The sequence below is a fragment of the Podarcis raffonei genome, chromosome 1 (genome assembly GCF_027172205.1).
Source record: "Podarcis raffonei isolate rPodRaf1 chromosome 1, rPodRaf1.pri, whole genome shotgun sequence".
In the NCBI taxonomy this organism is placed as follows: domain Eukaryota; kingdom Metazoa; phylum Chordata; class Lepidosauria; order Squamata; family Lacertidae; genus Podarcis; species Podarcis raffonei.
In genome coordinates, this window is record NC_070602.1 from 52,646,511 (window position 1) to 52,934,868 (window position 288,358).

The window sequence follows — 288,358 nt, forward strand, 5'->3', positions numbered from 1 at the left end:
GGCTTTGCATTTTTTAAATTTATTTTTAGCCAATTACAGAAGAATTAGTCCAGAGGAATTTAAATATATGCATATATGCATGTTGCTCACTCCTGCTGCTGCTGCTGCTTTTGGTCTGGAGATTCTTGCATTCTGCTTCACTCAAAGTGATTCAGCTGGAGGCAGTACAACATAGCAGAACACCACAGTCTGCTCTGATACTAACTTGGTCTTTTTTCATAACTCTGCCAGCTACTAGTAGCCAGAGGTAACTGTCTCAAGATCTGTGGATGAAGGGTGGTATTCAAATTTAATCAACAGCAGCAACAACAACAACATAAAATGTCCTTCTTAAGGGGAAACTTCCCTTTCCCAACATCTCCTTTTTTGATATGGTATATCAGTGGGGGAAACTATTACTGAATTATAGATTCATCTTTTTGTAGTCTGAATGGTCTCTATAAATTAGCCCTGTAAATCAGGACATAAACCCCCTAGATCTCAATGGAGCTAAGTTCTGAGTTGAAATGCATAGAATTTACACACTTAGACTCAGCACTGGTTAATCTTGTAGCAGCTCATGTTATAGTCTGTTTTCCTGGCTGATCTATGGGCTAAGCACCAAATGACACAATATGATAAAATAAAAATAAAAAATCTTGTCACATAAAACTGATTGAAATTATGCTTCAAGTCCAGACCAAAGCCCCACACCAGTTTGCCGTCCAACCCTCAACCCCTGCTTTGCTGTTATTTCTCCCTTCTTTGGGGGGGATAAATTGCAGATTTTCAGCACAAAACAAGCACAGGAATCTGAACTGGATAAGGAACATATTCTGGACTGAGCTGACCACTTGAAGTATTCAAAAAAGCTTGTTCATCATCAACATCATCATGATCATGTTGCTTTGAACTCCACTCCCACTATTATCTAGACTCATATATATGAAATAACCAATGTGGTGCTCTCCATCAGCTCCTGCCAGCATGGCCAATGGTCAGGACTGGTAGTCCAACAGTGTCTGGAGGGCAGTCCTGACCTAGACTCTTAAGTCTTCCATTTCTTTCTCTTCTAGAATAATTTGAAGGTGACTTTTGCTGCAGTTGAATATTTGACAGTTTCATATGACTGTGGCTGCATCCATCCATTCATACCATCCATCACAGCATGTATCTTTGTGCCTAAATATTTTATCTTTAGATTTCATGAATGGCAATCCTTGTGGCTCATTTTCTTACTACTGTTATTGTATTTATTTATTTTACCCGACTTTCAGATGCCTCCAAATCCTTTTTCTTCTTTCTGAGCCATATGTACTAAATTTGGCAGCCAAATTTCCTGTGAAACAATATTTCAGGTAATTTCAGCCTAGCCAGATATGGATCTCTGCTTGAATCTGTGGTTTTCAGCTTTGCCCGTTCTCTACTAAGCAGTTTGATTATAGGCCATGTCCCTGGCCATGCCAAGCAAACTGAGTGCCATTGTCAGAACTTAATATATGAAGTATTCTCTTCCTTGAAGACCTTGATTCCAAGAGTATGCTGACATGCTGAGCTTCCAAAAAAATTAACGTGACATTTGAGGATAATGAGAATAATAACCTAAGAATCAAACTAAAAAATCTGTGAAATGCATTGATTGACTGCATTTCACATAGCTGTTTTAAAAAAATTTTAAAGCCGCTGTTGAAGGGAGTCTGATCAGGACCATGGGGCAGAGCAGGTTAAAACTTTCCCATAATGCCATAGTCCCAATAGAATTGGCCTCTGAACCTGCTATTTGCTGCAGTGAGGAAACTGTCATTGGTGCTTTGTTCTGCTTCATTTTACCATTGTCGATGGTAGATTTTTCCTGCTCTCTTGGCTTGCTAGTTGCAACAACATATGCACTTCAATACTCCACAATGCCAAGCTCTTATAATGTAGTTTAATTTAGAACCAAATATACTATGGAACATGATACAAGCTACAAGTGAACTTGCCCTCATTTAACCTATAATACTGCACAACTGGCTGGTGGTATCTCATCTCTCCTACAGCAATGCCTCGGGTACCACATACCAACACGTTGATCCATATTGTCCATGAGAAGGCTGATCTGACATATTCTACATCAGTGGCGTTTCTTTAGCCAAGGAAACACACAGAGATTATTTGATACGCAACTGGAACACTGTTTGTTTAAGCCAGTTTTTTTCCAGTTGTGGTGTAACCACCACTACCTTGACACAGAGCAGCAAAAAGACTGGGATAAGGGAGGGAATGAGAGAGAGAGAGAGAGAGAGAGAGAGAGAGAGAGAGATCTTGCATCAGTCTGGCTTTCCTATAGCATCACAAAGTTAACTGGAAGTCTAAGGATGTGTCAGACAGTGACAAGACATGCACTTATGAAAGATGACCAGAAGAGATTGTACATGGCTAGGAAGAGTGCACTGCATGGGACGGGGGGAGAATTTACACAGAAGCAACAGCAGGAAGGCTGATCTATAAACTTTTCCTGTGCTTATTTAATGGCTCAGAATGTGTGAGCATATATAAAGTTTTCATCCACAGTTAAAATCCCCTTTGTCTTATCCAATTGGAGGATGTGGACAAAACTAGAGTTAGCTGTTATTGACTTTTATTCCAGCTACTGTTGGGCTCCCTGTATCTGCTCCACCACTTTCAATGAGCACCAGTCACCACTGACGCCGGTACCTCACTTGTGAGGAATCAATTGTCAAATGAATCATCAATGATGTCAGAAAATATAGCACGGTTTGTTTGTTTTTAATTGTTTTATTCCCCTATATCAATACATTCAATACCACTGGTGATGAAAGTTTATGATCAGAGTTGACTTTAGCATAGGAAGAACTCCACAAGTTATTGGAGTGAAATGTGCAGTGTATTTTCAGTGGCTATTTGCCCCAGTCTACTGGTTGAATTTGCATGATAATTCAAACAGATGAATGGATGACTTAATTTAAGACAAACAAACCTATCCCAAGTCTCATATCCTCTTAATCAGGAATGACAAACCTGTGGCCCTCCTTATGTGCTTGGACTCAAAATTCCATCAGCCTCAGCCAGCATGACCAATGGTCAGAGATGATGGGAGTTATAAGCGAACCCTGTAAAGGTAAAGGTACCCCTGCACATACGGGCCAGTCGTCTCTGACGCTAGGGTTGTGCGCCCATCTCACTTAAGAGGCCGGGGGCCAGCGCTGTCCGGAGACACTTCCGGGTCACGTGGCCAGCGTGACGAAGCTGCTCTGGCGAGCCAGCACCAGCGCAGCACACAGAAACACCGTTTACCTTCCCACTATAAAGCGGTACCTATTTATCTACTTGCACTTAAGGGTGCTTTCGAACTGCTAGGTGGGCAGGAGCTGGGACCGAAAGACGGGAGCTCACCCCGCCGCGGGGATTCGAACCGCCGACCATACGATCGGCAAGTCCTAGGCACTGAGGTTTTACCCACAGTGCCACCCGCGTCCCGTCAAGCGAACCCTGAGGTACCATCAATTCCTTATTCCTGCTCAAAGTGATGAACAAGATATCCAATTACTTCTTGAACACATAATACTTCTAATGAGACAACTTCTTGTCAGCACTGATGAGATCACCACTTAGACCAGTCTTGCACCCTAGATCAGCACAAGTGTTAATAGTTCAGTCTGCTGACTTCTAGTCCCTGAGTTAGCACAAAGTGGTCAACACAAGACAGGCTCAGAACTGTGTAAGGGAAAGGTCAGGTGTCCACTATTTAAGGTCTAGGGAAACTGTTCAGGGACAACTCTTTAAGGATTGCAGGATTTCCAATAGATGACCAGTGCTGCATCCTTTGCATGGCTAGATTGCCTAAACCTGTTGTTCCAGACTATCACTCAAGAGTTTTTATGCATTACTATAGGTCATATTTGTATTAAGGTTAAAGATTCCTGAGTGCTATTGTGTCTGTAGATTCTCCGGTATGCAGACATAAGTACTGCTTCTGTCAATGTCCATGATCTGATGATGTGGGCTAGGCAGCCCAATCCACTGAGAGGTGACTTCAACAATAATTTTACTAAACCAGTCTCCATATGATTGTTATTTGCTCAGGTGCCCATTGGTAGACATTTTAGATTTCCTCCTTCTTTCCTCAAGTGTTTGTTCCCCAGTTTGTGCTTGTCTTTATTGAAAACATCAGGCTAATAGCAATCTGGGGGTGGGTGGGGAGGCACCCTTCCCTTCCCTTCCTGGAATGCAGCCATCAAAATAAACATTAATCCAAAATACTGAGTTTGAGTTATTACTTGCAAGGGTGCTGGGAAAGAAATTTATAGCAACATTACTGTGTCTTGCTAGAAATCTCTTAATGCACCAAAGTGGGAAAGTGTGTGTGTTTTTTATTAAAATGTGGCACTCTATAAATCTGAGTGGCAGAGAGGACACAGGTGGCTTTGCAGCTCCACTCTCTGGACTGTCATTTCAAACTTCTGAGCAGCCTCTGGATCTTTCACTGCATTCCACCACCAAATAAATTTAACCCATCACTTGTCACAAACCCCAAACTTCTCCCAATGAGATCTCCCTGCTGGTAGGTTGTTTGTTAAGATTTCTCCCTGCCATCATTTGAAGTCACCAGGGATAGGTGGCTCAAAAACCTACCTTCTGATATTATATGTAGGTCCTTTCTTCCTTCTTCACAGGAGCATTTGTTTGTAGATCTCAAATCATTTATCCCAGAGGAAATCCACTGAAATCCCAGGGTCACTAATTAAGAAGTGATTTCAGGATTGTAGCTTTAGGGCGCAAGCCTGGGAAAGTTAGATGTACCTAAATCCCATTGTAATTAAAGGGATTTAAGCACACTGTTAAATCTTAAGTCCCATTGACCCCATTTCTCAATATTGTTCTCATACACTCTAGACACTACAGCCATTCTTTCCATAGTAGTCTGATAAGTAAGAGCTGTCTCAGCTGTGACAAAATTCCTGCACAGAAACAAGGTTGGCCCAACTGGACGAGCAAGACGTCAGTCACCTGGACAGTAATGATATTATGGATAACAATGAAACCGCATGATCTGAGAGGTGCATAATCCCTTGCAGAGGTGGCTGGAGCACAATTTGTAGATGATATGCTACTAGCAGGAAGAGTCAAATGCTGCCCAGGAATTTGAAGAAACCAAAAAATACTGTGATTTTTATATGAATGATGTAATTTGTGAGTTTTAGGGCTGCGCACGCACACACACACAAACAAACATGCACATTCCAACCTGACCCAGGGAACACCTGACTAGGCCATGACTAGGTGTGGGGGCGCTAATCTTTAATTAAGGTTTATTTGGTCCACCATCTGGATTCCCAATGGTGCCTGGCATCCAACCATAGATGAAGACATCACCTCCACCTCAGGAATACTTGTACCAACTTGAGCAATGATATCTTCAGAGGTGTCCAAATCAGTACAGTTTGGACCCATCACACTGAAGTCACATTCAGGTTTGCCATCTTGATTCAAAATGGAAACCAACATCCCAACTTTGACAAAAACCTCCACCCCACCTCAGGAACCCTCATGCTGAGTTTAGTGACAATGTCTCAAGAGGTGTCCAAACTTATAGAGTAAACTTATAGATGGACAGATGGTCAAACCGCTTTGCACAACATACAACAGATAATACAAGTGTTTGTACTTCGGCAACTTCTACAACTTTGTAAAGGATCCTAGCATGTTCTTCTCAGATCTTGTAGCTGCCTGAGGCAGCAAAATGTTTCAAGTTAACACTCTATGAAATCACTTTAGGAAGCAGCTTGCAACCCGTGTAGGCTGTGGACTGGAACCATTGGATGAAGTCATCTGGAGATTTGGCCTTGACACTTATCAATATGCAGATGGAACCCAGTTCTCTCTCTTGTTGACATCGGCTAATCTCCGGAAATCCTGAACTGGTGTTTGGCATTGGGGTTGTGTGGGGTGGGAGTAAACAAACTGAAAGTTACTAATGGTTGGGAGTTCAGCATGTATTGGATGGGGATTGCACTTTCATTTAAGAAGCAAGCATACAACTTGAGGGACCTTCTCAATCATGCCCTGCTCTTGGGTGGTCACTCATAGCCAGAGGGATCTTTATCAGCTTTGGATGGTATGCCAGCGGCAATCCTCCCTAGAGAAAATGGACCTAGCCTTGTTCACTTATCAGAGCTAGACTGAATTACAGTAATGATTTCTATATGGGACTATGTTTGAAGATGGCTTGGAAACCCAACTGATTCAAAGTCCAACCTCTAGATATTATATGGGCCAACCTGGTCAGATTATATTACTCCTTGGATTAAGCCATTTTCATTCCAACTAGTTTGTTTTGGAGCTCATTTCAAAGTGTTGGCACCAGCACTTAAAGCCCTGTATGTTCTGGGACAAGGTTACCTTACAAACTGCCTCCTCTAATATAAACTTGCCCAAGCATTAAGGTTAGCTTCAGCTTCATGACTGAGCAGCAATTTCTGCTTAGATTTTCCATATCTCTGTATCCAATGCCAGAGCTCAAATATCAGGAGAGCAATTGCAGGCCATCCTCCTTACCTTTTGAGATGGCTCCCTCAGCTGCTGTTTTTAGAGGGCTACAGGGAGCCATGGTTTAACTAATAAATCAAAAGTGGGACGTGGATTTCATTAAGAGCTAGATAGAAAGCACTATCATTTGGGAAGTAGGGATCAACCCGTACTTGAGAGGTGAGGGGTTCATTTCCATTCCCTCTTTTAAAATCTGGCACATGCCTTCAATTTGTGTTTCTTTTGCTAAATAATAATACAAATCAGCAAATAAACAAGGACGGCTGCAATCCTCTATCTTATTTATGAGTATAGATGTATAGGTTTACTTTGCTGGTGAATTAAAGAAAAGCAGTAAGTCAGTAAAATGGGGAAGGACAATAGAAGGAATTTGCAGTGATATCTCCACCTAAGAGATGTGATGCTAAAGCCAAGAAAAGTTTTGGGAGTTGATGGATTCAACCTGCTGAAATAATGTCGCTGGTGCTTTAAGCAAATATTTCCACCGGCGGGGGAGATTTATCGCCTTAAGGTTCATATTCTTGCGCAACGCTGCGGTGGTGAGCCTCACATGAAAGGCGTTTCAAACGTCCCGAGTCTTGCGAGGGCGGCCTTGATTGCATCGGAGCAATAACAATTTGTGACCAATGGGCAGAGCTTTGCTTTATCTTTTGCAACGGCAACGCGTTCCAAACATATCAGTTCAAAATCTACCGCGTAACCAAAGGCTGCTTGACCAAAGCTCGCGAGACTTGGTAAGGTGGGCCCACGAAGCTTTATGGGGAAGTTTTAAGACTTTTTTTTTTAACCCCTTCGGTGGATTTCTTTCTCAGGCCGAGCTAAAGCTGCAGCCAGTTTTATGTTTTGCTCCTTCCTTTCAGCCCTGGCTGCGTTTGTCCTCCTGCTTCGCAAAACCGGGGGAGAAAATATCATCGCTGTGTGTGTGGTTCGCAACCTGACGACGACCTTCTTGGCGCAGGGAGGGGAGAGAGGTGCCTTCGGTGCCTCCCCTCGGGTAAGGGAGGATTTATGCCAGGCCCGTTAGGTTGTTCCTCCCAACGCCATGGAAATCGGGCATATGCTCCGGATTATCTCCCTCCGTTTGCTAGTTGAGATGTCTTTGGCGTGCACGTTTATTGCTTACCTGGTTATAATTATGCACGCGATTTCCCCTAACCCGAACGGGAAACGGGCTTGATCTTGCCGCTGGGTGAGAGCCTCATAATCCCGAAGAGAGCTCGGGGAATCGAAAATAGCCCGAGCATTAATATTGACAAGGCAACTGTAAATAATATTGCATTCTCTATTTCTGGCTTTACTATTCAGAGAGAGGGTTAATTAAGTCGTCCGCGCTGTCGGTCAATGAAAGATGATGAGGACAGAAGGAATAGTAAGGATAGTAACGTCCTCGTGGTATAAATAGATTGGATGCCGGTAAATTAACCTTATAACAATAATATGACCTTGTAGCAATTGTATCCTTGGTGATGAACCTATCAGGACGATGTGGCCCGTTGCAGAATGTCATTATTCGTTACAATAACATCCCATCGTACATTTATCATGCAGTTACACTGCTGAAATTCCCACTAGAGTCAATAAATTGGTGCTGGATTACAGACCAGCCCCTTCCAACGCCAGAGAACGAAAATCAGTGACGCTATTATTGCATTTATCCTGTCACCTAATGGGCAAAAATTAAATTAATGAGAGGTGTTTCGTCTCACAACATGGTAATACAATTAGTGCACGTCTAGCTAACATATTAACAGAATGCTGTAGGTTTTAGAGAGAACGAGAGCTGTGCTCAACAGACTCCTACTATGATTTTTTGCCCTCTTCCTAAAATAAAAAGGCTACAGTTCGTTCGGGTTTTTATTATTTATTTTCCTTTCCTTCCCTTTTCCACATCCCCGTCAAATGTGTTCTTCGAAAACGGTAACTGTTACCTGCTTGGATCCTGAACGCATTATTCGTCAGGAGGCATTTCCGATGCTACGATGCCACTGAAAAGAGCTGCTCTCCTCAAGAGCGCACGATTTTTAAAAAACTGATTTGCAGATAGAAATGGGAAAGGTGCCTTCCTTTCTACATCGATTTCAGAGTGGGGTAAGAAAGCCACCTCTTGCAAGCCGCGGGAAAAGGTTGCGTGTACAAGGGGCGTCTTCGGTTGGAGGAAAGCCGAGGGCGCAACCTCAGCTTCTCGCATCTTAGCAAGAGTGGCCCATTCTGACAGCGTGTAAACAAACCCTCTCCCACCTTAAAGCAACGTGGGCTTGGCTCCATTTTAATTACGACTCAGCCTGCAACCCTGTGCACCGTTACGTGGGAATAAGTCCCGCTCTGAGCAAGTTCGACGCGGCTTACTTCTGAGTAATGCATGCGTCTGAGATCTCACCAGAACTCCCAAGAAGCGGGCAGCTTTCCATTTGGAAGCGCAGAAAGCGGGGAGAAGAAGGGGAGGTGGGGAGTTTGACGGTGCGTGCGGATACAAGGATGCATTATAACCGCGAGGACGGGGCCCCTTCTTTCGCAGCCCTCGCCCCTTCCACCCTGGATCTTGTTCTCAGGCTTTGGGTTTCAACGATCGTAGAGGGTGGGGCGATCCTCCGGCCTCCGACAGGTGTACCCAACGGCCGGCCGAGGCCTTTGGGGCTGAGCTCCCTCTCTCTTGCGGAGGCCACGCGCTCCCTCCTTCCCTCCCATGCACTGTGTTCCCAGGCCAGGGTCAAAGAGGAAATTCCCAGGGCTTTAGGACACCCCCCCCCCGCCTCCTCCAGGGTGGCAGATGCCATAAAGCGCGGAGACAGCTGGTGCCAAGAGCCTGGGCGCTTCCAGCGACCTTCGAGAAGGTCACGATCCAGGCCGGGCTTTGGCAACGATCTCCTGCGCCCCTCACGTTGAGCCTTCCCGATGGCCAATCGCCGCGACGGGACTCCGCGCCGACCCCGCCCCTCGCCTCCTCGGCTAGCCAATGAGGAGGCAGCAGCCGCAGCATCCCCTTATACCGCTGTCGTCCTCCTCCTCCCGGGCAGGCCTTGAGTCCACGTGTTGGGTTTAGGTCCAGTTCAGTGGCGGCGAGCTGCGTTGTTGGGCCTTGATCCAGCATCTCCCAGATTTTATTCTGCTGGTTTTCGAAAGGGCATGGGATTCAAAGCTTTTAAGGCAAGACCTATGGCACATGTAGGAGCAAATGTGTGGAAGCCTTGCTGAGCAGTTGTTTTCTCCCTAGCGGTTTAAGGGTCTGAATTGCTACAGTACGTTGAAGGCAGAAATCCTCCCAAGAGCAATAGCTCAAATCCAGTTCCTGATGCTGAAGATTGGAAATCAGTGGCATAAACAGAAGTTGCTGGCCTTATCATATGCTGGTTCTGGAGCAGGGTGCCAACCTGAATAAAATATTGGGGGGCCCAGGTAAGCCCCACCCCATAACCAATCACATGATGTGGCACAAGCACACTATTTGAATGGAAATGTCCATCAATTTGGGGGGAAGCCCCATCAAATATTTTATTTGGGGAGCCAGAGGGACCTTGACCCCTAGGAGTTGGGTCCTATGTTCTGGAGGGATGGCTTTCCCATGCCAGCTTGTGAACAGTAACCCCAAGCCTTTTTAGATTGTTGACTTTCCTACAACTTTGCTCTAGTTGCAAACAATATAGTATCGCCTGAGTGGTGTAGTGGTTAGACTGTTGGACTATGAGGTGGGAGACTAGGGTTTGAATTCCTGCTCAGCTATGAAGCTCACTGGGTGATCCTGGGCCAATCATTGTCACAAAGCCTAACCTACCTCACAAGGTTGTTGTAAAAATAAAAGGGGAAAGGGAAGAACCATGTATGCCACTTTGCGCTCCTAGGAGGAAATGTGAGATATAAATGTAATAATAAAGCTCAAGTCCTGGCTATGTCTCCTGAGAAGTAAGTCCTATTGAATTTAATGGGCTTACTCCCAGGTAAGTTGGGTTAGCATTAAATCCTAAGTCCATGTTCACTTTATCTTTTGGATCCACATACATAGTACTGTAACTTTCTCTCCCCCCCCCCCCACGGAACTTGGCTGCTTGGCCTTGAACATCTTAGATAATTTAATTGGCAATGCTTTCCTTAGCATAGAGGGGAACTGGTGGGGGAAACCTACCCATTCTTCAGAGGTTGTGGATATTTTTTCCCCCTGAAAAAAAAGAACATCCAAAAAACAACAACCATTTGTTAGCAGGAATGAGGGTTTGAAATGAAAACCATCAGAAGAAAAACAAAAATAAAGATGGCATCAACCTTTGCTGCTCCTATAATGCAGACAGCATGCCATTTCCAATTAAGATGGAATGCCACATTTTAAGCAGGTTGACATTTGCTATGCTAAACATCCTTACTTGGAAGCAAGTAAGACTGTGGTTTGTCAGTCACCAAGCAAAAGTCATATTGAGATAAACCCTCTCCAACTTGGCATAAACAGGGTGGTTAGAGAACAGCCAAGGAGGCAGGCCAGACAGCAGGGCCTTCATGGTCATGGTCCCAAAGTTGTGGAGCTGGTTGCCCAAATTAGAAAGCCAGTGTGGTGTTAGACCTAGGATGCTGGGGTTCAGATTTCCACCCAGCCAAGAAGTTCACTGGGTGACCTTGGGCCAGTCACAATCTGTCAGCCTAACCTACCTCACAGGGTGCCTTTGATGATACAATGGTGAGGAGGAGAACCATGTCTGCCACCTTGACCTCTTTAGAAAAAGGTAAGATAGGAATGTAATAATGAATAATGACATTGGCCTTCATCTAGAAAATTTAAGATGCAGTCATTTCTGCGTGTCAGTGATGTTGATTGTAGTCACATTAAGATCATTATACCGTAAGGTCTGCATTATATTGTTTGTAAGCTGCCTTCAGCAGAGAGAGCGGGGAGTAAGATGTGGAAAATATGTACACATTTCTGGGGAAACTGGCCTGAACAAGCCCCACTGAAATGAATGAAAGCTGCACAGCACAACTCCTTAGCACCACTGTGATCCTGCAGAGCTCCCTTTCATTTTAACAGGTAGCACATCTTTTCAGAGGGTTGTGCCTGCTAACGTTCTGAATCATAAACATTGCGTGAAAGGTGGTAGTTCATTTGATTCCAGTTGGAGTTAGAATGAGGATACAATATTTAACCTGAACAGTTGTCCTATTGTGGTCCAGGTCCACCTAGACCCACATGTTAGTTTTGCAGTCAATAGCTCCTGGATAAGGATGCACAACCCTCTATGCATTAGGTCCCCCCATCAACAGTACCTGCATTACCTAGCCAGAAAGGTCTGTAGTGTTGCAGCAGGTGTATGTCTTGAGTTTTGAGCCTGAAAAATCCTGATGCTTACTTCTTTAGAAGCACACTAACCTTTAAAAAACAAAACAAAAGGAATATACCACTTAATTGTAATAAAACCTCTAAGCAGTTTATGGCAAAAACAATAAAAGACAACTAGCAACAGGTATTTAAAAACACATGAACATAATTAAAATACAAAGGACATGTCTGGGTAGGCTTGCCTAAATGAAATGGTTTTAGGCAGTACAGTGAAGGCACCTGCCTGATATCAATAGGCAGGGAGTTCCAAAGTGTAGGAGCTGCCATCAAACCAAAGACTGATTTCCTACAATGCACAATAAGTATTATGCAACACCCATAAACAGCGCCAGTTCTGCAAATCATAGATGAACCATTGAATCAAAGAGTTGGAAGGGGCCACAAGAGTCACCTAGACCAACCCCCTGCAGTCAAAGTGGGTGTGTATGAAGTAGGGTAATCTCACAAGTAAACTGGCCCCAAGCTGTTGCAGTTTCCTAATAGTTACACCTTGAATTTGGTCCAGTAGCTTATGATGCTTTTTAGTAAACGATGCCCTAGCACAGTGGCTGAAGACCTGAGCTGTGATATAGGTAAAGGTAAAGGTACCCTTGCCCGTATGGGCCAGTCTTGACAGACTCTAGGGTTGGGCGCTCATCTCACTCTATAGGCCGGGAGCCAGCGCTGTCCGCAGACACTTCCAGGTCACATGGCCAGCGTGACAAGCTGCATCTGGCGAGCCAGCGCAGCACACGGAACGCCGTTTACCTTCCCACTGGTAAGCGGTCCCTATTTATCTACTTGCACCCGGAGGTGCTTTCGAACTGCTAGGTTGGCAGGCGCTGGGACCGAATGACGGGAGCGCACCCCGCCGCGGGGATTCGAACCGCCGACCATGCGATCGGCAAGTCCTAGGCGCTGAGGTTTTACCCACAGCACCACCCGCGTCCCTTGAGCTGTGATATGAGAAATACTAAATTCAAACCTGGTCTCAGCTACTAAGGTATTAGGTTGAGTCAAGTCGCTGTTGGGCACAGGTTCTATGTACCATATGGAGGCTAATAATGGTGTAAGAATGACTGAGCTGTAGAAATGCTAATTTTTGTGAAGGCATAACTGCCCAATATTCTTTTCTTTCTTTCTTTTCAATGGAACACTGATGTACCAGTACTTAAGCAGGTCTTTTAAAGTTGGGTCACCTCTTGCATTTCCCATGGTGGAACCCTTTCCATGGCTTTCAGTTCCTAGTAAAAATAAGCCTGGTAGGCGAAGCGAGGTTTACATTGGGGCTGATGCCAAGTGTTCGATTGCGTGGGTGCCCAGGAAGCGTGTTGCATCTGGTCCTATCCAATACAGGATTTTGGAGTGCTTTCTTGTGCTTTCTCCCTCCAAATCGATCCCAGCAACGTTTCATTCGAATTCAGTTCGATTTCAGAGCGCTTAGAATTCCGTCCAATTAAGTGGGATACAAATCAGGCAGTCAATGCGTCCATCGCGCGCTCCGACTTCCGCCTTAGCTCTGCCATTTATTACCGGTAAGTGGGGATCTGGGCAGGCTCTTAGGAACCAGTAGGGTGTGGAAAGGGGAGTCTCCGGGATGATGTTAATGTAAAAAGGGCGGGGGTTCGGTGATGCGGGAGAGAAGATGGAATTCAAGGAGCTTCGTGATTCTTACGATTTGCGGATGGTTAAAATCCAGCAAAGGCTTATTACCTGTCTCACCTGTGCCTAAAACCAATCTGAAGAGCACAAGCTGTGTGCTCCAGCCACCCTTTTGGCCATGAACTATTCATTTTCGGCTGGGATGAATATTTTCCAATACCAGAAGAAAACCTTTAGAAAGATTCCCAACATTGCAAGGGATGGCAGAGAAAATTCTAGAGTAGCTATATTGTCTTGCCTGTGATTTTTTCTTGAATAGGTGACTTGAGGATGACACTTGCTAGGACTTGCGTTGCAGAGGAACCCCCTAAGAGGAGGGTCCTTTTAAACTAATCCCCAAATTGATCAGACAAACCGGATTGCACCGTGTGAAGCCAGCGGGACAAAAATCTATTCGGCCACATTGTACTAGGAGCTCTGATCGTACCCATTTTACGTTGCCTTGGAAACGAACACATAACCTGCGCCATCCGATTCCTCTACCAGTCACCACCTCTTAGCCTAACCTACCTCACAGGGTTGTTGCGAGGATGAAATGAGGAGGAGCTCCTTGGAAGATAAAGGTGGTATAGAAATGTAATCAATCACTCCAGAGCCTCAACTCCTCTAACTGAACCCCTGTTCTCTCGAAGACTGAGAGCCACCCCTGTCAGAACGGCCTGCTGGATCCGACCCTCAACGCCTTCTGCGTTCTCCTAAGGCGTTTGTGTGACTGACTGTCCACCAACCATGAAGCCCCAGTGAAAAGGGACACCACCCGCGTCCTGGCTGGTCCCCAACATCGGGTGCTCTCTGAAAATGGAGGTTCCGTTTCTCCGGGGTGGCTGCTTTATAAATCTCCGAGAAGGGAACTGCATTGACTTTCAGGCTGACTGAACAACGCATTTAAAAATGAAAAAATCCTGATCGTGCTTTGCATCTTGAAAGGTCCCCCACCTTCAACCCCAGCATCTCCAGGTAAGGCTGGGAAGACTCGTGTCTGAGACCCTGCCTGGAGAATGGCTGCTGGTCGGTGTAGAAACTCATCTCTGATCAGCTTCCTCTCAGGGCATCCTTCCGTCTATCATCGCTGCTGCTTGGGAACGGTTCTCTCTGCTTATTTTACCCAGGCGCACCCAAGCCTATCGCTTGCCATTTACAGTCTCTCTCCCTTATCCCGACGTCTTGCATTCGCGTCAGTTCATTCGGTAGCAATTGCATAAGGCAGCGTCTCCTCTTGGCTCCCCCTGTTTCTTCGGAGGTTTCCCTTTTAACGCCATTTACATTTGGCAGCGATAGGCAGGGAAGCTGCCGGGATTCCCCCCCCCCCCCCACCGTCACCCTTATCAAATATTTTGAAAAGTTATTACGAGTTGCAAGCCAGATCGTCTTGGAATCGATCCCTCCGAACCTCGACAGTGCGGGTAGTCTTTTGACTTGATATAAGGCAGGCAGGCAGGCAGTGGTTCTCCAGATGGTAGTGTTGGACTCTAACTAGCATGGCTGATGGGAGCTGGAGTCCAGCAATTCTGAAGACCCATCCCTGCCATATAACAATAACCCACACCATTAACCACAATGAGTCCCATTAACCACAATGGTTAATACTGAATAATTATATTGATAAGAATAAATAATGGGTGGTGGTGGTACAATCGTCTATATCTGTGTCGTGGAGTTCACTCTTTACACTCCATCCTATCAGTCTTGCACCGATATAAGGCGGCTGAAATTGGTGGGACTGGTCTCCAGCTGTTGTTGGACTACAACTCCCATCATCCCTAGCTAGTCAGGAGTGATGGGAGTCGTAGTCCAACAACAGCTGGAGACCCAAGTCTGCGAAACACTAGGTTAGGGTTAGGAAAATTCATGTTTCTCAGCTGAACAGGCTCCATAACCGCTTCTGCCCCCAGACGTTTGGCCCAACGGAGCTGCGGGGGCGGGATTGGGGGAGGGGGTTTGACAAAGTCCAATAAAAATCAATTGTGACTTTAAAACCCCTTAGGGTGGGCAGGTACTTGGCCGTCATTGTAACACCCTTTTGAAATAAGGAGAGCGGCACTGCTTTTTTAAAAGACAGGAAACGGAGCTCAGCTTGGCCTGGGTGCTGCAACAACACGTGATACGGAAAGTCTAACCCTTAATCTTAAATGCTTGGGAACTACTTCGAGGTGAGGAACTGTGTACATGCTTGTGGGAGCTCGCGTGTCTGGCTCAGATTGAGTCATACTCGCAAACCAATTAAGAGGAAGGAAACCCTGTCAGAGCAGCGGAAATATATAAAATAAAATAAAAAAATTGTCCAGTAGCACCTTAGAGACCAACTAAGTTTGTTCTTGGTATGAGCTTTTGTGTGCATGCACACACGAAAGCTCATACCAAGAATAAACTTAGTTGGTCTCTAAGGTGCTACTGGACAATTTTTTTATTTTATATATATATTTCTACTGCGTCAGACCCACACGGCTACCTACCTGAATCTAGAGCAGCGGAGGTGTCCCCAACACCTGATAACCCGAGCCTCTGTTCTTTGAGATTCTACCTGTTAGAGCTGCCATTGAACGCTGTGGGACTTGCTTACGAGTAAACATACAAAGGCTCGCACCTTTGAGAGACTGTTAATTTGGAGAAGCCTTATTAAGAAATACCTTTCCGTTCAAACGACAGTCGGAAGCGGGCAGGCATTGAAATCAATGGGTAAACGTTCACCTTAATATTGAGAGAGGCTTCCAATGAGGGCAGACTTCGAAGGGGGTTGAAGTTAAACTAGTTTTCCCCTCCCCCTTTTGTTCTGTTTGTAGAACCAGATTATATGAAGCTCTCTAAAGTCTGCGTATAATCTGGGAGACTTGCGCGCATCCGATACGCCCCGCTCTCCCAGAAAGAGAGATCCTCCCAGACCAGGATATTGACCGGAAAGTCCCCTGGACTGAAAAGGAACTTGCTTGCAAGTAAGCTGGGCATTTTGGTTTGGAAGCAAATCCTCCCAATGAGGTGTCCTTCCTTCTTGGAGAGAGTTTTTAGGACCGAGGTGGAAGAAACAAATTTCCAAAGTTCAACTTCAGAAGTATGGGTGTGTTAGGCCTGTGGGTGCTGCAGTCAACTTTGGTATAATAGGATAGGTGCGGTGTAACTGGAGATTCCTAAGCAATCCGCTACTTCGTGTGTGTGTGTGTGTGTGTGTGTGTGTGAGAGAGAGAGAGAGAGAGAGAGAGAGAGAGAGAGAGAGGTTTGTGGATAAATTAACACCCCGATCGTATCTTACAGGGAAATAAATCCCTTTGAAACGAATGGATAGGGTTTCCACCACCACTGTGTCCCTTCCTCTCCATTCCTCCCGACCTTAAAGCTTTCTTTGCCCAAAACAGGGTCGAAGAGCATCATTTGGCTCTCCAGAAAGGACTCGCGTTGCTAAGCGAGCCTCGGCACAAACAGAGATGCACGAGGAACGCCTCGCCTGGGGCAGCTTAGCGCCGAATGTCGTTCCCTGATTTTATGCTCTGCAGCAGCCGCGTGATAAAAATAGGAGGCCTCGGAGCTCGTGTATCAGGTAGAAGGTACCGAAAAGGAGGAGGGCGAGAGCCCTGGGTGAGGCTGTGTGGGGCGCTCAAGACCCCTGCCCAAGCGCCAAGGAGGCCGATGAAGGAGGTGTGATGATGGGGAAAGGACGTTCTTTGCTTGAAAAGAAAATTCTTATTTAAATTTAATTTTTTTATTAAAAAAACCAGCTTGGAAAATCATTGTCCTCCAAGCAAAAGAAAATTGAAGAGAGATATGAGTGGTAAGGGTGGGTGTTCAGCAGCTCCTGCTTGACTGGAATGGCTCCAGAAGAACACAGGACCAGCAAACGGACCAAGCTGGACTCTGATGGAGAGCCTCTGGAAAGATGGCTGGTGAACAGAAAATAAGAACCGTCGACTCTTAAATGGGTTACTTTTTCCCATCCTGATTTTTACACGTGGACTTGGAGGTCAAGCTCCGTCTATTTCAGCGGAACTTTACTTGCACACTTGTCATAAGGAGTCACACCCGATCTGTTCATCACCTCGAAGTAAAATCCCTCTCACACCCGATCTTATATTTACTTCGAGGACAATAATTCCTCCTCTGTATTCATGCCATTGCAAAGTCACACCTGATCTGGCCCCTATTTAGTTCGAAGCAAACTTCGAATCCCGACCTTATCTTTACTCCGAAGCAAAGTCACATCCACATGCTGGTTTATAGGCACTTCGGTGTAAATTTACACCCCGGGCCTTAGAGGATCCCATTGGGAAAGAAGAGTTGAACTTCCTTGTAAGTGGTTTACACATTCTTTTCCCTGAGCTTACTTTGAAGTAAATGCAATCCCCTGGGAGTTAGGCAATTCCTGGTGGAAATGCTTTGATTCATTCTCTAACATGATTTTCTAGTTTTTAAACATCGTCCAGCTTCTGCAGGACTGATACTTGTATCTGAGTTCTTTGTCCTTCTTTCTCTCCCCCGGCCCCACCCCCGCAAATCAAACCTAGGCCTTCACAGATACTCTGCTCTTCAGGTAACTGCTTAGAGCAGCCCATAAGTGCATCAGGAGTCACACAGTCTACAGGGATAATGAGAGAAGCCAGTCCACATTATTCTGCCTCCGCTCCGCGTGCATGAGCACAAATGCCCCAGCACTCATTATTAGGAGGGAAGTACAACTTGTTTGAGAACACGCTTTCGTGGAAAGTTCTACTGTGACGTCACTGTGGATTCTGTGGCCTGGTCTATGGAGCATTTTTACTGAAATGACACAGACGTTATGGGATGGTAGGAGCATATTGAGTGGGTTGTGGGGAGGCTTTTAAATAAAATTGTGTAAAGCAGTGTTTTCCAAACATGGGCCTCCAGCTGTCGTTGGACTACAATTCCCATCACCCCGACCACTGGTTCTGCTAGCTAGGGATCATGGGAGTTGTAGTCCAACAACAGCTGAAGACCCAGGTTTGGAAAATACTGGTGTAAAAGTGCTCTAGCCTCTAACAGATAGATTCTATGCATTTTTACTGGGAAGGGAGCTAAATAAGGCTTAGCTGGCAAGTGCGTACAGGCTGGGAGCCGGATCTATTTCCTTGGAGGGTACAAAGGAAAGGCTATGGTTCGAGGGTAGTAGAGCTTGTGCTTTGTATGCAGGATCAGACCCTAGTTCGGGAGTAGGGAGCCTGTGACCCCCCCGGATATGGTTGGATTCTACCTCCCATCATCCCTGATCATGGGCCATGCTGGGATTCTGACAACATCGAGCGGCCCACCTGGTTCCACCCACGTTCCCCTCCCTACTAAGAGGATCCTTCTGGATAGCAGAATCCAATCCTGTGCTGTTAGATCCCATTCAGTTCAAGGGGAACCCATTTTCGGTGGGCACATGATTGGATTCTTCATCTCTCACACCCAGATCGCGTGTTGCACACGCTTACTTGGGAGTAAACGGCACGGAATTCGCTGGAGTTTATCTCTGAGTAAACCACGTGCATAGAATCGGACTGAGCGCGACCTTAAAAATGGGAGCAGAGGGGAGTGAGACCCACTGCACAGAAGACATCTTACGACGGTCGTGCTGCCCCAAGGGAACATCTCGAACCGTTTCCAACCCCCAACCCCCACCTTCCATCCATCTTCGGCGCCTTGAGCTGCTCAGTGGATTTCGGAGTCGACGCGCGCTGCTTGAGGAGCCGCGGTTGGGTTTGTGGTTCTGTAACTCCAGGTGCATCAAGAGCCTCTCCTGATATGATAGTCATAGTCCAACCGCCTTGTAACCCCGTCCGCCTAAACCTGTATGTAAAAAAGCCCTTCCCTCATCTCATATGAGGTCCTTGGGGACAGCGACCTGTCTGGATTCGTTTGGCTGATGAACGTCGATGAAATGCCACGTCGAGCACTGCTGTGGATGCACAAGAAAACCGCCCTGTGCTTATTTGCTCTCCAAGCCGCATTGCGTTAGTGCTGGAGTTAAGCCCCACAACAGATCCCAAATGATATTTGCATTATTATAATTATTTACTTCTCTAAGCAAGTGCGCTTTGGTCCCCAGCCTTAAACTGGCCGATGGAGCACATTGTATATGATGGAAATCGACGAGCGCAGCATCCATTTATTTCCTCGGGGCTTGGTTTCTGGATTGGCGTGTTGGGACAGTCGGTCAACGGGCGATCCTTTGGTCTCTAGATTTGGACTCGCAAAGGCAGCGACGCCTAATTTGTCCACGATTTCTAACTAGGCATTATTACCATTGCGGCGCTATAGGCGTCTTCCTGGGAATTAAAATAATTCCGAGTGGAAATTTCGGGTGGCCTTGCCAGCTTCCTTGCTCCCATCGACCATTGCCTGCAGTGAAAATATTACTCTACTTTTTTGCAGGTAGCTAGAAACACAATAGCTGGGAGAAGCCTGAAATGACTGAGCAAGGACTTCCTTAGACTGGGGGGCGGGGGGGAGTTAAATTAAGATGAGATAGTCTTAAGGCCTAAGGATGCGATCCTGTACCCAGTTATCTGGAAGAGATTCCCTTTTAGCTCAATGGGATTGGTGCCTGAGGAGACCATATAGAATGGCACTGTATGCTTACAGGGCACAACTTCCAGAGCTTACATTAAAGTAAGTCCACTGATCACAATGAGTTTTACTTCAAAGGAAAAGGTTTAAGCAAGCACAACCACAACTCCTCTAGACGTTGCACGACAAGGTTGATGGTTTCTAGTCAATTTTGAAACTCTTATCACTGCTGCTATTCGTGATAGTAGCGATAGCATCTGTTACTCTTGCTGCTCCTACTGCGGTGTAACTAGTGATGCAGGAGAGGGGTGGAATTCTGCCCAGGAGCCTCGATTACTTGGTTAAGGCTGAGATCCTGTGCAAATGTACTGGGGGAGGATGGCGCATCCTATTGAAATATGAGGAATTTACTTTCAGGTATACGTGGATTGGCTGGAGATTCCCGAGATAGTTGCTTTGTACACACAATACTATTGTAAAGGGCATTTAAAGCACACGGGGGGGAGAGAGATGTGGGCACTGTACTTTATCCCTCACAGACCTGCAATTCCCAGCACCCTTAACAGACTACAGTTCCCAGGATTCGTTTCAATTGGGTACTTTAAATGTGCTCGAAATGTATGGTGTGTACGCAGCAAGAGTCCACAGGGAAAGAGTGCTGCTGAACTGAAGACCCATTGGAATGGATGGGGGCTGAGTAAGAATTTTCCAGACCGTGTAGCTTTCATCCATTTCAATGGAACTTGTGTAAGTAGAACTCAGGTATTGCAGTGGACACTCTACTTAGGGGTGAATTGTGCATCTCAACTTGAATCTAACTTGCACACACACACACACACACACACACACACATTCATAGTGATTGTCAGTGGGGTAATCTTGAGCCTCTGCCCCTCCTAGCTGTGTCATGGCAAAAATTCAGACTTTTCCCAAGTTTATTTGAAGGATTGTGTTGTTATTTTTCAGAAAGAAGGTAGAAAAGTTCTGAATTTGACTGTAAAAACAGATTCTTTTTTATCAGTCTGGTTTTAAACGTCATCAAGATCATCAAGATCTCCGATTCCTTCTCATCCTTCTCAGGATAAGTGCTGCTCGGGTTCTTTGTAAGGAATGCTTTTTCCTGGATCTACAGAACTTGCAAATTAGACCCAGTTTAAACACACTCACGCCCACACGACCGTCTCACAAGTACGGGAAACTTGTTCAGTTTGATTCCCCAATTTTCTCTACAAGAAGGGAGCTCAATTTGCTCCCTTTAATAATTTGGAGACCGATAGCTCCTTTACAGACCTGGTTTAAAAAATACTACTTTTGAAACTATTTTTTAAAAACTGTTTCTTAACTTCTGCCCCAAAACTGGTTTCGCTGGGCGAAGCTTCCTGCAGAAAACGCCGCACTTCCAATTAAATTATAATGCGATCTTCATTCCAAGCGTCTTGGCGCTCAGACTTCCTATTTCGCTTTTCTCTGTCCAAACCCCTGGAATTGCTCCTCGAGGTAATACATTTTACTTGGAATAAACCCCACTGAATTTAGTAGGACGCACTTCTGCTGAGAGGTGCATAGGATTGCCTCGCCCTGTGGCACTTTAGAGACTAATATCTTTCCTTCGATTTTTTTTTAAAGTATACACTGAGATGCTCCCGGGGAAAAAAACACACAAATCTTCTGGGAGAAAGAGGGGGAAGAGGAGATTCTGTTTCATGGTCGCATCCGATTTACAAGACTCTAGATTTTGCCTTGTAGCCCGTTCTGCTTAAAAATAATGCCGAACTCATTTTCTGCTTCTATAAACCAATTCTGCTGTGATTTCACTAACACTTACTTCGAAGTAAAGTCGTTTAGGAGCAAGCGAGGTTAGGCGCTTTGCACTTTCAGTCCTAAATCTCTGGCTTTGCGTTCAGAAACCCCATTGGTTTCAGAGGAGGGGCGCCGTCCCACCCCCCAAAAAATGAGGTTCTTACAGAGACTTGCAGCCCAATCCGTTTTACTTGCAAATTCTGTTACTTTCAGCCGAATTCTGTTCGGAGGGAGCTAAGCTTTGGAGCGACACTGAAAATCGCTTTCAAAATCCAAGTCGTTCTGTTCAACTCTGCAAAGCTATTTATGGAATCGAGTTTCCGACATCCCCAGATCCCGACTGTATTTCCCAGCGCACTAAAAGAAACTGATTTCACTGGGGCTTTCAGACTGATTTCAGCAGAATTTACTACCAAATTAATGCATGGGGGATTAGGTTTTCTATTTAAGATCTCGATTTCTCCATTTAAAAATAAATGTCGGATCTAATGAAAGGAAATCCTGACGCCATACTGTTGCTTCTCCTATCTCGTCTCTTCTTCTGTTGTCGTACGCGTTTTGATTTCATGTGTACTTCTTTGGAAAGAATCAGATTTCGCTTTCAATATTATCTGACTCGTTAGTTGATGGCGATGATGATGATTAATAGAAGCAGCAATAATATTTTGCCTTGTATCTATTCTACAGATCCTTTTCTCTTTCTCTCCAGCTAAAGATGGCTTTGGCGAACGTCTCACCGCAAACCATAGGAGGCAGTTAGTCGGGGCTCTCTCAAGTCCCATTGCTTTCAATGGAGCTCAGCCGCGACTCACTTCAGCTGGGTTTGAGCCAAGAGCGCGTTCCCATGCGCTGCTGCGTCAAAAGCGCAACCCAAAGCGAACGGGTTTTATTGGGACAGTCCAAAGCCCTCTGCTGCTACAAATCTGCGCGGCTGCGGTAATCGCGCTGCTTCCTTTCCCCCACCCCAGCCCACCACCACATACACCCCAAGTTTCCCCAACTTGCCTTTTCTCTCTGACGATTCCCCACTGCCCGTCCAAGAAGCGGTTTTTTAAGGAAGACTCGCACGCATCGTGCTGATTTGCTTTTTATTAAGTCATGAGAGGGTGAGCGAGAGGGGAATCAAAGGAGGAGGGAGGGGGGGCGGAGAGGCCCCGAAAAAAATGAGGAAAGAATTAAGCAGGTAATAAAGAGAATAAGGAAGGGAAAGCCGCCGAAAGCTTTCTTGGATCGGAAACCTGCCCAAAGTCTCTGCCCAGGGAGGACTTGAGGGGTTGTTTTGAAATGGAGGCAGCACAACGGTTTGGAGCTTCTTCTGGAGCGATGCAGCTCGGTGTGTTACTCTAACATAAAAGAAGGTGGTCCAGGTCTCTTCTCAGGAGCGTGTGCGTGTGCGTGTGTGTGTGAAGTATCCTTGCTAATATATTATTAAATCCGGTTATAGATTATATACGGATTTCCCCCTGAATAATAAGCGCTGCCCATACACCAACAAGTTAACACAGAAGGGTTTAGGAATGACGTCTGGCTGGATCCGGCCAAACCGTCCGTCTCCAAAAACGGTCGTCCTGCTACGCTTTCAAAGTTGGTTTCACACTAGTCCACTCCGCCAACAGGTGCCTATTCCTGGGCCCACGAAGCCAGTGGGGCTTGAATCAGTTGAGCTATGTCGCCCTGGCTAGGTTGTGGATCAGGCTGCAAATCGGTTTAGGCACCAGCAGTCCGCATTCGGAACGGACGTTTGAACCCTCTCTAAGTAGCTATTTGGAGAGGTAGCTTAGGTCTGATACATGACGCCCTGGCTACACCGACGTCCCTGAGCTGAAATAGTGTGTTCTTATTTTCAGACGTGTGGTGAGGGCTTTTTGGTTGCGTTTGCGTTTCGTTTGATTTTATATCTCCGCGTCTCCTTTTGCCCTTAAATTGCTTTCTTATTGTATTTATTGTAAGCCGCCCAGAGAGCTTTTTATGTTGCGGGGCGGCGTAATTGCAAAAAAAAAGTAATTAATTAATCGTCCCCCTAGAGGACAGTGGGACAAACTAATAAACAGAAATACAATGTCAATTCGCTTTGCCTTTGTCGTGCGCAGATCGAGTTGCCCATCTTTCTCAAGGGGCAGCATTTCCCCATCGCAGCACAATGCCATGGGAATTTATAAATGGCAAATGTTATTTCTAGGAAAACGTCTGTTTGGACGCCCACATTCACCTCTTTCATAGGGGTGTCGTTTTCTTGACGTTGTTGTTGTTGTTGTTGTTGTTCCCTAGTGGGGTTCCGCCTTTACAGCCGAGATGGTCCCCGCAAGGAATGGGTTAAGGATCCTTCTGACTGAGGAGCCGCGGATGCCCTTTGCCTAATATCTTTATTACTGAAAACTTCAAGGTAAAGGGAGAGAGCGCCAGCAATGGAAACCAGATGTGGCGATGGAAAAATGAGGGATTACAAAGGGAGACGGAGAAAATGGAGCGTAAAGGGGCAGCAGGAGTTAAAATGGGGAAGGAGGAGCGTCGTGAAGTCGAGCTGACTTTTGCAGGATCCGTTTCAAAGGCCTGGAACGGCGGATGCCAAGCCGTGTAAACATCTTTGGAAGCGCAATCGACCAATTCGGATCCGCGGCTGGCAAATGGAGAGCTCTAGCCCTGGTTGTGCCGAGGAGGAGAATGGGGAGGCGTGAATTGAAAGAAAACCACGAGCAGCGATTTCAGTTGTGGTGTGGTTGGTGATGATGGGAGAAAGATCATCAGCATCACCACCATATCTAGGAAATCGAACTTGCCTCCTCCTCTTTATGCGCTTTTAGCAGCTATTCATTTTGTTGCAAAAACAAAGTCTTGCTCGTTCCACAGGTGAAATGCAACAGGGGGCAGAAATTCAACCAGTCGAGCGTTTCCTACCAGGCCCCGGAAACGGGGCCAGGAGCTGAGCCGGTTGAATTTCTACCTGTCGCGCGTGGTTTCCCAGCCACAAAAGCCCTGCCAGGACACACAGAGACACACCTGGCAACCTTCATAAAGGGAAGCCTGACAACAAGCGGAGACCTTTCTCTGCGGCCCAGCAAAACGACAGGCTCCTCCAGTGTCCCAGTTGCTACGAAAGAGAAAAGCACCGGGGAGAAGGGGGTGGGCCAAGCAGAGGGTGGGGAGACTCCCCAGTGCAGTTTTTAATAAAGGAGGGCAGATCAGAAACGACTCCACAGGCCTGCAGCTGCCAGGCTAAGGCCGCGGGGAAGATGGACCAAGGCGAATCGACTGTGTCGGATCGGCATTAAATTTCCGCTCTCTCGCTCTCTGCGCGCACAGACCCTCGCATTCATCCCGCTAATCGCATTACTGTCATGTGGCTGGTGTGTTTTATTGTTTTTGCGGTTGTGATTTTTAATATATATCTCTATCTATAAATCCTAAAATAAAGCTTTTTCCTCCCTCCCCACGCCTTCTCCCGTTCAATGCAGAAAATAAAAACCCTGATCTGCGTCCTACTTTTTTTCTTCCCTTCCCCTTCCCCTCCGTACTTCTTCCTGTCCCTGCACATATTGATCAGGGCTGGGAAGGGGAGTTTATGTGGCTTGGTGTGGCTGGAGGCGAGGAGGGGAAAGTGGGGGAGTCGAGGGAAGAGGAGGAGGAAAAGAGAGGAAGAGGGGGGCGAGAGACAAGAAAGCAGGGTTCCTTGAGGAGGGATTCCCCCCTTTGCTTCCTCTCCTCTTGGAGCCAGAGAGAGGGAGAGGAGGCGGGAGGAAAGAGACCCTCTCCCCCTCTTCGCTAGATCTTCTGGGTGTGGGGGGATCTGTTTAGCTCTCAAGAACATCTGAATCCTCTTAGTGCTCGCTCGCCCAGCTGTGTGTGTGAGAGAGGGGGGGAGTTGGAGGAAGAGAGAGAGAGAGAGAGGGTTGCTGGTGGTGGATGAGGACACTGCGGGGCCCTTTTAATTTTAGGCATGAATGCCGAGAGTTGCGTTTCGTTCTGCGACCCAGCTGCTGCCATGGATTCCTTCTACAACGCCGCCTCGCAGGGCAGCGCCGACGGCTCCTCGCCTTTTAGGGCATTCCCCGGCGGCGGAGGCAGCGACAAGTTCAGCCCCGCTTTCCTGGCCAGCAAAGGGCAAAGCTTCGGAGACAGCGGCAGCGGCAGCAGCAGCCCCAAGTGCCGGAGCCGCTACAGCCAGCCGGAATGTCCCAACCTCGACGGCAGCGGCGGGCAGCAGCAGCAGCAGCAGCAAGCGCCGTCGGCCGCCTCTTTTAACAAGTATCACCCGCAGCAGCAGCAGCAACAACAACAGCCTCCGCCGCCGCCGCCTCTCTACGCGCAGAGAGGCTCGTGCAAAAGCCCGTCGAGCGGCAGCCTCAAGCTGCAGGACGCCAGCGGCCACAACGGAGCGCTGCAGCTCTCCTGCTACGGTGAGTTCCCCGAGTCGGTCAAGATGGGCTGTGCACGGGTTTGTAGATTTTTGTTTCCCCGCACTCCCCCCAAAAAGCAGCCAGTCTGGGCTTGCCTGGAGTTATTATTAATTCGTTTCCGTTTTTGCAGGGCTTCTCCTTGCAAATCCGGAGTCACTCCTGCGTCGCTCTTCACCATTTCCACGCTACGTTCTCCGGGGATGTAATTCGGATTTTGGATTCTCCCCACTCTCGCACACGTTCCCTCTCTCCCCTGTGTAGTGTAGAATATTATGGACTAGATAGATACCTCTGGTCTCCAAAGTGGAAGCCTACGAAAAGGTTCAAGAGATGGGAAGGAAGGGAGACATCCTTAGATAGAAAAATTGATGTTTTTAAAAAATTGATCTTTTCTCCTGGGGTCGCTTGCAGATACCTCCGTTGGCTGGGTCCACACGCTAGTTAAACCCATACATGTTAAGCCAATTGATGTTCATAGGGGTGACCGTCCATTACTGGAAGACATAGATTTCAGTTTAAATTTATAACATTTATATGCATTTATAAGAACTTTCTGATGCTTTGGTCCTCGTTATGCCCCCTGTCTCCTTTCCTGGCCAAGTCATTTCTCCTTCTCTCCCCCCCCCCCCCCAATATGACCAAATTCATAACGATGACTTAGGTCAGTGCGTTCAAACGTTTCCTGGCTATGGACGCTCAGGTTTCCCAAAATCAGATGTCGTTCGAAAGCAACTAGGTAAAGCTTTCCGTCCGCGAAGTCTGGGTTGGCGGCGGCGACGCGCAGCTTTTCATTAGCGTCAATTAAATCATCTCCTCCTCGACTTGGCTTAATGAGTCGCCTTAACCCGGATTCGTTCTCGTTACAAGTTTAACGACGCGGTTAAAATGGCAGGCAAATGTTTGCTTTAGACGGTTATTCTGGGAGGATTAATTAGAGATAAGGGATAGTGAAAATTGAAAAATAGAATTATAGAATTATCTCTCTGGGTCTTTTTTCTCCCCTGTCGCTCCTCCTTGCAAACCCGCTCGATTCGAGGCACCTGAGAGAGCTCACCTTCTGCAATCCTAAACCCGTTTACGTCCTATTTTAAAAAAAACAAACCCAGAGATTTCAACTGGTCCTAAAAAGCGGCGATCCTAAGTTTACACGTCGAACTTCTCATCTCCGACAAAACTTTCACCAAAGACTCAAACGGGGCAGAGGAATCAGGAATGTAATTCCAAGCAAGTGGAAACATAGTTCAGTCAAAATTGGCCATTTTTTACTTCTTGTTAAATCTATTGCATTAAGTTGATCCATTTTGGCTGGATCGTGACCAATAGCGGAGAAGGAAACACTGTCCGACTTGAGCCTATTTCAGTACTCCGAAAAGGGTTGCTTCTAGTGTCTGTCTTTGTTACTCCCCCTCCAAAAGCCCTCTTTGTCCCCACTGACTCTATGAGTCAGAGATCCAGAGAGGTGATGGAGGATAACTGGCTCAAGGTCACCGAGCGAGCTTCACGGAGAAGCGGGGATTTGAACCCAGAACTTCTTGATCAAAGTTCAGCACTGTCCACTACACTCCCGTCACGCTCCTTTCGATCTCCTTGTCTTTACGACTCGATTTGTCCGTTCCAGTTGCTTTTTCCTAGTCAGGTTTACCTTCGGAGGACTCCCCCCACCCCCCTTCACTCACTTTCTCGTTTCCAAATTCAGAGGACGTCGAAGGCACCTTCCATTTCTTCCCCGCCCCCCCAACGGGTTCGGAAGTCTGAGAGTGTTTTCTGACTAGAGGGAAAACCAGAGGGCCTGGGGTTACGTTAACAAGCCATCCATCACCGCAGCAGCAAAGAGAGGTCCCGATTTCTTCCAGCGCTTGCTGGCCTCCTACCCTCCCTCCCCTAGACTCGTTAAACCGGCTGGTTACCTAACAAAGTTGAAGTGGGGCCGGAATTCCCCTCTTCTCGTTCGCCCCGTCGGGCTCCCTTTGCAGATCCGCTGCTGAAGGGCAAAGCCTGTGGCAATCGTGTATCCAGTCTAAGCGTTCAGCAGTTTGAGGTTAGGGGAATTCTGACACTCTGGGCTGCTAAGCCGGTTAGTAATAAGGAAGGTAGGAAACCCAGCGTGAAAGGGCCTGTTTTTTAAAAACAAAACAAAACAGTTCTTTCTGCTATAGGTCTGGGAACACTCCAGCCAGGGCATTTTGGAAGGGTAGGAATTGAATTCCCTTTTAAAGAAATGCACTCCGTGTGTGTGTGTGTGTGTGTGTGTGTGTGTGTGGTAACAGTGTAATTCAATGCATGCATGCTCAGAAATACATCCCATTAAGTTCAACAAGGCTGACTTCCAGGTAAATGGCGAAAAGTTTGCATCCCAAATGAGCTTTCTCCCGGCGCACCCCACCTTGACAAAATCTGGAGGGGGGGCAGCAGTCCTCACCCAAGGACCATTGCCTTTTGACCGTCTCTGTTGATTTCCAGGGAAATCAAAATACTGTACTACTGAATTAAATTATGAATCTGGACATTGGGAGGGGGGATGCAGAGCCCAGAGACCACCCTCCGTCCCAGAAAGTCTCAAGAATTAATTTTATAGCAGGATGTCGCCTTCGCTTTTACTACATAGGGCAAATTTAGTGGTGAGCGGGTTTCCTCTGCGAGGGAGCGCTCAGCTCCTCTAGAAACAGAAAAGGCAGCTGTCGAAACATCTTGCGGCAGAGGAGATCGGAAGGAGGCAAGCCACACCACAAGTCCCTGGTGCCACTAGGAGGGAGAGAAGAAATAACAGATTTCGGTTCCATCCTGCCTTTTAAAAATTGTTTACACTGCCTTTCCGAAAAGCGAAGTGACTCCGAATTGGGCTGCGAAGCAAAGAAGCTCCAGGGAGGCGGTGCATGAGGAGAGAGAGAAAAAGAGAAAGCAGATTTACTGCCCGAGAAGGCCAAGGGCGGCCGAAGTCTCCCGAGAGGCTCGTCTGCTAGGCGATTTCTTCAAAGGCTGCTTCGCATTCCAGGCGCAGCCGCATTTCCACGGCCTGGGACTTCGAATGGAATCCCCGCCGGCGCGCCGAGGGAGAATCCGCGGCAGCCGCTCGGTTCCTAGAGGTGGAGCGCAAGCCATCCTGTCCTGGGTCTGCCAGCGCCAATAAGCGCCGGCTCACCGGCCCCGTAAGAAGTCACTGGCGTCAGCTTTTCAGCGCCCCCCTTCCCCACCCAGAGAATTTCAAGATGATAAATCAGGAGGACGGGGGTAGAGGTGGAAGCGCCCCTTTAGAAAATATTCCCCGACACCTGCCGTGGATCTGTTTTAAATAACCATTTGCGCGCAGTTGGACTCCACTAACAGGCTCTGTTCCGCGGCTCCTATGGGGATTCCAGCCCCAACTGAGTCGAGTGAGCGCTGGTGCTGCCTGCCTCCTTAAACCCACAGGCTTCCAGATTTCCTAAATCGGCTTCCAATCGTAGTACTTCGGCTTAACAATTAATTAGCCGGTATAGTTATAAATCACGATGTGTGGGGAGACGGGTTCCCATTTCTAGATGCTACACTGCCGACGACGTGTTGTTACCACTGACGCCCATCTAACGATATTTTCTGGGGAGGAGAGCTTATTGAAACGGACCGGCCTGAACTTCCGCATTAATGAGCTTAGAAAAATAGCAATAAAAGTAATAGCCAGCTTCATAATAAATCACGATACCCTTCAAAACACACCGAGCAGCTGCGTCTTCGCTGAGATCTTCCTATTTAAAAAATAAATAAAAAATGGGAGGGGGGCATAATAAAGGCACAGCTACAGAGTACCCAACCCCCTTTAAATCGGAGTTATTCTTTCAAAGTGGAGCTCCTAAATTGTAACATTTTGTGTGATGTAGCTTGAAGGACAAGGGCATTTAATAAGAGCCATCTGGATTTGTGGGGATAATTATTTACAAGGAGCCATTAAGCGAGGAATAGTTTCTGATTAGTAGGGAGAAGGTTGGCTTGGGGGTGGTGAGGTAGAAAGGAATGGGATTTCTGGGCACACGAACCACACTATATATATACATTTATCGAGAGTAAAAAGATGGATGGATGTTGGCTGAGACGGGATTACCACCTCGCTCCTTAAAGATTCTTAATCGCTGGAGCCGCGCCATTGCTTTTCGAGCTGAGTAAACCATTTATTTGCGGAGTGTCCAGGGTGGGGCGAGCGGGGAAGGAAGAAGGGCCCTGTGCGGTTTCTGCACATACAAAAGCTAAATACATCCACACATGGGCCGCTTCGGCCAGAGCACGGCCCAAGCCACCGGCATTCGTACAAGAACTGGAAAGCAAACAGCGGCCCATTTTCAGACGCCTGGCCTGAAAGGCAGCTTTCTCGGAGAGATCCGTTCCTCTTCGCCATTAGGGCTGCTTCTGCCACCGCCGCGCAATTGCAGACACGGCTCCCGGTTAGCCACTTCTGCAACCGGATCTCTTAACGATTTGTCGGCCTGGGGAATGGCCTCGCACTGCAATAAAGCGCTAATGGCTTCTGAGTGTCGTTCTGGTTAACCAGCGCGGGCGAGACTTGCCAAACCCCAACTCGTGTATTTTCTTCGCCCGGCTTCGGGCTTCCTCAGGGTGGGTGTCGATTGCCTTACGGATCTTAGGCAGACGAGGAGGAGATCTGGAAGGAAACCTGCATCGGAGGGAACCTGCCTAGGCTTCAGCGTTGCAATGCACTTATATATTACACATAGCCTTAAAAACCCCATTTGCTTGGCAGGGAAGTCCCGCCAAGTTCCTGGGAAGCCACTTCCACTGAAATCAGCAGGGCTTCCTAGCAGATCTGTTTAGATGGTGAAGAGAAAGGGACCACCGTCCAATTGTAAAGAAAAGATGTTGGGGTGCCCCGGGGAGTGGGGTTTGGCGATGCACATTTCCTTCAAACTTTCTCGAGGCTTTTGCAAAATGGAGCTCTGCGGCCTACATGCCTCGCGCAGAAGAAACCATCCTCTCGATTTCCACAGACTTTCCAGGCAGTGTGGAGAATACCCGCATTCCCCTCTTAGGGTAGGGCTGGTGGGCTTAGGGCCTACTCTCCTGAGCCGACGGAAGTTACTGCCAGGACGCTTTCCAACTAGGCCGCAATGGCACTTCCCCGTGTTTTCCCCTCAAGTGCTTTTCCAGCCGGGCCCAGGTCTGCGTTGTGTTGGTGGGGGAATCGAGGCCCAACTGAGGCTTGTGTTTGTGTGTGACAGGGGACGTCCTTAAAAAAAAATAAAAAATGGCGCGGAACCCGAAGGGTGTCTGCACTGGAAAACTTTCTAGGCTCCTAAAAAGGAATATACGTGATTCAGCTGCACATGGGGAGCTACACCCACCCTACAGAACCTTTCCCCAAAGCAGCAGCGCCATGTTTTCTTTATTGAAGCTTGGGCTTCAGAAGATCTTCCCCGAAATCAGAACATTTGCAGGGCACGTCGAGGGTGTGAGGAGAGTTTGCCAAGGCCGTCTTCGCAGTTTCTTAGCGGGCCAACCTAGGTGGAAAGGGGAACGTTTGGCTCTGTTGCTCCCTGGAAACGAAAGGCAAGAGCTTCGCGTGTTATTCATCCCGCTAAGGTGGCTCCTGAGCTCTATTCGGCCAATGGAAATGGCGACGGAGCCGCCTCCTCTTCTTTGTGGCTCCCGAAGCAAACCCTGCGCTTCGATCCCCGGGCTTGTTATGGCGCCTCTCGATTTTTGGCTTGCGCTGCTGGTTTTTATTTCATGTTTTGTTGGATGATTTCCCCGTTTCCCCTCCCCAAAGTCCACCCATTTGATTCTTTCTAAACCTGAGAACAATAACCTAACAAGATTTAGCAAAACAACAAAGCCCCACCATTCTCCCAGCTGCTCTTCTAGGCTGCCTTTGCTCATTGCCCTTCGCTTTGCAATGTCTGCCACCCTTGGCGCCCCGGACTCTTGACTGTTCCAGCATCCCGAGGGCAAGCCGTGGGCGCCGGCGGTGGGGGACGTGCCAGGGTCGGTGGGATGGGAGGACGGCACGCTTCCGTAGGAGAGAGGAGCCTAATGGGAGCCATTTCCCCAGAAAGCGCCCTCCATACATGCCAGTGTATAACTTTGCAGCAGCGGCTTTTTGCTAGATTTAAAAGCCAGCTCACGAGATCATCACCCCCGCTTTGTCCACAGCCTCGCTAGAGACCCCTGTTTCAAACAGACCCATCTCACAGATCCCACAGATCCATTTTCCCTCTTCCACCACCAGAACTGAGCAAAACCTCTTCAGAGCAGCGCTGGGCCTGTAAAACGGGCAGCGCCGCAGCGGAACATACATGCTCAAGAGCAGAGTATGTTAGGATCAGGGTGTTCATGTCAAAATGTGAAGGGAGTGAGTTCCCATAAGCGGCCTCCACCCATCTACCCCCATAGATTGGAGGATAGGGAAATTTTCAAGGATGCAGTCCTGGTCATTGACGTGTAGCCGGAATCTCTGACTTCAGTAGGCTCACTCCCAAGTGATAACTGTGCACAACGTGTAATTAATACAAAGACATTGCAATCCGAATCAAGTAAAATGCTTTAGATTCGAATTAAGGGCTTTCACTTTAGTGTGTGCAGTTCTTGTACGTAAAGTTGGAAGAAAATAATTATTTGCTTACTGACGTGTGTGTACTTTAGCAAATGGGAAGCGGAGTGACTTCAGATAAGCAATGGAACCGATATCCTGGAGCCTAGTTTTTATTCGGTTTTGGTTTACTAATGAGATTTGCGTGGATAAATGCTCAAAATGTGCCTCTCTTTTCTTAATACGATCCTCTTTACTTTCTTGCTTCAAAACTTCTGGCTGTAGATAATCCCCTCACACACTGGAACAGCAATTAAAATAAAAAGCGTATAGCCTAAGAGTATATACTTGTGTTAGAGGTGTGACGGGGGCGGGAGCGCTGCTCGCGAGTGATTTATGGCTGAAAGTAATCTGAATTACTATTTCTCAGTCTTGGGGCTGAGATAAATCATATTTCAGTATAAGGAAATGTATTGCCCTCTTGAAATATGGTTTGGGGAGGGACGGGGCGTTGGGGAGAGGGGTGGGGGTCTCTTTCGAGGCGTGCGAGAGAATGTGCCCTGGGATGTTTGCTCACCGGATTAAGAGAAAGAAAAACTGCTTTTCCTGGCACAGGAAAATCCTAAAGTGCCAGGCCTGGCAGATCATAACGACCTGTTTTATTTTAGAGCGAACAACCAAGGCAGTCTATAAAGCAGTATTGTTTGGGAGGAGTGCGCGCGCTGAGAACGTGGCTTTAGGAATTGATACAGAGAGCCGAGGGTTTTTTTAAAAATAGAACATAATCATAGAATTGTAAAGTTGGAAGGTACCCCGAGGGTCATCTAGTTCAACCTCCTGCAATGCAGGAATCTCAACTCGATTTCGGGCAATTTTAAAAATGTCCCAAAAACGAAGGCAGCCATCAGGGCCAATGGCCTTGCTGGAGAATAATCCCTAGACACGTTTAGCATCTTGACCCAAGGATGGTGAGCCAGCAGACCTGCTCTTTTGCCCCGCTCGTGTGAATGTCTTGCGAGGGGATTCCGTGTCCTTGCAACCTGCCCTGGCCTTGTCAGGTCAGAAAATAAGAGAAAGTGGTGGGGCCAGATCTAGTGTGGATACTTGTGGCCCTCCCTCCAGAAGTTGTTGGGACTACAGCTCCCGACATCTGTGAGCATTAGGCGCGCTGATCGTGGCTGATGGGAGTTTGAATCCAACGACCATCGCAGCGGCGATCCCAGATTCCCCACCCCGGGTCTAGCCTGGCCCGCTGCGGTGGGGCCCAAAGAGTACACCCGCTCTCACGATGCACACCACAGGGTGCCCTAAACAGACACCAGGCGGTCCGGATCTGTTCTTTTGAGGAACAAGCCCACTACTCCCAGTGTCGTCTGAGCGAACGATCCAACCGTATGGCGAGGAAGGAGGAAACTTGACCCTCCTTCGCACCACCATAATCAGTAGCCAGCCTCAGGGGACAGCCCTTCCCGATCGCCACCTGGGAATCTGTCGGACGCCCAACGCCACTGACTTGGGATCTTCTTTTGTCCTCTCAGATCAGGCAGAGTAGAGCAGCGATCCTTGTCGCTGCTATGGTAAGCTCCTGGTGACTTCTGCATTTCATTTCCCTCTGATCTCACTGCATGCAAAACCGCTACGACCCTGTGTTTGGATACACCTGTAACTCAGGCGACCGCATTCTGATGAAGTGGACGCCAGAATGAATGTTTCTGGGTACCATCAGGCTCCTGCTTTTATTAAAAGAGGCAAACAAGTCTGCCCTTTGGGAAGTGGCGATCTTATAACGTTCACGGAAGATGTTGCAAACCATGCAAGGATTTTTGCTGTCACTCGCTCCTAGGAATAAGTACAAGGAGAAACGGACACCAGGCTTGTAACAGATCGCGCTGTCCAAAAATAAGGTCCAGCTGAGGAAGATACAGGTCTCTTCATCTGGTTCCTCGTGACTCCCAGAAGCCACCTATCTGGGGGAAGAAAAATGGTCGGGGGGCGGCGGCGGAGGGCTGCAATCGCATACCCACCAACCTGAGAATAAAGGGGACTTACTTCTGAGTAGATGTGCATGCGATTGCACTGCAAGCTGAATCTGTGTCTATCCTTCCACGATCTCAGTGATCCCCCTTTAATATTCTCTTTGTCTTGGACAAAACCACACTTTTAGAAGTTATTTGTTTGCTCTTCTCTAAAGTCTTTAAAAGTCAATCAGGAGGATGCAATTATTGTGACGCTCAAGTTAGAGGTTATCATCTATCCCCACCACCACCATAAAAATGGGTGCGTGTGTGCGGGATCTGTGTACAGAGCACAGTCTACACAGAGAAATTTCCTGGAGCAAGCTATTCATTTTATTACGCTTCCCAGTGGGTTGGTTCAGAGTTTTAAAGGTTACTAACGACGAATTTCTGCAGAATGGTGCAGATAAAAGGCATTTCCGTCTTGCAGAGGGAGGAGGCGTTGCTCTGATAACTCTTAAAACCGTTCTTTAACCAAGATCGTTTGCCTCCATCCTCTCTTATGGATGGAGAGGATATTTGAAATTGCATCGTGGTTTGTGAGCTCGCCACGACAAGATTGGCCTGCTTATGCATTAATGATTTAGAAATAAGGGGCAGTTTAAAGAGACTCAAAGCGAAAGGTGGATGAGGTCAATGCGGTGGTCTGTTGAGAGTGAGAAGAGGAATGCTAGAAAGCCTGTCCTGGGAAGAGAGTGAAAACGGAGCAGTCCACTTCACAAAATAAGCCGCGAACCGGTTGCCTTTAACTTAACGAAATTCAGCCAGGAAATCGGGGCTTGGCGATTTTACGGGAGGGAGCAAGAAAACCACGTAAAAGGAGGAACTGACTGCGTTGACCTTCCAGATGGAATTGGACCCCAATTCCCACTTGTCCCACACAGCACAGCCAATGGTCAGGGATGATGGGAGCCGCAGCCCAATAACACCTGGAGAGAGACAAATTCCCCATCACAGTGCTATGGATTTCTTTCCTTTATTCTCTATCGACAAATCGAATGATGGTGCAACTGACTAGCAAAGGGTGACAGCTTGTAATAAATAGGCAGTTGAACTGGAGGAATGCATGTGCCAACCACCTCTCCTCGCTCGAGCTATCTTTTGCCACCATTTGCAGGAGCTGTCTGAATCGGTTCTCTTCGTGGCATGAGAGGCAGCTCTGTGTGCGGTGCTGGGAGATCCAATTGAATTAGATCTTTTCTCAGAACCCCGGTAAGGGGTTCAGAATCTGCAATTTATTCCTACCTGCTGCTCATTTGGATCTGTCATTCAGGACCAACAATGCGCTTAGGGTTGCTACTTCTTCTTCTTTTTGTATCACAGCGCTCCTGTACATGAGAGAAAGAGAGTATTTTCCTGGCATTGAGATACAGTGTTGGAGCTGCTGTTGCTGGTCCTACAATATTCTAGGAGCTTATGTGGGATTTCAAATGTGTTAAGTTTCATCAGTCATCACCATGTAAAATAAACGTATTCTGGACTTCCACAGTCAGCTCATCTCTGAGTCTCTGAGAAGAATCAAAGCACCTGCTTTGCATGAAGAAGGTCCAATGCATCTCTAGGTAGGGTTTGGAGAAACCCCCTGCCTGAATCCTGGCGAGCTGCTTCCAGTCTGTGCAGACAATACTGAGCTAAATGAAGCAATGATACGTCTCTGTGAAATGACTGGCCACAGACTTGGCTTGGGGAGCACATAGCAATTTCACCAGTGTAAACATGCCTCTTTTGCAAAATTCTCATTGTGAAGCTGGATACCACAGACCTGTAGAGCTCTAATTTTCATTTTGCTGATTTGAAAGGGCTGCTGCAGCAGTGTGAACTGACCCCTCCCTAATCTTGTAAAATGCAGGTCTGAGATGAGGAGTGTCTCTTTCAAATAGACTCACTTTCATCCCTATCTGTACCCCAGGGAACTTGAAGTATCTGGATTTAAAGCTTTAGATACACCCTGGCCTTTAACATATTGGGCATATGCTCCATGGATTGCAGTGGAATAATGGAGAGGAGACTACCAATCTCAAACACATTACTGAGTGTTCATTACATCACCAATGCCAGGGTGTGTGTGTTATCATCAACACCACTTTTGGGAATGGTCACTGTAGTTCTTTTATAGCCAAGGTCATGTCTATTTAGACATCAAACTCATTGAGCTGAAGAGATTTATTCCTAGGTAAATTGGCACAGGATAGCAGCTTTAATGTAGTTGCCCCAGACTGTATTATTGACATTTCATTTCCCTCTGACGTCACTGCTTACATATTCCTCACCACCTCTCATCTCCTTCTCTCCCCACACCAGCCCCATCTTGCCAACAGGATAACAAATCATGTGTCAGATGAAATGGACTCATTTACTTGCTAGGAAATTTGTTTTTGTCTGCTTCTTACTTGCTTGTTTTGCTGTTTATTTTCATGTGTCAAAAACATGGTATCACTCACCTGTGGCCTTGAAGTGATCCAGTCTTCTCCAGCACCCCCTTTTCCACTGAACTGTGTATTGGGTGTGAATGAGGCTGAGTCCTTGGTGAAGTGACTGTATGTGCTTTAGATGTTGGTGCACAGAAGTTCTCTCTCTGTGTGTGTTAAATCTGTGACAGTTCATACACACATGCAAATCATCATGAGGCTGCAGCCATCAGGCGATGAACATGCAGGGATGTCTTGAAAGAGCCCTTTGAACTGATTAGCGCATGATACAGGGATGGGAAACGTGGTCCTCCAGAAGTGTTGAACTACAACTCCCATAGTCATTTATCATTGGCCACGATAGGGCCCAACAACAGTTGGAAGGCCATCTCTGGTGTACCAGAAAGCTGAAGAGCAAGTTATATCATGCAAGCAAAGCAACTTGCAAGTAATTACTAACTTCTGTCTTTTTTGCATGGGGGGCACTTCAGAGAGATTTCCCTCAATGTTTGGTTGCTTTCTAGGTGAGAGCACAAAAGGAAGGTGTACAATGATGTACACCCAATGTTCTTGGCTACTCAACCAGGAATGGACAACCTGCGGCCTTCCAGATGTTATTGGACTCAGCTCCCATCAGACCCAGCGAGCATGGCCAATGGTGAGGGATGATGGGAGTTGTAATCCTAGCAACATCGGGGGGGGGACAGGTTGCCCATTCCCGCTTCAGAACAAGGGTGGTGCAGCATTGAAGTTGGACTGGAGATCCAGGGCCCAAAGTAAGGAAGGGGCAACAGTCCATCCTGAAGCAAGGTAGGGAAGAAAAATATCCTGATAGTGGTGGACATTCTAACCAGCTCTTGCAAAGGAGAGATGTTGTCTTTTAAGTGGCACTGCACCCATCATAGCAATGTCCCTGATTTTTGGATCAAACTTATACAGTGTATTGAATATGGCTACCCGTCCCCCTGCCTCCAAATTATAGGAATGAAGGCCATGGATATTGTTGTTGGCATCCATCTGTCTTGGGGGAGAATGGAAGAGTGTGTGCCTTTGGGGGCTGAAGTCAAACCATTGGAGAGTTACATGTATGCTTTTCCCATGGATATAGTGTCATCTAAAGAGGCAAAAGGGACATGGGTGATGCTGTGGGTTAAACCACAGAGCCTAGGGCTTGCCGACCAGAAGGTCAGTAGTTCGAATCCCCGCGATGGGGTGAGGTCCCATTGTTCGGTCCCTGCTCCTGCCCACCTGGCAGTTCGAAACCACCTCAAAGTGCAAGTAGGTAAATGGGTACCAGCGGAAAGGTAAATGGCGTTTCCGTGCGCTGCTGTGGTTTGCCAGAAGTAGCTTAGTCATGCTGGCCACATGACCCAGAAGCTGTACGCTGGCTCCCTCGGCCAGTAAAGCGAGATGAGCGCCGCAACCCCAGAGTCATCCGCAACTGGACCTAATGGTCAGGGGTCCCTTGACCTTTACCTAATGAGGCAAAAGGTGAACAAAAGCTGAAGCTCATAAACTGAATAAGTCATAGGTGTGTGAGAAAGGAGAAACTTGACTCTAAGGATAAGAAAGACTAAAGGTCAAAAGAAGAGTCCCTATAAAAATCCATTGGTTTTTATTTATTTTTTAAGTTAAAGTTTCACTGTTTCCTGTTGAAATAAATTTAGTTTGGGCTGATTCTGCTCAGTGATCAAGTGAAGAATGGACGAGGTAAAGTGTGTGTGTGTGTGAGAGAGAGAGAGAGAGAAAGAGAGAGAGAGAGAGAGAGAAGCATCAGAAGAAAAAGAGAGGCTGAAATCCTAACCACATTTACCTAGGAGTAAGCTCCATTGAATACTGTAGGACTTACTTCTGACTATCCATGGTTAGTCTTGGACTATACGGTTTGATCGAGACTAGGGATGAGATGAGGACAATTAGGACAGCAGAATTTGGTCTGCACCAGTTCAGACAGCCGGTGGGAATACAATGTGTGTGTGTTTGTGTGTGAGAGAGTTGCCCTCACCTGCAGCCCCTGCACATTGCGCTCCGTGTGTAGCTCAGGCCTCTGGTACCACTTAGCAGAAAAGCTCTCGGCAGGATTGGAACTCGCGGCAGCCTGCGGCTCCCCGCCGCTGGCTTTCATCTTACCCGCTCTCCTTCCTGGAGCGACTCCCATTGGCTACCGCGGTGCCTCTCGCTCGGAGCTAAGAGTTCTGACGCGGCTTGCGCCTTCGCCTTCCCTCTTGCACAACAGGGGTCGCCAGCGCGGTCATTCAAACGGCTCCAGCGCCCTCCGAGCGAGAGGGGAGGGGGAAGAGAAGGATCTGGCTTTAGAAGTTGGCGAGAGGCGCTTGGAGCGAGTCCTTCCTCGCCTGGAGGCAGCATCGGAGCCCTTTCCGTCTGCACATGCAGCGAGGCTGTGGGATTCTTCATGCGCCTGAAAGGTAGGGCTTTTCCCAGACCAGATGTGTCTGCATCTCTTTCACAGAGAGGGAGAAAGAAGCTTTGTTGCTGTTGATTTGGCCGCCTTAAGAGGAGGCTTGTTTGCAGCAATGATGTGTCAAAAGATCCAAACTGCCAGACCTCTCCCCCTTTCCTCTATGCATTCTTCTTCTTCTTTCTGGGCAACTAGAAAAAGAAAGAGAGAAGATTTCCTTTCCTGCATGGCCAGTTTATTTTCCCGTTGCTTTGCTCTGAAATTAACTCTGTTTTCTCCATGCCTTTTCACACTGGCGCCCCCTAAAAGGCATTTTTTTTTTTTGCCAAGGCCAAAACAACAAGAAGTGGGGTAGGAAGAAGCTGAAAAGTCTTTTCCCCCCACCCCCTCTGTTTTTGATAGCAAGCCACCCACTGCAAAGCAGATGAAACAGAGGAGGATCTGCCTGGGTGAAAAGTTTGGAGATGCTTCCCAAATGTGTCTGCTTGGATGAGACGCCTATGCTCAACAAGATGTATGGAGGCCAGACAGCACACATGAAGAGAGAGAGAAAGAGTGTGTGTGTGTTATCTGGGCCTGTAGGCTGTTTATTTTGCGCTTCCTTCGGGTGTGCGTTCAATGTGGTTGCATGACTAAACCGGCTGGAGTGATTCACTGGCTGCCTTTCTGGGTGACTACTCAAAACAAGTTGTGAATCAATAGAGATGTTTTGGCTCTGCTCCTCAACCTCCCAAGTTAATGCACTCAGGGCTTAAGGAGAGTTAATTTACAGACTTGCAGGCTCTCGAAGCCAGCAGATTTATTCCCCCCTTTTTCCCCCGCACACAGCCATGATGTGTTTTCCCTTGCAGGACAGAGGGTAAGTTTTGGACTGCCAAAACCCTGATGTGAAGGTGCCAGTCACACTCTCGTCTTCCCCATCTCTGTCTAAGACATTTCGCTACCTGGAGTCCAAATGAAGCCCTTGGCTCCTGACAGGACCAAGGCTTGAAACAGTTTTGTGACACCAATTTCTGCTGTCTTTCCTCTTAGTGAAGGTCACTTAACCCAGCTGCATGGCAGGTCTGGTCCTGCTGTGACTCTTCAGTATCCCCGTGCTTCTGACTCAATGGCCAGCCACATCATTAACATTAATGGGCTCAGCAGAAGAATATGAGAATTTAAGTCTGGGCAGGACTTTGGGGCAGAGACCCAGGTCCTCACTTAGCAGAATGAGCCAGGCAGGTCTCCTGGTGAAGCAAGGCTGTTGGTTTACCATATTTTGAAGCAAGTGAAGTTAGTACCTAAAGATGGCTCCTCATATACGGATATTAAGTCCAGAGTCTAAAATGACCCAGATGCACTGCTAGATAGGATTGTTTAAATTTATCAGTTTTTTGAAGTATTCTATCTATACTTCAGTCTTTTAACCAATTTAATAGTCATGGCTTTCCTAGGAATCATGGGACGATCTAAGAAGACTCTCTTAATGAATCTAGATCTAGACTCTTCTCTAGAATGACAACTCCCCGAGCTTCTGAGAATGCTAGATGCCACTACAAAACGACAGTTGCCTGCATTTCTCATGAAGAGGGATTTTTTGCTGAAGCAGTTTAAGTCTAGATGTACTTATGCCCTGTATGGCAAAAGGGAGAAGAAAGTAAAGGAACTGGTCAATGCTTTCATGGTGAGTTGAAGACAGAATAAATAGTCTTAGTGTGGACTACTTTGTGCCTTCATTCAATGTTCTTCCTTTAGTGGTGATGTGTCTATGTATACAAACTTCAAATATAAACAAGCACATAGTAGGCAAGATGGGAAAAACAGCTAAGATGCTTGGATGTCCAGCCAGACCTGAAAATTTGAGATGCTATGCATGAGACACCTTTTGAAAGTCTCTCTGGGTATTCTTAAAAATCGAAACTAAGTTTCAGTTTAGTTTACTGGTCAACCACTTACAATAACAAACTCTGAATATGACATGACACAAAATACAATATAAAGCAGCACTAAACCTAGTACAGCTTGACCATGAACATCTGAACCTCCATGAAATTCTTCCTAAGATTCAGTCCACTCTAAGGCCCCATTTTCACTACACATTTAAAGCAGTATCATACCCAGTTCCCAGGTTCATTTGGGGGGGGAAGCCATAGCTGTTTCAAGTGGTATGATATAGCTTTAAATGTATAGCGCAGACAGGGCCTAAGATATATTGTCAGTGTGCAAGGTGGGAAATGTAATGAAATAGTACATCTTGATACTAGATCCTAGTATAAGTACCTGAATTGTATAGTTTTGGATGGAAAAGCACAGGCTGTGGAACTACTAGATGATAATTCTTAGAAACTAAACAGTGTGATGTTTATGCTATTAATTTGCTTATTGTCTGTAAAGGTAAAGGTACCCCTGATCGTTAGCTCCAGTCACGGATGACTCTGGAGTTTCACGCTCATCTCGCTTTACTGGCCGAGGGAGCAGTTGTTTGTTCACAGAAAGCTTCCAGGTCATGTGGCCAGCATGACTAAGACACTTCTGGCGAACCAGAGCAGCGCATGGAAACGCCGTTTACCTTCCCACCAGAGCAGTACCTATTTATCTACTTGCACTTTGACGTGCTTTTGAACTGCTAGGTAGGCAGGAGCTGGGACCAAACAACAGAAGCTCACCCCGTGGTGGGGATTCGAACCACTGACCTTCCGATCGGCAAGCCCTAGGCTCTGTGGTTTAGACCACAGCACCACCTGCATCTGTAAGAGTTGTTTATTTGCATGAGCTACCCGTGTAGGCTTTGAATATAAGAACAATTTTAAAACAATGGACTAGAGAAGGATGTTAGATAACAGACTATATGGTATCTGGTGAAATTTTCTGGCTTCACTGTTAGATGATGAGAAAGAAAGAAAATTTTTAATTAGAGCTCTTCATACTTTTTTTTTTTTAAAAAACCCTCTAAAGGCTTTTCCCAATTTAATTTTGCCATTATCCATTCACAAACGAGTAATAGAGTATAGCTGCCAGATACAGGAGACAAAATATACACATACACCCTCATCTCAACAAATGGTAGTTAGTATTTATTCAGAAATAAGTCCCACTGTTCAGCTGGGCTTCTTATTCCCCAGCAAGTGTCCATAAGATTATTATACACCCCTTACTTGGAATCCAGAGTTGATAGAAACAAAGCACATTTAGCATACTTCTCTACATTTCCATAATAAGGTTTAGTTGCTATCTCAGAATTTAGTTTATTGATGCAACTTGTTGACAGCTGCATGAAATCTGAAATTTGGTACATGTCTGAAGTGAATGGCAGCAGGGAGAGCATACTGGCTTTTTGCATTACGTTTTGCATCCGTACTATATGCTGCATTCTTCAGGTGTCCTGCCAATTGGCAATCATAATTTGCAGAGATGATCTCTGCAAAACTGAGAACATCCACTATTTCCTATGTTTCTTTTAATGAGCTAACCCTCAAAGGAGGTGTTTGGGTCCATCCCACAGCACTGTGTTAACATCCAGATTATGAAGCAGCTAAATCAGAGTGCTTGGTGTTAAGATGTTTTATAATCCCTTAGTGTTTACAGTACATAATCCTATACATGTCTGCTCTGTCCCCCGAATTCAGTGGGGTTTACATCCTGATAGGTGATTATAGGATTCCAGCCTTTCAGTGTTTTAAATCTACCGTATTTTTCCCTCTATTACACGCAGATTTTTTCTCCTAAAAAGTAAGGGGAAATGTCTGTGCGTGTTATTGAGCGAATGTGTGGTCCCTGGAGCTGACAAGCGCGAGTGAAGGCAAAAATCAGGCAAATATCAAATCGTCCGGAGAAGGGAGGAAAGGAGGGAGGAAGCTGCTGCTTTCCTGCATTCTGCCTCAGGGTCTTACTGCCCACCCGCTTCTGTTTCCTTACTGTGTTTGCTCAAACAAAGAGCAGAGAAAACCCCTCCCCTCCAGGCAAGCAGAGCGTCCTTCCTTCTAATTCCTCTCCCTGCGTCTGGGACTCGAAGGCAACATGCAGGTTGGGGGGGGGGGAGAGAGAGAGAGCTGGCTGGCTTGTGGGGGGGGGACTTTTGCCTTCCTTTCCTCCCTCCGGTAAAACCCCTCTCCTGCATTCTTAGCCAGCTGCTTCTCTGCACACCCCTCTCCTTGTCGCTTCTATGTTTTTCCTTCCCTCCCTACTTAAAACGTGGTTCCAATCACGGATCCACATGGATCCTCAGGATCTTTGCATTGAGTCACCCCAAATTCACCATCAGATCACATAGCAATGATCTGATGCAAAAACAGGGCTGCAATGGTGCAAAAACGTGGTTACAAAGCACGGATCCACATGGATCCTCAGGATCTTTGCATTGGGTCACCCCAAATTCACCATCAGATCACATAGCATGTCCATGGCTACAGCCTGCACCAAAAAAATCACGCACCCACTGTTGCCTGGGGCTGCAATGGTGCAAAAACGTGGTTACAAAGCATGGATCCACATGGATCCTCAGGATCTTTGCATTGGGTCACCCCAAATTCACCATCAGATCACATAGCATGTCCATGGCTACAGCCTGCACCAAAAAAACCACGCACCCACTGTTGCCTGGGGCTGCAATGGTGCAAAAACGTGGTTACAAAGCATGGATCCACATGGATCCTCAGGATCTTTGCATTGGGCTACCCCAAACTCACCGTCAAATCACATGTCTGTGGCCGCAGCATGAAGCACAAAAATGATACATCCACTGTTTCATTCAGAATTTTTTTTTCTTGTTTTCCTCCTCTAAAAACTATGTGCGTGTTATGGTCAGGTGCGTGTTATCGAGCGAAAAATACGGTAAGTGCTCCATCTTAACTGTTTGGTGGATCAGAATGTTCAATTAAGAAAATATAATCCAGGTTGCACCACACTGTTAAATTTCCTTGATTTGTAATTCACTGCCAGGTAAAGGGACCCCTGACCATTAGGTCCAGTCACGGACAACTCTGGGGTTGCGGCGCTCATCTTGCTTTACTGGCCGAGGGAGCCGGCATACAGCTTCCGGGTCATGTGGCCAGCATGACTAAGCCGCTTCTGGCGAACTAGAGCAGCACATGGAAACGCCGTTTACCTTCCCACCGGAGCGGTACCTATTTATCTACTCGCACTGGCGTACTTTCGAACTGCTTGGTTGGCAGGAGCCTTAATTATGGCCTCCTGTCTCACAGTTGATGAAAGGAGGAAGATAATAATGGAAGCCCTATTCAGAACCATAATTTTGGGTCTCATAGTGAGAAGCCTCTGTATTTCTCCACAAATGTGGAGACTGCTGAGCTGTATTTTGAGCATTGTCCAAACTCTTTCCCATCTGTAAAGTGGAGGATTTGTTTGTTTGTTTGTTTAAAGCTGTAGCATAGCATTGTTGTGAGGGGAAACTAAAAAAATAACTGTGAGCCCTTTGCAAAAGCAGTGTACAGCTTTTATATTGTGCTTTGTAGTGTTCAGGCACTTCCCATACATTATCTTAGAAATCCGTACAACATCCCTGCAAGGTAGGTTGGTATTATTATCCCCATGTTACAGATCAGAAGTACTGAGAGAATAGGGGCTTGCTTAATGAGCTGTTGACTGAGCTGCCCACACTATTAAATGGAAGTCGGTAGTGGTGGTAATAGGTTGGGTAGGGAAGCTGAGGAATATACTTCTAGCATTTTAATATGCTGCCAGGTAGAAGGTTTCCTGAAGACTGAAGACCTGGCCACCCCATCATACTTTCTCTATGTCTGTCTTATTCACACTCATTTAAATACCTGGCATATCAAAACAATGTGCCATATGGGTTGGATATGGTAGGATATGGTGTTCTACCTCATTTATGGAGTTTGAATTAAAGGGTCTTCCAGTCTTCTCTAGCTCCACATAGTCTGGATGATTCCAGGAAGAGGTTTATTTATTCAAAAGGTTTATAATCTATTTTTTGAGAACCATGCTCCACAATTCAGAGACGTTTGCACCAGTTTTTTCCATTCAAGAACACCCGTCAATCCTTCTCAAATTCCACTAGTATCCTGGGCTTTTTTCTTGACTGCGTGGGTGGTCAACCTTTGGCATGGATGTCACAAGAGGCAATGGCATCAGAGCACAGGGGTTTGTTGCGCACCTGGGCAGGAGCAGGAGGGTCTGTGGTGGGCCTGTCTCTGGTGAGGATCTTTGCCATCCTGCAGTGCACCCTGGGCCTAACAAATTTGAAGGGAAACTACTCAAAGGCATGGGGACTGTAATAGGCCCTGTAGCACGCACAAGAGAAGCAGCCTCTGAATATTTTGGCAAGTTCGCCATGAATGGGTCCAACAAAGTGGGCTGCTATTAATTTTTCAGCATTTCATATTTACAAATGGATTTTTTTTGGAAGCAAATAACATGGAAAGGAATCCTAAACTCGTGCTATATCCTGCTGTATTTCCAGAAGTGTGTGAAAACAAAAAGATTGTGGAAATTAACACTTGGGGAAATGTTGAGAAAACAGAATAAACTGCCATGTGAACGAGGCCTTAGTTACAGACAGGACGTTACTTTAATGGAGAAGAAGATTTTTGTGGCATAGACTTTCCTGTACTAGAGCCCAGCATTGGGTGCATTTTGTTATCAGTGTGTAAGTTCACACACATACACGAGAAAAAATATTTCTTTTCTTTTCAAACCTAGTGATCTCATACCTCTCCCAAGTGAGGATAACACTTAATGAATCTTACAAAAGGAGCTCCAGTCCACAAGAGCTTATGCCCAGTAGTGACACATGGAGGTGGGGGCAGGGGAGAACTGCAATGCTGCTGCTCATTTGAATGGGTCCAGGGTGGCAGCAGGGCTGGGGACATGCAGAGACACTGGTGGGAGTGCCTAATTGGTGGTGGTGCCATTGCCACCTGCGCAGCTCTAACCTTGCCCCAGCCAGGTAAGCAGGGGTGATGTCAGTGTCATGAGGGTGGCCCAGTGACCCTGCCCCACCATGCCGTTATTGCCACACACAAATATATTAGTCTCTAAGGTATTGTCTTGTTCGTAAGCTGTCCAAGATACTGATGTGTGGCTATATGTGTTTAATAAATAAATAAAAGCTGGACACGTATCTCCAAGTAAACATGCCTAGGATTGGGCTGTAAGGCTGCATTTCTATGCAGACTTACCTGGGAGTAAGCGCCTTCCAGTTCAGTGGGACTTACCTCCATAGCTAGAGTCACACTGCATCACGGCTGCTCTGCAGGACTCTTCATCTCTGTTTATAATTTCAAAAATGCATTGCAATAGGAAAAAAATAAATCTTTATATTTGCATATACAGTATTTAACAGGCAAATGAATGGATGCTTTTTGTTGTTGTTCATCTAAGAGAAAAGGCACTGATTAACACCTGTAGGGACTCAGTTACTGAAAACCTAATCATGTCTTTCCATATGTCTCACGGAATGGAATGGTGTGATTTTTCTACACCATGCACAAACTATGAGGCCCCCTGCCTTACCTATTTAGTTCCCCCTGAACTAAATAGACCTAAACACTGTAACTTTTCTTCGTCAGGGCTGGAACATCTCTGCTATGCAGAAAGGTGATGATGTTTGGGGCTATTTTGTTTAGTGGGGAAAGGTGAGTAAGTGGAGGGGACGTGATAGACCAGGTGTATAACACTAGAGTGTGGAGAAAGCGGACGGAGATAAGCTTTCCTCCATGCCTTATAATACTAGAACCCAGGGTCATCTAGAGAACCGGAAGGTTGGGAGATTCAAGACACAGCAAAGGGAGGACTTCTGCACACTGCACATGGGTACTAACTATGGCATTTGCTACCAGAAGATGCAGCAATGACCACCAACTTGAATGACTTTAAAAGGGTGTTCAACAAATTCAGGGCGGATAGTGCTATCCATGACTACTAGCCAGGATGCTCTGGCTTGTAGTCTAGAATCAGAGGGTAGCATGCCTCTGAATGCTACTCGCTTGGGAACAATGGAGGGAAAGGGCCTTTGCCCTCTAGTCCCACTTGCGGGTCCCCCATAAGTGTCTGGCCACTGTGGGAAACAGGATGCTATGCTAGGTGGGCCTCTGGTCTGATCCAGCTGATGTTCTCATAATCTGATGTGATAGGTTTGCATGAGAAAATAACCGGCACCCCAAAGAAAAAACTTGCCCATTTGCACTTCCAAAGATCTGGCATGAGTTTGACTTAATTGCAAGCAAAGCTGAGGATCGGGCAAGCAAGAGGAATTATTTTTGTTGGTTTAGCAAATGAAGACAGAAACAAAACGGACCACTTCTCCTTTCAAACATTCCTCCAGCTCTGAATTCTGGGGACGGCATGAGAATCAGCCTCTGCCAGTGTTGGCAAGCTCCCCCTCCGCTGATTTCCTGCTGTGAATTTGAGTATCTTTCATCTATTGGAATCTAAAATGTTTATCTCTTCTTCGTCTTCCTTAATTTCATTCTTTCCAGACCCCTGGAGATAGGCATATCTCAAAACAGTTGGGAAAACGGAAATGGGCAGGGAGGGGGCTTGACATGTGCCTTTAAAAAACTTCAAAGCAATTCCATCCCGTTCCATGCATCCCAAATCCCCCTCCTTGCATATGCACATGTTTATTATTTCTCAGCACCCCAGTCCTCCACGCATTCCCTTGGAAACAAGGGGTGCTTTGCACAATACGCTGTTTGTGCACACAAGCAAACACAATGGTCCCTCTGAACTCCTATTGTGAAACAAGATGTCGGAGCCAGGCTTGAGTGCGCAGAGCTGTACACTGGAATGTGGCCACTTTGCCTCAAGAGAAGGTGATGGGGAGAGTCTGGCACTGGGCTTCATGGAATCCTGCTCTTTCCTTTCTATTCATGCCGTAATAACACAATCACTCGCATAGCAGTTGCTATTAAATATAGTGGCTCTTGTTTCTGCATATATTATTGAAAAGAGTTTTCAGCAGTGCAGTATAGAATATGTTTACTGTTTTAATTTCTGTGAATAATACTTCTCCACTGGCTCTGATGCATTCTCATGATGCCACACTGTCTTCCACGTCCATTCATGTAAATTTTCTCACACTTTAGTTCTATTCAGTATTCCTGGTAGTTTTACTTTTCACTGAAACGTGCCCAAGGGAGGCATCATAAACACTCATTTATGTCTTGTAATGGATTTTATGCATGTGGACCATGTACTATTAGAATTAGAGTCTATTAATTCCTGCATTGTAGGGGGTTGGACTAGATGACCCTTGAGGTACTTCTGACTCGACAAACGTGATTCTATTTGGGTTATCTGTCGCTTAACTGTAAGCACTTGGCCATGCCTATACTGGACGTAAATTAGTTTTGCTATCATTTCCTTCCTCCCATACTTTGCTTTCCAACTAATCCTTGGCACTTAGAACCATTTTCATGAACAATGTTTGATGAATGTCCATGCCCTTCTACAGTGGTACCTCGGGTTACATACGCTTCAGGTTACAGACACTGCTAACCCAGAAATAGTACCTCGGGTTAAGAACTTTGCTTCAGGATGAGAACAGAAATCACGTGGTGGTGGTGCGGAAGCAGCGGGAGGCCCTATTAGCTAAAGTGGTACCTCAGGTTAAGAACAGTTTCAGGTTAAGAACAGACCTCCAGAACAAATTAAGTTCTTAACCTGAGGTACCACTGTACTCTCTCCTGCAATGTGGGTGGATTGTGGGGAGATTGCGGCTTTGCGTGCCACATGTCCTGGTTGTGCCTTTGTCATGTCCCCAGCCTCATGCAGGCCTGTCTGCGGAATTTGGATATTGCCTAACTTTCTAAGATGGTAAGAAATGCTGGGGAACCATTTGAAGATAGAGGGCCAAAATACTGTGGCAGGTGTGCCAGAAATGGATGTTATTCGACGTAGACACACACCACTCTCTATCCAGGCAAGCAGATGGTTTTGTCACAGGTCAGGGCACATTCCACCCAGGTAAAATCAGTAGAGGGGGGCACAGAGCAGGCCCACTGAGTGGGATACCCTGGATGTGTGAGGCCTGGGCAGAGCCTGGAGGGTTGGAGAGAGAGGCCTGAATTTGGCCTGTGAGCCCAAGGTTGCCCACCTCTGCTATAAGACCTGCCTCACTGTGCAGTTAGTTTTTCACCTCCTCCTCTTTCTAGATATTGCAGTGTGGGTTTAGCTAGTTGCCTTCTAGGGCCTAGTAGGATTCTACCACCCCGTTTGTCTCATACTGGTTATGGAAAGAAAGTGTTTGTTCCACCTATTCTGCTCTACAATATTGGACAGGGCTCTTTGTGCCTTGGCTTTGGTTGTATTTTAATCAAATGTCATTTAAATAGACATCTATGTACCACTTATCTGTAAGAAAGGAAACAACACAAATTCAAGAAGATGGATAGGAGAAGAGAGCAATAAATATTATATAAACTTAACTATTGCTTCCCTAAATGGCACACAGAATGTTTGGGGTGCGGGTTTTATTTGTTAAATATACTTATCAAAATGCAATTAAGAAAAGCAAACCACCCCGATGCATTTGTTATCCATAGCATCTCCCTATAAAAGACAATTCAAAACAGATTCATCATGAAATCTCTGATTCAAAATACATTGTACCACAACAAACAAGACGTAAAGAATTCTGTACTAACAAAAAGAATACGATACCTTTTGACCTGAGAGGTTGTTGTAGCAGAATCAGCATTTTTTAAAGACCTGGAACGGGAGTTGGTAAGGCTCCTTCTGTTCTAGACGGTAAATGGCCAAAGCTCTTTCCTCTTGCATGGTGGCTACAACTTGTATGGCCAGTGCATAATAATGGGTAGCCAGATTAAGGCACATTAGCTGGTTAAAATGCATCAAGGTTCTTTTTGATGAGTCCCATTGATGACAATAAAAAGGCGTGTCTTTAAGGGTGAAGGGTTTCTCCACTAGATTTGCCTCCCAGGGAATCAGGAGGACTGGAATTCATTTGGGGTTTACCTGCAGTGGTGGGCTTTGGACTCTCAAATTTCAGTGGCGCCCTATGTGATGCTAAAAATTCAGTGTCCCCCCCACCTCTTCACTCTGGTCTACAGCACTGTTTTGGCGCCCCCTTTAGTGTGGCACCCAGTGGGACCACACATGCTGCGCCACCCTAAAACCGCCTCTGTTGCTTGTCTCATCCGCTGGAGGATAGTAGGCAACATGACTTGACCAGACCTCACTTGGTATACCGTTGATATGTGAAGAGCAAAGAATAGAACTGTGGGCTCAACTAAACAGTTGTAAATACGCAAAACTTTTTAAGTGTGTCGTAAAGTGCAATATAAAAATGTGACACTAGATGGCGATGGTGAGCTATGGTAAATTCAATATATTTTTCAAAACGTTTTTTGAAAAAGCATTTTCACAGCATTTTTTTGTATGTGTGTAGATTCCACCTGTGTCTGAGCCTGAGTGGGGTCACCTTCTTAAGAGGATAAAGATGGTGGAAACAGATTCTCTACCATCTCGTTCATGAGACTTTGAGTGGAATGCAATATCACACTAAGGCAGTTGTTCCATCAGTGCGAGCATTTCTGTTTGGCCCATTGGAAGGTCCTATGCTCTCCTCTCGCCATGTCCCATTCTGGGGGTTCTCCCAAGCTTCCAGAGTACATGGTGGGAAGCATGGGGGCATGGAGGGGGAGGAGATGGGGGAGCCCTGCTGCACTAGTGGGTCTCTTCACTCTGGTTTCCCCAGTGTTCCGGGTTAATTGAATCCAGCCCGTAAAGTTAAGCTTGAAATCCTTGCAGCTCCTTTAATATTAACAAAGTGGTGTGGACCTTGTTTGATCCAAGAATTTATATCTTGTCTCTATGCTCCTGCATCAACACACAATGCTCGTTTTCAAGCTCCCAGAGAAAATGGACTTTGGTTTATCATTGGGAAATACATGCTGTTCTGCTCATCAGAGGAAAAGCCGTAATGAACTCAGTGAGTATTTCTTAGTGCCAAAATGAAACATTCCACGCATTCAGAGTCTGATATATGTTCCTAATTTGAAAATATTGGATTGCTATAGATAGTACAAAGCTCACTTTCTTTCTGTGTGCATCCATGTGAATATTAAATTGTTTTTAAAAGAGAAAACCAAGTGAAACAAAACTGGCAGAACTATCCAGAAACAGGGTGTTTTCCTCCCACCCCATAATTTTTACAAACTTTCACAGGCCAGCATTATAACTTGAATCTAATTTTGTTTTCTTGAATTCATTTCATTCTGTTATGCTGTTAGGAGGTATCAATGAGGATTGAAAGTTTTTTCAACATCTTTAAAACTATTCTCTTGAGAATATTGGAGGCTCATACTTCTGTTTGCAATAAACTGTTTACTTGCACATGTGCAGGTAAAGCAGCAAGGGAACAGTCTACAACTGTTCTGGGTTATAATAAAGAAAATAACTGCACTGATTACTTTTAGAATCCATTGCTTTCTGAAATCTCTAGCTAAGAGTATGTAAGCCTTTTGACCTTGCTGTGCCCTTGACTACAGTAAGGAGAACGTTTTACTACAGGAATGAGAAATCTGTGGCCCTCCAGATGTTGCTGGACTCCAACTCTCATCATCCCCAGCCAGCATGGCCAATGGTTAGGGACGATGGGAACTGTAGTCTAACCTCTAGAGAACGACAAATTTCCCATCCCAACCTTGCTGAAATGCGAGGACTTGTTTTCCTAGTTGATCAGGTAGCATCCATTGTTAGTGACCAAGTCATTGTCTGTTGCATTTAATCCCCCAAATATCAGTAGTTGTCATGGTCGGGCTGGATACAGAGGAGTAGTGGGAGTCATCAGCTGGGGAACCCACAAGGGAACCCACCAGAGGGAGAAGGCTTAGAGCCTAGAAATTTGTGGTGGGATGACGATGAGTGGTCAGAGGGAGAAGAGGGGGCTGACTGGGAGGAGGACCTACTGGGAAGGGTTGTTGTGACTAGTAGGACTGATCTGTTTTGTTTCTTTGAATAAAAAGTTAATTTCACTGACATTGGGTGCTTTATTGCTGACCTATGTCTGACTTCCGTAGGGACGTGGGTGGCGCTGTGGTCTAAACCACAGAGCCTAGGGCTTGCCAATCAGAAGGTCAGCGGTTCAAATCCCCACGACGGGGTGCGCTTCCGTTGCTCGGTTCCTGCTCCTGCCAACCTAGCAGTTCGAAAGCACGCCAGTGCGAGTAGATAAATAGGTACCACTCTGGCGGGAAGGTAAATGGTGTTTCCATGCTCTGCTCTGGCTCACTAGAAGAGGCTTAGTCATTCTGGCCACATGACCTGGAAGCTGTACGCCGGCTCCCTCAGCCAGTAAAGCAAGATGAGTGCCGCAACCCCAGAGTCGTCCGCAACTGGACCTAACAGTCAGGGGTCCCTTTACCTTTTATGCCTGACTTCAGCTCCTGACAGTAGTTAGTGGTCAGCTGCTCATGACACAACTGAGGTAGCAAGGAAGAGCACTGGCATTGCTGCCCTAGGTTCTTTTGGAAGGAAGGGCTATAAATTCAATAAATAAATAAAGTGGATCATCTTTTTCTTTTTTTTTAGTCCAGAATGTGAGAATGCAACTGCTGGGAGCTCAGAAGGGATTTCTTAATCAGAAACACAAGAAAATGGGAGTAGTAAATCTTTTCTCCAAAGTTCTGTCTGGACTTCAGTGAAGACTGCTTTGTACTGTTGCTCCTATAGGAATTGTGTTGGGAAAGGCCTGGCCCTTATAATGTGTGTAAATGATGGCACATGTATTTGTCAGCCCATATAGATGCACCAGGAAGCTGATACATATCATTTTCCTGATGTATACGTTAGTGATTGATTTTGAAACCTGGAGATGCTGGGACGCATGTCGTCTTGAAAGTTATGACTGAAAAAGTACGGTACCCCTAATTCCAGATACATGTATTTGAGCTATAGTGCACCATTGGCAAGGGAAATGCTCCTTGCACATGCTCTATTATTATATTCCATGTGCTTTCCGGAACTGAGCTCTGGTATTAAAAACAGGCTCTAGAGCTTAACCCTGGCAAAATCTGCCACCTCACAGTAATCACTTACTTCTCCAATATGAGCACTCCCTCTCTGAAGCAGCTTCTAGAGTATTCAAAACACAAGCTGAGAGTTAGGTTGGGTAGCTGTAAAGTCATAGGGCCATCAAGTTAAGATGACTGTGATCAGCACAGTTCTGAGCAAGTATACTTGGAAGTAAATCACACCATGTTGAACTGAACTCATCTGAAGTGTGTGTGCGTTGGATTGCAGCCGAAATCCAGCTGTGAAACTGAACCATGCACACACACAAGCAATCCAGGTTGATGGCATGTCACAAGGAGTACAAGTGAGCTATGGTGCTTTTGGAGGAAATAGCTTGACACCATTTGTGTGAATGACCCAAGTGATATGCTGCAAAGCAAAGCAACACCCTCTCTACCAATCACAGAATTGTAGAATTGGAAGGAACCCCAAGTCCAACCCCCTGCAATGCAGGAATCTCAGCTAGAACATACATGACAGATGACCGTCCAACCTCTGCTTAAAAACCTCAAAGGAAGGAGAGTTCACCACCTCTCATGGGAGTCTGTTCCACTGTTGAGCAGCTCTTAATTATTCCTGATGTTTAGTCAGAATCTCCTTCCTTTGAACTTGAATCCATTGGTTCAGGTCCTAGCTTCTGGAGCAGGAGAGAGCAAGCTTGCTCCATCCAGAGCTTGCTCCATCCGCAGAGTGGCTGGGGAAACCCAGTCAGATGGGCGGGGTATAAATAATAATAATTAATAAGAATAAGAATAATTATCCATGTGACAACGCTTTGGGTGTTTGAGGAGACATGGGGAAAGTTATTTATGCAGTACAGAATCATTTCTTTTCTATGAACGAAACTCATCCCTAAATGATATCACGAGAAAGGTTAATTGTGTGCATCGGCATGTCACAGGACTGATTGTCCCTAGTTGAGGCTGTTCTGGGCACTCAGTGATCTGGTATGGATCTCTGGATCTGATGGGAGCAAAGGATATGAACAACAGAAAAGAACATGCCAAATTGAGTAAAAGTGCACATGGAATTGGAGACCTAAATTAGGATTACCATATTTCAAAAAGTGAAAACCAGGACACCCCAAAGTTGTTGGGTTTTGGGGATTTTTTGGTTTGTTGTTGTTTTTTTACAAAAAAAAAGATATCTTATTTTGGCTCTGAATGTAACAACAATCCAGGTGCACTGGGATTCACTGGAACTTGTTACCAGACTCAGGCCTGCCTTTTTAGTCTCATATGTGTTCAATTCAGTGTCAATCATCATTAATCAGTATAGGTCTTCTGAAGTATTTAACCACCTTCCATCCTTAGTAATTCTAAATAAATTGTTATCTTTTTGTTTAAAAGGACAAAGCCTCTTTCTTTTTTCTTCCCCAAGCCTTTTTGTAAATTGCATTTTCGATACCAAGGAAATATTTATCGATGCGCATCAACTGAAATCACAGTTGGAATAATATTCTCTTATGATATAATCAGAAGTCTTGGGACTATATAGCATAATGACAAAATGCCTAAAATTATAAGATTCACGGCAAATTCTGAAAATGCTCATTTGACTTTTATTTATACATGTTTTCTACGAATCCCTGTGTGTGAGAGAAAACTTCCTCTCTTATTGACAGTGAGCAAGGCTGGTGTTGGAGATGCTCTGATACAGTCAGTCATGGTGGAAGCAGTGTGAAAGTCTGGATTTGTGAATTGCTTCCAGTCTGAAGAGGACCACTCAGATCGCTTGACTCCAAGCGGCTGCTTGGTCTTGCTGCGTGGTTAATCTTGAGAGAGTAAACTGAATTGATTGGTTCTAAGAAATTTCTCAATGAGTTGTTTTTATCACAGTACAATTCTGAATTTCTGGGGGGAAACTTGTTTCTCGGATCTGGTCCGCAGCTCATTTGAGAAGCTCCTGCTGGTTTTCAGCTCCCTACGCCTCACCCAGCCACTCGAGCCTAAATTTGGGGTTGGGGACTGGGGGAAATAAATGGGAGAGAAGTCTTCAAAGAGAGAGCTCCTCTCTCCGATGGAAGAAATAAGAGGTGCGACACTGCAGCAGCCATTTAGGGTTGTGATTGATGGAACACTTTCAGGTGCTCTGCCGTTCAGATCAGAAGCCGGAGCAGCGCTAATGAGTCCCCCCTATTGGCAGCTGCTGTTTCAACGAAAAGCCAGTGCAGTAAGTCATGCTGGAAAGACAGAAGGAGGTGGGGCAGGGGGGGGATGGGGGGGAAGGAGGAGGGAGCTGACAGAGGCCGAGAGTTTATTAAACTTCAATTTAACTGCTGTTGAAATATGCTCCTCTAAGTCAGGGCAGCAAAGGTTAATGGAATCCTGTTTGTAGATGTTTTATGGCGCTCTTCTGGGATAAATATAAAAGACTGGTGCATTTTGAGTAATTTAAATAAATATTTGTTTAAACCGCATAAGGGGCACTGGGAGCCATCAAGCATTTCCCCCTTCCCCGACTTACTTACAATTATAATGCTGTGTCTAATTACGCAGCTAACCTTAAAAATAAAATGCAGCAGTAGATCCTGATCACAGATTTCCCAGTGAAACCTAGTTGTTGTGATGTTAGTGATTTCTGGGTAACAAAGGCCCTGTCTCATGAGCACTTAAGTCTCTGCAGTCTTTAAGACTCAACTATTACATCACGAGTTCAAGAGCGCTCCCATCACAAATGCAGCGGTGCCTGTTTATTATCTGTGTTTCAGTTGGTAGATTTTTCTTTTATTGATTAAATAAAAAAATCAAGAACATGATCCAGCTGAAGTTAAAACGCTTCTAAGTCATAAAGATTTCATTGGGAAAGACACAAATATGTGTGCAAATTTCCTGTTGCAATAAGCAAGATGTTTAGGCTGCAACTCTACACTGAAATCCTGAGAGTCAGGCCCATTCAATTTAGTGGAGCCTGCTTGTAGGTAGACATGCATAGGATTGTACTGTAAAGCACTTAACTTTCTCTGGATCCTATATTCATTTTCCCTTCTTTTTAGTACATTTCTAGCATGCCTTTCAGGGCACATTGCCTTCATAAGGCAGCTCAAGGGCGGTTGGGATTAAAACATAAACAGGGATTTTTTTCAGATGGAACTCACTCAGTTTTGGCACCTCTCATGTGGGTGCCATTTCGATTCTAAGAGAATGATGCATTCTGGCCCCTCTTTTTCTAGGAAAATAGCACTGCATATAAACCACCAAAACACAACAATCTCATAAAAACGTGAAAATTAAAAACCTAATATAAAATACAATTCAAAATTAAAAGCCTACGGCAGATACAGTATTTATTTAAATAATCCAGAAAACATTTTGTTAAACTATTATTTTAAATGCATTGCTTTAATCGAGATATGAATATAGAAGCGCAATCCAAAGAAATTTATGTGGGAATGTTCAGGGGTGCAGGAGAGGATATATTGTGAGATTATATCCTAATCCAACTGGTGCTAACAAGTTCCCAAAATATCAGCATAGTTTATAGACATTCCCCTTTAAGTTCTCAACGGTAACGTTTGCACAGGTTCACTAGAACCTCTGTAATAATTACTCTGGTAATTTCCCCTTTTGTTCCCTCTTAAAATACAAGACACGACACAGTCTTTATAAAAGTATAAAAGAGTTTACTCACGTTCTGTTCACAATATGATCCCAGAAGGCAGACAGGCTTAAAAAGGTAAAATACATTTAGAATCTATCTTGTAGCAAGATAGTCCTTATCTCCTCTCTTGGCTGGGAGCCAAGAGAGCATCCTTAGATGTTTCCTCATGGAAGGAAGATGGCAGAGAGAGAGAGAGAGTGACTGCCTGCCCTGTGCTTTTGTCATTACCTGCACAGGTGAGGCCACACCCACCTCTGGTCACATGCGGAGGAAGTCCGTCCCCAGGAAGTTTACCTGCTTGCTAGACAGACATCCCTCCCCATGTTCTAACATGTACACTCTAGGAATGTTGTCATTGACTGCTCCTGTGTTTACATCCCACAATTTAGACATTCCTAAGGTTACAATTCTAGGCATATTTACTGGAAAATAAACTCTCTGAAGTAGTGAAGAAGTGTGTATGCACACAAAAGCTTATACCAAGAACAAATTTAGTTAGTCTCTAAGGTGCTACTGGACAATTTATTTTATTTATATATATATTGCTACGAGAAAATAAGTCCTATTGAATGCAGTGGGACTTGCTTTAAAGTAAACATGGTTAGAATCAGGCTTGGCAGTCCAAATAGATAGCCTAAGAAATGTGCAATCCAGTCATAGGTGGGTTTACTCAGAAGTAAGCTTCACTGAGTTTAGTGGGATTTATTTCTGTGTAAATGTTTTTAGGATTACAACCTATGACTGCAATTCTACATACATTCTTATCTGGGATAAAGTCCTATTAGACTGAATGGGATTTACTTCTGATGGACTTGCATTGATTCTAATAGACATGCCTCTTTGGTTTGCCTGACTTTCTAATGATTGTGCTCCCTCTGACTTATAAAAGCGTCCCAAGCCATTAAGCAAGTACCCTTCTTCCTGAGGAAGTAGTTTGGAACATGGGTACTCCTAGGATGTAGGAATCAGCATCAAACAGAATGGGAGTGGAGGGCTAAACTGTCTTTATACAAAGTGCAGTGTTTCAGAATAGATGTAGGAAATCAAATCACCACCGCCACAAAATAATAATTAGTAATGGTATTTCAAGAACAGAAATGTGTTGCACAATAGTGTAAGTGTGTGTTCAAATTTAGGCTGCAATCCTATATACACCCTATATACATCTACCTCAGAGTAAGTCCCATTGGACATCCTGGGACTTACTTCTGAGGTAAGTATGAGTGGCTTTCAATGTTCTTTTATGAAGCATGCATGGGATGGAATTGGCAATTTTTACGAGCTGATTCTTTTCCTGAAAAAAGAAACACCACTGGATTCAGGTTGAGGCTGATATTGATTTTTTGCACAGCAGTTTCCATCCTGTTCTGATTTTAACCCTTTTGGGTTCCTAGGCATCACATGCTATTCACATTCCTTGCAGAAATGCTTTCAAAACTCAGGCTGAACTCTCCCTGGTTGGCAAGGACTTCTGTAAACAAAAAGCCCATCCTATTGCATAGAAAATTGAAGATGACAGCCCATAACAGTAACAGTCCTTGATATCACTGTTGTCTCCACACTTCGGAAAGCAAGATTACACGGGTCAGCACAGCCAGAAACACACTGCATAGCATACAGAATGATATTGTTTATTCATATATTTATACCTCACTTTTCAAGGAGCTCAGGACAGCTTACATAGTCACTTTTGTAGGGGTGGGTGGGTTTTTGTTTTTTGGCGGTACTTAAAAAAAATATCACAAAACCTGCTTGGCCAGAAATAGCAGTTAGATAAAAAAAGGGGGGGTAGTATATTATGTGAGGCAATGCCTGCATTGTGTCACCTTCAGTTTTCTTAAAAAGCACTGGTTTGTATTCAGTGGTGATTTTGCACTTCTGCAGTGGGGACATCTGCTTTTTTGCTGATCGCTGCTTCCTCTTGCAGACTGTGCCATACCCTATACTGTTCCATGGAGTTCCCCAACATTCAGGCACAGCTTTTTGAGGCACAAGGGGCTATAGGGGGTAGGGAGGGTTGAAGAATAGCAGGTGCCCTGCCTTACCCAAGCAGAAGTGCCTCAGTGGATGCAAGTGCGACTCTAGTTGAAGGTTTAAGATTGGGCATAATTATTCCTTTTCATTTGCAGTCAGGGGAAAGATAGTGTGGAAACTAGAATGGTGCTGATGTATGGCTAATGTTGAAATAGCAATCACAGACTGCGCTACGTTCGGTCGCATTTGTATTATTTTCAGCTAGATTACGCAGCCAATGTCTGGAAACCAGGCTCTGTTCCAAAGGATATTAGCTGGTCGAGAAACGCTTTCTGAAGGCTGCTTACTTATATAATTTTATTTTATTTTTTTATATAATATTTTATTCAGTTTTCACAACAAAGAAATTATAAGACCAACAATAAGAAAAACACCAAAAAAACCAAAAGCACAAAAATACAAAAATACAAAAATACAAACAATTAACATAAGATAGAAAAAGAAAAAGAAAAACAAAAAACCCTCTTTTTTCTTTTGTCCACTTTAGTTAACTTATTATCCTGACTTCCTCACGCCTCCCTTTTTTGTATTCCACTTAAAAATTGGTTCAGCAAATTCATATCCTATTGGTTTGTCCTTAATTATTTTCCTCACATATTTCACATCTTTTAACTTCAAACTTTCATCTAATATCAATCCACTCTTACGTAATCTTTTACTTTATTTACTAGAACCCCTTCATTTCATTTCAATGTCATCAACATTCAAAAATTTTACAATGTTTCTGTAAGTAGACTTTAAATTTCCTCCAATCTTCTTCCACCAACTCTTCTCCCTGATCTCGAATTCTGCCAGTCATTTCCGCCATTTCCATGTAATCCATTACTTGCATCTGCCATTCTTCCAAGGTGGGTAGATCTTGTGTCTTCCAATGCTTTGCAATGAGTATTCTTGCTGCTGCTGTAGCATACATAAAGAAAGTTCTATCCTTCTTTGACACCAATTGGCCGACTATGCCCAGGAGAAAGGCCTCTGGTTTCTTCAGAAAAGTATATTTAAATACCTTTTTCATTTCATTATAGATCATTTCCCAGAAGGCCTTAATCCTTGGGCACGTCCACCAAAGGTGAAAGAATGTACCTTCAGTTTCTTTACATTTCCAACATTTATTATCGGGCAAATGATAGATTTTTGCGAGCTTGACTGGGGTCATGTACCACCTGTACATCATTTTCATAATATTCTCTCTAAGGGCATTACATGCCGTAAATTTAACCCCAGTGGTCCACAACTGCTCCCAGTCAGCAAACATAATATTATATCCTATATCTTGTGCCCATTTTATCATAGCAGATTTTACCGTTTCTTCCTCAGTGTTCCATTTCAACAGCAAATTATACATTCTTGATAGTGTCTTAGCATTGGGTTCTAACAATTCTGTTTCTAATTTTGATTTTTCCACCTGGAAACCAATTTTTTAATCCAAATTATAAACCTCTCTTATTTGAAAATAGTGTAACCAGTCTCGCACCTTCTCTTTAAGTTTCTCATAGCTCTGCAATTTCAATTTGTCACCTTCCTGTTCCAAAATTTCCCAATATTTTGGCCATTTGGCCTCCATATTAAGTTTTTTCAAGGCTTTCGCACTGCTTCTGTACAGGAATTTTAGGCATACACCCTGTTTATTTGATTAAAACCCCATCTGCACAAATGCTTTCTTTGTTTCTGGTTTGACACTTCAGTGCCAATGCAGAAAGAAAAAGTTCCTGCGAATAGCAAGTTGTTCTTTGCCGACACAATGAATCGTGCCATAAAGTCCTACAACAGTGTGGGAGGCTTTCTTGACTGATGTAGGGTCACTTCTCTGCATTAAAATCAGAAAGAAGGCTTGAAATAAGCTTTCTGCTGTAGCAAATAGAATAGGGTGTGTGTGTGTGTGTGTGTGGTGCCCACAACTGCTGCTTAGATATGTAGGTGTGGACCCAGACCCAGAAAGGTTGGCCTAAGAAACACCTACAGGCTGTTTTCTCCTGTATAGACCTACCCATCCACATTTAAAGCATATTTGAAACACACTCTTTTCCTCAAAGAATTCTGTGCAGTGTAGCTTACCCCTCACAGAATTAGAGCTCTTAGCAACCCCCAACAAACTACAAATTGAGGTAAACCTCTAAACAATAACAGGCGATGGAGTCTAGCAGGGGTGCCAACTTGAATAAAATGGGGGGGGGCAGGAAAGCCCTGCCCCACATAATCATATGGCACGGTGCACACCATTTGAATGGCAATGGCCATCAACTTTGGGTGTGTGTGTGGCCCCCTCAAATATTTTATTGGGAGGGCTGAAGACCCGTTGGCTGCTATGGAGTCCAGTAGCTAAGTGATCACCAACTGAGGGTGATTAGATTTTTAGACCTGTCTCTGGCTACACTGTTATGTGTTGGGATGCCTCTGTAGGCCTCCGCTTTGTGTCACTTCCATGGCTGCGGAATTGCTCTTGGGCTGCCCGAGCAATTCTGCTTTTGCAAATTCGGATACCAACCAACTTGATCTGTACCTCCCAGACCAATGTGTAGATTGGGCTTTGCACTTAAAATGCTGTGACATAGCTTGTGGCTCACAAAAAAAACCAACCCCAAAACAAAACCAAAATGTATATATAAAGGTCCATTTTGAGAGAAAATGTATCAAATGCTACATGTTTAAATACAGATTTTTGTATTACTCTCCCCCGTAAAGTTACAGTTTGATGCAGAAACAGGACAGAACATATTTATGCCAAAGTAACACAGGCTAGAAATCATCATCATCAACGTGTGGGGGCAGAAAATTGCTCCACTGTCTTCTCTGGTGGTGGCTTTTTCCACTCCCCCCCCCCCCGCCAGTCTGTCTTTCCTCTCCCAGTCTCTTCAAACAACTCTGCTCAGAATCTCCTTAAAGAGAAGCCTCCAGTTCCCCACAGCCACTTCCCAGGGCCCGCAAGGACTGTGCTCCAGGCCTCCCATTGGGGCTGCAAGGGCCGCACAATAATAAGTAAAGAAACATTGCTTTCTTCACAAATTTGCCTCACCGTACAATGAACCAGAGATGCCTTGCAACCCAATCCTGAAAGCGAGGATTTGTCACGTGTGAGGGGATCTGGTGTTTCTAAACCATTGTGCAAAAGAGCCGGGTGAAAGATTGATGCACACAACTTAAGAAGTGACTACTTGCATAGCGCCACAGCCTTGAGGGTAATGGCATCGCACAAGGAGTCAGGGTGTTATGCTTGTAGTGTTGCCCAGAGCAGTAATGTGGCCCTGAAGAGAGTGAAGCAGAGGTGGGAACAGCTGGAGATGAGTCAACCATTCCCTGCTCTATAGGCTTTACATTAGTGCAATCCAACATGTTTGAGAAACTGAATGGTTGGTGCTATTTTTCTAGAAAAAGAGGTGCCTGAACTCACCATAAACACCTCCCTTGTTCTCTTATAATGGCAATGGAGCCCACCTGAGAGGTGCCAGAATGGAATTCCCATGAGTTCCGGCTGAAAAACACCCTGCTTTGAGTGCAAATTGCAATTTGTGCTGTCATAGATAACAAAACTGTAAGTCAGTTGCTTTTGGAGGGTGAAGTGTACAGTATACCCCTGGTATTCTGATGGAACATTTTCCCCGTTACAGTATTCAAGTAGCATTCTTTCTGCACTTGAAACTCTGCTGCTGATATCTAGCGCTATTTTCTGAGCATAGAAATTAGCATGGGCTTTGAGGGTTGTAGGATTGTTGTTGTTGTTTTACACTCAGTGGGTATATAATTTTTATGACGTAAATAAATAAAATGGAGTGTTTTTCTCAGGATGTGTCCAAGAAAGTGTTTCGGTTTGCCATATGTCACGAGAATTGTTATAATGCAAGGCAGAAAGGAGAGGAGAACCATTGTAAAGGCAATTCTGGATTCCAGGCAACATGTCGCTTTGTTTGGATGTACAAACACAGGAAATACAAAAACAGATTTAAGCATCAGTTAGAAAAAGTTTAGCACAGTCCTGAATCAGATGCTTCAACAGACCCTGTTTACCAGGCATGGCCCTGTTTTCTGACATCTGTCTCTAGTAAATCATTGGCTCTGTTTTATCCTTATTTTCACTTTTTTAAAAAAAGAATGCCTTGCTAAAACTTTGTTATTCTGTGTGTCGTTTGCTAGAACCGTTCTTCATCTGGGCTCTGCTCTGCTCTGCTAACATGTATGCTATCCTATACAGTCATACCTCGGGTTGCGATCGCTGTGGGTTGTGCATTTTCGGGTTGCCGGAATGGGTTACTTCCAGGTTTCGGTGCTCGCGCATGCGCAGAAGCACTAAATCGTGCTTTGCACCTGCATAGAAGTGCTGAATCGCGTCACGCGCGTGTGCAGACATGGCACTGTGGGTTGTGAACGTGCCTTCCTCACAGATCATGTTCACAACCCGAAGTTCCACTGTACATGTCAGCTCAGAAATAGACCCCACTCAGTTTACAGGGCTTCCTCTCAAGCAAGTATGCATAGCTGAGGTGGGGAATCTGTGGCCCTCTGCCTCATTTCATGTGGCCCTCAGCACCGTCTGGTTCTCTAGACATTGTTCTTTCATTCATGGGCTCCGGATTGCCCTTCTGAGAATTGCGTCCACTTCTGCTTCATGTGCATATGAAGAAGCAGAGAAGGGTTGGGTGGCGCAGACAAAGAAAGAGCTATGCAACCCTGCCATGCTGCCTACCCTGCCCATGTTGGGCTCTAGCTCTGCCCTTGGCAGGATCTGCTTTCATCCACCATTGGTTGTGCTCACAGTTGACCTTTCCTGTGGATCACTGGTCCTTCATAGTGAAAAGCTTTGATGCTTGGGGGGCAGAGAGTGTCATCAAGGTGCTATAGGGCAAAGCTGTGCACACCACATAGGCTCTCCTGCACCTCCTGAGCTAGTCTGATGCTCTCTGGTGCACTATCAAATTGCCAGCGTTGAAGTAAGATTCTGGTCAGCTTCTGTACACAGAATTATGGGAGTGTGCATGCAGTGGCGTAGCGTGGGTTGACAGCACCCAGGGCTGTATGGAGGGAGGGAAGTGGGCAGAGTTACGCACGCACATTCAGCTGCCTAACTGTATCACCCAGGAGATACAGGGACGGAAGCACGCAGTTGTATTGAGGCAGTACTGTTGAGATTGGCACCCCTAACAATTTTGCACCCAGGGCAACCACCCCGGTGCCCTCCTATGCTATGCCACTGCTTGCATGTGCAAACTCATCCTTCACCTCAGGGCACAAAAGGGGCTGGTTTTGCTAGTACTTAGGCTTGTCAGTGTACATGTATCAGCATCCAAGTGCCCTGCAGGACACAGCCTGCCATTTGACAGCTGCTAACATATTACAGGGCAATTATGTCTACATTTCTAATGTGTTTTAAACCCCCCAAAAATGTTAAAGGACAATCAGCACTTTAAAAAAAGAGGAGGACTATTGCGGCGTCAATGTGTGACGGCCTTCTTACTGCGTATTCATTCTGATTTGCTTGCACAAAACTTACAGAGTGGTTAGACTTTGTCTGGTCTTTATTGAGGACTCGTTCTGATTTGTTTTCCGGAGTTTATACAGTAATGAGCATTCGTCCTGAATTCATCCCGATTTGATTGCAGGGTGTTCATAGGTCTCCTGATTAATCATTAATTCATCCTACACTTTTCAGTGCATTTCCCCATTATTTTACTAACGGGGAGGTTTGTGGGTTTCGTGTGTCTGTGAATTTGTTGTGCTATGGTGCTAGAACACCTTAATTGTGCATTAATTGTGGTATGCGCTTGATTCCCTGCTACAAAATAGTCATAGCTGTCAACTTTTCCCTTTTCTTGCGAGGAATCCTATTCGGAATAAGGGAATTTCCCTTAAAAAAAGGGAAACGTTGACAGCTATGAAAAAAGTGACAGTCTAGAAGCACCTTAAAGGCAGATTAGAGCTGTCAGCAATGTGTAATGGTGAGAAGAGGGAGACTTAGGCCATGGGTGGGATGTGCGAAGAAGGATATTTGTTCAAAAGTAAGTCCTACTGAGTTCAATTAAATGTATTCTTAAGTGTGGATTAGACGGCTGCCGTGGTTTGGCTTTGTTATTCCACTCCCCCCCCCCCAATATTATCATTGATCGCATGGTAAACGCCATCTAGTGGTTGTGCTTGGTAATTGCTAAAGATTATTTTTTAAGTCGTGTTCCCTGACGTTTTTTGGTTCATTATGGATTTTACACATATCATAGGCACAGACTTTGGAAAGGCAATATATGAAGCTAAGCATCAGTAAAACTAGAATTCGGGGGGGGGGGGCGGCGGGTAGCAATCCTTAGAGATGACTAGAATCTGGAGACACAGAATAAGAAGCTCTCTTCATTGTCAGGGAAAGTGGCCTGTGAATATGTAAAACAAGCAAAATAAGAAATTTAGTCAATTGGCAAGCACTTCTCTCTACAAAACCATGCTCTTCCTGCTCTCTTTGGCCTTGTCCCCATTAATACAGGGGCACCCACATAACAACCTCCCCATCCCAGTGTTGCCCCACTGAATGTCGCCCCAAATCTGAATTGGCAAAACCCCACATTTATAGTGGGAATGGTCTGCAACAAGACAACATTGTGGTGGCATCCATATTTTGTTCCGGTGTGGACAAGACCTTTGTCTACATCTTAAAACAAAATATATGCAGCACTTCCAAAGGCATGGCTGGGATTAAAGTCCCATTACCTTTCTGAGCATGGTCGAAAACAAGCTGAAATAAGAAGGATTTTGAAGTAATTTTGCCTACTTTTTGCATGCTATCTAGAAATACCGAAAGCAAATATCTCCTGTGTCCTTGTTCTACAAATAGCTTGGTATAGCAAGATTTTGTTTTTAGTTTTGCTATCTTCCCGTTCTTCTTGAGTTCCATGAATCCCGAAACCTTGCATTTTCCTACACTAACCTGAATTGCTCCAAAAAGAAAATTCTTTTTGCCTGCTTTTATATCCCAGGATCAACCAAGCCTTTTTCAGCTGTAGACATCTAGGCACTAAGAAACAGGGCTGGTCAAATTTAAGTGTGTCTGGCTGAGAAAGGTGATTGCACACAGGCGAGACACATGATCTCTCTTGCCCAAGCATCATTTCAACTCGATTCTTTGCATTCCATTCTCTGGGAAACAAGGCTAAACGTTAAAAGAGCAGGAAAATCCCTCCCTTTCACAATCTCCTGTGGGGCAGCCTTTACTTCCAGTGCCAAACTTCCTTTGAAATCGCAGAGCTGCTCCAATCATTACCCACCTCTTTCTGGACGCAGCTGCTTTAGAAGGGAGGGTTTAATGTATGCCTCTCTAGAACTTTTTTTTTTTTGCACTTAAACATACAACACTGGACACAGATCCCTTGAGCCAGAAAGTTCATTGCGTCCAAGTTGTGCTGAAATCAGAAAACCTATTAGTTGTGACTCACATAAGTCTTGTTGATTTCAACAGGACTTCGTTGCAGTCGAGGTACCGCTGGAATGTGTTGATCCTACACATCATTGGAAATGATGCATCTTTTAAAACAGGTGCCTTAGGAGAGATAGGTAGCACAATGAAGCAAACGGCTGTAAAAGGCCTCCTACACAGCAAGAGCTTCCAATACAGTCTTGTTGCCTCAATGAGCTACTGGCATCAATGGCAACCTTGTACACATGATGAAAGTTTTATTAGCCTGCTGAAGAAATCTAGTAGCTCACACTTTCCAGATGCTCTCTCATGCTATGAAATATCCCCATAAAGACCTGCTCCTGGCGATTTCCTTAATCCCAGAAGAACACACACCATTGCTCCTCCTTTGAACTCCGAAAAGTATTCTTTAATCTTTCTTTTTCTCCCTCCTGCATTCACACAAGACCAGATTTTCAAAAGAACTTTGTTTCCTTTCAGATGTCAAAATAAGGGTCATATATTTTAACCACAGCCCCCTCACCCACATCCCTCCAAACCAGGGGACCCAACGGCTTCTGATCGGTTCTACTATGTACAGTCAGGTTTTCAAAAGAGTTTAGGAGTTGAATTTTGTTAGGGGGGATTTCTCCCCCCTCCACAAATAAAATTTGTCTCCAGGCCATCTTATGCATCAGCTTTCAAAAGAACTCAATGTCCAGAACGAAGGCGAGATTGACAGAAGATCTCATAAACTCACACATGGGAATCAGTGTAGAATGATACATCTACACAATCCCTTTTCCCGCTTCTCTCACTTTTACCAACGGATTGATTGGTTTAATTTTTTCATTCCATCTTTCCTCCAATGAGATCTTCAGGGCCATGGCTACCTTACCTGTAGCAGTAGTGTTGGCTGGCTGGAAGGGGACCATTTAAATTTCCCACAATGCTCCAGAATGACACTACATCGGGGGCCACTTGGGGAAATAGAAAGGAAGGCCCAGTGGTGGGGAGCACTGGCAGCTGCTGAAGGATGTCAACCCAGTAGAGCACCATGACCACCTTCAATGAAAGGCAGGATACGAATGTGATAAATATCCCCGCGTTGCAATGGTGCCAGTGTTTCCTAACACAAGCAGGTAAAGTGAGAACTACATACATGTGTACAGGCATCTTTAAACACCTGTGGTCTAACCTCTGGGGAAGTTGTTTGTGGTGGAGTCCCTAGACCCCATGCATATGTGCACATGTATGTGATCCTCCCTCACTTTATGTATTTGCCATGCGGTCTGGAAACATAGCCTGGGAACATGCAACAAACATGTTTTAGGAGGTGGGTTAATCCTGATGGAGTCAATGAGAACTTTGGTGGGATTGTGCCTTATATAAAGAGAAACCATTCCCTGTTTGCAGAGTTGGCCTCTCCAAATTACATTATCCAACCCATTTATTTATTTAGCTGCCCCCCCATACCAATTTGCCTTCAAAGTGTTCTGCATGAAATGCATCAACATGCTGCTAGCCCTCAAGCACTTCAAATCAGAGAGCCAAGACAATGTCTCAGCTGATACCATGGGCTTAATGTTATCTTGGCCTGATTACTCACAGTGGAGATATATATATATTGCTGAAAGCTCTTGGCTCATCTTTTCTCTGTAGATTGTTCCACAGCCAATGAAGTCAGACCAGGGCAAGAATTATTCTCCCCTTTGTGTGTTGTGGATGCATTTATTTTCTTCCCTTCTGTAATAATTCTTTTATACCCGTCCACGATGAGCTCCCTCCTCTACTGGCAAGAGCAAGCGAGCAGAGAGCTATGTGGAACAAAAGTTGGCAGATGACAGTCACCCCCCTCATCTTCTATTGTTCTTTTTCCTTTCTGCTTCCAGCTTTTTGGAGAGAATGCATATGGCTCCAAGTTCAGATGGAGTCTTCCTGTAAATGCTGTTGTACAATTAAGGGCTTAGCAGGCATGACAAATTCAGGAGGGCCATAAACAGGGATATGAATTTGGAAAATGCCAGTGTAATGGTTGCCAGATTAGAAACTTGAAGATAAATCATTCTTTTCTTTTCTTTTTCATAGCTCCAGTTCAGTATGCTTTATAGATAACTCATTTATAGATGTCCACATGTCCACATAATATGCTTGCACAACACAGTACATGAGTTACATCAGCAGACCCTCCAAGTGTCCCTATTTTCCAGGGACGTCCCTAATTTAGAGAAGCCATCCCGGTTTCTGATTTGATCCCAGAATGTCCCACTTTTCCTTAGGATGTTCCTATTTTCATTGGAGAAATGTTGGAGGGTATGGATTTATCCAACCCCGAGTCATCTAAAGGCAATCCTATATAGGCAAGGGGGTTTAAAATGTTTAATGTTTTATTATGTTTTTATATATGTTTGGAAGATGCCCAGAGTGGCTGGGGCAACTCAGTAAGATGTGTGGGGTATAAATAGTAAAATTATCATTATGTATTGGGACGTCCCTATTTTCATTGGAGTAATGTTGGAGGCTATGCATCAGCCCTCTTCAGCTGGTTGGACACAGGCCACCTCAGGTGGCTCAAAACCCAGAAATGGGCTACCATTGTTGTTTTTCTTTAGAAGTCTGAGAGAGGACCTTTTTGCCCTTTTAACACAATCTTTGTGTGTGCATGGAGTGCCTGTGTGTGGGGACGACTTATATCAAGGCAGCAAGTCCCGTCCCATGCATACCATTTCAACATCTGCAGGGAGCCTACCTGTGTGCAGGTACCCTGGAACCCTAGAAAAGGCGGTTCCTGGTTTTGCAGGCATGTGTAAACAATCATGCTTGCAGCACCACGGGAGAGCAAATTTCCTCCACATTTGGACCCAGAAACCCTGCCCCCGAAGTAGAGGACAATGCCTTTTTGAGGAAGAAGGTCCAACCCCCACATGATTCCCAGAAACCACTGATGTTTTGTGAACAATGAACAGATGAATTAGATACGTATTCTGCATGTATGCACAGAGGTTTTGAAACTGCGGATGGTGACCTGAGAACAGCATCTGGCTTGCAGGATGATTTTGTTCAGCCCCTGAGGGAGAAAGCAACAAAGGAGAAAAGCAGCTGTATTCATCGAAGGAGGAGGCAAGTTAGTCTTTATAACGGGACAGCAGTTGTACTCCCTGGGCATTTCAGATCTGGGCAAAAGCTAGTTGAGGAGTCAAGGAGAAATTTTCTAGAAACTACAGGAGGACTGACAAGTAGCACCTGCAACAAAATGTTGCAGCATGGAACACTCCTGGTTCAGGATTCCTGCCTCTCTGCTCTATTCCATTCTTAATTGTTTTCTGTCTACCACCCTCTCAGTCACCGAGTCAGCATTCTGTGGCTACTGAGCACACTCAATTCTCCTTGGGCTGTTTCAGGATTCTCTCCCCACCGCCCAAAGATTTCAGTACTCCTGCATGCTTTTGGGTTCTCACTTGCCTGCTGATACCTCCCCATTGTTCATAGGTGGTGCCATTTTGGCTGCATAAGGAATGGCACTCGCAGCACAAACACCGGAAATGCAGGGAAAGAGTCTCACCAAGAGTAGATGAATACCTTACATCTTCCTCCACAGAGCCCTTCACTGGTGCATGGTCTAGCAGCTAGAGAAGGGGTGAGGAATTAGGGCAAACCCACCCACCTTCCCAGGGCCTGATGTCATATATGAAACCAAGCTGTGTCTAAAGGAGGAAGAATCAGGAGTGCATTCTAAATGTGCCCCGATTCTTCCTTTGCTGGCAAAACATGCTGCTTCCTTTTATTTGGCACCCTTTTCTTCTCATGGTGACAGAAAATTTCCCCCCACTAATAAAGAATCAGAAGAATCAGGAATGCACTGGGGGGGGGGCGGTTTGCTCCCACTTATTCCTTTGCAGCCCTTGCTTGAGCTTTCCATGACTTGATATCTTACAATGCCAGGTGATTGACAGGTGGGTGGTTCCATCCATATGACACAAGTGGCCCTCAGAGGGTTTGATCCAGTTTCCTGCAGGTTTGGAGCAGGGAGAGCCGGGTTCAGATCCCCCTCATCAATGAAGCTGACTTTTTGGGACAGTCATTCTCTTTTAGCTTAACCTTCTTCACGGGGCTGTAATAAGGATAAAGGAGGGGGGAGTAGCTTGTGGACAGCTCCTTAAGGGAAAAGGGAGATGTAAATGAAATAAACAACAAGACTTGCACCCGCATATCAGCAATCCTGCTTTGCTTTTGTGTGTTCAGGAGAGGGATTAACAGCCCAGCGCAGTCTTATGCATGTTTACTTGGAAGAAATCCCCATTGTTTCTAGTGGAGCTTACTTCCAGATATGTGTGTGAACAGAATTGTGACCTAGGTTTGTTTCCCCCAATCAGCAACTTAATCAGCAACTCACTGAGTTTTTGCTGTCTTGCCCAATGCAGTGTTGACTGAATTAAGACATCACTCCAATAGATGGATGGACTTAGGCAGACTGTCAGTTTAATTGCATGCTGAAGTGCTACAGGTATCCAGCGGCTTAAGACTTGAACATTGATTTGAGGCTGTTGTGTTTCCGTCTCCGCCAATGGTTCATTAGATGTCCTTGGGGAAACTGGTCCAAGGTCTCCATCAGAAATTTGGTGCTGGTGCAAAAAAATGAAGACTGTAAAGTTCTTTTGCTATATAACATTTTACACAAACACTGCTTTTTTTAACAATTGGTGCATACGCCATATTACAAAATATTTTAAAAATGCCCTTCAGTATCCAAAGTAACCTTTCCTGGGATTAAGCCCTCCTCGACACAGTGTGATTTACTTCTGCCTATTCTTGCATAGGATTGCATTGAAAAGTTCCCTAGTTGGGGAACTTCCGGGTTAGCGCCATCGGCGAATGGCGGAGTTCCTCCGACCGGAGGAATGGGCTCCGTGGAAATTGGGTCTTCCCGCCGCGGCGAAGGCGGGGGCCCGTTAGAAATCCCAGGTGGAGGAAGCCTGGGAATGTGGGGTTCGGCAGAGCACCAAGAGCACCTCTCCTACTCACGAGGAAACCCATTTTTGGGGCTCCGGAGTGAAGTGGGGTGAGCAGCGCGGTGCATCGAACCGATTGCTATTTCCATGGAGGGAAGCCGCGCAGCCATCGCCAGAGAGCGCTGACTTTTTCCTGATGACATTTGGACTCTAAATCAAGTACCCGTGAGTAAAAACGGAGAATCGGATTAAGAATCTGCAAATTTATGAATTAGGCACGAAGCGGGAAGGTGTAAACAGGAAGTCCGCCTCCCGTTCTTGTATACAGATTGAAGCAAAGACCTTGCAACCTAATAGCCTAAAAAGTTCTTTTAAAGTTGGAAATTTCCTGCACCCATAATCAACAAAACCCCCTGGGAAGCAGGAGAAAAGGGGGGGGGTTTGACTGTTTAATCCTGCAGGAAGTGAGAAAAGGAATATAAGTTTTCACCGTCCCAAACCTGGGGACGGGGTGTCGGGACAGAAACTGCTTGAGACGTCCATTGATTGAAAGTGGAGTATTTTGACAGATAGAAAAAAAATAAAGAGAAACAAACTAACTTCAACGCTACCTTCTGCATTTTTGCTTTTTGAAGAAACAAAGTATTTGAAATTGAAAGGACTTGAAATCGAAAGTAATTTTCTTTGTTTGATACTTTCTTTTTTTAAAAATGGATACAAATAGAAACTGTGTCCCCTAGAGGGAGCCTGTCAGTTTGCGGTTGCAGCTTACATATGTGAGATTCGGACCGTGGGAACAGCCGTTTGACCTTGCTTTTGAACAGAAATGTGTTGGCAGGAAGGTTTGGTGTCTGCCCTTGGTAGGACTAATGCTCTGCTGGAGCAGCTGTCTGAGAAAATGAGCCTGATGAATGAAAACTTGGACTTTATGAGTGCTGTGGCCAGTGAATATGATTTAACAGGGAACAAGGATAAAGAAGTTACACAGCGATCAACTCAGGAATCTGGTTTGACAAGGCAAGTCCAAGGGCAGATGGAGAAGGAAGAGGTAGTAGCTATTCCTTATACAACACAAATGACAAGATCCAAAGTTCTACAGGAACAAAAGCTACTGCATTGGAAGATTGAACTTGGAGAGTGCTGGGAAGTATTTGAATTCAAGGAAGCTTTTTATTCTAGTGGGACTGAGAAACAGGTGAATAACTATTTGGACAAATACTTTTTGGACTACAAAGATGAAGATTGGGAGTGGGACTGGGGGGAAGGAGACAATCAGATGAAGGAAAATGGAAATCATTACTGGATGGAACCCTCCGGGGACCCACTCCCCCAGAAACTAACAATAGACAAAGAACTGCGTAATTACAAACAAGAACAAAAAAATTTGCAGAAGGGGCCTAGAAGAGACTTAAGGGCCTCGGATATTAGAACACCAAATTGATGGACTATGTAATGGACAGAAAGGACTGACATGACCCGAAACCAGGAAGAAGGGACGTTGGATGAAAATCAGAGATATGAAGGGAATTTCTTATGTTAATTATGGAATTAGTGTAATATTATTGAATTTTGAGGGATTATGCTGGAAAGGAACTAAATTGGCTTTAGTATAAATGATTTAAAGGAGAAATGCATGAATGTGATGTGATTTTGAAATTTTAAGATTTTTAAGATAAGATAAGGTTAAAGAGAGTAAAGTAAATTGAATAATAGATTATATTAAAAGAGGGAAAGGATAAGTGGATTAATAAATAAGATAGAGTGAGAAGATTAATTATTTAAACTAAAATTGAGAAATATGGGAAGAATTTGCTGAAATAACGAACTAAACTAGAATACAAAAAGGGAGGTGTGAGGAGGTTCAAGAATTAAGCAAATGAAAAACTGTAATTTGAGATTTGTATTTTTTCTTTTTTTATTTCTTTATTTTTTCTGTTTTTCTTTTTTGGGTTAGGGTTGGGGTTTTTTATATGTATTTACGAAACTTTGAATAAATATTATTTGAAGAGAAAAAAAATAAGAAGCCACTTCAAAAAAAAGGAAAAAAGAAAAAGAAAAGTTCCCTAGTTGGATGATTTTTTTTTTTGACCCTGGGCCTAGTTACTTAACAGGCTCCTTTAAATCATGACGTTGCCATGTTTCCAATGGCTTTGATATATCTTTCTATTTAAGGCTTTTCATCCCTTTCACTTTCCTGACACTCTGCTTCCTGTCTCCTGGGTAGACCGCAAGGCAAACTTCACCAAAACATCCCGTATCCACTGTCTGCTGAACCACTGCGAGACATTCCACACAGTTATATGCACTTTATAAGGCTGAAGCACACAAAGACCAAACTTTGCAAGCTGAACTTCTGGAATTCGGTAGCAAAAGCAAAAGTTTATTGAAGCATTGTTCATTGTTGACTATGAAATACCCGACAAGTGTTTTGATTGGTTCCAAACCATTACCCAATTTCAGATGACAGTTCCTGGGCAAAATCTAATGAATGCATAGCATGAGGGGGCTGAATTATCATCAGAATTACACAAGGTTTGCTTCCAGTGGCAGTGGTCAATGGTATGCCTCTGAATACCAATTGCTGGGAATCACAAGGGAGGAGAGGAATGTTTCACTCATGTCCTGCTTGGAAGCTTCCCATGGATATCTGGCTGGCCACTAGGAGAAAAAGGATGCTGAACTAAATGCCCTTTGGTGTGATCTAACAGGGCTCTTATGTTCTTTTGGGAAAACAGCAGAAATGAAAGACCTCTTCCTCCCCCTCCATCCCAACGGCCACTGGCTAGAGATGGCAGTTTGCGCAGTTTCTTAGACAAAATAAGAAAATGTGGGCAGTGGGGTGGGAAGACACGTGATTGACATCATGTGCTGTTTTCCCCCGTTCATTCATTTTAAACGCTCACGCCCCTCCATCATTGTTGAAACCGCTCACAGCAGCTAACAATCAGAACAATAAAAACAAGCTGAACCAAAACCATAAAGTGCAACAACAATAAAATTGGCAAGAAATAGGGACCGAAAATTCATGCAACCAGCAAAATTAAACCAAGAGAAAACAATGCTAAGTTGTAAGGCAAAGGAGAAGGCATTAATTCAAGCATAATGTAGATGTGCCACCCTTTTAAAGTTGTGCTTCCCTTGCCCCAGGATTTTATTTTATTTTATTTTTTTGTGGGCAGGGGAATTGTCATTTTAATATGTAACATGACAATGACAGCTTCCATTTGAAGAACTATAGCTTTTTAAAAAAAGATAAAGGTAAAAGGACCCCTGACCATTAGGTCTAGTTGTGGCCGACTCTGGGGTTGCGGCGCTCATCTCGCTTTACTGGCTGAGGGAGCCAGCGTACAGCTTCTGGGTCAGGTGGCCAGCATGACTAAGCTGCTTCTGGTAAACCAGAGCAGTGCACGAAAACGCCGTTTACCTTCCCGTCGGAGCGGTACCTATTTATCTACTTGCACTTTGATGTGCTTTCGAACTTCTAGGTTGGCAGGAGCAGGGACCGAGTCATGGGGATTCGAACCGCCAACCTTCTGATTGGCAAGCAATTTAAGAATAGGACCCTCTGAAAAGTTTAGTAAATAAGGCAGTGCAGTTGAACAACAAAAGCCTCAATTGGAAGTGCCCCCAAAAGTTTTCTCTCCAAAGACTTTCCCTAACTGAGGGTGGATTTTTCATCAGCACAATCATCCTATAATTACTTAAGTGATCTTGAAAGAAAAAGCCTATAGGATATTTGAAGGATTAAATTTTAGAACTTTGTATTATGGCCTAGAGTTGGACTCCACCCCACAGACTTTCCTTTGTTCTGCTTTTCAGTTTTAGGTGCATTCTCTACTCAGCCAGCAACCAAGAAGCATGTTTGTTTGCCTGCAGTAACAAGTAGGAGTTAGTTTATTCTACAGGTTATTATGATGAGTAGAGCAAGGTTGGATGTTTATTACTAAAGGATGAAATAGAAATAACTTTAAAGTGATCCGAAGAAATCTACCCTAAGTTACTCTTTACTCTTTTAAAGTAAATTGATTGATACAATCATAGCAGCTATTTCCTTTTCCTTTTTCTTGAGTACTCAATGGCAAAGGATGAAAACAGCCCTAGAGGAATAGAAACACTGCTTTGTACACTACTGATAGCTTGCCGGCCACCTATTTGCAATTCAGACCTCCATCTCAGGTCTAATTTCTGATTTTCCCAATGTGTGCAGCTCAGCATGAGGCCTTTTTAGGGGTTCTGGGCAGAAAAATCAACCCAGCAACCAGCTAAAAAAAAAACCTGAATTGCTTTCCACAATCAGTTTACAATTGCTTAGTTAGTTCATATATAGCAACCAGTTAATAAAATTTCCATTTATTGTCTAACAGGAAGGAATATCTAAAGGTCAGGAAAAAGTCTAGAAAGAGGGACCCTCAAGGAAGAGTTAACAAATACACCCTAAAGTATTTATTTTCTGTCTGTCCTAAACCTGTAGTTTGCTAAAAAAGAAAGAAAGAAAGGGTATACACACACACACATTACTTTAATTCTAGGAAAAACTAATAGCTGCAACTGTTTTAAAGTTTGCTTTTAGGTGCTCTGCATTTTTTTCTGGAAACATTTTACAAAGTTAAAGATACTGGGCTTGTTCACACTTCCTCTTATCCCACCGCTTTCCCCCGGGGAAACCTGCTCCTTACCACTGAATTGGAACAAATGTTCATGGGATTTCCCATGGATTGAAATTTGTTCCAATTCAGCAGTAAAGAGCGAGTTTTCCCAGGGGGGAAAGTGGGGCAAACGGAAAACCATTCAGACTCATACCTAGAAAGCACAGAACAAGCAGAAAACTGCTCAGACCCATGCTTTCTGGCTGTGGGACATGTTCAGTGTAGATGAGCCCTCAACCTTATAGACTTCAGTAAGAAAGTTGTGCATATTGTTCTCAGCACCACTCTCCATAAATGCTCGACTATGGGTGCATCATAATGTTCTCTTACACTGTTTCTAAGAACCTGGCCACACTTTCCCGTGCACTTTCCAGGCACAGTCCACAGTTTAAAGCCCCCACATTTTTGTTGTTGCTCTGGAGGTTCTTCATGAAACCCTACTCTCGAAAGTTCAGTCAGAGCAAACATCAATCCATGGAAAACCTGAATTGACGTTTGCTCCGATTCAGCTTTAAAGCAGGTTTTCATGGGGAAAGCTCAGAGAAAACAACCACCACCACCACCAATGCTTGGACACAGAATATTAAAGTGTAGACCTCTGCCTGGAAAGAATAGGGCAAGTAAGTAGGGATAAACCCTAAGTTTGCTTTTGCTTGGCTTTTTTGTATTTGTGTTGTTTTGTTGTTTTTGAGAAAACAAGTTCCACTATTCTTTTAACTACTTAGTTACAGCATAAACATCCATCTATATCTATCTATCATCTATCTATCTATCTATCATCTATCTATCTATCTATCTATCTATCTATCATCTATCTATCTATCTCTATCTCTATCTCTATCTATCATCTATCTATCTATCTATCTATCTAATCTATATCTATATCTATATCTATATCTATATCTATCTATCTATCTATCTATCATCTATCTATCTATCTATCATCTATCTATCATCTGAGTGGGTTACCCCAGCCACTCTGGGCAGCTTCAAACAAATTAAAGCACAATATTTTGTTTGTTTTATACATCTTTATATTCCCTTGTTTACTATATCCTTAACATCTTTTTTTCCCTTATGAAATGAAACATATGCAGTCATTTAATTCCTGGTATTCTTATTAAATCTTCTGTTGAATCAGACTTTCCATAGTACTAATAGTAGTGGGAGCATGTTTCAGAACAGTGTAGAAGAAAGGTATCCTTTCCCCATCTCCATTCTTGAAACTTCTACCCTACCACAAGACCTAATAATGCCTCAAGGCTCCTCTCTGTGGCTGACACCCAAGAGAGAGGAGGGAGCAAGCACTCCATCCTACACATCACTTGCCCCCACCCACTGTAATCTTTCTCCCCATTGCTAGACCCCAGTGATTGCTTGAAGGAAAGAAAGTTATCTTATGGAAATTTTCTTCTTTCTTCTTCTTTGGTGATCACTCATAGCCGAGTAAGATTCTCTTCCATAAACACAGTTTTAACAATGAGTCCATAAGTGACTGTGGAGCCAATTCTGGATCCACACGTCCTTCCACAATGGGGACATTGGTTTCCGGGTGGGAGTTGATCACGATGTGGATTTGCCAAGCATGCCATCCTCATAGCACATTTCTCCCTTGCGTCCTGAGTTTGAATGTCTTCAAAGTCCATGACATGTTTGGTAAAGGCTGTTCTCCAACTGGAGCGCTCGCAGGCCAGTGTTTCCCAGTTGTCAGTGTTTATACTACATTTTTTTAAAGATTTGCCTTGAGACAGTCTTTAAACCTCTTTTATTGACCACCAGCATTATGCTTTCCATTTCTAAGTTCAGAATAGAATAGTTGCTTTGCAAGATGATCATCAGGCATCCACACAACATGACCAGTCCAACAAAGATGATGTTGAAGAATCATTGCTTCAGCACTGGTGATCTTTGCTTCTTCCAGTACACTGATATTAGTTCACCTGTCTTCCCAAGTGATGTGTAAAAATAACTGGGTCATGAAGTCGAAGTTAATTTAAGGCCATAGTCAGTGCTATTTTTCTAGAAAAAGAGGTACCAGAACTCACCATGAATGCCTCTCTTGTTCATTTATAATGGCAATGGGACCCACCTGAGAAGTGCCGGAACTGAGTTCCAATGAATTCTGGCTGAAGAAAAGCCCTGGCTGTAACCATGTTAATTTGAAAGTTTAACTCCATAAAAATCAATAGGAGTAACTTTAGGTAAAATACATTTACAATAGTGGCATTAACTTAAAATGTACCATTATTCCTCTTTCAGAAATGCGGCATGTGAGACAAAGCTTATCTACCACAAAAAAGTGCATTTTGCACATTATGTGACACCTTCCCTCATGTATATTTTATGGTGTAGCCACTATCCTCTTTTTTAAAAAAAATATTATTATTAATATTTTTATTGGTTTTACAGCTTTATATTTCATCATCATAATATATTCACATATTTAAAAAACACAAACAATACATTCCCAGTATTCCCCCCTCCCCCCATCCTACAGCTTCTCCCAACTTCCCCATCTGGTTTCTTTAGTACATTTGTTAGTTCTGCACTGTTATATAACCTTACTTGATAGTCTCCATTGTAATCATCTTATATTCCTCCTTCTGAACCAAATTATTAACTTTTTACATTATTTTGTTTTTTCTCAATTGTAAGTGTTTATTCAAACCCTGTTTGAAAAACGCTATCCTGTTCCAAGCTGACTAGAGCCCTGAAGAGGAACATTGTTATTAGGTGCTGGGGAAAGGTTTTGCTGCAGCAGGTTGCCACAAGTAGAATATGTAATCATATAATGTCTGCTTCGCTGAAGAAGGGACACAACCAAATACGGGCAGAGGAAGTGCTAAATTGGCTGAAGGAGAAAGAATACAACTGCTAGACTTGTAGGGCTGAAATCGTATACCCACTTAACTGTGAGAATACCCCACTGAACTCAGTGTGACTTACTTCTGAGTAGACACACACAGGATTGCAAGTTACACCACTGCATTCTTTCATGTGTGGGTTAATTTGACCTGCACCGCAACATCTGTGTGAAAGATTCATTTCCTTAATATTTGAGCATTTTGGATTCCCCCCTACTTCCTCACACTTAGGCTGTGTGAACAAGATAGCACTGTGCAATGTGATTGCATTTGCAGAATAAAAAGTAGAATGCATGTTCTCTAATAAACGGAACACCCTGTGTAAGCATATATAATATATATGTTTGATATCCTCCTTATCGTCAGTTACACGCCCTTCGGTATTCTGCTTCAGCACAGGAAACCACAGCCGAACTACCAAGACAAATTCAAATCCCTGACAGCGTGGAATCTAGAGCTAATCTTCCTTAAGTCATTAAAACAGAATCCTTTTATTTATTTTATAGGTCTCCAGCTGCTTCCTTCACCTTTCATATATGGCCTAAGCCAAATGGTCGGCCTTCCTCGCTTCTTAAAAGTTCTTCCTCCTGACTCGCCTCTTTCTCCTTCCTTCCTTATCTGCCCATCTCAACCCTTCCCTGTGCGTACCTTCTTCCTTTCCACACTGGTGTAAATCCAGCTCAGCCTCATTCATTTTATCCACAGCTTTATGTTTCCTTTATCTCCTTCCCTGCTCCCGTTTCCCCCACCACCACATACACAGCTAAAGAGAGTTCTCTGGGAGAGGCCGAGCTGCAGCCAGGCTCAGATCCTGCCGGGATGGATGGCAGTTACCTCAGCGTGAAAGAGACCGGAGTGAAGGTATCCCAGGAGAGGGCGAGTAGCAACCTCCCCAGCCCGATGGACAAGACTGACTCAGAGAGCAACAAGGGCAAGAAGAGGCGGAACCGCACCACCTTCACCAGCTATCAGCTGGAAGAGCTGGAAAAGGTCTTTCAGAAGACCCACTACCCAGATGTCTATGCCAGGGAGCAGTTAGCCATGAGGACAGATCTCACTGAAGCCCGAGTTCAGGTAAGAACTGAAACTACGGGGATGAGTTCAGGAAAACCAGAATGCCCTCAAGTCCCCCCCCTCCTTTTTTTACATTTACTGCTGCTTATGATGTTTTATGATGGAATTTTCTGAAAATCTCGACGTTGAGCTTATATCCACAGATTTTGTTTTAATTCTTGTTTTGTTCTGCTAAGAATATGAAAAATTCTTGCATAATACAGTGGTACCTTGGTACTCGAACGGCTTGGCTCCTGAACAAATGCACTCCTGAACGCCGCAAACCTGGAAGTAAGTGTTCCGGTTTGCGAATGTTTTTCGGAAGCTGTACATCCTACTCAGCTTCCGCTTGAGTGCAAGAAGCTCCTGCAGCCAATCAGAAGCCACACCTTGGTTTTTGAACAGTTTCAGGAGTCAAGCGGACTCCCAGAACAGATTAAGTTTAAGAACCAAGGTACTGAACATGCCAGGTTTGCTAAAGTAACCAGCATATAAACAGATACATACAACTATGCATGTGACTGTATAAAAATACATATGCATTAATACTGATAAAAGTATGCTGTATAAATATTGTACTGCATGGGTCTTGAATCTCTGTATCTTATGTACAGTATACATATTGGTTTGCATATATATATTTCAATATAATATTGCATATAATATTGCAGGCTTTTTTGAAGAGACCCCAAAATGCCCAAACAACTTGAACAAAAACAACGCTTGATACAAGAGCTGGTCATATGCTGGCAAACCTCTGTTGAGTCAGAACCACCAAATTCCCTTTATAAATCCATTTAAGACACATTCATCCCTAATCCCCCATGTGTCCCTCAATGACAATGTCCTAACTGTTCTCATGTGACTAGTGAACTATGTAGCAACTTCTAGCCATCTTGACTGAATTTAGTTTTACTCTCCTTAACACTGTCTATTTAGTCTGTTATCTGACAGATTGCAGTTCTGGTGTTGGTGGAAAAAGAGAAATAAATAAAAGTGAGATCATGGCTCTACTCATTATACCAAACCTCTGGATGGTTTCAAATAGACTACAGTGGTACCTTGGGTTAAGAACTTATCTTAAGACTGAATTTTGTGTGCTTCAACAACCCTACTTGGGATTGGTCAATTAAGAAATGACCAAAGTGACTTCACCACCATCTCCCACCCACCTCCAAGCAGTCTAGTAAAATCAGACTGTTCAGAGCGTTGAAAGGTGCCTATAGGCCCAGAGAGATCAGAAAGATGGTGTTGATCCTCTATCGTTCCTAATGAAAATGAGGCCAGCACAAAAGTGAGGGACAAGGCCAGATTGATAGGGGTGGAGAAAGGATTCAACACCATTCAAGAGTGCCTGGTTTTCTAGTCAGTCCTAAATCTCTCCCGAGTTCACACTTGAGTAGTAAGATACCTGAGCTGAAGCCAGGCACCTGGAGAAGAGCTCACCCAGAGAGCAATTATAACTTTGTGGGTTCTGTCTGCAGTAAACCCTGCAGAGCTTTCAGTTATGAGGCTTTCCCCCACCTCCTTGTAGCTTGGCTCCTTTCCAGGTGCTGAAAGAGGCCACTTTTCCGACTGCTTTGGATTTTAATCTCCACAGCTGGTGTCTAAAGGCAATAAAGAAAAATTTGCCCCGTAACGTTTGCATGTAGGCCTTGCACCTCTTGCTCTGTACACACAAACACTTTCTACAAAAGAAGCTCCTCTCAAAGCAGTGAAGCAGGAAGGGGGAACGTGGCCCTCCAGATGTTATTGAACTTCAACTCCCATTAGCCAGCCGGGTCCAATGCTCAGGGAGGGTGGGAATTGTAGTCCAGGAACATGTAGAGCTGAGGTGAGACATCTCTGGACTCTGAGCCTAATTAGGCCCGACAGGGGTCCTGATTTGTTCCATGAAGCCACTTTTCCTAAACCACACCTGAGGTGACATCAGTTGTGGGACAGGTAGAGACATGGCCACAAAGGAACAATCAGGACTTTAAAGCAGACTCCCAGTTGTTCCTTCTCACCTGCTTATTCAGAAGGTTCCAGGTTCAATCCCTGGCATCTCTCGGTAGAGATGGGAAGGTGCCCTGTCTGAAGGCCTAGAAAGCCACTACCAGTCAGCAGAAATTATACTGAGCTCCAGGGCTGGCTCAAGGCATTTTTTTGGCTGCCTGAGGCAAAGTCCAAAATTTCTTCCCCCGCATTCCACATACAGAATCCAACCAGACTGGAAGATGAATCTTACTTTGACACAGGTGATGGAAGAGCATCCTTTACCATTGTTGTTGTTTAGTCGTTTAGTCATGTCCGACTCTTCGTGACCCCATGGACCACAGCATGCCAGGCACTCCTGTCTTCCACTGCCTCCCGCAGTTTGGTCAGACTCATGTTTGTAGCTTCGAGAACACTGTCCAACCATCTCGTCCTCTGTCATCCCCTTCTCCTTGTGCCCTCCATCTTTCCCAACATCAGGGTCTTTTCCAGGGAGTCTTCTCTTCTCATGAGGTGGCCAAAGTATTGGAGCCTCAGCTTCACGATCTGTCCTTCCAGTGAGCACTCAGGGCTGATACGTTTGATCTTCTTGCAGTCCATGGGACTCTCAAGAGTCTCCTCCAGCACCATAATTCAAAAGCATCAATTCTTCGGCTCACTACATCACTACTGGGAAAACCATGGCTTTAACTATACGGACCTTTGTTGGCAAGGTGATGTCTCTGCTTTTTAAGATGCTGTCTAGGTTTGCCATCGCCTTTCTCCCAAGGAGCAGGCGTCTTTTAATTTCGTGACTGCTGTCACCATCTGCAGTGATCATGGAGCCCAAGAAAGTAAAATCTCTCACTGCCTCCAATTCTTCCCCTTCTATTTGCCAGGAGGTGATGGGCCCAGTGGCCATGATCTTCGTTTTTTTTGATGTTGAGCTTCAGACCATATTTTGCGCTCTCCTCTTTCACCCTCATTAAAAGGTTCTTTAATTAAAAGGTCCTTTACCATACCCAAGGGCAACAGGCTAGCTGGGGGAGCAAAGAGCAGGCTAGATTAGGGGACTCAGGTAGAATGGTGTGGTGGCTGCAGCCAGAAGCATAGTGTGTGTGTGTGGGGGGAAGCTATTGCCTCAGGCGCAAAAAATTTTTTTAGGGATGCACCTCTGCAGCTGCTTCCCTGACTGGAGGTGCTCCATGTCTCGCCTGCCCACCTCACCTGAGCAGCATGCTGAGCAGGAGCTGGGAGAGGACGGGCCATTGCAAGCTTATGTATTACACAGGTATGCTGATCAGGCAAGCAAGGATTGACTGTGGCTCCCTGCCAAGAGGACAGTTAGGAGCAAACTCAGATTTGTTGCCCTGTGTTATGTGGAATGGGCCTGCTCTATACTGAATGTTTAAGTTGACTTGAGTGCCAGTCGAAAAGGGAAGCGATCATACACATCCATTCACAATACTTCTTTAGGGAAGGGGCAAAGCTCAGTGAAAGAGTTTATGCATTGTATTCAGAAGCCCCCCATGTGATCACCAGCATCTTGAGTTAAATGCTCCTGTAGTAAGCATTGCCACAGAGTTTGTCAGAGACCTTGGAAAGCTGCTGCCAATCAGTGTAGGTCTGATTCAGTTTAAGGAGCTTAATGGGTCCCTGAGGACAGAAAAGGGATCCAGCATCTCTGCTTCCACGTAGCACAGGAACATCCACACAGCGTTGCTCCCAGTTGCTTTCCCCCAGTTGGTGGTTTCTTTCTGGCAGCCTGTTGCCTAGCTTACAAACTTGCCTCCTTCCACCGTGCTGAGTGCCAAGAAACGTCCGTCCGTCCCCTGAGTGCTCGCTTGTTAATGAAAATCTTTTCCATGGGTGACCCTGTGATGTGGCGGGGTCTTGAAAGCAAGGTGGAAATGTCAAAACTTTGCTGTAGCAAAATCACCGCCTGGGTGAAGAAAAAACAAAACACAACAAAAAGCAAAGCGAGAAGTAATATATCTTGATCCCTTTTCTCCCATAAAACCCTGGGAGGCTGGTGGAAGAAGCGGAAAGGCTGAGCTAAGCCTGCAGGAAATTAAACATGAAATGAAAACAAGCTCAAGTTATTCAGCTCTCTCATCCCAGGCTCCAATTTCCCATTCCAGGCCACTGATAAAATGGTGTCCAGTTTCAGCGCTTAAAGATGAATTCTGGCTCTGTTCCTACATTCAAGCAAGCCGCCGAGAGAAGCGCTCATGGCCCTTCATAAGAAATAAGGAAGGCTTGAGCGGGGAGTGAAACAGACAAGGAAGAGGGGGAGGAGGTTGTGTGTGAGAGAGAGGTTGTGGAGAGGATGAACAAGAGACAGGGATCATGAGAAAGAGACAGACAACTGAAGCAGGGCACGTGGGTGGGTAGCTATGAGAACCGGCGGTGGATGCTAGGGATATGCTGTGAATGAGAGTCCAGACCTACAGCTGTATACAGGCACAGCAAGAGTCCAGATTGAAACCCCTTCTAAAATCAGTGCAACCGATTTATATCCTAGGCATACCAAAAACACATTCTCCAAGTGTGGATCCTTATGTAGCCCAAATGGCACTGTCTGTGCACAAGAGGGAGGCCTCAGGAGGTATGGGGGAACCCCAAGTCTTAAATGAAAACTTAAATGAAAATTAATGAGAAGTGTAGAAAAACTAGAGGTGGGGCACCCCAAAAGAGCGCAATGACCATGCTCAGTGAGGCAGTGACAGCAGAATGCTGACTGACTTGGGTAGGGGAGGGCTGTAAAACCTAGGGGGTAGAATGGAATCTGGAAGATCCTGGCTAGCTACTGCCACACTGAACAGGAGCTCACTCCATCTGGCAACCTTTTTTGCAAGTCCCATTTGTGGAGCCCATTCAGACAGAGCCAATCCTACTGTTGACAAGGATGTAGGTAGCACATCTTACATGGCAGGTTTTGGTGCACCATTAAAGGGCATCAAAATGCCACTGTGTGGGTTTTCGTCTTGTTATAGTAGTATTATATTTTTGCTATCATTTGTTTTTTGTCTCAGGCCCCAAAATCTTTTCAGCCATCTGTGCCTTAATATGACTTTTTCATGCTGTGATTTTCATTCAGACCATGCAGAGTTGGATCCATGCAGGTCTTGGTGTGCATAACATTTAATATTTGATTACAACTGTTGCATTTTTTGGCACTCATTATCAAGCACCCCACCCTGATCTGCACAGCTTTCAAGTGTGCTGATGGGCAGCTGCATGGCTATTGTCCAACTACAAACCATGGTTACCACAATTTGAGGCAGTATATACCCAACCTAGCAGTTCGAAAGTACTCCCGGGTGCATGTAGATAAATAGGGACCGCTTACTAGCGGGAAGGTAAACGGCGTTTCCATGTGCGGCTCTGGCTCGCCAGAGCAGTGATGTCACGCTGGCCACGTGACCTGGAAGTGTCTCCGGACAGCACTGGCCCCCAGCCTCTTGAGTGAGATGGGCGCACAACCCTAGAGTCTGTCAAGACTGGCCCGTACGGGCAGGGGTACCTTTACTTTACCTTTATACCCAGTAGCTTGTACTACTGTTGCATAGGTTTGTTTATTGGTCAAATATTACCAATTCTTGATGGGCAAAGCTGTGTCTACGCCCCACTTCCACAGTGGTGCAGAAGGTGCACAGAATCCTGGCCATAGTTTCTTGATGCAGAATTTGAATTTCTTTAGCATTTGCAGATCTGTGTCCACAGCATGGAAGGGTAGCCTGTGGCCCTCCAGAACTCGCTATCACTCCCTGATGGTTCACTGTGCTGGTTAAGTCTGAGGGGAGTTGTAATATTCCCAGTAATATGCCTGTAAGAAAAATAACAATTTAAGAATGTTTTGAAAATGAGAGGAGGAGAAGGCGATTCAGGATTCAGCAGAAAAGGCCCATCCCAAACAACCCCCAGGTGCATACCTGGCAAGAGTACGGTGGCCATTTTGGTTGCTGTGATCTCACACGATTTTGCAGTAAGATTTCCCTCAGAAAAAAACACTTTTGGGGGTGCTGATCTTATGCTGTGCCTCAAAACACAAGTTTTTGGGCACTGTGCCCCAAAAAAGCACTTTGGGGGGGGGGGCTGCAGCACAAAATCATGTGAGATCACGACAACCAAAATGGCCACCATGCTCTCATGATTAAAAATGGAGAGATGGCGTCCAGGAAAATGACTTCCCAGATTTTGGCTTCAAAGCATTAGATGGTATGCAGGTGTGGCAAACACTGACCCTTGAATGCAGCAGGGGATAGACATCATGACTGACTGAGCATATGTGATACAACAGCACAGAGCTTTCCAGTCTGTTTCCTGTGAAGCAAAGATAGAAGAGGTGTAAACTGAAAGGGCCTTTAGGTATAGAAGTGAGTGCTACCAACACTGCATGCTTGAAGATCCATTGCTTTCTGGTGGAAGAAATTGGACTTCATACATTTGTATTAAACACCAGCACCAAAATAATATTTATACTCTGCCCATCTGGCTGCGTTTCCCGAGCCACTCTGGGTGGCTCACAGCATATATCGAAACATACTAAGACATCAAACATTTTGGTTATCAAAATGGTGCAGAGGCAACACAGCTTTCAGCCTTTTGCGTTATAATCCTTCTGGGGTCTTTTTGCACTCCATCTCTCAACCACACGGAAGTCAGTGTCATGTATTCTGGAAAATAAAGAACTGAAGAGTGGTGTTTTGGGGTGGTTTTTTTTTAAGGATTGAAGTAATAGAAGAGAGGAATAGCTTAGGTTGTCTAAAAATATCACCCTAGAAATCATAGTGATTAGGATATCTCTCTCAGTAGTAAGTGTTGTAATCTTTTAATCTGAGCATTTGTACACAATTTGCGAACATTTGCATTTCATTATATCATGTTTTAAAGCTTTTTCTGGAGCCAGGAGGTAGTAGGGATCCCACCACACTCGTCTCAAATGGTTCCAGTTAAGGGTTTTTTAAAAAAAAAATCCACCCAGATGTTGTGGGTGTTTTTAGTTTGGTACAATTGCTCAACTGTGGACAATTTTAATGAGTTCATATCTGCATATCAGCTACTGCTTAGTTCTTAAAACTTTTAGAAGCAGAAATCGTAGTAGTAGTAGTAGTAGTAGTAGTAGTAGTAGTATTAATTCTTGTTCTGTTATCCCCTGCTATTTAACAATAACCCAGTTTGGTTCATGATAAAATGGCATGCCCTAGCAATAAAGGATGAAGCACGAATAAGCAAAAAGAGAAGGGATTTGAGGATGAGGAGCATAGAGTTTCACTGTTGGAGCATCAGGAAACCAATGTGCAATGGTACCTCAGGTTACAGACGCTTCAGGTTACAGACTCCGCTAACCCAGAAATAGTACCTCGGGTTAAGAACATGGCTTCAGGATGAGAACAGAAATCGTACTCCGGCGGCGCCGCAGCAGCAGGAGGCCCCATTAGCTAAAGTGGTGCTTCAGGTTAAGAACGGTTTCAGGTTAAGAACGGACCTCCGGAGCAAATTAAGTACTTAACCTGAGGTACCACTGTACAAGTCGAAGCCCAAAAGGGCATGAGTGATGCTCTTCTGCTGGTCCTGATATTCACTCCTAGTCCCACTGGTGGCAAGCCAGCTGCCATTGGTAATGGTGGCTGGTGGCCATTGTGGCTGGAAGGGTGGATGGCAGGGAGACCAACTAATAGATGGGGCCAGTTGACAGGCTGGGTCAACCCCTGATTGGTTGTCTGTAAGAAGGCAGGCAGCTTGGGGTTGACTGAGGGCAGATTGAGGCTGGTGGAGCAGCACTCCCATTTGCCACCATGAACCAGCCTTTGCTGACTTTAGCACAAAGGATGGGTGTGCTCTACCCAGCCTGATCTGTAAATTTAATCATAGGTCAGGCCTCTAATCTGATGGCCTCAGGGCATTGGCAAATGCTTAATGATGCCATCGGCCACATGTCATGACCTTGAGTCCTCTGAGGATCACACCCAGTTTGCTTCCACTTGACATAGCACAGCCCATGCCAAAGGGGCATACTAGATTCACCATACCAAAGAATTAGAGGCTACTGGGAAGACTGGATTCCTTTATTGCACATTTTCTGAGATGTGTAGACTTAAAAGAAACAAAAACCAAGTTACAGACAAACAAGCCCCAATTTCCAAAATGCAGCAAAAAACAAACAAGTTATCAAATTTTACTGTAGTTCATAAATAATTGGGCCTAATGTGCTGGCTGTTTCTCCTCCTCCATTTTACATAAAAGTATTTGCACACTTTAAGACAAGTGAAATATATTCTGAGTCGAGAGTGGATTTCATGCTCTTTATTCAGCTCATAGTGGTGAGGAGGAATGAATGTCCCCTCAAAGTATCTGCTTTATATACATTATTTACACAATGGGCTGCATGTGATTGGCTAATTCCGGAATTCTCCTGTAGGCCAATCAGGTTGTGGATTCACTTCCATCTGGAGCTGGATTGGGTGGCTCCTGCAGACCAATCATACTGCTGCATTGTTCTAGGACCAATCAGACTGCTACATTTTGGATCCTATTGTTCTAGGACCAATCAGACTGCTGCATTTTGGATCCTATTCAACTCAGTACATAACAACAAGTGTGGGGCATATGCTTTCAAATCCTTGAAGATCAGCTCGTCCCAGCAGTAGCAGCAAGCTGAAGGGAGGCTGTTCCTGGCAGGGAGGCAGAACTGGATGCCTCAGCTATTTGAGACTCTGGTCTTTCAAGGGGAGCCATCTTGAAGTGCCACAATTCACCAACTTCAAAATGTGGTGAGCCCACAGCCCCGCTTAGGGTCCCTCCTGCTCATTTTGCTGAGCAGGGCCCTGAATGCACCCCTCTTCTACTTTCTCAGGAGTTTGTTAGTCAAAATGCCGGCTCCTGAAATGCCTGCCCCTTCAGAAATGTAAAACAGTATCTTGGTTCCCTCTCAACTCAATTAATTCATCAGCGTAGGGTCAGCTTCATTCCTCTGAAGGCTTTAACCTGCCCATATGAAAACGGCTTTGATTTCTGGGCTCCGACACACATTGCCAGCACAACCCTCCCCTTAGAAATCATCTGTCAAGGTTTCTCCTTGCCCAGGGGCACTCCTAGACGCTCTAGAACAGTTGCACGTTGCACATCATCCATATTCACGAGCAGCATAGCGAATGCTTCACCATGACAGAAAGAAATGCGTTTGCCGTGTCTGGGGATGGACACATGTGCGGAGCATATGTTCTGCTAGCAGCTTATGGCACCCTCTCTACCTGCTACCCACTCCTCTTTGCACAGCAGGGTCACCCTGTGGACTCGGCATCTGCAGATCAAAGATACGTCGGCTGACCAAGCCTGTGACTGGCTGCCAGCTGGGCTGCTTTTGGGAGGGGTCATATCAGCATGTGGGGAAGGCAAAACAAGACTGTGAGGGTGATGAAGATACCCAGCTGCAATGCTGTATTCTCACTACCTGAGTGCAAGTGGTATGTCAACAATGATGTAGCCCTGTCTGTCTCTTCTCCCCTCACCTAACATGCACACACTAGGGTTCTGCAGCCTCTCTGCGGTTCCCTGTAGGGATTGCCTCAGTGGTACCAGTAAGTCAGGACTTTGGATCAGAACCCCAGGGAATGTGCTGCAAGGCCCCTCAAAAGCAACAGGGCTGCCTTCCTACATCTTGAAGTCAGCGAAGTTAATACACATAACCATCTAAAAAAGGGTTCACCCTGTAAGACCGTTAAGGCCAGAGTCTAAAATTACCTAACTGCACCGCTGGGGATTATCATTTTTTTTGCAGATTGCAGGTCAGCAAAAATAACTCCAAAGGCTGCAGCTGGCAGACGCCCATGCAGACACGGTTTCAGTCATTTCACATAAATGAGTGATTGCTTTGCTTCTGCTGCTGCTTGGATGAGATACAAACCATCCTGGAGCCACATGGGGAGGAAACCTCCAGGTCACTGAGAATCTCCTTGCCAGGCCTAAGCAGACAGAGAGAAATCTCCTATTGGAGATCAAAGTGAGACGCTGGCAAGACTGACTCCTGCAGTTTACAAGGGAAGTCAGACTTTAAGGAGAGGGGTAGACAGAGAGGGAAGAATATTGCCATCCGCTTTTGCTCTCCTCCTTCTTGAGAGGCTTAGTGAGTGACTACACACACACACACAAAATGACGATAAAATTTCAATTAAACACATTTAAACTGTGGCAAAACATGAATGCATTTGTATAAATGCAAGCAGATGACACCCCAGCAAGCATCTGTAGGTACAGTCAATTCAGTTGTGAGTCCCCTTTAGATAATTTTACCTCTTTGCTATGCTGTTCAATCCTCCTTGCAGTTTTATTTAAGGGAATAGATGAAGGACACAGGTCAGCCAAATACAGTTAATGTAAACCAGTTTGTAGAAATGTTCCTTTGGAAAGCACAATATTCTAGTTCCTGATTATTATATTTTAAGAAAGGAAGAAATTTATTTTAAAGATTTGGTTTATAACTGTATCATCCCTTGCAAAAGAGTAGAACTGCATGGTGGATACATGAGCCATTTAAAACATAGCAAAATTTTTAAAAATTAACCACGTGGCATAGTCAGTTTGCATAAACAGGCAAAAACGATGGCAACTGATTGTGATTATGCTTTAATTATTGATAGTTTTGTCTTTTTGTGTGACAGTGTGCTGCTGATTTACTATTATGGCAGCATCACTGTCTTTTTAGAATAGAATATTGAACTTTAAGATCTTCCAAGAAAAAATAATAATTGAGGACTGAATAGATAACTAGGTTTCTGGAGTTCATCCACAGATCAGACACCTTTTAATAACTTTTTAGTGACTGGAATTATGTGAATATTACTGACTTAAAATGCAGATAGGTCACTGTTTTTCTCAATTTGTATTGAAACTGGTTTGAGCAGAAAGCACATCAAAATGCAATGTTTCCTAAGGAATGACAGGATAGATGCGGAATATATCCGGATTATGGCCAATATCATATGTGCACCGCTTCTCAAACCAGTGGTGGCCTTTGGGCTCTCAAATTTCAGTGGTGCCCTGTGCGATGCTAATATTTGGCGCCTTCTCACCTCCCGCTCTCCATTCTGCAATTTTGTTGTGGCGCTAGTTGTACTACCCTAAAACCGCCTCTGCTCAAACCAGCAATGGGAGCACACTGGATGCTGAGTCAACAGGAAGGTTTACACAGCCTTAGTTGGTTGTCTCACATCATGCCCATAGCACTTTGATATCTCTGGACTCATAGTTGTTCCCCTGTGAGTTGTGACCAAATCTTGCTTAGTTAAATGCACCATTTACACTTTGGGTACATCTTTTTTAAAACTTTACCTTGTAAAACAGTTCCCATCTCTCTCTCCCCCCCCCCCCACCTCTCCTCAATTCTAGTTGTTTTCATTTTGTCTTGCATATGTTGTAGAACCCTGCTGTTTGGTGCTGTATTATAAGATTTTGTTTGAGCTTCAAAAGTATGAACAAAGCTTCAAAACTCCCATTGGAGGAAAGAAGAAGACAGTGAAGCATTGGACCCATAGTGAATCAGATTAATCTATGCATTTCCTTGTGTTGGCCGTGCATCTCACTGTAAATATAAAATTCAATAATTTTAAATAAATTAGCCTTGTTTGGCACCTCCACAAGCAACCAAGTTACAAGTTGTGTTAATAGCAGGCTTTTTCTAGACTGTATCAGTGCCAGGTTACAGCTGCTATGGGCTAAATATGTTTAAAGTACAGGGGTACCTCAGTTTAAGAACAGTCCCGTTTAAGAACGATTTGATTTACAAACTCCACAAAACTGGAAATAGTCTCTTGGTTTGAGAACTTTACCTCGGTCTAAGAACAGAATTCGAACGGTGGAAGGGCACCGGCGGCAAGAGGCCTCATTAGAGAAAGTGTGCCTCGGTTTAAGAACAGTTTTGGTTTAAGTACAGACTTCCGGAACGGATTAAGTTCGTAAACCAAGGTACCACTGTGTTGTTGTTGTTGTCATTAAATTTATAATTCTGCCTTTCACCAAATCATTGCACATTCAATATATGTCCCCTCTCTTTGTGATATAAGAATAAAGAGCTTAACAGGACAATTTGGGGTGGCCTGGAGGAGGCAATTGTTCATCTCCAGACGCAGTAGATGTACTGAGTTCCTCTCCCCTTCCTTCCTTTCCTGAAGTGCTTTTCAACCTGTGCTTTTCTTCTCAGGTTTGGTTTCAGAACAGACGGGCAAAATGGAGGAAGCGAGAGCGGTTTGGTCAAATGCAGCAGGTCCGCACCCACTTCTCCACAGCCTATGAGCTCCCCTTACTAACTCGAGCAGAGAACTATGCCCAGGTGAGTGTCTGCCACCAGCACACCTGTCTCTTTAACATTAAGGGTGGCATTCAACTAAGCTTTACTCATTAATGAAATTAATGAACATGACTCAGTCAGGTCCATTAATTTCATCAGGTCTGCCCGGAGTCAGTGTTGAATACCACCCTAAGGCCCTGCCTTTAGTCAGTTGGGATATGGTAGGATGAGACAAGTGATTCAAGGTTCAAGGAACAGATACGGTGTTACAAACCTTTGCCTCTGTAACAGCTGTGAAACTTACCCTCACATTTCAAAGATAGGAAATAAATGTGTAGCATGTACTTTGTTGCCTGTATAACCTGGAGAAATTTGGAAGTGGCTTGTAAAATCTGCCATCCATTTGTAATTCTGTGCACATTTTGGGGGGAGTAAGCCCCATTGAGTTCCTTCAGAGCAAACAGGCATATGCCCAGGAAGGAAAGTGTCAGAAGAAGAACGAGTTAAACTTTTCCACTTTACATCCTGGGGTCCAAGGGAAATTCTCCCCCCTCCCACTTGTTGGAAACAGACAAGGTTGCTCATCTTGCCCTTGCTCATCTCCTCCCACCGCATAACGAAAGATGCTTTAGGTTGGGAAGGATCTCCAGGCTTTCAGTTGCCCCTTTCTGTACTTTCCCTAGCTCCATGATGATCCTTCTTCGAGATGGGGGTCAACCAGACATGATATTCATGATATTCAAAATGTGGCAGAACCATAAATTTAAACGATGGCATTTTTACTCTGGCTATCTTGCGTCCCCTGCTTTCATCACCTCTGAATGTTACGGCCTCGTCTCCCCCACTATACCTGCCACAGAGATGTAGTCTGCCGGAGGTAAAAGGTCAGGCTTGGAGCCAGAGCTGAATGGCGCTGGAAGGCTGTGGAATGCAGGCCTTTCAGAGACAGGCATTTTCCTACTTTCCATCTGGATCCTCTCCTGTTGCATTCTTTCATCTCACATTCTCCCCCCAACACACCTCCCCTCCCCACCTCCCAGGGGCCTCCTGCTGGTAAAAGTCATTCTTCGCTCTCTGCTTTGGTAGGATCGTTTTGGTTTCAGCATCCTAGATAATCCTAGATAATGTGCTTGTTGTTGTCATTGCAATTTTTCTCTCCAACACTAAGCAAAAGGGGGGAGCTCAGAGACAGAGTGTCTTTAATTGCAGAATGCCCCTGAAACAATTCCCAGAAATGCCTTGATTTAAGAACTGGCCAACTGTCTGCCTAGCCCAGGATCACCTGCCCAAACTGGCAGAGCTGCTGTCGGTGAGGACAGGTAAGTCCTGGGCTAGACAGACAATTCATCAGAAGGCTGAGTTTTCTAAGGGTTCCCACCCCTCTTTTTTTATCAAGGCTCGGTGCCTTTCATGACCGAATGACAGAATTTCAGTATGAACTAATCAACAGTGTCTTCAAGCACAGGGTTTTCTATTCCTTGGCTTTTTCCAAAAGCAGAATAGCACAGTGGATAGAGCATATGAGATGTGAAAATTGGCATGAGGTGGCCAATTTATGATCTGAAAATAATAATAATAATAATAATAATAATAATAATAATAATAATAATAATAAAAAATAATCTCAAGGATGTGAAAACCTCAAGAAGAAGAAAACAAGAGCACCAAGGGCCACCAGCACCATCAATCAATGTAATGAGAGACATGTGCTCTTCCCAGATGCCTACACTACTTTGAGAAGGAATTGGCTTGATTCAATACAGAACACCTTAATACTTGGACAACCTCTCCCTGTCCACACATCTTTTCCACTTTGAGAACCAAGGGATAAACCAGTGCTCATTAACTGATCTTTTCCTTCCTTCTCCCCTATCTCAGATCCAGAATCCATCCTGGATTGGCAACAACGGTGCTGCCTCCCCCGTCCCTGCCTGCGTCGTGCCTTGTGACTCAGTGCCTTCCTGCATGTCTCCCCACACCCATCCCCACACAACCGGAGGGGTCTCCGAATTCCTGAGCGTCTCTGGTCCTGGCAGCCACGTGGGACAGACTCACATGGGGAGCCTCTTCGGCAGCGCAGCCATCAGCCCCGGCATCAACGGCTACGAGCTGAACGGCGAGCCCGACCGCAAGTCCTCCAGCATCGCGGCCCTGCGGATGAAAGCCAAGGAGCACAGCGCTGCCATATCGTGGGCGACATGACAAGGTGCAGCTGTTGCCCTCCAGACACTGACCGAGCAAACAGGGACGATCGAACCAATCCATCCACTCTTGGACCCGAGGCAGCCAGTGCCCTACTCAGAGATCTGAATGCAGCACTTTTAGCTATCCTAGGTATAATAGCATTACGTGCGTTGCCGTATTTGGAGTGTTTTAAACATGTAGGGGATTTTGTTGTTGTCCCCAACAAACAGGTGTGTGGAAGGAAATAATGGGTGTGTTTACTGCACCAGACAAAGTTGAGTTTTGTGTGTGTGTGTGTGTGTGTGTGTGTGTGTTCACATGGCATGTTTCCCGAATGCTGTCATTGTCCTGACTTGCCAATGAAAAAGGACACTTTGTCTCCCCTGCTTTCTCTGACACTGGATTTGTCTTTCTCTTTAAAACACAAAAGCTTCAAGCCATACTTCCCAGCTGAGTGCTCTGCACATTTCCAGTACCATTTATTCTCATGCTATGGGCAGTTCTATGATACCTATAATGCCAGAATAATGTGGTTGCTTTAGTTGACGAGTGCCAGACTGGTGTTTGTGTGTGCATGCATGTGTGTGCTGAGTGTAGGGTACGCTGATTCAACTCACAGAATACCTGTAGATGCCAGGCTGCAACCCAGAGGTTGCCTTGGCAACTGCACTGGGTAAAAAGAAGCAGCCGCAGTATTGTCTCCCATTTTCCTGACATCTGCTGTATGTAGTGAACAGGACTGCCACACAGCAGGCAGGGGTGGAGCACAGCGTGAAAGGAACAAGAGAAGCCAAGGCCCCTCTCGATTTGGCAAGGATAATAAAGGTCCCAGGCAATCTCCATCTTGTTCTCTGGCAACCCTACCACACAGGAATCTGGGTTGATCCAAGCAGCAAACCAAGGGCTATGAGAACGGCACAACTCAAAGCAACGATATTTGTGCCATCTCCTGTAGTAGTGGGGCCTGCATCCTTGTAGGGGGACTGTGTACCTATTGCCAAGTAAGATAAAAATCTATCACCAAAACAGAGGACAAAAATGGGCACGGATTTGCGTAACATTTGCATGCGCTAATTTATAATGCAACTTAGAAACTATAATTGAAATAATAATAATTTTAACAATAATTTTATTATTTATACCCTGCCCATCTGGCTGGGTTTCCCCATAGAAATGCAGTGCATCTAACCATAGTGGGGAAGACTGACCGAGTGGCCGGCATGTCTGCTGGGTCTGCCACCCAGGTGCTGCCTGCGGATGGGCAACTTGGATGCCCCTGCTCACTCTCTCCTTAGGACTCCTTGTCTCTAAAACAGCCTTGGACCAGAGATAGGACCACATCCTGACAGTCCTTCAAATAAGTGACTGTTTGCGTGCCATCCAGAGAACTTTGTTGCATGGGCAGCATAGAAATGTAGGAAAATAAAGGAAGAAAATCAACATAAAGTAGGATCCATGGCCCACCCTCTTCCATCTTTTGCCCTGCTTTAGAGCTGAGGGATGAAATTAAGCTGTGGGAGCTGCTACCATCAATAAATGCAGTCCAAAACAAGGTTCTGACTACTGGCCTGAATAAAGAGCAAGAGTGCAACAAGAGTGTGGTCTACAAGAAAGAGAAAATCCTTCTCCTGTCTTCTTGCCCAGGTGACATGGCTAGTTCTACAGAAGGCCAAAGAACATGGTTTTCCCTTCCTATATTATTACGGTCACAGGCTTCTGACCAATAAGAGAAGATAGATCGTCATGATTAACAGAACAAGTGCCTTCTTTAAACAGTATTCACAATTCTGCAATCCGCAGTCTAGCTCAAGAAACAGTCTTCCTGGTGTCCCCTTCCATTTGTACTGACTTAAACCACCACATGAAGATTGCCCCTGCCATGTATTGGAGCAATAAAGCTAGAGCTTGTTTCTTTGGTTGGAAATGCTCTTGCTTTCAGCTCAAAGCTTTTAGCAGACATGGACCCACCTCGTCACTCCCATTCATCAGGATGGTGGCAACTTCCCAGTTCCCCTGTGGTTGCTTTCCTTATAGATTGATCAAAGAAGATTTGGATCGAGTCAGCTGAGATTCGGCCCAACTCAGCTATGAATAAGCTGATTTTTAAACAGTGTTTAGGTTTTGTGGTTTCTTAAGCACAGAGCTACATATCCATCAGAGAAGAGAAAGAAGGAGGTTTAAACCGCCTGTCTGGTTTTTAAGAGGGTGTTTACTGGGTTTGGTAGCTACTGGTTTCCCTTCTGCCAGTGAGCAGCTGCTATACAGGCACAGAGATTTGGGCCTCGTCACAAAAGCAAGACCCCCGTCAGTGATGCCTGGGACACAAGCACACACCTGCCTTCTGGCTCACATGTGGCTGTGGAATCACAAGCATTTGCACACACTCTGGCCTGGAATGGGAAGGATGTCGGCAGGAATTCTTACAAAAAAGTCAGCTCATCGACCACAAGGCTTCTTGGTCTTCAGTGCACATGGGTTCTCAGGAGGAAAAATTACTGGAAAATCTGAATGGGGGGGAAATTGGAACTATCCTATTTGTGGAGCAGGTAAATGAAGCAGGGCCTCCATTTAGAGATGGGGAAGCCATATGTTCCCTCACCACCATGTGATCATTCCACATGATCATCTATCCCTCTAGCCATTTTACTAGTTCTACACATTTAACTGTTGCAGAAATAAGTGTGCCAGTGGCACAGACTAAAAAGAAGAAGAAGAAGAGTTTGGATTTGATATCCCGCCTTTCACTCCCTTTAAGGAGTCTCAAAGCGGCTAACATTCTCCCTTCCCTTCCTCCCCCACAACAAACACTCTGTGAGGTGAGTGGGGCTGAGAGACTTCAGAGAAGTGTGACTAGCCCAAGGTCACCCAGCAGCTGCATGTGGAGGAGTGTAGACGCGAACCCGGTTCCCCAGGTTACGAGACTACCACTCTTAACCACTACACCACACTGGCTCAGATCCAATCCCCCCCACTCTTTTTTTTCAGGTGTATGTATGTAACTTCTCTTATTTGTCTATAGTGATGATGTCACGTGCACTGTCCAATACATGCCTGTGATAATTCCAGACCCACATTTTACAATAAGCCTTACAAGGATTGATACTCTACCTGCAGAGATAAAAAATGGGTTTTCATGTTGATTTTAGTGAAAATGCTAAGGACATACTAAGTGTTTCTGCTGTGTTTGGATCATGCCTTGTGCATCAAGGGCTCGGAAAACACAACACCCATCAGTAAAAGTACGACTTTCAAAAATGACACCTGTGTTCTCCCAACAACAAATACATAACAATGTTGCATTTGTTGTGGCACAAACAACTTATCAGGGATAAGTGCTCTCATTTGCCCCTCGCCACCTTTTAAAGCTATGAAATCAAGGTCCCACACACACTTTTCTGGCATTGATAGTGTTCACTCCTCTGAATGGCGTTGGCCTGCCCGTGGTCAGTCTAACTGAAAGGGTACCTGAAACAAAATAAAAAATTCCTTCCAGTAGCACCTTAGAGACCAACTAAGTTTGTTATTGGTATGAGCTTTCGTGTGCATGCACACTTCTTCAGAAGGGTACCTTTGAGAGTTGTACCTGGAACTCTCATGCAAGAAATAATGGGCAACATCCAACATTGGTCATGTCCAGAACAGATCTGAAATCACTGGAGCCATTCTGATGATGACAAATGCTGGCTATCACTTAATGTGTGTGTGAATGCATAAGTAATATTATCCATGCTTAACCATGTTTTTGTGTTCCTAAGTGTGCATACCTAGGAGAATATATTGTGAGTGTGTGTGCTGCCTGTGCAAGTATGTTTATTGTATAAACAGCTAAGTTTGCCATCTCTTGGGTGGAGGATAGGATCTCTCATGACTAGCATTCTGCCCAATGTGATTTCAGCTTTTAGTTGGGAAGCTAGGGTGGGGGAGAACTCTTTATTCTCATCCTCATCCTCCTCTTCCTCCTCCTCTTTAGCTGCCGCCTTAGCTTTCAGCGTGAAATCTGCAGCTCCAAAAATGGTCATCTTGCTGGACGCTAACTTTGAGGGGTACATTGCTGTATGTATAAGTCCTATTCATGAGTTATTCATGTGCAGCACATTACCAAATGTGCTTCGTAGCAGAGCTAGTCTTTTTAGCCCTGACATCATGCATATGGCTGCCTGTGGCGAAACCCAAACATGCAAACTCCTGTTCACATGTAGAGGCACTTGCACAACCAAGCCAAGCTCCCATGTTGGGGTTACTCTACAAGAAACGGTGCACGACGTGCTGGTGTCTCAGGGAAAAGACACAATGCCAGGGTGGGGCTAAAAGTTTGGGCTCCACCCCAAAGTCAATGTGGTGACTCCTATAGGTGAGCAACGTGCCATTATTTTGTTGCTTTAGAACAGCGAGATGGCCAACTCTAGCTGCGCACTGCAGACCATACATGCATGCAGTAGTGTACAAGAGTGTGGTGTGTGAAGTCTGTGTGCACAAGAAATGTATTTCAAGTGTACTTTGCCTAAGACTAGGTTTGCTTGAAGTCTGCTGGTCACATGCTGATGTCAACTCCAGCGTGGCTTTGTGTATGAACGGTTCAGTTTATATCTAGACTGTACCTCAGCAGATCCTTCTGAAGACATTTCAGGATAATTGGAGGAGTGCTGTGGACCATGCACTGAACTGTTCAATGCAACATGTACACATTTGTTGACTAAGTAAACTCACCCCTAAGGACAAAATAAAACATTGTGCTCTGAAATGGAGCTGCTGCCAAAACCAGCAGCACTCTGCCAAGCCCTTTTCCCTCCTGCCACTTATGTTGAGACACGTCTTTGTCACTGCTCTGCCTCATTGGCTGAGACTGGGATGTAGGCATGGAAATGACATGGCCATCGCAGGAAAAGCCAACACAGGGCTGCCATTTTAGCGGCAGTCTAGAGTCTAACATAGCTTGTAGTTCTAACAAAAAATGTATCCCAAGCAAGAGAATTCCATTAATGCCAGCCCTCCACAAGAGTGCTCTGCCTGGTTTTACTCTGTGTTGGACATAAATGAACTCAGGAGGCTTTCTGGGGTCAACAATTAGATGTTCTAGGGACAAATCCAGTACCCTGAATACCACCATGGTCAAGAGGGCTGTTTTGATGGAGCATTGGCTTGCTCTCCTTCCCATGGTAACATTATCTGCTGGCCAGAGCAACAGAATGTAAGCTATATGAGCATTTGGCACGAGGGGGGCAGGATATTCCTATGTCTTTCTTCTTCTTTTGGATGGTTATTCCTTGTCTTGGTGTATGCTAAGTTTTCACAGTACGTTGTAAAACACTCTGAAAACAAACAACAGTGAAAAAGGTAGCTTCCTGGAAATGGTTGAAAAATGATCAGGCAGACACAGCCGCTGAGAACTCCATGTTTATTTTGCTGCTTTGACTGACATAGCAAAAAAGCAAACACTTGGAATTAAAAAAAAAAAAAAAAGCCCAAATGGGAACTGGGGCAGAGTTAGGCTGAACAGATGAAAGCTTTTGATTGCTTTCAACTTCATGGATGGTAGTGCAGGGAAACCAAAGTGTGACTCCCCCCCCCTCCCCACACACCAGTTGTGACCCTTTCCCGCAAATCCGGGTAATGTACTACCCAAACCAGTACTCCTTCCATGAACATAGATAGCGCTAGGACTTTTATACTACTGATGTTGAAGGACAGTTTTCAATGTATAATAATATATCAGATTTTTTTTGGGTGTGCAGTGTTTGAAAGCGAGAATGGGAGAAAGATCACAAGAAAACAAACCTCAGTCAATATTATTGTTGTAAGATATTGTAACCTTGTATAAATGCAACTTTTTTTCCCTTTAGCTTTATGGCCTGGGGCAGAATATATGAAAATATACATTCAAAAATGTTCAAGAATAAAATAATGGAATGGAAAAAAAATCCCCACAAAAATTGCAGTGTGAGGTTGTGCCATACAATTTTACTGCCTATACAGATATGTACTGCAAATTCATTACATTGTAATATTAAAAAAAGAACAAACTACTTTGCATCTTGTTTTTCTGTTGCTTCTGCTGCTGTAAGGTATTGCACTTAAGACTTTTCTCTCCCTAGAGTTGAGGGTGGGAGAGAAACAAAATCCCTTAGAGCTACAAACAATATTCAAACAGAAAGAAAGTTGCTGGGAAAAGACAGACAAACACCCAGAGCACATGCAGAAGAGATCCAAATAAGTATTATTTTTCTTCTTCTTTGTTGCCATAACCATCTCTTCTCTGCTTCTAACTGAAATCTGTCTATTTTGTGCCTGACTCATGGCAGATGAAATGTGATCGGAGGGGGGCCTCCAAAATCTCACGTTAATTGAAGTTGGCAAAAAATACTAACAGTGCCCTTTTGAACTGCTGACACAGAGCAGAATGGATTAAACAAGGCTAGATTAACAACAGGTGGCAGCGCACAGCCTCACTGCCTCTAGAGATTCTTGGCAGCCAAAAGGCAGTGACGGGAACATCCTGCAGGCAAAACATGAGACATCCAGAGAGTTGAGAGGCTGCTGGTAGATGGACCAAAGACCCAAAAGCAGAAGGAGAAAAGTAGAGGATGGTTTTGATGCAGCATTGGTGCTCACAGGTTTGCATTTTGAAGTGCATGTGCACCTGGGAAATTAAGTTGGGAGTGGTTCTCCATATAACTTATTAAGGGATCAGTCTGTGATCAGAACCCAAAAGTGATCTAGGTTTCTATTCAACAGATGCTCACTTGAGAAGCGCCACAAATTACCAATTCTGATATTTGTTTTCCTTTAGGTTTCCACTGTGAGCTCATGCTGGTTGATGTCCTTTGTTGGGCAAAAGAGGATGCCAATCTGCTCATTCTCGATCTCTCAGTGGCTTTTAATATAGTTGACCTGTATCCTTCTGGGAAGGCTCTGAGAGGTGAGGATTGGGGGTACTGTACCCCAGTGGTTCCACTCCAACCTTCAAGGCCATTTATAAAAGAATAGTTATGGGAGGAGCCATATTGTTTAGTGACATGGAAGTTCTGGAGATGCTTAGGATTGAACCTTGAACCATCTGAATGTAAGCAAATGCTTTACCATTGAGCTACACACATAATCAAACAAACCAATAACCCCTCTCCCACAAGTTACAGGACAGCCAGCAGGAATGCGTCTCTACATAGTAGGGATATGGCAAATAGATGGTGGTACTGAGAGTAAGCTTGGTGCAGCTTGGAGATCACAATGGAGGGTGTGTTCAAGCTTGGGCTTACTACTACTACTACTACTACTACTACTACTAGTAATATGTCGCCTGACTGGGTTGCCTCAACCACTCTGGGTGGCTTCCAGTAAAATCTAAAAGCACAAAGGAAGCAAATATCTGGCAATGGGACCAGGTAGTTCCTGAACTTACATGAGATTGTGTAACATGTTTTCCTTCACACCCTTGCCCCTCACATGGTAGCTGACTTAAGAGTTCGCTGAGCTGTGCCATTCTTAGAATAGGCCACTGTACTGCCCAGTCTAGGGCTGCCACTTGTGGAGGAACCAGCTCCACATTGCATTGCTTGAAGGTCTTTCTGTTTCTCCCATTCCTGCAAAACCCTGTAAAGGATAGAGCATTCTTGGGTTCTTTTTACATAGAGATGTGTTTAAACAGCATAGTAACTCAAAGCAGTTCTACTGTACTTTATTCCATAGACTTGCTTTGAACAACGTCTTCAAATTTATTGGGTGAGCATAGCAAAGGGGTGTGAAATGTATCCTGCTCAATTTATGTTTGTTCATACAAAAAATAATAATACATTGACTGCAGGGACAGGCAGGTCATCTGAATCCACCTATAATTGCAGAGCAGGAAGGAGAGATGGCAAGGGGAAATGGATCAGGATGTATATCAAAAAGAGAAACCCTAAAGGCTTCTGGGTTATTTTCTCATTACATACAGGGAAGGAGCTGGCCAGGTCAGGACACTGACTGCAGAATACAAAGAGTCCACACAGCTGTTGAATTTTATGGCTAGAAGATTTGAGAGCTGTTTAATAGGCTAAACCCATTTAGGTGTGAAATTTCATCATGGAAAAGTAATGTTTAATAAGCTACTAGTTCAGCTTTTTCTTCTTTACATTTTCCTTTCAAAGATGAGTGGTCTAATCTTTTAATAATACAGAACAATCATTGCTGCTTATGAGAAAGTGGCAAAGGCATCTCTTTATGGCCATATGGAAACCAGGTGTCAAGGTGTTACTTTTAATCCAAGACAAATAAGAATTTGTTGGTTGTATCCTTCCTCTTCCATCTATCGCCAGCTATTTATCTTTAGATTGAAAGTTACTGATGAGGCAGACAGGCTCAGGCCATTAGCCTCTTTGTGCCCTTCTAGGCTTTACATCTCTTAGGATTATATTTAGCTCCAGTGCGTGTGCATCTTAAAAGGAAAGGTGTCAGTTTTTCAAACACCTGCACTTTTCACAACAGAGGCACTATATCAAAGTAAAAAGCCATAGCATTAAAAAGTCCATGTGAGTGCAGATAACTAAAGGAGGGTTCTATGAATGTTGATGTATCACCTACAAAGAAGTACAGAATATAGTAACTATAAGTTCTAGTTATTTTATACATAGGTAATTAAAGTAATCCGGAATTCTGTATAAATGATGGGAAGCACATTTGACTTTAAACTTCTAGAAACCACAGATATTTGCAGCTCAGACTCCTGTTTTCTGCAGACCCACATAAAAGCCATTATAATTTCATCTCCCACATTGCTCACAGAATTTTCACTTTATTTCCCAGTCTGAGCATTTGCACTGGAAGATCCAACTTCAGATGTAGCTCTAAACAAGGAGCCGTACTTTTGAGATCTTAATGATCCCCAATAGGATCTCTGTTGGGAATGTTCAAATGTTAACATTTCAGGCTCTATCCATTGTGCATGTAGTGTGGCAGTGCCACCGCTCCAAGCAAGGAATCAAGGTGCTATATTATTTGATACGAAGGGCAACCAGAAACTGAGATTCTGCATTTCTTATGTCAGTGTTTGTTTGCAAGAACAAAAGAAATAAATAAAACATGGCCAGTTACTAAAATTAAATAGGCATAGTTCAGGATCAGGGGCCCATCAATCAAGTTTAAAATTACCATTTCTCACTGCATTACAAATGTTCACTGGTTTTGTAGATTGCCCCCTTTCTCTCGTGTATTCTTAAGGTAATCTACTACCACTGATGTCTCAACTTACCAAGAACTATAAAAATGGTCTGACAGAAGTTAGGCGGTGAATGAGTTAAGTATTTCTTAACTCCTTCTTTCTTCAAGTAAACTGACAATCAAGGCGAATGAGGATAAAGTCAAGGACATTCAGAGAGGAATTATTGGAACCAACTCCGGAAAACGAAGCTGGCGAACAGGGGGCCTCTCTCCATTCAGAATCCCTTCTCAGAAAGCCTGCTGGAATTTCTGCTGGGAATACCTATCAGGGCTGTGCTGCGTTTCCTCCAGTGGATTACGCCTCAGCCACCACCATCACTGCTCCATTTCAACTAATTGTCTCAGATGTTGCCATTTGTTATCCCCTTAATGAGAAACACAACTTTTCCTTCACAGCCACCGCCACAAGAACCTGGCAGGCGGTGGAATCCTGAAGCTCAGCAGATGTAGGACTGTAAAACAGTGGTGAGTTCAGAACTGAAATTACACAGAAAAGGCAAGAGATTCCAAATAGCTTCAGACTTGAGGTAGGCTGAGAGCAACACACCAATCATAAATACTGGTGGGCTGATGGCTTGGTGCTGGGCTAGCTAGTGCTTTGGGCCAGCCTGCCTTGCCATAAAGGGCAGCCATCTTGGTTCATGTTTCCTGTGGCATTGAGTAGGATTCAGTCTATTGTAGCTTCTGATCTACTCTCATGGAGAACATAACTGGACTACTTCAGATTTCAAGCATGCTTAAAAACTACAGCAATGAATGCTCCAAATGTGTGTATAGCTTTTGGGAAAACAGAATCCTACCTCCCTCAAATGTATATAGCTCAGCTTAACATGCTGTGGCGAGGAGATTCAGGATGCTGAGGGAATGTCAGTATAGTTTGCAGTCCCAAGAAAAAGGTGAAAGAAAACCATCTCTGCCCCTGCTTGCTCAAGTTGAGTTCTAGCAATTATTTGTATTTTCTTATTTTTCTCAGCTCCTTAGAAAACGAGACTTCTGCAGTTTAACTAAACTAAATATCATACATGTCTGTGGCACTAGGTTACGTTTTCTTTTAATGAAATGAGTCTAAAGGAACACAGAAACTATTGTTTGAAAAGGGATGATTGCTATGTCCAAGACCGTGCAGGCTTTGAAAAATACACAAATCACATATACCCCCCTCTATATTTCTGTTTCCTCAATTGGCCTTGCTTTTCTCATCCTCTGATCAACTTCTATCCTTGAGCAAAGTACAGGCAAGCAAAAAAAACCCCAACCAACCCTTGGATTTAAATTATGTCCCACCAACTTCAATAGCTGTTAAGTATCAGGGAATGTTGATTTTAAAATAAACTAAATGGGCTTTAATTCGTGCACTTCCTTTTGAGGTTAATTCATTTCTAGTGTTGATTGTGAATGGGTGGGGAAGGGAAGTTAGAATCACATTAACACTATAGATTACACACCCATGTTTGGAAGTGCAAAGCTGCAAGGACTGTGAATATTGTACACTGGTTAAAAAAATGAGGTATGTGCCCTAAATCCCAGGTTCAAATGTTAGTTTAGCCTGTAGCCAGATGAGGTGGCCCTTTGACAAGCTACTGCCTCTCAAACCACAGCTCCATACCTATAATGTAGGAACGGTGAACTGATGGCTCTCCATTTAATGTTCGCCACCAATTCCCATCATATCCCATGGCTAAGGCCACAGGGTCACCACCCCTGCTGTAATGGGATACTGGCCTATTTTACAGGGTTTGTGAAAGGCTTACAGCAGTACCTTGCTATACCAAACATCAGCTAGCAGAAAAAAAGGTCAATCTACCTTGTATCTACTTTGTATGGTTTTGTAAATGTATTTGCTGTTTTTGTGTTTAACTGTTTAATATTATCTGCAGTGCACATCACATTGAGACAGTTGTTTAAAAGTTGATTAGAAAATAAATGATGATGATAATTTCTAACCTCCAACCCTGAGATATAATGCCAGATGAGCTGCTACCTGAGCTTTATATGGTACACCATGTTCAAGACCCTCCATTTTCTCACCTGTAGAATAAAAATATCTGCTTCTAAAAAAAAAAGATGCAGCATCTATATATATTAAAATTATTTGCTGAAACCCACCAGATGCTTGAAGAGTTATTTTTAGAAGATTCGGTGTAGATTTTGTGTTTGCTTACGTGTTGTTTTTGGTTTTAAGAATCAGAGTAGAGCTGCTAGTACCCACAGTAAAATTTTCCATAAGTAAAACAGAACATACACACTCTGGCATATTTTCTTTTAAAATATCCCCCACCCCCAAATCACAAGTCATCTTTGATACATTGTTAAGATTACTATCCCCTCAGGTTGCACAATCAAGAGAATATATTGACTCAGGCACATTGTATTTACAAATGTTTTAATTTTTAAAAAGAAAACGCATTTACACACACACAGGGGAAAAGTGGTCCCTGGACAATGTCATTAAAGAATGCAAACAGACAGTAGAAGAAAAAATGGTTTCCAATATAAATGCAGCTGTGAAATGTTTTAGGACCATACCTGTGACACATTTTACTGGTTGAAGACTTTTATTTTAAAAAGCAACCTTCACTGGAACTCCTTCAAAGAGTTTGTTCACTTAATGCTTCTGAAATCTAGGTGGGTAAGAAAGGGATATTTCAGCCTGCTTTTTCACATTAGGCAGCAGCAAATGTGAGTGTACACTCATTTTGCTACTGAGTGTACACTCAACAAGGAGCTGCAGCTTATCATAGCTCCCTGACATAAGTACAAACCCATTTACTGCATTCACATTTTCACTTTCAGATGTGCAGTTAACATTTAGTGTACACCTTTAAAAATGCCATGTGTGAAATGAGATTCCATTTGCCAATCAGAATTCCACTTAGTTTATCTTCCAGTTGATAAACCTGTGGCAGTGGGTACAATTGCCCTCCCAGTTATGTATGATTTGCCTTTATGAAAATATGCATTAACATACTACAGCCGAGATACACACATTTAGGGTGATAACATGACAACACAGTAACTCTGGATCTCGTAAAACCTGATTCAGTAGTTAGCATCAGGTTCTAATTGGAGCAAGCAGTGGAGGAAAAAGAGCAGCTCTTGGACCCAGGATAAGAGATCAACATGTAATATAACAAAAAACATGGGTCAAATGAAAGTGTGGATGAACCCTAAGACTGGACGTCAAGAACTATCAGTGACACTAAGAGGAATCACCAAGGGTGACATCTTGAAAGGTAACATTGAAACGTCACATTTTCCAGAAAAAAACCTGATTCCATACAGTTGGAACAGGATGATGTTTCAGGTTGGAGATCCTGGTAGTGTATCAGAAACACCTAAAGAATATACTGATCTAGTAACATCTGAGAAGGTAACTAGTAAACCATAGTAGAGATATCCACATCCTTATCATAGCTTAGGAAATGTGGATTGTGGAAGAGGTGAGATAAAGAAGCAGAAACTGTCAAAGATAGCTGGTGGTTAACTGATGAAACAGATAAATGGATTGGTTATGAAATGAATCCTATAATGAAACAAAGGTTTATGAATTGTTGTGTCTTAAAATCTCTGGCACTTAGGGAACAAATATTCTTCCTTATTTTAAAAATATGTATCTGGTCTTGTTTGCAATTTTGCAAAAAATGGAAAGGAAGTCAGGGTAATTGTTTACCCTAACTTTACACGTAGTTCACACTGGTGGACACAAATACCTTCTAATGGTAGAAGTATTGTGAAAATTTTTTTACAATTAGGAGCAACTAACTGCTATAGACAAACTAAGGCCTTGTGAATGGGGGCAGGGATTAAAAGGGCATAAAACGTTGCAAAAATGGGCATAGATTCTGCAGCAGTTCAGCTTAAAAGTAGAGCTTATCCCAGATAAAGAAAATCAAATTGCGGAACACCAATAGATGTAGGATAACTTTTTTAAGAACTTGCACACGGTATTCCTAAAATGAGCTTAGGGGCAGGGATGATTGTTTATAATGAAAGATACATAAAAAGTAGTTAGATTGTTGAGCTTAAGTTCTCCCTGGTAAAAAAAGAGAATGGCCCACTCTCACTTGCCTTGCACCAAGGAAAAGAGAACCAGCTTAGATGAAGCACTCTTAAACCAGAAGGAAGGAGAGTCCTTTGCCCACTATCTCACTCAGAATAGATGCAAAATTAGTTACAGTGATAAGCCTTTTGCAAATCAGATTCTACTGAAGACTTCTTGGTGGCTCAAAATTAAGCTCCTGGTGTTTTGAAATCAGCGAATCCTCCATCATCTAACATTATTTTCTAGTCAAAGATATAGCAGAGGATGTAATCTGGAAAACTTTAGAAAAAACTATGTAGGAAAAACCCGTCTTCCCTAATGAACGGAATAGTCTACTTTATAACTCCCTGAGAGTTTGAAGTTGAAACACCCCCTTCCAGCCAGTGTTCTATCAGTATCACCCTGACAAGGAGCAAGCCCGTTTTCCCCCAGGATACTCCGGGGTGGGGGAGAATCTATGCAATTCTCAATTTCTTTCATTCAGACTCACGGGAGGAGGATAAAAAAGGTTCCTAGCATTTGTCATGCAGCTTGCAGTTAGGTAAATCGCATGAGCAGACACCGTAAATAAGAGTAACCTTTGAAAACAACAGTGGAAAACCTTTGAAAACATCCTCACCTAGATGAACATAAACTTATGCCTATTATCTTTAGTTTGGGTAGTAGCTACTGCTGTGCTGCTCAAGAGAAAAAGAAACTCAACATAAATCAATCTATACATGTTATTCCAATTAACTTCTGGTAAAGAGGTCTGTGCAATTCAAAAGCATGTCTGCTCATTCCTCAGTCCAGCTCATTTTGATGTACCACTTTAACTATTTTGTATGTGCATTCCCATCACTTCCTCCACTGACTGACATCAGGTCCCCAGGATTTCAGATAGGAGTCTTTCCCTGTTTTTTGCTGAGATGTCAGGGGCTGAACCTGTTTGCATGTAAAGCATGTGTTGTATTATTTGTTTATTAGAAATTGTTACAGAAGTGCTAACCCTGCACTGTATAAAAAACAAAAACAAAATACAGTAAAAATATAATGTGTTTTCATTAAAAAGTGCCAACAAATTCCTATCTGTGAATAGGTTTGTCCTTCTTCTGGGAAGGCCTACAGAAATAAACGAGGTTTGGTGGCTGACTGCTTTCAAGGGGAAGCACATTCTACTGAACTGTGGTCCTTTATGGGGCAGTGAATGGATTTTAATTATCTTGTGGGCAGTGAATTCTACATACCAACACTTTGTGTGTAGCTTTGAGATAGTGGCTGGTCAGAAAAGTTTGCTTTTTATTAGCTGTGAATATACTTCATACCTGCACAATCCAATAGAGAAAGTGCATTTCCCTCCAGAAACACGTTTAAGAATCAGAACATGGCATGCTGTTTCCTAAGCAGAGTTTCAAAGTATCAACTTTGTTTAGATGCTGCATAGGTCTTGACCACGTGCATCTGAACTGAAAAAAATGTTTCAGCATAGTAAGAAAAGGGGACTGAGGCTGGTCAAGCATGCAGTCTTCTGTGAAAATAAACATGAAATGTGTTCACATTCATGAAGAAGTAATTTGAGTAAAGGAAATGATTTATTCTACTCCAATTGCTGTCTCCCTGCCCCCTGTATAAGTCTGGTGTCATGCCAATCATCTTTTCTAATCTTACTCAGCAAAAAAACCCCTAGCATATCTGCACAAGAGTTAATCCTAATCACAAATCTCAAAGGCTGCATGTAAACCAGGCTTGCATAGAAGAGAAATGTGGGCTCTATGAAGCAAACGCAGAAAGCAGCTCTTAGGAGAGACAGCAATATTTTCCATAATAGATTCCACAATAGATTTAAGTGACAACCAATGGCCCTTAGAGGGGAAAATACTGTGTGTGTGTGGGAGGGGGGGTAGGTGTGTGTGTAGGATTCTGTATTGTTTGTGCTTAACTCTTTGTCAGAATGTGAGGTCTGTAGAACAAATAAATATTTGTATGGCATTTTAGTAGACCCACATAGCAAGGCAGCAGCAGCAGCAGCAGCAGCATGTGGTTTGATTCTTTGCCCTGTGTTGTCCATGGAAAAAGCTTGAATTACACCAGGAGTGAGGCACCTCTGCATCCTCTTTGTAATACGCCCAGGAACTCTTCTCAAGGCCTGATGCTCGGCACCAGTCTCTCTTTGTGCATTGGATCCCTATATCCAATTGGCCTTGCATCTATTCTTTACAAGCTTCCAATGTTAGGAAAACTTTTTAGTTTTTCAGGGAAGTCATCTTTGTACAAGACGGGATCCGCCCGGTGTTCCACCACTTTCAGAGGCATGGTCCCAAAGACGGAGGCAAACTTGTTAATGCATTCAGACCTACAGAAAGAAACAATTGCATTGCTTAGCAACAGATCCATTTCACTATAATATGCTAAGTTTAGCTATGCACTTAACTATCTAGCTTACTGTAACTTAATCTTCTCTCAAAACACTCAATACCGTAACACTGGGTGCCAATGTGGACTTCTTACATCATTTACTTTTTCTTTTCTTTCTTTTTACTATAGAGCAGGTATTTAGCTTGGGGCTGCATCTGGATCCTTTGCTGTTGATTGCGGCTCAGATGGCCTTCATGGCACAGAGTGCCTTCCATCAGTTTCATCTGGAGGCTCAGCTGTGCCTCTATCTGGGCAGGGATAGCCTAACCACTGTTGCTGATGCTCTAGTAGCCTCTAGGTTGGATTACTGCAAAGCATTATATGTGGAGCTGCCTCTGAAGACGATTAGAAAACTTCAGTTAGTGCAGAATTTCGGCAAGACATTTTAAGCATATAAAACCAATCCTGGCCCTGACAGAACTGGCTGCCAATCTAGGTCCATTTCAAAATGCTGCTTGTGAGCAATAAAGCCCTAAACAATCCAGGACAGCAATATCTTGCAGACCGCCTCTCCTCATTTGAACCAGCCTGAACCCCGAGCTCATCATCTTAGGTCAGGAAAGTAGCAACATGAGAACAGGCCTTTTCTGTGGTGGCTCCTCATTTGTGGAATGCTCTCCCCAAGGAGCATCACCTAGCACCATCATTGTATTATCTTTAGGCACCAGGCAAAAACTTTCCTCTATAACTTGGCCTTTGCCCTTTAACTATATTTAGCCTTTTAGGAGTAGGTGGGATGCTTTTAAAGTATAGGAATTTGCAAAAAAAATCCACAAAGGAATACAGGTATTATATTATTCTCTCATCCAGAAAGCCTATCCACTGAGGTGTATTAGCCCAAAACTGTATTTACACCTCAGATTTTAAGTGCTTTGGTAGCTCATACCCCCAACAGAACCCCCTATTTGCTCTGCGATCTTAGGGATAAAGCTTTCTGCTTCCCTAGACCACAGACCAAAGAATGGGCAAAGAATACTGTAACTTTGCTGGCACAGGATTCTAAGGAGAGAGCTTAACACAGAAGACACAGCCCGCTATCCCTGACTTTGCACGCCACTTGCTCCTAGATCAGGTATACTCCCTCCCTTCTTTCTTCTCCTGCAGCAAATTATCACACTCAGTCTTCAGGCTTGGGTAGTTAGGGACTCTCCTTTACTCTCATAATTAAGGTGTGCATCTGAAGTCTTGCTGTCTGAAGATCCTAGTCTTCCCAGAGCTGTACATCAAATACATGTGGGTGGTGAGCACACAAGTGGGTTCGGAGGAGTCACTGTGTAAGTTGTAGGAAGTTTTAGAATTCCTGCTCTATGACTGCAGTCATGGGATTTTTGTCTATCACATGATGGTGTATGTTTTGACTCCACAGGGTGGGAAGTGACGGAGACAGGATGTTTGTGTTACTGTGTTCCGTGGAGTGGGACTATTGTCCTTTGTCCTTTTCTCTTTGCTGTCTGATGCTAGAGAGAGAGAGAGCCATGTTACAGTGCTCCATGTGTGTTTATATGTAAATAAAGTAGATTAGCCAAAATGCTGAGTTGCCGAGGTCTGTTACGCAAACTGCGGACACTCTGAATCCCTAAGTGTGCCGATGTCTGTTGGCATCGGTTGTTGTGATGTTTGGGCTGAAGAAAGCTTTTGAAGCTCCCAAACGATTGACCAGGAGGGAGAGAACATGCCAGTTGGGCATGTGTCTCTGCCAGGGTCCTACTCAAGTGTAGGACGAGCTCCTGACAGGAAGTACTGTAAAGGGGCTGTTGGCACCTTAAACCTGGCAAACTATTGCATGCATTTTTCTACTTTGTCAGATGCACGAAACAGGAGGCGGAGCCTCATACCATATAGGATTTGGCAAAGATGTGAAGCTCTTTGACTGAAGCATTTAATCGTAGCGAAGAGAAAGGAGATGCTGTCAGCTGCACATTTCCACAGAGGTCAAAGATTCCCTATTCCCTCCCCACCAGAATTCCAGGCATTCTTAAAGCAATGTACATGTTGTAAACTAGGGTGGATTAGCTGCCAACATAGCTCTTAAAGAGCCACTGTCAGGTTGAATTTGGCTCAGAACAGGCCTTGCAAAAATAAGCAGTTAAGAAACCAAAAGGCATTCTGAAATAGTTCTTGGATTTTTATTTTATTTTAAAAATCCCCTGGAAACAGGGTTTCCCCTAAAATCAAACAAGCATTCTCTTTAGGGTCTCTACAGCACTGATTGTACTTGAGAGCTTGAAATACAACATTACTTTAAAACCCAAACCTGAAACTGACTGGTTTATTTTCATTGTCCAACTGAGTGAAATAAAGTATCCATATTTAATAATATTGCATTTTACCCCACCTCCCCACAGGGTTAGCAGTAAGTAACAGAACAAATTTATCTGAAAGAATATAACTGTTAGAACTCTGATGTCTACAAGGTACCCTGGTAAACTGTGCTGGATGTTTAACATACTAAGTTCCAGTGAGCATGCTAATACAAAGGGTGCAAAAACTCATTTAATGCCAAATAGTGGGAAACAGTTTTATGATGGGGAAAGTCTTAAGTAAGGAATAGGGCGGTGAAAGTAACAAGGGAAGTAAGGGCATGGCAATTATGATTAAGTGGTCAGTAAGCTGAGGGAAGCAAGAAAAAATTGCCATTGAGGATGATGTTCATTGTGGGGTATTAGTGTCCCTTCCATAAGGCCACTAGAAACTTTTAAAACTTTTCACTAGCTTGAAATCAACAATGCCTATAAGTCTGAAAGTTCTTCTCAGTAAGCATTAGGATTGGAAACTTGGATTTCCAAAACAGACAAAAACATAGGTACTAGGATACTAATTTTGTATGCAGTATATTCAGTTTGATACCTGCAAAATGAACACACAAATATGTATGAAGTGCACCACCCTGTGCTCCTTTGAGATTTATTTATAAGTATAAATAAGAATAATGTCAGTACAGCAGCTCTTTTAATATCCGTTCACACACCCAACGCCCACAATGGATGATGCTCATAACTATTATCTCTTCCAGATATGCTGTGGAAGTGGTGCGGATGAGGAATTTAAGTCTACAGCAGTAGAACCATACGTAAGCCTGAAAATCTGAGAAGCCAGGTATGATAACGTAAGAAGAGCCTGCTGGGTCAGGCCAAACCTACCCAATCCAGCAGTCTGTTCTCACAGTAGAAAAGCCGATGCCCATGGGAAGCCTGTGTGCAGAAGCTGAGCACAAGAGCACTCACCCAACCAACCAACCTGCGATTCTCAGCAACCGGTATGTAGAGGCAATATCGCCTCCAACACGGGAGGTAGAACACAAAATAAGATCTAAGCCACAGACAAGAGGATTCAACGCTATGACATTAAATTGAAAATGAAGAATACTGTGCAACTAGATTTTGCCTCTGAATCCTCTAAAGTTAGTGCAGTCCTGCCTTAAGACTGCTTGGAAGGAAAGGTTCCTCTCAAAATTAACACAGGTTAGGGCCTGGTTAAAATGTGGAATATAGTGCTATATAGGTGACAGCCTAGTTTGTTCATTGACAAGACTCATGATGAGAGTGTCAGAGGGCCCACACAGGAGGAAAAGGATACGATTCATTTCACATTTTAAGTTCCTAAGGAATCCACCCCCTCCAATTGGAAACTATTCTAATCTATAGCATAAGATGTCATGATTAAGTAGTACTTCCTGATGGCTTTTCCTGAATTTAATCCCCTTTTTTCATATTATATATCCTTGTGCCACCCAAAATAACTTACCACCATGCTTGGTGTTTACATTCTTAAATACCTGAAGACTTATACCTATTTAGTAATTTCTTATCGAGGCTATATATATATTTGTCTTAATCTCTTCTCATAAATCAGTCCTTCATACAGGCTGTGACAGTGTCCATTTCATGAGTGATCTCTTAACTTCTCAGTAAAACATGGCGATGGAAAGAGCACAAAGTGAATACAAAATATCCCTATTGTGATAGTTGCAAGGCATTATAAAGGAAGGAGTGTGTAGATGCCTGGTAAGTGTGCTTCAAATAGCTACTTCTCTTCTGATTGGGTGCCCTTCTATCCAGAATTACAGAGCTCAAGATTCTGAAATATAACACAATAGGTAATTTGTTTGTACTATAATACTGTTTTCTCTCAGTTACTCTCATTTAGAGGTATGCATTTCAGATTATTCTTCATATGCCATACTTTCCCTCTCTCATGGCAACGTAGACTTGATAGTTAAGGCCTGTTGAAATCAGTTCAATATCACTAAACCCTATTTCAAAAGGTAGCAAAATATGCTTTTTAATGGAGTCATCAAGGAAGTATGAAAGGAGATATGCAAAAGGGGACCGTGTTTTACTTCTATCTGCTTTCATGCTAAAATATCAATGCAGGCTGCACCTCCAAAGCCTTGAGCTCAGATCATTCTCTCTTTCCTATACTCATTTTATTTCTGGTTTTCTATCATTCTAATAAGTTCATCGTTTTAATTTACTTGAAACAATTCTATTATTGCTTGACATGCCTTCTTATTAAGCACAAGGATGCCTGTGCTCATATGTGTGTATAGTACATATTCAAACCCAACAGACCTGCTGGGCTCGGGATGCAATCAGCTAGCTTCTCAGCATAAGTAACGGGCAAGTTGTCTCATGCTAAAACTGCCTTTGCAAATTAGATCTGTGTAACCATGTTTTTGTAAATAAAAGCAGTGAATGATTTGGTCCTAACTTCAAATACTCTTATGGATTAAGCACTGGGAATGGCAAAGGGAACAAGATGCGACACTCACCTTTCCACCATGTGTGTCTGGTCTAGTGATAACCCATCAATAGCTGTGCATTCTGGACATTTAAATTTCTTTCTTGGGGTCACCTGTGCAAAGTCAACACAACATTGTCACAGCACAAACATTAATCTCCGCATTCAGAAATGTAGCAGAGTGCCCTTGAACATATCTGTACTGTAAGTCAAACCCTCGAAGGGGGGGGGGGGGAGAACGTATGCCACTTAGTTCCATCTGGCCCAGCTGACTGCAAAACTCACAGTGACCCGATAAAAAATGCTTGGAGGGGTTTTGCCTTCTGTAAGTGGAAAGTAGTGGCGATGACAAGCTCCTTAATTCCTGTTTAATGACTGTTTTCTCACTGCCAAGGTCCCTGTATAAACACCATTTGTTCTTGCAGCCATAAGAGCGATGAAATATAGCTTCCCATACTTCACCGTAACCTTAATCCAACAGACACACTTTGCTCACTTTAGCTGACTGGCAAACTCTGCGAGGCTCTCCCAACTGCACCGAGGTGCCAAATGACTCTGCAGTGCCCTTGCACAGTTCAGAAACTCTCACAGCAAACACACACACACTTTATCTTCTAAGGCTTTTCTAGGAAACACAGCCACCGGTCTGGATAAATGATGATGGACAGGCAGGAAAGCAGACCTTGCTAATTGAAGTAATGCCTGGAGGCCTCTAAATCTCATTCCGAGTTGACACACTTTGAAATGAGCAGACAAAGTGAACATCCAGGCCAAGGAAATGTGTTGAAACATGTCAGGAAATTAATTCAGGGATAAAAGTTCATTTAAAAACTGATCTTGCAATTAACATTCCTGCAATTAGCATTCCTATAAATCAGCTGTTGCCAGTTAAGATAGACAGGGATGGATCAGGTTGGATATGTTTTCCCCCTTTTAATTTTGCTCAGTGATTTGAACAAAAAATGTTTAACTTGCTCTCCCCTCCACCCCACCCCCACCACCCAATACAACATTTGTCTGGTCAGAATGATCACAGCTAATGGGATCAACACCTCCTTACGCAACCAAAATGGCTCAAACTCCTCAAATCCATATGACATTTGCCAAAAAGTAATAGCTAGGAACATATGGGAGATCTAGATTCAAATCTTTATTATGAAGATCACTGGATAACCCTGAGCCAGTCACTCTGTCTCTCAGCATAAACGTAATCTACTATACAGGGTTGTTGTGAGGGATAGCATGTACATCGAGTTCCTTGGAGGAAGGGTGGGATTTTAAAAAATGGCATGAATAAAATACAACATTACTAAGTCTGAGAGAACAGCGGAAGCAAAGCTTACCTTAATGACCGCTTTTCCAGTAACATTGGCCACTAGAAAATTCATGGCAATGTCCTCACAATTCATGTGAGCATCCACCCAGTTCTTGATGTCCCCAGGCATTTTGTATGTGTACAAGTAGTTAAAATACTGCAGAAAGGAAAAGTGATTTGAGATAAAAAAAAGTAATATTTGTGAATATTTGCTGCAGTTGCATGTTTCCTAAACCATAAAAAACCAAGACAGGTTTGAACTGGAATGGGAGTTAAGTAAGCAGGTTCCACTGGGAATTAACAGAGGTTTGCACAAAAAAATTATGCTACATCCTTGCAGCAGTCCCTTTCAGGTTGGTCTTTGCACCATTGGATGGAACCAAGTGTATTTTATGATTACTTTTATTTTATACATGCTCTGAGTACAAACACAATGGAATTAATAATAATATTAGAATTAAAAATAAACAAATGCATAATAAAAATAAAACAGCAGAAAAACAAAATTGGAGGAGTGTGTGCACTCCAAAACACAGGTGGCATTTTAAAATACCTTTTATTTTAAAAATGTAAAAGATCCTTGCCTGGTGCCACAGAGAGAATGGGCGCTAAAGGAATGTATTCCAAAGGTGGGCATGCCACTACTGGAAAGGTTGTCATTGGTCACCACTATGGGGGCAACTGGAGAAGACTTGTGAGGATTAGTGCAGTACACAAGCAGGTGCATGGGAGCAGGCAGCCCCGAAGATACAAATCCACTAGAGGTGTATCATGCCCAACATGTATTCCCAACCCACTGTTCTATTCCCTAATCTCTTCAGTAGCTTAGATACTTGATCCAACATGGCAAGCCGCAATTTGAACTTGCTGTGCCAACTACAGTCATGCCTTGGTTTTCAAACAGAATGCGTTCCGGAAGTCCGTTCGACTTCCGAAACATTCAGAAACCAAGATGCGGCTTCCGGAAACACAATCATTACCTCATCATTCCACTCTAAATGTTGCTCAAAACCTTTCCTGATAATCTTAATTGTGCCAGTAGCCTAGATCCAAAGAACCAGTACCACATGGCCATGCAATGTCTGGGCTTGAGCTACACAAACACAGCCTTCCTAATGTCACACGGTGAACTTCTTTCAAATGAATGAATCTTTCAAAAACATTTTAAAAATATGGAATGTGCCATTCAAGGGCAAAGAGATGAATAAAAATAGCCACTTGTATGCAAACATATTAGCCCTTCCCCTCTGCTGAAAAACCCGTAACATTATACCTCTGAGTCTGTATCCAAATATTCCAAACAGATAGACATTTTATTCAAAGGGATCCACCAACAGAATGTGGCTTCTTTCTCCTTCATATCTGCCTTTACCAGCACATTAGAGGAAGATCACCGACGCCTGCATTATGCTATAACGTGTCTACCATCCACTACTGACATACAAGGCTCTGTCCCTATGCCACATGCAAACCCACCACTTCAGAATTATGTCACTTCTTACCTTGTGGTAAAACGCTGCTCCTGTGAGCACCATTGAAACTTCATTGGTCCACTCTGACTCATATTTCCACTTGCTTGTTTCATGGTCCCACAAATGTAGGCGACCAGGATATCCGACAAGCCGGTCAGGGAACTCTCTCCATACCTGCAGAGTATAACTGAGGTGTTATGCTAATGGTATTCGCCAAAAAGATGGACAATTTGGCTTAATATTGTTCCCCCGTCCCCAGAAAATAACAGTTATAGATAAATACAGAATGTCTGCCACAGGTTACAATGGTGTAAATCAGAACTCCCCTGACCAACCTTCCCCTCCCCATTTTGTGATGTTTGCTTCAGCAGCTGCTCTCGCCTTGGGCCTTTCTGAAAGCAGTTGTTACTACTACTACTACTACTACTACTATTATTATATCTGTTCTTGTGGGAATGGTGGGTGTGCCCCCACCCCAAACTGTGGCATCAGCACTGCTGCTGCTCCTTGCCCAATTCTGGTCTATAGCCAACGTTCAGTTGTCCCTCTGTCAACTTGGCAGTGGTTGCTAAATATCACTCTACTGCACATCAATATAGTACAGGGATCAAGACTCTTCAGGCAGTCTGTCATCCTTATGAGATGGTATAACCAAGTGTCTTCGAAACATTTAAGTTGTTTTCTTGAGCTGTGTTAAGCAGTCATCTGCTTTCATTTCCCTTGCAAAAGGATTATTCGAGATTAAATGGTTGCTTCATACAACAGTCTTTCCTGACAGCCTATTTCACTTTCTTCAATTCCTTTCACCTACCATATGCTCCCCCAAACAGCTTCAGATGTGACTGCTTTTCATTTCAGTCAGTGACCACAGTGACAGTTTGTGATACTGCATTTGGAGCGAGTAAAAAATAATATCCTAGTGACACAGTAATCTGAAACAATAAATCTTCACAAAGAGTACTTCATACAATATGCACTTTCAAAAATGAAAAAAAATGTTTGTGCAAATATGGCTTATTATTATAAAAAAATAAACAGAAAACAATTTCAGCTTTCATGTTTAGACTTTGGACAGGCGGGTTAAGACAAATGCTTTGATCATGAGGTGAACAGTTTTTATATAGACTAATCTAGTAAAATCTAGTAGTTTGTATGAATCATTTCCTAGTGTGGCTCAAGTCACTTTTGGACATACATGAGAACTTTTTAATGTTTTTCAACAACTTTCTAGGTGCTTTGGTAGCAGTACTGCTACAGTTTCTTTCCACTTGCCTTGTTCCTGGCACCTGGATACAATCAGGATGCTTATTCCTATCACTTCATTACTCTGCTAGCGACTACCAGATCAAAACACAAGCTGACAAGAATAGGGACAAGTCATCATTAATACACCCCTCAGCTTCTACACAGTGCTGGCTACATTACTCAAAGACACATTTCCCGGAGTGAGCAGGAAAGGAAAGATGCGCGTGCCCAATAATACGGTGGTACAAATTGCAGGTAGGCCATTTAAAGAGAGAGGAAGTTCTATCTGTGAAGTGCATTGTTTAGTTATATGAGGTTATAATTTACACACAAAAAAAACTTATGTGTATGTGTGAATATTTAAAAACAGCATGGGTGCTTCCCTTGCTTGGCACAAGCAATGCTACTGGTACTAATCAGACATTTTAGGGATAATGTGACAGGTGTGCTTCACCTATGTACCACTGTTCACTACAGTGAGCACTGTAAAGCACGGAAGAAGTTGTGTATGCCTGTAAGTAAATACTGAGAGGCAGTACACCAGTGAATAGCAGTTTCTGCAGAGGGAGCATACTCAGTGGAAGAGCACATGTTCAGCATCAGGCAAGTCCCAGGTTCAAGCCCTAGCATCTCCATTCAAGGGTGTCAGGTAGCAGGTGATGGCAAAGACCTCATCTAGAGGCCAGGAAGGACCACTGGAAGTCAAACAAGTCAGACTAGGCAATGCTGGGCAAATAGTCTGATCTGGTATAATAGCAAGAGAGGGATGTTTCTGGCATGCCCTGCTTGTAAGTTTCCTAGAAACATCTGCCTGGCCACTGCCGAATGCTGGACTTGATGAAGCTTTTAATCTGACCCAGCAGAGATCTTCTTACTTGTTATATATGTACCAATGGCAATTCATCTCCACTATTACCCGCAAGTGACAGGAGATGTGCATCTCCGCCTTGACGCTTCTGAGTGCTCACCACATTAAACACTGTGATCACCAGTGTATTCACATTAAACATGACTGCCACATAATGTGTGGATCAGTTTTGACAGATCACAGTCAAAACATAAGAAACAATGGAAGAGCTAGCTAACTTCTCATGTGGTCAGTCTACATTTGGTGTCTCCATTTTCACTCTGATAAATGCTTCTTGACTTATTTCATATGGTTTACATCCCAATAATTCAACCAAGACAGTTCTGATGAAAATGCACAAGAATCTTACACAAGAATCTTACTTGTCAAACCCAAAGATTCACACCCTGTCTTTCTGCTCTTCGGTTCCTTCTTTCTCCCTGCTTTTAACGCTGTCAGTCATACATTAGTGCCACAGAATCTGGGGTTTCACAGCTCAAACCTGGCCTGGTTTCATTTCCCAAACATTTTTCAAACATTATTTTGGTGGCTTTCCCCTCTTCTCTACCCTTATTTTTATTTTGTTGGCCTTGTCCAAGGATCTAGCATCAGTCCCTTATTTCTGACCCTATGGACAGACCTATAATGGAAAATGGGGAGCAGCTCTCCTTGCAGTCTCAATGATGTCCCATCCTTTTCTTTGCCCTGCAGAAGTGTTGCTACAGAGTCACTGAGTTTGTGACTCTTTGCACCTACCAGTGCAGAAGTGTTGTGCCATAAAGGCAGATCAGATCATGAGAGGCCAGACAAGAAACTTAAGGGGAAAACTTGGGGGTGGGGGAGGGTTGAAAAGGACAGCTGTAGGGGAAGAGAAGAGATAATGGTTAAAGAGAGACTGGGAAAGAAAGCTGAAAATAGGCAGGCTCAGCTGTGAAGACAGTTTCAGCTGACTGGCACAGTGCATGTATTAGAGACTAAGAACATCACAACACTCTGATGTAAACTGAAGTAAGTCTAATAAATGGAAGCAGAGGAAGGAACCAGGCAGTGAAAGTGAAATAAAAACATTTTAAGGTTTATCATGCTAAATTATATTATTTCAGAAAAATTATACAAGTTGCTTGTATAAGTATGATAAAGCTAGTCTAATTTAGCTTTGAAATATAAGGTGGCCTGTAGTATAGCTTATAAACTGACTTATTCATAAATTATCTTAAAATTACTAAAATGCTGGAGTTGTTCCATCTTTCTTCTGCTCTGCAGCACCCAAAACATATTTATGTATAATACAATGATGGGGAAGAAATGAGAGGCTCCCGAAAGGATGGGCTATTTACTACTTCTAAGTTAGGAACAGAGGCAAAACCCAGGTTCCATTCAGACATCACATTCCTTGCCTCCAAACCACAGTTTCATGACCAGAAATGCATAAAGATTGAGCTAGAATGGGTGATAAAGGCAGTCTTAGTCTCTGTTTTATTGCTAACTGGTGACTACATATAAAGGTAATCACATGCTCATATGTTGAAGACAGCATACATTCTTCTATGAACAGTTAAGAAAATATACGCATAGGAAAGTTTTGAGCCTAAACTTTAGATTAATAGGGAAAACAGCTGTTGCTCATATAGGACATAGTGCTTGCTTTATTACCGTAGCAGAAGAATGGCAAAGTGTAAGTCCAGCAACTACATGTCGAAGAGCATTAGAACTAGGTAAAAACGACAACAGCAGCAGCCAAACATTTTTCCATACCTAGCTGACACACTTTGGCTTTGCCCCACGCCTGACTTGTTTTTCTATGAATATACAGGAAGTGTGCCAAGTTAAACCTTAAACAGCAAGAAGAGCAGAAATCTTTGCTCAGCCTCAACAGGCACTTAGCATTTATCATCAATGTGAAACATAAGCCTGCCTCAGGCATTCTATTCACATAAGGAAGCAAGGATGAGCACAGTGAGTTCCCCCTTATCACCACCATGGCTCTTTCAGGGTTCTAAACTCTGTGGGGAGATGCCATGAGCGCATGAGGATCTCCTTGCCTTCCAAGTCTTGGACAAGGAATATGGTCACAGTGATGGGGGTGGAGCTTAGCATGCCTGTCGCCCCCTGTGTGTTGGTTTTACAAGCAAGCTGGGCTACAAGAACAAGCAAGAGTTATCCCTCTTTTTCAGCAGTGGACAGAAGCAGGCAGAGCTGAAACCACTGGCTTCTCACACAGAACACAAGACCGGCAATTCCCAAGACAGAGAGATAAACAGAGAGATTCATAAGCACTACAACTGTTATTAAATGTATATTTTGGGACACAAAGAAACAAATTTTAAACACAACCACATCATGGTTAAAGAAAGGTAGCTTCCAGCTGCATGAAGGTTGAAAATAAAAATGTGGTTTAGAGCAAGACTGGTCTGCTTCGCCTTCATTTTCAAAAATTATGTTCAGCTGAATCCATGTTACATTTCTTTGCTCTTTTGCTTTTATCTTTCTTGTAAGAGGAACAGAAACAGCTGATGAATGGGTAGAAATGTTGTATAGTCCTAACTGTTTAAGAGTACAGAACACTATCTGTCAGTACTTCTGTCAACACAATGCTGAAAAGCTGTCCTCTTACTTCTCACAAAGCTTCCACTTCAAGTCACAGAGCCGTAGATATTCGCATGCCTCCTTAAATTAAACAGCACATAGGGGCTATATTGCTCTTGCTTCAGTAGTTTTGCACCATGCAATAAATCATTAGGGACCCTAATAGTTCACTTTTAACAAGTAAAAAAAATGTCTGACACTTTTGAGTGTTACTTTAATTTTTATGGCTGAAAGTGTACAGAGATCAAAGTAACCCCCCTTCTCTTCTTCTTTTTATAAAAAGAGCCTAATCGATACAGCCAGACAAGTCTGTGCTGCTAGAAAGTTCAGCCACATGTTTAAACAAGGTCTGGAGAATAAGCAGAGGAAGAACGTTACCAACATCACGTTTCCAAATGTTTCTCCTGACTGAAGCAAGACACTTAAAAAAGAAACCCTCCTGGTAACATTATATGTTGCTACTGTTCCCTCAGAATTCCCTTGCAAACTGCTCAGAAATGCAACAGATACTTTCTTGGTGAAATACATAAACAGATAAATAAATTACCACAGGCTGAGGACAAGTTAAACATCTGGTAGCCAGCTCAGGCCTGTCAAGCAAGTCAAAGACACTCTGGCCCAGGGAAGATTGATCTGCAGTCACTGATTTGCGGGTTGAAGGTAGGAACTGCATTTATACACACTTCCCCTCATGCTCTTATAGAGGAAACAGCATAAAAAAGGAACTGCCACACTCTGGACGTTTGATTCAGTTCCCCAACCCCACCCCACCCTGGTTAATATTAAAAATTAGCATGGTTGTGCTAAAACAGATATGTTTTAGGGCTCTTTTCTATCCCACATGTATGGCATTGCCCTGGATTCTAGAATTATTCTATAAATTGGTGGCTGTTATGATTATTACTATTTTAAACACACTAAGAGAAAAACAGCTTTTGCAAGACTCAGATGTGTCTGCCAAATCAGAGGAAGCTCTGTCCAAATGGCAGCAAATTCACACAAAGACGATCCAGGCTGTTATTCAGGCAGTTCCACAATCCAAGCATCTGGCCAACATAAGTCAGGCAAACTAGGTAAAATGGACCCTGAAGTTACAGATCCCCAGTTCAGTCACTGAATCACTGTATTGCCTTGAGAAACTAACTTAGCCTCTTTAACATGAGCCACTGTGAAGTGATCTATATACGGAAAGAGTGGTCAGTGCATGTTTGGTATAATTTCTGATGTTCTTACGTTTAAAGTGAAATATGAGCTGCAGCTTCCTCCTGCCCATGTCCAAGGTCCTCCGAACCCCAACATCAGAGATATGGCTGGTTGGGACACATCAGAGCACGTTCATAGTGGGCTTCCTTAGGGGGCTTATTTTGCGCCCTTCTTTATGGCTTTTTGCCACCTTGTGGAGACCTTTCTATTTCAACAATAGGCATTTGGCCTGTCAAGTCACTGATGGTTTTTGCATTCTCCCAGATTTTTCTTAACAAATTTCACCTTTATATCCTCCTCTCCTAAATGGTCTATATTATTACAATTTGTTGTAAGTTTTGATTTACCGAATCTAAGCCACACTTAAAATGCAAATTCTTCAAGTACACAAAAACAATGCATATACAGATATTCCAGCCAATTCCCCATATTACAGCTGCTTCAGCATGCCCTTTGCCAGCAGTCCAGACACATGAGATTATTTATCCAAGTCTATTCAAACCAACATGCCACAGTCCTCTTGGAGACTTGCCCAAGGAAACTGCTTATTTGAAAGCAGCCCCATGTCAAGATCTCTCTTCTTTCTGAAAGCTTGTGTGTCAAAGGAAAACTTATCCTCTGTCCTTCTTCCTGGTGTGTTCTGAACCAGAGCAGGCAACATGTTCATTTGTCTAGCCTTCCATTGTGAATACACAGCTGTTCTGTACTTGTCCACACTCCTGTTTAAGTGTAACCTTCCATGCTCCATGTTTCCCCAAAAGAAGAAAATATAAGCTTGGCTGCTCATATAGCTGCTAATCTCCATGAGAGAACCTCCCTGTCTGGAGACACATATGGCATACTTAAATCTCTTTTTTCCACATATATTTTATTATTGTTTAAGTCAGTATGTCAATTGTCAAACCAACTCCATATAATGTCAACTGTCTTAAGCTTATTCTTCATGATTATGGAGGAAAATCTAAAGAGCACATTTGTACTAAGCTACCGTTAGTTCACCCACTCCTTTCTAATTCTTCCTTAGTTCCTTACTTGAGGATCCAGACCATCTCATTCTCCTCTCTGACACTTAAAACAATATCCCCCTCTTATTAAAAAAACAACCCTGCACACTTAAAGGGAAAACAAGCTTTCTGACATGACTTCATCTTCTCCTCTCACACCTTCAACTTCCAGCCAAACCCAATGACTTTTCCTAAATTATTCTGTAACGTTCAGCACTGTCAACTTCTTTGATATCTATAGCTTCCACAATACTGAACTCCAGGAGTGGTGAACCTCACACCCTCGGAGGGCACCACAAAATTAACATGGCCTGAAGACACTGCCAACAGCAGTGCCAACAGGAACTGGCAACAATGCCATCAGCACGTACTCTCTCGATCTTTGCTCATCCTGGCTACCACATGGATGCTAATGATCTTTTTTGGGGAGAAGAGTCTCAATAGGGTTGTAAGTTATACAGATTTTCTATACCTTTTATCAGTTTGTGTTCAGGCTTGGTGACAGGACTGCACTGCTCTTGGTCACCTTGATTGATGACCTTTATTGAGATAAGAATAAGGGGAGTGTGACCCTGTTGATTCTGGTTTATCTCTTAGTCCCTTTTGATGGCATCATCCTGGACAGACTCTGTGGTCTGGCTCCTATCTATGGGGTTAGTTTCAGAGAATGGTATGGGTGATTGCCACAGGCAGCTGCATTGTGAAGTACTGCTGGGCACACTCACCCCCCCCCCAATATGAAGCTGTTGGGGATGATCTTTAGGAACTTTGTTGTGTGGCCATGCAAGCCCTAAACCAGTATCTAGACATAGTGATGGGTTGGTTGAGGGCTAGTAATAGCTGTAGCAGTCACTCCAGGATCTTCGAATCCCTTCTCCAGGGACTCCTGCCAGGTAGGGTGTGGCAGGTGGTTATAGGGCCTTTTCAGTGGTAGCATCCTGGTTGTGGAATGTGCTGTTTTATTTTCTGCTCTTGACTTTCTTTTATGCTGCTTCATATTTTATGGTGTCATTCCTATGGTTATTGTATATTTAATTTGTTTCTATTTTATGTTAAGCTGTCCTGAGAGCATTTTGGGGAGGCCTATGTCATAATAATCATCCAATGTGCTGAAGACAAACTTCTGCTTATAGTAGAAGACTAAACAGGCAACACAGAAAGACAGGTTTTGGAAATCCCCAAAAAGCGTCTTGAGAGAAATTCAAATATAGTTTCCCCTCTGCTTCTGTCCAAGAGTTTCATCTTTCAGGCTCTCTGGCACACATCTTTATGTGCTAACCTTGCATATGAGTTGGAAAAGAACTATAACTAATCCTCCCTCCATGCTGGGGAGCAAGGGCAGCAAAATGCAAAGATAATATTTTCTGAAGATTAACAACATTTCCTGGATAGCTGCAAGAACTTTATGCTGATTATGCATCATGGCACTACTTGAAGGTTAAGAACATTTTAGCTGAGGATTTGTCCCCAGAAGCATTTAACTCAATCAACTCAAGTCATGCAAAAAGCAGAAGCCGTCTTACCTCATAACCAAACTGCAGCTCATCTGATGTCAACATGATTATGTCATCATCAATGGCCAACACTGCTTCCGTTTCAATCTCATTATAGGGGAAGAAGCGGTTACTCAACTTGTTTTCTGTGGTCCGTACAACCTTTAGTGGCACTCGAACTTTCGGCCAAACAGTTTCTGTGAAGAAGAACAAAATCTAAGATTTTATTTGCGTTTTTGCTGTATCTCATCTGCAGTTTTATTACATCTCCCCCCCCCATCCCCCAATCAAGTCCTTGTGCTCTATGGATGTACTAGGCCATGAGTACAGCAGGACAATTAAACTATGGGAGGGATTCACTTGACAAACCCTGTCAGTGGAAGCCCTATGCATGGGTGTCTGCTTGCACAATGGGACCGTTCTCCCCTCTCCTCCTCTCACAAATGGCTGTGGGAGAACCCCAGAACAGCATGCGGTGAGAGGGGAGAGGGAATAATTTTGTCTGGGAAGCTGATATGCTTGCATTGATACAACATTTATAACTGCACAACACTGAACTTCATCCAATGTATTCCGACACTCCAATTAATTCAGATAACCTTGAGATACAGGTACGACTTTGAATACTACTAGCATTAAGAACATACATCATTATTTAATACAGGGGTGGGGAAACCATACTTCTCTCTCTCTCTCTCTCTCTCTCTCTCTCTCTCTCTCTCTGTGTGTGTGTGTGTTTGCATGCACACATTCCAACGACTGATGGGGCAAAAGTAGATGGGACAATCCCCCCAAAAAGGGGAAAAAAGTATGTACCTCTATCTTCCCTTTGTTACAAATACACATCACCAGACACCAAGCACTCAGCACTTTCTAACACTCATACATGCATTCCAACACATCAGGCAAGCAGGTCAGTAACTCACTCAGCACTCCCAGCCCTCTCCACTCCAGATCTGGGAGAAGGGGGTAACTGGAAAGAACCCTCTGCCTGCACTTTACAGAAAAGGCAGGCAGAGGGCTCATTGCCAATCATGGCACTGTGGTGCTTAGCACTAAGACCAGACAAGAGATCCCTCTCCTGCCTTTTACTCACAAGGAGACGGTCTCTCTGATCTTAGTACTGCGGCACTAATATTAGGCCTAAGAGATCCCTTTAACTGTTCTGTGACTGACATCATATGGTATTAGTAGGTACACATAAAAGAGATGTACATGAAAACATCTCTGTTTCCTGAGAACACAGTTGATGGAGATTATGGTCAGATGTCCATTTTCACTGCTAGGAGAGTCTGATTTCATAGTTTACAGAGTACTCCAAAAGAACGTATAAAGTTCTGCACACATCAGATGCTGGCATCCAAACATAATACCTGAGACAGCTTCCTTAGGAAAACTGTACCCCTTTCCAAACCACACTAAACAACTATGAAAAGAAAGTTTACCTTGGAGGGGTTTTAAGAAAGGCGGAATTGGCCCAGATGAGCAAAAGAAACAAGAAATACAGAGTGAGAGGTTTTGGAAATATAATCATTTCAGTTTCCTACTCCAAGGTGGCCCTTGTTAAAACTAAAAAATGTTTTATATAATTAATTCTTACTAGCACTCTTAGTGAGGCCTTGGTTCAGTGGCAGAACACACTGTGTGTACACAAATACACGCAAGCTAAGAGAAGGGCAATAAGGTATACACTCCAGAAAAGGCTAGGTATGAATCAGATGAGATGGAAGAGGAACGGAGCCATGTGAGTATCTAGTGAGACACAAGAGAAGATGAGAGGAGGAAATGGTGGCTTTCTAGAGCCATATTCTGTGACACTGTGATGACCTAAATATAAAAATTCTAGTCGCTCTCAGTAGTAGACAATTTAATTTTTGTATGTTTTTGTATATTTGCTTAACTCCAAACAATTGCAAGAAATTAACAGACAGATCCTGTTTACTGAACCGGGTGACCTAAGGCACTATCTTAGTTTAGTTTTACCTCAAAAGGTCATAGTGAGAAGAAACAGGCTAAGGCCAGATGTGTCACCCCACACGTTCTTCAAGGGATGGTTGGGACAGACAGATATCCATCTTTAGCAGGTTGTGCATCATTTCAGCTTGAAACAGGAAACGTTTTTATTTTTTATTTTTTGCACTGCATCTAAATAGAGGTAAGTTCACTAAATTATTATCCTTCTACTGTCAGCATTGCTAAGGAGCAGGAATAAACTGTGTTAGAGATCCGTGTGTTATCTAAATGTCATATAGGTATAACTACCAATAGTGAAGTGAGGATGCTACGGAGGTGACAGCAATTTCAAGTTGTAGAATATGGTGTGGCAATAGCAGTGGAAACGAGATCAACTCTGAACATTGTAACTTTTACCCACTCTGCATAATTTTCTTGAGCTTAAAAACCATCAGTTTAGAGTTAAATGTTAATGAAAAGTTATTGGATAAGAAGAGAGAATTATAATAATGTTTCTGCCTACACAAATATTTCTAGCAGCAGACATTTAGACCACAATATTTATTTTAGCAAATGCAGACTAAGTGAAAAACATCAGTTTCTCCTATAACACTGCAAAGCTTCCAAGCAGTCTCTTTTTTAAAATTAATATCCTATGTGCAAGTCATATGCATTTGTTGGCACTCTGGCTGAGCCGACAATCCTCCTTACACAGTGAACACTCTGCTAATGATGTCTAACTATCTATTTACATACATGCAGCCAATAGCCCTCAAAGGCTCTTTAATACTCCGATGAGAGAGCATTTATGGTTTTCTGAAAGATTTGATACTTGTAAGCTGACACTTTTGGATTCATTTATTATTTTATTTATTTATTTCATAAAATTGATACAACACTTGATTGGGTTTTTTTAAAACAAACAAAACAAAAACAAAACACCCCTCGAAAGATAAAACAGTAAAATCAAGAAAAATGTACAACCCTACTTTAAAACATACAAAAGTTAAAATACTAAAACAGATTAAAATTGTTGCAAAGTGTGGACACTGCCACACTAAATGATCAAGTTCTTTTAAATGTAGAACAGGTGTCACGGGGCACCTGTAGTAGTGCCAATTCTGCTGATCGAAGTGGTCGAGTGGGCAGATGTGGCACAAGGCGACCTCATAGGTAAACTGGTCCCAAATTGTTATGGGCTTTATATGCTAATGTTAACACCTTGAACTTGGCCCAGTAGCAAATTGGCAACCAGTGCAGATCTCTGAGCACAAGTGTATATGCTGACAAGGCCTCACTCCTGTCAGCAATTGTACTGCAGCATTCTGCACTAACTGCAGCTTCCAGATTAATTGTGAAGGAAGTCCCACATAAGAGTGCATTGCAATAATCTATTCTTGAAGTAACTAGTGCATGAACTATGGTGGCGAGGCTTTCCTGGTTGAGGAGTGCCTGTAGCTGTGGAACCACCCACAGTTAGTAAAAGGCACTTATAGCTACTGAGGCTACCTGAGCATCCAGTGGCGGATAGATCCAGAAGCAACCCAGACTGTGAACCTGCTCCTTCAGAGGGGAGTGCAACCCTATCCAGGGCAGGCAACTGAACAGTTTCTCAGACAATGGAGCTACTCATCCACAGTGCCTCTGTCTTGCCATGATTCAAGCTCAGCTTTTCTAATCCTCATCCATTTCACCATGGATGATTCAGATGTTATGGAGAAACAGAGCTGAGTATCATCAGCATACTGATAGCACCTTGCCCTGAATCTCCCAATGACCACTTCCCAACGGCTTCATGTAGATATTAAATAGCATCAGAGATAAGATAGTCCCCTGCGATACCCCAGAATGTAGCTGCCAGGGGCCAGAAAGGCACTCTCCCAATGCTACGCTCTGGACTCGGTCCTGAAGGTAAGGATTGGAGCCACTGTAATACAGGGCCCCCAATTCCCATTCCTTAGAGCCGGTCAAAGACGATACCATGGTTGAAAGGATTCAAATGCCAAGAAGAGATCAAGAAGCAGGTGCAATGTCACACTCCCCCTGCCCTGCACTCTGCAAAGGTCATTCATCAGGGCGACCAAGGCTGACTCAGTTCCTTAGCCAGGCCTGAACCCAGATTGGAAAGATCTTTCAATTGTAAGAATGCAGTAGACCTTAGGCTGCAGCTGCACACAATACAGCTCAAAAAGGTCCTCCTGATTCTTTATTCAGAAACCAATTCTTGAGCTGGGGAGTCCAGCGTTGCTACTTTTGTTAACGGAAACAACCTGTGCTTGTTAATTTCTGGATTTTACTACAATTATAGTTCCCTGGGCTTCTAAGGACCAAGGTGGCAGAGCACAAGTTCTAGATTTTGTGCAATTAATAGTTTCAAGCTATGTCACACAACATTATGCCTGACTTCAATTTACACGATTTACAATCTTGCAACATGTTTGTTAGTATTGTTTCATTAATAAAACAGAAGAAGCACACTTCAGAAACGTCAGGGAGTCATTAAGATACTAGGGTGGGGGCTTCAAACTTGCCTGTAACTTTACACTCTTACAGTGAACACTGGCATGAGATCAGTTTATTTCCCTTTAATTTTTGTAAGCCTGTAGCAAAGGCTTACAATATTTTTTAATATACAACCAACTTACAAATTGAGAATTGGTAATACATAAAGAGAGATGAATTTATACAGTTACTATGGGGCCATCAATGAGGAATTGTGGGGAGAGGTGGATAAGCTAACTGCCTTTATATCCACCAATGCAGTAGCCAATATTAAGAGCCAATTTCAAATCTGAATTTACTGTAGGGCCATCATGAGCAAAAATTACCTTTGATGTTCTCTTTCTAGTTCCCATTAATGTATATCAAAAATACAACTGGTTCAAATAACAGAAAACGTACCTGACTTTGCTCAAAGCCAGAAATGTGTTCCCTATACAGCACTGGCCAGGATATCCTGCATTTGATACTCAACCAGGTTAATGGTCCCAGCTTTACTATAACCAATTAAAAGAGAATAGCCATAAATGTGCAGATACTACCGTAGGGTAATAAACTAGACCTTATCGTTGACAGCGGTGTGCATTACTAACTTCAAACTCATTCCTTGTCCTAATCCATCAGAAACTTCCTGGCTTTAATAGGCTATAAATGGCAGAAGCTTTGAAGTCCAAGGATTAGGAGCTGTAATAGACAGACTGAATGAAAGACTTAGTGAAACCAAGTTCTGCTATCCTACCAAAGAGCTAGGTGGAACGAACTGTATGCATTTGAATTAAAACAAATTAAATTAAACCCCTCGACAGCAGACCAGGACATTCCACAACCTATCCAAGTGTTAAAAATACATAGATGAAGGGGGTAGCTGGCGGTCACATAAGAAAGTTATTAAAATACATACCTATTAGAAAGTAAAGCTAAATAACTAAGTCTCAGTAAGGAAACAAACCTATGACCTTCAGGGCCAATTATTTTTCATGTCAACAACTTAATATATTTTCAACAGTATATCAATGAAAAAGGGTTATATAATGATCTGCTACAATGAACAGAGTTTTAAGTTTAAAAATAGTGAAATACTACTTGGCCATGACAATTTTGCTATCAAATAATTTGGCTTCATCCAAATCTCAGGATTAAATAAACGAACATGCACACACACAGGGGAGAGATGATAAGAAGCCATGTGAGCTTAAGAAACCCAATGATTGTTCTGTTCTCAAGAGGCAGGACACTTATACATTTTATAACAAAGCTTCAGATAGGCTTCTTTTATTCAAAGGTACAAAAATATTTCACCCAAATACAAAATATTTCAGTATCTATGAACTACATGCATCAGATAAAGCTGACCAGTAATCAACTGATCAATCAGTGTTCACATAATCAACCCCTTTCTACCCCAAATCATTTCTAGAATTCTATCTCTTTGACACACTAAAAGCACAACAGCTCAAAGTACTAGAAAGAAAGTGCATGTTTTTATTTATATAAATAGAAAGTGGAAACACACACCCAGAAATCAGTGTGTGAACTTGGACAGGGCAACACACACAATTCTGTGTGTATACGTATATGTATGAACCTGTATGTATGAAGATATGAACCCCCTCCTACTTCTAACTTCCCTCGCACAACTTCTCTTCCTCAAGAAACACAAAGAGAGGGATCCGGATCCCATACTCCTTCACTATTCTTTTGTCCAGTTGCTAGAAAGAAAGAAACAAACAAAAAGGAGAGAGCACTGGAGGAGGATGGACCCCTAAATAAATCTCCACTCCTAAAGCAATTGTTGGAGCTTGGTCTGGGCTGCGGAGAAGGGTGCAACATGCCATGCCCTTTTCTTTATCCCAAGCTGACCAATGATTCTGAGAAGTTCTGGTGAACAGCAGTAGGCAGTCAGTGACTTCTTCGCCAAGAAAAGTGGAGTGTAGCAGGTTCAAGGCATATGCTCAAGTGTGGAAGGGAAGAGTGGGCAGCATCTTCCTCCTAGCTTGGCAGCATATCCAATCCATGGTTACTCAGCAAGTTATGGCTGGTGCGATCACTTTAGCTTTGACTGTCTTTGACTAGAGATCCATAAGCAAGCACAATAGGCCACAGGGTTTATTCGTTGTAGGCCATTATAACCTGTACTCTCAGCACTCAAGTGCTGTAAAAGCAGTTCACAATCAGGGGTTCAGGTTAAAATGGATTCAAATAATCTTCCAAAAGGGCTTGGAGCTGACAAGCAGCCACTTGTGCACTTTACTGAAGAGGGGCTTTTTCACAGCCAGTCAGTACTTGTTGCAATACTTAGAATTCAGGGAGGCTCTCTTTAGACGTGACCTTGTAACTACCCATTCTAAAGGTAGCTGGGACCACTCCAAACATGGAGTATTTCATCACTTTCATTTGTGGACCCAGGCAGTCAGCCCCTTCTGTTAGATGTAATAAGCCAAGAGGAACAATGTGCTAGTACATAACGCTGGACCCTTCTAATCACCTTGTCTTTGTCCTCATGCCATAGCAATCAAAACACGTACCACAAAACAGGACTGCACAGTGCTCCGAGCGGCTCCCAGACTGCACTGCACAATTTTAGCATTCAGGCTGAAGTAACTACAAGGAATTATCCTTTAAGTACTCAGCAAACAGGTCACAGTATGCCCCCTGTACACCACTAAGCATGTCAAGTTTGGGAGGATTTCTAAGGTGAAAGTTTCATTTTATATACCACCCAGCACTGCTTGGTGGCATCTACTACTACTAGAGGTCAATAACTACCTGTAAAGGGAATTGGGGGTTGCTTGTGCATAAAGGGGGCTGCCGCTCTAGGCAACGTTGCCTGGCGGAACCTTTCCCTGGCTGGACAGCCCTTTCTCCATGGCTGTGTCAGTCGCTGGCAGTATCCGTCAGTGGGCGTTTCCTGAACTTCTTCCAACATAGAAGCTCTTTGACGCCAAGTCTCCGCCTAGCCTCCCTGCGAGGAAGTCTCCTGCGCAGAGTGGGCGTGCCCAACGGAGGTCCTGGGCTCTCCCCGCTGGTCTCTGTGGAAGAGTCTTGGAGCCCTCTCTCCGCAGTCCCCCCTTGCTTCCTGGTGTCACTCCTATTTCCTTCCTCAAAGGAAGTGTTCTCTCTCTCCCTGCTGGTCCCTTCTCCTGCATCGTTGGGGAGCCTTACCTCCACTCTAGGTTCCCTGACACTACCCTTCCTCAACCTCTTAAACTGCATCCTTCATTTTCTGCACACAAAGTTATGTGGCACATGCATATTATACCAAAGGGCAATATGTCAAGAAACGTTGGAATATATATTGGTACATGTACGTTTTATTGTTTAGTTTATTGGAATGGAAATATATGTTCAAAACAGATCTTAAGAAAGAAACACACATTTCTATTATTATTATTATTATTATTATTATTATTAATATGCCACCCATCTGATTGGGTTGCCCCAAACACTCTGGGCGGCTCCCAACAAATTAAAACATCAGACACAGTAAAACATCAAACATTTAAAGCTTCCCTATACAGGGCTGCCTTTAGATGTCTTCTAAAAGACAGATGGCTGTTTATTTCCTTGACATCTGATGGGAAGGCATTCCACGGGGCGGGCGCGGCTACCAAGAAGGCCCTCTGCCTGGTTCCCTGTAACACCACTTCTCACAATTTAATGTATACTGCGAAAGGACCACGGGTTAAATTAGCTGTGGAAACCTGGTAATGTGAAGGCCACAGTTCCTCATGGGTGGCCTTCCAGGGGCCACATGCCAGTGGCATGTGTGGCCAGAGATAAAAGTGATCAGGCCCAGTAGCATATGGGAGAAGAATAACAGATGAAACTCTTACCTTTATACAGTAGACTAAATTTCAGCCATGCAAAAGCCAGAGGTTTTTACACACACACACCTACATACACACACACACACACACACACACACACACACACACACACCTTCCATCCATCCAGGCAAGCAAGAGGCATTAACAGAGTTCAAGGGCACATTCGGCCAGGCAAAAGCACTCAAAGAGAGTGCTGGGGAGGGGGCATGGCCTGACAGTGTCCTGGAGGCCTGCATCCCTGGGTTAAACATTCTGACTTTGAGAATGCATTTAGATTCTAGAGAATTTCAAGCAATGGGAAGTTCAGCAAAATCAGGCTTCATGCAGAAATGAAATGTTCAATTATACACTTGATAATTCTATTACCTCAAAGCAAAAAAGTGAAATTCACTAACCGTCAATTAACATTTACTCATCACTGGTAGACGAACATGCAGTTTGGTTGAGACAAACAACATTCTAGGGTCTAAGCAGTAATTTCATGGGACATTTGAAATATACTGATATTAAAGTTCATGAAAAGGTTCACTGTTAAATTTTGGTAGGATTTGCTCTATTTAGAAGAACAAGAGTACAATGAAGTGAGAACTGAAGGTAACAAATAGGGCTTGGAAAAGCAATAAGCACTGGCACACCAGAGTCATTCATGAGATGAAGCCTAGCTTTTAAACAATTGGTCAGTATTTTCATGAGTATGGTCTGGCAGGGAAGGAAAACTTCCATTGGCAAACAGTCTGTGGTTGATTTTGACTTAATAGCTGAACAGAGCAGCACCCAATATTTTATTTTAAGTGCATATTTTCCTTTTATAGTAATATTTCACGACTTGCCAAGTAAGTGATCTACTTTGTGATTTTGAAAATCTGAACATGGAAGTTGCATAACTTGTTTAAAAGGAGACAAGGGAAGAGAAATTGGAGTTATAGAATCAAGTATACTTGTGCCTTGAACCACTGTATTTTAATTTCTATTCTGCTTTTTCTCAAGATGGTTATACTGAAATTAAATTACATTTAGGAATTCACAGTACTGTGCATCTACTTAAAATCTGGGCACTAAAAGCCATTAAACAGTGAAGTACAGTATCCACAACATTTCTCAAAGGCTTCAACTTTCACAGTGTTCTTAACAGAGTTCCACAACTGATGGACAATCACAAAAAATACTTCTCTTTCCTCAATAGTACGGTCAAACGTAAGCTCCAAAGAATATTGTGCTTAAGCTGTTATGGCAGGTATGTGAAACCTTGGTACCACAGACCTAGTTAGGCACAGCAGTGGTCCTAATTTGGCTCATGAGGCAATTTCCTCCAAGCCAACATTGTATATGACATCCGCTGTGGTGCAGGTAAAGCTGTGGCTCTTAAGGAACAATCAGGAACCTTAAAAGTGGTCTCCTGATTGTTCTACGATTAGCAGAGCTTGCATCCAGTGCCTTTTTAATTTAGAGGCCAGATGCAAACCCTGCCAGAATCAGCAACACTCAGGAACTCTGGAGAGCAATTGATCCCTGTTGGAAGAGAGGCTTTAAGTCACTGCCAATCAGCGTTTGAGAGGTGACTTCAAGCCCCAGTGAGTGCCTTCACAGGCATGGCTTAGATCACCCCCATGCTTATGAAGGAAGCGCTTCTGTTTTCAGCATGACATGACTTCAAGCCAGGGTGCAAAGGAAAAATGGGTCACCTGACAGGAGGAGCTTGGTTCCCCACAACTTACCTTCTGGCGGAACTTTGTTCTGGTTGTTCCAAACTACTAACAACTTTGAAAGGCTGGGCACCTTCGAGACTTCAGTGATGACTCTAAAGAGGCTCTCAACCCGATCATAGGTCAGGACAATAGCAGTGAAGCCTTGCGACTGAGGTGGAATCAGCGGAAGAAATAGTGGATTGCTTACACTGCTCCATTTCTGCAGAAAGAAGTAGGATTAAACAAAGGTCACTTTTCAGTAATAAAATTGGAATAAATCAACTGAATGCAACTTCCATCATTAGGACCAGATCAGCACACCAACACATTTTAGAGGGAACACCAATCTCGGTTAAATATAAACATGTTCTGTGCATTTGTTCAAGTCATAATAAAAACTATCAAGTATGTTCAGGGCTACCGGATAATAAAAGATAGATTACTGGAAAACCAGAAAGATTCGGGTACCCTGGCTTGTTCTTCCCCACATCTCTCTTCCCAAAAGGAAGCTTAATCTTTATATGAATTCAGACTAGGCCAACAAACAGAAAACCAGCCTAGTGCCACAATTTCTGGGGGGAAATGAAGTAAAAAGAGGCAAATTAATAAACCTGACATAAAATGGGCACAAATAAAAAGGAAAACATACTCTTGGTTCAGTACAGAAGCATAAATGAGCAACCTTCAACAAAAATAGGCTTGTTCTATGGTTTTAAACAGTCTACCTTTCAAGCATTTTAAAAAACAAGAAAAGAGGCAAAGATCAACTTTAGTTATTTACTCCACCTAATGTTCCCTAAATACTTTTAAAAGACTTATTTTACCATCATAAGGAAGCCAATTTAGCTGGCAGAGATGCAGATAAGGCATAGTAGAGCCAAAATGTAGAGTCCCAACAGAATGCATTTTGTAGTATACATTTCTTTTCCCAGTGACACAATCAAAGACTAACATAAAAGAGTATAGACAGGAGAAAGAAGAATATTTTTTTAAAATCTAGGCCTATGAAAAACTAGGGCATTAACTTCACCCTTGCATAGGACATTGTAACATATTGGCTAGGATCAACAGAGTCTGATATGCAGCTAAATAATTTTGTTGCACGTACGGATATTCTCAATTTTCACTTCCAAAAAGAACCACTCACACTTTATTGAATAGTGCTCTAGGGAATCTCCCAACCATCAGGGGCAGCTGGAAGTGGGGGGGTGTCCTGAAGAGACCATCCTTGCCCAACCTACTGGCCCTCCAGAAGTTTTGGATTACAATTCCCTTCAGCCCCAGTAAGCATGGCCCATGATGGGAGATGATGGGAGCTGTAGTACAAAACACTACAGAACACGGCAATAGTTTGAACAGTGCTGGAGCGGAAGGCTTACTATGATGCAGTCATCTACTAACGGTTATAGGAAAGTGATTTAGATCTTCTCTGCCATAGAGTTTTGCTAGATCCTCCCATACACTAGTTTTGCCTGGGCACCAATTTTTTTTATATAGTTTTTTTTAATGTGGAGCAATTACAGCGTCCTCCACTGCATTGAGGACTTTTAAATAGTAGTAACCAGCACCATGACTAGGGAGTCACTGTAGATTAAATAAAATGAGAGTAATAAGCGCCATCTCAGAAAACTGTCAGACAGCACAATTTTGAATCATTTAATGGCATAACAAGGTCAATGGACAGCTCTGGGTACAGCATGTTAGAGTAGTTCAGTTAGGAGGTTACTGGTGCTTGAATGACAATGGGTATAAAATGGTACAGTGGTATACTAACAAGAAATTATTAGAAAAGATATGCATTTTTTCTGGAAAAACTAGTCTCTCTCTCTCTCCATCTGTCTCTGGAAAGGTATGGTGTTTCCTACAATATTTTTTACAATGTCTGGGCAAAACATTAAAAGTAGCATTCTTTCAAGTTTCAAGCCTGCAATGGCAAGTTGGGGTGCTTATTTGCCACTTAGAACAAGACGGGGTGCCTACTCATATGTAAGTTGTTCTTTGGCTCTTGTCTTTCACTGTTCATCTGCTAATCATTACATGTATATACAGTGGTACCACGGTTTATGAAATTAATCCATTCCGGAAGTCTGTTCTTAAACCGAAACCGTTCTTAAACCGAGGCACACTTTCCCTAATGAGGCCCCCGCTGCCAGTGCCCTTCCACTGTTCGGATTCCGTTTACAAACCAGGACACTACTTCCGGTTTTGCGGAGTTTGTAAACCAAATTGTTCAGGGCTGTTCTTAAACCAAGGTACCACTGTACTACAAATGCAGCACAGGAACAAATGATGGGCAGGGCAGACAAATAACAAATGAAACAAAGCAACCAAGAGCTTCCTTTAAGTAATCTCTAATCAATAGCTGGAGCTCCAGCACTACAGCTTTGATTCATGGCTATGGCAAATGAGGCAAATTGCCTGACCCTATTTACTACTGATCCCAATAGGTTTGCCTTCAAAATGAACAATATCATAAAAGCAACATTTTACTTTTTGATACTAGTACAATGATGGAAATTCTTATAGTACATTTAACATCCAACACATTTCTAAGTCTAGATAAAGAAATGTACCATCTAGGCAGCTGTGCCACTTTGTTGAAAGGAGCCAACTGCGTAAGTGAGACACTGGTAAAGAATGGCTGAGCTAGAATATGTTCTGCTACTCTGACATCCAACAGTGAACGCCCCCACCTCAAATATAATCAAGTTTCCTTAGTTGAGAGTAACATTTCAAAAGGGCATTTAGGCATTGCTGAAGCACCATTAAGAGCCAACCCCCTGCTGCCTGCCTGAAAAGTGTGTCTACAGTCTGGGACCTCTTGACCTCACTTTTGGCAGGAAATTGGGCAAATTCAAACCTCCATGATTTACTTGAGTCTTACAAACTTCTGTTGGAGAAAGGCAAACAATGCAGGTAATTAACTCAACAGAAGCCTAATTAAATCCCTATTATGGAAGCAGGGCATGAAATTGATGGTGACATAAGGATGGTTCTTCCCAACAATAGAAAACGCATCAGTCAACATTTGTTTCAGGTGCATCCAGGCCTTGTATTGGAGATCACCAACTGATCTCTCTCACTCTCTCTCACACATTCCCCACAACTGGTATTGATGGTGTAATCATCCATCACTTTCTTTGACAAAGTGCTGACACTCAGCCATGGCTCAGACAATTCTAACTCACTTCCCACCCCCAGCCGCCGGCTTCCCAACGCTCAACCAGCTAATATTCATTACAGGAGCCACAGTAATTAACCCAAGACTGATAGGGTATTTATCGTGAATCAGTTTTATGTACAAGCCATATCCAGTTGCAAGTGTCAACTCTGCAATGCAACAGGGCTCTCACATTGCTCGGTCTGGCATTCCTGGCTGTTTGACAGCGGTCTCCTTTCCGCAGACAGCAAAAGAAGCCAAAGCACTGGGATCCAGAACCTGAGTGGGAGGCTGGGAAACTGGCCTAACTTTTGGTGAATTTTTTTTTAAGGAACATCTCCACAAGAAGTGACTCATTTGTGTCAGACTGCCATTTAGCAAAAAAAATATATAAAAATTTAAAGTTTCCATTTGCTACTGGAGAATTTATTTCCTTTGCTTTGGCTAAGTGAACTTTCTTCTTCTTCAACTGCATGCAGTATTAAAACTATTTTAAGACTCAATAAAGAATGAAGAAAGTTATCCCCCCCACAAAAAAAGATTCTGATGGAATTCACGTCTCCTGAGATATGAAGGACTCTGAACCTCACCCCACATAGAAAGAGAAAAACTTCATAAGGGGGGGGGCTAATCTTATGAGTAATAAGTGAGAATGACTGATTTCCCAATGATTAGTGTACAATCATTTATAGTGTTTGTTTCTGAAAACATCTGTACTCTATCTCCAACACAATTACAACAATTAAAAATACAACAGAAGTTATGTGCCAACCATACAATACCCAAGTCAAAGAACACTATTGTGATGTTAAATTTATTTTCAAAGGCAACAAATAAATATGTTGCATAAATAATCAAGTGGAAAGACAGAAAGAGAAGATAGAATAATGCTCCTGAGCCACTTTGCTGGCACAGACTGGAGTGCAGAAGGAAGATGAAGACCAACTGCCTACTCAGCCTGCGCAACCTGCAAGCAGGATCTGAGCACAACAACTGTGATTCCCCACATGTGATTCCCTGGAACTGGTATTCAGGGGTATGCTGCTTCCAACACAGCTAACAGCCATTATTGATAGCCTGATCCTCCATGAATTTGTCCAATCCTCTTTTAAAGTTGTTCAGGTTGGCGACCATCATCGCCTCTTGTGGGAGCAAATTCCATAGTTTACCTGTGTGAAGAAGAACCTTCTTTTTTCTCTCCTGAATCTTCTGATGACCAGCTTCACTGAATGCCCTTGAGTTCTAGCACTCATTTTCTTCATGCAATGCACGATTTTATACACCTAGATCATGTCCACACTTAGTTGCCTTTTCCTCTAAACTAAAAAAGTCCCAAGTGTTGTAGTATTTCCTCATAGTGCCTTGCCCTAACCCCTTGATCATTTTGGTTGCCACTTTTCTGAACTTTTTCTGGATCCTTTTTGAGGTGATAGGACATTTTTGTTGAGCTAGCCAACACAATTTGAAGATCCTGTTCCTGGTTACTCACTCCTTCAGTCTCACCCCCACACTGGTATGCACACTCCCCCATTGCTGGATCGCCAACATGGTGATAATATAATAATAATAATAATAATAATAATAATAATAATAATAATAAATTTTATTTATATCCCGCCCTCCCCAGCCGAAGCCGGGCTCAGGGCGGCTAACAACAATCAAATAATCAAACAATCAAATAAACCAACATTCTAAAAAAATTTCATTATAAAATTAATTAAAATCAAGTTAATGGCAACCATTAAGCAAAACTCTGTGCAGGTTGCCAGAGGAGGGAGTCAGGCTGCGCCCTGACCAAAGGCCTGGTGGAACAACTCTGTCTTGCAGGCCCTGCGGAAAGATGTCAAGTCCCGCAGGGCCCTAGTCTCTTCTGACAGAGCGTTCCACCAGATTGGAGCCGCAGCCGAGAAGGCCCTGGCTCTAGTTGAGGCCAGCCTAACCTCTCTGAGGCCTGGGACCTTCAGGATGTTTTTATTTGCAGACCGTAGGTTTCTTTGTGGGGCATACCAGGAGAGGCGGTCCCGTAGGTACGAGGGTCCTAGGCCGTATAGGGCTTTAAAGGTTAAAACCAGCACCTTAAACCTGATCCTGTACTCCACCGGGAGCCAGTGCAGCTGATATAGCACCGGATGAATGTGGTCTCGCAGCGAAGACCCCGTAAGGAGTCTCACCGCGGCATTCTGCACCCGCTGGAGTTTCTGGGTCAGTCTCAAGGGCAGCCCCACGTAGAGCGAGTTACAATAATCCAGTCTGGAGGTGACCGTCGCATGGATCACAGTGGCTAGGTCAGGGCGAGAGAGATAAGGGGCCAACTGCTTAGCTTGGCGGAGATGAAAAAATGCCGCCTTTGTTATAGCTGTAATCTGCGCCTCCATAGAGAGGGAGGTATCGAAGATTACACCCAAACTCTTAACGGACGGTGCTGGCACTAACTGCACCCCCGCAAGAGATGGGAGTTGCCCCCTCAATCCCATATCGTCCCGTCCCAGCCAGAGGACCTCTGTCTTCGAAGGATTTAACTTCAACCGGCTCCCACGTAACCATCCAGCCACAGCCTCCAGGCATCTGGTCAGTGTGTCTGGGGCCGAGTCAGGATGGCCATCCATCAACAGATAGAGTTGGGTGTCATCGGCATACTGATGGCAACCCAGCCCAAAACTCCGAACAAGCTGGGCGAGGGGGCGCATAAAGATGTTAAAAAGCATCGGGGAGAGAATCGCACCCTGAGGCACTCCACACACCAAGGAGTGGCGCGATGACAATTCCCCCCCAAGCGCCACCCTCTGTCCCCGACCAGAGAGAAACGAGCGCAGCCATTGGAGGACTGTGCCCTGGATCCCCACGTCGGCAAGGCGGTGGTCTAGGAGTTCGTGATCGACCATGTCGAAGGCTGCTGACAGGTCTAGAAGAATCAGCAGCCCTGACCCGCCTCGATCCAGCTGCCTGCGGAGATCATCTGTTAGGGCGACCAGAGCCGTCTCGGTCCCATGACCAGCGCGGAAGCCGGACTGGAATGGATCGAGAGCCGATGTTTCATCCAGAAACCTACCAAGCTGTTCAGCAACCGCTCTCTCAATCACCTTACCCAGGAATGGGAGATTCGAAACCGGGCGGTAATTGGACAGATCTAAGGGATCTAATGAATATCATCAGTCACTTCTTCAATAAGCAAAGCACTCTAGTTTACCTAGGCTAAAACTAGCACTCAAACTTGCCAGGCAATTGCTTGTTTGTTTCCCCCTTTTCAGCCAGCATTTTGTAATAACCCAGCAGCCAAGCAAGCACTTGGAACTTCTCTTTAAAACTAAAATCCTGATGATCAGCAAGTTTAAAAGGTGAAAGGGGGGTGGATTCAGTCGCATCCTCCTCCACTCCACTCCTCTTCCCTGTCAACACCTGATCAGTGGAAGTTTGGGTGGAGGCAGCAGTAGGTGTATAAACAAAGCAAAAACTATAGTTTATTTACATTTCAGGCTATAAATGGTCAGAAAGACCACGTTCAGTAAAAAAACAAAACAAAACAAAAACCACCCTAAAATTCTAGAACAAGTTTTCTACTACCCTTATCCATGACAAAATAAAAATTGAACTAAGGTGAAATGGTATTTTGTGCATTGCTATTGCTGAGTCTACACATACAAGAAATGGGAGCCTTAAAAAAGAAGTCACCCGTAGAGTATGGATTTCATGCCCCTTTAATTTGGTTTGAGCTCTCTCCATGACTGAGAGTTTCCATGTTTCATTAAACCAACCTGTAATAGGTAGCAAATCTACATTTTTTCATTTACCACTAACAGAAACTTAGCAGCTGTTAGCAACGACAAAATTAGCTTCTACCTAAATGTTGGCATGGCCTTGACATCTAAGCACCATGGTGTCTGTGCATTTTTAACAGTTTCTGTATTTACTCCATTAATTTTAGGGGCAAGTTTCTCCAAAGGTAAGTCATAATTCACACAACGACTATGCCTGTTACTTAGTCCAAACAGACTAGGATCTACAAAGATCTGTTGGCCAGTCCAAAAGAAAAACCCTGTGCTATTTTAATAGCTGTTCGTTGAGGTGTCTCTCAGGTCTGACAAGTTATTCATGTGAAAGGAAATATATTCTCCTCAAATAAGCAGGTAAGTGTCCAGCTACAGAAACACTTGAACATTTCCAATATTTTAACTGATATGTTGAAGTGTCAAGTGATCTGAAACTAAAATGGTTTAATACAGTTTTCTTTAAGTGAACATTTTTGGGCTACCTCTGTGCCAAAACCTTCAATCAAGCTGCATATAGCTATAAAGTGTATGGTCTTAAGAGGCCTTTGTCGTTACCTTGTCCTACATTTTGTAGGATAGATGCCATAAAATTTCACCTGGAAACATTTCTGAAAGATATTCAGCTGATGCACTGTAAAATCTTTTCCAAACAGTATGTTTGGTAAGTTAAAGTACTCATGGCAACAGGCATAGCTTTAGTTTTTATATAAAATGCTTTTCTCAGACCACTGCTAACACGATGGCTCGATATAATAATACAGTATTGATATCCATCATCATGACATCTAAACCCACTGGACACTAATAAAACTCATGGGTGTTTTGTTTTGTTTTTTTAAACCCTCTCAAGATCAGTCCTTTGAGAAAAGCAGGAGAGTTTTTCAAAACCTACTATAACTTAACTTTACATGACTAAGGCAAACTGCTTAGACTAGAACAGACAACATATTAGGGATGCTACATTTGACATGAGGTAGGAGAATATATGACAGGTTCAGCTGTTCAGGTATCTGAATCTGTAGCGTGTATAGCATGGTTTTGGTACTAATTCCTTGTGTTTGGATAAGTAAATTTTTGTATAACAAGCATTTAGATAGCAGTATCTTTGTGTAATCGGCTCTCCCTGAGGAGCTCAGAGCAACTGACATATTGGTCCCAAGCAATCTTTCCCCAAGATGGCTTCTAGTAGAAGAGCTGCTTAGTTTCAGCAGTAGAACCTTCATACCATTCTCTGCACTAGCTGCTCTCTCACCCTAACTTACACATGAGCCATTCTTTGAACTATTTATCTGTTATTTCATTTAGTAGGGCATCTCTTTTCCTCTCTCACAGCCAAGTTGCTCTCTAGCAGTCAGTCACAGAGAAAATGGAGGTCTGCTGAGAAAGTACATTTATTGCTCTGCATACAGCAGGTCTCCTGGCGATTATTAACCTGGTGGTTAAACTACAATTTATGACACCCCTTTTGAGAACACTGGAACAGCAATGACAAAACAGAGCCATACATTTTGTACAATGGTGCTCAAAAGGTGGCACAGGAGTACTCCCTAAACATGCAATAAACTGACAAATATGAACACTCCCTTGACTCTGCAAGTGTCATAGGGGTAGTAAACCAATAAATTAAAATTCTCAGTTAAAAGGATGAGTGGAGTCACAGGTATTGTTTTGCTGCACACTGGGTTGTATCCAATGGAGTGAAAGAGGACTTCAACATGCACAACAAGACTTCTGCTTTCATTTCCTTCCTGCTGTAGCACCCCCAAAATCTACTCTGGAGAGTCCCTCTGGAGTAGAAGCTTGTAAGATGTCCTAACTTCTTTACTGGAGATTAGTGACAATTTCAGCTTCCGCCTTTTGCAATGTAATCATGGAATAGCAGTACAATCACCAAAATTCAGCAATAATAATCAGTTTCTATTGTCAGACAGAGCATGCCTACTGAACAAACAACAATCACTCATTGGCCATCCTGAGTCCAACATTTACTATTCTCAGTCAAAAAGTTTTCCCAGCCACTTTCTTGGAAGTGCCTCTGCTAACAAGTAGTTCAAATTTCTTAAAGCAGAAATGCAGTGCACTTATTTTAAGAACTGTTTGCAATGGTCAAAACTAGACTTCTAACATACGACAATAGCTTAAGACTCCCATTTTAAGAGAAAAAGAGAAATAGTGTAGCAAGCTAATACACAAATATTTCCCTTTAGGCTATGTTTTGGACAAAGTTAAGTGAAATTTGTGTTTACCAGCAAAATATAAAATATCAGCAGATCACAATGGGAGTCTGTTTTTGAAGAGGCCCAGCATATTAAATTTAATAGAAATATAGCTCTACTTACAATTGCTGGGGGATCATTCCATTCTTCATATGATGTGGCAGCATATGGGTAGATCCTGTCATTGATAATCTTGAGGGTTGCCAAAGCAATAGCTTTCATTGATTGAAAGTAAGCTTCCCAGAACCATCTTGCCTGCAAAGAATAATGAATAGTATTTTCACAACATATTTATGTCAGACAGAAATATCAAACATCTGTACATGGTTGAAACATATATGGGTCACATGCAACTGTCACTAAGAAACTGAATCTAGGATGGGGTTTTGAAGACTAAAGCAGATCTGGTTCTCAATGACTCCACCATGTTATAGAGAAGTTTCTCCTGACAGTGGGCTGTTTCAGCCCAGACTGATCCCAGAGAGTGATACCGTATACACATAGATTCACTAAATCACCACAGCTGTCCAACCTGGAGCCCTCCAGATGTTTCTGACGCCAACTGTCATCAGCCCCAGACAGCTGCAAATCAGGAAAGATGGGGCGTGTGCCCCAAACATCTACAGGGCATTAGACTGGGGAGGCCTACTATACGCACATCATCCATGCACATTTAAAACTAGTGTGCCAGCTGCACCTATTCCTGGAGCCGTCCAATCTGGCTACAATGATGCACACCTTAGTTACATTCATTCATTCATCCTTAGTTACATGCTGTTTAGATTAATGCAATGTGCTTTTGAAAAGTGTTTGGAAACTTCAGTGGATCCAAGATGCTGCGTCCAAATAGCTGACCCAAGCCAGTTACAAGGAGAAGAGAAACTCATTGTGACAACAGCTGCACTGGCTACTGGTTCATTTTTGGTCACAATTCAAAGTGCTGGTTATGAACTATAAAGCCGTATATGGCCATATCACCCAGTATGAGCCTGGCTGGGCTTTAAAATCTTCTAGGGAGGTCACCTTCACAGGCAGGTTTGCCATGCACCTAATTATAGACAGCAATTTTGGAGTCACTGGTGAGCTTCCTTACGGAGGATACGGCATAGGCAGGAAAACATGGCCAAAAAGGTTGATCAGACTTGCCTTTCTTGTTCTTTAGACAGTAAACACGTAATGGTAGTGCACCTAAAAAGCAGGAGAGGCAATGGGTCTGGCCCTATTTTATCTTATTTATTTGCTTTTTATTAAATATAATGTATATACTGCTTGACTGCAAAAACAAAAACAAAAAACCTCAAAACAGTTTACTGTTTCCTGATAATAAATACACTGTAGAAAAAGCTATTCCTATTCTAGCCCTTTAGAAACAATGGCTACTGGTGCCATATAATGCAAGCAGCCAAATCCAAACTACAGAACTTAAAACACAAGGATGTACGCAGAGAACACATTGTCTTGTTATCATTTTAAATTCACTGCCAATTATCAGAATATTTTTCCAGAAAAAGAGGTGCCGGAACTCACCATGAACACCTCCCTGGTTCTCTTATAATGGCAATGGCGCCCACCCAAGAGGTGCCGGAACTGAGTTCCAGCGAGTTCTGGCTGAAAAAAACCCTTAGTATAGGCAATGGGTAACTTTTTAAAAATGTAATTAATTCATTCCTTGCTTCTCATACAGAACTGCAACAAAACAAATTGGTAAGGACTTGGGAATCAAATTGATTCTGAAAACTATCAACCCCAAAGGAAACATACTTTGCCAATAATCATATCTCAAGCGGTCTGGCCTTACAGAAGTTATTTTCTCCACTTAATTGTTTCTGCAGAGATCTCCAACACAGTTAAGTGTCCAGAAGGCACTTAAATTTAAAGACCTCCCCAAGGCCCAGTATCAGCCAGGAGGAATATCTGCATGTGTTTGTGTAGGACAGCCAGCCAGCAAGGAAAACAGTGTTTTTCCCCTCAACTGCATTGACTGTGCATAAAATTTCAGAGCACGATAAAAAGACAAAGGCATAACACAGCTGGTCATGAGTTTCTGATGCTTATCAGGTTCACTTCCTAACTGTGAACAAAAACCAGCAAGACAAATATAGTCATGGTGAAATAACAGAATTAAACACAACGTATGAAATTATGCAGTTGTACTGTGTGGCTGAAGACTCTCACTGTTATGTACAAATAAATTATTGTCCTTGAACAGATAAAGTGGTCTCTGTATTACAATAAGTTCTCAAGCAGGACAGGGAATGCTTAGTGTCTATTAAATACAGAGTGCTTTTCTGTGCCTGCAAAATGGAACAAACCCATTATCCTTTACAAGTTGTTGGTTCCAAGTCCCCTATAAAAAGAACAAGCTCCAACTAGAAGATTCTGAAGATGTGGTTTCTGAGTCAAATACATGATTCCCATAGCCAAGTTGTCAGTTAGTTATGAAAAACAGGGTTGACATTTACCCTGGGTGCACTTTTCATTGCAGAATTCATACAGAAATAGACCTACAACACAGTGCTGGTTTGTCAGTTGCACAGTAATATGCAGCGTCCCTAAATTTCAGTCCCTTATCATTTACAGTATTCATTCCATTAGGAAAAAGTGCTGGAGGCAAAAAAATCCCACCAATGGGGCACTGCCCCACCCTCAACCAATGTTAATGTACTGGGAGGGGGAATTGTCCCCAATGGTATTTCACAGCAAAGATTGACCCAGAGAAGCAGACCTGGATTTTTGTAACATTTCACCACCCTAGGACACGCAAATTCAACTTGGGGTAAAACAACAACCCCCAAAAAACTTGTCTGTTAGATTCTTAGTTTCTGTTTAAAAATTAATGTGTTAGCTAACATGTCCCACGTGATTTTTCAAGCAAAAATTGCTCCAGGGAAGCAGATTAAAGTGATATTCTCCTGACACAACACACATGGCTTGTGACAGAAGTTCTATAGGTCTGGTTCAGACACAACACTAAGTCTAACATGGTGGGTTATCTGAAAAAATTATATCTGCTCCACACAAGCCACAAGATGTAGCCAGGGTTTGTGCTCGGCTAACGTCTGGGTTTATTTGGTTCGGGGTGTGTGGGTGTGGGTGTGTGTAAGCATAAGCCCAGGTAGCCAAACCATGTCTTAACTCCAAAGAGCATAGAAGCAGGACTGAGGAGAAGCCAAGTGGTTGTGATTTTTATTCCACGTACTGCATACTTGCTTGTTCATGCTTAGTCATGGTTTGGCTTAGTATGACAGACAAACTGCACCACAGGGGATGTCAAGCTTTAGGTAGAAAACTACCCCATACATCTGTCTATGGTATGGCCATTTTTTTGTTTTCCTTCAGTTAATATGTGTATCCTAGTTAATATGTGTCCTTAGCTTAGGCTTCTAAGTAGGAAATCATCAGGAGAACTGTAAGATATTTTAATAGTTCCTGCATGATGAGAATAATTAAATAAACTAGCTTATGTGCTGCTTTCAAAATGCACAATTGATTTTCACAGGCATTTGGCCTGATTCAACAGGGCTCTTCTTATGTTCTTATCTGTATACTCCATATTCTTTCCATATTCTGTATCTTTTGCAATCAACAAAAACATCCAAAAGCCTTTCAGTTCTGCTATTGGGTGTTCCAAGCTTCAACAATTTATGTAAGAGCTAAGAGTGCTTCAATAACAGGAAGTTTTCACACACCTTAATGAGGGTGCTCGCAAACAGTATGCAAAATCATCCATGTATTTCCATGAAACTTGGTAATATTCCAGATTGAAATATTAGTAGTTTTCTTGTTAATATCCAGGTCTGCACTATTATTTCATAATAGTGAAGAGCTATTACCGTATTTTTCCCTCTATTACACGCAGATTTTTTCTCCTAAAAAGTAAGGGAAAATGTCTGTGCGTGTTATTGAGCGAATGTGTGGTCCCTGGAGCTGACAAGCGCGAGTGAAGGCATAAATCAGGCAAATATCAAATCGTCCGGAGAAGGGAGGAAAGGAGGAAGTTGCTGCTTTCCTGCATTCTGCCTCAGGGTCTTACTGCCCACCTGCTTATGTTTCCTTACTGTGTTTGCTCAAACGGAACAAAGAGCAGAGAAAACCCCTCCCCTCCAGGCAATTCCTTTCCGTGCGTCTGGGACTCGAAGGCAACATGCAGGTTGGGGGGGGGGGGGGAGAGCTGGCTGGCTTGTGGGGGGGGGGACTTTTGCCTTCCTTTCCTCCCTCCGGTAAAACCCCTCTCCTGCATTCTTAGCCAGCTGCTTCTCTGCACACCCCTCTCCTTGTCGCTTCTATGTTTTTCCTTCCCTCCCTACTTAAAACGTGGTTGCAATCACGGATCCACATGGATCCTCAGGATCTTTGCATTGAGTCACCCCAAATTCACCATCAGATCACATAGCAATGATCTGATGCAAAAACAGGGCTGCAATGGTGCAAAAACATGGTTACAAAGCACGGATCCACATGGATCCTCAGGATCTTTGCATTGGGTCACCCCAAATTCACCATCAGATCACATAGCATGTCCATGGCTACAGCCTGCACCAAAAAAATCACGCACCCACTGTTGCCTGGGGCTGCAATGGTACAAAAACGTGGTTACAAAGCATGGATCCACATGGATCCTCAGGATCTTTGCATTGGGTCACCCCAAATTCACCATCAGATCACATAGCATGTCCATGGCTACAGCCTGCACCAAAAAAATCACGCACCCACTGTTGCCTGGGGCTGCAATGGTGCAAAAACGTGGTTACAAAGCACAGATCCACATGGATCCTCAGGATCTTTGCATTGGGTCACCCCAAATTCACCATCAGATCACATAGCATGTCCATGGCTACAGCCTGCACCAAAAAAATCACGCACCCACTGTTGCCTGGGGCTGCAATGGTGCAAAAACGTGGTTACAAAGCACAGATCCACATGGATCCTCAGGATCTTTGCATTGGGTCACCCCAAATTCACCATCAGATCACATAGCATGTCCATGGCTACAGCCTGCACCAAAAAAATCACGCACCCACTGTTGCCTGGGGCTGCAATGGTGCAAAAACGTGGTTACAAAGCATGGATCCACATGGATCCTCAGGATCTTTGCATTGGGCTACCCCAAACTCACCGTCAAATCACACGTCTGTGGCCGCAGCATGAAGCACAAAAATGATACATCCACTGTTTCATTCAGAATTTTTTTTTCTTGTTTTCCTCCTCTAAAAACTATGTGCGTGTTATGGTCAGGTGCGTGTTATCGAGCGAAAAATACGGTAGTTTAATAATTTTGGTCCCATCATATGCCCTCTCCACTCAATTTTATACTGTGGAAACAGGTTTCTGTGATATGATGTAAGAGTGTCTATAAAAAACTCAGTTCCTGCAGGATGCATTCACCTCCTCAAACGTCTACTAGCAACATCAAAAAGAATGTTATGTTTGTCCCACGAAGGATGGGGAAGGAATTAGGAAGACATGAAAGGAAAGGGAACAATTTTTATAGCCTAAATATCTATGCCCATGTATAGCCAAATAATTATTAATTTAAAAAGATAACAATGCAAGGGTTTAATCTACTAGCAATCATTTATTTTTTTTAAGTTGTGTTTCATTGAGGCAAAATCCAAAACTTTCCAAGGAGGTTGCAAATCTCCAAACAGATGTTTTCAGAGCTCAGTGAATCCTTCCCACCTTGTTTGCTTTTCCAGGAAAAAAACTGATTAGCATGGCTAGTCAGTCATCCAGTACTGTCCAATACACAACATTACTAAGCACAACAGGAAATTCTTCTGCTTAAGTAGAAATGCCCCTTCCCTATTTCATCAAAGAAAGCTTTGATTCCCCCCCCCCCACAGTGCACATAATTTAAAAACTTAGACGAAAAGGAAACACAGGTAATTGGCACTATCACATGGCACAACTTTTTCTGGCTGATTTGATTTTAAATCAGAGAGACAGATTAAATTGAGTGATTCTAGATACAAAACGTCCTCTCCTTCAGAGAGTTGACACTAGCCGAAACATGATCATTCAGCTGTGGGTACTGCCCTGTAGAATAAGGTGTCAGGACAGAGTTTCTGGGTTGAACTTCTCTGCATTTTTGCTGTTGTTGTTCTGGCACCTTAGCCCTATTTTATCACTACCTGTCAACCAGCTGCAGCTGTTTGGCTATTAAACCTGCCTCATTTGGTAATCCATGCAGACTTTGCATGCGGAGACCAAGGTATTTCTGCAACGAGGCTGTGTGCTTAAAGCCCCACACTGGACTATTTATTTGTCCTGCTTTTCATCCTTGCCTGCCCCCTGGAATTTCCCTCAAATCAATTTATTAGGTGGTCACAGATCCATTCCATTCTAATCCGTTTCAGAACATACTAGAATTCTGGTCTTCACTAATTTTTTTAGAGTTTGTGACAACATCCTAGAAGAACTAGCAGATATGCAGTATTAGCCATCCAAGTTGTGACCGTCTATGAGCCAGCGCCATCATAGCTCAACCTCTTTAGTATTTTACAGACCAGGCAAAATCACTTTGCTGAAATGTACTTTTAGCTGCTTTCAAGAACAGCTGCTGTTGTGCTGTTTTTGGAGTGGATGTCCTTTATCACTGTAGTGTAATTTTTGGTTCTTACAAAAGAATGGTGGTTTTTATAAAGTAAATTAACAAATAAGCTCAGGATTGAGGGATGCACAGGAATAAGCAACAGACGCAAAACTAATTTGCCTATTAATGCAATTTGTATTTGTTATGTAAAGGAATGATACACTTAATTTATAAAACTCTTCTGTTTATAACTTTACTTAAACCATTCAAACCTGATAAATAATTTCATATTCTATACTACCCATCTGTTTCATCTTTTCCCTCTAAGTTATCTCTTCCTTTCTCTGGGTTTGATCCAGAAAAGGCAGACCACAACTCCACTTGCACAGTGGGGTTTGCAGATTCCCTATCTGTTCCCCACTGCAGTGCTATGTACCCATAAAGAGCTGCTTCTAGGGTCCAGGGATCATATGGAATAGTGTGGGATAAGGCACAAGGGGCTAAAGTGGGTGGAACATGGAAGCAACAGAATCCAGGTACCTTGTGTTGCATTTCTGTAGTGCCTCTCCACTGGCACAAGACATTTTGGGTTCAATAAAGTATGTTTAAATGCATCTGTGCAGCTATAAGGCCTATGGGGAGGAGGAGGAGGCTCATGTGATTGGGGTGGCCTGGGAGTTGCAATAGAATCTTATAAATCTTATTTGAATAAAATTTTTAAAAGGTATGTGGGCCTTCATGAGTTTACACATGACATCAGGTTTGGGGCAGATGGATGGAGTTCAGGGGAAATGGCCTAGCAGGCAAAATGAGGAGATATGGAAGGCCAATTTTGATCTATGTGCGCTAGGTCTCCCATCCATTGGTTTACAAACAAGTGTTAGCGTTAGCTTCTCATGTGCTTAGCTGCACCAAGATGCATTTATTGAGAAGAGCAGGATCAATTTATTCCACATGCATGCAAGCCTCCACTTGAGGAAGGAAATGTCTGTACAACATGTACCTCATAAATATTGGCAATATTGGAATTTTCCACACTCCCTAACAAGGTAGTATAACAAACTCAGGCCAGACTTGGTTTTAGCACAACAATATGCTAATATGAGAAGTTAAAGTGTATGGTAGATATTTAGAATAATCTTTTTGCCAGGATCAAGCAGGAATGTAGCATTTGCAGAAATCTACACACTGAAACTAATAACCATAGATACTAGCCTTCGCCATGTTTTGGACTACAATTCCCATCATGCTTGACCATTGGCTATGATGGTGGAGGCTGATGGGAGTTGGTGATCTCCCAGTTGTTTTGGACTCCCTAGCAGGGGAAAGTTGATTTAGGCAAAAATGCTATTTTCCTTAAAATGCACATGCTTAACTACCTATTCCCCCCCCCCAGGCCTGCACAGCATCAAGTTATATACTACAGTTTATTGCCATAGCATGAGCAAAACTTGCTGTTAGCATAATTAGAGATGCTTCATCATACTGCACAATGACAAACGTCTTAACTTAATATGAAAAAAATAATACTGGCAAAATGCACAAAAAGGCAGTATTAATGAAAACAGATTAATCACATGGGGGCTACATCAGCAGGGGAAAACTTTTGGCTTGCATCAATCACCTAGACCAAAGTTCTAGTCGGAAAAGAGAAAAATCAGCCAAGAGAAAGGGAGAAGGACTTGGAAGAAAGCAATAAAAGTTAATTGCCTAACCTAACGGTCAGGCGCCATAGCATTACAAGTTGTTGCCCCACTGCAAGAGTCAAGTGTTCCCAGAGTGCCACACTTCACACCGTTTATGAGGTCCTGAAGTGCTACCATTTTCATGTTGGCAGAGGTTACTTAATGGCTTTCTTTTGGAAAAGCTTTATAGAAAACCAATACATCTTTTACTACCTTCAGGTAAGCAAAACAGAGGTGATTGTTCTAACAGTACTGCAATTATCCCTAATTTTATACTGGTCTTTGTCCTTTATTAAACTTTTGGTCTTTGCAAAGCCAACTCCCTCCACCCAGACTCCGTTTCAGCTTCTGGCCATAAATTTTCACAAGCTTCAACTTATCAACATATCCACTGCCATTAACAGTACATCTGTACCTGATGCAAATCTAAACCTGATATCCTATGAAATACTGCAAACGTGCATTAAGTTGTATTAATACAAGTCCCGCTGATTTCACAATTTTTTCATGTGGGAGGCAAGCCACATAAATGCACACTGCATCAGATTGCTCTCACAAGGATTGGGACCCTCCAGAGCAGATTTTGGGGGGCTCACAGAGGGGAGGAGAAGAAGGGGAAGTCCTATTTCATGAACTCCACTTACACAGTATTGGATAAAACCTATTTCATTACATGTTTATTTTATTTTATTTATTTCATAAAACTTATCACTGCTTGACTGTAAATAAACCTCAAAGTAGTTCCACAGTGATCCACTGAAACTTGATAATAAGCTAATAGAAACTGAGGGAAGACGCTTTGCACTCCAAAAAAAAAGTAACTTAGAGAATTGTATTAGGCCAGTTTGTAGGTTATTTAAGTGGTATGAGTCTTGGAGTGAACACCCTCACACTCAACTCGAGGAAAGAGTAAAAAGTGAACAGGATATACTGTGTTTATCTGACATGATACTTCCTTGAACTTTTTAAATTAAAATCAAAACAAAATTTTGCACCGACAGACTGGGTGAGCAAGGGATGCTTCATTCAAAACAAACACAGTACAGCCCAGCTAACTTATTACCTGCTGTGGATATTGAGGTGGAAGGAACATGAGAACCCAAGATTCATACCAAGTAGAGATTTGACATCCCCTCCCCACAAAAAAGTAAACGGTGTTTCCGTGCACTGCTCTGGTTCACCAGAAGCAGCTTAGTCATGCTGGCTACATGACCCAGAAGCTGTCTGCGGACAAACGCCGGCTCCCTCAACCTATAGAGCGAGATGAGCGTGCAACCCTAGAGTCATCCGCAACTGGACCTAACGGTCGGGGGTACCTTTACCTTTATCCCACAAAGAAGTAACAAGTAAACAGGCCTGGCAATGATGGACTGCTGTATAAATGCTTTATAAAACATTTAAAACAGGACAGGGAGAAAAGGAAGTTTGTATTGCCATTCTACCCTGCTGATGAACTCCCCCATGGTATCTTAGTTGGCCCCTATCCAAGAATATTGAGATCATCGAGCCACCAACTGACCCCATGGTCTTTATGGTACTTTAATGCCAAGCCTAGCTAAACCTACCATTGCCAGCATTTGGCAAACTGAGATGCCAACCTAGGAAATTTGAACTCTCACTTTGTAAGAGCACACATTAGGAGTATTTCATTATTGATCAGACCAGAAACCTGTATGTAAGGAATGAAATCTTAGCCAGTACCAACATTTGTTTTGTAGTTTCAGATTCACAAGGAGCACCAAGGTCACAGTTCAAAATCCTTGTCTGACCCTCCAGATATTGGTCACTTGGGAGTTGCCTTCTATAGGTTCTCAGTTTCGTTGCTGTAAACTACTGACATCGCAGACGAGTCCCAGTGGTGAGGTTAAAAAGGGAAGATATGTTGTGTTACTAACTCTACCTTTTATTGATCCTTATTCTGAGTTTGCGCTTCAGTAATATTCAAAGCACCATTTTATGCAAGTCATTCAGATGCATAATAGCAAAAGAGAAACATTACAAATGTCTACTAGTGCCAGACTTTGCAAACTTGCCAGTGTTCTATGTTCTTGCTCAGTTCTAATGATGGCAAATTCTGTGTGAAGACACATGTAGGCATTTGCATATCTAAGCAAGGACACTGACATAACATAGCCTCCCTCCTCCAATTTCAACTTGGTAACCTCAAGGTTGGATTACTCTGCTATTTGTGGGGCTACTCCAGAGTAGCTAGTGTAGAACATGGTAGCTAGGTTGCTTGTTAAATGCATGAGGTAGTTCCCCCACCCACCCACCCACCCTCTTTTCAGGATTTGCACTGGCTGCCAATTTGCTACCAGACCAAGCTCAAGGTTTGGGTACTAACATATAAGGCCCTACAGAGCTCAGGACAGGTTACTGACTGCACAATAACCTGCCATCAAATTTATCTCAAGTAATGAAGACAGTCCAAGCAACCAAGGCTGGAGCACCTGAAAAATATATCAGCAATATTCAGCAAGCAATTGTGTTGGGCTGGGAAGGAGGGAACAGACAACAGCAACTCCTCTAGATTCAAACTATGGTTGCTAATCATATATTAACCAAGCTAGAAATGAATAATGCCTGGGTGAACAGGTGAGTTTTAAGCTGGCACACACACACACAAAAGAAAGATTCAAGACTGCCATATTTCATAGGGGAGGAACAATAGTTATAGACAACAATGTTACTTTGAAGGAGGAAGAGCAGAAAGACCATGAGATTTCTTCTACAAAATCATACCTAATTCCACTGAAGGAGATACATCAGAGCAACAGAAAACAGCCAGGCAGTACGAAGTCTGTAGTATTGATCTCTCAGAGCAATGAGTCAATAAGCAAGGACAGACATAGGAATTCTACAGGGAAATTTTTACAATCCTTTTGTCTAAATGTTTCACAGATCCAACATTCTGCTTTGTACTTATCACCTCACAAACCCAAATCCACAGATATTCACATCTGCTTCAGTTACTGCCAACACAAGAGGGGTTTGCCAGGAATGGGGAGAACAAAAATCAGTGCTATGCATAAATATATAACGCAATATGACTGTCAACTGAAAAAGGGTGAAAAAGGGCTACACTTTCTGACAAGTGACGGACAGCTCCCGAAACAGAAAGCAATAGGTTTCAAGTCTCGAGGGTATCGCTTTCAAATATGTCAGTGTTCTAAGGGTGGATCAGTTTTCCCTGCTGCAGGCATCCAGCTGAGAGGTGAAGTCCCAAGAAAAACATAGGAATCCAACAGCAAGCCTTTGAGGTGGCAAGAACCAAGAGAGGTTCAAAGGCAAGGCTGGTCAGTGGGTAGCACCTCCAAGCACCACGGAGGTTAGAGGTTAGTAAAGCAGGAGCCACCGTCCAATAAAACTGTGTTTAGAGAACCCACTCGGCAGATAAATTGAGGCTCTGTTTACACCTTTCCCAGCTTTCTGAGCTATCTACTGATGCTTCCTACTGTGATTTGGTACTATGTCCCCTAGCCATCTCCCTTGGTCGACAGCTGCCCTGGCTCTAGACTGGGCAGGCTTACAACATGGCTGGAAACTTTTAATCAGTATCCAACATCATGAGTAAATAAATACAAAGGGCCTGCTGCCACAACAACATCGATCTTATTTGAGATTTCTCATTATTGCCATAGCAAGGGAATAGAAGATTTAATTCCTTTGAATGCAGAGGTTAAATATGAAGGAAATTCAGGACCAAATTTCTTTTTGCTTCAAATAGGGATCTGTTTTATTACAGGGCTGCCCTTTATCCTAGACTACACAAGGGATGCCTCGTATCTCACAAGGTCCTCAGTGTCACAGTATTCCATAAAGTGTGTAACCAAGAAAAGCTCTAATGAAAATTTTGTTCTGGTGACCAGTGTTTAATAAACAGAAGATGAAGAGTCTGCTCAGAAGTCAAGCACTAAGCCCCACTATGAGGGGTGGATATGATCACTTAGGAGCAGATACTTTTCACAGACTCAAGAGACACTATTACTGTTTCTCATTTTCAGGACTGATGCCTGGCCCCAAAACAGGTTTAGGTCTGAACCCTAGGACCCCTAGACTTCAAATAAGAAGGCCTCCAATTAACTGCAGAAGGGAGAAACCTAGAAGAAGGGGAGGCAAGGAGTTATTTCAGCCCGGCATTCGCTCCTTGAGCCACATGAAGTTTGATTAGTCTTCCAGTGCCTTATGCCACCCATTTACTGTGATGTCACAGGAATATATACATATTAGTGCAGGTTTACAGGTGACATGCTCACAGGTAGAGGATCTAGCACTGTAAATGCTTTGTTTAAAAAAACTGCATCCCCAAAATTCTAACAAAAGATTGCTTCATTACATAAGAACCAAGAACACTATGTGAGAACTAGGGGGAAAACACTTATGGACAAATTTATAAATATAGAAAATATTATTAGATGCTAAGGATTCTTATAACTTCTGGCAAGCAGCCACGTAATAGAAGATTCTTTTTCACCTTACTGCATGATCCTTCTTAAGATCCAGCATAACAGAAGCATATTCTTTGCAAGATCAAAAAAATTGAATCTCTCTTAATGGGAAACGGAGAGCTTCTGCTTCATACATCTGATAAGATGGAAAAGTGTCCAGGGTTGACATTTATGAAGGTAGAAATCTAGAGAGGCACTCTGGGAGGATTAAAGTGGGGTTAGGCTCTCCAGTCACACAATCTAAAATAGTACAAATGGCAGATGGATAAAAGTTCTTTTCAATGTGATAATGATTCTAAAGAGCCTGAGAAAGAGGCTGTTTTCCCTCAAGGGGAAGACAGATGGCCGAAAGTCAAATATACTAATTAAATGCCTTTCAAATATCTAGCAGTTGCCCGTACGTTCTCCTTTAATAATCATTTAAAATCCGTGCATTCTCATTTTTTCATACACAACCAAACACAGACTACGCTTTGATTGGAGATAAATAATTTGTTGTACACTATATAAGCAGTCTAGTACGAGGCTGTCCTAGGCAGATTTCTCTCCAGTTCCCATCTCCATATTCTTCACAATCCATTTGGTGCAGAACTTTTTCCCGGGTTAAAAAAGGAGAGGTTTCACACGCCTGCATATATTGCCTGGAGCCAGTAATAGCTCATATAGCTGTCAACGAACTGATAAGAGTCAAAATTACTCCACTGAGTCCCCTTTAAAGAAGAGCCAAAAGCAGCACATTAAACGAAAAAGGGGAAGGGTCACAGAAACCAGTCACTCATGCTGTTTTAAAGTGGCATTAAAAACAAATAAATTATTTACTCCTGCAAATGTCTCATTTGACCTGGAGACTGAAGCCCACTTGGAGGTCAGAGTTGAGACATTTGGAACAAAAGCAAAACACGCTGCCACTGCAATGCTTCTTCTGAATAAAGAGGTCAAAGCAGCACTAATCCCTCCTCTTTGGCATAAAAGGGAGACGGGCAGTACAGAAAACTTCAGGCTTGCTACCCAATTAAGCAGAGGGTATCTTTGCTTGTTTTATAATAAATCTCTTTTAACTGGCTCACAGAAGGACAAAAGGGCTCAGGCAAAATCCACCAACAGTATCTCCCATACAAGCTCCATTACTATGAACAGAAATTATATGAAGATCAGCTCCATTAAACAATATTTAGAAGGAACCCATTAACCCAATCATTTTCCTCCCCTCAATACAGTACAGTAAAACCAACCTTCTGAAATATAACTACATTGTAATATAAAACTCTCTCTCATATATCATGTTATCAACAAGAACAAACACCAACTCTTCAAGTCTGGAATTACCGTGTTTCTTCACCAGCCCAGAGTTTAGACAGTTTTAAATGTTTAAAAAGTGAGACTATGGTCCTCCACCTGCCCTCAGGCTATTCCCAGATTAAGTTTACATTGAAGGATGCAGAATTGGCTGCATTATCAAGCTCCTGCAGCCAATCAGAAGCCATGTCGGACGTCCGGGTTCCAAAGAATGTTCACAAACTGGAACACTCACTTCCAGGTTTGCGGCGTTTGGGAGCCAAAACATTCAACTTGCAAGGCATTCGGGATCCAAGGTATGACCGTATTCTTAAAATGCCATGGCACTTTAAGAGCTGAGGCTCTGTAGGTTCAAAATGGCATGCGGGAAATCTGATTGCTACTGCACTACCCAGCTGATGGGCAGGAAGCCATTCCTGAAGCAGAGCCTGGCTGAACGGCTACCCTGCCTCTGCCGGAGTGGTGAGGGGGTTCTTCTGTACTTCCTTCTGCCTTGGGTACCTGAGCCCCAAAAGGGGAAAGGCAAAAAGCCTCCAGGAAGGAAGGGGGAAGAGGAAAACAAGGAAATGAAGAAAAAAATCTGAAAGGGAAGCTCCGCTGAAAAAAAGGTAATCCATTAAGCTAAGTGTTGAAAATCCAAAGCAAGGAAATTAAGTTGAAAAGGAAATAAAATTAGAAGCACTCCACGTGTTGAATTACTGAATTTCTTCAGCACTAAAAGACCCTGTTTACGCAACTGGGAAGCCAGGGCCAGTCTGGAAAGCGTGGGATGACTCCTCCCCTCGCAAGGATCTACATGTGACCCTGTCCACTCAGAGAACAGGAGCCATCGAGACAATAAAAATGAAGTACAGTGGTACCTCGGGTTACATATGCTTCAGGTTACATACGCTTCAGGTTACAGACTCCGCTAACCCAGAAATAGTACCTCGGGTTAAGAACTTTGCTTCAGGATGAGAACAGAAATCGTGCTCCATTGGCGCGGCGGCAGCAGGAGGCCCCATTAGCTAAAGTGGTGCTTCAGGTTAAGAACAGTTTCAGGTTAAGAACGGATCTCGGGAACGAATTAAGTACTTAACCCGAGGTACCACTGTAGTTGTTCCTGTATGCAGGCATGCACAGTTCTTTTCTACCAACTTCAATACCTTTTCCAGTTTCTCTGCGCTTTTGTGATTCTGTGACTTTTGTGACTTACAAGCAGATCAAAGACAGAGATCTACAGGAAGTGACAGGAGCCTATGATAAATGCAGAGCTTTCTTTGGATTTGCCACTCACAGGAGCATCTAGTTTTCCGGCTCCATGTGAATCTAATATGAGGGAGGGAGGGTTTGAGAAGAATGCTTACTAGGTGGCTTTTTTTAAAGAAATCAGGCTGGCTACAGAGCTGCTTAGCAGACATGGGGTGGTCTCAGAAATCCATGTGTTCAGCCAGCTTGCTATCAGTTTCATAAGTTCAATTGGCTCATGTCTCTTCCAAGTGGCAAGTCTGCTGGGGTTAGATAAAGCCAGAAGAAACCTCTGGTTTCTGTAAAACTAAAAGGAGGGGCTGGGGTGGGGGGTAATGGGGACATTCACATACTCCAAGCACACATGGACACCATATTTCCATTCTTTCAAGGCATAACTGCATGGGATTAAGCATGAACACAAATCAGTTTGCAGGATTAGCAGTCAAAGATGTGTCAGAAATTCAGGTGGGCTTGGGGCCTTGTACGGCAAACTGTTTAGCCAACTTGATTATAAAAAGTCTAGATTGCTGGACTTGCCCAAGGTCTCATTGCAAGCAAGTCAGCAGAGAGAAAAGGGGACAAGAAAGCCTAAGCCACACAATCCGTAACCATAAAATACCACAGCTCCTCAACTCTGGTTTATATATTATATGTTTTCCTGGCAAAGTAAGTTTATATTAAATAAATTTTGCCTCCACAATATCCAAGTACTTTTCCTGGGGGCTAAAGTAACACATGGACACATATTGCACACTCATCTTAAGAGATGATTTAATTCAAAGAGTATGGAATACATTTCCACCTCAGCAGCAGAGACTCACCCCCCCCAAAAAAGGGGGGGAATTTCAGGCCTTTCTGTGCTGCAAATGTATGCCATTTCTTGTCTAAAGGATTCTTGTTAACAACTAAATCATAGCAGTTGCAGAACAATTTTAATCACAACAACCTAGAATGCTAAAAACAATGCTTTCAATCAAAATTTGGGTGCTCAGGAATCAGAATATCAATTTCAGTTTTAGAGCAAATAATATACTTTGACAGGTAAGCAGGAAAAATAGGGATAAAGCTGGCCACCAAGAAACCATCCAATGGTGACTTTCACAATGTCAGTAATCTTTGATCTGAGAAACAGAAAATGCAGAAGAACAACTCCTCATAAAAGATGGAGAGAGATAAGCTATTTGACAGAGTTTAGGAAATTAAAATCTCAAGAGCAGAAAGAAAAAGTTTACAGATGGGTAACACATCATAATTATAAGTCCACAAATGGGCTCCTGCAAAAGCAACCAAGTTTGATGATGGATATTACATCCTAAAAATAATATGTGGAAGTTGAGAGGGCCCAGAGTTGCCTACATGATCCATGATAAACCCTGACTCCACTATGTATTCCACACTGTAACAGAACATACAACGGAGAGCAAGCATCTAATCATCTCCCTGGAATTCCACATTATTGTTTTGCCTCCAGGATCCCCATGTGCAGCTGAAGCACAAAAAGCTAAATATCTCCTTAGAAATATTTGTTATTAAAACTTGAAGATAAGTGAAATTGGTCAAGGAAGGGTTTAAAAGTATTGCGATTTCAAACCCAACAACCATGATTAAATTTAGCAGAGACTCAAAAGCTAGAGCCTGCAAATGAAGAATCTTGAATCTTTTCTCAATTCAACGCTAGGCCAGGCGAGGATGCCGAACAATGTAGCATCATTTAGAACCAACATCTGAGTAGCGATGACCTTCAAATTCACATCAGATAGTACAGAAGGTGGTAGGCAGGTAAGAGTTTGTTCTAACAGAAACCTCATTCTAACAAAAATCATTTTAAGACTCTTAATGAGGGAGTTTGCCCCTGGTTCAGCCAGCACCCTTCTGCCTGTATGTACTACAAGATTCTCTTACAGCTTTTGCCACACAGTTGACAGCCACATAATTTTTCCCCCCTGCTCTGGCTGTAGTGCTCAGAGCCATTAGGATAGTAGTCCAAAGACACATAGTCCCAAACAGGCAAAAGAACTAGGAAAATGGAGATAGCCTAGTCTTGCTCTTACAAAAGATTTGCACTGTAAAGGGCTTTGGTCACTCACCCCACCACCATCACATTTGCAAGGGAGAAGGTCTAGAGCTATGCACACCCTTCTTCACATCTAAAAGTCGCTTGATATTGTGAAGGACTTCCTCTAGAAGCCAGCCTCACAGTGCTCATTTGCTACAGGGCAAGAAGCTGCGAATACCTCACATCCCACTCCCAGACAGCTGTGTCAGGTGTGCATGTAGCTTACAGCCTGTGGGCGTCTTCTCTCGCATCCTTGCACAGTAATTGTATCACAGCCCTGCACACAAATGACTGTCACAACGGAACAACTGTGATGTGTAAGCAAATGTATTTTTATGTATCACTCCCCAAGCTACACCTGGCTTTTAAAAGCACTATATAATAATCTTAGAAGAAGTGAAGTAGGGGGGATACAAACCAATATTACAGAAGATCAAATCACAAAATGGGACAGCATGATGGTAAGGAATGGCCCTCAAAGTGTAGAAAACACATCCCTGCACCCCCACCCCCACCCACTTCCCTTCCTCTTCCCTGGCCAACACAGACCATTGTGCATCTATGATATTGGCTCCTACCTGCCACAAGCTGATGCAGTAGCTTTCAAACACCCTCAAACTTGGAATTCCCTTAGCAGTTTTAAATCAGCAAGACCTTGAAGCTCTGTCCCCCCCCCTTTTTTTCTTTAATCATGGGTGCTTGCACAGTACCACAGAAGTATATCTCTTTTAAGAAGGAAAACATTAAATGGAAGGGCAGAGATTGAAAAGCTACAGAAAAAAAGAACCTGCTGGCAAGTCCCAGCACTCTCTTCCCACATCCGCCCCACCCCACTCCCTTCACATTAGAGAGAAAACAAGTATGTTTTTAACCTTTGTGTCAAGGGCCATCTTTAACCCATCACTTTATTGTGAAATAGCTCCATGGCAAAAAAAGAAAGGGGGGAAAGAGAAAAAGTGAACAGCTGCTAAGCAGGTGGTGCGTTTCTTCACACAAACTAAGAATGTGCATCCCTGGACTATTTTGCTAGTCAGTATCTACGGTAGAGACTAGTTTCTGAATGGGCATTTTCAACAAATGTCACACAACCAGGTGTCTGTCACTGGAGAGATGCTATAGGAGCTGCAACATAAAAATCTACTAATCAGTAAGGCTGCCGAGCAAAATGTGGGCATTCAGTGCATGATATGCAGAACTAACAGCAGAGTTCAGGAAAAGCCATTGAAAGGTATGCTGAGGAATATATTCTGCTGCCTTTAAAAAATACTGTGCACAGAAAAAAGAAACCTCACACATTCTGATCAAGAGACGCCTACGACTCTAATACTGCCTCCTTCAAATTTGTATTTGAAATGCATTTGGGGTCAGAACTGATCTTGAAGACATATAAAAAAACCTGTACTCTCACATTCCATACATATTCCCTTACAATAAAGGAATCGGCTGTTTTGTGATGTTGCAATGTTTCTCCCCACCCATTGCACTTAATGTTTTTAAAGGAAGTTTTCATTAAGTTACACTCAAATCAGAGTGAAATTATACGCCCTAGGTACTGGCAATCTACAAAAAATATAGCGAAAACTTTTTTACCACCACAACAGGGGCTTCATTTTGACAGAGCAATTAAGCTAAGGTGGCATTAATCATTCAGGGTTTTATTTTACTCATACCTTCACTTAAATGTGTAAGCTGAAGTTATTAGCAGTCCAGACACTCCACAGAAATTAACACTGGAAGGAGCTACAGAACCCACGTAACTTCTCTATATACTTCTAAGGCAGGGCTGCATTCCCTGGGAGGTAATCTGTCGGCGTCTGCATGCCAGCAATGGGCAGGGCCAGAGCCAAAACCAGTGGTGTCTGCCTCATTACAGGACTGCACAGCTCTGTGTCATCCCATCTATCTCCCTCGCTCTATGCTATTCCAACTCTCTTTCCTGTTCTCTCTGTGCTCCCCCCTCCCATTCATTTTGCTCCTCCATTAATACAGGTCAGAACCAATCGCTTGTAGTGAGTTTACCCTTTGAGGTCAAAAAGGAATTATTTTTAAATGAAGTAGATTTAGCCTAAACCTCCTAACAAAAAAGCAGTTTTAAACTAAATTGCATATGGGAGGTGTGGTGCCTCATTTCTTGGAGGGTCCACAAGACAGCCAGACAGATCTATGTCAATGGTTCTAAAGTCTGGGGCAGTCTAAGTTGGAGTTGGGGGAGGGGGTTGATGAGAGGAGCTATTGGAGCTCTTCCAACTCTACAATTCTGCGATTCCAGAACACTGACAGATGTGGCTCTAATTTCATCCCTACATCTTTGCCAGATGTTGCATCCTACATAGACGAAAAGGAAAGAAGGGTTACAGTACCTATAAACACAGTTACAAATGTACAGAGATGTATTTGCAGCTCTTTGTATTACTGCTGTAGATTTTAGATGGTAATTGACGGCATCTACCACAAGCACAGGACTGAAGTTACGACGTTTGCTGAAACAAGCACTCACGCATTTACAGAAAGAGTCAATAATGCTAATCTGAATAGCTAGCGTTATCAGACCACAGCTATGAACTTTCTTACGGCAAAGCCACATTCTTCATGACCCCCAGTAGCAAATCAAAAAGCAGTGTTTTCCAGCCTAACCGAACTGGCTACTTGAGTCTCTATGCCCACATAGAATGCCTAGTGAGAAGCTAAGAAAATCAGTATGAATCAAGGGAACAGAGACCTCTTCTGGCCATTTGTCATATTGGTAAAGTGGCTGAGCACAAGAAAACTCTCTGTAGAAACCCCGCCCCCCAAAGCCCCAAGTAATCCAATTACGTCATACATAATCCAAGTGCATATTGGAGTTTCCAGGACTGCCTCATATCAAGTGACTTGGATAGGAAGATTCCTAGTATTTCACAAATATGCTTTTCATATTAATTATGAAAGTTTTCTGATATGCTTAATATCATGTATCTCAATACTATCCCTGTGCTCCTGATTACATTCCCCAGGCACACTTTTTATCAGAGGCTCACAACAGAGTGGATCAAGAGATTGACTCCTCATTAAAAAATAAAATAAATAAAAGCCATGTCCAGTCTTCATAATTGTGAAGAAAGTGTTGGGAATTTAACTGAGGCGTACTCAGAAAACAGAACATGCATATTTTCAGACTGGTATTAGGTGCCCCCTTTTTAAAGTAATTTTTTTGAAGTGTCAATTCTCAGTCATATTTTATACTGATAGCCTTTCGTTCATAATCTAGACAACTCTGTCCTAGAGCAAGGTTTCCTCATCTTACTTCTAAAGTTCAGTGTAGATTATCTATTTTAATCAAAACTGAAGTAGCTTGTTATATGAACATGTGTGCAAATACCTATAATATACTTAAGAGTGTTGTGTGTCTCATTTAGTCAGTAATCTGGACTATACAATTGGAAAATCACTAACTCATTGCTGCTTCCATTCCGTAATGTACAGCACTGATAGATGTCTACTACCTTCTTAAATGTATATATGGTTTGTGTTATACTAGGTATGTGATGGACCTATTTGAGTAATTATATTGGGGGGGAAGCAAACCGGAGGTTTATGAATAGATTTGCCTATAATCTGCACACAAGAAAATTAGTGGAGCAAAACTAAAATTCCGCCCTAAAGAAAGCAACTTTCCATGATCTATATACATCATGCAACTTATCAATGTTATACAAAGTAGGCAATCTGCATATATTTGCTTATTTTCCATAATTTATTCTGCTTCCTCTAGTCAGACTAGGGAAAAGACACATAAAAAGTACTGAATCCCCACTCCTTGATCTCTGGGAATGATGAAATTTCACCAGGCATTGCCCAGATGTTCATGTCCTTAAGGAAAAACATTTTTTGAAAACAAAATCTCAAAGCTAGAGGTCTCAGGATAATTTAATTTGTACTTGCATAGAATCACAGTGTATATGCAGGTCACAGTTTAATAAAATGTGTTTCTGTTGCAGAGAAATGTTGTGTTGTATTTAATAGGAAATGTTGTAGCACAGGAATTCCCAACTGCAGTCCACAGACCACTACTAACCCACTAACTTCATTCAGGTGGTCCTTTTAAATGTGTTTGTGGGATGGGGAGTTGTTCTTTTTTTGTTATATATTTTTATCTTGTGAACCACCCTGAGAGCTACAGATGAAGGGTGGAATGCAAACTTAATAAATAAAACAAAAAATATATATAAATCTTTGCTAGATTTTGCAAATATGGCTTGCTAACACCAAGTTCCTCATACATTAATTTAGTTCAATGTGTTAGTCACAAGAGGATGCCATTTTCTTCCATTTTGTGTGTTAAGCAACACACTTGGTGGGCCCAATGAGTTCAAGTTATCATTTAGAGCCCATGGGGTAATTAAAACGTAATGAACCAAGCTTCAAATCCAAACCAGTTTGCCAAAGAACTCTGAAATCCTCCTCATCCTAAAGTTACTTGGGAGCGAATCATTCAGCAGGTCAAATCAGCCACGTAGGTGGCAAGATATGGGTGGTAATTTAATTTTAACAGATATGCAGTGTTGATCCAGAACAATACATAAAATTACATCTGAGTAACTTCATTGTATGTACTTTGCACAATTCAGCAACATGCAATATTCAGCACCTTTAATTAAATGGTAATATATGGGAACATGCAAATCATTATTACATTTGCCTCAACCTCCACAACAGCCAGGCAGGTAAATTCAGGTTTGGCTCCCAGGAAAATATTCATGGCCTATACTCAAATTTACTTTACCTGACTCTGCATCTCCTCAATCTGTCGTTGAGGTATGCTTTGCAGAATGTTGTACATCTCAGATATCTTTTCTTCCGGTATCACCACAGAAGCTCTAAATGCGGAAGAGTGAAAAGGAAAACAATGAGAATTGTAGGTAGTTAATTACCCAAAACTGGATTCCCCTCACACAGAGTCAAACAGATAAGCCCATGGAGGAGTATTTGAAAATAAATCTAAAGGAACTACCCCTCCCTTCAACACACACCATATAAATGTAATACGATATGGATGCCCTGGATAAACATTAATGGGGTTCAGTCTATAAGTGTATTTATTTCAATGTTTTAGAACTGTGGAGTTGGAAGAGACCACGAAGATCATCTGCTCCAATTCCATGCAATGCAGGAATCTGAGATTAAGAGTCTCAAGCTCTACCAACTGAGTGTTCAGCATTGATTTTGTAAAGCCATTCCAGATCCAAACAAGTTGCAACAATGGAGCACACACGACTATAGTGAAACTACCTCTTCCAATCCAGAACTTCGGAGAAAGGCAGAATATAGGAATCAGCTATGACAACAGGAATGCAGCCAGCCTGAAGTACATCGCTCAGCACAGCTTGTCCCAAGCGGGCTCCCCGCAGAACCACACAGAACGTAGCTTCCTGGTAGCAAATGGAAACAAAAATAGACATGATAAGATATAAGACGCTTCCTTACCCCTTGAAGGGGTAGCTAACATGGCATCTTCCAGATGTTATTGGATTACAGCTCTCACCAGCATAGCCAGGGATGATGGGGACTGCAGTCCAGCATCATCTGAAGACATCACACTGCCTTTTCTGCTCAGGTGGCATGGGAGAGAGGGAGCAAAGTCCATTTTTAATTCCGCTATCTCCCCTGTTAATTTATTTGTCCTGTCAACACCCATTATTACCACACCATATAATGAATACATGCTGCCTTGTAGGCTGGATTTGAAACTCACAAAAAAACAAATGATAGTAAGAAGAGGGTTCCAATGTACTGTGAACAGAAGTCCACTCATGCAATTTTAAGAAAGAAAGGAAATTTGGGCTTTCTCTGCTCCTGTTGGTGCAAAACACAGGTACTATAAGAGAGCAGGAAGCAGGCTCAGCACCAAAAACCCTGAGTGCTGCAAATTCTAGACCACCATTTCAAAGTTTGCTCTGGGTTTCAATTGCTGATAACATGTGAAACACTTTTTCTAGTTTCAGCAGAATTCTTAGGAAACATAACTACACCACAAGGATCCCAGTGCTATAAGCAAGCCAATAAGATAAAAAGTGATAGATCTTTCTTTTTTAAAAATGTAATCTTTATGGGTGTGTGTGAAATAAAATTATTCCTAAATAAAAATGCTGTAATTGTGTGTATTCTGTAGCAGACAAATTTATATCCGGGACCTGTGATAGGAACTGCATTTTGCCCAGAAGGTTAATATGGTTTGTGAAGTGTACTGGCATTCACAGTATACTTTGATTAATTTGATTGAGAGATTTATAATCCAATTCTCAAGAATACTTTTCATAAGCAGCTTATAAAATCATGCATTTAAAAACCCGTAAGATATAAAACCACTTCAAGTATCTACTTCACAGTATTACGGTTTATGACCCTCCCCCCCAATCCAAATGTTTTTACACCGTTAAGTACGTGTCTGAAAACAGTGCTGTTTTGTGTGGAAAATGTGCCCCCACACAATATATTCATTGGAGGAAAGGCTCTCAATGGCTACTAGCTATGATGGCTATGCTCTGTCTCCTTGGTCAGAGGCACTGATACTTATGAAGCAGCTGTTGGAAACTGTGGGTGGAGAGAGTGTTCTTGTGCTCAGGTTCTGCGTATTGATTTCCCACAAGCATCTAATTGGCCTCTGCGAGAACAGGATGGTGGACTAGATGGGCCACTGGCCTGATCCAGCAGGCACTTCTCATGTTGTTATGCATGGTCTCCGGAATCATAATGCCAGATTATTTTATCATATATTAATATACTATTATATTATCATATATTTACAAGGAACAAAAAAGTCAAATATCACTTGTTAAGAAACCCCTGTAGTTTTCCTAGGAGTAAGGGAATAAAAATGGGTTTAAGAGGGAAATACTATGATGTGGATGAAAACGCTCCTCTTACCCAACTAGTCTTTTTTTCCTGTCTAGACAAAACCTACTATAAATACATATCCTCACATTATCACCATTATCAGCCAGACATTCCAAATGGAGATGCAGGGTTCTGTGAGGGAAAGCTATTTTAACTATCTCAGCAGGACAGCTCTCCTCAAAGTTTTATTTGTTAAACGCGCAAAAACTCACAACTGCAATTCTAGGATGATTCTTTAAAGAAGGGGAAGTGAAATGGTTTGATCTTCAGACAGAACATTTGAATTCAGGGAAGCCCTTCCTTCCAGTCCTCAACAGAGAACTGTAAGCATCTTTCTTTTGCAACTAATCAAACATCTGCATAACGGTGCATTTTTTAATCTCTTAACTTGCATACAGAATGAGATAGTTTGCTATAGTTAGGAGCAAAACCTCCCTTGCCATATTTCTACACCAAAGCACCTTTATGCTGTATATGTTGCAGCCATTAAAGAGACGTGCAGGCCAGATGTTATCTTCCTTGCCTGACAAAATATGACTTTGGAGCTGTAGATATAACAGAACTGCCACTTCCTGGGTGCAGCAGTACAGGCATGAAATCTAGTTTAACAACTTCGTTTGTCATGACTTCAGGGAAGTACACTTATTTAACTACGGCAATGTGCTCTTCAAATACGTCCTTGGCCATTTATATTTGTAAGCCACATCCACCTACAATTTCTCTCTCTCAAGAATAAGTATGAGGACAAGAAATCCTATAGGGATGCTCAGTACAAGAATGAATTTGGACACTGGAGTAAGTCCAAAAAAAAATTAAAAAGAAAAGAAAGAGCAGATCCTCTGAAAGCAATGAACTTAAAGGGGATATCCAACCAACTCATATTCAAGAAAGCAATAGACTTTACATATTCAAACTTAGTTTAATATCGTCCATAATTCCATTGCTTTCAATGGGTCTACTCTTGAGTATGACTTAGCTGTATATCATCCTCTCTCTCCTTTAAATTAAAAAAGTAGCACATAGCATCACACACCAGAACACCTTAGAACTGACAGCAAAAAAAATATCCAAAGTGTAATCAGACCATATAATACATCTTATTCTTCAGAATAAAAATTGCATAGAATTGCATATGTCACAATCCATAATTTCCTGTAATCAAATACAAAAGTGATAGAGGCACTATAGGCAGACTTACCTGAAGCACCTGGGGATAATCAAAGACCTGATTCTTGTGGCAGCGCTTACGAGTAAAAGGGATTCCCTCTGAGAGGTTGGTACACTTGTCCAGGATCAGCACAGATTCTGCATTCTCAGCTTGAAGAGCCTCCAAGTCAGAACGGTATTCAGGATGAAGAGCCATCTGAGAGGAAAGGAGGAAGTACCTACGGGGACTGAAGACCCCAAAAATGAGAGCCTGACAAATCCTGCAGGATTCTCACTAGATAATCTGGTATGTGTTTCCCTTTATGCTGCTGCGGGACTCAGACTTGTTAGCTTTATAGCCATAGCATTTCACTTTTCTTTAGAAAGAAGTGAGTTGGAAATAATCCTATACTGGCACAATAAAGTTGAATTCTGGAAGGATTCATATACAAGCTGTAAGACCCAACTAGCAGTAGATATTAGCACATAAATAAAATACAGTATTTTTCGCCCCATAGGGCGCACCGGCCCATAGGGTGCACCTAGTTTTTTTTGGGGGGGGGAATAAAGAAAAAAATTATTCCCCCCCCCCGGCGTGGGGCTGGGGCGGGGGAAGCCCGAGCTTCCCCAGCCCCCAGAACAGGCTGTTCTCCGCAAGCCGTGGGAGCCCTCCCACAGCTTGCGGAGAGCTACCCGAAGCCCGGGCGCGCCCGGGCTTCGGGATAGAGGCAGCTCTGCGCAAGCCTTGGGAGCCCAGTGGGAACTCCCGCGGGCTCCCAAGGCTTGCGGATAGCTTCCTGAAGCCTGGAGAGCGAGAGGGGTTGGTGTGCACCGACCCCTCTCGCTCTCCAGGCTTCAGCGAAAGCCTGCATTCGCCCCATAGGACGCACACACATTTCCCCTTCATTTTTGGAGGGGGAAAAGTGTGTCCTATAGGGCGAAAAATACGGTACATAGTTGTGAACTATGAGTGCAGTATACTCAAGGAGTCCTACCATGACCAAGTATGACAAGATTGCAAGTTTACAGCCGTTTCACTTGCATGTTCACTCATGACAGTTTCACTGAAGGTAACAGGCCTTACTTGAACAAGCAGCCAGAGAACTGCAATGTAGTGTAGCAAGATTAAGCATTCTTATTTGGAAGGAAGCACTACTGAAATAAGTGGGACTCCGCTCCCAGTAAATACTGCAAATAGTCTTTAAAAGCAGATTGAATAGCACAGCATTTTAGGGGGCTTGGCATCATACTGATAAGGATTTCCTACTGAATTAAACTCTTGCATCGTTTCTTAATTTGGCTAAATGCCAGCTTGTTCTAAGTGCTACTTATGTGGCAAGTGCACAACAGAAGTGACATTTCCTCTTGATAAGTGCTGCCATACCAATTCTGCTTATTAACACAGCAAGTTCTCCATAAAACTTAAAGACCTATATCCTCCATGATGCAATGCAGACATTCCTTCTTTTCCAAAAAACAAGAAACAAAAAAACAAGAACTCGGTTATAATCAAATGGATTTCTTCTGGAAACAACGAACACACATTAGAAAATCCAAGTTACAAGTGTGTTACTGACTGGGTAGCAATTTGTAAGCGTGTTTCTGACTGGGTAGCAATTTGTAAGAAACCTATGCAACTCTTCAGTGAAGTGTTCATAACTTTAAAAGTAATACAAGCAGTATTCTACAGCTTAAATCCCACAACTGTGTTATTGGAACTCAAGATGTGTCTCTAACAGTCAGAGTTTAGCTCCTTGCCATATTTTGGGTCAGGAAGAGAGGTCGCTTTCCTCATTGCATCTGTCTTGGTTCACTTGAGTAATCTGGAGCCATTTGTTCAACATACAGTCTGCTGAGCACCTGCTTTACAAACCTCAAAAACCAGCAGGTTGTTCTGAGAGAGGTAGCTACCAGGTATATAATCCCACCTTTGAACCTCATTGGTCTATGGTAAGACCTTAAATTAACCAGTGCCTCAACTATTTCCCATATCTTTACCTTCTTTTAATAGCTGCCTCTTACATTTACAACTTTGTAGCACATATGAAGATAAATATTCCTACTTGATGCTCTGAGATGCAAGATATATGTAGAGATTAGTGTTTTTTAAAACCTGTTATCTGAAGTCTTCCCCACATGCTTACTGCAGGCACTCCAGGCTTTATATCTGCAAAGCCACAGATGTGTAATAAAATGAAACTGAACTCTCATCTCAGATTTCCAAAACAAATTAACAGTTAAAATATGCATCAGCACAGCTTCAGGCAAATACCACAAATGCCGATGATCTAAGTGGCACATGACTGAAGTCGCTATTTAAAAAAATTTGCCATTCAAGCCCAACTATGAATAAAAAGAGAAATCAATTTCCAATACAATGGTGAACACCTAACATGCAGGACTGTGAGCAGAACAGAACTTTAAATATATTTTTCTTCATTCACAACACAGCCTTCAGTCCTTATGAAAGAAAATTGTAAATTATACTAAACCTAGATATGCGAAAGTTCAGAACAGAGGTTGGGGAGGGAGGGAAAGGGGGGTTGGAGGGGAGGAGGGGGCTGTTTTGAATTTTTCCCCCGTGGAAGAATTCAAAAGTTTCAGGAACAGTAAAAAAAAAATCTATAACATATCTTTTAAAATTGGTGAAATGTTTCTAAAGTGGTTGGAGTATCAGACTATGACCTGGGAGACTAGGGTTCAAATCTCCACTCTCAGGGGATTTGAACCCACTATGATCTTGGATGAGCCATAGTCACTTAGTCTAACCTGCCTCAAAGAGTTGTTGCAGGGTTAAAATGGGAAGCATAGGAATCTGTATGGCACCTTGAGCTGCCTGGGTAAAAGGTGGGATATAAATGCGGTAATTAAATGTTCATCTGACTTCAATTATTTATGAGTTCTGGAAGCTACTAAGGATGTTCAGCACTTGTTTGTTTTTAGAGGGCTGGTGGTGGCATTTCTCTTAATTTACAAATACACAAATATTTTTCTACATAGTTGGGGAGTCTCCTGATACTTTTTCTGGGAGGAGGTTCCCCAACAGATATGGCAAAGATATGCACAATGATTTACTGTGCGCTGTTTTGCTTTCTTGAAAAATACATTAGCTGTTTTCTATTTTTTAATATTCAAATTAGTGTCCTGTAGACAAGACTGCAAAAATATGTGCCGTTTTCCATTCACTGAAATTATTGGCCCAGATTCAACTAACCTGTGATAGTTCAACTAATGAGGCTTTCTCTTGTTTCCCTCTCCCCCCACACCTTCCCCAAATCATTCTGTCTGATAAATTAAAATGCTTGTGCTGAAGAAACGTTCAGAAAAACGCAATGTTGAATTCCTCCCTTTGTAACTGACTTTTCTCCAGAAGTGACACTGTCACGTTTGTCAAAAAATGTTTGTGAGAGAGAAACAATGCCTATAATTCAGTACTCTCAATGTCTTTCTTACTTCAGCAAAAGATCGCTGAAGATAAGTTGAGAAAGAGTGTTTATGTAAGTCACTTAACTAAAGCTGAAAGGAGTAAACATTATTGTATGAGTACCATGGAAAGCCCAAATACCCACTAAATCAAAAGTAATTTTCAGTTCCCATTTGCTATGGTTCCTGACCAAATGCATGGTTTCCTGCTCCAAGGTTTCTGTCCACTCTTCACTGCCATTCTACTCTAGTGGATTCAACAAGGAAAGCAAGACAGTGAAAATTAGGCACTCTTATTTTGGAAGTTTGAAATTGCCAAATACTACTAGGGTGGGAAAGGCAGCAGAATCCAGGGACACATAACAAGAGAGACAAACCCTTTTCAGAAACAGATGATCCCGAAAGCAAGTCACACGTTTTAGCCTGTGATGGTGGCCAAGCCTGGAGCAGCAGAAACCACTTTCACTTTGATAAATTTCCCTTCCTCCCCAACTTTTAGGTGTTAACTTTTGCTAGTTAAAGCAAATGTCAGAGGTTCCCAGGAAAGCATCCATTATTGCTCAGGAAACCTTGATAAGTGTAATTAGAACTTGGGCTTTCTATAGCACTTATGAGATAATCTGTTGACAGATAATACACAGCCATATTTCGGCTTCAAAGCTCTCAACAATTACAAGAGCAGTTATACAACCAGCTTCCCCCCGTCCCCGATACTGCATGCTTTTGGTTTTCTGGGCTGAATTTCTTAGCAGCTCAGATGCAGCTGGCATTATAGGACATTGTTAGCAAGAAGGCAAAATATGCTGCATTCTCCCACTCATCTTCAGCTTACCCCAGCCCTTTATTTGGCAGTTCCACCTCTGCGGACAGTGGGCTATAAACAGGAATGCTGACATCATAGCCTTGTCGGTAGGTCCACGTAGAAAAACCTCCTCCTGCCAACAGAGCTCTGAGGAGAAAAGCAAAAAGTTAAGTTACAGCTACATTCCCCCCTCCCACCGCAACAACCCAACACCTATTCAAAAGACAGAAAATCAGAGAGGTGGAGTGAAATAAGAACATAAGCACAGCTTGATTTGCTGGATCAGACCACTGTCCCATTTAGTCCAGCATCCTGTTCTCACAGTCACTGATCAGATGCCTAAGAGAAGCTTGCAAGCAGACCCTGAGTTCAACAGCACTTTCCCCACTTGTAATTCCCAGAAAATCCCACGGCTGTGGTAGAACACAGTCATCCTGGCTAGGAAACACTATTCTATCCGCCTTTAAGGTGCACTAAATGGTTTTTAAATGGAAAGGTGGCATACATTTTTGAAATACATTGATAAATATTAAGTGAAGAGAGCCTCCAGATGACAGGTGCTCTCAGCCTGCCATTTCCAGAAAGTAGCCAATGACCTGATGCGATGCAAAGCTCATCTTCAATACCCTGAATCTAGTATACACATCTAGACTGAAAGAAGACTGCATCTCTTGGAACATGTTACTGGCAATGTGGTATTAATCTGGGTCATGCACTGTTTTACAACAGGGGAAAACCCAAACAACATTTCCCCTCTCATTACAGTCGACTGTGTGCCTAAACATCAAATTCTAGGGGGAAGGACTTTGCTGTATTACTCTTAAAATTGCAGATAATACATCAGAAATAAAATTATCTCCCAAATACTGTTTTGTCTCTGTACAGCTTTTGAGAAGTGAGAACTTTTATTTCTTTATATATGTAGTTTTGGCACCTCACACCTAAAACAACTCAGATTACAGTCCTTTAAGCAACTTCCTTGAGTAAAGAGACCTTTATTTCAGAGGTGGGGAATCGGATCCCATGAGCAGGTCCATTTTTACAGGTGGGTGTCTCCTCCTGTAAACCTCTTTATGTCCTATGATGCCAGGTTATTCAAACTTCAAAGGAAGAATCAAGAACACACACCCAGTCCAACCTCAGTAGAACTGCAAAGGAAGAATCTTCAAGATTCCACCCAAAGTACGGCTTGCATTAAACAGTGAATTTAATTTCAAGTTACCTTTCAAACAAGGGTCTTTCCCAACCCTACCTGGAGACTGAACCTGGGACCTAGTGTATGCAAAGCATATATTCCATCACTGAGCTATAGCACTTCCCTATGGGGAAGGCAATTTTCACATTGCAGGAAAATTAGCATACTATTTTATTTTATTTTTTAATCACTTCAGGTCCTGGAGATTAGATGAACATAACCCATCATTTCAAGTACATGCCAAAAAAACCCCTGAACAGCAGTAGAATTTATTATTTCCAGACACTAAAATGAACAGGGCCAGACATACTACTTCCAACTAGCATCTACTTCACTTAGATCTTAAACTTCGCTCAGTGAACTAGATACATGCCCATTATAGGCACTGTGCAAGGACCACCTTGGGCTGTGCAGCTGCACGCTACATACATTTACTACTGAGTTAACTGTGAGCGAATTTCTTCAACTGATCATTCAAGCTGCTGCAACTAATGGTACCTAAGAATATGAAATACTTTGAGCCCAGAGTAGCTCACCATCAGGATCCAACACAGAATTTTGCATGAAATGTGATGTGCAAGCCTCTGTAAATATAGTACTTTAAAATAAAACACTATCCCTCATGGCTGAGAAGACAATGAGAGGATTCCAGTGGTCACATGAGCAGAAGGTTCCTTCACCCATTGCAAGAGATGACCCCCCACTCACTTCAGCCCCATATGGCACAGCTGACAATGTTCTGTAGTCCCCTCCTCAACCCCATAGAGAGGCTTTGGGTGGGTACAGGGGCTGCAGGCAGGAGGGAGAGCAAGTTCTGTTGTGTGAGTTGCCTTCCACATGCAGAGTCATTTAATGCAACCTCTAGTGAAAAGCAGAAGTTCCAGCATTCATGAGCATGGAAATTTGGTGCCTTCTCACCTTTCCTATGACCCCACCCGTCAAGCCCACATGAACTCCTTGATGATCTAAACACGTTCTACTCAACCAACAAAACTCATACTCGGGGCGGGGGGGAGACAACAAATATTTGCTTTATATCAGAATAGACAATCTTACATAAGTTATTTTCCATGACTTATTTTGAGTATTAAAAAAACCAGAAACAGCTGTTGCTGAACTCCAGAAAGGAGGAACAATTAATGCTATATAAATGCTGTGAACTGCTTTCTGAGTTCCAGAGTTCAATGTCCATTGATTTCAACAAGTGTATTCTAACTAATGTTGGAAATCATCCAAAAGGTGCTGAAAAAATATAATATTTCAAACCTCCCATAAAAAATGGAAGCAAACTCAAACATACCAGCCCAGGCTACATGTGTGTTTACAGAAAGAGACCTAGATGAGGGAAGTGTTGAATGAGTTTTAGCTCCTAAAACCAGTGATTATTTTGCATTCTTTTCCATTTATTTTAAGTGACATGCAGCACAGCAGTGCAGAATGCTGCTGTTATCCTTCAAGCCTCACATTCCCAATTTCACATGAATTCAGAGGTGTTGAACAAGAAAGCAAGGAAAAACTGAATTTGGCTCATGTGTTACTTCTCCTGCACTTTTGCTCCTTGTTTCTCCTTCCTAATTAAGAAACAGTAACCAGATTGTTTTAATTTAGATCCAGTAAGCAATGTTAACCCCACTTCATCAACCTTGAGAACGCAGGTGTGCATCTACCTAAGCAAAGCCACAGGGAACCAACACCCAGTTAAGTATTTCAGTTTGGGTGTGCGCTCTGCAGCAAAAGAACCAAAATATTAACTCTTAGATTTCTGAAGGCAAGTGGGAAGAAAAAGGAACATGGTGAGGGAAAATTTAAATTTAGCAACACTGCTACGTTATAAACAGTGCTTGTTTGGTAAAGGGTTAACAGTATGAAGAGAAAAAACTGGCAGTTCAGTTGTGACTGAAGCCAGGAAAAGATAATGTGTGGAGGCTCAGTTGGCAGCAGGCCAAGAAGCAGCTAGGCTGTTAGTTTCAAAAGAGGTGTTTACATTCTTGTAAGGTTTTCCGTTATGACAGCTAACAGCAGAATCTGGCTTTTATATGGGACAGGAGAATTGAAATGGGTCACATTGTGATAGGTCACTTAGTGTACATTCTGTTCAAGATCACTGGCTGATATCCAATGTTAGTGAGTGTTTACCCACTGACCCATTTCTATGGGATTAATATTATTATTATTATTAGTAGTAGTAGTAGTAGTAGTAGTAGTAGTAGTATAATACCACCCTATACCTACTGGACAAGTATACAGTATATTCCAAAACGGTTCTGACAGAGAATATAAAGACAGGCACAATATTGTGCCATCAGAAAGTGAAGAGACTTCTAGGCAGAAGTGGGGGAAAGGTAGTCTGGAGAGGAAGACTCTGAAGGAAGTTCTCCAGTAAGTTACTACAACTCTGGTCAGAAGCTAACTGTTGACTGCAGGAGACATCAGAGAAGAGAACTGTGACGTCTTCACGGCCAAGTGTTCAAGTGCCTGACCAGGAGGAAGGTTTCAGAAGAAAACTGAAACCAAGAAGCGACAGCTGGGAGATCCTGTTCCACCCTGTATCGCTTTGGAAAACCCTGACCAGAGAGAAGGCTTCAGGTGGAGTATTTGTGAGTTAACCATAAGAGGAGAAAAGTGGACTGGCTAATAGCTTTGAACAGGGATGAGAACTAGCAACAACACTTTTAAAGAACCAGTAACATCTGCTAAAGTAACAGTGGCATATCAACTATTAACAAACCAAGCATTGCTGTGGGCACTGTTATACAGTGGTTCAGCTCCTTTCTCCTGGTCCATGTCCAGAAAGTGGAGTTGGGGGTGAGTGTTCAGACCCCTGGGCTCTCATTTGTGGGGTGCCTCAGAGCTCCGTCCTCTCCCCAATGCTTTTCAACATCTATATGAAGCCACTGGGAGAGCTCATCAGGGGGTTTGGGCTGGGTGTTCACCAGTATGCAGAAGATATCAACTTCCACCTCTTCTTCAAATCATAACCAATGAAGGTCCTGTGTGAGTGTCTGGAGGCAGCTGGAGGATGGATGGTAGCTAACAGATTGAGGCTGAATCCTCACAAGACAGAAGTACTGTTTTGGGGGACAGGTGTGGGGGACTCCTTGGTCCTGAATTCAGGGTAATTGTGCCCTGAAGAACCAGGAACACAGCCTGGGAGTCATTTTGGACTCACACCTGTCCATGGAGGTGCAGGTCAATTCTGTGTCAAGGGTGGCTGTCTACCAGCTCTATCTAGTATGCTGGCTGAGCCCCTGCCTGCCTGCAGACTGTCACACCAGAGTGGTGCATGCTCCGGTTATCTCCCGCTTGGACTACTGCAATGCGCTCTATGTGGGGCTACCTTTGAAAGTGACTTAGAAACTACAACTTATCCAGAATGTGGCAGCTAGACTAGTGACTGGGAGTGGCTGCCGGGATTTTATCAACACCAGTCCTAGAAGTTCTTCATTGGCTCCCAGTGCATTTCTGAGTACAATTCAAAGTGGCCTAAATGGTCTTGGCCCAGTAATAATAATAAAAAATAATATATTATTATTATTATTATTAATTTATACCCCACCCACCTGACTGTGTTTCTCCAGCCACTCTGGACAGCTCCCACAAGAATATTAAACAGAATAAAACTTCAAACATAAAAAACTTCCCTAAACAGGGCTGCCTTCGGATGTCTTCTAAAAGTCAGTATACCTGAAGGAGCGTCTCCACCCCCATCGTTCAGCCCAGACACTTCCTCTGAGGGTCTTCTGCTGGTTCCCTCACTGTGAGAAGTGAAGTTACAGGCACTGTCAGAAACAGGCAGAGGGCCTTCTCGATACTGGGACCCTCCCTGTGGAACACCCTCCCTTCAGATGTCAAAGAGATAAACAACTACATAACTTTTTGACGACATCTGAAGACAGCCCTGTATCGGGAAGTTTTTTATGTTTGATGTTTTATTAGGTTTCAATATATGCTGTAAGCCACCCAGAGTGGCTGGGGTATTATTATTATTATTAATTGATTAAATAACCTGCCTTCAAGTAAATCCCTATTATATTAAATAAGTTTTATTAAATAATAACATATTTGATGCAAGTCTCTGAGTTTGCTCAGCCCATGTCTATACCTTGCTGCCGTGTGTAGTAAAAGGTGGCTAAAGAAACAGATTGGAGTTAAAAAATGGCAGCAAAAAAGCATATGGGTTAGACAAAATGTTTTATTTATTTAACCTATAATGGGGAGGGAAGGGCACAGAATCCTATAAGAGTTTATAAATAAAAATGTGGAAACTTACACCTAGTGATATCAAATATTTAATCAACCTGACTACACCTTGGATTTTCTAAAGAACACACACACACTTACACATTTAGATGGTAAAATAATAATACTTGACTGTCCTCTACTGGCCACTCACATCATATATACACAGGAGGGATTCAAGCATTGTGACATAAGATGCTAAAAAACTAAATTACCCATACCAATACATACACAATAATCCTTTTTTTCTGACAAGTCATACAGAGGAAACAAAAATACTCCTTGACTGCTCTCTGTACAGGAACTTCTGGAGTGTGACTTTCTATATATACACAAGAATTTGAGGGCAATCCAAATTCCACTCAAATCAATGGCAAAACCTCCACATAAAGATATGCAGATACTAACAGTCAGTAGAGACAAACTGAAGCCATGTTTCTAAGATGTAAAACTTAGATTTAAAAAAAGTTCTCGTCTTCAATAGGAGGATACCCTTTGGTTGGCTGTAAATCAAGGCCAACTAGTTAAATGCTATGTAGAAGTAATTTGTTTTAGAAAGCAGTATATTTATGTTCCATTAAGTTTCAGAAGCAGCAAAGTTGACAAAATGGCACAAGGAGGGTAAGTGTTAACAGGGCCAGTCCAAAGCATTCAGCCACTCGCAGCCAGAGTGGAGTAGTGGTTCAAATCCCCACTCAGTGCTGAAGCCCACTAGGTGACTTTGTGCCAGTAACTGTCTCTCAGCCTAATTTACCTCATAGGGATGTTATGAGGATAAAATGGAGAAGGGGGGAAGTGTGTACACCACAAGGTCATGGGTTCGAGCCCCATGTTGGGCAAAAGATTCCTGCATTGCAGGGGGTTGGACTAGATGATCCTCTTGGTCCCTTCCAACTCTACAATTTTGTGACATATAAATAAATTCACACTTTGACTCCCAATAGCTCTGGATCTTGTTTAGAGACTTGTTCTAAAAAGTCTCAAAGAAACAGAAACAAGTTGCCTATTGGGAGAAGGGGGCCAATTACCCTGTTGAAACACCTTAGTATGCAGAAAGTGCAGCACTTAGCTAGCTAATCATGGTTAGAGAGTAGACTCTTCTTGCTGCAACCCCACACAGAGATGCTTGTAGGTAGGAAAAAAATAAAGTTGTTTATTGTAGGATACACATAGCTTGGATAGAAAGGTTTCTAGTTCTAGTCCAACTAACTAGTCTAGAGAACAACAAGGAAGCCATGCCTGCTCCTTTGCTTCTCAGAGGACAGTTAAAGATGACCTCTCTCTCATATTGAGGTCCGAGAGAGAAGTGAAAGGAGGAAGTTGTAAACAGGACGCAACCTAAGATGTATCGTGCTAAAGAACAATGAGATGGAGAAGCATGCCGATAGGTTAAAGATACAGGGATAGTGTGGGAATGTGGATGTCCCTCACTCAATCTGTGTTAACCCCCATACAAACCCCTCTGCTTCAAGCTGAGATGCACCCAGAGTTGCCTACCTGTCTCTTGGAACATCAAGTGCTGTGTTGTAGTCAGGTGGTCCTCCAGGCAACATGTTGAACAAGAGGTGATTTGTCCCATGATTCCAACTGAGAAAGAAAAATGATGGGGAAATGAGACCACCACACATGCTTGAAACCAGAGCTTCAGAGATAAGTACACACCCAAAGCCACTCTGTAACAAAACAGGTCTATAAAAAATGCAGGAGCCCAATGGTCACAGATTAGCCATAAATGTCATCATTCGCATGATTTCTGAACCAGGCACTCTCAAATGAGTTGCAATTGGCCTGCTTGATGTTTAAGCCCAAATGAATAATTACCAAACAGTGGGAGAACAGGGTGGTCAATAATTAAGACTGAAAACCAATGTACTCCTTGACTATCTGGTTCCCCCTCTTAGTCCCCTTACCCTTGTTTTACTGTTGTAGCTCTAGCATTCACAGTAAGATATGTGTAAGTACCGAGAGAGCTGTGCCAAAGCTTGAGCAGTTTCCTTGATACGGAGCATATTCTGGTTGAGTACGTCAATTGATGGCACAAAGAGACAGGCACGATTGATGTCATCTGTGTAGAAGTCACTGTCGGAGATGGCGGTTAACAGGTCATTGTATTCCCTGGAAATGGTATGACTCACAGGCATGTTGTATTCATCCACATACTTCTTTAGAGAGTAAATATAGACTTTGATCTTATTCTTGGGATTAAAGCCACAGCGGTAGACATCAAAACATGTATGCATCCTGCAGCTGAGATCTCCTCGTTCTGGGATGGCATTGTCTGCTGGAATCTTGACCACAGGCACATCATGAATGCTGCGTTTTTCAACTGTCCAATCATTTGAGGACTCTATGGAGTGTGGCCAGAACTGGAACATGCCTGTAGCAATGAGGCCCAACAGCACAATGGAGAAGAGAGCAATGTAGTAAATGCGGTGTTTAGTCTTCATTCTTGGGATGAGGGCTGGACCCCGGGTGTTATATTTGACTGACGCACACATAATGAAACAAGCCACCTTTCCCCCAAGCTTCTGGAAAACAGAATATATGGAAAAACAAAATTTAAAAGGGTATGTTTAATTTGTGGCAACCTGGTCAGAAATCCATGTAATTAAAATAAAATAAAAACATTATTGTGCTCTTGTGGTTTGCAACTGTACTGCTAACACACTAGAATATCAGTTAAGATGAAAATGCTACTGTTGTTTTTCAACAGACCAAACAAGGCAATATCATTGGCATGTACCAATGTGGACTACCTCTCAATTTTTCGTCTGTCATCTACTGCTATTTAACATCTGGTGCCGCTACAGAAGGCAGGTTCTTGATTGGGTTTAGCAGCTTACAATAAAAAACAAACAAACTAGTTTTACAGACAGAATTCATTTTCCTGGGGAAAAGGGGAAACTAAATGGTCAGCAGCATTTATACAAAACTTAAAGGAAAAGGTAAAGGGACCCCTGGCCATTAGGACCAGTTGCGGACGACTCTGGGGTTGAGGCAATCATCTCGCTTTATTGGGTGAGGGAGCCGCCATACAGCTTCCGGGTCATGTGGCCAGCATGACTAAGCCGCTTCTGGCAAACCAGAGCAGCACACGGAAACGTCGTTTACCTTCCCACCAGAGCGGTACCTATTTATCTACTTGCACTTTGATGTGCTTTCGAACCGCTAGGTTGGCAGAAGCTGGGAGAGAGCAACAGTAGCTCAAACCATCACAAGGATTTGAACTGCCGACCTGATTGGCAAGTCCAAGAGGCTCGGTGGTTTAGACCACAGCACCACCCATGTCCCAGTTATACTGCATTAGATGTGAGGGGCACACATGTGTATAAAATGGAACATCTGTTTTTAAGTACATACCAGCAATGGTTGTAATTATTTCTCATTCTCATTTCTCATTCACTTCTCATGTATATTTTAAAAGGTGAAAATGCTATTTATATATGTCCAAACCCATCACATCTGGTATTGATATGTGAGTATTTTGCACTTCAATATTGGCATCAAACCGGAGTGCAAAATGTCGCATACAAAATACCTCTCAGTTGCACAACTGGCAAAGCAGAACTGGGCATGCACTGGGAAGAAACATTTTGAGAAACACAATAATAAAAGGATAGTAGCAACAACACATGTCCTTGTTAAGTACTAGCACCAACTCTGCAGATAGCAGAACAGATAAAGCTGAAATGCCCTGAAGTTTTATTTATATTGCAGCTTGCTATTTTACAATTTCTAGGAAAAAATAAACCCAAATCTCTGTAAAGGCATGCACATTTTAAGTGTTCAGTCACATATTAAACTGTATATACTTAACATTTGCCAGAATTTTATTTTTACCTGTACAATCTTAAGGTATTTATTCTCTAAAACTAATATTTTATGCAATCATGGCTTGTGGTAGATTAAAGTTTTTTTATTTCACCTTGGATGATTTGTAATATAACAGTTTTAAATTAAGAAGTGTTAACACTTTTAATTGTGACTGACTAGTTATTCCCAGGGCAACATAACTACACCCAGCAAAATACTATTCTATGACCAACCCCATTCCTGCCTAGAGGGATGCCAATTTACCACATGCAAAACAAAGATAACAGGAAGATGCCAGGTATTGTAGCAACAATGACAGTGGGTGTGTATGCTCTTAAACATTTCAGCTAGATTGCCTCAGCAAAATAGCGTTCTTGGCTCTCTTTGCCAAATCTATCAGTAATCAGAAGGAATACAAGTTTATTGGTAATTTACTATTATGCATTTACTATTCTGCAGGACTACATTTGGGCCTCATATCTGCCTAGTATGGTTTCACTGCTATTTACAGGAAAATGACTTCACAGACTCTGATTAGGAATGGAAAAGCAAGGGCTGCTTAACCGTTAAGACTCCCTCTTACTGCAGCTGTCTACTCAACATAACCACCACCACCCAGTCTGCTTTCCCACCCTTGGAGAAAAAACAGCTTCAAGACGGCAAGGAACGGGAACATCTGGAGGGCCGAGTTTACCGCCTATGCCTGTCTTATGGGCTTTGGATCTATCTGAAAAAGTTTTCATATTCTACTACCAAAAAGCACCAAAACAATCACTTCCACCTCCCTCAAGTTGATCCACATGCTGCAAGCCTTCTTCATTAAGCTTCTTTAACTTATTAAGGTGTCCCTCCCAGAACCTGGATTACGAGGTTTCAGTGTCTAAAACAACACTACCCTTAGTATTACAATATAATATATTAGCATTTTAATGACACTAATTGACACCTTCTTCCCACCAAACAATGGAATATCCTGATGCATCACTGAGATCACGCATTCATGACAAGTTCTTATGTCGCTGAGGAAAATATTTTTCCATGCCAGGCTACAGCATACACAGTCATTCCATGGAGATACTTAATCATATTTTATAACTGCTACAAAACAAATAATATTAAATAAAGCCTATGATGTTTCCTTCTAAAAAAATAATAAACTGCATTTGCATCCTCACGGTCACATTTAGAATTAGATACTACCCAATTAGCATCAGTAGCTTTCTGAGAAAATCAATAATTTAAAGGAAAGTGACAGGGTTCTAGAATACATATCCCCCAACTAATGCCCAGTCATTTCCACATTGCTTTACAAATGTGTCAAAAACTGGACTGATACTAATCAGGAAAATGGAAGTAAGCTCTGTACCAGTGCAGTAAAACAGAATATGCATGACTGAAGAACAGTGGCTTTGAAAGCCACTAAAGATCCAAATTAGTAGGAAATGCAAGCTGAAATACTCCTTTATTGACATTTTAAAATGTTTGTGCAGTGTTTACTTCAACATCCTACCTGAATAACACCAGATGGTTAAATATTCTCTGCAGATCCCATGAAAGTGAGGCAAATAAAGCTATCTTCTCTGTGCACATTCACATCTAGACTGGGAAAAGAGCCTAGAATTTCCAGCACTGGACAGCTACATTCAGAAATTAAGGACCTGCATATTGGTTTCAAGCTTGGATCAAGAAGCGGCAGAAAACTAGGCTTAGCACTATCGCCTTATCCCACACAGTCATTGATGACAGCCGGGGAGCAGATAAGAGACTGAATCCCCCGAGAGTAAAAGATTACTTTTAATATGAATCAAGTATGTTAACTGGCACCAGTAAAGCTGACACTGTTGATCAGGTGTTGGGACACCTAAGTTGGTATGAACACTGCAACTTCCTTTTGTATGTGGGTATCGAGGCTCTTCTTCTCCTACAGGCACATCCACAAGCCACTTAGATTCAGTGAATTTCCATCACGGGGGAAGGGGGCAGGACGGACCCACACCCACATGTGTGTCACCAGGCCCCATTTATTCCCATTCTTCTTGTTACTATGAAAGTAGCACTTAATCTGACAGAGGCGTGTGTGTCTGAACCTTGGCGATGAGAAAGGAACTGAGAGTAAAAAAGAACCGGACTATAGAGTGGGTGCTGTGCTGTCAGTGGAACGGACTCCCTTGGAAGTTGGCGAATTCTCCTTCCTTGGAGGCTTATAAGCAGAGGTCAGGTGAGGAGGCAAGGCATCGCTAGGAAACCGCTTCGAATGGCTCTCACCTGCAGGGCGACTTCGGGGCTCAACGGAGGGCGAGGAGCTGGGCCCCAGCTCGCCAGGACACCCGAAGCCACCCCGAAGCTCAGGGGGTATCAGAGGGTCCCCCCGCCCGCGTGCCACTCACCCGGTCGCCCGAGGAGGAGGACCCCAGCGCGAACTGGCTTGCTGGCTCTCTTCGCTTCCCCCTCAGTCGCCACGCCGGCTACGCTCCGGGAAGGACCCAGGTCGTCATGGGCGCCCTCCTCACCTCACGGCGCTCCGGCGGAGGGGAAGGAAGAGACCGCAAACGGCGTACGCCTCCCACGCCCCTCCGCCTCCGCCAGCCGCGGCCGACGCTTCCGGCTTCCGCTCGAGCCGGGCGTCATTTCCGGCGCGACGAAACGCTGGCAGGCGGATGACCGTTCTCTCGCTTCTCCGCGCGGGGAAAGACGGTTGGCAGCCCAGCACTCGCTGGGCTTTTGTTTCCCGGCGCCCATCTGAAGCCAAAGTAAGGCAAGCAGCGGCAAGCCGGTGGCTGAGATGGCTCTTAAGCATGGGCTCATCAGCTAGTCGTCAGAATTGCTGAGATCCTTGTATGGACTGAGCATGTGACCTAGGGCGAATCGTAGAGTGAGAAGGGACCCGAAGGGGCATCTAGTCAACCCCCTGCAATGCTGAAATAATAATATTTATACCCCTCCCATCTAGCTAGGTTGTCCTAGCCACTGTGGGCGACTTTCAACACTACTACTACTACTACTAATAATAATGCATCAAACATTAAGAGTAACAATCTGATCCAATATAAAAAGTCACAATAACTTTAAAATAAAAAACTTATATCAAATAAAGCAACATTCAACAATACATCAGAATCTAACAGTAAACAGTAAAATTAGACACCAGCAAAAATAATTAAATAGTTTAGTAATTTTTTATTGTAATAAGGGTAATCTATAACCAATAAAAATAACAGTAAATCACAATGCATAAAATACCCCAAAGATACAAAACCCTGTAAAAGGATCGAAGTAGAAACAAGGACACACAACTTTTGAAAAAATATTCCTGAACTATTCCCTTCCCAGCTGCTTCTGCTGTTCTCAAAGTCATGGTCTGGGACGAGGGTGGGGCAGGGCAGGTGGAAAAGCCATTGTCTGCAGAAAGTCTCTCCCCTCAGTTTTTCCTCTGGAGCAGAGCAGGTCTCATGGTGTTCAAATGCGTGCTAAGGAGATGCTGCAGATGGGTGGGGCGTCTGTCGAGGGAGATCATTCTCAGCCAGATCTGGAATGGGTTGGGATTTTTTTAGGGCCAGTCAAAGCAGAAGTTTGTTGCTCAGACACAGCTGTCTAATAGTCCCCCACCCCCACCCAATGTAGGAGCCTGTGTTTTGATTAGGCTGCCAACCTTTATGGTCCCAGGGGCACACTGGAATTTTGAGAGAATGCTGTGGGCACCTATTCTACACAGGCAGCTGTGCTTTGTGGATTCAGAGACAATAGGCACACTTTTGGGTGAAGACATACTGGTTTTATTCATGTACAACAAGAATAAAGCACAGCAAGACACACGACCTACAGAACACATAATGCACAGGACTAGCCTGCATAAAACGTATTAAAGCCTAAGGGAAGCCCAGCAAAAGTAAATGAAGCTTAAGAGTGCAGTCTCTGTGTTATGTACTGAGTTGAATAGGATCCAAAATGCAGCAGTCTGATTGGTCCTAGAACAATAGGATTCAGAATGCAGCAGTCTGATTGGTCCTAGAATAAAAGGACCCAGAATGCAGCAGTCTGATTGGTCCACAGGAGCCACCCAATCCAGCTCCAGGTGGAAGTGAATCCGCAACCTGATTGCCGACAGGAGAATCCTGGAATTAGCCAATCACGTGGGGCCCATTGTATAAATAATGTATATAAAGCTGACATTCTGGGGGATCTTCCATTCCTCCTCACCACTATGAGCTGAATAAAGCGCATGAAATCCACTCTCGACTCCGAGTATATTTCACTCTGTTACTGAGTAAAGAGTTTAAACACACTAAAGCACCAGGCTACAGGCAGGAGCCTGTTGCGCTTTTCCCTGTAGTTGTTAAGACCCATGGACAGCAATGGAATGGCTTCTTACAGCCAGGGTGCAACATCGCTGTTAGCTCTGGTTTCCTTGTTTGAGTGTCAGGGTCTAAGCTGGGTTGGTGAACTGTCTGCCTCTTACATAGTGTTGCAATGTGCTTACAAGTTGAATGGGTGTATCAATTACAGTGGTACCTCGGGTTAAGTACTTAATTCGTTCTGGAGGTCCGTTCTTAACCTGAAACTGTTCTTAACCTGAAGCACCACTTTAGCTAATGGGGCCTCCTGCTGCCGCCGTGCCGCTGCTACACGATTTCTGTTCTTATCCTGAAGCAAAGTTCTTAACCTGAAGCACTATTTCTGGATTAGTGGATTCTGTAACCTGAAGCGTATGTAACCTGAGGTACCACTATATACAGATGTGAGCTATATGTCACTGGCTGTAACATTCCTTATGCAATTCTGGGAGAGGGAGTATTAAAGCAGATATCAAGCAATTGCTGTTCTTGTGACCTTGAAATGAAAAGCAGCCGTGTGAGAAATTCTCTCAGCTTATTTTTAACAGTTAACCAGTCTTTGATCCTCCCCATTAGTATTTTGCTTCTCATACTTTACCTGCCATGTGACATTCTGCTAGTTACTACTGCATATGTGTTACCTAGAGAGATTCAGAATAACTCTTGCATGGTTATTAGTAATGAATTAATTAAATTCGTTAATATACCCGCAGATCTCAGTGTGGTTACAACGTAAAATCACAAAATACGTAATAAAAACAAAAACAACCCAATAGAATGGTTACAAATAGAAAGCAATTCCAGGTCCAGGTCTGTTAGGCCTTATGTTGGGGCATTAAAGGGCTAATTCCAGACATCAGTCTGACTTCCCATGATAACAGTTCTGTTCCTGGTATGTGATGCTACAGTCACAAAATGGCTGCCACAAGGGGATGTAGCTGGCTACACAATAGCTGCCACGAGGGTGAACTTGACACAAAATTGGGAATACCAGTATTTCTATATAACAAAGAATCAATTGTTATACGGTTCGGATTCCCCACTTGGTCATGAAGTTCAGCTTGGCCTTCATCCCCTATCATAGTTTCTGTCTTCATGGGGCTGTTTTTTTGGTGGCCACTCTTCAGCATATCTTGTTTGGACTAATGCAAAGGAAGGATAGGCAAAAGGTAGACCGAGACATACTAAGAGATCTATGGATGAGTCTATAGGTCAGCAAGTATTTCCGACTCCCAATGATCTAACAACAGCAACAATTTGGTGACTGAAAAAGGATGCTTGAGGGAAAACCAGTGGTGTGTGGAAAGGGCTTCTGAGCTTGATTCTCGTTCTAATCACTGAACTGAGCAGGTGCTCAGACAGTAATTCCTGGTATATGTCTTTCTGACTAAATAACTGTTTTGCATCTGGCTCTGGTTACAAAGCCTCATGATTGTAGTCAAAGCTAAGTAGATCTTGTGGCCTTGAAGACTGTCCACCCCAATGTACAGTAAATGCCTCTTTCTGCTATTCCTCCAAAAAGGAATATTGCCTGTTTCCAGGCTAGCCTTTCTATCTCAGCTTCTCCATCCCAGCTACAAATCACACCTTATAGATTGCCCCTATGATGTAAATGTGAGGTCTGTCCTATTAAATCTAAGTCCACTTGAAAAATTATTTGCTAAGCAATTTGCCATAGGTTTTTGGACAGCTCTTTCTAAGGTTGTAACATGGACCAACACCAGATGGCAGTGCTGCTCTATTTAGGTTCAGAAATGGAAGTGTGGGTGGCGGGGTTGCCATATTTCAAGAAGTAAAGATCTGGACGCTTCCTGGTTCTGATGAAAAACCCAGACATATTGACGATTAGCAAAACTGCTAATTTCCCCAGTTTTTAGGGTGCAATTCTGTACTCAGAAGTAGAACCTACTGAGTGCAATGGTGCATTCTCGCAAGTGAGTGAGTACTGTACAAGTTCACAGTTTTAGGATGGAATAATAGTCCTTCTCAGAGTAGACCCACCCATTAAAGTTAACAGACATGACAAATTTAGGCTTATTAATTTCAGTGGGTCTATTCTGAGTAGGACTAGCCTTGAATACAACCCTTAGTTGATTAATTGGTTACATTAATCCATTTAAAACATTGTGATTGCTTTGAAATGACAATTGGAAAAAAACAACTTCTAGACAAGCATGTACAAAAAAAATGCAGATAAGTGCCACCTTTGAAGAGCCATCTCTTCTCATGTAGGATGAAGCTAAATAAGACATTAATTGTGTGATTGCATTTATAAAGCTTTACTTTTTTTAAAAAAGATGTTCAAATAGCCACAGTTGGGGAACATGGGGCAAGGATGCGGGTTATCTCTCCCCACCCCATGCCATATTGCTTTATTATACATGTGTGCATTTATGCAGATGTAATTGATTCAAATGCTCAGTTAAAACCAATGTGATAAATCATTGAAGATTTCTGCTATCAGGTGACATCCATTTAATCATAGAACAAGCCTTGAAGGAAGTGGTTGAGAGTAGGCATTATGGGTAAATGATTCTTGTGTCAAGGAATTAGGTGTACAGCCTGTACTGGATGGGATTGTACTTCCCTTGAAGGAGCAGATACACCAGGGGAAGGAGGGGTACTCATCAATCCAGCATTGTCTCTAGAGGCTCATGTAGTCTTGGTTGTGTGACGTGCCTTTTTCCATCTTTCTGGTTCCCTGCTTTGACCATTCATGGACAGAGGTAGCCTAGCTGCAGTGACCCATGCTCTGGTAACCTCCCATTTGGATTACTGTAATTTACTGTACATTTGGGTTTCCCCTGAAGACTATCCGGAAGCTTCAATTAGTGCAGAATGTGGCTGCAAGAACATTAACTTATGCAGCCAGATGGAATCACACTGCACTGATTCTGAAAGAATTACACCGGTTGCTTTAATTCAGGCATAGGCAAACTCAGCCATCCAGATATTTTGGGACTATAACTCCCATCATCCCTGACCACTGGTCCTGTTAGCTAGGGATGATGGGTGTTGTAGTCCCAAAACTCGGAGGGCCGAGTTTGCCTATGCCTTGTTTAATTCTATCAATGTTCAATTCAATTTAATTCAAGTTTTAAATTATTGCTTTTTCTATGTTTTCAATGGTTCTTATTTTTATATATAAGTTGCCTTGAGTCCTGTCAGGGGAAATATAATATAATATAATATAATATAATATAATATAATATAATTAATATAATGCACCTCACACCCCAAAAATGTGTCATTAAAAAGTTAGGGTTTTTTAAAAAAGAGATTGATCACTGCTTTTAATCAGATTGGTCACAAAATTTTTGAGTGTAAAAATATTTTTGAATGTAAAAAATACTTTTGAATGTAAAAAGTTGAGGCAGTTCAACAGACAGACCTCAGTACTGGACCTCTGGTTCTCTATGATCACTCAGGAAAGCGAAAGGGCCATGACTTACTCATGCTCTGATTTCCCATTTTGCTGATGGTACTATTTTAATTATGACTGAGACTTACTGCAGGCCCGTTGAAGTGAACACACGTAAGATTGCGTGACTCCGATGACTTTCCCTTGAATAGCCGATTGCTCTTTCCCAAGGGGGTTCAAGCAAACGTAAGTACTGCCTGGGCCTCTTCCTGGGAATGTGCACGTTCACGCACCCGTTGCAACTGGCAAGGCTCCCCTTAACCTTATACCCTGCTATATTTAGGGAGTGTGCTCTCACTGCCAGCCTTGATGTGGATGACGATATTACTCATTGCATAGCTAGGTCTAGGTCTGCATTTAGTCTGTTGCCGCACCACTTCTGGAATGGGACAACCGTGAAGCCAAAAGATCGAAGCTAAATGTCTGTGGAACATAAGTCACAGTGGAGGAACTTGCCTATGGCTGTGAAATGTAAACAACGCTGTGTGTTACCACTATATTGGTAAGTCAATCTGTTCCATGTGCTTGGTCCCCAAGGCTACGTGATTATGTAGCGAGAGAAGTTCCTAGTGCTCACCCCCCAAATATCAAGTAACTGGTGCTTAGATTATTCTAACCCATACCTAAACGGGGCAATGGCTGAATGGATGCATGGAGATGAGACAGCTTCCGGTACAGAAATAGTGTGTCTTTCAGTATCAAGTATCAACTTTTTCCTAGGATACACAATTAGGTTTTCCCCAAGGAACTGATATTTCATCATTTTCCGTTTTCAAATGTTCTGAACACATGATATATATTTGCATTTAAGAAACGTTGGCTCAGAATAGTAAGAGTTGGAAAAGCTCAACTATGAGCTCTCCACCCCCCCCACCCCCCACTAGCACTGCAATGACATTTTCACCAACCCCAAACTATGTCTTGCATTATTCACTCATTAAAAAAGGACAGTCGTACCTTGGATCCCAAACGCCTTGTAACTCGAACGTTTTGGCTCCCAAAGGCCGCAAACCCGGAAGTGAGTGTTCCGGTTTGCGAACGTTCTTTGGAACCCAAAAATCTTACGCAGCTTCCGATTGTGTGCAGGAAGCTCCTGCAGCCAATTGGTTGTTGAATGTTTTCGGAAGTTGGACAGACTTCTGGAACAGATTTCGTTCGAAAACCAAGGTACGACTGTAAGTGTAATCCAGCTAGCAGCTGTGATCATGATGGAAAAGGAGCTGTGAGATTCAAGTCTGGACCGTGCTCCAGATTTAGACTGGCACCTTGTGAAGATTCACTGCTGAAAATTGCATGTATACACGCACACAAAATGTTTACAGTGTGTGTAGGAAACAGCATCTTAACAGGCAAATAACAGGTGCGTTCAACATGAGCAGGTCTAGAAATGGGTGTGAGGCCCCAATCCAGCTTGGGAACACTTTCCAGATAGCGAAGCTCTGAGGAATTTGGCCACCCTCCAGGTGCCCGGCTTGAATCCTTGTTGACCTCCCCTGCCAGCGACTCCCGGCAGGATCAAGAGAGGTCTCCCTCGGCGATTCTTCCCAACGTGAAGAAGAACACACCATTCCTCCCCCTCCTCTCCCAGGGAGGGGAAAGAGACAGACAGAAATATATCTACATACTTTTATTCCTGTCTTTCCAGCAGTACAGAGAAAACATGTCTGTACCCTCACATCCCCAGCTGCAGAGAGAGAATAACTCCACCCATGTACTTCCAGTACAGGGTCATGTGACACTCTGAGCTAACATCCGGTGCTCAGTGCACTGAATAGACTGTGCCTGGTTCCCATGGCATAGTCCCATAACATCCACATCCTGTTTACCATTCCAGCCACCTGGAGCTCGCTTCTGCATTGCTCCTTTTTCGTAACATCCACCCCCAAAAGAATCAATGCGTGTTGCAGCAAGCAAAGCGTGATCCAGAGAAGAAAACAAACAGTTGTTATACACATAACATTCCCCTGTTGTTTCAGTTCCACCCTTGGAACTCCCCGCCACTGGTTTCCCCAGTGTACCTCTCTGGTTGTCTGGCTTCCAAGGAATGAGTGCATCTGCATTACCTTGGCTAGCAACTCTCTGTTGTGTCTTTGTCTCTGACTTAGACACAGTTCCAACCTGTCCTCGGTTGTGTACAACAGCAACACATGCAACAGCTAAGTTAGCAAACTCTTTTGAGTACCTCTTGGGTGGTTGACCCTTTGTAACTCTCTCAGACCTACGTATGAGGTGCTGATCCTCTCTGCTCACTGGTCCAGTCTCAGAACTCTTTGGAGAACCAGTTCCAATGGTAAACAGTGGTTCATCCTTCACTTGTGAAGGCCTATCCATTGTGTGAGATTTCCTCTCAATGACTGTGACAACTGAGCTCTCCGAGCTATCACTGTCACTCTCAGCACCAGTGTAATCTGTAAAATCATCATCATCATCTGAATCGTCCTCAGTGGGAAATGTGTGTACTATCACTCTCTCCTGTTCAGGAGCACTCTCTAGAAATTTTGTGAGAATCACCTGACCAGATTCAGACAAAATTACTCTGTAGAGACCCTTTTCATACCCCACAAAAATGCCTCTGGCATTCTTTACTCCACCTGGAGCTTCTGTTCTCACATGAGACCCAAAAACCTTGAAATGGGCAACAGAAGGTTTTCTATGGAACAGTTTCTCAAAAGGAGAACTTCCCAACTCTTTTGAAACCTTTCTCATCTTCGTATAACAGAACGACATTAGAGACTCGGCCCAGTACTCATGTGGCAGATGTGAACTAAGCAATTGCGCTTCCATCCCCTTTTGCAATTCTCTGTTCACCCGTACACAGACACCCCTGTTCCACGCTTCCTCTGAAACAGCAATTTTGTGTCTTATCCCTTTCTTCTGCAGGAACCTCTGGAAATCCTGTAAAAGAAATATCTGCTTCTTGTCTGTGAATAGACAATCAATGTTAGCATCATGCATATTCTTAACCTTGTCACAAAACTCCTGAAACCTCTCCAAGGCTTCCTGTGGCTTTCTCAACACATAAATCCAGACAAAGTTAGAGAAATGATCCACACACACAAGATAATATCTTGCATTGCCTCTAGACGGTTCTAGAGGACCAATCACATCAGCATACACCCGCTGAAATGCTCTGTTGACCCCAGTCTTCTTCTTGGTCACACCTGCAAGAGAAACTAGGTTAGACACAGATGAATTACATTCCATGTAATCACTTTTGTCAAAAGTCAACAAATATAATCCATCTTTCTCTCTGGCAGAAAGAAATAACTCTCCATCTTTGTAGATCTTGCAGCTCTCAGCATCATAGGACAGTCTCAGTCCTTTCTTTGCAATCTGTGAAACACTCAGCAGATTGAACTTCAATTCAGGAACCAAATAAACATTGTTTATAGTCAAGTTCAGACTCTTAAGATAGACAGTCCCTTTCCCGGTCGCTTCCAGCTCCTGACCGTTGGCCTGTTTCACAGCGAAGCTTTGCTTCTTAAACGTTGAAAAGAGTCCTCTGTGTGGGGACATATGAACCGTGGCCCCAGTGTCAATTATAAACGAGTTCCCAACATCTGGCGTGGTTCCTTTCGCCATCAAAGCCTTTGCAGGTTTCACCATAGGCTTGGTATGACCTTTGCCTGACGCCTCAGGCTTTGTTGAGCGGCCCTTCGCTCCTTTTGGCTGGCGTGGCTTCTTACAGTTCCGCTGAAGATGCCCAGCCTGTCCACAATTGTAACATCGGACAACGTTCAAGGCTACAGCATCCTTTCCAGTAGCCTCACCGGTGGGGGAATTAGAACTCCGTTCCTCCCTCCCCCTGTCCTTTTCTTCCAGTGCAGCATGCCGGCTGTGTTTATCCAGAACCACGGCACTCAGGGGAGGTGGATAGGGTAACGCTCCCCCCTTCCTGGCATCCATGCTGAATCCAAGGGTCAGCTCTCACTTTCAAGCCAGTAAAACCCAAAAGTCTTTTGGCTGTTTACTGCTTCACTGGCAGGCAAACCTTTGGGCTGTTTTCAAAATCCTTGCACAGCTGCGCAGAATTCAAAACAATTCCACTTCCCAGGCTCTTTGACTGAGCCAGTTGCTTTCCAAGCCTTCTGGCTGTCGTTGCCTAGCAACCTGCTCGGGACGGGAATCTTATCTCACCACAAGAATTCCTGGTATGCAGGCTTGCTTACAGAGCTGTTTTTTCCAAACGTAGCTCTCTCGTGAACAGAGAATAATCCTTTCTGTGTTCACTCTCTTTAGCCCGAAATTCAGCATACCTTTTGGGGCTCCGTTGCCTTGAAATACACTCCTCTCGGTGTCCAGCTGTCTGTATCAGCTTCTGGCTGCAGGCAGACGCTTTCTTTATCTCCTTAGGTGCAGAGGATGGCAACGATTCATCGACCTCTCACCTCTCATGCTGATTCTCATAGATCAGAAACCATCGGCACTGCTACCAGATGTCGAATTCAAGCCAGCAGAGCCAGCGAAGCTCTGAGGAATTTGGCCACCCTCCAGGTGCCCGGCTTGAATCCTTGTTGACCTCCCCTGCCAGCGACTCCCGGCAGGATCAAGGGAGGTCTCCCTCGGCGATTCTTCCCAACGTGAAGAAGAACACACCATTCCTCCCCCTCCTCTCCCAGGGAGGGGAAAGAGACAGACAGAAATATATCTACATACTTTTATTCCTGTCTTTCCAGCAGTACAGAGAAAACATGTCTGTACCCTCACATCCCCAGCTGCAGAGAGAGAATAACTCCACCCATGTACTTCCAGTACAGGGTCATGTGACACTCTGAGCTAACATCCGGTGCTCAGTGCACTGAATAGACTGTGCCTGGTTCCCACGGCATAGTCCCATAACATCCACATCCTCTTTACCATTCCAGCCACCTGGAGCTCGCTTCTGCATTGCTCCTTTTTCGTAACAAGGTAACCCCAGCTTCTATTTCTTCTAAATGGTAGTGTGTGAATAATGCAACAGCTGGGTACTGCCTACTTGGTGCCGACCCACAACAGGGCCTTTTTGGTAGTGGCTCCCCATTTATGGAAGGCCTTCCATGGGGATATGTTGTGTTTCTGTCTCCCTTGTTATTAACATTCAGGTGGAATTTTAAAACAATCCTGTTCAATGCCTGGGCATTTGATGGCCGCAATATATAGTTCCTGGCAACCTTGAACATTTTAGCCGTGAGAATACTTGATCATTTCTCTCTTATAGAGGCATAGAATTGTAGACTTGGAAGGGACCTGAGGGTCATCTAGTCCAACCTCCTGCAATACAGGAAGCTCTCTCTCTCATATTAATGGCATTGTTTTGCTGTTTTATTTCTTGTCACCCTGTGCTCCATTGAGAGGAAGGGTGGGATAGAAAATTAATAAATTAATTTAGCTGATTAATATTCTACAGCTTTTTAAAATGTGTTTGTGGGGGGAGGCTATTGTTTTGTTTTTGTTTTAACTTATGTTTTTTTCTTGTGAACTGCCTTTAGATCTTTTGATGAGGCGCAGAATATCAAATAAATAAAGAGATCACCAGGGAGTTTGGCCCTCAGCCAGGTCAGTCCAGGTGATAGCCATTGATCAAATGTTTCCAAGTGAGACAGAGGGATAGGGGTGGGGGAGTCCCCTTTGGTGAGATGCTCTTCAAACAGTGAAGGAAATATCACCCTGGAGCCATTTTAGAAAACCGTGTCCCTGTTTTTCACAGAACATGTCCACGAATGTACCATGGACTCCTGGTTTCTTCTGCACCTCTTAGTGTCCCAGTCTGGAGTTCCACAGCCAGGCATTGCCACAAGAAAGTGAGCCCATCACTCCAGAGCTGCTAGCATTCAAGTAGCGTCCCACATCTTTCGAGCTGAGTGCCCCCCCCAACCTTGAGAGTTTCAAGCAGCAGAGTTGCTGCCAAATGCACTCTCTCAAATGCATTTCATCCAAGAAAAGGGTAGCACAGCACCACATCACTTGCCCACCAGAATGGATGCTCATTACCCTGAGATATCAGGGTCAGAGTTGATTGAAGGTGTAATTCTGTAACCAGTCTTCTGCTGCTGATTTCATACTCCGACAATGATGTGAGACCTCCCCACGCTTGTTTAACTAACTAACTAAATAAATCTATTTAACCATCCTGCTGAATCCGGAGAGGTATGAACGCCCCCCTTCTCCCACCAGCCAAACAGCAGCCGTTTCTCTTGCACCATTACTAGCAACATAATGTGATCACTGGGTTGACCAGTCCAACCTCCTGCAAAACAGGAACCATAGCTAAAGAATCCATAACAGATGGCCATCTAACTTCTGTTTAAAAACCTCCAGTGAAGATGAGTCCACCACATTACAAGGGAGTCTGTTCCGCTGTCAAACAGCTTTTACATTCTGAAAGTTGTTCTTTATGTTTACTTGGACTCGCCTTTCTCGTAACTTAAATCTGTTGGTTTGGGTCCTACCCCTCTGGAGCAGCAGAAAATAAGCCTTCCGCATCTTCCATGTGCCAGCCCTTTAGGTACAGTGGTACCTCGGGTTAAGTACTTAATTCGTTCTGGAGGTCCGTTCTTAACCTGAAACTGTTCTTAACCTGAAGCACCACTTTAGCTAATGGGGCCTCCTGCTGCCGCCACGCTGCCGGAGCACGATTTCTGTTCTCATCCTGAAGCAAAGTTCTTAACCCGAGGTACTATTTTTGGGTTAGTGGAGTCTGTAACCTGAAGCGTCTGTAACTTGAAGCGTATGTAACCCGAGGTACCACTGTATTTGAAAGGTGGCTATCATATCCCCTCTCAATCTTCTCCAGGCTAAACATACCCAACTCCCTCAACCGTTCCTCATAAGGCTTGGTTTCCAGATTATTGTGTTTATCTTCATGAGACAAATTCAGGGAGAGTAAGGATATCAACGTCTACTAGCCTTTTTTTGCAGGAAGGGGGATTCCTGTACTCAAGCATTCCTCAGTTGCAAAGAGAGTGGCAGCAGCACACATGCAGATGAATTTGCAGGTCTCTGAACTGAGCCCACAAGCAACCAAGACTGCTGAATAAGAACTTAGGAAACTGCTTTATACTCTTGGCCCATCTAGCTCAGCAATGACTGGCAGCGGCTCTCTGGCGTCTCAGACAAGGGCCTCTCTCAGCCTTACCTGGAGATGCCAAGGATTGAACATATAGCCTTCTGCACACAAGACAGATGCTTTGTCCCTGAGCTACAGCCCTTCCCTAATGGATCACCTTTCCCACCTCCCCATAGCAGCTTCTCGTGTGGGGAGGAACTGTATGCAAAACCCTTCCACAAATATATATTGCTCCTCATACAGGGCATCTGTAGGTTGCCACAAACAAAACACGCACCCTCATGCTATTTTAGGAATACGCAGGAACAAATGGTGCATTGTGAATCAAGTGTTGCCTCTTTATGAATGGAGAGGCTCTCATCTGTGCGAATGGTGATGACTGGGTGTCACGGAGCCCTAGGGAAGAACTTTGCCATGTGAGAATAACACCAGCCAGTCCACGTGTTGCCAACCGAGAAGAGGGCAGGGGACTGAGGGTGGAGGAACATGCCATGCTGATGCCCACTGAATGCCCACAAGCATGTCTCATGTCAGTGCTTTTCCAGAATGAATATGCTGCATCAGGTCAACTGCAGAAGCAAAATGTCAGGACTAAAAGTTTCACTAGCAAAATAGGAAATTTCCACCAAGTGGCAGGGGGCAATTGAGGTAACATAAGCAAATCAGCAAAGGGTATATATTGTGCAGTGATTCCTTCTTCCACTACTACTTAGGTTTGGGGACATTGCTTTGAGCAGAGATTTCCTTGGCTCTGCAGAGAAACCCAGCAAGGGATCTTGTTTGTATTCTGGCAGTGTAGCTGAGGCAGACAGGTCTGCAGCAAACCGATCTATTTTTGGACTCTGGCTTGCCATTTATATCCCGCAAAATTATTCATCAGCTTCAGGGTGACAAGCTATTAATTTGTATAAATACGTCAGAGCAGGGCTTTTTCCACCACTCCGCCCTTTCGCCTTCATGTGCTGCGTGACTGAGGTCAGTTTCAGAACACAAATAAAGTGCCTTCAGCTTGCAGCCGGTTCCTTGTCTGCTGTTCATTCATATTCTAGATGCATCAGCTTACCCAGTTCCATTTGTTCCTTATTATTACTGCAGAGGAGGGCAAAATAGCAGCAGGGCTTAGCTGGGATTCCTCAGCTGGTTATCTTTAGCGATGCTGGATTGGTGATGACAGCATCTTGTACAGGAGGGCAGATAGTGGAGTTATCACCTCATAGTCTGTTATATTGAAGTGTTGTGTACTTAAGGATAAGATTACTACAGAAAAAGTTATGGTTGGCTAGAAGTGGAGTCCCCTATCTCATAACTTATGAACCTTGGCTACATGCATCCTCTCAGATGGGGAGCTTCTAATTCTTGGAAGCCGTTGTATTTTCTGGACACTAGACCCAGGAACATTTGACCCCCTCACCAGTGCTTCCATAGCATAAAAGAGGAATAAAAAAAGAAAGTGAAGCATTGGGTCATAGTACCACACACTACTATACCAGGCATGTTATTAGATCAGGGATGAGGATGAGGAAACTTAGGCCTGGGTGAGGGGGCGGGGGTGGCAAATTCAGCCCTCTCTATTTGGCCCTCAGAATCATACAAAGGCCACAGCCCTCCCCAGGCTTTCTTTGCAACCTCCTTTAGTATTTTTGCCTAGCTGGAACATGTCCATGAGCTCTGATGTTTCTTCCCTGCCTGGATGGATGACAGAAAGGGGTTTGCAAATGGTATGTAGCCCCCAGAAGGCAGCTAGCCTTGACAGTGGTGCGCCATTCCTGTGCTAGGTGTCCATTTTACAAGATGTACAAGATTACTACTTTTGCGAACCACCCAGTCATTGGGAGATACAGCATTTGGGATAAGCAGTGGTCTGGCCCATGAAGAATACAACCGAAATGCACAACATTTCGCTTTTTGTATTCAGATCAAGTGACTCCCCAATTTATGCCTGGTGAGTTGACTTAGCTTGCCTTGAGTCTTTTCTGAAAGCGCTCTGTTCTGCTTCTTCTGTCATTGAGAAAGCAAACTCAAACACCGGTTACGGAAAGGCTGTTGCCGTGGCTTGCCTTAGCTTTCATCTTTAATCCACCCCACGTTTTTTGCATTCGGGTGTTCAGAAGGGAAAGGGTCACGAGGAGGACTTGCCTAGAATAGCTAAGCCCTCCTGCATGTTTTCTGTGCACATTTGGAATCTGGTGGAGAACAGCAGGGAATACGCAGAGCAGCTAAAAATAGCATTTGCTCCCAGTGTTTATCCAATATATTTTGCTATGCTTGGTTTTGCTCGTGTCCTTTACTATGAATAAGTGTTCCAAGCAAGCTGAGGACAAAAAGTAAACTCTTTTGAACAAGAAACTGTTGAAAAGCCTGGACCTTGTGACATGGCAGGCTACCCTCCTTTCTATTTATTTTTCATCTACAAGCAGCCAGCTCCCAATATGTTTTTTTTTTGGGGGGGGGGTCCTAAGTCAGGGATGGGGAACCTATGGACTCCAGCTCCCATCAGTTCTATCCAGCATGCTCAATGGTCAGAGATGATGGGAGTTGTAGTGCGGCTACACCTGGAGGGTTGCAGGTCCCCACCCGTGCTCTATACAGACTTGTGGCCAAAGCCAATGGCAGCCTGCTCACAAAGTATGCCTGACTATGATGGAGAAAACAGGGTGTTGCCAAGCCCCTCAGCAGGCCCCACTATGCACAGCTGCAGGAGATATTGTGGGGCCACAAGTGTGTGGTCCTGCTCCACCCTCCACCCCAGAAATTAGCTTTATGGATGAACAATGAGGGAAACATAGAACTGTAGTTGGAAGAGGCCCTGCAATGCAGGAATATGCAGCTGTCCCATATGGGGATTGAACCTTTAACCTTGGTGTTATCAGCACCATGCTCTAACTAACTGAGCTATCTTTGGACAGCCCTTTCTTCCTTCATAGCTATGTTTGGCATGGACAAAGTATGGTCATGAGCAGAAAGTTGCTCCCATTGTGCCACTCAGAAGTTTGGTGAAACACACCCACCTTCTCTCTGCAGCCATATTCATAGTATCTGAAGAAGTGTGCATGCACACGAAAGCTCATACCAAGAACTAACTTAGTTGGTCTTTAAGGTGCTACTGGAAGGAAAAAAATTTTTTTGTTTTGACTATGGCAGACCAACACGGCTACCTATCTGTAACTCCAGCCATATTCAGAATGGGAAGGGGAGATAAGGGAGTGGCATTAATGGCAGTACAAGATCCAGTTCTAGCTACAATGGGAAGGAAGAGGGAAGACATTGTCTCGTTTTTCTCTCATCGACCTAACACGACCTGACATTTTAAAAGCTGTACCTGGTTTACCTTTAAGAAAAGATTCTGTACTTGGGTGCCGTCTTTGTATTTTAGATACTTGGTTGCTGATTTTTCTCCTCTTGTTATGCTGTTGCTGTTACTAGAATCTGTATTTTTTAATGTGTTCCTAATTATAATTGGATGTCACCGTGCTCTCGGGCCAGGAATGTCCTGAGTGAGGAATCAACTCTTAATTGTCAAAAGGACACTTGCAAGTTACGGAAAGACGTGTTTATCTGCCCCATGTCTCTCAGCTACTTCTAGGTGTGCACCTGATGTCACAGTTGCTACAATAGAGAGGCCCCGTCCCTGGCTTATGTATCTCCCCCATCTGAGCTGCATGCAAGCAGGCAAAGACTCTGCCTGTGTGTAACCTTCTGCTCCTCTCACTTCAACCCTCTTCTGGCCCTGGGAGACAGTGGAGCAGGAGAAGTGGGGGCAGGAGGAGGAGGTATGGAAGCCCTTGACTCTCCACCAGCCTGACCTCTCTCTCCCTCCTCCTGCACCTGTTCTCCACTCTCCAATCCTGCAGCTTCTCCTGCCTCAGACTCATCTCCTGGCTGTTACAGGCTCCCCCAGTTCACGGATCTCTTCTTCGAAAGGGGATCCAACCCCCTTTCTCCCGGTGCCCACTTATCAGTATCCAGCCTCCACTTCTCAGTGTCCAGCCAGTCACCGACATTGGATCTATATAATTATTATTTGGCATGTACAGTGTAGAGTTATTATGCTGTACAGGTGTTATGTTGTGGCATTGGTGTTGTATGTTATAAACCACATTGTGGTCTTCTGACAAATGTTGGCATATAAATTAAAAAATAAATAAATTTGTATCTGGCAGCTGCTATTCTGCAACTGGCTCTGATTGGTGGACCTGAGTATTCTACTAAAAAAGCACAAAGATCCCACAAACTTAAGGTCTGTTCATCCCTGACCTAAACTATAAATGCAGTTGTACAGGACTGCAGTGAACAGTGCAGTGCTAGACACGTCTACCCAAAAGGCCTGTTTATTTCAAAGGGGCCTGCTTCCAGGTAAGTGGGTATAGGATTGCAGTCTAAATGGTTTTGCACCACAGATCTCTACTCAGTCCCACAATGCATCATTCACCTTCACTCCCATAGCATGCAGCACAGCTTATGCTAGCTGGGCGAATGGTTATTCCTTGTCATGCAGGGATTTCTGACATCTCTCAGTCCCTCTTGTTTTGTGCTTGCTCTACACTTGTAATATGGATGATGCGAGTTAATATGATAGGGTTGTTCGGGGTGGAATATCCTGCTGGAGTAGATGACCTTTAAGACAACCTTACAGTTCTACCTTCGGGGTAGGGGGCAGGCACAGTTGTCTGCCCAGCACAGCAGCAAAACGGAAAGCAATAAATGCCATCATATATATGGAAAAGGCAGAATAAAGTGAGTTGACCCACCACAGCTACCAGTGAACACCAAAGCGCTAATGCACACAAGGAAAAGTTACTTTCTTCCCTCCCTTTGTTTAAAATCACATTAACACATCCCTTTTTAAAAATAAAATCACTTTTTAAAAAACCAAGAATTTATCAGAATTTGTTAACTTGCAAACCCCCATGTGAGGTCCACTTCACTATATTTGAATCATAGTCTCTCTTCTGCTTCTTCAACAATGTCCATCAGACAAGGCCCTTGCCCACTCCACCAGTATGATGGTATTCACAGTAACTGTGAAGCACGTTACTGCTAAAAGTTAGTATAAGAACTGAGAACAGATACCCTTCAATTTCATAGTAGATGAGAGACTCAAAGTGATTACCTTATTTCAGAGACAGTGTTTGTAGCTACAAAAAAAATTAACTGGCCTGACTGGCCACTTCTTGCCAACTCAAACTACTGAATTCTTGAAGATGGTGCTGCAAAAAAATTCAGAATTTAAAAGAGTTGGGACTTAAGCCACTGAGATTTTCATCATTTTTGTTTTTGAGGCTGGAGTAGACACAACAATGTCATCCCCTTAAAGGATCAGGAACAGACTGGAGGACTCATCTTGTGCATGAATTCTCTTGCCCTAATCATGGTTAGTCATGGCATATGCACAAACCCCAGCTACGATTAGCACACACAAGTAGCCAATGTGGAGTCTTCAGTATGTTTTGGACTACAGTTCTCCTACAGTCAGCTGTGATCCACATGACCAGTGATTAGGGAAGATGGGAACTGTAGTTCAAAACATCTGCAGGGCACCCCATTGGCTGTCCCTGGAACAACATTTCAGATTTTGGGGAGGAGCAAACCAAGATTAGGGTTAACCTAAGTTAACATTGAGATGCGGGTGGCGCTGTGGGTTAAACCACAGAGCCTAGGACTTGCTGATCGGAAGGTCGGCGGTTTGAATCCCCGCGACGGGGTGAGCTGTTGCTCGGTCCCTGCTCCTACCAACCTAGCAGTTCGAAAGCACGTCAAAGTGCAAGTAGATAAATAGGTACCGCTTCAGTGGGAAGGTAAACGGTGTTTCCATGTGCTGCTCTGGTTTGCCAGAAGTGGCTTAGTCATGCTGGCCACATGACCTGGAAGCTGTACGCCGGCTCCCTTGGCCAATAAAGCGAGATGAGTGCCGCAACCCCAGAGTTGGTCAAGACTGGACCTAATGGTCAGGGGTCCCTTTACCTTTAAGTTAACATCAGTGCAGCCATTACAAGTAACCATGGTTGAAACATTTAAGGGAAATTCAAGTATAAGAGGAAAAGAGCTAGAGGGGAGTGCATGTGAGACTAAGGTCTGTTCCTGAAAGCTTAACCCTGCTTAAGAAGCAGGAAGCATTAAGTAAGCCTCTGAATACCAGTTGTGGGAAATCAAAAGTGGAGAGAGGTCTGTTGCACTCAGATCCTGCTTGTTGGCTTCCCATGGGCCTCTGGTTGGCCACTGTGAGAACAGGTTGCCAGACTAGATGTGCCATTGTCTTGATCTAGCAACCTTCTCTTATGTTCCTACTACAAATGTATTGACTGGAATTCAGTGTTGTTAGTAACAAATACTCACCAGCTGAGTTACATACAAACACTTACTATTTACCCGTAGTAGATTATCAGAGATGCTGCACATTTACATCTGCCTCTAAATTCTGGATTAAAACAACTTGTTAATGGAATATTCAACTTAGGTCACAGTGAATTGTATTTCGATTTCATTTTAGGTCATGGAAGATGTAAAAAAAAAAGAGAGAGAGAGAGAAGTTCTTTAAGGGGTAAAAATTGTAAACCAGTGAAGATGAACCAGAAGCAGTACAAACAAAGATAAAATCTCTCTCTCCGTCTGCACAAGAGAGCATGAGTTTGGTAATTAGAAACAAAAAATTTAAAACTGTAACGCAAAGGGTGGAGGCAGAATAAAAGCCACCCATTTGTAGTTGGCCCCAGTTTAATAGAATGATGAGAAGATGGCAAGAGGAAGGAGGTTTACAAACGGCTTCCTGCTATTTGGAATATATATCATTAGGTAAGTCAAAGCCGAGCAGCAAGAACTTCCAGCGGCAATCCATGTGGAAGGGCACCAAAACAGTCTACTGCTTCCCCACCAATTTGCGGAAAACATCATAGACCTCTGGTTTCTCCTGGGCAAACTGTTCCACCGTATTCTTCTGCAGCCAGTCAGACGAGCGCATTTGCTGCTGCAGGAGGCCAATGAGATCGCCGAGGTTGGAGCCGCCAGCTGAGGCTGGCTCCTGATGGTGAGACACAAATATCACTTCGTCTGTGCTGTCCGCTTTGCCTTCCGAGTCAGACTCACAAGGCTGGTCTTTACCATCATTCAGGATTCCATGCTCGTGTTCTTCCAGAACCTCACGGACCCTCTGCATGCCTGGAGGAAAGGAAGGGGGGAGAGAGAAAAACTCACCAGTTGGAACGAAAGCTGGATTCAGATGGAGAGCTATGGTCCTGAAGCAACCAAGCAGTGACTGACAGTTCAAGAGAACCAACTAACAGGTCTGAGCTATCAGGCCACAGTATCTTACTGGTGGGTTTGGCATGCTGGGTCACCAGCTGGGAGAGAAGATAGGAGAAGGACAACACTGACCTAGCTGCAGCCGATGTATCTTGTCCGAAAAGATGATGCGGAACCAGCCAGGCTCATTGCACTCAAAAGCTTTACCACAAGAGAGCAGGACTTTGTTGTCCAGGAAGCGCCTCCAGAGCAGCATTTCCTCTTCAAATGTTCCTCTTCGCAAGTACTAGGGAGTAAAGGAGTGAAGAAACAAGTAAGCTCCGACTCACAAGAAGGAGTTACAGCCACATCTCAACTTCAGTAAGACCATGGAGACCTAAGGTTCCTCGCAGCAGGGGCTTCAGGCTTGGGGGGGGGGCAATTCAATGCCACAGTCTTCTGATCGTCCTGTCAGAACAAGGATTTTGGTTTCTCAGATGAAACTATTCCCCCTCTCCCCCGTCACAAGCTGTTCTGGGGAAAATCTCGACACCCCTTCCCTCAGTTTCAGAAGGAGGAGAAGGGGTGGAAAGCTCTGTCGTGAAAAGTCACCACACAAGGCGTCTGCTGACAGGATTCATTAGCTGAGTCACACCCTCAGGATCTACTCTGTTTAATAGAACCTTGAGATCCACTGACAGGAGTCAGGTGCAACATCACTCAGGGATGTGTGTATGTGTGGGAGACTTCTGGGAGTCAGAAACATCATGTGGATCTACTGCAAATTACCCATGGATCTACTAGTAGATCCAGACTTGCCTTCTGCCCAGCCATAGAATTTGAATCATGCAAAAAGACCCTGCCCACTAAAAATAAGGACAGATTTTTTTAAAAAAAGGTCTGAAGCTATAAGGGAGGCATTTTCCTATTTCTGGGAATGGGAGACAGCCCTGCTCCCAAAAGACTTCAGAGAACTGGGAACTCCATCTTCCACCAGTGGAATGAGAAAGTCAACCACAATCTTTGCAAGTTTATTTCCCTTGGCTGTGATGATGAAAAAGGGAAGCACCCACCAGACTGGAGAATATTTAATTATATAAGGATTTATAAACTGCTTCCCAACAAATGTCTTCAGAGTGGTGTACAAAAGTACCAACCCCTCCCCAAATGTATAGTCAAAGTGAATATGCAGAACAGTCCAAAAGCAGTTCTTAAAGAATTAAGTTCTTAAAGAATTAAATTACAAGATTCCATATGAATGCAATACAAAATGGCTGAGTCTCTCTTCAGGGAAACCCTCTTAGAAAGAAAAAAATTTCAGCAGTTGCCTAAAGGCAAAAATGCTACGGTTGTAAAAAAAAAAAAAAGCAAACCTAGGAAAAGGAGGCATACAGGACCCATGGAAACTACTTCACTGCCTCATAAAAGATCTCAAGATGTGTTTCTGAATTGAAACAACTAATGCTACTTCTCTACTTTACAGAAAATTCTGAGTAAGCTCAAAGGATAATTTTGGAGATGAATTATTCAAAGTGGGGCGGGGGGGTGTGAGAGGTTGTTTTTACAAAATAGAGCAATGCCTTGTCAGTGAGACAGTGTGTGCGAACACACCAGCCAGATCTTTCTGAAATCCGTAACATTGGATGTCTGCTTGATTCACACCCACCACTGCTGAAATAGAGGGACTTTGTTTGATCCTACAGGGCCTCCTTTAATGAGCACTGACCTTTCGGAAATCAATCCATACAAAGAAGCCTGCATTGCGGTTCAGGAAGGGAACCCCAAGGGTCTTGAGCTCATCTGTCACAAAAGTGTGGGCAGCTTTCAGCCTTTCATGATTGGCCCGTAAGTACACCTGGTTGATCCAGTCTAGCCAAGAGGAAGACACATAAGGCAGTTCAGACACATACATATAAAATCGCTTGATTTCTCAACTCTTTGATGACTGGTGGTTCAGCGTGTGAACTGACTCCATTGAAAAGCATTGGATCTGAAGCCATTCAAGAATATAGGCAAGTTCTGCCTGTGGCAAGCTGATTTGCAGCAACTCATTCAAACACTGATCATCACTTGGTGCTGCAGGCTACTATGTGAACACACAAAGCATCCCACAGAGAAGAAAGTGGACAATATCTACACAACACTGCCCATATTTTGTATTGAAATGTTGGTCTCACTCCACTGCCTTCTTTTCTTTATTCTCACCTTCTGCACGATCAACTATTGCAGCAGCAAAACATGATGCAAAATCCTCAGGGCCTTGTCAATTTATGCAATGCATTGCAATTTCCTGTTGGTCACATTTCAGGTGTGCACATGAAAACCATATTAAGATACACACATAAAAATATAAGGAGGTCCATTTAAGCCAGGCATAGGCAAACCCAACCCTCCAGATGTTTTGGGACTACAATTCCCATCATCCCTGACCACTGGTCCTGCTAGTTAGGGATCATGGGAGTTGTAGGCCAAAAAAACATATGGAGGGCCAAGTTTGCCTATGCCTGATCTAAGCCACTCTAACATAGGCAGAATGTCTGAAAGGGTCCCCCAAGTGAGTAGACTTGTATGCAGGTGGGGCTCCCAGGCAATCTGGACCCCTGGATTGAGCAGAGCTCCAGATCTCATGGGAGCTGTACACGCAAAGGGGGCTGTTTCACATGTCCAACCAAACATGCAGAGCTTGGGTATGTGGCGTCACTTCCTACTCCACACATTGCTGTGTCTATGGTGGGGAGGCTATGAAAAGGGCTGTTGTTGGCTGTGCAATATTTTTATGCTTTAATTGAAAATGCTGCTGAATTGGCAACCCATCTCCACGCTACAGCCTGAGAATCCTGGACAGGCAAAAGCTGCAGTTTTGGCAAAGCTCCCTTCTCAAAGGGAGAACAGAGCAGGGAGGGGTTGTGCAACATTCTTGGCCTCACCTCTGTCTCGGAGTAGCTGGGCCATTTTGTACTGGACAGGCCCACAGACCCCGTGGAAGTAGCACAAGGAAGCCACAGCATTGGCAACATCTTGATTCAATGTGTACAGTGTCCCAAAGCGAATCCCAGCAGCAGCAAAATCCTGCAGGGGCCAGAAATTAATAATCTTTTGAGCCAACCAATGAATAAACAAATCTCTCTTATGCATGGCCCAGGCTTTTGAAATAATACCACCTGAGCATCAGAAAGAAATGCATCTTTATGCTCAAAGATGGAAGGAAGAAACAGTTCCAACAAAGGAAGACTGGCAATTAAAATTAATGGAGTACGCAGAAATAGCAAAACTTACCAGAAGAATGAGAAATCAAGAAGAGACTTTTAAAAACAGAATGGGGACAATTTATTGATTATTTGAAGATACATTGTAAACAAATCAAAACATTAGCAGGATTGATATAAACACACGCAGTAAGAGATAATCAAGGGGAAGATAATGGAAAATTAGTAAACAGACTTGAATTGGATATGCAGTAATAAAAATATATAAAATAAGTAACTGCAGAAATGAGGGGAGGGAAGTAGAGGGGAAGGTAAATGAGATTTGAAAGATTTTGTTTTCCTTGTTAAAAATATTTGTAAAAGTTGAAAATGAAAATAAGATAAAAAAGAAAAGAAAAAAGGACTCACCTTAGTAATTCCCCACATCACATGGGTCCTCTGCGGATCAGGAAATCTGTGCATAAAGAGAATGCATATGTAGATGTTAGCAACAAATCAACAAGGCTTCTAGGGTATTCTGAAGCACCAGAAGAAATTATAGTCCCCAGTGTGGTTCCCAAGGACGCCCACTAAGACTTATCGAGGAAACTGCAAGTGTCTCTAGTTCCCAACCAGTCTGAGTTCCTCTTCATCCTCCCCTGCGTCACCTATGTTATCTGAAAGGCTGGACTTTGGTCTTTCCTATTTCAGCAGTGCGAGACCAAAATTTGTCATCCCGGCCTCTCGCCTTCTGTTCTGCTCAATTCACTATGTCATAGTTTTGACGCCCTGCAGCGCCCTCTAGCCTCAGTGCCCAGAGCAGTGAAGCCAGTCGCACTGCCCTAAATCCACCTCTCTTATCTGCTTAGGGGCTCACTACTGTTCTGATTCGCCAGAAGACCTGGAAAAGAGGAGGGAAAGAACAGCTTTTCTACCAATGACACCAATAAAATTTCCCCTTGAAATGAAAGTAGCTGCTCGGAAAGGGGATTTTCGTCCATGGGACCGTGGAATGGAGGAAAAGAATTTAAAAAAACCTTCCCCACCACCACATACTCTCAAGCCTGCTTGGATTAACCTGTGGTAGTCCATCTCCATAACAAAAATGTGTCAGGCCTGGTTTGCTCTCAGAGAGTCAAAAGACTCTCTGAGGTCTCTCTGCTCTGCTTCCAAGCTGCGTATTTCCACACCACGTTTAGGAAAACCTCCAACTATCACAGACATGCAAAAGAATTTCAGGGACAATTGTATGCACATTGTTCCTCTCCTCCATGGTCCTGATCCAGAGTGGGGAGCCTGTGGCTGTTGCTGGACTCAAACATCCATCATCCCCAATCAGCACTGCCAATGATGATGCGAGTTGCACTCCACCGATATCTGGAGGGCCACAGGTTCCTCGCCCCTGAACCAGAGAGTCATTCTCACAGCGCTGCTACTGTTAAAACTGTGCCAGAAAGCAACCCTTTGAAGCCCTGGGATATTGTGGTGCAGAAGCATGGAGAGCACTTTCCCCCAGTTACAAGCCTCTAAAAAAGGGAATGTACCACACTGCTGCCAGTAGAAGCTGCCAACTTTTAACCCCTCAGGACTCTTAATAGCAGTTTGTGCTGTGAAAGTGTTTGCTCAGTGCCGCTTTTCTGTTTCACGGAACTTTATAGTGTTGGCGAACCCCATTAAGAGGTGATGGAAGCACTATAGATGCCTTTACCTGTCCATTTCAAGCACACTGTGGAATGTGGCAGAATCATCAAAAACTGACAGCATGTAGATCTCATCTACTATCACGTGCAGCTCATGCCTAGAATGGGAGAAAGGAAAAACGGGATTTTTTGGAAATTAATTAAAAGTTGATTTGGCTCTCTTGGGCAATATCCTCCCTAAAATTGGATGTTTTGTGATAAGGAAAACAATGGGAAACAATGAAAACTGGGCAGTAAAAATTGCTGACACAACATTGTATAGGCATCCCAGCAAACAAATCAGAGGGAATGCTCAAGAAATGACCAATGATATCTGACCTTGCAAACTTTGTGGGAACAAATCGGGATGAATGTGCAATGAAATAGGTCATCTGGAAGCAACCAGGATGCTACACAGGTGTAACTCTCCCCCAGCATTCCTAGTTCTTTCTAAAGAGGAAGCAATATCAATGGAATGGAGCCAGAAATTTATCCCCCGTTATGGCATTTGCTCCTCCAGCTCCACCACTCTCCAGTAGATGAAGACCTCCTGCGCCATTGAATGGCACCCCATCAATTCTCCTTTTCTGCCCCTTATAGCTAAAGCTCCTTCTTAGAATATGTCTAGTGTCACACCCAACTCTTGCCTTCAAGTACCACCTCACCCTACAAAATGTCCCTAACCTTTTCTGTTGAGTCTTCAGCTGAACCTCATCCTCTACAACAGGTGTGGGGAACCTCTGGCCCTCCAGATGTTGCTGAACTGCAACTCCCATCATCCCTAGCCATTGACCATGCTTTCTGGGGCTGATGAGAACTGACAAGCCAGAGGTTCCCTACTCCTGCTCTGCAGAAACTAAGTACATGTAGCCTAGGCAGATGTAAAAATGCATATTTTCACTCATCCCAGCCTACAATATTTGGTCTGTTGGACTAGCCATCTCCAAACAAAGTCTTAGATCATACCTTTTTGCAAATTCCAAGAAGTCATGTAACTCAGAGAGAGAATAGATGTCCCCCAAGGGATTATGGGGGTTCAGGAGAATTAAAGCCTTTACTCTGACACCCTATAAAACAAAAGCATCAAACTGTAAAACACGAAGAACAAGGGACCTTATATAAAATACTGCCTGTCGAGAAACCTGCGTGTCCTGAGGCACTTTGGTTTATAACATTGGTGACCCTCATTATCAGGCTGCTTTTACCTGCCTGTTGTCAGTGCATCATGAAATGTAGCAAAGTAAAGGAGCTTGGTTGAATTCTCTTTTATAGCTTTACAATATTTTTAAAATCAAAAATGTCTTGGTGCAATCAAATTCCACATAGATGGTAAGTGAACAATTGCCAAGAAAATTCAACACAGCCACATTTGGCTTTAAAAGAGGAAACGTCCCAAAACTGAAGGAATTGGTAAAAAGAAAGTTGAATGGGGAAGTGGAAAGTGTCAAATCTCACCAAAATACTTAGAGATTGTTCAAAACCTCAATCATACAAACTGAGCTAGGAAGTACATTACAGATAAAGGAAAGACTCCATCAGAGACAAGAAGATGCCAATGTGGCTAATGAGCAGAATCAAGGAAGCTATTAGAGGTAGGAAGATATCCTTCAAAAAACAGAAGTCTTTTTTAAATGAGAACAAAACAGAGCATAAACTTTGTCAAAAGAAGCAGAAGCAAGCAATAAGGGTCCATTCATACTATCCTGTATGCCAGGCATAGGCAAACTCCAGCCCTCCAGATGTTTGGGACTACAATTCCCATCATCCCTAGCTAACAGAACCAGTGGTCAGGAATGATGGAAATTGTAGTCCCAAACATCTGGAGGGCCAGAGTTTGCCTATGCCTGCCGTATGCTGTAATAAAATATTTGTCTATCAAAGTTCCAAAGTTGTAATGCAGCAGTCAAAACACCATAATGCATCCAGCCTCTACCACACTTGGCCTCAACAATGCTTATACTTAGACCACCCTGGACCACTGAAATGAATCAAAACTAGGGACCAGATTCAGCTAACCTGGCCCGTGAGCAGAAGCCAGTGCAAAGACTCCCACAAGCAAAGGGGCTTCCCCTTGCACCTCCCCTAAATCCACTCTGGGAGCTTGAGAAAAACCCCAGAACAGTGTGCAGGGGAGACTGTTCCAACAGGTAAGCAGAAATGCTTGCACTGGCAGAACGGCCGTATTAGCGCAACACTGAATTACCCCAAAATCTAAAGGTTTATTGTATTCCATTCCACAACATCCCTGTAATCTGTGGTCCCACCCACCAATGAAGCCTTGGAAGATTCAGCAACTGTAAGATGAAGCAAGCTCACCTCTGACTGTGCATCCTGCAAGGCCTTCTTTAGCTTTTCCACAGTGAGCTGGAACGGACGGTTGCAGGTGCCGGTGACCTGAAACGCATTAAAGAATAGGCTGAGCACAAAAGCCTTCAGAACCAAGCAAAAGCTATTTGTGCTGCACATCTCAAGAAGTCTTAACAAGGACTCCACTCCCTTCAACTGGATGTTATTACAGATATAAGAATTGTTAACACACTTCCCAGTGACATCATGAATTGAGCAGCCATTCACAGAAGCTGGAGTTCAACTTCTACTGAGGAAGGGATATTTGTGGACCTCTACAGAGGAATGCCAGAATGCTGATTTGGATGCAAGCAAAGGCAGCCTTCACAGCCCAAATTACTTAAGCCTTAAATTCAGCAAACATATTCTAGGAAAGGTGTTCCAAAACTTCTTACTGTAGGGATACACACGGGTAATTTCTGTTCAGAAACTTTGTCTTCTCAGAGAAACCAAATATATCTTGTGTGCAATACTTCCCTCTCTGTCAGCCAGTTTGGCAACCCATACCCAACTTTCCCTGTGACTTGGAGCTTGAACCATTGTTTAGCAACTATTGCTCAAGTGAACTGTGAGGAAGATATGTAAAGTTGCCTGCTGCCAGAAAATGCCATAGGACAATAGCAAGGGTAGCCAACATGGTGCCCCCAGATGTTATGGACATGCTGGCATGGGGACAGATGGAAATTTCAGTCCATATCCGGACCCCTAGGTTATAGAATGTGATGGCTGTCCGCTCTCCTTCTTACCTGACTGTCCAAATGGGCATAGACCAGCTTCACATTCCCATAGAGAAACACACTTTGGGTGATGCCTCCGTAGAAAGGGGTAGCGATCAGGAAGGCTTCTGAAATCAAAAGAAGAAAGCCGGTTATCCCACTGCTGCAATTCGTGGCCCTGAAGTTTACAGCTGGGACAATGCAGCTGAGGTCAGGATCTTTGTGGAAAAGTTCCTTTCTACGAGTCCAGAGAGACCAGTTTGGAGTTAACTTTTACTTGCCCTGATTAATGTAGCTAATTAGTGCAAGTACAATGGGCAAGGGAATAAAAAAGAATACCCAGCAGAATTATGACCATAAACATTAGCAGTTTTGTTGCTATTCTTTGCAATATTCCTACTCCATTACCAACCAACATATCCATATATTAAGGGTTGTATTCAACTATGTTTTGCTCAAAATAGACCTACCAAAATTCATGGACCTAACTGAGTCATTAATTTGAATACCACCCAATATTTCTCTAGTTATCTCACTTACCCCCTGGATCACAGAGAACGGTAGCCAAAGCAGAAAACAGAGAGCCGCAGCCATTCAGTATGATCACCTGCAGAAGACATGTTGGGATAGATGTTTACTCCCATTTAGGGTAGGATAATCATCAATATGAGTGCTAATACATTACTAAAAGAACAAACAAGCCAGAAGTAAATTGACCTACATTTTCTGCTTTAAGAGGTGCAGGTGCCTTGCAATAATAGGTCAAAAATCGAGCCACTTCCTCTCGCAAGCTGAAGGAGATATAAAAGCAACCATGGAATTAGTTTCTCCCAAGGAAAGGCTTCGCTCTCCACCAGGATGCATTGCAGAACAACACATAGAAGGTTTATGCAGTAGGCATGGAAACAGGATAACATTTTACTGGGCCAGCGCAAAACATTTCCCTTGTTCACACACATAAGATGCCATAAAATCCTGCACTTTATTATTGTTAATTTCCACTTTAGGTCTGACTGCAATGAGAACTGAAGGTATAAAATGCTTAAAAGCAGCGATGGGGCACCTAAGACTCTCCAGTTGGGGGCTAAAACTCCCATCATCCTGGACCATTGACCATGCTGGCTGGGGCTGATGGGAGTTGGAGTCCAACTGCATCTGGAGGGTTATTGACTCCCCAACCCTGCTTAAAAGAACCATATCCTGGTGGGATGGAGATGGCCCTTCAGAAGTTGTTGTGCTACAATTCCCATCTCTCCTGACTGTTGGTCATGCTGGCTCTAAATGACTGGAGCTGTAGTCAGCAACAAATGGAGGGGCACAGGTTCCCTGGTATCCTGAGCTGAGCTCCCTTTGCGGAAAAGGAGAATATACATGCAGTTAATTCACTGAAAGATCAGCCCTTCCTGTCACAAGCATGTTATGTTCCTGGCTGGACCAGTTCAAACTGTATGTCCTAGGTATTTCCACAGTCCTCTTTAGTGTCTTCCTTCCTTCCTTCCATTTCTTCCAAGGCAGTGTACATAGCTTCCCCTGCACCCAAGTTATGCTCACAACAGCCTTCGGAGAATGAATGTGTTATCAGAATATATGGTTATTAAAATTATCAACTATATTAAAGAGACGACCTCAGGTGCAAAGACTTCACATGCCACACAGTTAGCAAACAGTCCATTGCACTCTTGAGGTGCTATTTTGAAATAATTCAGCACACCCTTCCACCACCATACCCCTTATGTATTTTATTTTCTGATTTCTTATACACACATGCACACAACCATGCTCACTACATCACCCTTGGTACTTACAACAATCATAGATTTTATTTTTTTACAGCATGTAGCCATTTCATGCACTTTAAAACATACTCCTCCTCCTCCTCCAGAACTCTCATGACCTCTCAGCCCCTTCCACTACCTCAGGGAATATAAAGATGATGGGGAAATACTAGCTGCCCATGGAGGGGGTAAGCATGGGTTTCAGCACTTCCCACAGGGCTCTCACAGTCTTAGGGTGTTCCCCCAATAACAGCCCCTCCTGCAGAAGGGCACTTTAATTCAGCTCAGCCAGTTCCTCAGGGAGGAAGGGCTTTTTTCCCAGCTGGAACTCACCAGAATTCAGTTCTGGCGCCTCTCAAATGGGCACCATTGCCATTCTAAGACAAGGGAGGTGTTCATGGTGAGTTCCTGCACCTCTTTTTCTAGAAAAATAGTATAGGCATAACCAACCAACATCAAACCTCAAGATTCTAGATGGCCCCAGCTCTCTGCTGAAACATGTTTCACAGCTCAGCAGAGCAGCTGGCCGGGATCCTGACCTGCTTAGAGATATCTGACTTTGCCTGCCTGGAAAAGGCTCTCTTTATTGCTTGTACTGCACCTGCAATCTCCTGCAGGACAGGATAATAATTTCCTTGTAGGTGCAGAAAATAGGGTGAAGATACTTACGAAGGGGAAAAGATACAGGGCAGTTACTACTCACAACATATGGCCCTTCCAGTCAGGATATTGTAGCAGTGGAGGTTCTATGACGTTCATGTCACTTTGCGTCAGCTATTAGCAAAGAGAAGGAAAGGGCACAATAATTAAGCAAGCCAAATTGGTCTGGAAAAGGTAAGAATCAAACCTGTAGAACCGAATGCTCCCATCCTGCTGGAGGGCATTCGTCTTACAAGTTACAAAACCCAAAACAAGCAAATCTATACTGGTCAGCAAGGCAAGTCCATCCCATTTCCTTTCACGGGAACAGGCACACTGCTAGTGCTCCTGCAACATTATTATCAGAAGAGGACTCTCATTCTGGAAAGAGACATTGTCTCTAGAAGTACCCAGAATTTGAAAGTCAAAGAAACGCCCTAAGTTAAAAGAACAACAATAATTTTGATTTCTATTATTGTTTAAAGCTTTGTCAAGGAGGTGTAAGGTTGGTAGCTTGGGAAACATTTTCATCCTTCTAAAGGGCGCGGCTCCTCTGCAGAGTCCTGTCTCAATCCTCTTCTGGGTCCTTTGCCCGCTTTCTCCCCCAGTTGTTTTGGGGATAGATAAATTCATGCATACTAGGGAAGCAAGGGCTTGGGGCAGGAATAGGGCAGGAAGTTCTCTCCAATATTTGGAAGTGGTTGACTGCAAGAAACCCAAGAGAGGTGCCATGTTCCCACCACCACTACTCTAGAAAAGGCACAAATGGAAAAGAAAGGGGTCAACAAGTATTCATATCAAGATGCTTCAGCATGTAAAATTAAGCCTCTGAGGGCTAACTGATTTGGGAAGGGAAAGAGCACAGCTCAGGAATCAAGCACATTTATGATTCTCTTACCCGCTTGGACATCAGATCAAAGCACAGCTTGTTTTCACTGGTGCCAAAATTAATGATGCCCTGGAGACAGAGACAGAAGTATTGTTAAGAAAAACAATCACTGCATGTATATGTATTTCACATTACCTGACGTGCTATTACCCCGTTAAAAAATGTGTGAACCAGAGTTCCTTTAAGTACTGGGGCCAATGAGCACTTTGGGAAATAGATTTTTTAAAAGATCAGGCATATAAACAAATAGTATGTAATTTATTCTTCAATTCACTTGTGAATGTATCTGAATCCAAGATTCCTCTCTTTGTATAATTACGTGAAAGGCTTCAGCTGTAAATTTGCATGCATTTACACGGCACATATTCATATTCCTCAACGAAATCATTTCATGCCGTTCATTTATGTTCATATATAGACACTTCATTATTCATACAGTGTGAAAGAAACTGCAGGTCAGTAAGTATAGATACTATTTTTCTTGGAGACAGTAGCTTGGGCAGTCACCATGTTTACCCAGGTAATTTATTTATTGACTACATTTGTATACTGCCTTTTCTCTAATAATTTGTGGTGTACACAGATCTCATTTTCCCCCTCACAACATCCCTGGGGGTAGATTAGGCTGATAAATAGTTACTGGTCCAAAATTACCCAGTAAGGATTTGAACCCAAGTCTTTCAAGTCCAGTTCAACATACATCATGCTAACCTATTTGAAAGCAAAAGACATTGGCGTAGGCAGGATTTTTGTTGGGGGGTGGGGGACAGGACTTTTGTTGGGGGGGCAGAACCAATGTGATTGGTCAGTTAGTTATTTCTATTGTTTTACTTGGCTACACCCATGGATGTGGAGGAGGAGAAGGAAAGAGGAAGAAATGTTAGTCCAGTGTATCACTTGGGCACATGGAGACTCATCTACATAGTGTTAGACTGTGGTTTAGTGTTCACGATAACATGGCCCCCGAATTGTAAAAAAAACATAATTATAAGTCCCCTTGGGCTAACATTCATTCCAGGAAAGTTATCAAAAGATACAATGCTATGTAAATTGTGTAAATTTAGGAGTCGTGCATGTAACTGCCAGTTTCTCTGGGTGGATGGATGGATGTACAGCTGTTTTTAAATAACAGGAGGATTCTGTTCACTCACTATATTAAATTCTCCAAGGAGTGGCAGGAGGTGAGGGATGCCTCAATTAAGACTTCCCATCCCCTTTTCCTCCTCAAAGCCACCTTTTCCCATTTAGCCTTTGCTTCAATCCTGGGCGGCCCAATACTGAGAGAAGCTGATCCTGTTGAACTCTATGCAGCTTATATACCTATACAGAGGATTACAGTCCTAGTTTTTACCCCCAACCAAAATGAAGCCCAGGCTTCGTAAGTGCACGTGCTCAGATTTATCCTTTGTTCATACACCCTTCTTCACCCTTGATTACACGTCAGAATATAAGCTCCTGCAGCAGAGAGCTCTTCCTTGATTATGCTGAACCTTGATCTGCGTGGAAAATCCATAACCATATTAAATAATAATTTTTGTTTTTGAAGGCACACAGCAGAAACAGAGTTTACTCACCGTGGGGTTTTTGTCCTCTTCATACTTGTCGGCATGATAGGCCCTGTACCCTTCCTCTGTGGACCCCCTGAAGATGTTGGCAATATTGCCTCGAACCGAGAGGTATGGGCTGCTTTGGAAATCACTATGGTTGCAGAAATCAAACACATAGGCTGTCCTGTCCAAGACGGGCCGCACCAGCTGTGTGGTCCTCACTTCCTGCTGTGCCCCTTCGCCTGCCCCAGTGCTATCGGAAAATGCTTGGCTAAGGTCCATGCCCTGGGGCAGCCCGCTTGCAAAGGAGCCGTTATTGCTTTGTTTTAGGATGCTGAGCATCTGGGCGAAGACGTTGAACATGCGGAATTCGTGGTCCCGTTCCAGTTCAAAGCGTCGCTGCTCCAGCTGTATCCGCCGCTCCTCCGCCTCCAGGTCCCGTTGGAGCCGCCGTTCCTCCATCTGCAGAAAGCGCTCCTCCATGTCCCGCTGTGCCGCCAGGGTCTTCAGCAAGAGCGCGTCCAGGGGATCCTTCAGCCGCTGGGCTTTCCGCTTCTTCCGCAGGCGGTGCAGGGTGGAAAAGCCAGGCCGTGGCCCCAGACTTTGGATCCGGGATGACGAAGCCATGTTGGGTTCACTGAAACCTGAAGGAGGAAACAGATAAAGGGAAATTCCTTCCTTTGAGGCACAAAATCATTTCACACTTCTTGACTACGGTCAGACTTGCTTGAACCGTCTGCCATCGTTGCCTTCAATTAGTATCAGTCCTGTCCATAGCAGAATCTCAAAGCAAACCAAACTAGTAAGGATATTGATAAATCAACATAACATAAGCAGCATTTGATGGGTGAGGCCAACAGTCCACCTAGTGCAGTATCCTGTTCTCACAGTGGCTAACCAGCTGCCTGGGGGAAGCCAGCAAGCAGAACCTGAGCACAACAGCAGTATCCTCCCTGCAACTGGTATTCAGACACTTAGTGTCTCCCACATTGAAGGTCATCATGGCTAGTAGTCATTATTCTCCACGAATTTGCCTAATCCCTTGTTAAAGCCATCCAAGTTGGTGGCCATCACTGCCTCTTGTGAGAGCAAATCCCATAGTTTCCTGTGGGAAGTTTCCTGTGGGAAGAAGTATTTGCTGTCCTGAATCTTCTAATGCCCAGCTTCACTGAATGCCCCCAAGTTGGAGTATTTTGTAAGAGGAAGGAAACACTTTTGCCTATCCATTTTCTCCATAATTTTGCGCACCTGTATCATGTTCCCTTACTCAAGTTTTTTCTAAACTAAAATTCTGAATGTTGTAATCTTTTGTCATAAGGGTTCCTGCCCCTTTGTTGGCCTCTTCTGAACCTTTTCCAGCTCTCAAATATCATTCTTGAGGCAAGGTGTCCAAAACTGTACGCAGTTACAGTCACACCACAGATTTTTATACATTATACAGTGGCACTATGGTATTGGCAGTTTTATTTTCAGTTCTATTCCTAATGTTTCGTAGCATGAAATTTGCACATCCAGAAACGCGCCCTTTAACTTTTTGCAACAAGTACCTGATATACAGATGCAACTCATTCAGCATCGTGCTTCAAACAAGTTACAGAAACTGACATAGAATCATATTGTAGGGTTGGAAGAATTGTAGAATTGGAAGGGATCCCAAGAGCCATCTAGGCCAACTCCCTGCAATGCATGTGGCTCCCACTGTTTCAATTTCTAAAATCACCGATGCTGGAAATCAATCTTGGTGGATGCCAGCAAGCCACCGGTCAGAATTATAAATGGTTCCAAATAATGAATCATAGAATCATAGAGTTGGAAGAGACCACAAGGGCCATCGAGTCCAACCCCCTGCCAAGCAGGAAACACCATCAGAGCACTCCTGACATATGGTTGTCAAGCCTCTGCTTAAAGACCTCCAAAGAAGGAGACTCCACCACACTCCTTGGCAGCAAATTCCACTGTCGAACAGCTCTTACTGTCAGGAAGTTCTTCCTAATGTTTAGGTGGAATCTTCTTTCTTGTAGTTTGGATCCATTGCTCCGTGTCCGCTTCTCTGGAGCAGCAGAAAACAACCTTTCTCCCTCCTCTATGTGACATCCTTTTATATATTTGAACATGGCTATCATATCACCCCTTAACCTCCTCTTCTCCAGGCTAAACATGCCCAGCTCCCTTAGCCGTTCCTCATAAGGCATCGTTTCCAGGCCTTTGACCATTTTGGTTGCCCTCCTCTGGACACGTTCCAGTTTGTCAGTGTCCTTCTTGAACTGTGGTGCCCAGAACTGGACACAGTACTCCAGGTGAGGTCTGACCAGAGCAGAATACTATTACTTCCCTTGATCTAGATGCTATACTCCTATTGATGCAGCCCAGAATTGCATTGGCTTTTTTAGCTGCCGCGTCACACTGTTGGCTCATGTCAAGTTTGTGGTCAACCAAGACTCCTAGATCCTTTTCACATGTAGTGCTCTCAAGCCAGGTGTCACCCATCTTGTATTTGTGCCTCTCATTTTTTTTGCCCAAGTGCAATACTTTACATTTCTCCCTGTTAAAATTCATCTTGTTTGTTTTGCCCAGTTCTCTAATCTGTCAAGGTCGTTTTGAAGTGTGATCCTGTCCTCTGGGGTGTGGTGTGGAAGCTCACATTCTGAAGTCTGATACCAATGATGCCAAACTAAGCATCTACACTGGTACATCTGCTCATGGTACAGATTTTCCCTCATGCAAGGTGACTTGAACAGAGGTATTATTGTAGACTCAGCATTTAGAGTTATTTATTTGCTTTGTGTCATTTAGAACTCCAGGCAGAGGTAGATTTAGGGAAATTTTTAATGTATGATATTTTATTGCTTTTTTATTCTGTTGGGAGCCGCCCAGAGTGACTGGGGAAACCCAGCCAGATGGGCAGGGAATAAATTATTGCTATTATTATTATAACCAGTTGTGGAGTCACAGGGCCCCCACAGGAAGCACTGCTATAATGATGAACAATGGAAGGTGAGAGGTGGGGATTTTGGTGCTGCACAAGGTGCCACTGAAATGTTAAGCCCAAAGTCCGCCACTGCTCCAGGATCCAAAGCAGCCTGTCTCACCCAGAAATCACCCAAACCTCTATTTTAAACCTTTTTTTGTAGTTTGAGTCATGGATTTAGTTTACTGTTTTGCATTGTTCCCCATTTGACACATGGGACAATTCCAAGAAAGTCAGCATGCTGTAAACTCAGGTTACTATTTGTTAACTGCAAAGGGCATTTAGTTGCAGAACTCATTGCCTCAGAGTGTTTCAGAGGCCCAAAGTATACCGTTTATTTATTTAATTGGCTTTCAGCCTGAAACATGCCCGAGGCAATGTTCTGTGGCTTCAGATAAAGACAGGATAAAAGTTTCTCAAATCAGCACATCAGGACCCTTGGAGGAATTGGGGGAGGGGGATGGACACAACGCACCTGTTATAGGGGAGGGGGAGAGAGAGGCTGAAATTATGCTGTATTACAAAACCAGAGGACAGGTAAACCTAGTCTCAATGCAGGAAAGAGGGGCTTGGCATCAAAGGACTGGGAGGTTTTGGAGAGATCAGGGAAAGGCACTTGATTAAAAATGACAGTTTTGTAACTAAAATAGAGGGTTCGTCCTTTTCTGGGAAAACACAGATTGGCTGGGGGTGGGGAGCATATGCCTCATCTTTTATAAAGCAAAGGAGAGATTGTAACTGACCACTTTGAAAGCCAAATCCCTCAGAAATTGGATTCTTTGCTTTCCGATCTTCTGCTGACATAACTAACACGCACCACAAAAACAGTGTTAGCTCCTGGCAGGACAGCAAATGGTTGGTTACTTAATGTATTGTTGTATTTTTACTGTGAGGGAAGGAGGTGCTTGTGGGATTGTCTGCCTCGGGGGCGCTAGGCTAACTTCACCTGCCTTGGGTACCGTGTACCTTGACTTGAGAGAAGGGGGGCAGCATGTGATGCCCCCCTCCAGTGCCAACATGTCTCGGGTGGGGCCTGCTCTGTTGTGACCAAGAGGCCCTTGCCATGTCGACGTTAAGTGAGCCGAGCCCGCCGCCGCCGCCGCCGTCCTACCTGAGGGCGAGACACTGGTCTCGATGGGCATCTCCAGCCTGGAGAGGGGCGAGTCGTCCAAAAAGGCCCTGTCCTCCTCGGGGGAGCCCCCCGGCTGGTAAGTGAGAGAAGGCGGCGGCTCCGGCGTCAAGCACTGCTCCACCTCGGAATCCACCTCCTCGCATTTGATCTCCATCAGCTCCGGGGGCTGAGAGGGCGGGAAGGGCAGAGCCGACGAGGGTGCCAAGTGGGGACGGTAGCTTTCCACCAGGCTCCCCGGCGGCAGCACTTGTTGCGCCATCAGCAAGGCGCCGCTGCTGCTGCTGTTGGCGGCGGCGGCGCTGTAGGCGAGGGACGGCCGGCTGGCCAGGACCCGATCCATCACGTCGTAAAACTTCCAAGTCCTGCCCCCTCGAGGGGCCTTGTTGTTCTCCTTGATGCGGCGGTACTCCAGCTTCATCTTCTTGATCTTCTCCCGGCACTGGTCGCCCGTGCGGTGGATGCCCTTCTCCCGCAGCACCTCGGCGATCCGGTTGAAGACGTGCTGGTTCCGAAGGCAGCTCTCCAGCTCCGCCTGCACCGACTCGTCGGCCCACAAGTGCAGCAGCTCCACCACCTCGGGGTCCGACCAGTTGCTGCCCCGCTCGTACTTCTTCCCTCGGAAATCCATGCTCGACCCCCGGCCTCTGAACCTGCCGCCGCCCCCTCGGCGCGGGGAAGCCCAGCAGCTCCCCAACAGCAGCAGGAAGCGCAGGGGACGAGCATTAGGGAGAAGCGGCCGGCAAGGCGCAAGGAGTGCTTGAAACCCTCATCTGGGGCTGGCACGGATTTGACCCGCTTCAGTTTATTGGTGCTAAAGCTTTACTGTCGGGGATCGTCTTTAGGAAGCGGGACGAGGGGCGAATGCATTTATCCTGCCTCCCTCTCTTTTTTTGTCCTGCTGCGGCAGCCGCAGCGCAGAATAAACCGGATTGGCACGGCTTGGCACGATTACTGCCCCCCCCCTTCTGATTTTTTTTTTTTAACAAAGCGAGCTCCCGGGTGATGGAGGCGGAGGAGGCCAAATGAGCATGTTCACATCCGGTGTGATGGCACATGCGTGCTTCCTTTATTCCGGGATAACTTTGGTCCGTGTCAATCACCCGTCCCGGCCGAGCTAGGCTGGGCTGGGCTAAACAAAGCGGAGCCGCGCGAAGGCACCAGGGGGCGGTGCTTAGGGAAAGCTCCACCCCTCGCAGGGCCGACTCCTTTCGAAGATGCGAACGCAGACGGAACCAGCAGCCCTGCGGAGAAGGCGAACTTTCCAGAACGGGCAAATAAGTAACAGGATGGGGCGAAGGACGCCGAGTCTCTGCCAGATCAAGCGGCCTCTAGAGGCTTTGCCTTGCCTTTGTGATGATGAGAAAACGCGCTTTTAACGCTTGCAGGTTGTTCAGAAGCGCATTCTGTGCCCACGCTGGTAGGATTCAAGCTCTGCGCAGTTCAATGTTGGATCCGAAAACGCCGCAACATAAAGCAGCTGTTGAAACTTCTAGGAATGGCGATAGGAAGCCAAATCTGCCTGGCTTTTATTTCTGTTTTTAAAAGCCTGCCTGTTTCCAGGGATAATTATACGCAAGAAGTGGGCAAAAATTATGACTTTTATAAATCACAGTACAACAGGTCGCGATTTTTCGCATCTGCGCGTACAGCTTGGTTTTACAGAAAGTAAAGCCTATGGCAGGTGCAGTCGTTACTCAGCTATTTTTTACCTACACAGACCTTGATGTTCAATTCAAAAAGAAGACGACGATTGCATTATATTCCTATGCTGGTTTAGGAGGTTTGACATACACTTCCCTTGACTTTAGGAGTACTTTTTTATTATTCTGTATTGATTATTTATTTCATTTATGTATTGGCCTTCGTCCCAAAGGAGCACTCCCCCAAAGAGATCTCTTTGGCCCATCACTACAACCCAAGTGAATCCAGTTTGCCAACATTCTCCTTCAAAGGGAAACAGTCCTACATTTTTCCTGGTTATGGTTCTGTTCAACTGCACAACAGCAAAATGATGCCATGGGAAAGAAATGTTGAGTTCTGCTTGTGAAAGCCAGAAGAAGAAGAAATGATAAACACTGGCCCATTTTTGTTTGCAAATTAGTTTATTGTACATGTTACCCTTCAAAAAGTGAAATATGCAAAAAGTATAGATTACACTCTACAGATTAGTACAATTCAACATTTGAATGCATTTGCTAATATTTATAAACTCATATAATACTTTAATTATACAATATATACAATATGCACAAACGCAAAAAACAACTCCACCCACCTTCAAATAAATTATTAATAAATATTGAATATGAACAATAGAATATCACACTCACTTCAAAAGTACGAGCCAGCTTTACAAATGTTCTTTCTCTTGTAAGTACAAATAATCTATTCCTCTTCTTGAGATTTGTAATTATTTTTTATATATTGAGTTTCCAAATCTCAGCTTTTAATAATTTTTCTTTCTTTAATTACTGGCCTATTCTATTATTGTTACCATAATTGGATATCAGCCAAGGACCATTTTCAAACTTTAGGCTGCATTCCTATACCCACTTAGCTAGGAGTAAGCCCCATTAAACCAATAGGAATGTGCTGTGAGTTGTGCATAGTAATTAACTATTTTTATCTTCTGAGAACTGCAACACAATGTTGTAGTGCATCCCACCCTGTAAGAGGGGTGCTTTTTAGGACTCCTGAGAGCTTTGAGCAGGAAGCTAGTGCTGTTCAGGTCTTGAGGAGGGGCGCTTGAGGAGTTGGGGAAGGGGGGAAAGGCATGTTTTTCTTTGCCCCCCCCTCCCCAATTTTCATCTAGGCTGCCAGATTCTACCCCTTTCCCCTCTTTCTCTGTAGGCTCCTCTGTTGCAATCCTGTTGCAATCCTGACCAGTTGTGCAGAAAGGCCTTTAAATATTCAGATTAAGAAACACTCCTGATTTCTAGAGAAGGGGGAGCAAAAATAAAAATTATCTTCTCCCACTTCAAGAATTGCAAACTTTCATATCTTTCAGAATTCTCCTTAACCTTTACATGCTCTCTCTCTCTCTCTGTGATTTATAATTAGACAGTCTCTCTGAAATATCTTGAATATTGCACATCTAAGGGGATCGGCTCCCATGCTGAAGACTTAGCAATGTTTCCACCTGGACCAATGAAAAGTTCCATGTCACTTGAAAGCTTGCAAAGTGCAAGACGAAACGGATCGCTTTGTGTTCTTCTTTGAAAGCTGCAGCTGCTGTGAAAGAGACTTGCCAACAGATGGCGGCAGGCCCCCACATTTCCTGGGTGGTCAGCCAAAAAGCATGCTGAACTTGCAACCTAATTTGGACTTTCAGTAGGACTTCACTGGCTGGAACATACCAGGCTGTTGAGCTGGGAGCATGAAAAACATGTTCAAGCCAAGCGATCTTCGCAGGGTGAGGACTTTGGTCCAGAGTTAAGAAGTATCTGGATGTCAGCATTGGTTTCTTTTGAGTTTTTGTTCTTTTCTGTTCTCCAAAGCGGATGAATTTTCCCATAAGGATGATTTCAGTTGAAACAAACTAATTTCACAATTTCCACAAAGGAACAGGGCAGTGGGTTGGAGCATGTAAATATCTGCTTATCTTGTTTTAAAATGCACCTGAAAAACGACATGCAGACTAACTTTTTGAAGATTTCCCAGAAGTTTCTTTGCATCCTTGCACATTGCAATGTCCGTCAACAAGAAAACAAGCAATGTGTTGTTGGAAATTGCTAACACATGGCCATAGAAAAATAGAGCATCGGAGCACAGGCCCATCTAGTTCAGCATCCTCTTCTCAGAGTGGCCAACTAGATGCTTGTGAGAAGTTCTCAAGTAGGACCTGAGCACTCTCCTCACTGGTGTTCCGCAGCAGATCTTTGGGGGAGCAGATCTCAGTGTAGATCTTTAGTCCCTCCTTGTTCCTGATGTAGATCTTCACTCGCCACTTCTTCCCTGGCAGGGAGGGGGGGGACATTTTGTGGTTTGCATCAGGCGCCGAAATGTATTGGGCAGGCCCTGTGGCCATTACTACACCCTGTGGGAGTGAATTTCATACCTTAACTATGCAGTATGTGGAGAAGAATTTTCCTTTGTAGGTCCTGAGTCTTCCAATGTCCAGCCTCATTGGTTCACTCCAGATTCTAGTAGAATAAGAATGGGAGAAAACCTTCATCCTATTTATTGTGCATTTGTAATTATCTATACACTTGGTGGTATTGAGATGGTTATCTGCGCTCCTGAAGTAAATACGATTTGCGCTCTCAAAGGTTTTGGGGCAGTCACACTACTTTGCACTGTATGTCCAGTAGTTTCCTCCTGAAATCCCATATACAGTGGTACCTCGGGTTACAGACGCTTCAGGTTACGGACTCTGCTAACCCAGAAATAGTACCTCGGGTTAAGAACTTTGCTTCAGGATGAGAACAGATATTGCACGGTGGTGGCCCGGCAGCAGTGGGAGGCCCCATTAGCTAAAGTGGTACCTCAGGTTAAGAACAGTTTCAGGTTAAGAATGGACCTCCAGAACGAATTAAGTTCTTAACCCGAGGTACCACTGTACTACAAATGTTCTATTTCTTCTTCTTTTTAGTCCAGCTTCTAATTGCGCTACAGCACAAGGTAGCCTTGGCAATGTGCTGCATTGTATCTGCTTCTTTGTGATGTAACCACTCACATATACTTCAGGTTGATGCCGGATACCAGCATTCATGTGGGCTTTTGTTTTTTGGTGAGTGGGCGTTTTGTTTTGTTCTATTTGGTGGAAATGAGCAATGGTGTAGCAAAGCAATCATAGCAAACATAAGAAGTGTACAGATTCCAGGCCTTTTCCCCTTAGCTTGTTGGGGGGGGGAGGCCCCCCTGACTGACCAACTACAAAAGCTGAGGCTGCTGAACCGACTCCTAGGCTGGGCTGTTGTTTGGGGGGGGCATTGTTGGGATGGTTGTTGCTGTTGGATCTTGTGATATATGTGGAATTTTTTCAGTTGGCTTGTATATTTTTTTAATGTTTCATTTATTGTTTATGGCTACTATTCTTATGTTGCGATTATGCATTTTAAAAAATAATGTAAGCTGCCATGAACATGGTTTGAAGTGTGGAGCCGACTAAAGAAACTTGTTTGTCAGAAGCAACCCAGCAATAAAACCCAATTAATAGAGGCAATAATTCAATCTTGGTTTCACATTATTACAGCTGCAGAACTAAAAAAACTTGGTTCACTCCATGGGAAGGTGTTGTAAGGCCGTAATTAAAACTAAAAGTTACTCAACTAAGTATTGTATATGTGTCTACATGACAGTTTGTACACATTTTTGGGTCCTTTTATTTTCTCTTAATACACATATTTTTGTATGCAATTTTGCCTAGAAAATGATTTTTTTACAAGCAATTTCCCCTTCATATAATGCTTTCTTGTACATCCTTTTCACTAATACACTCATCCTATAGGACCCTTTTTACTAATATTGGTTGGCATCCTCTGTCTCGGGAGACAATGGAAGAGTGTGCCTTATATAATTCTATACACATCCTTTGCATAAGGAGTGCACTGCAAAATTCAAATAAGTGCAGTTTTCAAGAGAGCTATGTTTCAGTTCTTTTTTTTGTTTTGTTTTGTTTGGACACCATGAATTATTAGGTAATTTCACATTTAAAATGCAAACTGAAATAATTTTTTCCCATCCCTATTCAGACCTCACTGTTTATAATCCCACCACCACCAGAGGCAAGTGATGCAAATCTTTTGATAAAAATGAACATTCCCTTTCATCTAGAATGTACTAATAATAGCAGACTAGCAGTTATCGAAGGGTGTACGTGAAGGCAGTGGGAATGACATGTTGTGCCTTAAGTCCCATGCTTGATAGGTATTCCCTTTAAAGGCATCCCATTAAATCCCTTTGTTGGGTGTGATGGAATGGCATGCATCACAATTTGTATGTATACACCATTCCTACCTATGTTAATCTGGGCCCTGCTAGGCCTGCAGAGCCCTGGTTGAAGGACCTAAATCACATTGGTGCAATGACCAGGAATTGGCATCGTATGATTTAGCATTGTTTGGATCTCCAGATTAACAACCTAGGCATTTCTTTGCCATGCATTTAGAATTACATGTCCACCAAACAATCCTGAAAGGTCCTTTTTTGCAGCTAATTTCATAGACTTCTGGAATCATAGAATTGTAGAGTTGGAAGGGACCCTGAGAATCAACTAGCCCAACTCCCTGCAATGCAGGAATATGCAGCTGTCCCATACAGGGATCAAACCTGCAACCTTGGCATTATCAGCACCATGCTCTAACCAACTGAACTATTCAGGCTTTCCAATTTATTTTCGTTGTTTCTTTTTCCACTCTTGATTTTGCTTTTTCCTCATATTCCATCTCAGCAAGTTCTTAAGGAGCCTTGAGAATTATGAACAGTGCATCCTGCACCAAAACTGTCAAAATGTCTTTGTTCAACAGGTCCATTAATTCAATCCTAAAGGAGAGCCCAAGGAAAGGATGGGAGCCAATGGGTAGTTGAATCTTCTTTAGCTGATATCATGGCTTCAAAGGTCTACCTTGCCCTATGTGGTCTCTAAACCAAAATTGCTTCTTCCTTCCTTGGCCTTCTTGAAGACTGGTGACATTTGTCCGAAAGTCACTAGTAGTTTAACTACTGCAGTGGCTAGAGTACAGAGGCCCTTGTAACGTACTTTTATAGAAGGATTGTTTTATTTTTAGAAACACACAGAACCTTTGACCTAAGAATTAAAATTCCAGAAACGTGGGAATCAGAGCTGGAAAAACAGAAGTTGGCATATATTGAGAACCTCACAGCAGGACAACAGTCATATTGTCCTACAGCGATGAGTTTATTATTCAAGAATACAGTCATCACAACTGAATGAAATGCTGCAATCCGTAATGCATTATCAAAATCTGATGACGTTCTTGGGGAACAAAAGGTGATGATACTACATCAGGGGTCAGCAAGGTTTATCTTGCCTGGACCGGTTCAGTCCCATGGGCAGTGGCGTAGCGTGGATTGTCAGCACCCGGGGCAAGGCAAGTAATTTGCGCCCCCTAACCCGTGGATTTGCGCCCCCTAACCCGTGGATTTGCGCCCCCTAATCCTAACCCCCAGATGTTGCGCCCGGTGCGGCCGGCCCCCCCTGCACCCCCCACGCTACGCCACTGCCCATGGGTGCTGGACCGCATGTGTACATGAGCGCGTGCACCCACAATTTTCGGCATCTGCATCTGCACAGACGCCATTTCCGGCGCAGCGGAAGAGACTCCCTGTGCTGCGCCGGTTTATCACAACATGTGAGTGGGCAGCTCGGTTTGGGGGCGGCTCGGGGGCCAGTCAAACGACCTCTGCGGGCCGCTTCCGGCCCATGGGCCTTAGGTTGGTGACCCCTGTACTACATAATGCAGCACTTCATCCTGTGACCAAACATGTTTTCTGCATGCTGCACAGCTTCATCCATTTCTGAGTTCAGAAGCTCATGCTGTGAGACTCCCATTATTTTCCATAGGAGATTATTTTAAAGACAAATTGAACTTGCGTTACTTCCAGTATCATGTTTTGTTTTCAAGGCTTAGACATCAAAGGGAAGGAATGGGCTGAAGAACTGCCTTTTAACTGAAATCCAGACTATACCTTCCCCAGGAGATACCATAATTTTTAAAAGACTTCAAAGCAGCCACAGGATCCAATTTGGACTGGAGCCATGGCAATGGAGGGGAGGGTTAACCCTTCCTCCTCATATCATTTCCCCAATCAAAATCCACACCACTCTACCCCAAAGCTGCTATAAACTGCTTCAGAGAAATCCTCCCCAAAGCAGAAGGGAATACATTTTTTTCACCCTGCCACTAATAGGAATTCCACTGCATTCAACTACAACAGTCAGTCTAGTTATTTCAACCCAGAGGCACCCTTTATTTTTTCTTGAGAGAGATGGATAACAACTAACTAAAAAACTTTATCTGCCACTCCCATTATATGAATCCTAAGCATGCTAGGAAAACACATCCCTGAATCATGCCAAGTTTCCGGGAAACAAAGGCATTCACTAAGTATCCTGCTGTGAACATAGATCTTCCATCGCTTGTGCTTTGAACAGAAATTTCTGAAATAAGCATGGATCTGATGAGCCCATTTACCGATGCTGGTCTCAGAGTTGTCATGCCTGGGCAAGTGATAGCACAAATGATGGCTGGTCAGTTCCAGGCTATGTATTTAGATGGAACCACTTCAGTTCGGTTTTACAAAGAAACTCCTTTGGTTGGCTGGTGGATAAACTGCACGGAGAAATAGGGCATGTGACTCTGTTGATTCTCCCAGATGCTTCAGTCACCTTTAATATCTTTCCACACCACCAGTCAGGGTTGGCGACTGGAAACCCACCAACAAGTACTTCCTGCCTAACCAGGGAATTGCAGGAGATGGTGCTGGAAGGATGACTGCTCCACACCTTAGGAATTATCTCATGGGGTGCTGCAGAGATTCCTCTTACACTCTGTGCTACTTAACATCTATGTGACGCTGACGGGAGAGATTGTATAGAGATTTGGGTCAGGAATCTACCATGTGCTGATGACACTCAATAGTATCTTCATCTTCTGAGGAAGCTGTGGGTCCCTGAATGTTTGTGTGTTCCTCTGCTTTGAGATGTCTGGGTGATGAGACCTAGCTGAGATCTTGGACCTCAGCTGGGAATTGAAACTCTGTCAGGTGTCAACCACAATGCCCAGAATTATTTGAGAGAAATGATGTGCTTTAAAGGTATAGTGGGTACACAGTCTCAGATGGTGGTATTTGTGTAAGATTCCAGGGACTATTACACAAAGATGATCTTTACAATGATATGACTTCTCAGTTGGATACAGTTAAAATTACATATAATGGACTGACTGGAACAACCCTTTATTATTATAATAATAATAATAATAATAATAATAATAATAATAATAATAATTTATTATTTATACCCCGCCCATCTGGCTGGGCTTCCCCAGCCACTCTGGGCGGCTTCCAAAAGAATATTAAAATACATCAAACATTAAAAGCTTCCCTAAACAGGGCTGCCTTCAGATGTCTTCTAAAAGCCTGGTAGTTGTTGTTCTCTTTGACATCTGGTGGGAGGGTGTTTCACAGGGAAGGCGCCACTACCGAGAAGGCCCTCTGCCTGGTTCCCTATAACTTGGCTTCTCGCAGTGAGGGAACCGCCAGAAGGCCCTCGGTGCTGGACCTCAGTGTCAGATATACTGGACCAAGGCCGTTTAGGGCTCTAAAGGTCAGCACCAACACTTTGAATTGTGCTCGGAAACGTACTGGGAGCCAATGTAGGTCTTTCAAGACCGGTGTTATGTGGTCTCTGTGGCCGCTCCCAGTCACCAGTCTAGCTGTCGCGTTCTGGATTAGTTGTAGTTTCTGGGTCACCTTCAAAGGTAGCCCCACGTAGAGCGTATTGCAGTAATCCAAGCGGGAGATAACCAGAGCATGCACCACTCTGGCAGTCCGCAGGCAGATAGGGTCTCAGCCTGCGTACCAGATGGAGCTGGTAAACAGCTGCCCTGGACACAAATTTGACCTGTGCCTCCATGGACAGCTGTGAGTCCAAAATGACTCCCAGGCTGCGCACCTGGTCCTTCAGGGGCACAGTTACCCCATTCAGGACCAGGGAATCCTCCACACCTGCCCGCCTCCTGTCCCCCAAAAACAGTACTTCTGTCTTGTCAGGATTCAACCTCAATCTGTTAGCCACCATCCAACCTCCAACCGCCTCCAGGCACTCACATAGGACCTTCACTGCCTTCACTGGTTCTGATTTGAAAGAGAGGTAGAGCTGGGTATCATCCGCATACTGATGAACACCCAGCCCAAATCCCCTGATGATCTCTCCCAGCGGCTTCATGTAGATGTTGAAAAGCATGGGGGAGAGGACAGAACCCTGAGGCAGCCCACAAGTGAGAGCCCAGGGGTCTGAACACTCATCCCCCACCACCACTTTCTGAACACGGCCCAGGAGGAAGGAGCGGAACCACTGTATGACAGTGCCCCCAGCTCCCAGCTCCTCAAGACAGTCCAGAAGGATGTTATGGTCGATGGTATCAAACGCCGCTGAGAGATCCAGCAGAACTAGGAAACAGCTCTCACCTTTGTCCCTAGCCCGCCGGAGATCATCAACCAGTGCGACCAAGGCAGTTTCAGTCCCATGATGAGGCTTGAATCCCGACTGGAAGGGATCCAAAAGGTCCGCTTCTTCCAGGCGTGCCTGGAGTTGTTCAGCAACCACTCACTCAATCACCTTGCCCAAGAATGGAAGATTTGAGACTGGGCAATAGTTGGCCATCGTGGCCGCATCTAAAGATGGTTTTTTATGAAGCGGTTTAATAACCGCTTCTTTCAGTGGGTCTGGGAAGGCTCCCTCACGGAGAGAAGCATTCACCACCCCATGAAGCCCATCGCCCAGTCCTTCCTGGCTAGCTTTTTTAAGCCAGGATGGGCAAAGATCAAGGAGACAAGTGGTTGGTTTCACTCGTCCAAGCAGCCTGTCCACATCCTCGGGGGTAACAGATTGGAATTGATCCCACACAACTTGACTAGACAGGACTCTAGCACTCTCCCGCCCCGGCCCTGCTCCCACGGTGGAGTCTACCTCTTCTCGAATCTGAGCGACTTTATCTGCAAAAAACTTTGCAAAGTCATTGCAGGAGATCATGTGGCCCGTACTGGGCCCTGATCTTTAAGTTAGAAACGCTGAAGGCCTTTAAAAAAAGAAATCAAATCAAATCATTGGCTGCATCATTGAATCTTCCATGTCTCATAACTCAAGCTGCTGCTACGCTGAAGACAATAGTCTGAAGCAAATATGAAACTGTGAGTGACGTAAGAAAGACACAGCCACAGACAGGTTGCAAACCAGCATGTTGCGCATTCTTGGCTAACTTATTAATATGCATTTTGGCCCACTTTTAATATTAGGCAATAGACAATCTGCGTACATCTGAAATGCATTGGGCATGCATTTGTGAGTTCCATGCTTCTAGACCGAAAAAGAGGAAGAACATGCACTGGACCCTTAACACAGAGAGCAGGAATATTGTCTAAGAGGCAATGGATAGTGTCTCAGGCCTCCTGCTTCTGCATGTTGAAATTATGGCAAGAATGCTGCATTTAGGATTTCACCTTCCTCTCCCTCAAAGTAAAGAGAGGGCGCTTCTAGACTTACTATTTTGGGGGTGGGTTTCAATCACATACTTGCAAATTAGGGTCCCACAATTGCAATGGATATGGAGGTCCTGTGCTATAATAGGAATGCATTGATAGTCAGTTGTCACAGTTGTGTATGAAGGCTTTATGCACACTCTTTGCGTTTACTCTTTCAGAAGGGTAGCATTTGCTGTTTCTTTGCAAACTAACAAAAAGTTTGAAAAGTGCAGTATTAAAAAGATCACTGCAAAGTCCAACCACAAATTTGCTCGCACGACCCAAAGAGGGAGAATCTCTTTTGTAACTGAAAATGCACCATGTACAAATTTATCTGGGAAAGAGATCAATAACTAGCTCAAGTGTTCTAGCTAAATTAATTGGAATGTGGGATCAGATGTGATGATTGCTGCACAATAAGTCTCTCTTGGAAGGCCAAAGAAGCCTGTTGTTGGCTGATAAGACAGCTTGCTTACAACATGCACAGCAGTCTAAAGAAGAAGATCAGACTTAGAAAGACCACAAAGATTTTTTCCATATGGGAAAGTAATCTTTCAAATTAGGGGAATTATAAACTTTAATAATAAGCCAGGAAAATGCCAGGAACCAAGCCTGGTACTTTATGCAGGCAAAGCATGCACTCTTATCACCAAGGCCCTTCCGCGCAACAAAGGACAGCAAAATAAAAATAGGCTTCCTTTAGGTTGTGTACACATACATTTAAAGCACACTGCTTCCCCCACGGAATCCTGGGAACTGTAGTTTGCCCCTCACAGAGCTAAAATTATCAGCATTTTTTAAAAAAAAATGAACAGAAGGTAAAATAAATTGAGAAGAGATAAGGGACCAACCTAATGATGATGGTGGAGTGAAAAGAAAAACAGGAGAAGAAGCAGGTTTTGAAAGATAGATTTCTGAAAACATATATTCTGCTGCAGTCTAGTAATCCTACTATTGCAAAAATAGATGCTCTCCCAGTGTTCCTTTATGTAGCACTCCCAAGCACACTTCTTACTTACTAACTTTCCCCCCTCAAGTTTAATAGCACAGCAAAGGTGCATCCTGGCTATAATATTACCAGTTCTCCATTACAGTCAAGTATAAATTCTGGTGACCTGTAAGAACCTCCACAGAATCACCAGTATTGGATTCCAAAGATTTTTTTTAATCCCGAAATACAGTTCCTATAGATAAAATCATAACATCAGAAATGTACTACTTGTCTTTGTATCTCAGCCAATCCCTTAAAACCCGATTAGCTGCCTCTTCCACGCCACATACTTCACGTAGGCCAGAGGCAGTACCTGACATGCCAAGCAAATTATATGGAAGAATCAGAAGCAATTTGTCTCACCTGTCCCGGTTGACCAAAAATCTGGATACTTCCCAAATTTGGGGGAAATAAATAAATCTTCCTACCAAGTGGCACCTGTTCTCCCAATGTCTTTGCTGTTTACTCTTAAGCTTAACCTTAACCTAACACTTAGCTTTCTGAGAAGACACATGTTCCACTGTGCAATTGTTCTTAAAAATAAGAAGTGCTTCATCTGGTCCTCTGCTGTAACTTGAAGCAAGTGCTTCTGATTCTTCTTGGTAAATGATGACTCTTCCCAGTCCCTATGGCAGCTTTTTTGATACAATTGTTATCATTAGTCATCGGAAAGCCATGGTGTGAGAAATCATCTCAGCTTCTTGAAACAACTATTACTATATCACCATGAAAACCTTTGAATTGAAGGCCCAGTTATAGATACAATTCACTGAAAATAATAATTGAAAATAATAGGCACCGCTTTTTGAATGTAAGATAATTTAAGAAATTAATAAAGGAAAATAAATACTGCTTCTTGGAAAGAAAGACCATCTTAAAGACCATCTGAAGCCTCAGTCTATACAAACACTCACCTGGGAGTAATTCCATGGAATTAAATGGGACTTATTTCTGACATGCATTAAATTGCACTGCAAGAGTAGTTTTTATTCCATTAGCAAACCAGTGACCAAATTGTGTCAAAAAAGAATGTTTTACTCCTTATGATTATTGGGAATGATCCAGCTTTTAATGATGAATTGGAATGCATTTCAACTGCCACGGTCTTAGTTTCTTAGTTCCGGAATGAAAGACATAGTAGTTTCACTCTGAAATTTGAAATTCATCTACAATCTGTATACTCGCCCCACTTTTGATCCTCAGCAGCTGGTATTTGGAGGCTTACAGCCAATGGAGGTATGACATAGCTATCGTGGCTTGATAGCCTATACCTGTACTCCATTAGCCTTATTCTCTTTTAAGACCATCTAAATTTGTGGCAATCAATACATATTGTGGGAATTAACTCTGAAAGGTAATATGGGTTGTGTGAATAAGTACTTAATTTTGTTATGAAGAGGGAGAGAAAAACTTCTCCCAATCCACTTTCTCTACACCATGCATATTAGCTGCATGTGAAGGGGATTTAAGGTTTACTTGATTTTTTCTCCTAATTAAATCATGTCATCATAAATATCACGCAGAGGCTTGACAACCATATGTCAGGAGTGCTCTGGTGGTGTTTCCTGCTTGGCAGGGGGTTGGACTCGATGGCCCTTGTGGTCTCTTCCAACTCTATGATTCTATGATTCTTCAAGTAACTTGATCTCTACATTAGCAATGCAACCCTATATATGTCTACTCAGAAGTTCAGTGGGGTTTACTCCTAGACAACTGTTTCCAGAGTGATAGCAGCAAAAGTAGCAAAGAATTGTGTGGCACTTCAGAATCTAACTACAGGCTCATCCACACTTCCCTTTGTCCTGGAATTGCTTCCATTTGTTCTGTGATTTCTAGACATGGGTCCAAAAGGGGTTTATTTTGTCCCACCACTTTCCCAGGAAAACCCGCTGCTTACTGCTGAATCAGAATAAATGTCAGTCTGCAGAAAACCCAATTGACGTTTGTTCCAGTTCAGCAGTAAGCAGCAGGTTCTCCCAGGGAAGATGGTCAGAGAAAAGAAAAACCTCTCATTGGACAATGGAAGTGTATATGTGCCCAATTTTGCAGAGCAGGTTTTCATGGACAAGAGTTCCCCTCATCAGATGCAGAACTCTTGCCGAGTGCTACTCAAGCTATCTGATGTGTTCAGCTGGCAATTCCTGCCCCCCAGTGTGCCAGGGACTGGCGCCTTACTTGGTCCCTGAAGTGTCCCATCCAACCTGGACTGCAGTGGAGCCACTGTGGACCAGCAGCCAATGGCTTGTGGACTTGCCATTGTGGATTTTGAGTATACTTCCAGTCCATGAAAGCTTATGTCCAACAACATCTAATATCAAGCCATTCATTTCCAAACAATAATTCAAGAATACAGTCTCATCAATTTACAAGGAATGTGATGCAGAACATCTGACTGACCTTTGAAAAGACAGAAGACTGCTATTGCTAGTGGTGATGTGTTTGAGATTATTCCGTGGTCAGCTTTAAACTTAATTATCTTCTGCCTTGCTGGTCTCTAGAAAGGGAGATCAACAAAATGGCTTGGGTTGCTTGGATTCAACACAGATAATGGTAATTTCATCACTTACTTGGCACCTGGATTATGGAAGCACTGGACTAGGTAATGCCGATGGTACTTTTGCCTCATCTTTTTGCCTTGTTGTCTCACTGTTCATCATCCCGAAAATTCAACTCACTGATGGAAATGCACCAGTGATGCACCTTACTAAATGCTAGCCAAACTCAATTATTGACAGTATATGGAGAACACTGCCAGGTGTGTCCAAGTGTAAACATGGGAAAATATCAGGTGTTCAACTGATTAAATTATCAAGGGCACATTGCTAGCCTTAAATAATCAGAAATTATATAAAGAAAACAAATACAGGAGGTTGAGACATTAAAAGCTTGCGTGGCTATGTAGACTCAGCTTCGTTTCCTTCCATGCATATTTATGTGAGAAGCAGCATGTCTATCTGTGCCGAAGAGTCTTCATTCCTCTGATTTTTACTCAGAAGTGTAGGTGAGTGGTGTTCAACCCAGGGATCAGATCTGAAACCTGGAGATGCTTATTGAGCCAGGGTTGTCACCAGAAGATCAGGTAGCCTCTGTGGCTTGAAGTACCTTTTGGCCTGGCCATTCCCAAATCGGCTTTGCCTGATAAACCAACTGTGACCATTTGGGAATGGCCAGGCCATAGTTACCCATGCTCTGATAACAACCTCTTTGGACATTTGCAATGAGTTACATGTAAGGTTACCTTTGATAATGGCTGCAAGATTGCTACCTCAGAGTGAGCATTTCAGTCATATTACACCAGTGCTTAGTCAGATGTTATGGCTCCAAGTCCACTTCTGGACCCATTTTAAAAACTTGTCCTTAAAAGTCCTAAAGAGGGTAAGACCATCTTCTACCACAAAAACCAGCCAAATTGTAATATTTTCTTCAGAAGCCCTACTCCAATGAGCCCTATCAAGCACAGTGAGGTGAATGGCCATGGCCATTATTAGAGGTACTTCAGAGGGCCCTTGCCTCAGGTTTTTCACCACTGGACTCTGAATATCCTATGCCTTCCTCCTACCTTAAAAGAAACACAAAACTTTTATAAACTTGTTTACAGGACAGCTGAGTGCACTGCAAATCACAGTGCTGATGGGACACCCACCATCTTTATTTGCAGAAATCTCAATTCACAACCTGTGTACTAGGCCTGGAAATTTTACATCCAAGTGTGGAACTAGACCACTACAAGTAACTCTGGTGCAGTGTTTCCCACTTTGTAGCTTAACTTTATTTTAGGAAAGTAGGACTCTAGGAAGTTTTTATGGAGCCAGGTCATTGGCCTATCTAACATTGACTGATAGCAGCTGTCCAAGGTTTGGGACCTTAGGTAGATTCCTGGTCCTACCTTTGTTGAGTTTTGAATCAGGGGCCTTCTGCATGCAACACAAAAGCTATGACCCTTCCTCGGTGTGAAACATTGCTTATCCCCCCCAACCCTGAAAATTAAGTTCAGAGCTGAAAACTAACTGCACCAGTGAATGTTACTGGTAAGTGAGGGATTATCCAGTATACCTGAAGGAGCTTCTCCACCCCCATCATTCTGCCCAGACACTGAGGTTCAGTGCCAAGGGCCTTCTGGCGGTTCCCTCACTGCGAGAAGCGAAGCTACAGGGAACCAGGCAGAGGACCTTCTCAGTAGTGGCGCCTGCCCTGTGGAATGCCTTCCCACCAGATGTCAAAGGAAAAAACTACCAGACTTTTAGAAGACATCTGAAGGCAGCCCTGTTTAGGGAAGCTGTTAATATCTTAAGTACTATCGTATTTTAATATTTTGTTGGAAGCCGTCCAGAGTGGCTGGGGAAACCCAGCCAGATGGGCAGGGTATAAATAACAAATTATTATATATTATTATTATTATTCCAACCTAGAAGCCAAAAAAGGAAAATCCAGAGAAGGCAGCTGCTCAAGAGCTATAATCAGTGTGGAAGAGCAACAAAGACCTATTCTACATGGCTTTTCATAGTTCTGGTGTGTATCTATCTGACAAGAACATCTAGTGGATTACACACCCAAAAGGACTTATGCCAGGAATGCGATGCTATTGCAAAACAATCAAATGCCATCTTGAGGCTGCAATCATAGAATCGGCCACAGCATCTTAGTGAAACAAGAAGTGATGGTGCTTCTTTGCTTTGCATTGTTCAGACCACCGCAGGAGAACTTTGTCCTTTCAAGTTGGGTCCTGTGTTTGCTAAAGATACGGGCCACCTGAAGAAGATCCAGAGGAAAGCAATGAAGAGGCAAAGAGGATTAGAGCTGCGATTAAGGTTCAAGGATCTATCTATCTTTAGCCTAGTGTGACATAGCTGCCATCATATATCACAAGAACTGCTCTTGCAATATATACCAGTGGCTTTATACTATTTGCAGATTATAATATTATTTGAACTATTTGTGGTTTGTTATGGGGGGGTTATCCCTTGTTTCCCAATGCAGTATACACTTCAACTTTAAAAAAAATACTGCAAAAGGAAAAGCTATATGTTTATTTGTGGTTGAAAGGACCTATACCGGCTAGGTTTAAAAATCCTGGTCACCTCCACCTCTTGTGTGTAAACCACAGAAACTACCACCCCTGGTGTTGTAAAGGAGGTTGGCTGCTGCTATGTATGCATGTACAATTTCCTTTACAGGAACCCTGTCCTACACAAGGTGCCAAGGTAAGGAATGTGTGGCCCTCCAGATATTTGCTGAATTGAAACTCCCCGCATTCCTTGCCACTGGCCATGCTGAATGGGACTGATGGGAATTAGAGTCCAATAGTATTTGAAGGGCCACTGGTAAACCACCATGGGGTAAGTTATCCATCACATAGTCTTGTCCATCTGGGTGCATGTGGAGAACTGTTGTGTTGTAATGGCTAGAGTGCCAGTTTAAGGCCAATGAGACCCACCTCTCCACACTTGTGCCAGTCACCATCTTGCAGCCACTGTTGTGAGGATGAAATGGGAATGGGAAGGACCATGTGGGCCACACCTGAACCCCCATGGAGGAAGGTCAGGATAAATGGAATCAATAAACAAGTGTATGTGCAGAGTAGCTGCATCTTCCCTCTTGCTCAGATATTTAACTGCTAGAGACCTAAGGTAGGAAACTAAAATCTGATGAACACTTGTGTACACTGGCAATATTTTCTAAAGGCATTCCAAAAATATTGCTCCCCCGCTGCAAGGGACAAGAGAGATAAAATAAGCAGAGTGGTCTACTAGGAGCAGGGTCAGAAAATAGGAACTATCTCTGGTGAACATGGACTGGTGGGGCATGTTGGTTATGCTCATCCAAGTTCTCTTGAGTGCTGATATGTTCTATGGATGCAGCATTAACCCCACCTTGATTTCCTTTGGAAGGAGGCCACTGAAGGCTTCTTGGTGTTTTGTAATATCTGCATTTATTTCTAAATATACAAGTTGAGCATAGATAGAGGCACAGCTTAAACAACAGGCAGCCCAAGTCCACTGTTTCCCACATCAGATCTCCAACACCCTAAGATGCTTCCAGCATCCAAACTCAATTCTCTGTTTGTTTCCCTCTGTCTCACTCAAACTACAGTTTGTTGTTCATTTCATACACCTAAGGCACCTAAGACCTCTGCCTGGCTAGATTGTGTATGCGGGGGGGGGGGGTTTCGGGGGTGTCTCTGCAGATTAGTTATCTTTTCTGACCATCACCTAGCCTTTTTAGCTTCCATGGAGACAGAACACTGGGGCAGCATAGGCTATCAACACTCCTCGGTCAAGCCCAGTATTGCCTCATACCAATAGCCCTACTTACAGAAACTGATAGGAGACCCACAGCAAACTGAATTAGTATTTGGTAGCTATGCATGAACTGTGTTTCAGGGAAATTTACCTGCTGTTACTAATCTCCTTTGATAAGCTTCCAAGCAACCCCAGAGCTTCCCAGAATGCAGTTTGAAAACAACAGACACCTTAAAATTGAATTAGTGTTTGAGATGCAACCTAGACCGCAGCTCATAAAGTCATATATTCTTGCCACACAGAAAGGCTTCTGATGGCAGGGGAGCTATGAGCCTGCAGCCACCTGCCAGAGTTTCATTTATTAGTTCTGTAATTGACAAGAGTTTATGGGTGAAAATCCCAAGCATTGCTACTGGGACTGATCATAGTTTGGGTTGATTTAGGATATGAACAATTTGGCAGCACTCAATCATTACTGTTTTTTCTTTATGCAGGAAGTGGGATAGCAGCTCTGCTCCAAGACTTCTAACACTCTGTAGCCAAGTGGGCAAGTCCCCTTTCCTCCACCCCCATTGTAGGAGGGAGTGGTTTTCATTGGGACTGTTGTGTATAGTGAGGAAAGGGTTAAATACTCCCTGCTCTTCACAGCATTCCCGATCATGGTTGTCCCTTTCTACAATGGGGAGGGTATAGAAGCAATGCTATTTGGAAAGGAAAGTGTTAAAGCTCGAAGAAAGCTTCCACTTGGTTCCAATGAGAGAACATTTTCAAGCTAAATTGGTTTCATGTTAAAACATTTTTTTTTTCCTTCCAGTAGCACCTTAAAGACCAACTAAGTTAGTTCTTGGTATGAGCTTTCGTGTGCATGCACACTTCTTCAGATACACTGAAACAGAAGTTGCCAGATCCTTCTATATAGTGAGAAGGTGGGGAGGGGTATTACTCAGAAGGGTGGTGGGAATGGGTGATTGGCAGATAGCTGTGATGAGCCTGTTGACGACTCTTAACGACTGCAATAGGTCTTACAGGAAAAAGCAAGGGGTGAGAAGGTGAAAAATGGCTTTGTCATGTATAATGAGATAAGAATCCCTTCTGAGTAATACCCCTCCCCACCTTCTCACTATATAGAAGGATCTGGCAACTTCTGTTTCAGTGTATCTGAAGAAGTGTGCATGCACACGAAAGCTCATACCAAGAACTAACTTAGTTGGTCTTTAAGGTGCTACTGGAAGGAAAAAAAAAATTTTGTTTTGACTATGGCAGACCAACACGGCTACCTATCTGTAATTGGTTTCATGTTATTATTACTGAATTTGTATCCCACCCTTCCTCCAAAGGAGCCCAGGGTGGCAAGCATATCAATACTAAAACAATATAATGAAAATGTCTTAAGAAGAGGAGATTGCTGTTGTTGTCTAAATTGCCATGCAGGGCAGGGGACATTTTTGCAGCTGAGAAGGGAAGTGTTAATCCTCCCCTCAAGAATGCATGTGCTTTAAAAAAGGAAGATATGTAGGAATGTGTGTGTTTGTGTACAAACGACTGTGGGGGGGGGAGCTTCGCCCACATTTTTCATTAGCCCCAGCCAGTGCTTTTTTCTGGGGGGACCCAGGGGGAAGCATACCCCTAAACATTTTGTGAATCTAAGTTTGGCCTCATTGAGAGGCAGTATTTCAATACTGAGTAGGAAAATGAGAGTACCCCTAAACATTTTTTCAGAAAAAAAGCACTGGCCCTAGCCACCACTGGCACGCATGTCATAAAGCCTTTGTCTCACTGCTCCACAGTCTGGCAGGTGAGGTGGCTCTCAGTTTAATCCCAACTGCATTTTGTGTGTCTCAGTAAAACAACCTCTCTGCTTTCTCCTAAATATTTATCTGCGAGAGTTCGTGCTGTTAGACCCAGGAATGTCCTGAGATGGAAGAGGGATATGGAGCTGGGCCCAGCATTTTTTTTCCTTCTTCTTCTGGCAGATTACTTCCAAATAAAACATTTGCAGACATAAATATTAGAGAATTGGGAAAGGGAGCCACATCTGTCATCTGCTATACCCAGTTCAGTTTAAAACTCCGAATTATAGAGAGGATTTAAAATAAAAATGAAACAATACAAGAAGCCTGCAAGCTCCAACACAAGCTCAGATCCGCCAGAAAGATGAATGTGAATCACCAAGTAGAAACATGCTACCTTTTATGGAAGAAAATTTTGCTGTGGTTGGCCTTGTTGAAATGATTTTTTTAAAAAAGAAAAGAAAAGAACAACAACTCATATTAGGCCTTTGCCCCATTGTTAGTGAGCTGGTGGAAAGGTCTCTGGTTGCAAATTACAATAGCGTTGCGTTTCCGTCTTCGACCAAAACCACAGTAATGTATGGTGAAGGCTTTCATAGTAGTGCTGGGATTTTCTTTAGATAAAAAAAATAACAAGAAAAACTGAAGAAAAAAAATGCCTTGGTAACTTTCAGTTCTGTTTGAAATCACCCTAGCTCATGCTTTTAGTGCTCAGTTTTTAGGCTGAAAGTAGTAGCTCTAAAGAGATTTGGGTTGTTGTTCAGGTTGTTGTTGTTGTTTATCGGAGACTGGATGACTCTGAGTCATCGGTTTAAATACTGGACAATGGAAAATAACACTGTTATCATTCACTCAAGCAGTTTGTCAGCTGTGGAAATGCAATGCCCTATTAGAGCTCATCCAATTGACCCATATTTTGATGGTATTATGTATTTATTAATTCCACTCGGTCTGAGAGCTTTGCTTGTTGTTCCAGTCTTACCCACTTAAGGGTGGCACCTCAGAAATAAACAGGGTTCACTCAAAACGGCATTAATGCAGAAGGGCACCCCTCCCTTTGGTGTTGTCCTCTTTGGGGCAGACATTTCTGGTGTCCCACCACCTGCATCAGGCCTGGGAGAATGTTATATACTGAGTTGAATAGGATCCAAAATGCAGCAGTCTGATCGGTCCTAGAACAATAGGCTCCAGAATGCAGCAGTCTGATTGGTTCACAGGAGCCACCCAATCCAGCTCCAGGTGGAAGTGAATCCGCAACCTGATTGGCCTACAGGAGAATCCCGGAATTAGCCAATCACGTGGGACCCATTGTGTAAATAATGTATATAAAGCAGACATTCTGGGGGAACTTCCATTCCTCCTCACCATTATGAGCTGAATAAAGAGCATGAAATCCACTCTCGACTCCGAGTATATTTCAGAGAAATACCACATCGACTCTTAAGAGGACTTCAGAGGGGCAGGGTTCTCCCCTCATCCAGCCGTAATAGTGAAATGGAGAGGTTTCATATCACAATGGCAAAGATCAAATACCCCATGCATCACATGTTGCTTCTGAGACATTCATACATTCTTCCTGCTCCTGCCCTTCTATTTGCATCAGTGTTCAAAAGAGCAAGGCTCTCCTGAGTTGCTGCAATGAAGGTTCAATACTTTTGTACTAAAGAAAGTCAAACTGTGGAGTTTGTTTAGGACTCTAGGTCATTGATCAGAATGCTAAGATTACTAGTCAGATAAATTAGTCTGGGAGCAAACTAGAGATTATGTACTAATGAAAACCATCAGCCTGCGTATGCCTCCAGAGAACAGAATAAATATGTTGCTGACAGAGAGTACGGCTAGTGAGTTATGATGGAGATGAAGAAATCACTAAAACTGTTGGCCCAGCTGCAGTAACAAAAGCACAAGCCAGATGTAAAGTATGTTAAAGAAGAAGAGAATAAAAACTGGAGGAGGTTCTGAAAAAGACACCAGAGAACTGACGTCAGTGGGATTCTTCTATTGGCCCTTTCACACATATCAACCAGTTTGTAAAATCCCTCTTCAGAATGTTTTTTTTCCCACTTCTAAAAAATAACAGTCAAATATATAAATTAACAAAAGTCAGACGTTGAGACACTGGATGTAAGACCTATACTCTCTTTGGGAAGGCAAGAGAAGAAGGCAGGAGCACACATCTATAATTTGCTTGTTTCAGGCACAGCAGGTTGTTGATTGTCAAGAATGACACACCAGGGCATTAATTTGCACATAGGTCACTGTTCCTGTGAGCACATTTGTGCACTTTCATCCGCACATGAACACTTTCAGTTTTATGTCTCCAGAATCTATCTCAATGCTTCCCATCCACACTAGTGATTGGCACTTGATGGGATGTTTTCATGTTGTCTGTAGTTGTCCCCTTCCCTCAATGATTACTTCCTCCAGAAATTTGAGGTCCTTGTAGGTATTTGTTTGCAGGTGTACACATACCCTTTTTTTAAAAAAAAACCAACAGCAAACAAATCAGAAGATTCACTCAATAAAGACTGAATACAGTCTAACCTCATGGATAAAAAAAGGTAAAGGACCACTGACAGTTAAATCCAGTCATGAATGACTCTGGGGTTGCGGCACTCATCTCGCTTTATTGGCCGAGGGAGCCGGCATACAGCTTCCTGGTTATGTGGCCAGCATGACTAAGCTGCTTCTGGCGAAACCAGAGCAGCGCACGGAAACGCCATTTACCTTCCCACCGGAGCGGTACCTATTTATCTACTTGCACTTTGACGTGCTTTCAAACTGCTAGGTTGGCAGGAGCTGGGACCGAGCAACGGGAGCTCACCCTGCCACGGGGATTCGAACTGCCAGCCTTCTGATCGGCAAGCCCTAGGCTCTGTGGTTTAGACCACAGTGCCACCTGCGTCCCTATGAAACATAGGTATTCACAAAATGGTACAGTCATGACTATTTGTGACATCACTAATAATGCCACAGATAATATACAGTAAGTGTCTATGGCCATCCTTCAGACGACAGTGTTCCATACTACAATTGCAATAGCAATGGGTGTGCTGTCTGGAGGAAGCACTACTTTTACTACATGCTAAAATATAGAAAATATTCTCTAATAATATGTGAATGGTTGCAACAAAAGTATCCCCTCAAGGAAATACATACAGACTGCCACTGCACCAAGCAAGCAACAAGTGCACATTTGTGGCACTAGAAAGTGAGGGTGCAGAAAGCCTCTTATTATTCTTATTGTCACTATTGATTGGCTTTGGACAGCAATTCTGCAGAAAAGCTTCAGACTATTGCAAAAAAAAAGAAAAAAGAATAAGCATTAGAGAAGATTTTATCCATTTTCTATTTTTGTTAGAGCTCTTAAGCAAGGCAAACCTTCCGGGCTGGTCATATTGATTCCCACATACCACCTGTCTCTGATTCAGTGGGTACACTCTTCAAAGGATTGTTGTAGTCCCACACAAAATTGCATTCTCTAACCCACATGGCAATTCATTTCATAGCAGAAGCTCAATGGATGACCTACCATGACCCGGGTCAGGTGGAGCATCTCACAGCATAAAGAGATGGGGCCAAATCAGGGCGTGAGATCTTTCCAGATGCATGTCCACAAATAGCCAAAGAGGAAGTCCAAGAAGGCAGCTGGTCCCTGAGTGCCACAGTCCCTGGAGACTTTGGCCATTGGGTCAGAAGACTCAAAGCAGAAGAAGAGTCTTCTATATCCTCCCTGTTTATTGTTCCACCCTAGTCAACTCAGAGTTGCAAAAGTATTCCACTCGCTAGCTTATGGAGAGAGAGACAGAGAGACAGAATAGGTTTGTAACAAGTCACTACAGTTACTACTAAATGAAGATTTTTATTCAACTTAGACCATCCTTCAGGACTATTGGAGGATGAACATCAAAACTAAGATGTTAAGAACAACCGATGAAGAGGGGGGCAATGGGGGAAGTTGCTTTTTGTAACCATCTGCAAGCCTTCTTTACACGGTTTACACAAAACACTTCTCCTCCGAGCCTGTTACATTAAGAGGGAGCGTGGGCTTTGCCAGAACACCTGGAATGACTCATTATTTAAACAGAGGCATGGCATCTTTTTCAGCATGAAAAGAGTAACATGTCATATCAGGGCATGATTCAGGTCAGAAGGACTTGTGATGCTCAGCTTGGTAAATATTATTGTTATGTGAAGATGAAAAATGTCATTGAAGAAGGGCAAGTTATTATTACAGCCCTGTTTACAAATCCATGAAAAGGACTCTTTTGCTGTGTTTCAAGCCTACAACAGCTTATGCTTTCAAAATGAAAATAAAAGAACGAAGCAAACAAGGAGTAAACAAACAAGGACTCTTTCTTTCTGCTACAGTTGTGCAAAAAGTACAACACTTAGTAGCCTCAGAAGGGCATCCAGTGTACATTCCCAGTGCCACATTCGATGACTGGGGCTCAAGACTTTTCTTTTGCTCATGGTGACACTCAGAAGCTGCGTCAGGTTTTCTGGCACTTCCAGTATCCCCCACCAGAGCAAATGGCTCATTTGGCTTAGAGATGACCCTGTGCATATCCCACAAAAAAATAGTTGTGCTCATTCCCTCAGCAGAAAAAAGTCCAGGGCAGCTCTCGAGAGGCAATTCCATTGTGAGAACAGAATATTTCCAGAATGTAGTACTTTTGCAATATCAGTGTATGAACAAGCATACAAGTAAAGTAAGCAGGAACGCAGAGTGGAAATGCTAGACCTAACACACCCGCCACCACCAATTAGCCAAAGCCACAGCAACCCCTGGTGGCAGCACCAGCAGCAGCACCAGACTTTCTTGCTAGCAAGCTCCAGAAACTCACACTTTTTGGACAAATTAAAACGGTTCCCTTTCTCCGGCTGATCAAATATGATCCTTGGGGTTCTTTTGCTCCCATATAAGCAGGCAAACTCAACACCCCTAGTAGCTTGCCCTAGACTTTTTCAAGACCCTGAGAAACCCAGGGTCTGAATGCTTATTTGTGGCCTCCCTTCCTTTGCTTCTTGGTGGGACTGTCCTGTACTGTCAGTGCTGCGATGGGCCCTTCTGTGTGTGAGGCTTGGGGCAACTGCCTCCACTACTTCAAAGGACCTGTAGTGGCTTCTTTTTTTAATTACAAAGTGCAGTTTGATGGCTCATTACAGACCAGGCCACCCCAAGGCCAAGAAGTTATCAAAGAGAATATTTATAACATTGGCAGTCACCATTAATGGTCTGCAATAGTTAGCCAACAGACATGACTGCAAAGACATGAGGGTTCCCTGGACGTTATCGTAAACAAATCTTGAGATAAAGTTGTTGGTTCAAGTAAGCACAGGTTAAACAAACTTGACCCAAGGATAATCTCAGCTAGTGGCAGCCATGTGGAAAAGCCAGCTCATGCTGACATTATCACATGGCAGCCTGTGCAGGATTCAGGCCAGCTGGCGCTCACACTGAAAAAAACAAAACCTTGACCCAACTTGATCTGACTTCTTTACATGCCTGTGGGTTCTTATGGTGTAGCTGATGCATCTGCATGTCCTTGGACCTTGAGTGATTTCTTCCTGTAGCTGCCACAGCTTGAGTTGGTCATCAGAGAAAGACCTTATTCTCAGCTACATAGTTCATAGTTAAACATTCAATGTGGTTGGGTTGTTTTTTTTACATCTAGATAGAATAGTCAGATTCCACATAGCTCACACCATCCATATAACTTCACCGAACTGCGTATCTGTCTCAAGTGAGGAATTAAAAACTACCAAACTTGCCTTTTTGCTTCCCAGGTGCCAAAGAACACATACATCTATTTGATGCTAGGACTACGCACAACTGCCCTTGGCTCAGAAAGCAGCAGGAAATGGATCTGCGTCACTCTGCACAAGGCAGCTGGTCACTCAGTCCTTCTTCTGCATACAGGGATAGGGAGAAGCAAGAATAATCTTTCTGCAGGCCAAGGAAGGGACAGGGAAAGAAATAACATAGCGGGGGGTAAGTATACATTGCAGAGTACATCTGCAAGAAAATGACAAAATAGTGCTGTAATTGCAGTGCGAAGAGATATAATTTTCTCTACCCTGCACCCCTGTTAGTATGTGCTGCACAGCACAGATGTCTCCAAATGGGCCACTTGCCAGCACAGTTTAATTGTGGTAACATCCTGGATGATGGATATCAAATGGGAAGGAATTGATGGCTTTGGTTATAAAAAAATAAATAGATTACAGCTCAAGGATAGTGTTCCTTCTTAGCAAGGAAGATACAGTTTGTTATCTCTTTCATTATCTTCATATAGGGGGGCATATTTGAGGAAGGGAACCACGATCTGGATTTCTTTTCAGAGAATAAGATAAGAAATCCAAATATTACAAGAAGATAAAGGTTGTGGGGCGAACAGAGGGTTAGCATTCAAGTGGTATTCAGGTGAATATTCTCTTGCTCAGACCCGCAGGAATTCTTGTACTATAGAATAACAGAGAGTTTTGGTTTTTGCTTGTTCTTTAAAAATCCAGTTTCCTTTTTGCCCCTTTGAAGTTGTTGTTCCAATGTCTGGGCTGAAAGTTCAGCTTCACTTGGAACAGGGTCACGATACTTGGGTTGGAGTCCCCATATTCTCTGGATGAGACTGGGATTTGGAGTTGGAGAAGTAATTGCTTCCGGAGCCAGCTCCAGGAGTACTAAATGGGAAGCATGTGGGCAAGAGGAGCCGATTGTGCCAGAACCTCTGCAGGTTGAGGAGGTTGTGCTACCTTCCTGTGACTTCAAAGGATCCATCTCAGAAGCCCTACTGGAACCACAGTCTCCCCCACCCTCAGTCAGAGTCCACAAGGCCTAAAGTAAGCAAGACCCCTTTAAATGAAGATGTTGTATTTATGGAAGATGGAGCTGGTGTCTCAGCGCTGCAGCTGCTACTTAAGGTTCAGTCTGAGAATGCCTGTTGCTGAAACAACATTTGAGCTCTGCTTTTATGTAAATTCTAATTTGAGTCCTACATGGAGCTGTCCAGGGTACTAACCAAGCCTTGTCTCATCTCCGTATTGAGGCCATTGCTCAAAATGGAACCAAAACTGTCTTCAAGGTGAGAGAGTCCATCAAAAATACACAAGGAGGAACTGTATTTACAAACAAGTGAGCAATTCATATGTGAGATTATTCCCAGGGAGTTGTTCCAATTAAGGTGATGTATTGCAATTTAATCTGTGACCCAGATTGTTGTTTATAGGCACTTAATATCAATACACGTTGGCTTTATGTGACTCCTTGACTAGGCCTTAACACCGGGTAGTCAAGTTACATGATGGTTGGAGAAGATGGCTCAGCCTTATTCCACTCTCTAGCAAGCTAGCCACAAGTGGAAAACAACAGTACCATTTTTGGGAAGACTAGTTGATAGACATCCTTTGTGCAAGTTCTTTAAAAGACCTTAAGACCTGTGAGACAGCGAGAGTGAGGTCTTTGTTTTGGAGGCTCTGTGAGTTAAGAACATCAGGGGTTCTGGAGATATAAGGTAGAGTAGTAGATCTGCCTGCTTGTTCGAGTGTCTAAGCTGTGCCTCTGCATGTATGCAAGCTGTATATTTAGAAATAAAGTCAAATATTACACAGAGCATCATCAATGTCCAATCAATCAATCTTCTGAACAAAGCCTGCATCCTTGGGGACTTCTTGCTGCTCAGAGAAGAGGATTGCATGAAACAAAATGTTCATACCAGACTCAGTTGCTATCAGTTCCCTCAAGAGAAGACAAAATACAAATAAAAGACAAAGAGGAATCTTGTGCTTTCTGCAGCTTTCTGTTTTCTGAGGCGTGCTCTGATTATTATCATTCTGCTCAGCTTGTTGATCCAATAAACTTTGCCTGGAATCTGTGCAAGGGTTACTGGAATAAGCAGGGAAAAAATAAAACAAATATACAGAAAAATAATGTGCAGGCTCCCTGGAAACCAGACAGAGACATAGTGACCCAAGACTCTTAATGGCAAGGGAACATGGAGGGAAAGGGAAGAGGTGATATATTGTCAGTAGGAAAGATTCTATAAATATCAGGAAAGGCAAAGTACGGAACATAGAGACACAGCATCAAAGATCTTTTGTATTAGGCCCCGGAACTTCGCAAATCACCTCACACAAGTGCTCTTAATGAAGCAATTGGTAGAAAAAGCTTCTGCCTGGAAATCCATTTGCTTGACGCAAATGCTTGGAACACGGTTATTGAAAAGGCGTTTGCTACAAGGCCAATCTTTGTGGTGTTGTGTTTTGGAGTTTGTTTTTTAAAAATATTTCCCAAATATGTAGGGTCATGGGAAGATTTACTCAGCTGACTTGAAAAGCACACACCAACATGTTTTCTGCCTATGAAAAAGCAGCTCAGAAAATGCTTCTGGCAAGCACAGAAGAAAAAAAGACGAATAAGAGGGGAATTTTTCATTTAACTATGAGAGCGCCTGCAGATGAGCAAAATTGAATTTTTCTATCTACCTTCTCTAATCACTGAACAACTTGGTGGCCAAGAACTTCATTCTGGTCTGGCTAAAGGCACTGTTATCACCTACAGGTGGAATTGAGTACAAAAGGACACTTTTGGCTGGTGCCTTAATAGTCATGTATGCTAAAAGTGCACTCCATTGCAAAGGCATCCACATACATCCACATTATGAAACAACATCCACCTATAGCATCGGGGGTGCCAACTTGGGCCAGATTGTGGGTGCCCAGCGGCGCATGATGGAATGTGACGGCATGACATCACGTTGCACCGTGATGACATGACGTCACATCGTGTGCGCCACAGTGGTGCCTGGGAACCCCGGAAGTCACATCTGAGCCCCCATGAGACCTCAGACACCTCACAGGGCATCCGACACGACTTCTGGTGGCATCGGAAGTCACGTCAGAGGGCTTGTGAGGCCTCGGACGCCACCTCCATGCAACCTTGAGTGCTTCACAAGGCGCTGGAAGTTGCATTGGAGGCCTCGCAAGGCCTCAGAGGTGGTTTCCGAGGCCTCACAAGCCCTCTGACGTGACTTCCGATGCCACCAGAAGTCACATTGGATGCCCTGTGGTGTGGGTGCCAAGCACCCACAGAAATTTTTTGTGGGTGCTTGAGCCCCCAGGGTCCCCTATAGTTGGTGCCAGTGTATAACATTATACATCGCAAATGTAATGATCTCAGACAGGCAAGCAAGCCTCAATAAGAATTAATGACTCTCCAACAGTTTTATGGTACTTTTATTTACAAAAACACATCCAGAGCTCAGCTTCTAGCCTGCTCTCATTGAAGGAGTTGGTCAGTCTCAATATCCGCCCCTCTCACAGCAGGAAGGACACCAAATTCCGTTGCACTCTGACCTTGTCTAATCTCTGTGAACGGGGACTGAGAGGTTGGACTTCCCCCTCCCCACTTCCACTAGACACACTCTCCGTCCTCTGCTGGTTGCCTAGCAACACTCTGACTGCCTCATAACTCTTCCCCTGCTTGAGAGCTATCTGTGTCTGCGACTTCTTCATGAAGGGGGATCGAGCTTCCCCTTCCTGGCTCTGTCAGCCAGCTTTCGTCTGCAGCGCTGGCCTCTCTCTCACTTGGCTCAATTTCTGAGTCTGATTCTCCCCTTGCGCTCGGTTGAGCCACATCCCTGAGAACACACATGGCACACAGGTTGGAATCTTGCCAGCTCTCTTCATTGGTCTGGATCTGTGGAACTCCTTGCCAGGGGAGGTCAATTTGCCCTCTCCCCAGACTTTATCTAATTTAAGGCATTCCCTTCCCAGCAAGCTTTTCACCTGCCAGTGTGACGAGTTTTCACTCAACTGCTCTCTTGTTGGCAGCACTTGTATCTCTTCAATGTTTTAGTAGTTTATTGATTCATGTTTGTGTGCAGGTTGTCTCTATGCGTGTGTATGTGAAGTAGTTTTAAGGCATAATCCTATACTGAAGATACCATAGGATTTTGCACACTCCTGCTGCACTGTTGGGACACTATGTGCCACCATCTTAAAAGATGCTCCAGAAGATCTATTCTGCCATCTCCTGGAGCCTCTTAGCAGATCTCAGGGGGCATGGTTTGCAATAGATTTCTTTGTATTCATTTTCTTCAATATGCACAGATTCTCTTTTCTTGAGACATCCAATATCACTCATGATGTACAGATTACGCTGCCTAAAGATATAGCCTTTCACCACCATTAGACATGGAGTCTGACAATACGTCATTTTCCCCACCCCCCTAAAAAAAAGTTCACTTGCAATAAATATGTGGATGAGCCGCCAGTCAAAATGGACAATACTGGGCTGGAGAGATAAATAGTCTGCTTTTGTATAAGGCAGCTTAGATGTTCACTTAAGCATGCAAGAGCACAGATGTTTCTTAAGACTTCAAGAAGAAATTAATTTATGAGCATTACCCACAAAGTACAAGTCACCCATTCTACTGTGAAAATTATTTTCACAGAATGTTCCTATTTTTTGCAACATTGAACAGAAAAGTACAAAAGTACAGTACATCGTGGGATCAATATGGGAGGCGGGGCATTCAGATTTATTTCCTGCTCTGATTCACAACGGTTTGATGAACAAATACAGCAAAATAGCCAAACAAGTTCCTATACCTGGAACTTGGAGCAGGAAATGTGACAAGTTCTAAACTGAGGACTGACATTTCCTAGCCTGTTGTTGTTGTTGTTTAGTCATTTAGTCGTGTCCGACTCTTCGTGACCCCATGGACCAGAGCACGCCAGGCACTCCTGTCCTCCACTGCCTCCCGCAGTTTTCTAGCCTAGCCTAGCTTTCACCAAACTCACTATTTTTTTCCAGAGGTTCAAATTCTCCATACCACCAATTTCACAAGGACTTTCCCCAGGAGACTTACTGCTTGATTCTACTGACTATGGGTGCTTCTAGGCAACCTGCTTACTGACCATTCATCCTGATTTGGTTCTAGGGAGAATACACAATGCCAGCTATTTATTGAGCATTCACTCGTATTTATCTGCAGGGAGGTTAGACAACATAGTAGGGGCGCAATCTCCTAGGGGCTGAGCCCCTTTGGGCCCCCCAATATTTTGGGGAGGGGGTCGGGGGGCCCCCAAGTCCAAAGGTGGCAGGAAGCAACCCTAGGCCAGTGGCGGCGGCAGCAGCAGCATGGCTTCAAGGGCCGAGCAACCGCGCTTGGCTCCACCCCTGGCTCCTCTGCCAGTGTGGTGTAGTGGTTAAGAGCGGTAGAGTCGTAATCTGGGGAACTGGGTTCACTTCCCCACTCCTCCACATGCAGCTGCTGGGTGACCTTGGGCTAGTCACACTTCTCTGAGATCTCTCAGCCTCACTCACCTCACAGAGTGTTTGTTGTGGGGGAGGAAGGGAAAGGAGAATGTTAGCCGCTTCAAGTCTCCTTAGGGTAGTGATAAAGCGGGATATCAAATCCAAACTCTTCTTCTTCTTCTTCTCCAACGTCCTGACGTCAAACGCATGACGCCACTCCCTGCACATTGCTGCCCTTCCATTCTTCTTCTGAAGGTGACACCTATGCAACGTTGCATCAGAGCAGGTATTCTCTTACACTTCCCAGTACATGCTTCCTTTACTTCCCTTATTTCAAAAAGAGAAGTGGATTTGTTTTGCAAGACTGCAACTACAATTGCAGGTCCTGAATTTGCTGGTATGTGATTGAATCCCACCTCAGAATAGCAGCAGTCTGTATAAACTACAACTGGGTCTAGGCATATTATGGGTTTCAAAGGTGAGCATGATTTTCATCTCAGAATAAGGCTACAGACCTATGCACATAACCACTGGAATAATACCACCGTATTTAACGAGAATTACTTTTTCGGTGTTGAACTCTTGGTCTGTGCAACAAACAGAATTAACATGATCTTTCTCTAACCACTTGAGCTAAAGAAAAATATATAGCTTTTAAACTGATCATGCACAGAGACGACCCTGTACTTCTTCTTTTCTATAGACATGGCAGCATACACACCAGGCAGTTCATTTCTAGTTATTGTCCCATATTACATTTCCTTCTAGCTGAGTCACACTGGATATTTTAAGCAAACCTCTGTGCTGCAGGCCAACTTGAAAACATTTGAAAAAAAGACAGTCAGGTCACTCCTGAGGCAGGAGAGCAGCTGGCCCCTTGATGGGAATGGATGTGCAAGAAAGGGATTGTTATGGAAACATCACTTGCACATTCTGTAACAGCACCAGAGTGATAAAGAGAGAACACATTTTAATTAACTGCCTTCAACATATTCCCGATAACCACTGCTTGTACACACAGTGCAGAACAACATAGCAAGGCTGATGATACTTCAAACTGAGAAACAAAATGTCATAAGATTGGACAAGAAATTAAGTTGTGAGAGGCATCCTTTTCACAGTGGGCAATCTAGCATTGCACAGGGCACACAACCCCTATGACAGAGCCACATAGCTGCTCTGGGCATGTGCAGACGATTCGATTCTGCTCTCAGCTGTGCTGGTGTAAATTAGGAGGCCTTCAGTTTCTGATGTAGAGTTCCCCGTTGTAAATGGATGGGTGTGTGGAGTAACGCATAATGGTAAGGGGGGGAAATGACTTCTCTTCTATTTGTTAACACACACACACACACACACACACACACACACACACACACACACACTTTATTGCAACATGATGGTGAAGCATAGGTTCAAGTTTAACGAAAGCAATACAGTGAGAAGCTGAAAAAAATGCCGGAAGTGGACAAAATAAATACTTTGTTATAATCCTTTTCAGGTTATTTTAGCTGATGGTTTCTTCTGCCCTACGCTGTGGGGAGGTGTGAAAATAAATGGAACCCAAAGAATTGGGGGCAGGGGGAGGGAAGAGAATTTGGGGAAAATGTTCAGGGGGTTAGAATTTTCCTCAATAATTTATTGTATGAGGTGGTTAATGTTAGCAAAGTCACTTTACTGAGCAAACCTGAACAAAAGGTGTCTAATTTGAGGAGAAATGTACACAGGTTTGGTTTTGCTAAAGTCGGGTCTTGTACATAGCAGGGAGCTGTTAAACTAACCATACAGGGGGAAAGTTCCCTTAGAACTACACAGCCTATTTAATAAATAAAGGAATAATAAATAGTAGGCAATAGAAAATAGGCTGATTTCCCCCGATATTAGATTATGCCTGATACAAGAAAAGAATACCTTTAGGGTATTATTATTATTATTAAATAATAATAATAATAATAATAATAATTATTATTATTATTATTATTATTATTATTATTATTATTATTATTATTTATTTCTACCCTGCCCATCTGGCTGGGTTTCTCCAGCCACAGCTTCTCTCCCAGGACAAATTAACTAGTAATGACAGGTGTTGGCATGGTAATGCCTTGCATGCCATATGATTTGGTCCTGTTCCAAAGGTGCAGTCTTTCAATCATAGGTTAGGCAATCGCCTAAACGTGGTCCTGGACACCTCCTTGAGATTTACAGATGCCAAAGTACTATCAAATGATGTCCTGGTCCTTTGGAACTTGTCACAGGGGCAATATAACTGGCTGCTAAGGGCACTCATGGTGAGCCCTTACACCTAACACTTCAGTACTAGGTCTACCACCCCCAGCCCCAAATCATACAGTGGGCAGAAGTAATGACTCAACTAGCAGCCTAGGAGAAGGTGACCTTCTACAAGCACAAGAAAAATGGGAAGTTTTCCAATACATAGACTCCATATACAGATCTATTTGCATAAATAAATGAACATTCGGTTGGTCTGGACCACCAGCCATTCCAAATAAATACACACACTGAAAATATTGCTTTGTTTTCTTATGTTTTACTTACCTGTATTCCCCTTTTCATTATTTCTCTTTAAAAATCCATAGAAACCTATAAATAAACAAGTTTCAGGACATTTGTGGGATGGGAAGTCAGCTCCTTTATGCTCCTTCATAGCTCCCCCCCCCCCCCCCCGCTATTCCTGGGTCCTGGAGCCAATTTGGTCAAAGGCAATGTATGTGTTGCTGTCTTTGCTCAGGTTAAGCTCTCTCTGAATGGAGGAACAGAGGTAAATGTGGCAGTGCAAGTTCTTGGCTCAATGGCCCCCAAATTGGTCTAGATCTTTGCAACGGCTGCCTTTGGCACTTGCTAGTGCGAGCCATGCTATTAACATGTTGTTCTCTCGTTCCAAAACACCATCTTGAATTTTGGGTTCTCCCATTCCCTGATGTTTGCTACAGAGTGTGTCTGTAGAGTATTGGGGTATGGTTGCTTCTTTCAGGCTGCAGACACACTACGCCTTTAAAGTGCATACAAAACACATTTCCGCCCCCTCAAAGAATTCTGGGCGCTGTAGTTCACCCCTCACAGAGTTACAGTTCCCAGCAACCCTTGACAAACTACAGAGTGCTCATAATTCTTTGATGCAGGAATTGTGCTTCAAACATGCTTTACAGGTATGGTGTATATACTTAGGTTCCAAATGAGCTTGCTGTCTTTCCTTTCCTCTTTCTCTCTCAGTACCTAAAGGTAAAGGTACCCCTGCCCATACATGCCAGTCGTGTCCGACTCTAGGGTTGTGCGCCCATCTCACTTAAGAGGCCGGGGGCCAGCGCTGTCCGCAGACACTTCTGGGTCACGTGGCCAGCGTGACGAAGCTGCTCTGGCGAGCCAGCACCAGCACAGCACACGGAAACGCCGTTTACCTTCCCGCTATAAAGCGGTACCTATTTATCTACTTGCACTTAAGAGTGCTTTTGAACTGCTAGGTGGGCAGAAGCTGGGACCGAACGATGGGAGCTCACCCCGCCGCGGGGATTCGAACCGCCGACCATACGATCGGCAAGTCCTAGGCGCTGAGGTTTTACCCACAGCGCCACCCGCGTCCCTTCTCTCTTAGTACCTGGTAGATTTTAAAAATCACTTTTCAGAAGCCTTGCTAACTATAGGAGCAGGATGGCCTGACCACAACTGTCCTATCAGGAGTTTGTCTTTTTATGCATGGATATCTTGACCTTTTCACATTACACCCAACTGGGGCATCATGACAATGATGGAAAGGATGACTCAGATGCTGTGAAGTGTAGCGTACAATGTACATAACATGTTATGAAAGAACACAGTGTATGTTGTTTCCTTTTATTTCCCTCCCACCTTCAATTTTCTCCTCCTCCCAACCTGTTTGCTTTTGTCTCTGGGAGAGAAGCTGAGTCATTTCCCAGCTGAGGCTCTGCTCACTGATGTGCCTTCTATGATACCAGTGCTTTGAATGATGAAGGGCTGAAGGGAAGTATCCAGAGTGTTCCCTCGTCATGTCTCCCATCACAGCTGAAATCAAGCAATTATGTATTCCACCCTTTCTCTGCACAGAAGAAAACGAAAAGCCTGCAGATATCACAGTTTCTGCCTGCAAACGATGTGGGCGTCGAGAAGGAACAAGCAAACAAATTCACATATTGTGGGCAGCGTTATTACAACCGGATCTTTATGCAAGCAAATTATTTCACTGGAAAAACAGATCCTGAACTCTTTTAAGTTTTGGTTCTTTCAAACCCATTCTTAACTGAGAAGCAGAAACAGCAATGGGGATGGCAACACATGGGTATGTTTTGATACGCCTCTCTGCAGTTCTACCTTAGGCCAAGAAGCAATGAAAAATTGTTCCCGTACTTTAATGAGCTTGATCAGAAGTAACTTCAGTGAACCAGTTCTTGACAATGGGGGAAAGTGCTCAACCACAATGAATTGTTGTCTTAAATTTTAGTGCTTAATTGTGAACTTCAATAATGAAATCAGGAACTGGAAGCACCTGGGAGGTAAGAGTATTAAGGGTCAAATGACATGTTACATGTGGGATCTGTAAATGGATCTCCCATTGTTGTTTATAAGTGCAAGGAGATATTTATCACCCCTGGATGAGCCATAAGCCTCTGATTCCCAGTTTTCTCCCTTTTTAAAAAAGTCCCTAGCTCTTGCACAGCCTGAGATTTGAGGCAAAGAGTTGCATCCAAAGGAGCACTGAGTAACCATCCTGTCACCACAAGTATTTTCACTTGTGCAATGGGACTTTCCCCTTCTTCATCCCTGTGCCCCCTAAAACCAGTGATGGAGGAAGGGGGTGCGTGGGGGGTGCAGTCCCCCCTCCCGGGTGTCATCACTGGGGTGTGTGTGTGACAAAATGACAAAAATATGAGTTGTTTTTTTTTTTAAAAAAAATGGGGTTCACAAAACTTTTTAGTTCAGTCAACAAACATAACAAAACGCGGCTGGCACTGGGCGCCACACCGCGGGGGCTGGCACAGCAGGGCCTGCAGCGTGCCCAAGCCACGTGTCTCTCCTGGCAGCATGGGGCTTGCACCTGCCCACCACCTCTCCCTCAGCTGCCCTACAGCTGAGGGGGAGGCAGTGGAGAGGCTCCAGGCAGTGCGCCCCAGCCCCATTGCCGGCTTGCCCTGCCCCCAGCTGCAGGACGCACCTGACCGGCTAGCTACGCCGCTGCCTAAAACTGTTCTAGCAATATGTGCAGGGGAAGAAGAGGGGGAAACTCCTGTTGCAACAGTGGAGATCCTTGCACTGAAGGGGCACATTGGTTGGATACCACCCTAAACATGCAGATTTTCAGGGGTTGAATAACTCCAAATCCTCCAACATTTCTCCAGTAAAAATAGGGACATCCTAAGGAAAAGTGGGACATTTCAGGATCAAATCAGACCCAGGTGTTTGGGGATTTTTCTCCCTAGTCAGCTGGTAGCTCGGAGTTAAGCATTAAAAGCATTTAAATAATAATAATAATAACAACATATTTCAGAAACGTGGAATAAAGGACTTTTGGTTAAGCCTTGAAGTACATTTCTGCATAAATTGTTTAGAGCTTAAGTATTGTCTTTCCCTTTTTTCAGAGAACCAAACCAAATATTTAGAGCTATGATGCCTTGAAGAAGAAAACTATACAGAAAAGGGGGGGGGGAGCAAACTAAATAGACTGAATTAAACTTGTTGAAGTAACAGGGCTTCAGCCTTTGCCTCCCCAGTTCAAATATCTGTGTCTACAGCAGAGGCAAGAAGCTGAGATCAGCATGACTTTATAAACAAGTGTTGTATATTAATCATTCATATAAGTCAGAAGGAGCCTGTTAAAGTTGTAGTGTGATTCAAGTTTTCAATATTAATTGCCTATATGACACTATTAATGCGCAAAGTACTGACGTTTTGCTCATGTTCATATTGGGGAAAAGTAGGAGCTGATGCTTACCCTGCGGGAGGAACAGTGTCAATGTGAACACATATTTCAAAGCACATTTTTAATAAAGCAGCATTTGAAGGTACACTTGTTTCCCCTGACTTTTTAGTAAAATCTCCTTCATTCCTTTCCTGTTACATCGTTTCTTCTTTCCTGTCCTTGTCCGCTAGATTGTAAATCTGACAAAACAATTGCATTGCATTTTAATGGTTGCCGGACATCTTGTTTGGGAAATGCTTTGGAAATAACCATTATGGGGATAGTAATGATTGGAATGCCCTGTTGTGCCTTTCTCTGTACCCCAAACCATTTCAAGTATTACAGGCACGAAGGGAGCATGTCCACTTTCCTCTTCCTGAGCACCTGACTGCCAAGGCATCTCTGTTCCATAAAAATGCATCAAAACCTGGCTTGCCAGGTGAGCGCTAAGCGACATGAACAGCGGGATGTGCTAATAGAAAGTGGATTAAATCCTAAGAAAAAATAATACTGTACTACACTCCCTGCTGCCCCAAAAGAGGAATCCTTTGAGGCACAGGAGCTGCTTTTGTTCCTTTCACCAACTCAGCAAAGGCCCCCTGTGTGTCAGGTAGTTACAAACCAACACAATTGGCCAATTTATTTCCTCTGAGACTCTGTGGTTTCCATTTGCCATTAAAGAAAATAAAAAGAGAGGGAGGGAATGAGAGAGAGGCAGCGAGCACATGGGGTTGCATGCATGCACTTAAGTGCATAGAGGTATCACATTCTTCACAATCTGCCCCAGAATCTGATGGAGATATTAAGCTGGTCAACTGTAAGCTCAAGAATGGAGTTTGGATAGACAAACAGGCAAGGTAGAAACAAGTGGATGAAAGAGGGTTCCTATGTCCTGCAATAGGATGGGAGAGAGCTCTTGTGCTCCTCTGGGTTCCCATAGGCATCTCTGGCCGCTGTGAGGGCAAGATGTGGGACTAGATGCGCATCCCTCCCTTTAAGTTGGGGGCTGAACTTCTGAAGTGGGGAGGCTGCAAACACCAGACTAGGACCTGGGAGACCAGAGTCCAAATCTCCACTCAGTTCCCTGAGGGACCTGAGTCTGGCTGCAGTCTCTCAGCCTCACCTACCTCACAGGGTTGCTGTGAGGACAAATTGGGGAGAAGGAGAACCATGTATGCTACTTGCAGGAAAGGTGGGGTCTAAATGTGGTAATTAATAAGTAAAAAGATGTAAAGATACAGCTGCAAAGGATCCGTATTTATATCCTGGCAGAGAGCCACTGCTTTCTACAAGATGAGTCAAAACACTTGTCTTGTAGGTGTTTCTTTCCGCTTTAAAAAAACCAACTAGAAGCAGAATGTGGTGGTTTGTTTTTGTTTTTTACAGTTAATTGCCCTTCCGGAAGACCCGTATTATGTAAACTTGTGTGTACAAATAATGATTAACTGAAGTGTTTACATGTTAACTGTTGATGAAACTTTTAACTGAACATTTCGTCACTGGAAGCAAACACTCTAGAGTTGTTTCTCTCTGAAAGCTGCTTTTGCAAAACTGTACCAAGTGTGAAGGATGCACACAGGAACCCCCAAAAAACCCAAACACCCCATCTGTTCTGACGGGGTCAGAAAAGGGCAACCAAAATGATCCACAGATGGAGCCATTTCCATGTGAAAATGGTAACAATATTTTTTTACTTAGGTTAAAGGTGGTCAGTGTGTAAGGAGGGGTGTGTGGATCTGAATTTATGATATGGTTTATCTCTGTAGATCATGGCATGAGTATAAGATTGACATAACTCTAACATGACATGAGACCCTCCGTGATTAGCTTTGGTGACTATGGAACCATCCAGATCCCAGCCCCCTGCTGGGATATATCCTGAGTTCACCCACATCTGCCCTAAAAGATTAACACATGCAAGTGTAGTTGTCAAGTACAGGATACTCAGCCTCTCAATGGGATCCACCCACACAAGGGTAAGGTCATGTAAAGACAAACACAGACAGAGATGGAAGGTTCAGGTAATTGCTCACTATCACAAGTCTTTCACCTTTTGTTAAACAAACAGGATGACGAAAGATTGGCAAGGTGAGAATTAAACAGGAAATTCCAGAAGCAACTATAGAAATTGTAGGAATCACTCATTTCACAGCCTCCTGCCCTCTACTGGTATGCCTTGGCAAAATGTATAAAAAGCCATTAGATGCCAAAGTTAGTTAGCTCTCACACCTCCAACAGGACAGAACTTACCCAGCACTCCCTAGGATTCTGCATGTCTGTTTCGTTTCACTCCTAAAAAAAAGCTCTTCAACCCTAAAAAAAGCTCAACAACTTTGGTCGGCCCTCACGGCTCTTCACTTCATCAAATCTTTGAAAAAAGTTTGGACACCACTGCAGTTTAAGGACAGGTATACTTTTCCCCCTCCCCCCTTCTAGTGTAGGCTTCTGGCAAAAGTGTCATGCCCTGCTCCTGTAGGCCTTTCCGAATACATGAGTGCTGGCAGTGCACATGTGAGTCCAAATACACACATCGGGACATGAAAGAGGTATATCAAAATATGCAGAGAAAGATGATAGGGAGGTTCCTCTTGTAATAGCAAAAAACTGGGGATGTCCAATGAAGCTGAATCGTAGAAGATTCAGGGCAGACAAAAGGATATACTTATTCACACAAAGTTAAGCTACGGAATTTGATACTCCCAAGATGTAGTGATGGCTACAAATTAGGACAGGTTTCAAGGAGGATCAAGCAAACTGAACTACCTTGTGGTTTCCCCCCTACAATCAAGAATTATATACATTTTATTAAAGAAATAAATAAATAGATGGGTGAAGAATAAGACTCTCAATGTCTACTAGTCACGATGGACATATATTACCTCCGGGATCAGAACCAGTATGTCTCTGAATATCTGTTACACAGGTTAGAGTGGGATATGCTTGTGGGCTTCCTATAGGCATCTGCTCTGCCTCTTTTAGGAACAGAATACTGGACTAATAGGCCTTTCATCTGATCCAACAGGGCTCTTATGTTCCTATTCACCAAGTCCCAGCTTGCTCGCCTTTATCTGTCAGGTTTGCCAGCCTTAGTATATGGCAAAATGTATTAACCCTCACCCATATGCTACAAGTCCCAGGCTGCAACATGGTAGGGGATAACAGTAAGACTCAGAAGGTCTGAAAAGGTTTAAAACTACTGGATTAGACCCACTGACATGTACAAACATCTTGCAAGTCTATGCCTTCCTTTCCCCCAGGCTACTCCCCAAGGGTGTATTTATTTGTATGGCTTGTGCGAGGCCTAAAATAGCATCTGTACTAAATACCAAAATATGGGGGGGGGCATACAGTGGTCATGGACGGGTCATTACTTGAGGTAAATCTAGTATGCAGAACCACTAGGAATTGTAAGTGCTACTGTTGCAGTTGTTCTCTTTGATTCCAGAGCTTCCAACTGGGAGTGGAAAAAAAGAGTCAAGAGTTTTCTGGGGAAATTGCTTTGGAATTTCCCATATCTGCTCACAAGACTCGCAACAGATATGAACTTACAAGGAGCCTGGGTTTTTCCCCCCATTACAGTAGAGCCAAACAATTAGGGGAAAACCCAAAACAGTTCCCAAACGTCCCAAATCTTCAAAGTGTGTTAAGATAAAACAAGGAAGGCATTAGTGCAATGAGTCAATAGTTCTTCTAACCAGATACAGTGGAACCTCTGTTTTCGAACATAATCCGTTCCGGAAAACTGTTCAACTTCCAAAACGTTCGAAAACCGAGGCACAAAGAACTGCCAGCAAGTTCAATGGAGAAAATTGAAAAACACACAGAGGAAGTCGTTCGACTTCTGAGGAGCGTTCAGAAATGGAAGCAATTCTCAGTTTTCGGCCTTTGAAAACCAAAATGTTCAGCTTCCAAGACGCTTGAAAACCAAGGTTCCACTGTATTGCATCTCTAGCCACCAATGCTTATATTTCAGGATATTTTAACCGAAGAGACAGATGGGTACAAAGAAAATAGCCTCTTCTGTACCATTCCTTATACACCATACATTTCAAAAACATGGATCCTGGGAACTATAACTTACCTCTCACACTGTTTGAGAAACACTCCTTTAACTCCTTAGGTCATTCTCCCTTAATACTTTAGGTTTCATTTCCCCCTTAAGGTTCTGTTTTTCTGGGCTGAACTTTTGAACCTCCTGTAAGCCTTTGAGGTTCTAGGGAAGAACAGCCTCAGAAAGCAACCATTTTACAGCACAGAAAAAACACAAAATGGCTGGATCGTTTTCATTCCTTGGCAATGATGCATGCTGATAAAGACCAATGATGAATTATGGGAAGAGACATTTTTATCTTTTTGGAGCATAGTGTGGACTTCAGATAAAGAACTAACTTCCAGCTGATTAGCATGAATGAAAGAACTGGTTGTTCAGAAAATGGAAGCCTGTAACATTTATACGTTAATTGGGAACGGGATAATAAATTATAATTCCTAACCACGGGATGTTGCGAACAAACTATCCAAAGTCGTTTGCTTGCACTCCTTGATAGGCTGAGTTAAGAACACACTGAAATATCAAGGATGTGCTAATGTACGTCTGTCATTCTCACTCAAACATATATACGTAATAACCAGGGCTTTTTTTCCAGCTGGAACTCATTTCCTCTAAGGTTGGTGTGATAGAAAAAGCCAAGGTGAGGGCAGGGGTGGTTTTTTTTATTCCCCCCACAACCCCTGTTCATAAAGTTGCCATCTGTGCCCATTTGATGACTGCCCTGAATGTACATGCTATTCTTAAGACTGAAGCAAATGTGGCTTGTTTGTGAAAAAGACTCATCAAATAGCAGTATGTGTTAGGAAACTACAGGATCATATGGATTGTGGCTAATAGCTATGCAAATATGGCTTTAAAAATTGGCAGTGGAGCGCAATGGATGTGGAAGAAGCAGTAATGTGAACTTAGTCATGCTCAAACTCCACAGTCTTCTTTGCTCTGTTTCACAGACACACAGAGACCCTTCACAACCTCCTTGAGAGGTCCTGTATCAAGGAGCAATCTTCTAATAGCTCCAATGGAGACACATCCCAAGATACTAGCACATCCTAGGATGCCTCCATACAGGTGTTTTGGGGTGTTTTGAGGAACATTGGGGAAGGGCTGTAGCTCAGTGGTAGAGCTTCTACTGTGTGGGCAGGCAGAAGGTCCCTGGTTCAACCCTTGGCGTCTCCAGGTAGGGCTGGGACAGAACCTGGTCTGAAATCCTGGAAAGTCATTGCTGGTCAGTGACAAATAGGGATGCCAATCAACCAGGTTTCCCTGGACACATCCGGGAATCGGGAGCCTAAAATGGCATCCAGGGGGGATTTTCACAGCCCATACAAATGTCCAGGAAAACCCGGACATATGGCAACCCCCTTTGGGAAGTAAGTTTTTCCTTCAGAATTAAAGAAAAACGTCTTTTTTTGTAGATTTTGCTGAAATTGCCGTCTGACCAATCGCCCACTCACCCCCTTCGCTGCCTTCCGCCCACCACACACCAAAACTGCAGCCCACAGCTGCCAATCCTCCTGCCACCGCTCGCCCATCGCCGATTGCTGGATCACCAGCCCCCCTGCCGATCACCCCACCAGACAATGACACCTCCTCCACCATCACCCCTGGTCTGGATTTTTCATTTTTAAAATATGGCAACCCTGGTGACTGTTCAACCTGGTTTATTCTGCAACATGCAACTGACACAATGACAGTGCATTAGCGGTAGATTTATAGTGGACCACTCACACATCATCCCCCTTGTTCTAGGATGCTTCCACAATAACCATGAATGCACATAGGGGTGGTACCTCAGTGGCAGAGCACCTGCTTTGCATACAGAAGATCCCAGGTTCAGTCTCCAGGGAGGGCTGGGAAATACTTTCTGTCAGTCCGTGTGGGACAATATGGAGCTAGATAGGCCAACTGATCTAATTCAGTATAAGGCAGTTTCCGATGTTCCGTATGTACAAACAAATACAGTGGTACCTCTGGTTACATACTTAATTCGTTCTGGAGGTCTGTTCTTAACCTGAAACTGTTCTTAACCTGAAGCACCACTTTAGCTAATGGGGCCTCCCATTGCCACGGCGCCCCCGGGGCACGATTTCTGTTCTTATCCTGTAGCAAATTTCTTAACCTGAGGTACTATTTCTGGGTTAGCGCAGTCTGTAACCTGAAGCGTATGTAACCTGAAGCATATGTAACCTGAGGTACCACTGTATTTATATTTGTTGAGAGAGCCAATATGGTGTAGTAGCTACAATTTTGGACTAGGAGCTGGCAAACCAGGGTTCAAAATCTCTGCTCAGCCAGGAAACTCAATGGATGACCTTGGGCCAGTCACTCATTCTCAGGACAACCTACCTCACAGGGTTGTTGTGAGGAGAAAATGGAGAGGAGGAGAACTATGCACACCACCTTGGAGGAAAGGTGGGGTATAAATGCAATGAATAAATGAATAATAAAAACGGATGGCTGGATTGGAACTTGTCAGGTTACAAGCTCTGTCCAGTTATTGCCTCAAGGAAAGTCACAATGATAGTTCTATTCACACAAAAAACACAACAGCAAACATGCACTTTGATTATTTGTGAAGCTAATGATGACAGGAATGACTGGAAACAAATATATGAGGAGAAAAATATGTGGCTCCAAGCAAACCCCAATTCCTGGATTTTGATCTCTGGGCTCAGCGTTTCCTACTCTTGCATCTCCTTTTTCTGCTTCTCATGTTCCTGAGGGAACATGGAGCACAACACAGCTGAGGCCTGTTGTTTCTGAGAGGCATCTACTCTATGGGCTCTCAGTTCTAAAAAGAACTGGAGAGCAATCCAGGCCTCTTCTGGAAAATGACCTTGGACACGAAACTGGATTAAAATAACTGCTAGCAGTATGCCTGAAATGGAATAAATAGTTTTTTCTTTTCTTCAGAAGTTCTATTAATGGGGTAATGGTGGGCAAAGAAAACCATGTGGAACATTTTAAAAGGACATCAGGAGGCGAGAATAAAAAAGTGAAATGCATTGTCTTGTTCAGCGGAAACTGAACCAGCTGAATAAGTGAGAAAAAGTGTTCTTGTGTGTAGCACCGGGGTAGGGGGAACACTTCTGGGATGACAGCTATGCCATGTTTTCAGACCAAGGAAAGTTCAAGGCTGCTGTAACATTTGAACCAGGAACTTTCCATTCTTATCTGCTATGCTTCACCAGCTTTCAAGGTGAGATGAAATAGTTGACTGCAGTGAGCACTTATGTAGCATCAGACAAACCAAACATGCACACGCACACAAAAAGCATTGGCCACATTTCTTTTTCTGCAGAATTCAAAGTATACAGTTAGGACAACCGAAAAATCAATTCCTTGAGCAAGAATGCACAAGTTATGTCTGCTGTCTTGTGCTTCTTACTAACCGAAAACATTAAAATGCCCCATCCTTTGCCTTATTTGGAGTTATTTTCATCTTTTAGCCATGAAGTGGGATTATTTCCCATCATATCAGCATATTACATAATCTCTAACGATCCTTCCTCCCCCAGAAACCTTAGCACCTGTGGAGAAGGGAAGCCTATTGGAGCCCTGGAAGTAATCAGAGACAAATTGAGAGGTAATTTGCTGCACTTATATACACCACACTACTTATAGTATTATCATATCATCAAGATGTTCCAGCTTGGTAAAAACCAAGTTAGTTGAAGCTGAACAATCTAATTGCAGAATCATCATCACCATCATCAGCCGTCACCATGCAGGTTGGGGTCCCTGCTCTGAAGAGCTAGGAACATATAATTTGACCTAAGAGAAACAACAGGGGAAAGGAACATGTGATTAGGTTTGATTACACGCTGAGAGCATGTGCCAAATACTTTCCTTTGACACAATAGTATTGCATTAGTGGTAGATTTATTCTGGACCATCTACATATCATTCTGCTTTAACAGTTGATCTTGGATGCTTCCCCGATGTTATTGCATTATTGCCACCTGGAGGGGGAGAAGAAGAAGAAGAAGAAGAAGAAGAAGAAGAAGAAGAAGAAGAAGAAGAAGAAGAAGGGGAGGAGGAGGAGGAGGAGGAGGAGAAAGTTTTGCAGGTACTAAGGAAGGCAGTGGAAGACAGGAGTGCCTGGCATGCTCTGGTCCATGGGGTCACAAAGAGTCGGACACGACTAAACAGCAATAAAGGAAGCCATAGGAACCAAAATGTTTTGGGTATTCTGTGTTAGCATAATAGTTGGATATGTGATTTATAGGCACCTTCCTTTTACACCTGAGAAGGGCAGATGAAGAAGTTCAAGGAGAGGGTGGGGGCTCATCCTCAGAGATAGAACTGTTTTTCTGCTTTGCCTTTTCAGTTAAGAACTTTTTAATTTAAGTCTTATTGAGTGCTTTCCTGGAGTGGCCATTAAACCACATAGTCCCCAGGTGTGCCTATCGATTAGGCTCAGTTTACATATTACTTCTTCCACATGTAGGCAATAGGAGAGTCCTTCCTGATAGCAACGCTGCATGCATATAGAGAAATATAGTCACAGCCTCCAGGATGCAATGAAAGCTAAGAGTCCGGGGTGGGGGCTGCTGTCATGGGGCCTGGCACATGTGTACCCCCTGAACCCCTCTGTTGTCAGCCTGGCATGCTGGAATTGAGCATGCAATAAGGCTGGCATGCCTTAAGTATTACTCTCCCTGCGGGTACCCTTGCCATGACTAAGGGCTTTCCTGTGGCCAGTTCTTGGGGTGACTAAACCAGCTCTTTGTATCTTTGCAGTGAGGCAAGTGCAGTGCAGTGCCATAGTTCCTCAGCAATGGTTTTCTGAGTTCATTGGGGTATCTCTCTGTTTGATAAGGGTGCTTAGGAACAATTTGTTCCCTGGGCAGCAAGTAATTTACTCAGTAATTTAATCAGATAGAAGGTTGCATCTAGAGCTGTTGCAATGGCAACTGTGGCTTCATGACCTAGTCACCACAGAGCAAGACGTTTCTCATAGTAAAGTGTTTTGGTTTTTTTTTCAGAAGGAAGGTGTTACCCCCAAAAGAAAAACAGCTGTCAAAGGACTGCCAGCCCTGCTTTAGACTTTTTAAAGGCCTTGCATTCTGTCCCCTTCACCCCAAAAAGGCCTCTGTTGACGACAAAGATGAAATCATTTTGTTCCCCAATAATGTAGTTCTTCCCGTCAGACTCATTTACTTTGGTTTCCCTTTGTAGCTTACTTTTCTCCCGGCTCTGCTTCTTGTCCCTCTTCCTTTGTCCCTATAAATCTTCTCTCGCTTGTCTCCTTTTCTTTGGGGAAGCCACCTGCCTGTCCCCTTTATTACAGGACTTAAGTAACAGCTGGTGACGCACAGACTCTGCTGCAAAATGGTTCAAACATGCCTTGACTTTTGGAAAATACACAGTAAAGAGGGAAATCAACTCCCACACCCCTCCCCGATGTTCTTGCGTTCCTGTTTGTCCAGAACTAGAGCATGAGTCTTTATTACAGTCGTGACTGAGAAACAAATTGCTTGGAGCAGAGCAGGAAAAACTTATTATGCACTCAGCAAGCAAGACTCTGGCAAAGGGATGTTTCTTTTGCTCCAGCTGCTGTATCTTTAGCAATTGTAAACTAGCCAGAATCAACAGGAAAAAAATTAAGTTGGGTCCTGTTTTTTATGGTGGCGAAAGAAGTCGTGGCCCACTAACATGGCACAGGCATGGCCAAAGGTCTGTGAGGCCATTATCACTAGTTGAGATGCTAGAGAGCAAGAGAGAATTTCAGGTGATGCAGTTTTTCTCATCGGTGCATGAAAACCTGTCCTAACCACTAATTTATTCTGTGTAGTTTTTAAAGGTTCTAGAGGCCAGTGCTCATTAGCATCTGGTCAGAGGTGCCAGCTTGTGAGGGGAACATGACGTTGACATCCCGACATTGCACTTGTATCGTCAGGATGCTGTGAGGAGTTGGGGGAGGGCCAAGTGCAGCCCCCTCCCCCAGCTTCAATGGCCAGCAGTGCCTCCCCCACTGTATATGTGGGGGCTACCTATGCATCTTGTAAAGAACAGAAATAGGAAGGAGACACCTGCCATCCCAATATCCCCACATCCATCCTTGTATGTTAAATTAACTCCCCCCAATCTCTGAAAAGGGCTAGAAAGAGTGTGTTGAAACCACTTCTATCATACGTACAACGTCTCTCTTTGCCCCTGGGGCATGCACTGACAAATAAGGACTTGGATTTCTGGTAGAACAATCATAAAGAAGAAGTCTGCCTATTGCACTTCTATCTCCAGCCCTTGCCTCAGTCAACAGATCAGTTGACCTCAGTCACTGAGATTATGAAGAATACACACCACAGATCGGGATAACATCCGTGGCCACATACTGATCCATGATAGTCCCCACACTTCCCTGACCCATATGCTGCCACTCTTCTCTGCCTCTGTGTTGGAAATGCCTTTGCTCCACCAACTGGCTCCTCAAGATTGTTACCAAAGGTAGATATCTGCCAGGAAACGCATATGGCATTTATTAAATGCCCCCTTTTGTTCCAGTGGTGTTTTTAACCTGTTGAACTGGCCCTCCAGATGCACATGTTGGTTCATCCAACTTTTTGAAGATTTTTCAGCATATGGCAAGGTGCATTGTGGTCTAGAATTGCATCAGAGTATGTGCCTCACGCATAGACATAAGATGTCAACATGAATGAAATAACTTGAAACGATAAGCACTTTGTACTGACTTAATGTCACAAAACTTGACTGTGTGAATCAGGCCTCAGCCACAACATAATGACTCATGAATATAAACACAAGTGAATAACCTAATGAGTTTGCACACACACACTGCTCACATCATTCACTATGTGGTGAGTCACCAGTGATGGTATATGCGTTCCTTCTGCTAATGTTGCCTTGGCTCCCATTTTGGTTTATTTGCTTCAGGTGGTCAGTGTTGAGTGACTCATCACAAAATTGAGTGATGCTAGTAATTTGAATATGAGTAACTTGGTACAATATTTTTTCATAGGGAAACCACCATGATATTACCCTGTAGCTCTTCCATACTTACGCATGCTTATAAATGTGCACGCAAGTGGTGAAAATAGCCTACAACCATTGGAAAGGTGAGCTTTCAACCTGTGTAGTTGTATGTCAATTTAACATTGCTTATCATTTTCTTTAAACTGACTTAGAGGGAGATGAGAATTGATGATGACATTTGCTATGTATTCAGTGGTCTGTGCTTGCCTGAGCTTGAGTCTGGACTAAGGATTCTGAACCCCTGTGTTCTGATTCGATACATGATATCCAATCACAGAACATTTCAGGATTTGGCACTTAAACTCTATTGGCTCTTAAACTCTGAGTCATTATTCGCAGCTTGGAAGTTTAGACATCCAATCATGTTGGGAGTGGGAGTGGCCCAGGCCTCCAGAAATGTATATAAGCAGTTGCTTTGCGCCTGTTGTCCAGTTATGTTAGTTCAATAAAGGTTCTTGCTGTTATCACTGTGTCTTGCCTCATGGGAACCCACCTACACTTCAACATTTACCTGTAAAAATTGTTCATAGCAACGTGGGAAGCTGTCTTCAACCAAGTCTGACTATTTATGTGATGTAACTCAAAATGGCCTGCACTATCTGCCTGCAGTTGATCAGGCGCGGTCTTTTCTAGCCTAACCTACCTCATAGGGTTGTTGCAAGACTAAAATGGAGGAGGAGGAAGTATACACACCACCTTGAGTTCTTAGGAGGAAAAGTTAGATATAGGAAGCAGTCTTATACTGACACCATTGGTCCATCTAGCTTTCTGCTGTCCATGTTGACTGGTAGGGGCTCTCCAAGGTACAGTGGTACCTCGGGTTACATACGCTTCAGGTTACAGACTCTGCTAACCCAGAAATAGTGCTTCAGGTTAAGAACTTTGCATCAGGATGAGAACAGAAATCGTGCCCTGGGGGCGCAGCGGCCGCAGGAGGCCCCATTAGCTAAAGTGGTGCTTCAGGTTAAGAACAGTTTCAGGTTAAGAACGGACCTCCAGAACGAATTAAGTACTTAACCCGAGGTACCACTGTACATTTTTAGCTTTACCTGAAGATGCCAGGGACTGAACCTACCTTCTGCATACATGAAGAATACCACTTCTTTTCCTTCTTTTCTTTTTGTTCTCCATATTTATAACCATACAGCAGAAGATTCATATCTATTACCCTTTTTTGGTTGTCTTTTAGCAGGAATCTGATGCTGAACTGATGGTTTATGAGCAGGTCTCTTAAGAGAAACTGTACAGAGAGCTGTCAGCTCTTAAATAAAGTCATAGACAGTAAGCTCTCATTCTAAGACACAAGGAGTTTCCTTGCATATACCACTTGCCTCCTGAATTTCACACCCCGGCTAGTAGCTGCAGAAAACAACCCCAGCTGTTGATCACTGGTATAATAATAATAATAATAATAATAATAATAATATGCCAAAGATAACATTGAAAAAATTGTCACAAACAAGATGGTCCTGCAGAGAAGTTAATACACAAACTGTTGTCTACTATGACTGTATTTTGGAACCCTTAATAAATATTGTCAATGAAAACAAAGGAAGTTAGAAGCAAACTTTCTTTGTCCTTTGACTGACTGCAATGTGAGTGTTAGGCACAGCCGGCATTTAAACTTGCCCGACAGACTGGAGTGATAACGTTCACTCTCAGGTCTGCTGGCCAGGCTCTGCCCCCACTGACCCTAATGTCTCAACAAATGAAACTGACCTGTAAAAAATGTTACTTGGGTGGGGGGGAGAGAAAGAGACATTGCACATACTTTTGTAAACCAAGAAAATCTTTAATAAAAATACATTAAAAAATAATAATAATTGGGTCATTCAAATATAGATTATTATTTTTTAAAATATTTTTATTAAGGATTTTCTTGTTTTACAGAAGTGTAGTGCCTCGTATTTTTTTCCTTCTTCCATGTAACATTTTTACAAATCCGTTTCATTTAATATGGATTCTAATACTATAGCTATCCAAAGAGGCACGAAACAAGGATGCCCACTGTCTCCCTTCTTATTTATCCTGGCTCTGGAACCCTTAGCAATCCGCATCCGAGCAGCCACAGACATCAAGGGAGTGGAAATAAAAGGCAGAACCTATAAATTAGGGCTCTTTGCAGATGACCTAATGGTCACAACACCAGACCCCATAAGCACAGAAACCTCCCTAATCAGAGAACTCAACACATTTGCAATGGTGTCGGGCCTACAGGTAAATTTTACAAAGTCAGAAGCTATGTGCTTCAACACCCCTCCTCACACCCAAAAAGAACTCACGAAGGTCACCAAAATAAAACTTTGCCACACCAAGTTCAGATACCTAGGGGTACAAATAACCAGAAACCTCAATAAATTGTACCTCCACAACTACAAGCCCCTGTGGCGACAAATTAACAAAGACCTAAAGAGATGGAATAACATGAATTTCACTCTCTCAGACAAAATAGCCATGATCAAAATGATCACACTCCCAAAACTAACCTACCTATTCCAAACCCTCCCAACCTGGATCCCCTCAACCCAACTTCGCAGTTGGCAGAGAAAACTACACTCTTTCATCTTCTCACATAAAAAACCAAGAATAAGCCCCAAATACCTGCACCTCCCCACCTCAGAAGGAGGATGGGGAATCCCCAACATAGAAGCATATTACAATGCCAACCAAATACGCCATATAATCCCATATATACTAGAAGATGAGACAAAACAATGGGTACACCTAGAGAGGGACACAATTGAAAACACCTGCACCACAACATACCCACTCCTCCCAAACAAACTAAAGAAAATTCCCACAACACTTAACAGGTACACACAGACCATGCTCAAAGCATGGAAAACACAAATAGGCAAACTATCCCCAACCCCATCCCCACTAATCCCCCTGGCGTACCACCCATTATTCCACCATGCAGCACAAAACCTCCAGATAAAAACCTGGCGAACCAAAGGCTTATATCGCCTAATAGACTTTTATAAAAATAACAAACCCTTGTCAACACAAGAAATACAAGACAAACTAGAAGACACCCAAATGACCTGGTTAACACAACACCAACTACATGCCCTCTTAAACAACCCAACAGTAAAATCAGCAGCAACTAGGCCCCTGACAACCTTCGAAAACCTCCTCAAATTTAGATTATTGACGAGCTAAACTGCCTGTGAAGTGGCCAGCTGGGAAATCTACCAACACCTCGTGGCCCTGGAATTGAGGGCAGCTTGCGAGGTGCCTTTAGAAGTGGCCTTTAGAAGCAAACCCTTTGGTTAAAAACCGAACAAAGCCCTGAAAACATTTGAAGTATATTTTATGGCAATATTCTGACATAAAGTCCTTCACAGATTTTACTTTGTCAACAAAATCCTACAAAAAAGCAGACCTTGATGTTATGTCAAGGGAAAAGTCGCTTTTTTTGTCCTTGACATGTGGAACAACTCTGAAGAAATGGAAGAACAGAAAAAAACAATAAATAAGAATGAGTCATCAAGTGGAAGCCACATATTCCGATGAAAGATAAAGAGCATAGGAACACAAATCTGTTTTCCCAAGTGGAAAAAGTGACAGCAAGCCAACAGGGAAAGACAAATTCAGACTGGAAAAATACTACAGTATTTTGGATAAACTTCCAATGGAACTAGATAGAATGTCAAAGATGCTGCCGTCAAGACTGTCATCTTTATCTGTTCTCTTTCTAAAATGAAATCTTGTGACAAAAATGCCATTGGATAATCTCACAAGTGAATTCATTGCCAATAAAAATAAAAAAGATACAACTTTTACAATAATATAACTTCTACAATTATCTGAATGTTGTTTGTCATTATGTTTAAGTGTTTGTTTGTTTTTAAATTATCAATATGTGCTACCCACTGCAAGTGAATTTTTTTCCTTTTCTTGGAATCTTAGAGATATAGTATCTTAACATGCTGCTTCTAATGTCAAATACAGGTTGTTTTTGTCGGGGGTGGGTAAGGACTGAATGCATATTTACTTCTTTTTTAACCAGGCCTGCTCTTAGTTTGCGTCCTGCTTTGCATCAAAAGCAAATATCTCTTTTGTAAACTTCTTGTGCACCAGATTCTTCTTGGCCTTGCTCAACCACTTTCAGAATGTATTTCATGCTGCATGTCCATCCTGTATCCTTTGCCCCAACAGGTTATAACCCTACCTTTTGACCCAGGAGCTCCTGCTCTTGTAACTCATATTGCAATGTCACCATCTCACTCCCCTATCGTTTTTCATCCTTCTTCAAAACAGGCTTCTTCTGCGAATCCAGGCTACTACTGCCCCAATCTTTTTATTTCAGCAAAAGGAATTGTATGTCTCCTATAGTGCTTTGTAATTGCTTGTAACCAATGTCCCTTTGTTCCTTTTTTTGCATCTGTTTTAATGTTTGTCCCTTTTATAAAACAGTAGCCTACAACTTTGATTTACGTACTTCCTTGGACTCCATCCAGTGGATGATATGTAAGTACCGTAAGTAATTTTAAGAATTATCCACCACCTTATGGTGGGGGCTGGTATTGCATTTTGGTGTATTTCTTAGCATTTTCATTTAACTATGGATCACTTCTAAGAAATCAGATATTATATAGAACTTTTAAACATTGGCGAAGTGCTTTAAAATCTTTACTCTTATAACAGTCATGCAAGCCATGTCACGTTCACCGTTTTTTGGGATTTTTTGATTTTTTTTTGAAACTTAGGGCAAGATATAGAGAAGTCTGTAGCAATAGAGTGACCTGAACCTACTTATTGATAGTTCTTTCTATTCTTTGGCTCACACTGGCTGTATAATGGCTGTATGCCTTGTTGGGGAAATGCAGGGGAGCAAATCCGTTATAATATAGGACCATGTTTTAGGTTGGAAGTTTAGAATATTTACTTACAGATATGTAATCATTAAGAAAAGGAAATTGACTCTCAGTGTCACCCCCCCCCCCATATAATACACTTTCCCAAATTAGTTCTAGGGCTTATTATACACCCCAGAAATGGAAGCAAGCAATTTCCCCATTTCTCTCAGTTCAAGGTTCTTAATTTATGGAATGTACCAGGTGAAAACGGCCTATGCTCTTAACCCAGCAGGAGGGAAACTTTGGCTCCAGAAGTTACTGAACCACAACTGCTATAAGCCCTGGGCATTAGCTATGTTTGCTGAGGCTGATGGGAACTGTACATAGCTGTCAAGCGTCCCTTATTTGGAGGGACAGTCCCTTATCCCAGTGCCATGTCCCACTGCTGTCCCTTATTGATGGATGTCCCTTAAATTTCCCAGGTTTCAAAGGAAGCAGCTCCTCTCCCTCCCTCCCTGCTGACCAGGGAGGAGGGAGGCTCCAACTGTGTTGCTTGGCTGCCCACCCCGCCCCCCTCTCACCAGCCTCGGCCCCCGGGAACCCCTCCCCACCGGGACTGGTGGGAGCCTCGGGCCCTTCCACCACCATCCTCCTCGTGGCTCCTGCTCCCGCTAGGCTGTACTGCGGCTATGCCGATGAAGGACCCGAATGAGATGGGCAGCCTGGCATGGTCTATGAATTGATGAGGAGCCTTGAGAGGAGAGCGAGGGCAACCATAGAGAAAGCAGTTCAGAGAGAGGAGGAAGAGGAAGAGGTGGAGGCGCGGGCAAGTTTTCCAAGGGCTACAAGGGAAGGACCGCAAGCGCTTCTCCCATAGATTTGTAGTGGTAGTCTAGCATAGATGGTCTGATCTGCGGGCTTACTTCGGGCGCTATTTCCCCTCCCCCTTCCTCCCGCCCCACCTGATGGAATTGAGAGCTGCAGATGGAGCACGAGAGAAAAGATACAGAACTGCAGCAGCATCTTCATAGCTTGGACTTCGTTTTGCGCAAAAAGGGGTTGCTGCTTGTAGTTATTTAATTGCAGTGTTTCATTGGCTGGTGTCTTGAGCAGCAACCTCTGGAAACGAAGGGCTAAAAACCGGCGCTGCCCTCCAAAATTATCTGGTCCCTTTTAACTGGTTGACTAAAATCCCTTATTTTGGCTGCTGGTTCCTTATTTTCAAGGCTGCTGGTCCCTTATTTTCAAATCTGTAAGTTGACAGCTATGGAACTGTAGTGTAGCAATGTCCGGATGGCCAAAGGTTTTCCACATCTGCTGTTATGGAATATAGTGAATGTAATGATATAGCTTGTAATTTGTTGACTTTGCAATTTGAGGACTTGCCCTGGAGTCACATGGCCTGGTCAGTTCCTAAGGCCTTGAGTTTCAGTTCTAGCAAAGGGTCTTAGAGGCTCCTTTTAATAAAGCCCCTTTTATAAAACTACTCCTCATTCTTGGTGCCTGTTGTTGGACACAGAAGCATTACAGTGAAAACTGGACAGAGTGGGGGATCCAGATAGGGAGCTTAAAGTGTGTTTCCCAGATTATTTTGATTTAGGCAGACTGGTTCCTGTGGTTACAACATTTAGCACAACCATCTGCTGAATTACAGTAATGGTGCCCAAGAGCTCCAGTGCCCACCTTAGAGAGCTTATTTCTAATCTTTTTCACCAGGGCAGGAGGGATGAAATAGCAATGTCTGCTTTCAAATGTGAAATACTTGAACCCAACAAACCCAGCATCCTGCTCTTGAGTGCATCAAGTAAAAAGCGCAGCAGCCAAATGGAAAATGTGAGTCTTCTGGGATTGTGAAAGCAAGGATTATTTTGTTTCTAAACTATAAATCAGGCAATGCACAGAGTGGAGGGGGAAGCAGGCCACTGGAACCATCATCAGGCAGAGTTACAGTTTTCAGCGGTGCTCACTTGAGAGCTTAATGCTGGGTTACGCCTGGATAATGTTCAGTGATGGACACCAAAAAAAATGTAATGGGAAGAAAACTGAATGCTTCACGTGGAATGTGGTTTTCCTCTTATTTCCACCACTGCCCCCCAGCTGAGTAAGCTATCAGCTCAAAAACAACCCAGCAGAAAATAAAGATTCACTTTTCTGCATAGTAAAATATATAGAATACTTTTCACTAGCAGATCAATGATTGTGAAAACTTGGGAGAAACCTCAACTGAATGTTCTTTAATCAGAATACAAAAAATGTTATAATGCTGTTTTGAATGGGTATTTCAGAAACTTATCCAAACTTACCTGAGATATTGGTGCTTAATTTCAGGTTTGTCACTGGAATATGCACTTTTCCACCTACAGCCCTCAACCGATTTTCCAGATTGACAGTAGGCCCAACATTGTTTTTCTCCTGTCATCTGGAATTCAGGACCAGACATTCAGGACTTGGATATTCTGTAATTTTGCAAATTCAGATATACCAAATTGGCCTGAATATAAGCCGCACCTGAATATAAGCCACACCTTTAAAGTTCAAGAGTGAAAAAAGACAATACCAGAATATAAGACCTATGAGTGTATTTAGTATTTGGGAAAGTGGTTCAGGATGAAGTGATTATGGCTATATGAATATCTAACTCCCACACCAAGTAATCTCATCCATGACCCTCACCCTGACTCATCCTTGATGATGTACCATACTTCAGTCCTCACCTGCAGGCGTATACTTCCAACTGATGCTGCCTACCATTTGTGTCATTCATACCTGGGTATGACTAAACTGAGACCAACTTAGCGGTTGTCACCAAAAGCAGGATTTGAAGCAACTGTCCGAGCTGCATCCTTTGAATGAAACTGGAGCTCAAAATATCAGAGCTCAAATCTGAATAGATCAGTGGTACTGTTATCTTTTCTAACTCCATCAACAATGCTCACCCCATTATACTTCAATACAGATTGACTAGGGGCTTATCCACACACTTACATTTCCTCCACTCTTTCCAGGCACAGTCTGCAATTTAAAGCTCTGTGTCCAAGTGCCTTTATTTTCCTCTTTTAGCTTTCAAGCTTTCCCCATGAAAATCCTCTCTTTAAAGCTCAGTCAGAACAAACTTCAATCCGTGGAAAACTCCAATTGACGTTTGCTCCTATTCAGCTTTAAAGAGTGGGTTTTCATGGGGAAAGCTTGGGACAAAATAAAGCAAAATCCTCGGACATGGAACATTGAAGTGTGGAACTCTGCCTAGAAAGTGCAGAGCAAAATTAGAAAAGGATTCCTGGACTTTTACAGACACCTATATAGAAGTAAAGGCAAGAACAACATGAGAAAAATAGAAAGATTTTTAAAGGATAAAGAGGTGCAAAAGATCCCGACGGGAAAAAAAGATAATTTGAATGCCCCGATCGAAACGGAAGAAATAAAAGAGGCAATAAAAGAGATGAAAAAAGGGAAAGCTCCAGGTCCAGATGGATTTACAGCCAGTTACTATAAAGAAATGAAAGACATTCTAATCGTACCTATGAAAGAAGTCATGAATAACATTTTGAGAAATAGAGAAATCCCAGAAACATGGAAAGAGGCTGTCAGAGGCTCAGGAGCAGAAGCACAGGGGAGAGAGCAAATAGAGAGCGGAGGAGAGGAATCCGAGGGGAGCGTAGGGGAATATGACAGTGACCCGAGAGATTCCATGAGCTTCTCCAGCGAATCAGAAGATTCCCAGAAGGGGGCGCCTATGGTAAGGGCAAGAGGGGTCCCAGGGGGGACGCACCAGAAGCAAGGGGCCAGCGGGGACTCCCAAGGGAGCAGCAGAGGATCAGGACCAGCTCCCCCACCAGAGCGCAGTGGGGGGGAAGAGTCACATGAGTCAGGACCAGCCTCTCCTCCAGCGGGGAGAGAAGATGAGTCAGGGATGACCACGCCCCCATCGGAAAGTGGGGAAACGGAGGGAAGGTCAGGTCCAGCTAGCCTCCCCGAAGGAGGGAGCAGTGACACAAGTGTAACGGTCAGAAGGAAAGTGGGAGGCTGCGCGCGCGTGCCAAGTTCAAATGTGCAGGAGCGTGGGACAGCAGAAAACCCAGATTGGGAGCCAGGTCCTAAAGCCCGAAGGAGGGAGGGGAAAGAGTCAGGGGACTCAGCGTCAGAGGAGTCTAGGAAGGGTGAGACCCCGACTAGCAGGCGGACCCAGAGAAGGAAGGAACAGAGGAAGAGGTGGAGTAAGGCTAGAATCTTAAACTGGTGTCAGGGGGGAGGAGATTCAGATGGAGCTTCGGCGGTCTAAGGTTACAGACGTAGCGTTGCACGCTGCGCGTGTGGAAGTGAAACTGAACTTCAATAAAGACTTTTATACTAAAGAACGAAGCAGCGTTGGTCTTGTGTGAGCTGGGACCTTGGGCAGCGCTGACAGAGGCGTATATTACATTCATTCCAAAACAAGACTCAGATTTAATGCAAGTTAAAAATTACAGGCCTATTTCATTGTTAAACACTGACTACAAAATTTTCGCAAGTATTTTAGCAAATAGAATGAAAAAGGTTTTACGACAAATTATACACAAGGATCAGACAGGTTTCCTTCCTGGCAGACAGATTAAAGATAATATAAGAAATATAATTAATATTTTAGAATATCTGAATGCCAGGAATGAGAAACAAGCTATGATGATTTTTGTGGATGCTGAAAAGGCCTTTGATAATATATCATGGGATTTTATGTTAAAGAATTTAGAACATATGGAAGTGGGTAAGGAATTTTTAAACCGAATAAAAGCAATATATACAGAGCAGAAAGCAAAGTTGATAGTAAACAATATTATGACAGAAGATATAAAAATAAACAAAGGTACAAGACAGGGATGCCCGTTATCGCCACTATTATTCATCTTGGTTCTGGAAGTTTTGTTAAAGTCAATAAGGAAAAATGAAGAAATAAAAGGGGTGACTGTGGGTAAAAATGAATATAAAGTAAAAGCATTCGCAGATGATCTGGTAATAACAGTGGAGGAACCACTGGGAAGTGTTAAAAGAGTACTAGAAGAAATAGATCAATTCGGTCAAGTTGCAGGGTTTTATTTAAACAAAAAGAAGACAAAAATTATTGCGAAAAATATGAAACAAGAATCAATAGAGGTAATGCAACAACAAACTGGAATAGAGGTGGTGAACAAAGTGAGATATTTAGGAATTTGGTTAACCCCCAGAAATATAGATTTGTTTCAAAATAATCATATACCTGTGTGGAATGGTATAAAAAGGGATTTGGAGGTGTGGGGAAGGTTGAAGTTATCCTTTTGGGGGAGAATATCAACGATAAAGATGAGCGTGCTACCAAAGATGTTATTTTTATTTCAATCACTCCCGATAATTAAGGGTACATCAATATTTAAAGAATGGCAAAAGAGAATATCAAGGTATATCTGGCAGGGTAAGAAGCCAAGGATTCAGTTTAAGTTACTAATAGATGCGAAGGAAAGAGGTGGCTTCGCCCTGCCAGATTTGAAACTATATTATGAAGCATCTTGCTTATGCTGGTTAAAGGAGTGGATTAAATTAGAAAATGGAGAATTGTTGGATCTGGAAGGGTTTGATAATAGATTTGGTTGGCACGCCTATATATGGTATGAAAAGAAGAAAATTCATAAAGGGTTTGAAAACCACATCTTCCGAAGGTCGTTAATAAATGTATGAGACAGGTATAAAAATTTGTTGGAATTTAAACTTCCCCACTGGATTTCACCCTTAGAAGTGATGAGTGTAAAAAAGATCAATATGAGGGGGAGGTGGATAACATATGGAGAATTGACAGTTAAAGAAGGGGGGAAATGGAAAATGAAACCCTATGAAGAAATAAAAGAATTTGTCTATGATTGGTTGCATTACTATCAGGTCTGTGAAATGTTTAAAAAAGACTGTAAAATGTATGGATATGGAGAAAAAGAATCAAAATTTCAACTAGAGATATTGAATAATGAGTATAAAAATTTGTCTAAAATGTATAAAATGTTGCTGGAGTGGTATACAAAAGATGAAGAGGTGGGGGGTGTTTATTTGGGTGTGGGAATTTGTTTAATTTAATTTAATTATGTTGTGTTTGTAACTTTCTTTGTTTTTTGTTTTTACTGTTTTATTGTTTTGTTGGTTTGTTTTTTTGTATAGGTTTTATTTTGATTTTAAGGGGTGGGGCCAGGGCTGCCTGGGAGTGGGTCCCAGCAAACAAAATGGCTGGGGCAGGTTCCACAGGACAACCGATCTCAGTGATCACGGGTAGGAGGAGGAGTTACGCTAAGACCAGACCATGTCATTACCGAGGAAGCAGGCTTAGTCGTTGCTTGAGGACTATCCCTGCCTCCAGGTCTGGTCCTGACCGGATGGATACTGGAATCAGCAAGGGATACCCACACAACCTGAAGGTGCTGCTGTGCAATGCCAGGTCAATGATCCATAAAACTACTGTGATCCATGACTTGATCGTGGATGGAGGATTTGACCTGGCATGTGTAACGGAGACTTGGTTGGATGACACAGATGGGCCTGTCCTTGCCGCTGCTTGTCCACCAGGTTTCTCTTACGCACAGCAACCCAGGCCTTGTGGGCGGGGAGGGGGGGTTGCAGTGATTTTTAGGAAGTCTTTAGTCTGCACCAGGCGTCCTATTGAGAAAACCCAGTTTTCTGAGTGTATGTTCTGGAAGTTGGGCAATAGGGGCAGTACAGGATTCCTATTGGTGTACCGACCTCCCCGCTGCACCAAGGATTCCCTGCCCGAGCTGCTTCAGGTCGTGGCGGATGTTCTCCTGGAGACACCTAGTTTGGTTGTCCTAGGGGATTTTAACATCCATGCCGACACGACCTTACAAGGGGCCGCTCGGGACTTCGTGGAAAGCATGGCCTCCATGGGGCTGTCCCTGAATAAGTCTGGCCCAACCCATAGCCACGGACATGTCTTGGACCTGGTGTTTACCTCTATGGATGTTGGTGATCTGACACTAAGTAAAAGTGAAACGAAAGAAGTGCCATGGTCAGATCACTTCCTGGTGCAACTGGACTTCTGTGACCCTTCCCCTGTGCAGGGAGGTGGGACCAATTCAGATGGTCCGCCCCTGCCACTTAATGGATCCAAATGGTTTCCAGAGAGTGGTAGGGGATGTTTTATCCCATGTTGATGGCCTTTCAGCTGATTCCCTGGAATGTGGAGTTAACCAGGGCTATTGTCTGTTTGGCTCCGAAGCGCCCTCTCCGATTGCATGGAGTCTGAACAGCCCCGTGGTTTTCCACGGATCTGAGGGCAATGAAACAATCGTTGAGACGGCTAGAGCGCCGGTGGCAGATGACCCATTCTGAAGCTGACCTGACACGGGTTAGAGCTCAATGTCGAGCCTACCAAGTGGTGGTAGCGACGGCGAAGAAGACTTTCTTCACCGCCTCTATTGCATCTGCAGAAAACAGCAGCAGGAGACTTTTTCAGGTGGTTCGCAATCTAGCGGAACCACCTGCTACATCGGGGCCCAGTACGGGCCACATGATCTCCTGCAATGATTTTTGCAGTTAAAGTCGCTCAGATTCGGGAAGAGGTAGATGCCACCGTGGGAGCAGGGCCGAGGCGAGAGAGTGCCAGAGTCCTGTCTAGTCAAATTGCGTGGGATCAGTTCCAATCTGTTACCTCCGAGGATGTGGACAGGCTGCTTGGACGAGTGAAACCAACCACCTGTCTCCTTGATCCTTGCCCATCCTGGCTCATAAAAGCTAGCCGGGAAGGGCTGGGCGATGGGCTTCATGGAGTGGTGAATGCTTCCCTCCGTGAGGGAGCCTTCCCAGACCCGCTGAAAGAGGCGGTTATTAAACCGCTTCTTAAAAAACCATCTTTAGATGCGGCCACGATGGCCAACTATCGCCCAGTCTCAAATCTGCCATTCTTGGGCAAGGTGATTGAGCGAGTGGTTGCTGAACAACTCCAGGCACGCCTGGAAGAAGCGGACCATTTGGATCCCTTCCAGTCGGGATTCAGGCCTCATCATGGGACTGAAACTGCCTTGGTCGCACTGGTTGATGATCTCCGGCGGGCTAGGGACAAAGGTGAGAGCTGTTTCCTAGTTCTGCTGGATCTGTTGTTGTTGTTGTTGTTGTTGTTGTTGTTGTTGTTGTTGTTGTTGTTGTTAATAATAATAATAATAATAATAATAATAATAATATTATTATTATTATTAAAATCGGTAATGCTACATTGGGCCAGAGATTTTGGTTATAATATACAATATGATGAATGGTCAAAATTATGGAATGAAAGACTAAAATTTACGGCATGTACTGCGTTAAAGGAAAATGTGATGAAAATGGTATATAGATGGTATATAACGCCAGTAAAACTAGCTAAAATGTACAAAACATGTAATAAGTGTTGGAAATGTAAAGAAAAAGAAGGGACATTCTATCATATGTGGTGGGAGTGTAAAAAGGTGAGAGGCTTCTGGGAAATGATATATAATGAATTGAAAAAGATGTTGAAATATACGTTTGTTAAGAAACCGGAGGCCTTCTTATTGGGATTGGTAGGAAATGAGATAAGTAAGAAAGACTGTAAACTTTTTCAATACGCAGTTACAGCAGCGAGAATACTTCTGGCCCAAAAATGGAAACAGGAAGAATTACCGACGGTGGAAGAATGGAGACTGAAATTGACTGATTATGCAGAATTGGACAAACTAACAGGGAAGATTCGGTATCAACGAGACCAAAAGTTCATCGAGGACTGGGGAAGATTTACTGATTATCTGAAAGGCATATGTGATGAACAGATAACGTTTGTTGGTTTTCAAGAGACTCTGTGAAAAACAGAGGAATATTGTTAAAAAGAAAATAAGAGGAGGGAAGGAGATATCTAAAGGCAATACTAAGTTAAGAAATGCGTTAATAATATTGATGCAAACGAAAGATCGGCAGAGGAGCTGAGGGAAGTCAAAAAAAGAGATGAATGTGTGATAAAATGTGAATTGATTGTATAAAAAATGGTTTGTTTTTTTCTTTTGTGGAAAATGAATAAAAATATTATTAAAAAATAAATAAAATAAAAAAAGAAAGTGCAGAGCAAAGGTAAGTGTGGATATGGGTTACAATAATGGGTTACTATAAACCACAGAAAGTGTCTTTGCATGTAGCCAGCAAAGCAGTCAGATGTCTAGGTTTTTGGAGCCAGCTGGCGTTGAGGTGACTTGGGGTTGGTGGAGGGGCACCAAAAGTGTGCTGTTGCTTTATGAGGCTTGACGCTGCTTTAAAGACTAGCACTGCCTGTGACGGTGCCTGCTTAATCCCTTCTGTTCAATTTATGGATTTGGAAATAAACAGATGTTACGAAAACACTGTAAGGCGCCAGAACTGTCTCCTTGCAAGGAAACAGAACCCATCAAAGGCAGCCTATGAAACTCCCAATTACTCCATGAAATGGGGAGTGCAAAACCAGCCTTTACTGATCTGGTGCAGGGGCTGAATGGAATTTTAGTCCAAAACACCTGGAGAGCATCAGGTTGGCAAAGGCTGGCAAAAGAATACAATACTATGCAAAACAAGTTCTTAGGCAGTATGTTTTCAATTGCACTGTGACTTGCTTTTCAATAAACACTTTAGTAAACACACACACATTTGTGTTAAGTAACTGAACACTAAATAGCAGCATTAATAAGAATTTCACCTTTTCCTGTGGGATGTTCTTTTCAGTCCTGCTTCTCATTTAGCTGAACAACAATTCTATGAATGTAGCATTCTCTCCAGGAGAGCTCAGTAATGGCAAGCCTGTTAGGTATATCAGGATTAGTATTAATTATGATTGTGCCCACCAGATGGATAGATGCTATGCAAACTACAGGATCAACCATCAGTTCACACCTTAACCCTTAATTACGTATTTTTAAAGCCTACTTGTTAATCTGGAAAGTCACTGGCATCATGTAACAACTTCTTTGTGTAGAACAAAAAGTTTGCGTTTTCTAAAGAACAGTAAAACGGAGCTGAGGCAACGAGAAACAGTGTGGCCCACCAGGCATGTCTGTGGCCACGGCCATAGCCAGAATTTTTGTTAGGGGGGCAGGACTTTGTTAGGGGGCAGAACTGATGTGATTGGCCAGTTAGTTATTTCTATTGTTTTACTTGATGGGGGGGCAGTTGTCCCCCCTGCCTCCCCTTGACTACGCCCATGTCTTTTATGAAAGGATGGTATGCACTGCTGCTAATGCACATCTCTTGATTCTGCCTCAACTACCTTGTGGTTGCCTTTAAAATCATGCCCCCAAACCAAAAATTGGTTAAGAAACCAGCATCTGTCGTCTCTGAAATCTCAGCTTAAATTCACACTACGCAGTAGTGTATTCTTTCTGTCACAAATGTGACTTTTTTAATAACAAAATGCTTCTGACAGCACTTCTGATTGTATGTTATGATCAAGCTCTTTCTTCGTCATCTTCTGACGAACAGGCAGGCACATCTGGTGCAGACTTCTGGCAAGTCAGAGAGCATAGCAAAGAGGCAGGGGATGAATAATCTGTGCTCAGAGCATATTGGGCATTGCCCGATAGCCATCAATATTTATATGCCTGCTTTTTTTAACAGTTGGCAGTTAAAAGCCTTCTCCCAAAAGCCATGAAGGAAATTTTCTCATAGGAACTGTGTTTTGCTTTGTCTTTAGCTTTCCCACTGGGATGTGGGTGGCGCTGTGGTCTAAACCACAGAGCCTAGGGCTTGCCGATCAGAAGGTCAGTGGTTCGAAACCCTGCAATGGGGTGAGCTCCCATTGCTCAGTCCCTGCTCCTGCCAACCTAGCAGTTCAAAAGCACATCAAGTGCAAGTAGATAAATAGGTACCACTCTGGCGGGAAGGTGAACGGTGTTTCTGTGCGCTGCTTTGGTTTGCCAGAAGTGGCTTAGTCATGCTGGCCACATGACCCAGAAAAACTGTCTGTGGACAAACACCGGCTCCCTCAGCCAGTAAAGCAAGATGAGTGCTGCAACCCCAGAGTCATCCGCAACTGGACCTAACGGTCAGGAGTCCCTTTGCCTTTACCTTTTACTGTGCTAGGTTGTAGGGGTTCTGTACTGCAAAATGTTGCAGTGTGCAGTACTTCAGAAAGTCAGCCAGCCATGCCCTTTCCTAAGATACTCCATCACATTCCCCTCAGTTTTCTGCTCCCCTCACAACAGTCTGCATTCTGTACCAACTGAGCATAGTCAATCTTAACTCCTGGTAGCATATTTCGTGATAATTTTTGTAGAGAAGATCAAGCCAGTTAAGAAACAAATGTTTAGTGTGTGTGGTTTAGTGTCAAATAATGTTAGTTAAAACACAAAATATTAAGTAAAGAAGCTTAAAAATGTTAATCTAGCCACTACAGAATTGCCTTTTATCTTGGGTCTGATGCTGCTGGAACATCTTACTCTTGGCCTTGCCCCCATATCCCATACTGATGAAACCTAAGCATGATTTTTAAAAAAAAATGTTTCAGTCCACAGATTCCCCATGTAGTGCACCATTCAGGGCAGCAGGTGTTTTTTGCAATGCACCTGTTAAACAAACTTGATTTGATTGCAGAGCAGCTTATTCAAGGTTTCTATCTTGAACAACACACCTTTCAATTAACTGGGGAAGGGTTATTCATTCAGTGCACATACCATCACAAGCTCTCTTACCTTTTCCTTTTGTGCTTGTGTAATTTCAAGATCCTGTGTTTTACAGGGTTGCACAATAGCTTCTTATTAGCATTGCCAAGAATGTTAGGTTTCAGAAATTAAAGACAAGCTGTATCCTCAGAGCCAACATTACCCTGGATTAAAAATATAAATACCTGTGTTTCAATGGCAAAATACACAGGCTGCACATAAATTGTAAATAGCTGTCTAGCTACATAGTTTTCTGTGCATTATACATGTAAACAGGGTGACTGGACCTTATAGGACTATCGGATGCTTCCTTCTACAAGATAAGACTAGTTGTTCCATCTACTCCAGTATGCTCTACTCTGCTGCTAGTTTTCCAGAGCCTTTTTCCCATCACCTGCTCCCTGACCCCTTTTAACTAGAGATGCCAAGAATTGAAACTGGGAGCTGAACTGAGTGCATGTCTGAAATTGTGCCCACTTCTACGTGCACAAGGCCTTCACATTTGGAAATGGAACCGATTCTGTTTTTCCCCATCAACTCTTCTGTAGTCTGATCAGCAAGGCAGGCACATTGTGGTTGTATTCCCCAGGCCAGGTAAAGAGAGAACACAATACTCGGGACATGGGTGTGAGTGAAAATAGGTCACAACCTTTTACTGGCTACAGTGAGGAAAGCAGGGTTGCCATGGCATTGAGTCAGGGTCCATTAACCTCCAGTACTTTCTGTCTGAAGCCTGATA

General features: G+C 43.5%; 3 protein-coding genes and 1 long non-coding RNA gene across 6 annotated transcripts; 2 read left to right on the forward strand and 2 right to left on the reverse strand.

Moving 5' to 3' along the window:
• The first annotated feature begins 25,446 nt into the window (after positions 1-25,446).
• On the forward strand, positions 25,447-100,483 carry ALX4 (ALX homeobox 4). Its single transcript, XM_053387543.1, has 4 exons — positions 25,447-26,172; positions 79,743-80,053; positions 92,190-92,318; positions 94,155-100,483. Exons 1-4 carry the CDS (start codon positions 25,713-25,715, stop codon positions 94,476-94,478), a joined length of 1,224 nt encoding a protein of 407 aa, XP_053243518.1. The 5' UTR covers positions 25,447-25,712; the 3' UTR covers positions 94,479-100,483.
• An 8,825-nt stretch (positions 100,484-109,308) lies between these two features.
• EXT2 (exostosin glycosyltransferase 2) lies at positions 109,309-186,465 on the reverse strand. Of its 3 annotated transcripts, none has more exons than XM_053387563.1 (14): positions 186,104-186,187; positions 181,988-182,553; positions 181,523-181,612; positions 174,622-174,738; positions 170,419-170,614; positions 167,616-167,755; positions 167,110-167,203; positions 145,224-145,355; positions 135,988-136,177; positions 126,024-126,190; positions 117,646-117,789; positions 116,172-116,300; positions 114,860-114,942; positions 109,309-110,026 (listed from the first exon to the last, which is right to left on the reverse strand). In XM_053387563.1, the coding sequence occupies exons 2-14, from the start codon at positions 182,521-182,523 to the stop codon at positions 109,888-109,890; spliced, it is 2,157 nt and encodes a 718-aa protein (XP_053243538.1). In that variant the 5' UTR covers positions 182,524-182,553; positions 186,104-186,187; the 3' UTR covers positions 109,309-109,887. The 3 variants fall into 3 exon arrangements, with proteins under 3 accessions (XP_053243538.1, XP_053243542.1, XP_053243529.1); XM_053387567.1 differs by lacking the exon at positions 186,104-186,187 and adding an exon at positions 183,564-183,586; XM_053387554.1 differs by lacking the exon at positions 186,104-186,187 and adding an exon at positions 186,226-186,465 and having other exon boundaries at positions 109,310-110,026.
• Positions 186,466-205,304: 18,839 nt separating this feature from the next.
• ACCS (1-aminocyclopropane-1-carboxylate synthase homolog (inactive)) lies at positions 205,305-223,874 on the reverse strand. The gene is made up of 15 exons (XM_053387580.1): positions 222,706-223,874; positions 218,654-219,270; positions 217,089-217,148; positions 216,255-216,325; positions 214,498-214,567; positions 214,317-214,383; positions 213,807-213,904; positions 213,031-213,108; positions 211,681-211,781; positions 210,744-210,833; positions 209,465-209,510; positions 208,778-208,919; positions 207,577-207,719; positions 206,004-206,157; positions 205,305-205,787 (listed from the first exon to the last, which is right to left on the reverse strand). Exons 1-15 carry the CDS (start codon positions 223,352-223,354, stop codon positions 205,489-205,491), a joined length of 2,685 nt encoding a protein of 894 aa, XP_053243555.1. The 5' UTR covers positions 223,355-223,874; the 3' UTR covers positions 205,305-205,488.
• Positions 223,875-236,085: 12,211 nt separating this feature from the next.
• On the forward strand, positions 236,086-239,747 carry LOC128402487 (uncharacterized). Its single transcript, XR_008327718.1, has 2 exons — positions 236,086-236,158; positions 239,332-239,747. It is a non-coding gene; the product is annotated as an uncharacterized LOC128402487 (long non-coding RNA).
• The last annotated feature ends 48,611 nt before the right edge of the window (positions 239,748-288,358 follow it).

Coding starts and splice junctions, on each gene's coding strand:
- ALX4 (XM_053387543.1), top strand. CDS start 25,713: ATGAATGCCGAGAGTTGCGTTTCGTTCTGCGACCCAGCTGCTGCCATG. Junction 80,054..92,189: donor TCACTGAAGCCCGAGTTCAG/GTAAGAACTGAA, acceptor TTTTCTTCTCAG/GTTTGGTTTCAGAACAGACG. Junction 92,319..94,154: donor GAGCAGAGAACTATGCCCAG/GTGAGTGTCTGC, acceptor CCCCTATCTCAG/ATCCAGAATCCATCCTGGAT.
- EXT2 (XM_053387563.1), bottom strand. CDS start 182,523: ATGTGTGCGTCAGTCAAATATAACACCCGGGGTCCAGCCCTCATCCCA. Junction 167,204..167,615: donor GAAGTTCTGGATTGGAAGAG/GTAGTTTCACTA, acceptor TTCCGCATTTAG/AGCTTCTGTGGTGATACCGG. Junction 117,790..126,023: donor AGCTGCAGTTTGGTTATGAG/GTAAGACGGCTT, acceptor TATACTCTGCAG/GTATGGAGAGAGTTCCCTGA.
- ACCS (XM_053387580.1), bottom strand. CDS start 223,354: ATGGATTTCCGAGGGAAGAAGTACGAGCGGGGCAGCAACTGGTCGGAC. Junction 219,271..222,705: donor GACCAGTGTCTCGCCCTCAG/GTAGGACGGCGG, acceptor TTCCTCCTTCAG/GTTTCAGTGAACCCAACATG. Junction 213,905..214,316: donor CGTTCTCTGTGATCCAGGGG/GTAAGTGAGATA, acceptor TTTTGATTTCAG/AAGCCTTCCTGATCGCTACC.